Below are 224296 nucleotides of genomic sequence, written 5' to 3'. Positions count from 1 at the left end.
TAGATGGTAAAGAATCCACCCAGGTCAGGAGACCTGGATTCAACCCCTGGGCTGGGAAGATCCCCTGGAGAAAGGAATGACTACCCACTCCAGTATTCTTACCTGGAGAATGCCATGAACAGAGGAGCCTGGAGGGCTACAGTCCATGGGGTCACAGAGTTGGACACAACTGAGCGACTTTCACTTTCAATTTCATAGTTATTTATCTTCTCTGAGCTTTAATTATGCCATCTGACATAATTGAAATAACAGTTACAGCTGAGCTTTTAGTTCCTCAAGAACACACCTGAGAACCTGTATATATTTTCAGCAAGGCAAAATTAAATTATATACAGCTATTAGTAGAATACAGCAAAAAAGAAAAAGAAAAAAAGATTCATTTGGACCACTGGTCAGATCTTCTTGGACCCATACATTTCTGACTCTTAAATTCAAAGGTAAATAGGTGAGCTATGTCGCCAGACAAAAATACATATGCCAGGCTACTAGCAGGCTGTTGTGAAAGGATCATATAAAAATCATATTAAAAGTTTCATCAGCAATCTATAGTGCAAGGATTTTATGATTACACAATCCTCATTTACATTATACTCTTGAGGATTACACAATCCTCATTTACATTATCAGATCAGATCAGATCAGTCGCTCAGTTGTCTCCGACTCTTTGCAACCCCATGAATCGCAGCACGGCAGGCCTCCCTGTCCATCACCAACTCCCGGAGTTCACTCAGACTCACATCCATCGAGTCAGTGATGCCATCCAGCCATCTCATCCTCTGTTGTCCCCTTCTCCTCTTGCCCCCAATCCCTCCCAGCATCAGAGTCTTTTCCAATGAGTCAACTCTTCGCATCAGGTGGCCAAAGTACTGGAGTTTCAGCTTTAGCATCATTACTTCCAAAGAAATCCCAGGGCTGATCTCCTTCAGAATGGACTGATTGGATCTCCTTGCAGTCCAAGGGACTCTCAAGAGTCTTCTCCAACACCACAGTTCAAAAGCATCAATTCTTCGGCGCTCAGCCTTCTTCACAGTCCAACTCTCACATCCATACATGACCACTGGAAAAACCATAGCCTTGACTAGATGAACCTTTGTTGGCAAAGTAATGTCTCTGCTTTTGAAGATGCTATCTAGGTTGGTCATAACTTTCCTTCCAAGGAGTAAGCATCTTTTAATTTCATGGCTGCAGTCACCATCTGCAGTGATTTTGGAGCCCAGAAAAATAAAGTCTGACACTGTTTCCACTGTTTCCCCATCTATTTCCCATGAAGGGATGGGACCAGATGCCATGATCTTCGTTTTCTGAATGTTGAGCTTTAAGCCAACTTTTTCACTCTCCTCTTTCACTTTCATCAAGAGGCTTTTTAGTTCCTCTTCACTTTCTGCCATAAGGGTGGTGTCATCTGCATACCTGAGGTTATTGATATTTCTCCCAGCAATCTTGATTCCAGCTTGTGCTTCTTCCAGTCCAGCGTTTCTCATGATGTACTCTGCATATAAGTTAAATAAACAGGGTGACAATATACAGCCTTGACGTACTCCTTTTCCTATTTGGAACCAGTCTTTACATTATACTCTTCAACCAATCTTGAAATTGTTTCTGGGGGTGGAGTCTGCTGTCATCAGTAGCCATGATTTTAAAATAAAAACAGGAATACTACTTCTTAGTCCTTTAAAGTCCTACTGTACATAACACTTCTTCACACGAAGCTTAAATGAGACATGGGATGTAACAACATCCCACGTGTTAACTGCTGTATCCCACTGGTTTTGTACAGAAGAGCATTTAAATGCTTATGTAAAACTTTGAAGAAAAATGTGTCTAGCAATATACCAAGAAGGGGATTTAAAAAAAAAATTTTTTTTAAAATACTTTCTCTAGAATCTAGGGGGTAAGGCAGGTAAGTACATGGCACAGTGTAATACAGTCACAGAGGCTAAGGGGAACCTACAAGCTGGGCTCTGAACCTGGGCAGCGTGGAGCCCACAGAGCTATTTGTCACATCTAGAGGTGTTGGCCAGTGGAAGAAAAGAGGAGGGCTGGTCTTCACAGGGCCCAGCCTATGGGGTTCTGAGGGGCAGACACAACCTGGAGCTGCCTGAGGTTAAGGTCCACATCAGACAAGTTCTTAAAGCAAAAGGCCTGATTAGTCCTCTTTTCCATGACTAAGGTCTCATCATAAACTTAAGAGGAGTTTCAAGCTGAAAGGCCCTCCTGGCCTCAAGAGCAAACTAGGCGCAGCCATTTACCTGCAGCCCAAGAAGCTCTCTGTGCAACTCACCTTCAAGTTTCTATTCTGCTCCCTGCTCAAACCTAAGAAAGAAACTCGTGGTTTGCAAGGGTATCCTGATAACCACATTGCTCAATTGGAGCACTTTTATCTTTCAGGTACTTTCAGGTAATTAGCTTCTGGCCCGAGGGGCACATTCCAGCCCTTGCCTTTCTTTTCTTTTCTTTTTCTTTTTCTTCTGTTTTCTCTTATAGTTAAGAAAGTCTATACCGACAGCATTTTAGAACTGGAGCAAGAAGTCGGAATGTTTGTCTCCGTGAGCAGCCGATTTTCGGCCTCTGCATTCTGTGGTTCGACGGCTAACTCAGAACTAGACGCTGAATTCTGTGGTTCGACGGCTAACTCAGAACTAGACGCTGACCCTGGCATCGAAGGGGAAGAGTAAAGTCTTGGTAAAAGTAGTGCAGGGTTCGCTGCTGTTCATGCCAACCGAGAGTTAAAGCGAAAACTCAACCAACCAAAACAAAATCCAGAAGCTCCATGCTTTTCTGTTCCTTGTCTTGCGATCTGTTACGGGTGGTGGTTTGCAAACTGCAAATCCAGTGCCTGCTCGAGCCTCCAGGGCAGGGAGCGCCTGGGTGCGGCCCTGTCCCCGGCGCGGTGGCGCGCACACCCCTTTTCTGCAGACTCACAGGTTTCCAGGCCCCGCCTCCTCCGGGCCCAGCTGATCTCCGTCGCCCTTCGGGCCTGGAACCCAGGCGCCCGGAGAGAGCCCCAGGCCGCCCCGGGGGCGGCGGGCGGCGGCGGAGCCGGGACCGAGCCGCGCGGTCTCCTGATCCCGCCGGCTCGGGGAAGGGAGGCGGGGCGGTCGGGCCGGGGGCGGGGCGGTGGCCAGGGCCGTGAGCCCGCCCCTCCTCGCCCTCCGCCGGCCGGCCGGCGCGACCATGGAGGTCTACATCCCGTCCTTTCGCTACGAGGAGAGTGACCTGGAGCGGGGGTACACGGTAGGTCCGGACAGGGCCCCGCGAGCCGGACCTGGGGCTGCCGAGCCCGGGAGGTGCCCCCGGCCGCCGCCGCCCCTGCGCGGGGTTGTGTGTGTGTGGTGGTGGGGGGGGGGGTTCCTTCGCTCCCCTCCCTCCTCTCCTCCCCTCCCCCGGCCCTTTGGGACGGCTGCGCCCGGGCGCGGTTGTCAAGGAAACGGGCGCCCCCTCCCAGGCGCGGCGGCGGCGGCGGGCTCCCGGGGCGCCCCGGTTTGGTCCCTTCCCCCTCCCAGCCCCGCTCCCGGCCTCCGGGCTGCAGCGCCGGGAGTCGAGTCCTCGGACGCGGCGCTTGCCGTTCTCCCCGCCGCCCGCCCCCTGGAGCCCGGGATGGGCTACACTGGTTTTGGCTCAGCTGCCCGCTCCGTCCAGACAAGTGGCTTTTGCGACGGGCTGATGCTGTTGGTTTCCAAGTTCGGTAGGGATTCATTCAGATGAAAAACATGCTCATTAAGAAAAATAATCATCTGTAGAATTTATTCGCCCAAGTGAACACATGTGTTGCTTTTAGATGAATTCCAAAGTTTTGTTTGTTTGCAGTTTCTAGTTCTGCAGTGCCTTGAAATGGCAAAGTCAGGTATTCACTGAGCACCTGTTCTATACCTAGGGGGACTGCGGTCTCAGGAATGAGAAACAGGGTCCCCGCTTTCACTAGTGGAGGAGGGGCGGGGAGGAGTGGCGGGGAGGGCAGGGACCGTGCCTGGAGCCTCTGGGTGATAAGTTTAGTATGGGGACAGTTGACTTCCCAGTGAACTTAGACATCTTCATCTAGACAGTCATTGCTAGAGGGGGAAATGCCTCATCCTGGAGTTGACCTTGGTAAATTTTATTTCCGTTTAGAGAGTTGGTAGGCTTTGGAAGGACTTGCGTAGGGCACTATGAAGGATTTTTATTTTATTCACTTCTAATTCACTCGCTAAACTCCAGTGCATTAATTTGGCAGAGCAGTATTTTAATCTCAGTCTTTAAAGATTGTTGGGTTTTGGTCATAGCTTATTTGGACCCTTGTTTTTTCATAAGGAGGATTAATTCACCTTCTCAAAGGAGTTTTTAGAATTAAGAGTAGTGATTGCAAAAAGAAAATTCAAGAAGTATGTGGGTTTCTAGAATTAGTAGACTGCTGGGTCCATGTACCCCCAAAACGTTCTCAAAGTCCCTTCCTCTGGTGTGGGGACGGGGAGACTTCAACCAAGGGAGAGCTGAGCTCCGGGGCCCTTATCTATATAAACGAATTATGAATTTGATTGAAATTATACCATGTCTTATTTTTAAAGGGAGGGGGGATGAATTTGAATGTGAACCTATTTAGGCTTTTTCCTTCCGCCTAAACCCCTGGTCATCTTTCATTCTTTCAGGTGTCTCCCCTGTCCCGCCAGCCCCCCTCAGCATCAATAGTCATGGGAGGCCTTCCATCTTTAGGGCGTTCTTTAAGGATTTGGAGATAAAAAGGCTGCTTGTCACGGCCCTTGGTCTCAGTAGTCCAAGCTAAAAGTTAATTACCTTCTCAAATCAGCACTTAAGTGAATCAGAATGATTGATTTTCTTCCATTAGAGGATCTGTGTTTTTTACTGGTGTTACGGCCAGCCATGTGCCAGACTCCAGGTAGTGGATTAAACTGATTTGGAAGGCACCTTTGTCTTGGTAAACTTGGTAGTTAGAAGATTGCTTCTGCGAGGAGAGCTTGTGTGCTTTTTAAAAGTGTATTTAAAAAAAAAACAATGACTTCCCTGGTGGCTCAGACGGTAAAGCATCTGCTTGCAATGCTGGAGACTCGGGTTCAGTCCCTGGGTGGAGAAGATCTCCTGGAGAAGGCAATGGCAAACCACTCCAGTATTCTTGCCTGGAAAATCCCACGGATGGAGGAATCTGCTGGCTACAGTCCATGGGGTCGCAAAGAGTCGGATGGGATTGAGCCACTTCACTTTCAAAAAAACAATCCTAATGTATTTAGGTTGGTAGCAGTTTGTTACTTCTGCAAGTGATTTTTTTTCCTTTGTGAGTTTGTGAAGCAGATACTTTGTATCCTTGGCATAATAGTTTTGTAATTGTTTAGCAGTTTATTCATTCAGCAGGTATTAACTGAAGTGCCTGCTGTGCCTCTCTGTTCTGGATGCTAGGAAGTTAGCAGCTTCTTACAAAAACCCAGAATTTAAAAGTTTAATCTCAGTTCTAATCTCAGTTTCCTAGGTAAAGTCATGTATGTGCATGCATGCTAGGTCACTTCAGTTGTGTCCAATTCCTTGGTAAAATCATGGATGTGCGTGCGTGTTAGGTCGCTTCAGTCATGTCCAATACAGACCCCATGGACTGTAACCCTCCAGGCTCCTCTATCCATGGGATTCTCCAGACAAGAATACTGAAGTGGGTTTGCATGTCTTCCCAACCCAGGGATTGAACCAGACTCTCTTAAGTGTCCTACATTGGCAGGCAGGCTCTTTACCACTAGCACCACCTGGGAAGTCTCCAAATAACGTATATTTTACTGTAAAAGGTACATTTTTACTTTAGTGACTGTGCTTTAAACTTAAGAAATATTAATTTGCAATCTAATAAGTTCAGTGATAGGACATTTTAGGTAGAGGATGATTTTCTGTCCTTGCTTCTTGTCCCATGCCCTCAGAGATAAGGCATAGGGATAGTTCCTTAGAGACTTTCCCCCCTATGCTATGAAAACATGTTTTTTTCTTTTTTAGAATAAATAGCAAGATTTCATTATAGCTGTCATCGTATAACTTATAGATATCTTTCGGTGCTAATATGGACAGGATTGTATCTTTCTTAGTGATAGCAAAGGGATATTTCACGGAAGGAATGTACCATAATTTGTTTACACAGATCTCTGCTGATGGCCGTTGACATTTGCTTCTAATTTTTTAGCAACTATGTCAAATATGTTGAAATAAGACATCCCCTATACATGCCTTTTTATGCAAGCTACTGGGATTTCTGTAGAACCATAAATAGAAGGGGTACTTCTGGCCCTCTAAGTTTTTATCAGTATTGCTCAAGCTCTGTTATTCAAAAAACATATGCAAAGTTATGCTCTGTGTACAAAGTAATTTACCTTTAAAGAGTGAATGTGTGCCCTTTGATTATTTAAATATTTACTGTGGGCCTGCCCTGTGTTCATTAGGTGGGGAACTGAATGGTGGAAGGATCTTGTTCCTTCCTTGGGGACTCTCAGCCCATCCTGCAGGGGCCAGGTGGGGAAGAGTTAGGGTGCTAATGTCAGCTAGAGTCTTGAGGAAGGGAAGGAACTGGGCAGTTCTGCTCTGCCTTAGGGTGGTGTGCTGGGGGTGGGGGAAGGGTGCTCAGGAATGCTGACTTTTGAAATCTGATGAGGTTTTTGCTGGGATTGTGAATTCTAAAAAGAGGAAGTTGGGGGCAAAATTTCTTCACCCAGTGAGGGGGGGGAAAGGCATTTTAAACTCCCAGATTCACCAAAACAAACAGACAAAAGCAACAACAAAAAGGACACTTCTACATCATTGTAGTTTACAAAGAAGCAGAAAAGGATATTGTAACAAAGTGCAGGTCAACTCTTCCCATCCCAGGCCCACCCTCCACTGTGTGTTTATTTAATATCTGTTCCTGTTCTAGGCTGTAAGCTTCTTGAGGCTAGGAGAGTGTCAGTCTCCTATGCTTATCCATGTTGTCCCAGGCTCATGCATATTGTCCAGGGTTTATCCATAGTGAAAATTCACTATAAATAGTGAATGATTGAGTCTTCTGATAGAACAAAGTCAGTCACTGGAGAGGAGTCACTGGGCTTCAGTGATCCTGAGGTGTGAAACAGCTTCTCGAGTTGGACTGGGCTGGTGCCGAGTGATTCCTGATGGAGAGAGGTGTGGAGGAGAGACCAGCTCGCTAGCTTTGAGAACCATAAAGGGGTCTGGACTTCAGCGTCAGACCGTGGGATGTCGCTGGAGTTTTAAGGAAGGAAGTAACATGACTAGCTTTGCATTTAGAAGGATGACCCTGGAGCATTAATCATGGAGGAGATGCTTGCAAAATGACCAAAAAGAAGAGGATGAGGGCTGAGCTAAGGCAACTGGGCAGGGAAGGGGGCAGGCCTTACAGGAATCCCCAGGGTCTGGTGACTAGATTTGAGGTAGCAGGGTGACTCCCGCGAACAGGGGTGCCAGTGACCAGAAAAGATTGGCACGCAGTCAGTTTCATCTGGGGGCCTGTTGGGCCTTTTTGTGGCAGATCAAGCTATTTTGTTCTGGAATTCAGGATACATAGAGAGATCAAGGCTAGAAATATGGCTCCAGGGGGGTCTTTTAGCATCAAAGATGGAAAAAACCATATAAGTTGATGCTCTTCCCAGGAAACGCATGTAAAAGTGAGGAAGGAGGCAGGACTGAAGGTAAAGCCCTTCTCAACACAGCAGCCAAAGCAACAAGGAAACCCAGGGGTGTGAGGGGTATGAGGTAGGAAGAGAAAGGGGTGTGAGACAGGAAAAGAAAGAAGAGTAGATGCTTTACAAGGAGCACAGTGCTGGATGTGACTCTCTGGCCTTTCCTGGAGAGGATGGAGCACAGTCCACTGGACATGAGAGTAAGCAGGTCCTGGGTGCCCATCCTGTAGGCTAATATTGATATTTTCCATTTTCAGATACATGGTTGGTAAAAACAACATGGGCTTCCCTCATAGCTCAGTTGGTAAAGAATCTGCCTGCATTGTAGGAGACCTGGGTTCAATTCCTGGGTTGGGAAGATCCCCTAGAGAAGGAAATTGCAACCCACTCCAGTATTCTTGCCTGGAGAATCCCATGGACAGAGGAGCCTGGCGGGCTATAGTTCATGGGGTTGCAAGAGTCGGACACAACTTAGCGACTAAAGAGAGAGACAGAAGAACAAAAGAAAACTAGAAAGACTGTTCAGGGAACGACATAAAAGTCTGAATGTATTAGATTTCATTTTCCATAGCTGTAAAAATCAAGGCATTGAATTAAGCAGATTTTCAAGTCCGTTTTAATTATATGTGTGTGATTGAGTGTGTTGTACTTATACAAATATGTCTTTTTCTTGATATCTCAACTCTTTCACTGCTTTACTTTCTATCATGTTTCTTAGTGCATAAGGCACCTCCATATATACATGGTCATAATATTGAGATCTATGTAGGGATAGTTTAATATTTTCTGGGTTAAAATACACAAATTGAACAATATAATGAACCACCATTTGCTCATTACTCACCTTCAATATTTTACAATACTTATTTCATTCACCACCTTTCATTCTTCCATTTAAAACAATTCTGCAGTATTTTAAAGCAAATCCAAAATAAAATCTCACCTGTAAATATTTTACTGTGAATATCTGTCAGCTAGACTTTAAAGAAACATAACCAAAAGGTAAATGTTACTGCAAGGTTAGCAAAACCTTAATATCATCCCAACTCTTAGTTGTTTTTGTTGTTTTTAATATAACCCCAGTGCAGATATTGCCTGAGAATTTACAGTGATCGTTGGCAAGTATTATTACTGCCATTTTATATTTGTGAGAATGAGATGGAGGGATTGAGTAAGGGGGCCCAGCCACTTCCTTTCTCTGTTTCCCTTCATCCTCAGAGAAGCTTCTACCTAGTGACAAAATGGTAACATGTTTCAGATTAAAAAAAAAAAACAAACACTGTATTCTACAACATCCGGAGGAAGAGAGGATGCTTCTTCAGAGCAAGGGCACTTTTCTTCCTTTGCATCTCATTATCCCTAGTTGGTTCCTCAACCGATGCCGTTGCCAGGGGGATTCTGTGTGCTGATTGGCTGTCTTCACTATGCTTATTACAGTCACCATGGCAAGGATAAGTTAACCAGATGGAGTGAAAATAGTTAGGGGGCATCTCTGGAGCTAGGAATGAGGTCAGTTCATTCCGGCCACCTAACCCTGTAGACAGCGCAGTGGGAGAAGCTCAGAAGGATGTTGAAGCCACAGTGCCCACAACAGTATCTTCCAGTCACCCTTTCTTTATAAGCATCTTTGATGCTGAAGGCCTCCATGTAACAAGGGCGTAGCTGGCACAGTGCCTCACACATGGTAAATTCCTAGCATAAGCAAACATTAAACGCGTGTTGAGTGATTAAGTCAACCATGTGTATGTTCCTTACTCTGAAAGACAAGACATGCAGTTTGAAAATATTCTTGACCATTAACAGAATGCTACATTCACTTGGAAATTCAAAATTTTACAAGACGATTGAATTTTGCAAGGGATGGTGCTTAGAAATTGATCGATTCTTTTCAAATAAGATTTTGATTTTGAAATAATTTTAGATTTGCAGAAAAGTTGCAAAATTAGTACCAACAGTTCCATATACCGCTCACCTAGCTTCCTTTTTAACATCGTCCGTTGCCATGGTAATGTCAAACCGAGGAAACTAGCATCAGTACCTTGCTAGCTAACTAAGCTCCAGACGTTTTTGGATTTCACCAATTTTTCCACTCACGTCCTTTTTCTGTCCCAGGATCTCATCCAGGATACCACAATGCTTTGAAATGATGCTGTGTTTGTAGTCCCAAGTTGTAGCACCCTGTCTCTAAAAATGAGGCAGGCGTGTTATTAGATACGAACCTGTATGGATTAAATCAAATTTTGATTATTCCAGATGCTTCCTTGGAAATTTTTGCCATTTGGCAAAGCCCTGTTGATAATCTTCTACCCGTTTATGACAGAAGCTGACACAGCATCGCAATGACAAGCACAGGTCATGGAGAGACTCACGCTTGTGCCTCAAATCTTGTTCTCCCAGCATTTAGCCCAAAGCCAGGCTTTGAGCAGGCTTCTTAATCTCCCTGTGCCTTATTTTCCTCATTTGTAAAAGAAAATACTATGGGTTTCTTTGGTGGGTCAGTGATGAAGAATCCGTCTGCCAAGGCAGGAGCCGTAGGTTCCATCCCTGGGTCGGAAAGATCTCCAGGAGAAGGGAATGGCAACCACTCCAGTTCTCTTGCCTGGAGAATCCCAGGGACAGAGGAGCCTGGTGGGCTGACGTCTGTGGGGTTGCACAGAGTCGGACAAGACTGAAGTGACTTAGCAGCAGTAGCAGCAGCATTATGCCTAAAAAAAACAATTTATACACCTTAACTAAAAAAATACCTTACCGCTAAAAATGCTCACTTTCGTCAGAGCCTTCAGTGAATGATAATCTTTATGCTGGTTGTGGGTCTTGCCATGATGTTGGTGTCTGCTGACTGATTGGAGTGATGGTTGTTGAAGGTTGGCGTGCTTTGGCTATTTCTTAAAATAAGACAGCAGTGAAGTTTGCTGCATTGATGAACTCTTCCTTTCATGAATGATTTCTCTCCAGCAGGCAATGCTGTTTGATAGCATTTTACCCACAGAACTTATTTCAAAATTGGAGTCAGTCCTCTCTCACCCTATTGCTGCTTTATCAACTCAGTTTATGTCATTTTCAAAATCCGTTGCTATCATTTCAACAATCTTCACAGCATCTTCACTGAGAGTAGATTCCATCTCAAGAAACCACTTCTGTTGCTCATAAGAAGCAACTCCTCATCCCGTTTATATCTTATCATGAAGTTACAGCAGTTCAGTTACTTCTTCAGGCTCTACTTCTCGTTTTCTAGCTGTTTCCAGTATATCCACAGTGACCTCCTCCACTGGAGGCGTGGACGTCTCCAAGTCATCCATGAAGGGTTGGAATCGCCTTCTTCCAGACATCTGCTTATGTTGATGTTTTGACTTCTTACTATTAATCATGAATGTCCTTAATGGCATGTAGAATGGTGAATCCTTTCCAGAGGTTTTCCGTTTACTTTGCCTAGCCAGATCTATCAGAGGAATCACTGTCTATGGCTGCTATAGTCTTACAAAATACGTTTCTTAAGAAATAAGACTTGAAGGTTGAAACTGCTCCTTAATCCATGGCACAGGCTGTAGATAGATGTTATATTAGCAGGCAGGAAAACAGTATGAATCTCTTTGTCTCCATCAGAGCTTTCGGGTGACCAGGTGCATTGTCAATGAGCAGTCATATTTTGAAAGGAATCTTTTTTTTTCTGGGCAGTAGGCCTCAACAGTGGGCTTAAAATATTTGATAAGCCATGTTGTCAACAGACGTACTGTCACCTCGGCTCTGCTGTTCCATTTAGGGAGCACAGGCGGAGTAGATTAAGCATAAATCTTGAGGACTCTAGGATTTTCATAATAGTGAAGGAGCACTGACTTGTCTTCAATCACCATTTGCATTAGCCCCTAACAAGAGGTTCACCCTCTCCTTTGAGCTTTGCAGCCAGGCCTTGGCTTCTCCTCTCTACCTATGGAAAGCCCTAGATGACATCCTTTTCCAATAAAAGGCTCTTTCACCTGCACTCAAAGTCTGCTGTGTACTGCCAGCACCTTCATTCATTATCTTAACTGGATGTTCTGGATAACTTGCCGCAGGTTCTACATCAGCACTTACTGTTTCACCTTGCACTCTGATGTTATGGAGACAACTTCTTTCCTTCAGCCTCATGAACCAAACGCTGCTAGCTTCAAACTTCTCTTCTGCAATTTCCTTACCTCCCTCTGCCTTCACAGAACTGAAGAGAGTTGGGGCCTTGCTTGAATTAGGCTTTGGCTTAAGAGGATGTTGTGGCTGGTGTGATAGTCTATCCAGACCATTACACCTTTCTCTGTGTCAGCAGTAAAATTGTTTACCGTTTTTAATCATTTGTATGTTCACTGGAGTAGCACTTTTAATCTCCTTCAAGAACTTGTCCTTTGCATTCACAAGTTTGGTTCGCTGTTTGATGTAAGAGGTCTAGTTTTTAGCTTATCTTGGCTTTCAGCATACTTTCCTCACAAAGCTTTCATCATTTCTAGCTTTTGGTTTAAAGTGACAGGTGTGTGACTCTTCCTTCCACTTGTTCACTGAGAGGCTATTGTAGGATTTTTAATGAGCCTGATTCCGGGTTATGTCTATTGTGTGTATTGCTGTGTCTCAGGGACTAGGGAGGCCCAAGGCCAGGGAGAGAGATGGTGAATGGTCAGTTTGTGGAGCAGTCAAACTTCGCATTTATCCATTAAGTGTGCTGTCTTATCTGGGCACAGTTTGTGGTGCCCCCAAACAATTGCAGGAGTAGCATCAAAGATCAGGGATCACAGATCACTGTAATAAAAATAATAGTAGTGAAAATGTTTGAAATATTGCACAAATTACCAAAATGTGGCACAGACATGAAGTGAACAAATGCTGTTGGAAAAATGATGCTAATAGACCTGTTTCATGTAGGGTTGCCACAAACCTTCGATTTTTTAAAAATGCAATTTATGCAAAGCCCAATAAAGCAAAGTGCAATAAAATGAGGTCTGTCTGTACCTACTTTTTAGGATGGTTTAAGGATGGGGAGAGAATCTTTACAAAGTGCAAGGAATGCTGTCTCTAGCTATGTTCATGATTTATTCATATTATTTCAAGTATGAACTGCCTTGATGTTTACTTTTTTTTTTAAGTTTTTTAATGTGAATTAATAATGTAAACCAAAGTCCAGAATAAATATTTGCTGTATAAGACAAACTTCTTGTAGATACTTTGAAGTACTACAGAAGGAACAGTTACATTTGACCAATTCATATTCTTATTACAGCTTTTGACTATGTTCAATTCAGATTTAGTTTTCTAGCCTTATTTACTACATTTTTTTTTTTCCTTCAAGATCCTAGCGACTAATATCTTTACATAAATGTTAGAATGTCTTCTGGAGGGCGTGGGGATACACATTTCCCATCTTCTCCATTCTCTTCCATTCCCCACTGCATTTCTCCAAAACAAGTGAGTCATCAGGCACATACCTTGTATTCTTACGATGGTTTTGCAAGTACTCATTCAGATTTTTAATGCGATTTCCTGCTATTTTGTTTCATATGTGTCTGTTCTAATTTTCAATTGTTGTGTGTCTTTGTTAACTTCCTTGCTTTCTAGGAAAGATGTTCCCAGTAAATCTTTTACCTTTCCAGCCCCAGATTTGTAATTAGCTTTTTCTCTAATGGTCCCTGGTTCCCTTTAGTGGGAAATGATTCAGGGACCATGATCTGGACACGAGATACATAGAGTCAGCTTTCTGGGTCTCTGTGGGCTTTGCACCCTTTGAATCCGGATGCCAAATGGGCCAATGTGGAGAGCTGATTGTGTTCCCTGTACTGCGCCCTTGTATGTGAAGGACTTGAGCATACACAGAGTGTGAGGTTGGCTGGGGCTCCTGGAACTCATCCCCCAGGGCTTCCAAGGGCTGACTGGGTTTATGGAGATTTCTATACCTTTTTCTGTGGTCTAGGTAGGAATTTATCTTATTAGTCTCTTGTGTCTTCAACTGTGTCTTCTTTTTCTCACACCAAAAATCTCAGTACAGTTGTCCCTTGTTATCTGTGACCCGTTGGTTCCGGGATCCTGTCTGCATACTCAGATTCGAGGATGTTAAAGCCCTGTGGTCAGCCTCTGATAACACCAACTAGCTACCCATTCTCATTTTATTTTATACTCTTGTTAAGTGTTAAAGTGTTAGTCGCTCAGTCATGTCTAACTCTTCGCAACCCAAGAATGTAGCTCACAAGGCTCTTCTGTCTATGGAATTCTCCAGGCAAGAATACAGGAATGGGTAGCCATTCCCTCTCCAGAGGATCTTCCCCACCCAAGGATCAAACCCAGCTCCTGTGCATTGCAGACAGATCCTTTACTGTCTGAGCCACCAGGGATGTTTAAAAATTAATTTTGTTTTGAACTTGTGTAAAGTATCTGCTGCATTGGGTGTATCTGCAGAAATCTAACTTCTGTTTGTGTCCTCTTCCCCCTAAGAGGGTGCCATCGATGTCCATTAAGAAAAAAGTTATTGTTTATCCTTATATTTTGAATAAATATGCACAAATACAAATATACTTGTTCCCCTACTCTTTTTCTTAAACAGTAGGACACTAAGACATCGTCTTCCTCCTGGTTTTTTGTTTTTTTTTTTTTAAATGTAATAGTATATCCTGGAGATGACCCCACAGACATATGCAAAGATACTGTGTTCTTTTCTATAGCTCTTTGCTTTCTGTTGTTGGCTGTATCACTACCCTTGTCCATATTCTTTTTGTGTGTTTGTCAGTGTCTGTTTAGATTCCTAGCAGTGGGTTATGAGATCAAAAGGCAAATGGGTATGTAATTTTGCCAGGTATTGTCAAATTCCCTTCCTGGGATTGTGCGACTCTGCACTCCCATAGCAGTTTATGAGAGTGCTGGTTTCCTCACAGGCTTGCCAACTGAGAATGTTGTCAGGCTTTGGGATTTTTGCCAATCTGATAGGCGCACAGTATCTCCGTGTAGTTTGCTGGCTGAATTCTGATGACTAGATGGGGCGTATTTGAAACAGTCTTGCGTCCCCTTCTTGTTGCCGCCTCCCCCCCACTCCCCCCCCAACCCCTCACTTAAGGGAGTAGTGTGGGTATTTGAAATACATGGTTGTCCTCTTGTTGATTTTTATTTAAAACACAGATTACCCCAGGTTTTCACCTTATAATTTTTATTCTAAGGTAGAACCAATATGTGGGTTGAGTCTCCCCATCTGCTTTTTCTTAGTTCTTCGAATTTAGATAAATTTAGGAATTTAGAAGTTGTTTTAGAAACTGTGAGCTTCTCTTTCTTCTATACCTTTCCTGTTCTCTCTACCTTGCTCCTCCTTCTAAGTCACTTGAGTCGTGTGACCCCATAGACGGCAGCCCACCAGGCTCCCCCGTCCCTGGGATTCTTCAGGCAAGAACACTGGAGTGGGTTGCCATTTCCTTCTCCAATGCATGAAAGTGAAAAGTGAAAGTGAAGTCGCTCAGTTGTGTCCGACTCTTCGTGACCCCATGGACTGCAGCCCACCAGGCTCCTCCGTCCATGGGATTTTCCAGGCAAGAGTACTGGAGTGGGGTGCCATTGCCTTCTCCGCTCTACCTTGCTAGTGGAACTTATTTCAGATTACACAAGCCGACCCCCATACCCCCATGGTGTTACACAAGCCCGGTAGAGCAGACATTCGTTCTTGTGGTTCTTATATGCCTCTCCTGTCTCAGGCAATGCACTAGCATTGGAGGTGCAGGGTAGCTGACTTCAAGCTTGTCCTGGAAGGATGATGGAAGGTTTGCCAGTTTGAGAAGGGGAGGAAGATCATTTCAGGTCCAAGAAAGGGCCTGGGGAAGGATGAAAAGTGTGAGTGGTTGTAAGGAGGGTAGGTGGTGGGGGCGGGACTGGAGTTTGAAGGGTGGGTTGAGTGGTTTAGCGTCACTGTAGATGCCCAGATAAAATGTTGTCCTGGAAGCACTACAAGTAATGAGAGTCTTTGTTTGCTTTTAAGAGGAGAGAAATATCAGAGGCACAAATAACCAAAAACATATGATAAGATAGTCTCACTGGTAATTAAAGAAGGGCAGAGTTGAAAATGAGTTTGTTTTTTTTTTTTTGTAATTTCAATAGGCAAAGTGAAAAAGGTTGATAAAAACCAGTACTGATGGAAATAGGGGTGAGGGGAGACAGGTTCTTTAATGTCTGTTGGACAGACCTCTCTGAAGGGGCAAAAAACATGAAGATATTTGTGTCCCATGTAAATGCTCACTGAAGGGTAACCTCAGCAGAGGAGGATTTTAGTAGTCACGTGGATAGGAGGACCTGTTCTGTGGGTGCAAGTCAGCTTCTTTCCCCAGCCACCCCTCTCTCTCATCCCTAAGGAGCTTATGAACAAGTAGCCATGGTGGCAGGGATGGAGGTTATGCATCACCTTCCATTCACCAAGGCCAGTCTGGCTACAGCCACTGATAAGTGCTAACCTGTCATTGCTTTGCCCTGTTGGAGAGGTCTGGCCACATGTCCTTCTTTGCATGTCCTTGTCATCATTTTCCAGTCGTGTTCTTTCCAGATCTGGTCATCCAGCCAGATCATTGCTCACAGCCTATGAATCGGTACGTGGTAGCATGGAAGATAACATCTGGTTATTTCTCCTTCCTAGCTAAGTGAACCACCAAGTACTTTGCTCATAGTTCTACTTAATGAATAATTAAAATTATTCTAATTCTTAGGATAGATTTCCCTTCACCGGCGTTGTCCCTGGATGTCCCTGAAAGGGGCTATATTGTTGCAGGTGTCCACTTTCAGGTAATGCCTGCGTTTGGTGCAGGACCATCTGTCATCATCGTCATCCTTTAGTCACTAAGTCGTGTCTGGCTCTTTGCAACCCTATGGGCTGCAGCATGCCAGGTTTCTCTTTCTTTCCCAAAGTTTGCTCAGACTCATGTCCATTGAGTCTGTGATGCCATCCTACCATCTCCTCCTCCGTCACCCCCTTTTCCTCCTGCCTTCAATCTTTCCCAGCATCAGGGTCTTTTCCAATGAATCACTCTTTGAATCATGGGGCCAATGTATTGGAGCTTCAGCCATCTGTAGACCAGGCTCGAGTCTTCTTCTATCACTTGATCATGAGGAATTCCCCCAAGAGGCCATAGGTTAGGTTAGGAGACAGAATGTAGTATTGCTGGAGTGGGAACCTTGGGCCATTTGGGCCACTTCTTCAAGTAACTTGATTAGACAGTCACAGCCTTCTTGGGCCCCATCACATCTGTACCACTTTCATTTGATGATGGAGAGTTGCTGTGTGTGCCCAGCGTTATAGCCTGGTGAGTCTCAGGTAACACCCAGTTCATGAGGAACAGCTCAGGGTGCTTGGTAACTTAGTCCATGAATAAGTGTGCAAGCTCTGCTCAGGCTCAGTAGCAGGTAAAGAGCTGTTTCTCAAAGGAAGAGTTGGTATCCACAGAGGGTGGCAGGGCTTTGCTCTAGAATCCTACAGGCCTGTGCTGTGATGAGCCTACAGTTCAGTTCAGTTCAGTCGCTCAGTCATGTCCGACTCTTTGCGACCCCATGAATCGCAGCATGCCAGGCCTCCCTTTCCATCACCATCCCCCGGAGTTCACTCAGACTCACATCCTACAAGGTCCTGCCAAAGGCTCCAAACATCGTCCCCATGTGCTCCTGCCCTTCTGGCACCACTGGATATGCTGGATCATCATGGAAGTGGCAAAGCAGGTTGAACAGCAGCAGGACCGATTGCAGAGCCTCCCCTTGTTGTGGCGTCCACTCAAAACTAGCAGCTTTTTAGACCATTGGTAAAGGGACCGGGATATACTGTGTCCAAAATCCAAAGAGGCCCGTCACATTATGGAGGGCAACTTGCTTTATTCAATCTACCAGTTTAAATATTAATCTCATCCCAAAACACTTTCATAGAAACACCTAGAGTAATATTTAACTGAATACCTGGGCACCTCATGCTGAAATTAACCATCACATTTCCTTCTAAAAGTAAAATCAGACACTTTTTCCGTATATAAACATGGTGATGTTGTTCTCCCTTTTGTTCTTGTTCAGATGAAAGTAACATGAGAGGATGAGCTCTTATATTTGATTATCTGACATTTATTTTAAACTATGATTTAGTCCTTCCTGCAGTTGGAAAGTTTGCTCTTCAAATACATACTATGGAAAGTTTGTACCTCCATTCTTGAAAAGTGATCATAGTGCAGGGAATAAAAGTTTATAGAGACGGTCTGTTTTCCTTGTTTATTGTTAGTGAACAATTAGATCTCATTGTCAGTAAAAATTGATGGCTGCAGCTTCCAAACTATTGAGCTTGTGCTAATAAATGCAACAGTTGTCCATAATTTGGTGGTAAATGACCTTTAAATGTAGATGTTTACAGAGACTGTCCTTGGGGAACAATTTAACTTCCAAATGACACCCATGAGTACTTGTTATCATTTAAATATGCTTCCTTTTGTCAATAGCAGAATAACAAATACTGGTTAGATTTCTAATGTTGATTCAGATACCAGGAAACCTGCTGAATAAATTAGTGTACATTTGATTTATATTGACCAAAATTTTTTACAGTGCTGTGTTACAGGTCAAGGTGACATGCATTTGAATGCATTTAGAGCAGAGGCCATGCTTGACTGACATGAATGCTTACCCTGTTTTTAATTAACTTTTAAATATTATCCTAAAATTCCTTCTCAACTACCAGTTATTAGGTAGAGGATTGAAATTAACTTAGGACTCTGGTGGACACCTTATTTTAAAAATCAATAGTCTTGATCACTCCCATAAAAATTATTGGAGTAAATTATTGCTACATTTTATCTTATAATTTCTAGGGAAGTTAGATCTGTTTTTTTCACCGTAGACTCTGAATTTATTGTCTGCAGGTTTTCTATTGACGGTTTTGCAGAAATAATCTGAGAGCATGGAAAACATTTGGCAAAGTAATGAACGAAGTCTTATGTAGTACAGGAAGTATTTTATCAAGCAAACACATTTTTTTCAGTTCCATGAATTTTTTTTTTTTTTTTTTACTGATGTTGTATGTGCCTAGAAGGGGGATGGTTTTCACAGTAAAGATGTGGATTAATTTTGTCAGCCATTCATTAGTAGTCCAAAGTAGTATATGTTTTTGGGAAACTTTAATCAACACATGACTTGCTCTTTGAGAGAATATCTTCATAATGAATGCTGCTTCTTTTGCATATAAATATTGCTGGAAAGAAAGCATTTTGTTTTCAGTGTAGTTTTTTTCACTTATGTCCTTTGTAAGAAGGTTTACATAATTCAGAATTTTAGAACTGAAATGTGCAAAGGTTTTTATTCTTCTAAACTGTGAATATTTGTTATCAATCAAAGAGTGTGCTTTGGGAATTTTGGGATAACCTTCTGAGCTTTGCTTCTCAAGGAAAGGGAGCCCAAAGCTCCTCTATTTTAAGACTTTTCATGTGAACATTTACAGCTGTAAGCAGAACTACCCTCTAGAGCAGGGGTCCCCAACCTCCGGGATTTAATGCCTGCTGATCTCACCTTGGAGCTGATGTAATAATAGGTATAAAGCGAACAATAAATGTAATACACTTGAATCATCCTGAAACCGTTCCTCCTGCCCTCACCCACCACCATCCGTAGAAAAATTGGCTTCCAGGAAGCTGATCCCTGGTGCCAAAAAGGTTGGGACCACTGGTCTAGAGCAAAGAGGATAACAGCTCAGCCCCCCGCCAGTGAATGGCAGAATCCTGGGATGTCGGGTTAGTTTCAGCCACACTGTAGCTTTCGGCCCAAGTTTCAGTGCCCAGAACAGCCTCAACCTCATATGGTCAACAAGGTCAGAAGAAGTGACAGTGTTGAAAATGTGAATAAGTGAGAAAAGGAAGTGGAGATAATAAAATTGAAAGTGGTGAGAGAATGACCCGTGTTCCCTGTGTGTATGAGATGAATCATTCAATAGCAGGAATGATTCGGAAGGACCGAGCGGAGAGTCAGGCAGTGTTACTCGTAAGTGGACAGACACTTGTGACTGACAGGTGGGAAGACTGGGGTGTCAGCAACAACCTCGGGACAAGGCAGGGAGTTGGAGAAAAAGGCCAGTGGTTGATGTGACAGTGCTGCTGGTGGATGATTCACTGGGATGCTGTCCAAAGGATGGACTGAACTTCCAGTGCGAACAATTAGCTGCTAAAGCTGTGGTGCTCAGCTCTTGCTGCACTTTGGAATCACCTGGAGATCTTTATAAGCTAGAGATGCCTGGGTCCCACCCTCAGAGTTAGATGGGTCTGGAGCATGGGTTGAACACTGGACTTTTTTAAAGTCCCCTGGGTGATTCTGAACTGCACTAAAAGTGTCCCCACAATGCTTGTAGAGATCACTAAGGCAGGTCACTTGCCCCAGCACATCTTAATAGCAGAATTGGTTCTTAAGAGAAATTTCAGGCTCCACTCCCAGAGATTCTCAGGTGCAGCTAAGGTCCAGGCTTTGGTTGAGCCTGAAGGTTGAGCCCTTCAGGTGATTTTAATTTGTAGCTAAGCCGGCAAACTGCGGAGTAGCTGGTTTTGAAAAAGACGCCCTGTAGAGTGTATATTTAGCATGAAGGAGAAACGTCAGGTTTGTCTTAAAGCTCTAAAGGCTGATTTATATTCCGATTCAGCTGAAGTACACCTATGACTGAGTGCTTAAAACCCTCTTAAGTCTTTGGATCCATGAACAAATGAACTTAAGAAAAGCGTTCATGATGTCAGCAAGTTTGAGGAACTTCTAAGGCAAGTAAGTCGCTAGCAAGCTTTGGAGTGAAATGGATCTGGTTCCACGTTCTGACTTGTAACTTCCCAGCCAGGGAACTCGTCGTCACCCTCCCTTGGCTCCCTAAAGCGCTGGCCTCAGTTTCCTCTCAAGGACCCCATGGGACTCCTTCTAATTAAATTTTTGCCAGGAGAGTTTACTATGTCATCAAATATTTTACCTTGCTTTCATCTATTAGGAAATTTTTTCACCTTTGAGTAGTTCCATATTTTATTCGCTGCTTTAAATGAATGATTGTTTTTTATTTATCTTAGATTTTATTGTATTTATTTATTGAGTGATTTACAATGTTGTGTTAGTATCAGATATACAGCACAATGATTCAGTTTTTTATATATATATATATATTCTTTTTCAGATTATTTTCTGAAATAGGTTGTTACAAGATATTGAGTATAGTTCCCTGTGCTATACAGTAGGTCCTTGTTGCTTGTTTATTTTATATATAGTAGTATGTATATTTTAATCCCAAACTCCTCATTATCCTCCCCTTTCCCTCTTGGGAACCATAAGTTTGCTTTCTATGTCTGTGGGTCCATTTCTATCTTGTAAATAAGTTCATTTGTATCTTTTTAAGTGAATTAATTTTCAAAAGCATTATCAATAGACTCTTGCAATGCTTTCAAATTAGAGAATGACATCTGAAGTGTGCTTATCACCCCATATGTAAAAATAAATGAAGAATGTTGATTATGTGGTCAAACAACCAATTTTTACAGCTGCTATCTATTGATTGATCACTGAGTGCCGGATGAAATTCCAGCCCCTCTCCTTCACCGTAGTCTCTTAACAGTGTTTGCAGGTAAAACTGAATTGCTTTCCTTCTTTCTCCTGATATAAAAAGGTCTTTTTGTAAGAAGTCAGACAGCCAAAGCTAAATCTGTGTTTTAGCACATGGCTCTGACCTGGCAGTGGGGCTGGGCCAGTCCCCACCCAGATCCATTCTTGTACTTTGCTCTGAGCTGAAGTAGAACTTTTGACTTCTGACTCATCAGCTTTAGCCAGGTTCAGATGACACCAGTTTGAGTAAATGTCATTATAACCTGGATTTTGTGTTAGAAGCTGCTTCTTCGGCCAGGGTTTGCTCCTTTAGTTAGTTCTGGGTCTAGAAAAGTTCTGTGGAGTTCATCTTTCTGTGATCTAGAAGATCCGTCTGAGTGATCTTTCTGTGATCTGACTGCGGAGGCTGACAGTCTGCTTTATTGGAAGCTTAGGTCAGAGTTCATGTGATTAGGGTGAGCACGTCTGTGCACAGGGTGCTGTGTAGGGCCTCAAGGGGGCTGGCAGGGAGAGCCCAGCATGAGTAGCAGGCACAGGCCAGAGCTGTGAGAGGGGGCGATGGGTGCGGGCTGGGGAAGCAGGCATGGAGATGTGGAGTGTGAGGCTCAATTTCATCAGCCCTAGTATTTAGTTCAGAGAAGGCGATGGCACCCCACTCCAGTACTCTTGCCTGGAAAATCCCATGGACGGAGGAGCCTGGTGGGCTGAAGTCCATGGGATCGCTAAGAGTCGGACACGACTGAGCGACTTCACTTTGACTTTTCACTTTCATGCATTGGAGAAGGAAATGGCAACCCACTCCAGTGTTCTTGCCTGGAGAATCCCAGGGACGGGGGAGCCTGGTGGGCTGCCGTCTCTGGGGTCGACAGAGTTGGACACGACTGAAGTGACTTAGCAGCAGCAGTATTTACTTACACTCATTTATTCAGCCAGTGGCTCTTTTTCCTTTTGGCTGTGAGGCTTGTGGACTCTTAGTTCCCTGACCAGGAATTGAATCCAGGTCCTTGGCAGTAATAGCGTGGACCAGCAAGGAACTACCCTACCTGTGGTTCCTGAAGGCCGCAGTACACCCTGTGTTGCACAGGGTACCAGGAATGCCATCACTTTGAGCAGTTTCTTTCCAAAACCGTCAAGAAATTCCAGAACTGTCGTTCAGAAGATTCTTCCTGTTTGTGAACACCATGTAATCAACTAATCTTGTATCACTTCATGGAGAGCTAAATGTATAACTACATTTATGATAATAAGCTTAAATGTGAGCGAACTGTTAACCTCAATTTTCTCATCTTTAAAACAGGTGAACAGTAATACCTCACCGTAAAGTCATTGCCAGTATTAAATGGCATGAGGCATGTGAACTGTCTGGCAAGATGTCTGCCTCAGATTACATTTAGTGCAAAAAGAACCGCCACTGTAATCAGACCTCTCTCTGCCTTCACACCTTAGCTCAGTCCTTCTCTGAAAGCCAGGTAGTTACGCAGTGTAGAAGCCTGTGTGAAAGACAGCCAGGACCAGGGCCTTCCAGGTTTCCCTGGGGAAACCAGGGAGCGTTGAATGGATGCGATTGTCCAAGTAGAAAGGAAAATTGATGTGTGTCCTTGGGTGCTGACCAGTATCAGCGTGTTCTGCTTAATATTGGCCCATACAGCATGGCACATCCCAGCTGGTGCTAGTGGTAAAAAACCCACCTGTCAGTGCAGGAGACAAGAGAGATGCAGGTTCAATCCGTGGGTGGGGAAGATCCCCTAGAGGAGGGCATGGCAACCCGCTCCAGTATTCTTGCCTGGAGAATCCCATGGACAGAGGGGCCGGGTGGGCTACAGTCAGGGTCACAAAGAATCGGACACGAATGATGTGACTTAGCCCCATGGACCATACAGAACGAGAGCCAGCTTTTGTGAATGAGGCAGATACTTATGTTTATTATGTAACCTTGACCTCCTTGAGAGGACTTTCATGAGAAGGGAAGTAGCAATACCACTGAAGAGTGGACCTTAGATGCCTTCCAGCCACTCTCTAACCATGTGTTTAATGGTCTCCAGTTGTTTAAATCCTCTGAGCTTTGGCTCCCATAAATAGGGATAATAGAAACGGCTTCATATGCATTTGGGATTATTTTAATCAAATGAAATAATAGGTGTAAATCCCTTAACGTGTGATTGGTTCTGTAGTAGTTAGTTTTTGGCATTTTTTTCTAAAAATTTAAATCTACATGTTGGGTTTCTATGGCGAGTTCCCTGAGTTAAGCTTTTGTGGGATTTCTGATTTGAATACATTTGATACTGTAACCCCCTCTCCTGATCCTTCTCTTAACGACCAAAGCAAAACAAAAACAACAAAAATAATGCCTTTCAAGTAAATATTTGATAGAAATTCCAGTGTAGCAAAGGGATTTGGGATTCATGAAGTTGAATTCAAGTTTGACCTATATTTGTTTTATTCATGAACTGTTTAGAACTTTCTCATGTCCAGTAGATGCACTCCATCAAAACCAATTAATGATAAAGTTTTACCAAATGCAAAATTTGGTGCCATGAATAAAGTTTGTTTAGAACTTGAGAGCTCAACTATTATGACTTTGTTTTGATGGGGAAAAAGTAGATGAGTCTTATGGATTGGCCGTGCAGATATGCAGTTCTAAAAAATCTCCTTTTAATATTTTCCCATCATTTGCTTGAGGCTTATGGAACAATGGACTGGTTCCAAATTGGGAAAGGAGTACATCAAGGCTGTATATTGTCACCTTGCTTATTTAACTTATATGCTGAGTACATCCAGCGTATGAAATTCCAGCATGTGGAATTCCAGACTGGATGAAGCACAAGCTGGAATCAAGATTGCAGGGAGAAATATTGATAATCTGAGATATGCAGATCAGTCAGTTCAGTTCAGTCACTCAGTTGTGTCTGACTCTTTGCAACCCCGTGGACTGCAAAATGCTAGGCTTCCCTGTCCATCACCAATGCCCAGAGCTTATTCAAACTCATGTCCATCACATTGGTGATGCCATCCAACCATCTCGTCCTCTGTCATCCCCTTCTCCTCCTACCCTCAATCTTTCCTAGCATCAGGGTCTTTTCCAATGAGTCAGTTCTTCGCATCAGGTGGCCAAAGTATTGGAATTTCAGCATCAGCATCAGTCCTTCAAGTGAATATTCAGGACTGATTTCCTTTAGGATGGACTGGTTGGATCTCCTTGCAGTCCAAGGGACTCTCAAGAGTCTTCTCCAACACCACAGTTCAAAAGCATCAATTCTTCGGTGCTCAGCTTTCTTTATAGTCCAACTCTCACATCCATACATGACTACTGGAAAAACCATAGCTCTATACCAGTGTATGGAGAAGGCAGTGGCACCCCACTCCAGTACTCTTGCCTGGAAAATCCCACAGGCAGAGGAGCCTAGTAGGCTGCAGTCCATGGGGTTGCTAAGAGTTGGACACGACTGAGCAACTTCACTTTGACTTTTCACTTTCATGCATTGGAGGAGGAAATGGCAACCCACTCCAGTGTTCTTGCCTGGAGAATCCCAGGGAGGGGGAGCCTGGTGGGCTACCATCTATGGGGTCACACAGAGTTGGACACGACTGAAGCGACTTAGCAGCAGTAGCAGCATACCAGTGTATATGATTATACAGTGGAAGTGACAAACAGAGTCAAGGGATTGGATCTGATAGACAGAGTGCCTGAAGAAGTATGGATGGAGGTTCGTGACATTGTATAGGAGGCAGTGATCAAGACCATCCCCAAGAAAAAGAAATGCAAAAAAGCAAAATGGTTGTCTGACAAGGCCTTACAAATAGCTGAGAAAAGAAGAGAAGTGAAAGGCAAAGGAGGAAAGGAAAGATATACCCATTTGAATGCATAGTTCCAGAGAATATCAAGGAGAGATAAGAAAGCCTTCCTCAGTAATCAGTGCAAAGAAATAGAGGAAAACAATAGAATGGGAAAGACTAGAGATCTCTTCAAGAAAATTAGAGATACCAAGGGAACATTTCTTGCAAAGATGAGCACAATAAAGGACAGAAATGGTATGGACCTAACAGAAGCAGAAGATATTAAGAAGAGGTGGCAAGAATACACAGAAGAACTATACAAAAAAGATCTTCACCACCCAGAAAACCACGATGATGTGATCACCCATCTAGATCCAGACATCCTGGAATGCAAAGTCAAGTGGGCCTTAGGAAGCATCACTATGAACAAAGCTAGTGGAGGTGATGGAATTCCAGTTGAGCTATTTCAAATCCTAAAAGATGATGGTGTGAAAATGTTGCACTCAATATACCAGCAAATTTAGAAAACTCAGCAGTGGCCACAGGACTGGAAAAGGTCAGTTTTCATTCCAATCCCAAAGAAAGGCAATGCCAAAGAAGGCTCAAACTACCGCACTCATCTCATATGCTGGCAAAGTAATGCTCAAAATTCTCCAAGCCAGGCTTCAACAGTATGTGAACTATGAACTTCCATATGTTCAAGCTGGATTTAGAAAATGCAGAGGAACCAGAGATCAAATTGCCAACATCCATTGGATCATCAAAAAAGCAAGAGAGTGCCAGAAAAACATCTCCTTTTGTTTTATTGACTACACCAAAGCCTTTTACTGTGTGGATCACAACAAACTGTGGAAAATTCTTAAAGAGATGGAAATACCAGACCACCTGACCTGCCTCCTGAGAAATCTATGTGCAAGTCAAGAGGCAACAGTTATAATTGGACATGGAACAACAGACTGGTTCCAAATCAGGAAAGGGGTATGTCAAAGCTGTATATTGTCACCCTGCTTATTTAACTTACATGCAGAGTACATCATGTGAAATGCTGGGCTGGATAAAGCACAAGCTGGAATCAAGATTGCTGGGAGAAATATCAATAACCTCAGATATGCAGATGACACCACCCTTATAGCAGAAAGCAAAGAAGAACTAAAGAACCTCTTGATGAAAGTGAAAGAGGAGAGTGAAAAAGTTGGCTTAAAACTCAACATTCAGAAAATTAAGATCATGGCATCCAGTCCCATCATTTCATGGCAAATAGATGGGGAAACAATGGAAACAGTGACTGACTTTATTTTCTTGGGCTCCAAAATCATTGCAGATGATAACTGCTTGCTACTTGGAAGAAAAGCTATGACAAACTTAGTATATTAAAAATCAGAGACATTACTTTGCCAACAAAGGTCCGTCTAGTCAAAGCTATGGTTTTTTCAGTAATCATGTATGGATGTGAGAGTTGGACTATAAAGAAAGCTGAGCGCTGAAGAATTGATACTTTTGAACTGTGGTGTTGGAGAAGACTCTTGAGAGTCCCTTGGACAACAAGATCCAACCATTCCATCCTAAAGGAAATCAGTCCTGAATATTCATTGGAGGGATTGATGCTGAAGCAGAAGCTTCAATACTTTGGCTACTTGATGTGAAGAACTGATTCATTGGAAATGATCCTGATGCTGGGAAAGATTGAAGGCAGGAGGATAAGGGGACAACAGAGGATGAGATGGTTGTGTGGTATGACCAATTCAATAAACATGAGCACGCTCTGAGAGTTGGTGATGGACAGGGAAGCCTGGCATGCTGCAGCCCATGGGGTTGCAAAGAGTCAGACATGACTGAGTAACTAAACTGAGCTATGCATTCTAAGGGGAGTACAGTGGGACAGAAAGTGTCTGGTCTTGAAGCTAACCCCGAGCTGGGTGCTCACCTGGATCAGCCTCTTCATGCAGTCTCCTCATTCAGAAGGTTGCGGGAATGCTGGCACCATGAATCTTGAGGATAAATATGTAACTGAAATAATAAATGAAAAGCACATTGTATGGTGCTGGATATATAATAAAAAATAGTCACTCTTACTATCCTGGATCCGAAAAAAAGGAGGAGAGTGATAGATTTCTTTATTGCAGCAGCTCACAAAAAGCGCGTGTTTCCCCTTTTCACATATCTTCTCTACCTCTGGCCTAGGCATCCCTGCTTTCCTGCTCAGTGCCACCTGCCCAGGGGTTCAGATCCCTTGGAGTTTACAGCGCACAGGAGGAAACTGTTTGGCCTGCCAGGTAGATTGCACATAAGCCTTCTGTCTGGAGCTTATAATGAAGAGTGCTGTGATTCTCACATTGTGAGAGGTGTGTGTAGAGTTATTCTTGTTGGGACCAATGTGCCAGCAGCCCCCGTGAGCAGGGCTCCCCCTGAACCAGCTGGACCCTAAGGGCTCTAGCCTTGTTGCTGCCCAAGTGATGATGGTGGAGGGGTATTGTCTAGTACCATGTGGGAAGTTCCTGGAATTTGGAGTCATATTTGGAAGCTCTGCACCCAGTTCACTGGGAGTCTAATTTAGACAACCAAAGAGTTTTCCAATATTGCTATTAAACACTGGAGAGGAACTTGAGACAGAAACTCGGTACCAGGGATATAGCTCATCAGAGAATGAATTTTGCTCATTGGAGGAAGTGTTTTGTAAGCATTAATGTCTGGTAATGTGCAGAGTTAAAATACAGGAAACATTCTCATATTGAATACGGGTATAGAAAAGGGTAGTGCTAGTGATAAGAACCTGCCTGCCAATGCAGGAGACATAAGATTCACGGGTACAACCCCTGGGTTGGGAAGAGGTCCTGGAGGAGGGCAGCCCACTGCAGTGTTCTTGCCTAGAGAATTCCATGCACAGGGGAGCCCATCGGGCTACAGTCCATGGGGTTGCAGAGAGTTGGACACGACTGAAGTGACTTAGCATCTATGTGTGTGTGGAACCAAAAGTTCCAGGAAAAGTTTTATTAAATAATAATAATGAAAAATGAAAAATGATTTAAAATCTTGTATGTGTTAATATTATGTGAAAAGTAGACTAAGTGCTTCTTCTGTTTGATTTGTCCAGTGTTTGCTTCCTTTGGCTCCCCTGGCTCTATGCAGGAACACCTCCTGGCCAGACACAGAACTACAGAGCTATGACTTTCTTCCTGGGTTTCCTCGCCCCATTTAGTATTTTTGCCTTCTAAGCAATCCCACTGATGTTCCTCAAGTGATGTATGGGCTGTTCTTAAATGAATGTGGGTAGGCCCTTGATCCTCAATGGCTTCCATATTGTCATTTTGAAAGTATATATTTTCCAGATTTTTAGATTTGGAGAGTTTTAAAAAGCAGCATTTGCTTTATGTTAGAGATATTTTCTAACATTTGTTTAGCTTTTGTTTTAGCATCAGTTTATATAAAAATAAAGAAACATTAGTCTTTGAAAGTCCCTTAACATTATTTGAACTAGTCAGTTGCTTAGTTAATATATTCATAACATTGTAACAGTTCATTTTTAGGGATAGTTCCATGAAAGATAGATGGAGATGGTTAATGGTGACTGCCTTTTAACCTCTTGTGCTCTTAGCCTTAACATATAAAAGAATCAAAGCTTTTACCTCTTATAAAGTAGCATAATTAATCAATATAACTTAGTAAATCAAGTCTTCGAATGCCTGCTTGGTGCCCACTCTGGGCAACTGATAACAATAAGGCATGATTCTAACCCTCAAGGAGTTTGCAGTTTAGTTCCACACATATGACTCAGCATTCATGAAGCTACAGTGAACGCTTTATGATAGTATGTAGGAAAGTGACAAGGTGTATTGAATGGAGGTTTTGAGAATGGCATCAGTGAGGACTGAAGTACTGGGAAGACTTCCTACAAGGAAGTGGGCTTATGCTGCACTCTGAAGTGTAGGTAGGATCTAAATAAGCATATGAAAGGATAAGGCTTTTGTGAAGGACCCCCCCCCCCCCAACCCAAGTTAAAAACATGAAAATGAATTTATGTGATGGGAGATGGGAAGAGAGCAATGTCTGGTGTACAGGAGGTCATGGTGAGTGGAGAGTGAAGGACTCCAGGTGCCTGGGGCTGAGCCTGGCATCAGAGGTCCCTGTGGAGGACTGCCGTTTTCTATTTCTCCTGGAGGGTGACCACCAGCAGTGTTGAGGCGTCAGAGTCCATTCCACTCTCGAAGGGTGGCGGGGAGAGGAGGGCACGTTTCAGTAGGTGGAATGTCTGAATTGCTTGGGGGTGGAGAGGAGAGACCGCCCGTCACCAGTGTCAAGTAAGAATGGGATTGGAAACTGTGAAACTGTGAAATCTGATAACTTTATGCAGAAATAGATATCTCCATATCACCTACCTGGTGCCGGTAAGTAATATCTCCATATCTAGAAGACAGTTTTAGGTTATAACTGTAGAGATTGCCAGGAGAAATACCAATAATCTCAGATATGCAGATGATACCACTCTAATGGCAGAAAGTAAAGAGGAACTAAAGAGCCTCATGATGAAGGTGAAAGAGGAGAGGGAAAAAGCTGGTTTGAAACTCAACATTCAAAAGAAACTAAGATCATGGCATCTGGTCCCATCCCTTCATGGTAAATGGAAGGGGGAAAAGTGGAAACAGTGGCAGATTTTATTTTCTTGGGCTCCAAAATCACTGTGGACAGTGACTGTAGCCATGAAACTAAAAGATATTTGCTCCTTGGAAGAAAAGCTGTGACCACTCTAGACAGCATATTAAAAAGCAGAGACATCACTTTGCCAACAAAGGTTCATCTAGTCAAAGCTACAGTTTTTCCAGTAGTCAGGTATGGATGTGAGAGGTGGACTATAAAGAACACTGAACACCAAAGAATTGATGCTTTTTAACTGTGGTGTTGGAGAAGACTCTTGAGAGTCTTTGGATTGCAAGGAGGTCCAACCAGTCCATCCTAAAAGAAATCAGTCCTGAATATTCATTGGAAGGACTGATGCTGAAGCTGAAGCTCCAAAACATTGGCCACCTGATGCGAAGAACTGACCACTAGAAAAGACCCTGATGCTGGGAAAGATTGAGGTCAGGAGGAGAAGACTGTCACAGAGGATGAGATGGTTGGATGACATCCTCGACTCAATGAACATGAGTTTGAGCAAACTCCAGGAGATAGTTTAGGAGAGGGAAGCCTGACGTGCTGCATTCTGCTGTTGCTGCTGCTGCTGCTGCTAGGTCGCTTCAGTCGTGTCCGACTCTGTGCGACCCCATAGACAGCAGCCCACCAGGCTCCTCCGTCCATGGGATTCTCCAGGCAAGAGTACTGGAGTGGGTTGCCATTGCCTTCTCCGTGCTGCAGTCTACGGGGCTGCAAAGAGTCAGATACAAGTTAGTGAGTAAACAACGTAAGTCTGTATGTGCATTTTTGTAAAGTACCTATGTTTGTTGTGGACGAGGTTCATTCTTTATTTTGCAACATCTAGACTTTCTAGATGTCCTGAAGTGACAATGCATGATAAAAAGTAAAGCTAATGAATTCACCCATTTGTAAATATCTTTGTTACAATTAATTTTTTTAAAAAGGCAGCATTTCAGGCATGGACTTGCTAAACCATCAGGACTCGTTCAGTAGGTTGGCAGCAGAGGGGCAGAAGGAAGTATAAAGGGAGGCATGTATGTGGATGTGTTTAATAACAACTGAGTGTCAATGTCTTTTCTGTCCTATACGAATGCATTGTTAAGTAACTCAGTGGGAACATACCTTCTTGCTAATACTTTAATAGTTTAGGTGGACGGTGAATCCTCCTAGAAGCATTGTACTTTGTCTACTCTATTGCTTTATGACTCATTTTTAAATTGAACGTTAAGGGAATGTAGTATTTAAATCATAATTCTGCCATTATCTTTATCTAGAGGCCCTTTGCCATTTTTGTCTTTTCTGAAATTTTTGTCACCAAGCAAGGCAGGGTTACATTTCTTTTTTCCTTCCGGATTGAGTTGGTGTAATGTGTTCTTCGGAGAAGGCAATGGCACCCCACTCCAGTACTCTTGCCTGGAAAATCCATGGACGGAGGAGCCTGGTAGGCTGCAGTCCATGGGGTCGCTAAGAGTCAGACACGACTGAGCAACTTCACTTTCACTTTTCACTTTCATGCATTGGAGAAGGAAATGGCACCCCACTCCAGTGTTCTTGCCTGGAGAATCCCCAGGACGGGGGAGCCTGGTGGGCTGCCATCTATGGGGTCGCACAGAGTCGGACACGACTAAAGCAACTTAGCAGCAGCAGCAGCAGCCCCTCTAATTTATTAACAAGTCTGTAACTGCATCCACCCTGTGGTAAACTGATTGCATTAATGAACCAAAAATGACTTAGCAACAGCAGCAGCAGTGTGTTCTTGGTTATCAAAATCCCTGTAGCTTTGTGACCTTGCTTAGCTGGTAAAAAATCTGCAATGCAGGAGACCCTAGTTCAATTCCTGAGTTGGGAAGATCCCCTGGAGAAGAAAACAGCTACCCACTCCAGTATTCTGGCCTGGAGAATTCCATGGACTATGTAGTCCATGGGTTGCAAAGAATCGGACACAGCTGAGTACCTTTCACACTTTGGAATCTTGAAATGGTAAATATTCATGATGTGTGAAAAAGCAGGATGCATATGAAAGCTGGAAGGACACATCAAATAGTAAACTGCTTGTGATTATGCATGACTTTTGTTTTCTGCACAGTGTAGTGACATGAAAATGAGGATATCATGTTCATTAAACTTAACCTTGATGTACAGAATGTTTCCAAAAGGGGTTGATTTCCTAATGAAGGAAATGTAAGAGATGCAGGTTCAATCCCTGGGTTGAGAAGATCCCCTGGAGGAGGTCGTGGCAACCCATTCCAGTACTCTTAACTGGAAAAGTCCATGGACAGAGGAGCCTGAAAGGCTACAGTCCAGAGAGCCACAAAGAGTCAGACATGAGTGAAGTGACTTAGCATGCACAAAAGCCTCTTTTCAGTTCAGTTCAGTCACTCAGTCATGTCTGACTCTTTGCGACCCCATGGATTGCAGCATGTCAGGCTTCCCTGTCCATCACCAATTCCTGGAGCTTGCACAGGCTCATGTCCAGCGAATTGGTGATGCCATCCAATCATCTCATCCTCTGTCATCCCCTTCTCTTCCCGCCTTCAATCTTGCCCATCATCATGGTCTTTTCTAATGAGTCAGTTCTTTGCATCGGGTGGCCAAAGTATTGGAGCTTCAATATCAGTCCTTCCAATGAATATTCAGGACTGATTTCTTTTAGGATGGACTGGTTGAATCTGCTTGCAGTCCAAGGGACTCTCAAGAGTCTTCTCCAGCACCACAGTTCAAAAGCATCAATTCTTTGGTGCTCAGCTTTCTTTATAGTCCAACTCTCACACCCATACATGACTACTGGAAAAGCCAGAGCTTTGACTAGATGGACCTTTGTTGGCAAATAACTGTCTCAGCTTTTTGGTGTGCTGTCTAGGTTGGTCATAGCTTTTCTTCCAAGGAGCAAGCTCTTTTAATATCATGGCTGCAGTCACCATCTGCAGTGATTTTGGAGCCCAAGAAAATAAAGTCTGTCACCGTTTTCATTGTTTTCCTATCTGTTTGCCATGAAATGATGGGACCGGATGCCATGATCTTAGTTTTCTGAATGTTTTTTACCCTGTGTCCAAGGGCAAAGCAGAAGCCCCAGCAAGATGGTAGGAGGGGTGAAATTGCATTTAGAATCAAACCCTATACCTGCCAGAAATGCTCAGAGGGCTCAAACAAGACTTTGTGCACACCAGGAGACCCCACAGAGACTGAGCCAGACCTCCCTTTGAGAGTTTGAGTGTCTTCCGTGGAGATACGGGTCAGCAGTGGCCTGCTCCAGGAGCAGGGGCTCTGGGTGCAACAGACCTGGGTGTGGCATAAGCCCTCTTGGAGGAGGTCGCCATTAACCCCACCATAGAGCTGCCAGAACTTACGCAGGACTGGGGAAACACTTTTGGAGGGCACAAACAAAACCTTGTATGCACCAGGACCCAGGAGAAAGGAGCAGTGACCCCACAAGAGACTGACCCAGACTTGCCTGTGAGTGTCTAGGGGTCTCCAGTGGAGGTGTGGGTTGGCGGTGGCCTGCTGCAGGGTTGGGGGCACTGAGTGCAGCAGTGCATGCATGGGACCTTTTGAAGGAGGTCGTCATTATCTTCACTACCTCCACCATAGTTTGGTCTCATGTCAGCAACAGGGAGGGAACCCAGCCCTGCCCATCAACAGAAAATTGGATTTAAGATTGACTGAACATGGCTCTGCCCATCAGAACAAGACCCAGTTTCCCTCTCAGTCAGTCTCTCCCATCAGGAAGCTTCCATAAGCCTCTTATCCATCAGAGTGCAGACAGAATGAAAACCACAATCACAGAAACCTAATCAAACTGATCACAGGGACCTTGTCTAACTCAATGAAACTATAAGCCTCATTTAGTGATTAATTAAGACATGGCTTCCCTTGGTGGCTCAGGGGTAAAAAAATCTCCCTGCAATCCAGGAGCCACAGGAGATGAGGGTTTGATTCCTGGATTGGAAGATCCCCTGGAGAAAGCATGGCACCCCACTATGGTATTCTTGCCTGGAGAATCCCACGGACAGAAGAGCCTGACGGGCTACAGTCCATAGGGTTACAGAGTCAGACACGGCTGAAGCAACGTAGCGTGCACACAGGGGACTATTGTGGTGGGCCAGGCTAGGGTAGGGCGTTGGAGAAATGACTAGATGAAGATTTGGATTGGGCGGTACTGTGAAGTGGACATGAGAGATTCCAGAACAGTGGTCTTGAGAAACTGTCTGGGATGTGTAACTAAGAGAGAAAGGTAAATACAAGAATAAAATGTAGCGTCCCCTACCTCTGGCCTCTTCACTTGGCACTCTCTGCCCTATATGCCTGAATGTACGCCAAGCCCTCTGTTGCTGGAGGACCTGGGCTTCTCACGCCTCTGAATCTCATGTTCTTCAGTCTGCAAGAAGCCTACCCCACTCTCCCACCTGCAGTTGCTTTGCTTGTGTTTTCCCTTTCTGAACCAGTTCCAGTTTCACTTCCTCCTAGGAGCCAGAGATGAGACTTTCATCTTTGCCCCAGAGTTGGCTTCTTATTCCTTCGACTGTGTCTGCAAGTCTGTAGGCCAGGCCCTGAAGGTGGCTTCACATTATGTCCACTGCTTGGATGATGCCTGAGGCTCAATGTGGTTCTGGACAGGAAAGGCAAGAGGAGAGGGCTGTTACCTGAAAACTGTGTTTGCGTCTTGGTGGATGTTGAGCCAACAGATACAGCCAAACCACAGATCCGGAGAAGGAAGGATTTATTGGCTCATAGCAAGTTAGGAGAACACCAGGAATCTTTCCCAAAGCAATGTCTCCCTGGACAGCAAAATTGGGGAAGTTTTCAGCTGAGGATACGTGTGTGTTCATAAAGGAGCTTGAGCAGAGAATTCACATAGAATTGGGGTGAAAGTCCACAGAGTCCAAGCTTTAGTGGATCGAGGTCAGGAGGGTCAACGCCATCATTCCATCCTCCATGTGGTGGGAGTGTTAGTTCCTGCAGAGCTCTAAGACTGTATCAGATTGTGATGTGTATCCCTTAAGGAGGAACTGGGACTCTAATTGCTGAACTATTGTTTCTTGATGGCTTTTCCTTTGTTTCTGCTTTCTCTCACTCCCCTTATGATCATTGATGAACATGTTCAAGGACAAGAATCTTGGCCAGCCTTGGATCACAAAATGGCTGAGGCCAGAATGGTTTCTCTAATGTCAAGAAAGTCATGCCAGGGACTTCCCTGAATGTCCAGTGGTTAAGACTCTACGCTTTCACTGTGGGGTGTGTGTGTTTAATACCTGGTTTGGGAACTAAGATCCTACGTGCTGTGGCCAAAAAAAAAAAAAAAAAAGCAAGCCATGCCTGGTTCTCCTTCTGCGGGGGGTGGAGGGGGGGGGGCTACCCTATCTGCTTACAGCGTCCTACGACAGAATCACGGTCCACCAGGGAGGATCCATGCACAGTACAGCTGCCATGAGCCAAAGAATTCCTGGATAGTGAGAGAGCATCCTCCTTGGGACCAGGGGTGGGAGAATGGTATTTTGAGGGGGAGGTTGGTGCCACGCCCTTTTTTGGTCACAGAGCTTGATACATAGGTTTCCGGCCCTCTCTTCCAAGTTCCTGATTGGTTGTCAGCCCAGTGGCAGCGCATGGGTAGGCAAGGCCTGCTATGTGGTTGGGGGCCCGGCGGTTGTTCTAGAGTGAACAGAGAGGTCAGGAGGACAAAGTGAGGATGAGGAACCTTCGAGGAGCCGTTTCAGCATGGGGGTTGGAAGTCGGGCTGCAATGAATTGGGGAAGTTGGAGACAGGGTGCGGAAAATGGAGGGTGGGCCCTTCCAGGTGCTCTGACAGTGAAAGGAGGGAGAGAAAGCCCAGCGATAAGAAGGAAAGCAGGGTCAGATCAAGGCCCTTTCTAAATCAGAACTTCAAGGGCGAGGGGTGGGACACTGGTGTGAGAGCCTGAGGATTCTGAAAGTGGGAGAGAGGATGGAAAGGGGGCTTCCTGCCAGGCAGACTGCTGTTCTCGGAGTTGCTTTTCTTTTGACCAACTTGTGCAGATGACTCAGCCGTGCAAAGATCGGCACTGTGAGTAGAGAGCACATCATCTAATAGAAATGTAACGCAAACTACATAGGATTTAAAATTTTCTAGTAGACGTATTTTTAAAAGTGACAAGAAACGGGTGAGATGAATTGTAGTAAATTTTATTTAGCCCAGTAAATCCAAATAGTATTTAACTCATCATCACTATAAAATTATTAATGAGATAGTTTATGTTTTGTAGTAGTTCTCTAAATCAGATGTGTTTTACACTTATAGGATGCCTCCCTTGGGACAAGTCACGTTTCAGATGTCCAATAGCAGTTTGAGTGCTGCCATACTAGACAAGGCAGGTTTGGAGAGTAGAAGTCAAGATATTCATTTCAGCTACTGGTGAGAATTTAATCTCACCATTATTTGTCTATATGGCCAAGCTGAGTGCTTTCCAGGCTCTTAGTTTCTGCTCAGGTAAGGTTATGTCATGCTTGTGATTGAGCTGGCCTTGGGTAGCTGGAGCTGTGGAACTAGGAAGCTGTATTCAAGGCAGCTCAAGTCACTCTTCAGCTCAGTTCCCAGCTGCAACCACTTACTAGCTGTGACTCACAGAGCAAGTTACTTTACCATTCCATGCCTCCGTTTCCTGGTCTCTAAAATGGGGATAGTAAATGACAGTCTTTATTATATGAAATTCTGCACTCGTGTCATAGAGTTGTTGCAAAAGTACGTGTGAAGGGCTGACCTATACTTAAGGCCTAACAAAGTTTAAAAGAGGATGTTCAGATTACTCTGTGTCAGTGTTAGCCATCATTATAGATTTTTTAAAATAAACTTTTCTAGGAATTAGAACCTTATGAAATGTTTCTCGAGGTTGGAGTTTAAACAAAACACCACCTCCTTCAGTCTTGTATTTTCCTTTCGAAAAATATGAAGGCATCCGTTCAGTTTTAGTCGTGTCCGACTCTTTGCGACCCCTTGGACTGCAGCACGTCAGGCCTCCCTGTCCATCACCAACTCCCGGAGTTTACTCAAACTCATGTCCATTGAGTTGGGGATGCCATCTAACCATCTCGTCCTTTGTCGTTCCCTTCTCCTCCTGCCTTCAATCTTGCCCAGCATCAGGGTCTTTTCCAACAAATCAGTTCTTTGCATCAGGTGGCCAAAGTACTAGAGTTTCAGCTTCAGCATTGGTCCTTCCAATTAATGAATATTCAGGACTGATTTCCTTTAGGAGTAACTGGTTGGATCTCCTTGTAGTCCAGGGGACTCTCAAGAATCTTCTCCATCACCACAGTTCAAAAGCATCAATTCTTTGGTGCTCAGCCTTCTTTATGGTCCAAGTCTCACATCCATACCTGACTACTGGAAAAACTGTAGCTTTGACTAGATGAACCTTTATTGGCAAAGTGATGTCTCTGCTTTTTAATATGCTGTCTAGGTTGATCATCTCACATACTGTCTAGGTTGGTCTCTCACATCCGTACATGACTACTGGAAAAACCATAGCCTTGACTAGACGGACCTTTGTCGGCAAAGTAATGTCTCAGCTTCTTAGTATGCCATCTAGATTGGTCATAGCTTTTCTTCCAAGAAGCAAGTGTCTTTTAATTTCATGGCTGCAGTCACCATCTGCTGTGATTTTGGAGCCCAAGAAAATAAAGTCACTCACTGTTTCCATTGTTTCCCCATCTATTTACCATAAAGTGATGGGACTGGATGCCATGATCTTAGTTTTCTGAATGTTGATTTTTAAGCCAGCTTTTCCACTCTCTTCTTTCACTTTCATCAAGAGGCTCTTTATTTCTTCTTCACTTTCTTCTATAAGGGTGGTGTCATCTGCATATCTGAGGTTATTTATATTTTCCCGGCAATCTTGATTCCAGCTTGTGCTTCTTGCAGCCCAGCATTTCACATGATGTACTCTGCATGTAAGTTAAATAAGCAGGGTGACAATATACAGCCTTGACATACTTCTTTCCCAATTTGGAACCAGTCTGTTGTTCCATGTCCAGTTCTAACTGTTGCTTCTTGCCCTCGTACAGATTTCTCAGGAGGCATAAAGCTTCACATTTACTTAATTAAAATATGTGGAGCAACAATCAGCATATCATCCTTAGGAGCCACCTGAAGGTGGGTGTTATGCTCTGAAATCTTTCACAAGTGAAATAGGCTTGGATGTAGAGTCTCTGGTGTTTCTGAGAAGCATGCCACTGACAGGGCAGCTTGGTTCTAATTGCATCCCAAGTTGGGAAAACTTTTTTATTTTGAATATCTGAGTAAGAGCTGTTAGGATGGAGCTGGTGACAAAGGAGAGGGGAACAGGAAGTAGAAACTTTGTAAAAGCTGCAGCTCATGTGCTCTTCATCTGTCAGTCGCCCATTTTTCATATGAGCTTTTGCAATAACCTGGTCATGGGAACCCATCCTTAAGTGAGGGTTGCAGAAAGCGGCCTGTCTGCTTTTCCAGCTCACCCTTTCCAACTGAGCCCAAAGTTGAATTTTGCCTCTAAAAGTGGAAAATGGGACTGATAAAAAATGTTTAGTCTGCCAGGCCTTGTTTTATTTATCATATCAGAAAAGAAGAACAATGTTGTGTTGCGCTGTGGTCAGAATAGAAGCCAACCTTGCTTGTTCGCAAAAGCTCAAATCCTGGAGATAAGGGGGCAAAATAATAGAGTACAATGGAAAGAGTAGAGTGTAATTATTTGTAGCTTGTCAAGGGAAGCCCTCTCAAGCCCCCAGCGATTCAAATCTGGGAACTCTGCACAATTCTGTAAACCAACCCCAAGCAGCATCAGAGAAATCTCCCCTGACCCGCAGACAGGGCTGAAATTGCATCCGTTTGTCATGCACTGAGCATGCCAGCCTCGCACAATATCATTTGGTTGCAAATGGGCCTGCCCCCAAAGCCCCGAAATACATTCTGCGGTATCTGACTCTTGGCCTGCGATTTGTCATGTCTCCGCTGCTATCAGCGTACAGTAATTTTAATAGATTCTGATGGCTTCCTGGTAGAAACACAGAATGCATCTGGTTTGGGTGTAGGACCCCAAAGAAACTCTTCTGGCTGAAAACAACAGGAGTGCACACACAAAACATTGGCAGTGCATTTTATTTCATTTAAAATTGGTTTTAGGTTACAAGCTTGTGTTTTCTGAATTATAAAGAAAAAAAAATTCCCTGCACAGTTTCATAGAGGTCAAACATGCTTGTTTTTCTCTTTAAAGCGGTTAACTCTTTAGACATGTATGGCTGGCAGCAGTCTCAGCTTTTAGAAGTCACAGCTGTAAGGATGGAATCAGTCTAGTAAATGTAACTGTTTCTTTAACCCCCTTGCTACTCTGCATATGGTCCATGGAGCAGCAGCAGGCCTGGGAGTTTGTTAGAAATGTACTCTTGGGCCCCACGCCAGACCTAGGGGAGTCACTCTGCATCCTCACAAGATCCCCAGGAGATGCACAGGCACAGGGGAGGGTGAGAAGCTGAGAATCTCAGGCTTAGCGCTTCCAGTCAGAGAGCTGTGTTCAGATTCCATCTTTCTGACTGTGTTTGACTTTGAGCGATTTGTGCTAAAGCTCCAGCTTGCTCATCTACAGAGTGGGTTTTATATAACTACAGCATATGGTTATTTTGAGGATGAAATTAAGTTATGGTTGTATACAAATATATCTCTACCTATACCTCTATATATGGTGGTGGTGGTTCAGTCTCTCGGTTGTGTCCGACTCTTTGTGACTCTATGGAGTGCATCACGCCAGGCTTCCCTGTCCTTCACTATCTCCTGGAGTTTGCTCAAACTCATGTCCATTGAGTTGGTGATGCCACCCAACCATCTCATCCTCTGTATTTATGTGGTGCCTGTATTTATACGGAAGGCTTGCACACGTGCTACGTCGCTTCAGTCATGTCCAACTCTTTGCAGCCCTATTGACTGTAGCTTGCCAGGTTCCTCTGTCCCAGGGATTCTTCAGGCAAGAATACTGGAGTGAGTGGCCATGCCCTCCTCCAGGGGACCTGCCCAACCCAGGGATCAAACCCACATCTGTACGTCTCCTGCATTGGCAGGCAGGTTCTTTACCGCTAGTGCCCCCTGGGAGGCCCCAGAGGGGGCATATGATAAATGAAAGATGGGTAGTGGTACCTCCACGGATTTTGCCTTAAGAACATGAAAAATTGGTCTAATTGTGAAGTAATTTACCTTCAAATACTTCCCACAGTAGAGGGATTATGACTTTGTTGAAGAATTATAGCTGAGTGTGACTAAACTTAGTCTTCCTCCTCACGTAATCCCCTGTCTGCTCACCTTTGTTCCACAGTGCTGTTCTGTCATGACTTAGAGTGTATGGCGGAGTGATGGACAGGGCCAGTCCCTGGAGAGGTAGATTCGATGCACCCACCAATTCCTGGAGGTTTGGTGCCACCTCAACTTCTGCCAGGCCCTGGTTGTAGACGATGCCCAGCCCCCTGCTCCAGCGTGGAAGAAGCATGCTGTCCTCCATAGGCCCTATGTTCTGGTCCCACTGTGGGTGCGCAGGGCTGTCTGTCTTCCCCAAACCTCTTGATTGTCACAGGCAGTGGGTGCAGGCACTTTCTGCTAGTGTGGGCCTGCTGGGGGAGAGTACAGAGACATAAAGTAACAGGCAGATATAAAACAACTTTTCTTTTTTAAGTTAGAAAACACTGATTTTTCCTCCCTTCATCTCTTTCTCCCCTGCCTCCCCCTTCTAATCTCTCAGTCTCTGTAAATATAAAATTTGGGGCTCACTGGCTTTTAAAATTATATACCCATGGCTGATTCATGTCAATGTATGGCAAAAACCACTACAATATTATAATTAGTCTCCAATTAAAGTAATTAAAAAATTATGAACAATAACATAAAACCTTAGTTAAATTACTCAAAGATAATATTTTATTTCCGTATCTGGACCAGGTAAGGCAGTGGAAGATATAAGGGAGAAATGGGAGGGGGTGAAGAATTGGGGAAGACTGGGGACAGAGACAGGGGAACATGGTATAGGAGGGGATAGGTGAGCAGAGAGGAACGGATGGTGTGCAAAGCAGGAAGTATAGAGGCAAGAGGGAGAGTCAGATAGGCTACCAAGGTTTGTGCAGGATCAGTTGTGAAAGTGAAAGCCACTCGGTCGTGGCCAACTCTTTGCGACAATGTAGACTATACAGTCCATGGAATTCTCTGGGCCAGAATACTGGAGTGGTTGCCATTCCCTTCTCCAGGGGATCTTCCCAATCCAGGACTCAAACTCAGTTCTCCCACATTGGAGGCAGATTCTTTACCAGCTGAGCCACCCGGGAAGCCCGAGAATACTGGAGTGGGTAGCCTATGCCTTCTCAAGGGGATCTTCCTGACCCAGGAATCGAACCAGGGTCTCCTGCCTTGCAGACAGATTCTTTACCAGTGGAGCTAAATTAGCTAGCACATCTATGTTTCAAAAGATAGGAGGTAACTGTCCCTCAGTGAGATTTCCTCATCTTGAAACTGCACGTAAAATCTTGCACATTATATGTATGTATGTTTCCATGGAGGTCTGCAGATTTTCACATCCGTGACCCCAAGAAAGGCTGAGAGATCATTTACTCTAAATCACAATTCCAGGTGACCTTCCTGTCAGAGATGAATGGCTGTCTAAGTTGTATTTCTGTATATTTGATTTCCTCTTTTATTAAGCAGTCTTGTTCATGTTATAGCATCTTTCTGTATTTGTTCATATATGGTTAGTATCTAGCCCAATTTCTTGATGAGTCTTGAAATGAACAAATGGCATATCTTCCTGAATAGTACATCTTTTTTCTTTAGAGATGGTTCTTTTTGCCATAACTCTCTGAACTTCTGTTAATGTTTGTGCATTACGTTAAGGAGTTAATGCATCCAGTAGGCTTTCAGAACTGTCAGAAATGTATTACCCAAGATTGTCATATCATTGATTCTTACGTTAGAACTTTGCCTGGATAGATTGATAAATATTTTCTGTGGTAATCTCATTGGTTGTGTAGAGGGAGCAGATTTAGTGTCAGAGTATTAATGACATGGTTTGATTTATTCAATTGAGTATCTGAGTCCATTTTAACTTATGAAATTAGAATTTGGACATCTCAGATGTGAAATACATTTTCGAACTTTTCCTTGGGTTCATGTAGGAGTACATCAGTTGATATGAATTATGTCTTCTTTCTACTTACTGTGATGTTGAATTACCCTCCGTTTTTAAAAAACTTTTTATTTTATATTGGGATACAGCTGATTAATAATGTTGTAATGGTTTCAGGTGAACAGTGGAGAGACTCAGCCATACTTATACATGTATCTGTTCTCCCCGAAACTCCTCTCCCATCCAGGCTGGCACACCACGTGCTGTGCGTCAGGTCCTTGTTGGGCCCTCAGCTGACAAAACATTCATCAGACAATCCATTTCTCTCCACAGTAACGTCTGTGCTCAGTACTTGCAGTCCAGCTGCAGCCGACTCATCTTAAACTTTCATAGGGCTTCCCTGGTGACTCAGTGGTAAAAAATCCACCTGCCAATGCAAGAGATGCAGCTTCGATCCCTGTGTTGGCAAGATCCCCTGGAGAAGGAAATGGAAATCCCATGGACAGAGGAGCCTGGCAGGCTATAGTCCTTGGGGTCGCAAAAGAGTTTGGACACGACTTAGCGACTAAAACAACAACAAACTTTAATAATACAGAGTAAGCAATAGAGACTGTTCGATATGTCAGGTGAGACTAAGAGAAAGGTTCTGACAGATGAGATTGAACACAGACCCCTCACAGAGATGCTCTCCAGTCTTGGCACACCCATACAACTCCCCACCCACCGCAGTTCCTTGACACCTGTTATTCAGTATCAGCATATTAAGCAGAGAAAGGGCAGGTCATAGAGGTAATGGGACCAGAAGAAATGTATTTTAAATTTTATTCTGAAATAGTTTCAAATTACAGAAAGTTGCAAGAATGATACAATGAAGTCTCATTGCTTTCTAACGAGATTTACCAGTTTTAAACATTTTGCCAGTTTTGCCTGATTTTCTTCCCTGCCTTCCTCTCTTAATATACATAGTTTTTCTTTCTGAACCATTTGCAAGTAGACTGTATACTTTATACCTCTCTTAACTTAACCACAGTGATGCTGTCAAATCAGGAAATGTAACATTGACCCAGGATTATCTGGTAGGCTGTATCACGAGCTTGTCAGTTGTCTGAATGATATCCTTTAGAGTAGAGGGCCCCAGTTTCCAGGACCTAATCCCTGATGATCTGAGGTGGAGCTGATGTAATAATAATAGAAATAAAGTGTGCAATAAATGTAATGTGCAAGAATCATCCTGAAACCACTCCCACCTTGGTCTGTGGAAGAATTGGCTTCCACAAAACTGGTCCCTGGAGCCAAAAAGATTGGGGACCCATGCCTTAGAGCATTTTATTCCTGCTGGTACAGAGTCCAGATAAGCGTTTTATTTAGTTGTCATGTCTTTTCAGTTTCCTTTAACCTGGAATTCTTTCTCAGTCTTTCTTTGTCTTCGATGACACTGTTGCTTTTTATAAAAGACAGTTCAAATAGACGATCCTTAACTTTAGTTTTGTCCACTGGCTCCTACTGGGTAGACTCAGGTCATGGATTTCAGCCTGGAAATCTGCATTCATGTCATTGTGTCCTTGGTAGGATTTCACATTCACAGGCTCTTGGTATTTTTGCCCCAATTGATGATGATTGTTTCGAGCACTTGGTTAGGTTTTGTTGGGTTTTACTGTTGTAGATTTACTGTTTTTGCTTTTGTAATTAATAAGTAACATTCGAAGAGCCATTTTATGATTACATAAATGTTCTCTTCCTCTCGAGGGTTCCTCCCTGATTCAGCACCCAAGTTATTCTTGCCTGAGTAACTTTTTCTGTGATGGTGGCAAAATGGAGATTTTCTAACTCCATCATTCTTTCTCGTGTAAAGAAGAGGTTTGCCTGTAGAGGGGCTTTTAACAATTAAGGCCCTGATGTTATCCTCTCTTTGACTAAAATTGATTGTTTTTAAGGAAATGTGCCCTAGATGTGCAGTGAGTATAATCATAATCTTTTTTTAACCTATTCAAAAACATTATTAGTTAAAACTTTTATCCCTTCAATAACTTCCAGTAAGAGTTATAAAACACAGCAGAAGGGTATGAAATAGAAACTAAAAGCCTCTTTTCTTCCCTTTTGCTCATCTCTCAGAGGTAATAGGTATGTATGCCCTTCAGACAAAATATAATTATTATTCGCTAAATTGCTTTTTCCCTTTTTAAGGTCATTTGGCTGTGCCGGGTCTTAGTTGCATCCTGTGGCTCTTGCTCCCTGATCAGGGATTGAACCCAGAACCCCTAAATTGGGAGCTCAAAATCTTAACTACTGGACCACCAGAGAAGTCCCAAACTGCTTTTTTTAATTGCGGATTTATGTATCAAGTCTTTTTGACCTTCTAAAACCTTACCCAACACTTTTTGCCTGACAATATTTTTTCTTTTTCCTGTTTGGAATTGTTCAGGAGTGTTGACTTTAAAGTGCTTACTTATTTGAACATTAACATAGTCTGTTTTAAAAAATACTGATGGGTAGGTAACTTTAAGAACTCTCTGTAGAATAGTGTTAAATAATAATAATAATAAAAGCAAGTTAAATTTAAAAAAGAAGTTGTCAAAAAGCTATATATAGTATGAAACTGTGGGGGAAAAAAACAAGTCAGCTTTATTTTTTCAGGTACAAATATACCAACATGATAATCATAGTTACCTCTAGGGAGGATAATATAGAGAGGGGAAAATGAGGGAATTTTAACTTTGTTTTGCTTGCATTTTTTCAGTGACAATATATCCATATAAAAAAAATGAAATGTAGTCTATTTGCTAAAAGTATAAGTTTTGCAGTTACCTCAAATGTTCATTTGTCTCCTCCAACACTTATTCACTTTCCAGTAATAATGCATCCTCCCAAAAAAGGCCTCTGATTATTCTGGGGAAATATTACCAGATCTTCAAGTTTTATTAAAAATTAAATTGGCTTTGGTCTGAGTTATTTATGAATAAACTGACTGTTTCAAACTCATTATTATGTTCAGCTGTATTATTCTTTGAATAGATTTTTTGAAATAGCCAGGAAAATTAATGTTTCTGTGAAGGAATGTGTGGTGAGTGCTAGATACTGACTTATGGGCAAATGCATAAGAACAAAGAATGTGTGTAAGTTGGAGACAGTCTAGTGACCAACGCTTCTGCCATTGAAATATGACCAGTAAGGGTAAGAATATGAGTGTTGTGAGGTCGGAAGCGTATGTCTTTAACATAGCACCAACGAACAATGGAGTAGTCCTTGTAGCAGGTTTTTTTCTTTTTATTTTTCTTCCAGTGATTTATTTTGAAGAAATATTGTTAGCATCATACAAAGAGTACTTACATTCACTCAGACTCACCAGTCGGTTAACATTTTGCCCCTTTCTCTTTGTTCTCTCTCTTTCTCATACACACTGCTGTTTGTTTATTTTGGATGAATCCTTTGAAAATAAGTTGCACAGTTACTTTCACCCCTAAATTGCAGTATTTCGTTCCTTTGACCCAGTGATTAACTACAGTAACGGTCTTTGGCCTGGTTAAGGTATTAAATTGATAGTTGCAAAATGATTTTCTAATTCCATCATTCTTTCCATGTCTGTTAACTGGCATTCTTCCGTGAAGAGGAGCTTCTCCCCTTCCTAGTTCTCCCCTTACATCTCTATAGACTTTTTTAAATTAAAAGTTTTTTTTAATGTGGTCATTACTCTTTTAATGCCCAAATTTGTCCCGTGGGATCTCATTCTAAGTCGACGCTTGTGTCCTTTTGACATGACCCTATTTGTCTCCGGTCACCATTTCTTGCTTTCTGTTCAACAAGATATGAAGGTTCACTGTGGGCTTGCCCAATTCTAGACTCTCCCAAGGACCCTGCTTCCTTTTAGCAGGGAATGACATCTAGAAATGAAGTTATGGATGCTAAGTGTGCTATAGTTTATCATTGCTACCAGACCCTTTCAGTTGCTAGAACAAACAAATATAGTTATATAAAATATATTGTATACTTATTATACATGCATGTGTGTTATATATATGTGAGTATATATTATACATACAATAGTCGTATGAATATATACACTTTAAAAATTTTGACATTTCGTGTATCTCTTTTTTATTCATACATACAATTTCCAGCATTTCAAGCCCCCAAATCATTCTAACAGTAAGCCTACCAAATAAAATTTAAGACCTTTATGAAATCCTCTTTATCCTAGAATATGACCTGTTATGTTTGTGTAGTTAGAGTACTGTGTTCAAAAGTTAACTTGAATTATTTACTCCATATTGTTATGTTAAAAGTTTAATGAACATTTAGGTTCTTTGTTTATGTTCAATTTGTGAGGTTTTTTTTTTTTTTTTAGCTTTTTTGTTTAATTTAAATTTATGAATATATAGGACAATTTATTTGGTTCACAATGATATAAAAACGTACTTTTGGAAAAGTGAGGCTCCCCTTGCATTCTATGCACATATCTATAGGAGTTAGTGTTACTGTTCTGGTTTATACTTCTTGTGTTTCTTTTTTTGTACACACACACACACACACTTATCCTAATGTATCTCCATTCCTTAGTTTACCATTCATAACAATTAATTAACAATCTTATAAATATATAAGATTAACATATATAATCTTTCTCCTTAATTTTTTTTCAGTCGGTATGTCCTAGAAAATGCTCCATATGAGTTCATAAGAATCCTCTTGATTTGTTATGGGTACATGGTCCTTCATGTGTGGCTACTCTCCTATGGATGGGCATTTGGGTTTTCATTGTTCTGCTCTTACAAATAATACTTTTGCAGCAACTTTTAATGAGCAACTGCTATGGACACAGCATTTTCTCAGTACCGCTTTGTGACATGTGCTGTTCTGTGCTTAGTCGCTTCGGTCACGTCCAACTCTTTGTGACCCCATGGCCTGTAGCCCGTCAGGCTCCTCTGTCCATGGGGATTCTCCAGGCCAGAATACTGGAGTGGGTTGCCATGCCCTCCTCCAAGGGATCTTCCCAACGCAGGGATGGAACCCAGCTCTCCCACTTGGCAGGTGAATTCTTTACCATCTGAGCCACCAAGGAAGCCCCTTTGTGACACAGTGAATAAGGTTTATTTTCTGCCCTTGAAATGCTACAGTCCAGTGGAGGGAGGTTTTTAGAAGTGGAGTAGGAAAAGAAATGGCCCAGTATCTAGTAGTTTAATATAATCTAGATATTCTCAGTAACTTTTAGTTATCTAACTGCACATTCTCATAGAGACAACATGAGGCAAATATATGGGAGCACATATTATGCTGTTGTCTAGCTTCCAAGTAAAAATAAAAGGAAACTTTTTATGGTAAATACTCTTCAGTAAATCAGCACTAAATAATTATATTGAGCTACAAGTGCTAGGTTTTATGAAATTGTCTTAGTTTAGCAGCGCTCTCTAGATGTAAAATATAGTTAGGGAAATTTTTCTCTTATTGGTATTATTCAGCCAAAGTCTGAATAATAAAACAGGGAAGTCTGTCTTATTTATTTTATCTCTTTTTAAAGCTTTTTATCTAACTTGCATTCCTGCACAGTGAAAACAAATACGGTTGCATGACCCATTCATGGTTCTGGAGGACTTGTTGCCTTGGTTTCGGACAATTTGTTTGATTTTTAAATAGTCTTTAGCATCACACTCACATGTTTAATGAATGTGCATGCCCACATGTTCAGTCATGTTTGACTCTTTGCAACCCCATGGACTGTAGCCCGCCAGGCTCCTCTCCATGAGGGGATCTTCCCAACCCAGGATTCTAACCCAAGTCTTCTACATATCTCCTGTATTGCAGGCAGATTCTTTAAAGCCAAATACCTTTTTAGTCTCTTATTACAGATGTAATAATTACTTATTACAAATGTAATAAATTACATTTATTCTGTACTTCTTATTACAGAATATTTAAGTAGATGTAGACATGTACTCTGAATACGTTGGCATTGCTACATTCATTGTAAATCACGTGCAGTGCATTATCCATATGTGATGGCTGCCTTTTTGGGTTTTGGTTTGTGGTTACCCCTGGACTATACCTTTTGGCTCAGGGAACTGAGAGAGTGAACGCATGGACATGGTTACAGTTCTAGCTGACTTGAGCAGTATCTGGCCTCTCTCTTTCTGAGTTCTCCTTCCTCACTGTGTAGATCTGTCCTACCCTTGACCCTGCCTGTTGCCTAATCGCACCCTGGCATTCATTCTGCCATGGTCAACCCCTAAAACCTATGGCTATTAATTTTTAGAGAAAGTTTCAAATAAATACTCCCTATGTTTAAAGGACAGTTTTGTCAATCTTATTAACTTGTTTCAGAGGTAGTTTACTTTTTATTTTAATTGGGCCAACCCCCCTCCCCAACAAAATCTATGAAAAACTTAGAGATTATACAGTTTTTTAAAATATTTTCATTAATTTATTTGTCTGTGTCAGGTCTTAGTTGCAACACTCGAGATCTTCCTCGCAACATGGGAGGTCTTCCTTGCATCACACGAGGTCTTGCATTGCCATGCACAGACCTTCTAGTTGTGGCCTGGAGGCTCAGTGGTTGCAGCACACAGGCTTAGTTGCTCCATGGCATGTTGGATCTTAGTTCCCTGACCAGGGATTGAACCTGTGTCCCTTGCATTACAAGATGGATTCTTAACCACTGGACCACCAGGGAAGTCCCAGAGATTACATAATTTTTAATAGTTGTGGAAGAAATGGTGATCTTTTGTTTTTAAGTTACTTTCAAAGAAAGTAGTATATATCAGTAATAGAAAAGTTATAGAGGAGTAAATAAAAAACCTAAGGGATGGGTTTAACCATTAATTTGTTTATGGCTAACTTACTCCATTTACATTAGTTATATGTAAAACACGTCTCATTTTACTATGATATCATGTCTAACAAATGTAATACATTATAGGTTGGTTTAAAGTTCCAGTGATTTAGTGGTGGAGAAGCGAGTTCACTGTGTGGATTTATGTATCAGCCCCTCTGAGGTAATTCACACCATCTTGTCTCCTGCATCTTGGGCCAAGGGTGTAGGCGCCCTGGGGTCCTGGTGACTTGACACACAACCTGGGCTGTGTTCTTTGTGTTAAAGACCCTCAGCTGTCACCCCTGAGGGGTGGACCTCTGCATAGTGTGTTCCGTGAGAACCAGTAGTCACATCCATTTCAGGTCAGTGCCCTGCCTGGTTTAGCAGTTGTCTCTGCCACCTTCCCTGTGTCTTTCCAGCCAGCCAAAGAAAATCTCCCCTTCTCCTTATTTGAGCCAAAATGAGGCTGTTTCAAAATAAATTTCACTTGGAAACAAAGGCAAAGACCAAATTGCAAAGACCAAAGACAAGAAAGAAATTGCAGCAGGATAGACATGGGTAAAGTTATGAAGCAGAGTTGTTTTTTTAAATCTTAGGATAATGAGGTTGCAGATCTTTGGCACATGCGTTGGCATTTTCCTTTTCTGTGTCCATGGCAGACATCGCTAATCAATCCCAGCACTCTTTTCTGTTGACTCATCCTTGGGAACCTTAGCAGTGCAGTGCAGCCATCCTTGGCAATCCGACTTGGCAGGTGAGATGCTTATCCTGTTCTTAAGGTAACTGCATTCTGTCAACAAGTTCACTTCACAGTCAGAAATTACCAGGCACATGTTCGTGGCATTCTGTCTAATTCTGCTTGACTGAGGCCGATTTAGCTGCTGCTGGCCAAGGCTTGTCTGCTCTCATACCTTAGTGGCCTCCATGGCAGGCAGCCAGCCGCCATTCCTATTATCTTGGAAACCTCTTGTCCTGTCCCAGCTCTCCTGTTTCTTTCTTTTTTTTTTTTTTTTTTAATTAATTTTTAATTCCATTTCTATTTTAAAGTTAGACCACCTATACTTTACTAAATTTCTGATGGCTCCTCTGTTCACTTGCCCATATTTTCCCCACCAGCTTCATCTAGAGTTTATTTCTCTCCCTGTAGCCAGATTCAACAATAGCACATACATAGTTGGGAAAAAAAGTCTTGTAAGTCTTGCCTTTTTCCTATGATGCTGCTGCTGCTAAGTCACGTCAATCGTGTCCAACTCTGTGCAACCCCATAGACGGCCTCCCACCAGGCTCCTCTGTCCCTGGGATTCTCCAGGCAAGAATATTGGAGTGGGTTGCCATTTCCTTCTCCAGTGCATGAAAGTGAAAAGTGAAAGTGAAGTTGCTCAGTCAGGTCCGACTCTTCGCGACCCCACGGACTGCACCCCACCAGGCTCCTCCGTCCATGGGATTTCCCAGGCACGAGTACTGGAGTGGGTTGCCATTGCCTTCTCCATTTTCCTATGATAGACCACAGCTTATTGTAATAGGACCCAGCTTATTTGTAATATCCCACAGCTTGTTTATAAAGCAGGTAGTTCCTCCCAACTACTATTTTCTTGGTTTATACATTTAAAAAAAATTATCACGTAATGCGACTGCCCTCAGCCAAACATACTGACTCAGTGAGGTCTGAGGGTTAACTCCAACCACTGAAAATAAATGCTTATGGCTTTTGGAAAATGTGAACTGAAGGTTTAACTCTCCAAAACCCCATGTGTGTCAGTTTCATAGCACTTCATAACTTAAAGTAGAAAGCCCTAAATGTGGGCTTTCCTCTAGCTTATTTCTGACATTAGATCAGTACCGTGCTTTAGAGTATCCTGCTCACTGAAGTGTCATTTAACATGAGGGGCATGAACATACGTATTTCAGAGAGCTCTGCTTATGCATAAATTTCAGATCTTCCTTGCCTCATAAGTATGCCAGTAGGTGTCACTGTGTACATTAAATGGAGATCAAAAGCTGTCATTAAGCGAATTTCCAAACTTAAGCATCATTATGGTGTTTTTCAGAAAGACAGCTTATGAGAGTAAGCAAGAACATTGTTACCCCTTCCTGTTTTTATTTTTTTTAATTACCTTCTTAAGCTGTTTTAAGAAAATATGGCCCGATTCTTTCTTTCCCCATCATGCTATGTTACTCTTTTCTATGAGCTTTTACATACATGCACAAACATTTGTTTTGGGTACATTCACGAGAAGCAGAGGACAGTATATAACCTACTAAATGGAAAGAGTGGGTCATTTTGCACTTGTGTATGTCACTTTGCTGATGTGGAACTTGATCATATCAGCTGTTTGTGGGGAGGGGTATGATTTCTTCATTCCAAATATTTTGTTGTGACAACATAAGAGTATTTTTAAAAATCTCCTAACAAGGTGCAGTGAGTTAATCTGGATAGGCACAAACATACACATGGGCACCTGAAAATTTTTTTTTAATGATTAATTTTGGATATTCTCCATATTTATTAAGCTGCTTTTTAGATTTCTAAAATTTTTTTCTAACTAAAATAACTGTTAATTGATCATATTTCCTATAATATTAGTAGAACTTAATTCTTTAAATATCTGAGACTTTATGGGTTCACTGTTCTCCTGAGCCCTTCAAAAAAAGTGAAAGTAAACTAATACAATTATGTAAAGTTTAAAAATAAAATAAAATTTTAAAAAAAAATCAAAAAAAAAAAAAAGTGAAAGTGTTTGACTTTTTGTCTTCTGTTGCCTTTGGCAGGGGTCGGGGGCGGGATGGAAACATGCTTGTTTATTCATTTATAAGGCTTTAATGTTAAGATCCGCGGCATTGATTTAGTAGTTACAAATCAAGGTGATACAAATGTTCTTGTGTGTGTGTGTATTGTGATCTGTGTGTGTTGGCTGAAATGTGATTTTCCTGTTCAGAAGGTTGATGTTACTGTTACATAGGGACTTAGAGAAGATTCACAGTGAGCATGCCTGTATGAAACTTTAAGGCATAGAAGTGCTCCTATGGAGTCAGTGTTAAATTGCCTTCAACTTTATTTTCCCCGACATATATTATAAAAATGGAAGTGTATTCTATTGATGGCAAGGGGAAAGTTGGCTGCGATTAAAATGCAGCGGGTCTGACTTAGAATCCCTTTCCATTTTTAAATAGTAATCAGAACCCAGGTTCTGTGCAGCTGGCCGTGTGCCTGGGGTCAGAGGCAGGCTCTGGTCAGTCCACCAGCACTCCCAGTTGTGTATTTATGGCAGAGCACAGGTCAAGGAAGGAAGGGGGTGGTGGTAATGTGAAGGTTAAATATGGGTTCTGATGAATCAATAGCATTTCATTTCTTAGAGGAAAAAGTGAAATCAAAGTCAGTATGGAAAAATGTAAATATCTGTCAAATCTTAATGACTATGGATGTGTCTGTTTATACTGTTTTCTGCCCAGAAACTCTGGTGCAATTGGTCAGGTTGAAGGCCTGGACATTAATAATTTCAAACACCCTTCAGGTTTATAGACCAGAGCTGTGAATTACCAGGACTTTTCGTTACCAAGCAGGACTTTTATTGTTGCTTAAAGCTCAACATTCAGAAAACGAAGATCATGGCATCTGGTCCCATCACTTCATGGCAAATAGATGGGGAAACAGTGGAAACAGTGTCAGACTTTATTTTGGGGGGCTCTAAAATCACTGATGGTAACTGCAGCCATGAAATTAAAAGATGCTTACTCCTTGGAAAAAAAGTTATGACCAACCTAGATAACATATTCAAAAGCAGAGACATTACTTTGCCAACAAAGGTTCGTCTAGTCAAGGCTATGGTTTTTCCAGTGGTCATGTACGGATGTGAGAGTTGGACTATGAAGAAAGCTGAGTGCTGAAGAATTGATGCTTTTGAACTGTGGTGTTGGAGAAGACTCTTGAGAGTCCCTTGGACTGCAAGGAGATCCAACCAGTCCATTCTGAAGGAGATCAGCCCTGGGATTTCTTTGGAAGGAATGATGCTGAAGCTGAAACTCCAGTACTTTGGCCACCTCATGCGAAGAGTTGACTCATTGGAAAAGACTCTGATGCTGGGAGGGATTGGGGGCAGGAGGAGAAGGGGACAACAGAGGATGAGATGGCTTGGATGGCATCACTGACTCTATGGACGTGAATCTGAATGAACTCTGGGAGATGGTGACGGACAGCCTGCCGTGCTGCGATTCATGGGGTCGCAAAGAGTCAAACACGATTGAGCGACTGAACTGAACTGAAGAGCTTTTTCTTACCAAGCAAGTGGGCCAAATGTGGTGATGGGGCAGTTTCCAAATCGAAGTCTGGGAGTTGGAGTCAAAGAACCTTAAAAGTGGATCCCATCCATTGGTGGATGTGTACATGTTATTTGGTGGCTAGAGGCTTCATGTATAGACATTATTGGTGGTGGGCTATGCTGCCCATTTTCGAGAACTTCTTCTAGGTGTGAGAACTTTTCTCTTTGCCATTCCTGCTGGATTAACTTTCAGCACCTCCTGCCAGCCTCTGCTTTGTCTGAAGTAACCTGGTCTCTGCTCTTGCCCTGCAATGGTCATCAGTGTCCATCTGGGAGCTGTCATGATGACTTTGGAGTTAGCACAGTGCATCCCTTGCTGTTGGTAGATTTCTGGCATCAGATGCTCCATCACTAACTTCTAACTTCAGTGGATTTATTTCTTCAACTATCATGAGGTCAATGGAAATTTTATTGCTGCACCAGGAAAAAAAAAGTCTTCACATATAGTCTATTGATTATGCTTCTGTTGAGTAATATAAAATTCCTTCAGCAGTTACTTGAGCTTCACTTTTTGTTGGGTGCTTCTGACAATGGTGAAGGAATTCAATGAAATCTTGAGGACAGCATATGCTCTTCTAAGGATAATCCTCATAGCAGAGGAAGGGGAAACTTTTTAAAGAATGATTTACTCACAAGTGGGGAAAAAAAAAATAAGGGCCTTAGTAGAAGCAGTTTTTAAAAATGTGAAATACAAAACCTTCTTTAAAAATTAGAAGCAGGGAAAACACAAGTCTTTGCATTGGAACGTACACATGTTCAAATTTCAGTTCTGTAAGGTACACATCTCAGTGCTCCTCTCTCAGTTCATCCCACCCTCTTCTTCTCCCACTGTGCCCACAAGTCTGTTCTCTGTGTCTGTGTGTCTGTTGCTGCCCTGCAAATAGGTTCATCAATACCATTTTTCTAGATTCCGTATATATGCGATGATATACAATATTTGTTTTTCTCCTTACATCACTTTGTATTCAGTTCAGTTGCTGAGTCACGTCCAACTCTTTGTGACTCCATGGACTGCAGCACACCAGGCCTCCCTGTCCATCACCAACTCCTGGAGCTTGCTCTAACTCATGTCCATCGAGTCAGTGATGCCATCCAGCCATCTCATCCTCTGTCGTCCCCTTCTCCTCCTGCCTTCAATCTTTCCCAGCATCAGGGTCTTTTCCAATGAGTCAGTTCTTCACATCAGGTGGCCGAAGTATTGGAGCTTCAGCATCAGTCCTTCCAATGAATATTCAGGACTGAATTCCTTTAGGATGGACTGGTTAAATCTGCTTGCAGTCCAAGGTACTCTCTTTTCCAACCCCATAGTTCAAAAACAGAAATTCTTCAGCACTCAGCTTTCTTTATGGTCCAACTCTCACATTGATATATGACTACCGGAAAAGCCATAGCTTTGACTAGACGGACCTTTGTCAACAAAGTGATGTCTCTGCTTTTTAATGTGTTGTCTAGGTTGGTCATAGCTTTTCCTCCAAGGAGCAAGCATCTTTTAATTTCATGGCTGCAGTCATCATCTGCAGTAGTTTTGGAGCCCAAGAAAATAAAGTCTGTCACTGTTTCCATTGCTTCCCCAACTATCTGCCATGAAGTGATGGGATCAGATGCCATGATCTTAGTTCACTCTGTATACCAGGTGGTAGGTTCATCCACCTCACTAGAACTGACTCAGATTTGTTCTTTTTTATGGCTGAGTAATATTCCATTGCATATATGTAGTACTTCTTTATCCATTCATCTGTTGATGGACATCTAGGTTGCTTCTATGTCCTGGCTATTGTAAATAGTGCTGTAAAGAACATTGGGGTGGTGGTGGTGATGTTTAGTTGCTAAATCATGTCTGAGTCTTTCTGATCCCATGGACTGTAGCCCACCAGGCTCCTCTATCCATGGGATTTCCCAGGCAAGAATACTGGAGTGGGTTGCCGTTTCCTTCTCCACGGGATCTTCCTGATCCAGGGACTGAAGGCATGTCTCCTGCATTGGCAAGCAGGTTCTTTACCACTGAGACATCAGGGAAGCCTGATTGGGGCACATGTGTTTTTTAGAATTGTGATTTTTTGAGGGTATATGTCCAGTAGTGGAATTGCTGGGTCATATGGTAGCTTTCGGAGAAGGCAGTGGCACCCCACTTCAGTACTCTTGCCTGGAAAATCCTATGGACGGAGGAGCCTGGTAGGCTGCAGTCCATGAGGGTCAGACACGACTGAGCGACATCACTTTCACTTTTCACTTTCATGCATTGGAGAAGGAAATGGCAACCCACTCCAGTGTTCTTGCCTGGAGAATCCCAGGGACAGCGGAGCCTGGTGGGCTGCCGTCTATGGGGTCCCACAGAGTCGGACACAACTGAAGCGACTTAGCAGCAGCAGCAGCATGGTAGCTTTATTCCTAGTTTTTTAAGAGAGCTCCATACTGTTCTCCATAGTGGCTTATCAGTTTATATTCCTACTAACAGTGCAAGAGGGTTGCCTTTTCTTCATATCCTCTCCATCATTTATTGTTTGTAGATTTTTAAAAATTAGTTAATTTTAATTGGAGGCTAATTAGTTTACAATATTGTGGGTTTTGCCATACATTGACGTGAATCAGCCATTAGTATACATGTGTCCCCCCGCCCCAGACCCCCGTCCCACCTCCCCCCAATCCCTCCCTCTGGGTTGTCCCAGTGCACTGGCTTTGAGTGCCCTGTTTCATTCATCGAACTTGGACTGGTCATCTATTTCACATATAGTAATGTACATGTTTCAGTGATACTCTCGCAAATCATCCCACTTTCTCCAAGTCCAAAAGTCTGTTCTTTATATCTGTTTCTCTTTTGCTGTCTCACATATAGGGTTGTCGTTAACCATCTTTCTAAATTCCATGTATATGTGTTAATATACCGTACTGGTGTTTTTCTGTCTGACTTACTTCACTCTGTATAATAGGCTCCAGTTTCATCCACCTCATTAGAATGGACTCAAATGTGTTCTTTGTAATAGCTGAGTAATATTCCGTTGTGTGTATGTACCACAACTTTCTTATCCATTCGTCTGTTGATGGACATCTAGGTTGCTTCCATGTCCTAACTATTGTAAACAGTGCTGCAGTGAACACTGGGGTACATGTGTCTCAATTCTGGTTTACTCAGTGTATATGCCCAGTAATGGGATTGCCGGGTCGTATGGCAGTTGTATTTCCATTTTTTAAAGAAATCTCCACGCTGTTCTCCATAGTGGCTGTACTAGTTTGCGTTCCCACCAACAGTGTAATTGGGTTCCCTTTTCTCCACACCCTCTCCAGCATTTATTGCTTGTAGACTTTTGGATCGCAGCCATTCTGACTGGCGTGAAATGGTACCTCATATTGGTATTGATTTGCATTTCTCTGATAATGAATGATTTTGAGCATCTTTTCATGTGTTTGTTAGCCATCTGTATGTCTTCTTTGGAGAAATGTCTATTTAGTTCTTTGGCCTGTATTTTGATTGGGTCGTTTATTTTTCTGGAATTGAGCTGCATGAGCTGCTTGTATATTTTTGAGATTAATTCTTTGTCAGTTGCTTTGTTTGCTATTATTTTCTCCCATTCTGAAGGCTGTCTTTTCACCTTGCTTATAGTTTCCTTCGTTGTACAAAAGCTTTTAAGTTTAATTAGGTCCCATTTGTTTATTTTTGCGTTTATTTCCTTTACTCTGGGAAGTGGGTCAAAGAGGATCTTCTGAGATTTATGTCAAAGAGTGTTCTGCATATATTTTCCTCTAAGAGTTTTATAGTTTCTGGTATTACATTTAGATCTCTAATCCATTTTGGGGTTTTATTGTGCATAGTGTTAAGAAGTGTACTGCTGCTGCTGCTGCTAAGTCGCTTCAGTCATGTCCAACTCTGTGCGACCCCATAGACGGCAGCCCACCAGGCTCCCCCATCCCTGGGATTCTCCAGGCAAGAACACTGGAGTGGGTTGCCATTTCCTTCTCCAATGCATAAAAGTGAAAAGTGAAAGTGAAGTCGCTCAGTCGTGTCTGACTCTTAGCGACCCCGTGGACTGCAGCCTACCAGGGTCCTCCATCCATGGGATTTTCCAGGCAAGAGTACTGGAGTGGGGTGCCATTGCCTTCTCCAAAGAAGTGTACTAATTTCATTATTTTACATATAGCTGTCTAGTTTTCTCAGCACCACTTATTGAAGAGACTCTTTTGTCAATTGGATATTCTTGCCTCCTTTGTCAAAGATAAGGTGCTCCTAGGGTATGGGTGTATCTCTGGGCTTCTGTCTTGCTCCATTGCTCTGTATTTCTGTTTTTGTGCCAGAACCGTACTGTCTCAATGACTGTATTTTTGTAGTATAGCCTGAAGTCAGGAAGGCCGATTCCTCCACCTCCATTTTTCATTTTCAAGAGTGCTTTGGCTATTTGGAGTCTTTTGTGTTTCAATACGAGGTGTGAAATTTTTTGTTATAGTTCTGTGAAAAATGTCATTGGTAATTTGATAGGGATTGCATTGAATCTGTAGATTGCTTTGGGCAGTATAGTTGTTTTCACAATATTGATATTTCCAGTCCAGGAACATGGTGTATCTGTTTATGTCGGCTTTGCTTTCTTTCATCACTATCTTATAGTTTTTTTGTATTCAGGTCTTTTGTCTCTTTAGGTAGGTTTATTCCTGGGTATTTTATTCTTTTTGTTGCAGTAGTGAATGGAATTGATTTCTTAATTTCTCTTTCTGATTTTTCATTGCTAGTGTATGGGAATGCAAAGGATTTCTGTTTATTGCTTTTGTATCCCACGACTTTACTAAATTCACTGATAAGCTCTAGTAATTCTTTTATAGTATCTTGTTAGTTTGATTAATATGTGTCTCAGTATGTTTTTCCTTGGGTTTATCCTGTATGGGACTCTCTGCTTCTTGGATTTGACTGACTATTTCCTTTCCCACGTTAGGAAAGTTTTTGACTATAATCTCTTGCAAAAAATTTTCATATCCGTTCTTTTTCTCTTCTTCTAGCATTCCTATACTTCTGCCTCAGTTATTGTGTTATTGGTTTTTTTCTAGAAAAAAATTTTAATTTTACTAATTGTGTTATTTATCACTGTTTGCTTTTTCTTTATTTCTTCTAGTTCCTTGTTAAATGTGTTAAATGATTTTCTCCATTCTGTTTTTGAGATTTTGGATCATCTTTATTATCATTACTCTGATATTTTTTTTTCAGGTAGTTTGCCTATTTTGTCTTCATTTATTTGATCTTGTGGGTTTTTACCTTGTTCCTTCATTTGCACAGTATTTCTCTCTATTTTCGTTTGTCTAACTTTTACTGTGCTTGGCGTCTCCTTTCCCCAGGCTATAGGGTCGCAGCTCCTCTTGCTTTTGGTCTCTGCCCTTGGTGGGCGTGGTTAGTTCAGTGGCTTGTGTTGGCTTCTTGTTGGGAGGGACTTGTGCCTGCGTCCTGGTGGGAAGAGGTTGAATTTTTTCTTCCCGCTGATGGGCAGGGCTGTGTGAGGTGATTATGTTCTGGGGTGTCTGTGGGAAGCCTGTCTGCTAATGATTGGGTTTGTATTCCTGTCTTGCTTGTGGTTTGGGTGAGGCATCCTGCTCTGGGTGATGCCAGCAGATGGGTGGTGCCAAGTCTTGGATACAGGTGGAGGTCTTTGTGGGAGTTCCCACTGATTAATACTCCCTGGGATCAGGAAGTCTCCAGCAGTCTGGTGTCCTGGACTCAGGACTCCCACCCCAGAGGTTCAGGTTCCACCTGTGATTGAGGAATCAAGATCCCACAAGCCATTTGTTATGGCAGTAAAGGGGATTAAAACAAACAAAAAACAACAAACAAACAAAAAACAGGAAACAAAAATGAACCCCAGACAAATGGTAAAAGTAAAATCAGACAAATAGTAGAAACAAAAGCAAAGGAACATAATACACACAGGAGCATACACACGCATACACACACACCCCCACCTAAAACAGACCAAAGAAAGCAAAGTTCAAGAGAGTGAGTCAGTGAGCAAAGGAAACCAAAAATGATATCAGCCAATTAAAAACAAAACTAATTAAAACACAAAACAGAAAAAAAAGACAAAGGCAGAGTGCCAAATGAGGAATAAAGCAAGGAAAACAAAACAAATATGAAAAATAGAAGAAAAAAAAAGAAAAACAAAGTTAAACAGAAGTATATTAAAAAGATCTGTATATATTAAAGAATAACTGCAACAAGAAAAGAACAACAGCAAAAAATAAAGAAAAAAAGAACCACAGAAACACAGAAAGCCAAAGTAGAAATGGAAATATACAAAGGAAATTAAAAATGTGATTAAAAACAAAACCAAAAAAGTTCTCAAAAGCCTCAATGAGATAACAGGAATGAAACAATAGCCACAGCAACAAGAAAAAAAGAAGAGAGGGAAAAAAAATCCGGAACCAACTACAGAATGAATCAAAATACAAGAAGAATAATAAATGTTTTTCTTGGGCCCCAGCTGTCACTGTCCTTTCCCCCATTGTGAGCCACAGCCCACCTCTGCCTCCCTAGGAGGCCCTCCAGTACTGTGGCAGCTGGTCTCTGGACCTGCTGTAAGGACAGCTCAGGCTCTAATCTAGCCCTACTCCTGCATGTTCTTGTGTCCAGTGTTCACAGCTTCGAGAGCTAGGGCTTTTTCTTTTGTGTGAATACTCACTGTCATTTTATGTAGTCCATAGACATAGAGTCTACCTGCTAGATCGTGTGGATTTAATGTGCAGCTTATACAGCTGGTGAAAAGGTTTTCGATCCTCTTAGTCACTCTTCCTCTGAAGCTCGTTTGTGGTTTTATCCCTACATCTGCATGTGGATCATCCACAGGAGTTTGCTCCTGAGGCAGCCCTGGAGGGCTTGGGTCTGCCCCAGTGAGGACTGAGCATGGAGGTAGTGCAGCTGCTTGGATCACGGGAACCCCAGCAGCACCCGGTGTGCAGGGAAGCCAGCAGCCGCAGGTACAAGAGATATGGCACTATTAGAATTCTCTTCTAGCTTCTGGCAGCTAGTGCTTATAGGGCCTCCCTGACTAGGCTCTACTCTATTGCTCACTGCCTCAGGCACTCAAAGGGCCCCCCTGTCTAGGGACTTTGTCTACTGGTTGGCTGCCAGTGCTGGTGTTTGCAGAGAGAGAAGCTACAGTGATGGTTTCATCCCTGCACATGACTCAGCAGTGGCGCCCTGTCTCCATGGCTGCCCAGCATTCCTCCAAAAGCACTCCCCACCGTGGACTTTGTCCCCACAGCCAACAGCAGTCCTTGCCCTGGGATTGCTGTCCAATCCCCATGCTCCTCTAGCTCCCAGCCACTGTGCATTCCAGTGGCTTTGTGTCCCTGTCCAGAGTATGTAGGGCTGTGGCACAGATTTTCTGTGTGGTTCTCACTCCATTCAGATGGTCACAAGTGAGCTGCTGCAGTCTCCAGCAGTCTCAGATGCTTCCCCTCTGTCCCAACCGATGCCCCCATGTGGGGATCTGACCCCTGCTTCAGTTCCTCACCCCCCAGGTGCAGGTCAAGTCTTATTCATTCTCCTCCTCCTTTTCCCTTCCTTCCTTCGTCTTACTGAGTTTTGAGTGGAGTTATATCTTCCTTTTTGATGGTCAGAGGCTCCTGACAGTACCCAGCTGGTTTTCTGCGAGATCTACATCTGAAGATATACCCCTGATGCATCCGTGGAGAGAGACATACTCCATGTCCACCAGCTCCTCCACCATCTTGACTGTTGTTGTTTTTTTTTTTTTTTTGAGTGAGAAAAAGACCTGGATACTTAAGAAAAAACTATGTATTGGAATATAATTGCTTTACAGTGTTGTTTGTTTCTGCTGTATAATGAAGTAAATCAGCTGTATGTACACATATATCCCTCCTTCCCACTCCACCGCCATCCTACCCCTCTGGGTCATCACAGAGTCCTGAGCTGAGCTTCTTTTGGTTTAAAGGAGGTTCCCACTAGCTGTCTTACATATGCTAGTTTTTATTATGAGGAACTATTCCATACTACTCAGCAGTGGCCACAGGACTGGAAAAGGTCAGTTTTCATTCCAATCCCAAAGAAAGGCAATGCCAAAGAATGCTCAAACTACCACACAATTGCACTCATCTCACACGCTAGTAAAGTAATGTTCAAAATTCTCCAGGCCAGGCTTCAGCAATACGTGAGCCGTGAACTTTGAGATGTTCAAGCTGGTTTTAGAAAAGGCAGAGAAACCAGAGATCAAATTGCCAACATCTGCTGGATCATGGAAAAAGCAAGAGAGTTCCAGAAAAACATCTGTTTCTGCTTTATTGACTATGCCAAAGCCTTTGACTGTGTGGATCACAATAAACTGTGGAAAATTCTGAAAGAGATGGGAATACCAGACCACCTGACTTGCCTCTTGAGAAATCTATATGCAGGTCAGGAAGCAATAGTTAGAACTAGACATGGAACAACAGACTGGTTCCAAATAGGAAAAGGAGTACGTCAAGACTGTATATTGTCACCCTGCTTATTTAACTTATATGCAGAGTACATCATGAGAAACGCTGGGCTGGAAGAAACACAAGCTGGAATCAAGATTGCTGGGAGAAATATCAATAACCTCAGATATGCAGATCACAGCACCTTTATGGCAGAAAGTGAAGAGGAACTAAAAAGCCTCTTGATGAAAGTGAAAGAGGAGAGTGAAAAAGTTGGCTTAAAGCTCAACATTCAGAAAATGAAGATCATGGCGTCTGGTCCCATCCCTTCATGGCAAATAGATGGGGAAACAGTGGAAACAGTGTCAGACTTTATTTTTGGGAGCTCCAAAATGAATACAGATGGTGATTGCAGCCATGAAATTAAAAGACGCTTACTCCTTGGAAGGAAAGTTATGACCAACCTAGATAGCATATTCAAAAGCAGAGACATTACTTTGCCAACAAAGGTCCGTCTAGTCAAGGCTATGGTTTTTCCAGTGGTCGTGTATGGATGTGAGAGTTGGACTGTGAAGAAGGCTGAGCGCCAAAGAATTGATGCTTTTGAACTGTGGTGTTGGAGAAGACTCTTGAGAGTCCCTTGGACTGCAAAGAGATCCACCCAGTCCATTCTGAAGGAGATCAGCCCTGGGATTTCTTTGGAAGGAATGATGCTAAAGCTGAAACTCCAGTACTTTGGCCACCTCATGCGAAGAGTTGACTCATTGGAAAGGACTTTGATGCTGGGAGGGATTGGGGACAGGAGGAAAAGGGGACAACAGAGGATGAGATGGCTGCATGGCATCACCGACTCGATGGACGTGAGTCTGAGTGAACTCCGGGAGTTGGTGATGGACAGGGAGGCCTGGCGTGCTGCGATTCATGGGGTTGCAATGAGTCAGACACGACTGAGCAACTGAACTGAACTGAACTGATTCCATACTACTTAAGTTTTGAAATTCTTGAAATATAACTTGTTTTCTTTTCATTTAACTAATACTTGTTGTTCCTCCTTTATGCCTTGTACTGTGGGTGACACTAAGGAGAATGTACAGGATACATCAAAAGTAATTTCTTTCCTTTGGAATATAGGCTATTTGAAGATACTGCAGTTATAACAGCAAAAACCAGTATATGGTTAAGGACAAAATGCAAAGAGATAATAAATGGTCTTGGAATTCAGGAATGATTGGCCTCGTCCCCTACTGCCCACGTTCTCCTTGTTGCTTTAAAGCACTTATATTCACAGTTATATTAACTCGCCGTAAAGCAATTACATTCCCCGTGTTGGTCCTCTGGTGGCTTTGTTCCGTACTGTTCCGTACTGAGGTTTACCTGGCCTCTGACTCCCCTGACTTTGTCTCCTGTCATTGCCCCTTGGGCTCTACATATTTCTTTCAGGATCTTGACCCTCCGTCCTCTCCCCTAGGGTGTCTTGTGTATCTGTTCCCGTTCTGTCTGACCATGGCCTTGAGGGAAACATGGCGCCCTTCTCCATTGTTGTCCATTTGGCGTCACTCTCTGTGTCTTGCTTCTTAATGGTGTCTGTCTTGATACTCTGTAGGTACCTAAATTCAGGAGGCCCCAAACTGATTTCATTGCCTCCTTTCTTTCTCTTTTCCAGAAACAAGCAACATTTTTTTGCCCTCTGTATCTTTGAGTCTGGGTACCACCATCCACCCAGGTTCCTGACATAAATCACAAGATGCTCGTTGTTTCTTCCTCAACTGGGGTGCCACGATTTATGGGAAATGTCTGTGGCCCCAGGTCCCTGTTCCCTGCCTCCTCCATCTCCCCTGTGGCAGTGTCACCTTGGCCCTCTAGAGGAGCCTCTCCCTCATGGTGTCCCTCCACGCCCTCTTCTGAGTTTGCCTTCCCGTTGCCTCTTGGCCCTCTACAGCCCAAAGCTTAGAGTTGTGGGTAAGGGAAAGAAAAGCCCCTTCCTGATCTCATCCCAGTCTGCCTCTTCACCTCCTCTCAACAATGCCCCCACCTTTCTCCCCTCTCCCAAGACTCAGCAAGCCTCACCACCCGCCAGTTTATGAAGGTCACACAAATGTTTCGTATCAGTTCTGGGCCTCTGTCTTTGTCCCTGTTGTTCTGTAGTCTGGGGCCGTGTCTGCCCTGTAGACAGGGAACCCAGGCAGCACCCAGCTCAGACACTCGGTTCTCTGCAAATCACGGGCTAGCGGCCCCGGGTAGAATTGTTCGTGCTCTCTCCTATGCCTCTACTCTATCCTGTTTATGTCTCTTTTGTACCGGTTTTTGCATTGTGTTATAATGATCAGTGACTTCCCTGGTGGCTCAGACAGTAAAGCGTCTGCCTCCAACGCAGGAGACCTGGGTTCAATCCCTGGGTCGGGAAGATCTCCTGGAGAAGGGAATGGCAACCCACTCCAGTATTCTTGCCCAAATGGCAATCCACTCCAGTATTCTTGCCTGGAGAATCCCATGGACATAGGAGCCTGATAGGCTACAGTTCATGGGTCACAAGGGTCGGACACGACTTAGCGACTAAACTACTACTACTACTATAATGATCAGTGAGCAGGCGGGTCGCCTCTACTGGTCTATGAACTCTGACCTGAAGATTATGCTTTATGCAGCCACTTATACCCTGTGTACTGGGCATCTTCACAGTGTTCAGTTCATCTTTTTTTTTTGGATGAAATAAGAGTCATGTTGAATGGAGTTTAAAAACCTGGGGAGTTTTTGGCCATGTGTTTAATGTTGAGTTTTGTTTCCTAAATATTCTTAATTTTGGTTTACTGTAGTATATCTGCCCCTCGCTCCTATAAAATACAAATACTTTGTGAATCTGTTTGAGAAGGGTATGTTTCTAAATTTCCCTACTTTTGATAACATGCTTTGTTCCACTGATGATGTAGTCCCATCTGGGTGGACTCCTGTTCCTAATTGAAATACTCCATTTACAGTACAAATGCGTCTGGTTCTCTTCTTTTCCTAGTTATACAGTATTTTCTAATAACTGCATCAAAAGATGTACAAGTGTAATGCATAATAAAATGAAAAGCAATTTTATGAATATTGTGTCTGGTGGGTCCTAGAGTAAATGACAAGAGACCTTGTCCATACAACAGTATGGACAAGAGACCTTACAACTGTTTTTTGCAGCCTTTGTAAAGTCTTGAATTAGGTGGGTTAAGTTGAACACAGTTTTAAAAACTAGAGCAAGAGAGTGAGTGAGTGACAGTCTCTCAGTCACGTCCAACTCTTTGCGACCCCATGGACTGTAGCCTGCCAGGCTCTTCTGTCCATGGAATTCTCCCGGCAAGAATACTGGAGTGGGTTGCCATTGCTTTAATCACTTGTTGAAGTAAAGCAGTCACTGAGTGGAATGTTTTGTTTTTAAAAAATTATTTGTTTGTTTATTATTTTAAGGTCATTAAATGTCTAAATGCCTTTTTTACAAATCCACAATTATATGCTCTTAGGTTTTAAACAAAATGTCTTATAGCTTTTGTGTATACTTTATAGACTCTTAAATTACTAGTAATTTACATAATCATCAGTGATTTGGCTTCATGTGTTTAATCCTGTTCAACATGCTATTTAAAATAAACTCTATGACCAAGGAAACACAGTTACAAATGCAGAATGTTTCTTGATAATAAATCCAAGATTAGTTTTGCTTTTGACTTTGACTTAAGCTCCATGGAGTTTAAGTGAAAAAAAAAGAATGCCATTAGGTGGTCATAGGCCATGTGGAAGAAGACAGCCTTGGTCTTCAGGCACCTGCCCACCCCTGAGCTGTCACATTGTCAGCTTCTGGGGGCCTGGTGAGGGTCTTGGCTACAGGCGTCATTTTAGGTGAAAGATATTTCAGTTCAGAAAAGTTCTTCGAAGTCCTTAGTATCCTCAGAGGAAGTATACGTTAGAACGTAGTGTGTATTTATAACCCACATTCCAGCCGTGAAGATGTGAACCAGGACTCCAATAGACATGTTTGATTTTAAGGGTTTTCTGGTAGGTGAGGGTCCTGACTTCACTCTGAGGTTATCAGCAGGGGCAGAGGGTAGAGAAGCGGGTGGGACCCTGGGAGGTGGGAGAAGTGTGTGAGAGGGTCCATTCCTGACAGTTGGGTTCATTCTGCCAGTGCACACGAGATGAAGCCTGAGATTCTAGATCTTTACTCTGTTGTTTAGGGGTAGCCTGTCTAAGCCACTCATTCCAGAGGTTCCCTAAATACAGGTAATACTGGCTAACTGCATCCAGAAATCTTTATGGTAAAGTGTTGCAACTTTCTCCTGGGAACACTTACTGATCTGCCCACATTTTCCAAGCCCTAGTCCTTACCTTCCACCTCAAATGTTACTCCTATCTGTAAGATTCACAATTTTGGTTTTCAGATTCACAGAGACTACTTAAGAATTTCAGTTTAAATGAATTTCACTTGGCCATTCACCAGCTTCCTTAGTTAAATTCCATCCCATGTTATATTCTAGTTCATTGAGTTGAGGATGTCTTGGGATGAATCATTCAACCACAGTTAAGTACCTATTATATGGAGAGGTTTCAATTAGGTACTAGAGGCAGAATTAGAATAAGAATTTAGAGTCAAGGGGAAGATATGCATATAAAAGCAAATATGTATAAAACAATGAGCCACAAAGACATCAGTGTGTATATAAAGAGCCTTAAGACCTCAAAAACCTGCATGGGGTGGGATGTTCCTCTGCATTCTTAGGGTGGCCACAAAATTTATCATCCAAACTGACATACTTCGAAAGTGAAAGGGCGGTTTTGATCACTGGGCTGGGATAAGCGCGTTAAACCTGGGCTCTCTGGGGCTGGTGGGGGTGCACGCTTGCTCTCTGCACTTATCACTTGCACCTGACTCGGTCTGGGTTTCACCATGCTGCCATGTCTATTTCCTGTCGTCATCTACCTTGCACAGTTATATATAATGGTCGTCATGTGCCGTATTAAGTGTTAGTACAGCAGGATGGATCTGATTTGAGCCAATTTTTTGCTTTCACGTAGGAAGCATGTTTAGTGCATGAAACAAAAGTATTTGGAAAATAACATGTGGCCTGTGGCAGAACCATTTTATATGGTGTGATTTGTGAAAAGTCAAAAAAGTATTTCTTGAAACACCTGACATGTTTGAAATAAAGATACTAGAGTGATCTGGTGGCATTCATTTCAACCACTCCACCCCATGCTTGTGGGCAGTCAGGTGCTCAGTTGGATCTTGAGGATCAAGAAGGTGGAGGGTGGATGAGAGGGTGTGAGGGGAGATGAGGCCACTGTCTTCAAGAAGCCTCAGCTCTGAAGGGGCAGGCAGCTGCGTTTGAGCAAAGTGTTACTGGAGCAAAGTGTTACAAGAGCTTTGCCAGAAAGAAGGGATCAGAACCTGGGTGAGGTGGGGAAGGAGAGCTTTGCCAGCAAGGAAGCTGCAGAAATGAGTTTGAAAACCCTCTGTATTTTCAACTCCATTTTTTCCCTCTTTAATCTACGTGCTTCTCTTTCTCTTTTTCTCCATTTCTTTTCTTTCTTTTTTTTTTTTTTTTGTATTTTAGCCTCGCTGCATGGTATGGTTCCCTGACCAGGGATCAAACCTGGACCCTTAGCAGTGTAAGCACCAAGTCCTAGCCACTAGACCACCAAAGAAGTCCTTCCGTTTCTTTCTTTTATTCATGTACCCTCTGCCTTGGGCTTCTTCCGTCCTCCGTCCTTTTGTTTTATGGTTTTTAAACTCAAGGTATACACAAGGAGATGGGAAGAAAAGAATAACAACAACAACAATTTTCTTAATGTTGCCTAGTATGCTAAGCAGTGTACATGCATGATCTCTTTTACTCCTCTGAACAATTCTTTAAGGTTTGTATGTGGTCAGAATCTCCTGTTACAGATGAGAGGAAAGTAAGGCTCATAGAGGGTCAGTAATTTGATGGGGGCCATACAGGAAGTGGGAGGGATGGAATTTGAACCCAGCTCCTGCTCATTTACTGTACTGTGCCCGTGTTCCCTGGGTTTGAATATGATGCCAAAAATTCAGCTTCTCTGTACGTGCATGCTAAGTCCCTTTGGTCGTGTCTGACTCTTTGTGACCCCAGACCATGGGATTTTCCGGGCAAGAATACTGGAGTGGGTTGCCATGCCCTCCTCCAGGGAATCTTCCCAACCCAGGGATCAAACCCACATCTCTTATATCTCCTGTGTTGGCAGGTGGGTTCTTTACCACTGGTGCTGCCTGGGAAAGCCTCTCTGTACACTGGTGCCACATCAGTTCTTGGAGACAGAGTTTTGGGTGAAGTAGAGAAGGATCGGTTCATTGCCTTGCCAGGCAAAGGGGAACACAGCTGGCTAATCCCTTCAAAACTGTGTGTGCCAGCTTTGGAACAGTAGTGACAGTTTTATAGTAATGGTTCAAAAAGGGCGTGTCAGCTCATGGACATTCTTCTGATGGGCCAGGGCTGAGGTCAGTAGGCGTCAGCATCGTCAACTTTCAGCTCCAGCTGTCTGGGGTATACATGCTTGTGGGCAGCATACCATCATTAATCATTAACTTCTCCCAACTGGAGGGGGTTTCTGTGTCTGTAAAATTGTTGTTTGTTGTTGAGTCACTAAGTCCCATGTCTGACTCTTTGTGATCCCATAGACTGTAGCCTGCCAGGCCCCTCTGTCCATGGGATTTCTTAGGTAAGAATACTAGAGTGGGTTGCCATTTCCTTCTCCAGGGGATCTTCCTGACCCAAGAATCGAACCCAAGTCTCCTGCATTGGCAATTGGATTCTTTATCATTGAGCCTCCTTCGAAGCCCCATCAGCAGAATAGCTCAAAGATACTGTTGTTGTTGTTTTTTTAATTTAAATTTATTTATTTACAGATACTGTTGTGTGTATCCCTTGGTGGGGGAACAGGACCTTGCCCAAGGCTGCTCTTCCCTGTTTCTCCCTGGTCTCTCATCCCCTCCCTTCTCTAATTAACAACTGCTTGAATCTGCCCATTGGAATTCTGGGAAGGTCGTGGAGACTGACTGAAGGCTGTTGCCTGTAGTCAAAGACATGGGGGACACAGAAAGGCCTTGTGCCCAGGAGCCCCACAGGACCCTGCACTCAGATACAGGCCACCAGTGCTACAGGGCATGACTTCAGTGGCTGCCCACACTTTCAGTAACGCTGATAGACAGGGGAGAAGGTTCCTCCTGTTCACTTACCTTTTCATCCTATGCCATCTTGCCCACCTCCAAAAATTTTTCCAGAGCATTTAACTTGGCTTTACTTTGCTGATCTCCCTTTCTCAGGACTGGAGCGCAGGCTGCAGGCTTAGAAGCTTCAGCAGGAAACATGATTTTAAAACAAGTGTTTCTTTTCCTATTCACCTTAAAGTTCTCTTTAACTTTTATTGAAGTAAAAAGGCTATTTAAAGAAAAATACTGAGTCCAGATAAGATGCAGATGTGGACAGGTTGTGAAGGTGCTGTGGGAATGCGTAATCTAGGAGAACACGCCTGCCTCAAGGGAGGAATTAAAGACAGAAGATGAAAGCCAGACAACCCTCAGGGTAAAGTTTTAGCATTTTTTCAGCTAGGAGTCAGCGAGGGCTGGTGATTCTGTCCCATTTGCTGCCTTTTCCTTCCTTTCTGCATTTTCTTCTATGTTTGTGGCAAAACGTTTTGAATCTATTTGGCTTAATAATTCTTCTATCAGACATGTACTGATTTATAACTTTATAGTCGACTTTCTGCCTGCATTGGCGGTGGGAATGGGAAATTGTTGAAATGGTTATCTTTAAAACAAAAAAGAACACTTTGTAGGCCAAGGGCCTTAATCTGGTGTTTTTTTAGTCAAGTTACTCGTCGTGTCCAATTCTTTGCAACCCCATGGACTGACTATAGCCCACCAGGCTCCTCTATTCATGGAATTTTCCAGGCAAGAATACTGGAGTGGGTTGCGATTCCTTCTCCATTTTAGTTCTTAGAAATAACTAAATTTTCCCATTTCTTTAAACTACGTAGTTACGGCCCACTAAGTGGTAATTCTCTTTTTCTTTTTTTTAAAGGACAGCGCAATTAGATTTTAGCAAGATTGAGATTTCAGTGTCTTTTGGTCTATTTGTCAGGACAGACCACAAGCAGTTTGCAAGTGTCCATGAACAAATCAGGTTAGCAATACATTGAAACCAGTGCAAATAGATTGTCCTCATCACCACGTAGACAAAACAGGCAGGAGATGGGCTTGGTGCTGTAAGCACAAGTGGCATGATATAATGAAGTTGTATTCCATTAAGCTCTTGTGCACGGGGAGCAAAATGTCATCACCTGAGTGTGGCTGCATTTCTGTGATACAACCTCATCTGTTCCGTCAACTAGTTTTGCTCTGATCAATAAGCAGTTTTCTGTGGCCTTTCACTGCTGTCAGATGTCATTGAGTGATGTAAATGCACGTCAGAAACTAGAAACTTGACAGCTCACCCAGAGTGGGAAGGGAGAGAGGAGCGGGAAATCACAGCAGAAGACATGGTTGACAGCTGACATCTCCTCAGGGTAACTGACTGGATACTGTAGCAGCCAGCGCTTCTCCCCATAGGAACAGGAAGGAAGAGGATCCCGGAACATGTAAAATACAGAACAGATGTCCTGAAATAATTTAAGGGAAAAGTTATTATTGTGAACTGAAGCATAGTGATTGTGTAAATTGTTTAGGTAAAATCCACCAAAAGTAACTAGCTGCTCTTTACTTTTTGACTAAGAATGATCTAGGCAGATGACAATGTATTTCTACCCATTTTCTCCATCACCCACTGCCAAGACTACAATTAGGAAAGTTTGTGTCAATCCAGAAAGAGATGTAGCCAAAAAGACTTTTGTTATAACAGTATCCATGTAAGACAATGTTATGTAGCAGTAAAAGGAGGGAAAGGACCATCTTCATATCCTCCTGTGGGAAAATGCTGGGCTCCATTGCTAAGTGAAAAAGCAAGAGGTGGAATGGTGTGTGCTGTGCTGCCTTTGGTGTTAAAGGGAAGAACGTAAGGCTGACTCAGTCAAATGCGCTCATAGCGAGGCTGAAAGGGCCTGTTCTCAGCATCCGAAGCAGGGTGCAGGGTGCAGCCTGGTCACAGTGTTGGGTTCCAGGGGAGGCTTCACTGTGTATGTTTTCATATCTTTTTTTTAAAAAAAGCTTTTAAAACCATAGGAACATATTACCTATTTAAAATATTGAATTATAAAAAACATTTCTTTATTTCGCATATGAAACTGTGTTAAACGCGCAAAAGGAAACACAGTAGTTAATTACCATATTTAACAAAGGACACACATTCCAAGACCAGTCTTTCTAGACTCTTCATTTCCAAAGTGAGTCAAAGACATTAAGCTGTATTCAGTGAGGGGTCATTAAACACTAGTTCAAATAATTTTAGTAGCATTGACTAAAATTCAGGGATACTTAGGTCATGAAAATGTTTTTTTAAAACATTTGTTGAGTGCTTACTGTATGCTAGACACCCTACAGTGTACTTATAAGCATTAACTCATTTAATTAACACCTCACAGAGAAGGTGTTGTTTCTATTTAACAGGTGAAAATGTTGATGCCCAGTGAGTTTAAGGAACTGTAGGCTAAGAGTCAGACACTACTGAGCGACTAAACTGAACTGAACTGAACTGAGACACCCAGCCAATAATGCTGGAGTATGAACCTGGGTTTTTGGTCTCCAAGGGTAAGTCTAGGTCTGAGTAGCAGAGTGGAGAGAGCTATATGCAACCCAGGCCTTTGTAAACCCTGAGGACAATGGCCTTAGCCTGTCCATCTCATCAAGGTAGTTGAGTCACTTAGTCATGTCTGACTCTTTGTGGCCCCATGGCCTGTAGCCTGCCAGGCTCCTCTGTCTGTGGCATTTCCCAGGCAAAAATACTGGAGTGGGCAGCCATTCCCTTCTCCAGGAGATCTTCCTGACCCAGGGATTGAACTCGTGTCTCTTGCATTGGCAGGCGAGTTCTTTACCACTGAACCATCTAGGAAGCCCCATCAGGAATAGAGCACGGTGTTAAATCGCAGGGCTGTCCTTACGTTCCTAGGTTTCCCTGTTAGGATGACTTCCTTCCAGCTCCTCTTGCAGTCATAATCATATACTTACAAGTAATTCATCTCTAGCTCTTCTCTGAGTTCCGTCAGGGAGAGACGGTCTCTCTGCCCCATTGTATGCCAGCTCAGAGCCTGATCCACCAGAGTACTTAAAAATTACTCGCCAAGGGCATGACTTATTTTCAGAGGCAGGCCCTGTAGTAATGACTGGATCACATTACATTGGTGTGGTTATCTTTTGCAAACTACCTAATGGAATAATCCTTTCTAGTGCATGCTTTTCACTATTGAGGAATGCAGCTTTGAGGCCAGAGAGGATTGAGGGCTTGTAGGTTCAAGGCAGAAGGATATCAGTTTGTTCTATAAATAGTCAACCATCACTTTACTATTGGGAGTAGCAACTGTAAAGAGAGATGATTAGGAAGTTACAATCATCAGAGATAAAGTTTACTTTGACAGTGGGAAATGTAATTAAAAGAATCCAGTATAACAGAGTTGCATTGGAACTTCCAGGATCTGAGGCACTCTTTGCCTCCTGCCTGGGTGTCTTGAGACCTCCCCTCTCCTGGGCTTATCCCCTGGGCTACAGCCCAGGCTTCTGCTCTTTGCATGGCCATCACGTCGCCACTCATTTTGCTGTCGCTTTTACTTTTGAAGTTCTTTTCCCTTCATTTCAGGACCAAGGTTATAAGAATATGGTGGTGGTGGTGGTGGTGGTTCAGTCGCTGAGTCGTGTCTGACTCCTTGTGACCCCAAGGACTGCAGCGCACCAGGCTTTCCTGTTCATTACCAACTCCCAGAGTTTGTTCAGACTCATGTCCATTGATTTCATGATGCCATCCAACCATCTTATCCTCTGTCACCCCCTTCTCCTCCTTCCCTCAGTCTTCCGCAGGATCAGGGTCTTTTCCAGTGAGTCAGCTCTTCGCATCAAATGGCCAAAGTCTTGGAGCTTCAGCATCAGTCCTTCCAATGAATATGCAGGGTTTCCTTTAGGACTGACTGGTTCAAAATAGGGCCATCCCGACTGGTCTTCCAAGCCCTAGCCTGAGGCAAGACAGGTATTGATGAGTGAGTGGTGGGGGAGGGAAGGATATTAGATGGGGTGACTCTGTTGAGAATGGAGACAGAGTAGGTGGTTCCTGGCCATTTCTCCCTTTAATCAGACTGAGGTGGCGAGCAGGGCAGAGGGATTCTACTAATGGATATGTGAAAAACTCTGCTTTGGTTATTATCAGTCCCTTCCCTATCCATCCCCTTTTGAAGACTGGCTTGCTCTGTCCTCAAGTGCTTTCCACAATGCATGAATAGGCTACCCATACTCCCAGTCATGTGCTGGGTAGGAACCAGGCCCTTGGTTGGTACTTCCTTCCTTTACTTCAGAATTATGTCACCAGCCTAATCATTACACAGTTTCGACAGAACCCAGAGTTGATCTTTGTAACATGGAATCCCAGTTGTAAGTGGAATGCATCACTTCATCCTGATGAACACAAACCTAGAGCTTGTAGATTATAACCCATCTTTACCTGGATCCCCATCGTCAGATACTTAGCATGTAGAGTTTATCTGGGGGCCTCAGAGTTCTTCCCCTATGGTATCCTTTATGGGACAAGTGAAATAGTTCTGATTCTCTTTCAAAATGCTCTTCTCTCAGTGTCTTACCCCGATGGTGACTTTGGTTTTCGTATATCCATTGATTTTCACTCTTTTCCATTTCACCTAAGTGGGCAACTGACTTCACCCTTAGTCCGGCACTGAGTGGGCCCTGAGAATGCCTTCTGCTTTTGCATTCTCCTTCTGCCAGCCTTTATAGTATTCCTGACTCCCATTCTCCTCTCCCTTCACCCCAGCCCCACCCCTACTTTTTTCTTGATTTGTTTCGTTTCCTCTGGGGACACCTGCAAACTGCCTTCATTGCCTGAGGGGGCCTCCACACATCCCCTGTGAGGTGGAGGACAACCAAGCCCCTCTATTCCTTCTTAGACCAGTGCCTGCAACCTACAGTGGTTTTCTCTGTTGTCTTAACCAGCAGAACAGCCTTCTCTTGGTCTTGTGTGGGTGACGAAGGGAGAATAGCCATTGAAGAGAGGGGTCTTAAAGGGTCCTCATGATTTCCTTTTTAAAAGGCCAACTATTCAACTTTTAAAGGGTGAGTTTCATAATTGTTATATGACTGAGTTCATTTTAAATTTGATATATTGTAATTATAAAATGCTTACATGAAAATGTCCGGAACATAAAATTTTCAGTGTGAAGCAGAACATTGGGCGAAGACTTAATAACTTCCTACTCAGTCCTCCCCCATCCACTCTGAACCCTTTGGAATGCAACATTTTGCAGTCAGCATGATTTTTCTGCACATCTGATCATGTTGGCTCCTGCTTACTAGCAATGAGAAGCTCCTCGTTGCTCATTTGGTAAAGGCCAGTCAGTCTTTCGTGTGGCTTAAGGGGCCCAGTGTGGTCTGGCCCCTCCCTTCCTAAGGATCCTTTTTCCTGGGCCTAACTTTTAGTCTCAGTCCAGCTACTCAAATGAATCTTCCTTAGTTAAAGTAACCTTGTCCCTTGGCCCTGCTCACCTTCCCCTGAGGCTTCAGGTCTCAGTGTCTGCATCACGTTCTCAAGGACTTAGCCCTGACTGGGGTGTCCTATTTTGGTAATTGTCCTTTCTGGCAGAGCATGTGTAAGGCTATTCATTGTGCTGTTAGTTCACTGAACACAACAGCGTCTAACACATGTTTGCACATAGAAGTGAACTGTACAGTTTCACTAGATGGATGGATGGGTAGATAGGCAGGCAGACAGACAGACAGAGTGGGCTCAGAAGTGAGAGTAAATGACCCTTCAGGGTAGCATAGCTACCTAATATCAGAATTAACACAAAACCCAGAGGACTTTGCACTGTGTCTGGTTTTTGCTTCTTTGTTCAGAGTCTGTGTCCACACGTGTAGCTTGTTCATTCTGACTGCGTGAGGAAAGTGTGCTCCTGACTCTGTTCCCAGGGTGAGCTGGATCTCTGCTTTCTGTTCCCAGCTCCTCTGTGGATTTGGATCCTTTGGGTGCATTTTATGTGGCCCCTCTTAAGGTTCATCACTGGATTTGTTCTCTTGGTGTTTCAAAGCTGGAGGTCGAATGTTTACCCCCTTGTCTTAATTCTTTCAAGTGACTATTTCAGATTTTGTGTTTATAATTATTTGTGCTTTTGTGTTTTAGAAGCTTTTACTCTGGATCTCGGTCTCAGGGCCTCCTTGTAAAATGCTTTTCTTTGAATAGTTAATCTGAGGTCTTTATCTTTAACATTCTGCATCTCAGATTTTATGTTAGTTATTTCTCTGGCTTAATGACACTCTGGCCCGTATTGACTCACTCTAAAGAAAGGGGCTGTTTACTTAACAGTGGCATGCAGTCTGTTCTCCCCAAACACAATCTTTGACCAGAGAATGGGTTGAATAGTAGTCCTTCTTCACATAAGCTGCCTGGAAGCTGTCCGTTCAGCCTTATCTGGTGGGTGACTTGAAGTGTGGGCTCATTGTGCTTGCATGGCAAATTCTTAAGTCACAGTCCTTTTTCTTAGCTTTAGACTATACGGAAAATTTACTAGCTGGCCTTAATTTTGTTATTGGGGTCGATATAACTTCACCGTGATTCCTGTACTCATTTGCTCGGTAAATATTCAAAGATTGCATTTGTTCCCCCAGGGTAAACATCTTTCCTTGCTCCTCAAATGTCACAGGGAAAGACCTCTGGTCCTGCCATGGCTTCTCCATGGAAAAGACTCTGTCTCCTGTGACAGCGATGTTTTTAAAATGTAGCTTCCACCTTGAAGGGTGATTCAGTATGGACATAGTATACAGGTTTTCAACTTAGAATTAAAGGAAGAACCATGTGGTTTGTTTGCCTGATGGCTTCTGTTTCCCATTTTTTCCCCCTTGACTTCTCCTTCATGAAGGAGGATTTGAAGAAACCACTATAGCGTGGTTTTGAGTTTGCAGTTGTCCCTTCAGATAATGGTAGTAGTGATGATGCTCAAGGCAAACTTCAAAGCTTCGGTGTAAGGGTGAAAAATCATAGGGACGGGGCTTCTGTGGCCTTATTCAGCAATTAATTTTGCAGAAAAGCTACTCATGATTGTATTCCGGAAGACAAACCCCTGATTAGCTATGAGGCTTCTGAAAAGTCATCCACTTTTCTCATTCTCAGTCTTCTTATCTTTAAAATAATGACAGTAACCTGCACCTTCTGCCTCTCATGAGTTAATAAATAATATCATAATACTGAGATAAAGTTGAATGGTCTGAGATAAATGTTGAATGGTCACTACATGCCGACCAAATGTTTCAGAGGCATTTTGGTTTGGGGACAGTGGCTCCATTCAAGTTTGTTGTTTGTGACTATATAGCAGACGTTCCACTATTTACCTATAGATAGAAAGCCATATTAGGTAGTTTGGATAACTGTCTAAGAAGATGTATCCTCCATTTCATATGCACAGCTATTCCTCAGGACATTTTGGAAAATTAATTTGGTTTATATCACTGGATAGCACTTTTATATATTGCTTTATATTTATATTAATTATATGTTTATTTTTCACTAAATTTTAAGCTTTGGAAACTGTGTGTGTATAATACTGAGCCTACCAGAGATTAAGCATTTAATAAATAGTTCATAGAACTTTAGGCTGAAAGAGTACTTGGTAGCCATCTAGTTTAACATTCTCACATATTAATATTTATAGATGTATGGGAAAAAAGGAGATCAGGGGAGTTAAGTCCTTTACCAAAGTCATAGAGTCCTGGAGAAAGAGCAGAATGTAGCCTTTCTGAAATGTCCTTTCCTGCTCTTTCCAGCACAGAGCACTGCCTTTGTTTTTGTTTGTTTGTTTTTTTAATTTAAATCTGCTTTATTTATCTTACAATGTACTTTTTTTTATACAACGAATTTTTGTGTTTTTATTATTGTTTTTTAAGTAACTAAAATAAGTAACTGGACTTTTTTTTGTTGTTGTTTCTTATATGATATTATACATGTTTCAATGCCATTCTCCCAGAGCACTGCCTTTGAATAAAGTTTAAATGCAGGTTTGAAGACAGCATGCTCTATATATTATTTTAAATATGTCTCCCCATATACAGGTTCAAGGGTGTATATGTTGAATCCATAGAAAAATTCATTTTATACTCTTAGTGCAATTACAACTTTTTACCACTTATTAAGACTTCAGAGATACAAACCAGTAGATCAGTAATTGCTTTCTTGAATCTGCCTTTAATAATTACATTTAGTAAAGCTGTATCGAAAATTAGAAAGGCAGAGACTAATGGAAAACTAGATTTTTCACTGAATTAGAAAGCAGGACAATCCATATATTGACAACACTTCAAGTTGAAACAGATCAGGAAAACTGTTTTGGACTGTTTGTGCAAAGAAGCAAGCCTGGGTCTTGATGGGCAGTGGCACACGCATCTTATGGAAGCAGAGAAACTCTAAGAGATTTCATGTAAATCGGCATGTTGAGAGGAGAGAGTCCAGGTCTGATTTAGAGACAAGTCATTTGAATCTTTTAAAGCCTGGAATTTCTCCTTCATGCTAACAAAGCAGTAAAAAAAATGAAGAATTGTGTTAATGAAGTAGGAATATCTTTGGATTAAAGAAAGCACAAAACTCAGTGGGAGGCCATATCTTGCAGTCAGAAGCAGACCTGGGCAGGAAAGTGGTGAGGGCTTCTTTTAACTTGCTTCTGGAGGGTTTGGTGCATGTTTTTATTTTGTTGCCAGAAAAATTAGTCATTTTAGTTACATTTATTTCAGAAAGCCTATTAAAGAGATCCCAGCAGTAGATTAACTCCAGGTTGTTTACATATTAAGAAAAATAATTTAAATGAGATATAATGATGTTAACTAGAAAAGCAAAACAAAACTGGCACCTCAAGGACCTACTGAATAGTGCGTGGAACTCTACTCAATGTTACGTGCCGCCTCGGCGGGAGAGAGGTTTGGGGGAGAATGGATACATGTATATGCCTGGCTGAGTCCCTTCGATGTTCACCTGAAACCATCACAGCACTGTTAATTGGCTATACCCCAATACAAAATTTAAAAAAACAAACTTGGCACCTCTTCACCTGTCAGATGGACAGTGTGCTTTGTCACAGTAGCAAGAGAAGGGTCTGTGTAGCCAACTAATGGGTCCGCTCCCCGCTGGCGCCAGACTGGTTGCAGAGTTCACCCACATCAGGACCCAGCACACCCTTTCATACTGTAGAGGCACAAGGTTGTTAACAACTTCAGAAAAATGCCTTTCGAAGGACCTGCTTTTACATGTCCCTTTATCCTAGTTATCCTAGCTGCATCCTTTTAATAGCAGACTGTTGGCCACATCCATCCTTTCCTGTGTAAATCCAAGTATGTGCTCACAACCTCTGACAATGGGAGGTCGTTCCCCTCCAAGGCAAGAGGAAGTGTCTAGGAACTAGAGAACTCAGGTGAATAGTCACATACAGGGCCTACTGCATTCGCTTTCAGACCAAGGAAGAAAGAGGGGTGAGCATTTTGGAAAAGAAGAAGAAACAGTGGGATGAGACATGAGCAGAGAATGTGTGGTCTAGTCTCTGAAAGACATTGTCTGGCCCAGATCAATTTAGGGCTTACATTTGAAGAGCACCCTGATTTCACACCAGATGGTGCACATACAGTAGGGAAGAGGGGGCATGCGTACGTGCTCAGTTGTGTCTGACTCTTTGTGACCCCATGGCATATACATGGCCCACCAGACTCCTCTGTCCATGAGATTTCCCAGGCAAGAATACTGGAGTGGGTTGCTGTTTCCTCCTCCAGGGGATCTTCCCAACCCAGGGATTGGACCCTCCTGTCCTGCATCTCCTGCATTGGCAGACGTGTACGTAACCACTGAGCCTCCTGGGAAGCCCTAGGGGAGGATAGCTGCTGCTGCTGCTAAGTCACTTCAGTCGTGTCCGACTCTCTGCGACCCCCATAGATGGCAGCCCACCAGGCTCCACCATCCCTGGGATTCTCCAGGCAAGAACACTGGAGTGAGTTGCCATTTCCTTCTCCAATGCATGAAAGTGAAAAGTGAAAGTGAAGTCGCTCAGTCGTGTCCGACTCTTCGAGACCCCATGGACTGCAGCCTACCAGGCTCCTCTGTCCATGGAATTGTCCAGGCAAGGGTACTGGAGTTGGGTGCCATTGCCTTCTCTGCTGAATTTGCTATTTGGTGAAACAGAGAGAGCAAAACAACAAACTGAATAGAATCTGACCCTGAAGACTGATTTTGAACAATAGGGTTCATATGCACAGTTAGTTGTGAATGAGTTAACATTTATTTGCCCTGATCATTGGTTATGTAAAACAGAGCACAGAATACATGCATATGGCACAGTCCCTGCTGTGGAGTGGATGTGGAGAAAAATACATGTGACAAAGCAATATACAGTTGTTATTTTATACGTAAGTAAAATACTAAGACATTAGAAAGCATCTGGTCAACACCCTCATGTTATAGATGATGAAAGGGCATAGTACTCAGAAGTGGTTTTTCTATCTTTATAGCTAATAAAGATCAAAGAGGAACCTGGAATTCAGAATAGCTGATTTACAGCTTATTTCCTCTCACTAGAGAGAATAGATGGGGAAACAGTGGAAACAGTGTCAAACTTTATTTTGGGGCCTCCAAAATCACTGCAGATGGTGATTGCAGCCATGAAATTAAAAGATGCTTACTGCTTGGAAGGAAAGTTAAGACCAACCTAGATAACATATTAAAAAGCAGAGACATTACTTTGCCAACAAATGTCCGTCTAGAAAAGGCTATGGTTTTTCCAGTAGTCATGTACGGATGTGAGAGTTGGACTGTGAAGGAAGCTGAGCACTGAAGAATTGATACTTTTGAACTGTGATGTTGGAGAAGACTCTTGAGAGTCCCTTGGACTGCAAGGAGATCCAACCAGTCCATCCTAAAGGAGATCAGTCCTGGGTGTTCATTGGAAGGACTGATGCTGAAGCTGAAACTCCAATACTTTGGCCACCTCATGCGAAGAATTGACTCATTGGAAAAGACCCTGATGCTGGGAGGGATTGGGGGCAGGAGGAAAAGGGGACGACAGAGGATGAGATGGCTGCATGGCATCACCAACTCGATGGACATGAGTTTGAGTGAACTCCGGGAGTTGGTGATGGACAGGGAGGCCTGGCGTGCTTCGATTCATGGGGTCGCAAAGAGTCGGACACGACTGAACAACTGAACTGAACTGAGAGAGTATTATCACTCAAAACTTGAGAAAACAATATGAGATATATCTTCAATGCAGAAAAATTGGAGGCAAAAACCTTGAAAAGTAAAAAGAAAAAAAAAACATTATTCATTCCTTCAGAACATTTTAGTGGTTTTTTTCTTCTGACTTTTTTAGTACATAATATGTACGTACACTCATGATTACATATTTCGTTAAACACAGAAGTGTACTCTCTCTATAGCTTGCTCTTATCTTTAACAAGATTAAAATCTCATTTCATGTTAGTAAATCTTCTATGGCATGTGAATGTGCTATGTCTATTAACTCTTTCTACTAAATATTAGGTTGTTCACATTTTTATAATTATGGATATACTTTTTTGCTTTTGAAAGTCATATTTCAACTTCAGTTTGGTGCCACTGTGTTGAGCAAATAATTCATATCAACTTATATTCACATGTTAATTGAGAAATAATTATCCTTATACATTTTTGTTCTATGTTCTTCATATGTATCTTTGCAGATTGATATACTTTTGTAGTCTGTCTCTGAAAAGTTATATAATAAAATGGATATAGCTCCTCTTTTCTACTCTCAACTATTTAAATTGAATGTACTATTTATCTCTGAGGGCCAAGCAGCTCACCCATCTGGAAATGCTTTCGTGTTTCCATATTACACTGATCTTGTACCTTTCAGTTTGTAAAACTTAAGATCACTTTGGCAAAGCCTTGATGAGGAGTAGAGTGCTCAGACACTCACAGAGCAAACATTTGGAAAAGGGAATGGACCAATCGTGGCTGCAGGTGTTAATTCCCTAAATGGCAAACCAGTGTCTTTAGTCCAGGAAAGGACTTCATCAGAGAGTTCCCTTCAAATCTGTGTTGTGCTCTGTGGGGGAATGCCTGGCACAGGGTTCACAGTTGCACTGACTCTGCCTGTGCAGAAACACAATGAAGAGAAAGAAAGCAGATGATCACGTCCAGGTGTTGAAGGTGATTTACTTGTGGGTGTCTAGTACGTTAAATCTAGAGGTAAGGCTTAGGGAAAGGCTTCATCCTTCCTACCCTCTGGAGCAGTTTTAGACTTTTCAGATGCTGACTGCTTTAGATTTAGCTCAGGCCCTTGGGGATGGGAGAAATTAGAGTTAATGCTTTTTTTGTTTCTCTATAGAGACCACATATGTCATATTACTAAGGTAAAAGTGACTCATACAAACAACAGAATCTTGCAAAATGATTCTGTTTTTGCAAGTCAACCCTTTTTCTTGAATTCATCATTCTGTATCTTTAAAGGAGTCAGACAAATTAAGTGATTATGATATATCATGTAACTAGGAAAATCTCTTTGTTAAGGGTAAAAGAAATCAATACAAAGAACTCTTGGAATATTTCTTTTTTCTTTCCTCTTTAGCAGCTCCTTCTATATGGATTTAGAAATGCTGATTCTACATGAAGAATGGCAGTGATACATGTTGAGGCCTGGCCTCGTTAGACTGCAAACTTCTCTCTAAAAGTCTTTGGCAGTGGTGTGTGTTACATGGATTTAGAAAAGGTGATGCTTGTTTAAATACAGACATTTGCTTGTAAGTTTTTTATTAGATAAACTCAGTTTTTAAATAGTCCTGTATCAATAAATTTTTTAAAGTAGGTTAATTTGAATTGTTTTTTTAAATCAAAATACAGTTCATTTGCTTTCCTGCTGACTCAGATGGTAAAGAATCCATCTACACAGTGGGAGACTTGAGTTTGATCCTGGGGTTGGGAAGATCACCTGGAGAAGGGAACAACGACCCACTCCAGTAGTCTGGCCCGAAGAATTCCATGGACAGAGGAGCCTGGCAGGCTACAGTCCATGGGGTCGCGAAGAGTCGGACACGACTGAGTGCCTTTCACTTTTCATACATCATTTACAGTGTTTCGCTAGTTTCAGGTGTACAGCACAGTGATTCACTTGTGTGTGTATATATATATTCTTTTCCATTATATCCCGTTATTGATGATAGATTATTACAAGACACTGAATTTAGTCCCCTGTGATATTCAGTAGGACCTTATTGTTTATCTATTTTATATATGTGCTAAGTTGCTTCAATCATGTCCGACTCTTTGCGATCCTATAGATTGTAGCCCTCCAGGCTCCTCTGTCTATGGGATTCTCCAGGCAAGAATACTGGCGTGGGTTGCCATTTCCTTCTCCAGGTATTTTATATATAGTAGTGTGTATGTGTTAATTCCAACCCCCTAATTCATCCCCTCCCCTGCCCTTCTCCTTTTCATAACCATAAGTCTGTGAGTCCTATTTCTGTGTTTTGTAAATAAGTTCGCTTGTATCTTTTTGTTATTCCACGTATAAGCCATATGTATGATATTTGTCTTTGTCTGACTTACTTCACTTAGTATGATAATCTCTAGGTTCATCCATGTTGCTGCAAATGACATTATTTCATTCTCCTTTAAGGGCTTGACTGATAGGTTAACTTAAATTTAAGAGAACAAAACTCTTACTAAGTTCGGTTCTGTGATGCAGCTTCATCACCTGCCCTTGCCATCTCAGTGCTGTCCAACCATTCTGTCTAAACTTCCAACTCCACCCCCTCTTCCTCCTCTCTTCCTGTCCTGCCACAGCACTCCAAGTTCCTTTTACCTGGTTCTGTTTTTTCCTCCCATACCAGATTATCACTTTTTAAAACATACTGTATAATTTACTTATTTTAAAAATATATCTATTCTTCTCTGTCTTCCCTGCTAGAATGTAAATTTCATGAGGGCAGTTCCCTTTGCCACTTTACTTCATTGATAAATATCAGACACTTTGAATGGGAATTAGCACATAGTAAGTGCTCAATAAATATGTGGATAAATAAATATCATCATCATCTGTTTTTAAACCAAACATATATTGGGGACATAAAATACTTGATATTTTTTCTCATTTGGAATTTTGAAAGAAGGTTGAGAATTCTACAGTCTTTAAGAGCTTCCTTCCTTTGTGTAGGTGGGCATTTTAAAAATGTGGATGCCTGCCTTCTAATACTGTTTATAGAACAAAAAAAGCTTCTTTCCCTTCAGCAGGAATAACAGGGTGTCTCTTCAGCATCCTTGCTTGTAAAGTCTATAAAACAGTCTGTATTTTATTACGGAAACAGAGCTTGACCTCTCCACCTGCTCTCTGCCCATGTTTCAGGCCTGAACAGCAGAGCTTTGAAGCTGGCAGGCATATTGCAGATGGCCTGTGCTCAAGTAAACTTCCTCCGTGGGGTCCACTGAGGACTATTAGCTCCGTACTGAGAGAACACAGGAGGGTCTTGGATCTTAAATTCTTTTTTTAATTTTTATTTATTTATTTTTTTTATTCCTTTATTTCTCATGTGTTCCCCATCCTGAACCCTCCTCCCTCCTCCCTCCCCATACCATCCCTCTGGGTCGTCCCAGTGCACCAGCCCCAAGCATCCAGCATCGTGCATTGAACCTGGACTGGCATCTCGTTTCATACATGACATTTCACATGTTTCAATGCCATTCTCCCAAATCTTCCCACCCTCTCCCTCTCCCACAGAGTCCATAAGCCTGTTCTATACATCAGTGTCTCTTTTGCTGTCTCGTATACAGGGTTATCGTTACCATCTTTCTAAATTCCATATATATGCATTAGTATACTGTATTGGTGTTTTTCCTTCTGGCTTACTTCACTCTGTATAATAGGCTCCAGTTTCATCCACCTCATTAGAACTGATTCAAATGTATTCTTTTTAATGGCTGAGTAATACTCCATTGTGTATATGTACCACAGCTTTCTTATCCATTCATCTGCTGATGGACATCTAGGTTGCTTCCATGTCCTGGCTATTATAAACAGTGCTGCGATGAACATTGGGGTACACGTGTCTCTTTCCCTTCTGGTTTCCTCAGTGTGTATGCCCAGCAGTGGGATTGCTGGATCATAAGGCAGTTCTATTTCCAGTTTTTTAAGGAATCTCCACACTGTTCTCCATAGTGGCCATACTAGTTTGCATTCCCACCAACAGTGTAAGAGGGTTCCCTTTTCTCCACACCCTCTCCAGCATTTATTATTTGTAGACTTTTGGATCGTAGCCATTCTGACTGGTGTGAAATGGTATCTCATAGTGGTTTTGATTTGCATTTCTCTGATAATGAGTGATGTTGAGCATCTTTTCATGTGTTTGTTAGCCATCTGTATGTCTTCTTTGGAGAAATGTCTATTTAGATCTTTGGCCCATTTTTTGATTGGGTCATTTATTTTTCTGGAGTTGAGCTGTAGGAGTTGCTTGTATATTTTTGAGATTAGTTGTTTGTCGGTTGCTTCATTTGCTATTATTTTCTCCCATTCTGAAGGCTGTCTTTTCACCTTGCTAATAGTTTCCTTTGATGTGCAGAAGCTTTTAAGTTTAATTAGGTCCCATTTGTTTATTTTTGCTTTTATTTCCAATATTCTGGGAGGTGGGTCATAGAGGATCCTGCTGTGATGTATGTCAGAGAGTGTTTTGCCTATGTTCTCCTATAGGAGTTTTATAGTTTCTGGTCTTACGTTGAGATCTTTAATCCATTTTGAGTTTATTTTTGTATATGGTGTTAGAAAGTGTTCTAGTTTCATTCTTTTACAAGTGGTTGACCAGATTTCCCAGCACCACTTGTTAAAGAGATTGTCTTTAATCCATTGTATATTCTTGCCTCCTTTGTCAAAGATAAGGTGTCCATATGTGCGTGGATTTATCTCTGGGCTTTCTATTTTGTTCCATTGATCTATATTTCTGTCTTTGTGCCAGTACCATACTGTCTTGATAACTGTGGCTTTGTAGTAGAGCCTGAAGTCAGGTAGGTTGATTCCTCCAGTTCCATTTTTCTTTCTCAAGATCGCTTTGGCTATTCGAGGTTTTTTGTATTTCCATACAAATTGTGAAATTATTTGTTCTAGCTCTGTGAAGAATACTGTTGGTAGCTTGATAGGGATTGCATTGAATCTATAAATTGCTTTGGGTAGTATACTCATTTTCACTATATTGATTCTTCCAATCCATGAACATGGTATATTTCTCCATCTATTAGTGTCCTCTTTGATTTCTTTCCCCAGTGTTTTATAGTTTTCTATATATAGGTCTTTAGTTTCTTTAGGTAGATATATTCCTAAGTATTTTATTCTTTTCGTTGCAATGGTGAATGGAATTGTTTCCTTAATTTCTCTTTCTGTTTTCTCATTATTAGTGTATAGGAATGCAAGGGATTTCTGTGTGTTGATTTTATATCCTGCAACTTTACTATAATCATTGATTAGTTCCAGTAATTTTCTGGTGGAGTCTTTAAGGTTTTCTATGTAGAGGATCATGTCATCTGCAAATAGTGAGAGTTTTACTTCTTCTTTTCCAATTTGGATTCCTTTTATTTCTTTTTCTGCTCTGATTGCTGTGGCCAAAACTTCCAAAACTATGTTGAATAGTAATGGTGAAAGTGGGCACCCTTGTCTTGTTCCTGACTTTAGAGGAAATGCTTTCAATTTTTCACCATTGAGGATAATGTTTGCTGTGGGTTTGTCATATATAGCTTTTATTATGTTGAGGTATGTTCCTTCTATTCCTGCTTTCTGGAGAGTTTTTATCATAAATGGGTGTTGAATTTTGTCAAAGGCTTTCTCTGCATCTATTGAGATAATCATATGGTTTTTGTTTTTCAATTTGTTAATGTGGTGTATTACATTGATTGATTTGCGGATATTGAAGAATCCTTGCATCCCTGGGATAAAGCCCACTTGGTCATGGTGTATGATCTTTTTAATGTGTTGTTGGATTCTGATTGCTAGAATTTTGTTTAGGATTTTTGCATCTATATTCATCAGTGATATTGGCCTGTAGTTTTCTTTTTTTGTGGGATCTTTGTCAGGTTTTGGTATTAGGGTGATGGTGGCCTCATAGAATGAGTTTGGAAGTTTACCTTCCTCTGCAATTTTCTGGAAGAGTTTGAGCAGGATAGGTGTTAGCTCTTCTCTAAATTTTTGGTAGAATTCAGCTGTGAAGCCGTCTGGACCTGGGCTTTTGTTTGCTGGAAGATTTTTGATTACAGTTTCTATTTCCGTGCTTGTGATGGGTCTGTTAAGGTTTTCTATTTCTTCCTGGTCGAGTTTTGAAAATTTGTACTTTTCTAAGAATTTGTCCATTTCTTCCTCGTTGTCCATTTTATTGGCATATAATTGTTGATAATAGTCTCTTATGATCCTTTGTATTTCTGTGTTGTCTGTTGTGATCTCTCCATTTTCGTTTCTAATTTTATTGATTTGATTTTTCTCCCTTTGTTTCTTGATGAGTCTGGCTAATGGTTTATCAATTTTATTTATCCTTTCAAAGAACCAGCTTTTGGCTTTGTTGATTTTTGCTATGGTCTCTTTTGTTTCTTTTGCATTTATTTCTGCTCTAATTTTTAAGATTTCTTTCCTTCTACTAACCCTGGGGTTCTTCATTTCTTCCTTTTCTAGTTGCTTTAGGTGTAGAGTTAGGTTATTTATTTGACTTTTTTCTTGTTTCTTGAGGTGTGCCTGTATTGCTATGAACTTTCCCCTTAGGATTGCTTTTACTGTGTCCCACAGGTTTTGGGTTGTTGTGTTTTCATTTTCATTTGTTTCTATGCAAATTTTGATTTCTTTTTTGATTTCTTCTGTGATTTGTTGGTTATTCAGCAGGGTGTTGTTCATCCTCCATATGTTGGAATTTTTAATAGTTTTTCTCCTGTAATTGAGATCTAATCTTACTGCATTGTGGTCAGAAAAGATGCTTGGAATGATTTCTATTTTTTTGAATTTACCAAGGCTAGCTTTATGGCCCAGGATGTGATCTATCCTGGAGAAGGTTCCATGTGCGCTTGAGAAAAAGGTGAAATTCATTGTTTTGGGATGAAATGTCCTATAGATATCAATTAGGTCTAACTGGTGTATTGTATCGTTTAAAGTTTGTGTTTCCTTGTTAATTTTCTGTTTAGTTGATCTATCCATAGGTGTGAGTGGGGTATTAAAGTCTACCACTATTATTGTGTTATTGTTAATTTCTCCTTTCATACTTTTTAGCATTTGTCTTACATACTGTGGTGCTCCCGTGTTGGGTGCATATATATTTATAATTGTTATATCTTCTTCTTGGATTGATCCTTTGATCATTATGTAGTGACCTTCTTTGTCTCTTTTCACAGCCTTTGTTTTAAAGTCTATTTTATCTGATATGAGTATTGCTACTCCTGCTTTCTTTTGGTCCCTATTTGCATGGAAAATCTTTTTCCAGCCCTTCACTTTCAGTCTGTATGTGTCCCCTGTTTTGAGGTGGGTCTCCTGTAGACAACATATGTAGGGGTCTTGTTTTTGTATCCATTCAGCCAGTCTTTGTCTTTTGGTTGGGGCATTCAACCCATTTACGTTTAAGGTAATTACTGATAAGTATGATCCTGTTGCCATTTACTTTATTGTTTGGGGTTCAAATTTATACACCATTTTTGTGTTTCCTGTCTAGAGAATATCCTTTAGTATTTGTTGGAGAGCTGGTTTGGTGGTGCAGAATTCTCTCAGCTTTTGCTTGTCTGAGAAGCTTTTGATTTCTCCTTCATACTTGAATGAGATCCTTGCTGGGTACAGTAATCTGGGCTGTAGGTTATTTTCTTTCATCATTTTAAGTATGTCTTGCCATTCCCTCCTGGCTTGAAGAGTTTCTATTGAAAGATCAGCTGTTATCCTTATGGGAATTCCCTTGTGTGTTATTTGTTGTTTTTCCCTTGCTGCTTTTAATATTTGTTCTTTGTGTTTGATCTTTGTTAATTTGATTAATATGTGTCTTGGGGTGTTTCGCCTTGGGTTTATCCTGTTTGGGATTCTCTGGGTTTCTTGGACTTGGGTGATTATTTCCTTCCCCAGTTTAGGGAAGTTTTCAACTATTATCTCCTCAAGTATTTTCTCATGGTCTTTCTTTTTGTCTTCTTCTTCTGGAACCCCTATGATTCGAATATTGTAGCGTTTAATACTGTCCTGGAGGTCTCTGAGATTGTCCTCATTTCTTTTAATTAGTTTTTCTTTTATTCTCTCTGATTCATTTATTTCTACCATTCTATCTTCTAATTCACTAATCCTATCTTCTGCCTCTGTTATTCTACTATTTGTTGCCTCCAGAGTGTTTTTAATTTCATTTATTGCATTATTCATTATATATTGACTCTTTTTTATTTCTTCTAGGTCCTTGTTAAACCTTTCTTGCATCTTCTCAATCCTTGTCTCCAAGCTATTTATCTGTGATTCCATTTTAATTTCAAGATTTTGGATCAATTTCACTATCATTATTCAGAATTCTTTATCAGGTAGATTCCCTATCTCTTCCTCTTTTGTTTGGTTTGGTGGGCATTTATCCTGTTCCTTTATCTGCTGGCTATTCCTCTGTCTCTTCATCTTGTTTAAATTGCTGAGTTTGGGGAGTCCTTTCTGTATTCTGGCAGTTTGTGGAGTTCTCTTTATTGTGGCTTTTCCTCACTGTGTGTGGGTTTGTACAGGTGGCTTGTCAAGGTTTCCTGGTTAGGGAAGCTTGTGTCGGTGTTCTGATGGGTGGAGCTGTATTTATTCTCTTTGTTCAGTCGCGCTCCTTTCGAAGAGTTGGATTGCTTTTCTGGGTGCCTGATGTCCTCTGCCAGCATTCAGAAGTTGTTTTGTGGAATTTACTCGACGTTTAAATGCTCTTTTGATGAATTTGTGGGGGAGAAAGTGTTCTCCCCGTCCTACTCCTCCGCCATCTTGGCTCCTCCCCCTGGATCTTAAATTCTTGATGCTAATAGAAAGAAAACTCGTCATGAATAAGCAGTAGTTCTTCTCCACCCAAGCTTACCCTTTGCACTTTCTTTGAGTTAAAAAATAATCATCTGTCTATCCCTATTTATCTATCTGCATATATATGCTTGTGTGTATATGTATATTCATATAGTGTGTGTGTGGAGAAGGCAATGGCACCCCACTCCAGTACTCTTGCCTGGAAAATTCCATGGATGGAGGAGCCTGATGGGCTGTAGTCCATGGGATCGCTAAGAGTCGGACACGACTGAGCGACTTCCCTTTCACTTTTCACTTTCCTGCATTGGAGAAGGAAATGGCAACCCACTTCACTATTCTTGCCTGGAGAATCCCAGGGACGGCGGAGCATGGTGGGCTGCCGTCTATGGGGTCGCACAGAGTTGGACATGACTGAAGTGGCTTAGCAGTATAGTGTGTGTGTGTGTGTGTGTGTGTGTGTGTGTGTATGTCAGTTGTGTCCAACTCTTTTGCAATCCCATAGACTGTAGCCTGCTAGTCGCCTCTGTCCATGGAATTTTCCAGACAGGAATACTGGGAAGGGCATTGCCATTTTCTTCTCCAGGGGATATTCCTGACCCAGGGATCCAACCCCTGTCTCTTGTGTCTCCTGCATCAGCAGGCAGATATTTTTTTTTTTCCCATTGTACCACCTGGGAAGCTCATTTATATAGAGAGAATACACATTCTAGTCTCCTCCCAAATATCATTGGGAATATTTGAACTTTTGAGTTGCATGATTTTTTGTGAGGATGTTTTTTAAGACAGAAGCATAGTGCATCATAGAGCTTCATGGTGTGTTAGAGAATTGGAAGTTATTAATGGCCTCAGATTCCATTTAGATTTGTGAGAAACCCAATGACATTTGGGAAGAGACTAGGATGTATAGGGCACCAGCCTTGTGTCTGGTGAAGTGCCAAGTGTTTTATATACCATGTCTTACATATTTACTCTGCCACCGGCCTAAAGAAACAGATATTATCATCCTCATTTTCCATATGAGGAAATTGAAGCTCAAAGTGAATAAGCAATATCTTTAAGGAATCAGAGCTGGCAAGTGACAGATCTGGGTGTCGGGTGTGTCTGACTCTACATTGGCATTCTTTGTACCATACCATGTAGCTTCTCCACAGTGGTGCTAATTATTAAGACGGGTAGTTTCTTTTTAATAAAAGGGCTATATTTCAAAACTCTTTTCATAGCACTCATGCCCTCATGAACAGTATTCTTTAGACCAGCTACCACAAATTTTTCTATAGGAAATGATCTGGTTCTGCACTGTCTGCTCTATCATGTCTAACTTACTGATTTTTCTCTGACAAAAATAATTCATCTTACTTTTTTTTTTTTACTATCAGACTGCTGAACTGGGCTAAGTTGTGGACGTGTTCTTCCCAGTGTGTTGTCTTGCTGTTAATTACTTGTTCACTCTCCTTCCCCTCTTTGCTTCCTCCTTTATTTCCTGTATTCAGCCTACTTTGTTGCCAGATATTTTTAAAGGCTGGAGAAAGAAATGGCAACCCAATCCAGTATTCTTGCCTGGGAAATCCCATGGACAGAGGAGCCTGGTGGGCTATAGTCCATGGTTTCACAAAGAGTCAAACACAACTCAGCGACTAAACAACAACAACAACAAAAACCCTAAAGCTGGGAATGTGCTTGGTACATTTGATGGTCAGTAAGCGACTTAGCAGCAGCAGCAGAAGTGGACTGGTGATGGGCAGGGAGGCCTGGCGTGCTGCAGTCCATGGGGTCAGAGTCAGACATGTCTGAGCAACTGAACTGAACTGAACTGAACTGAAGGGGACTGGTGTGCATAGACCAGGATAAGTAAGAGGGGTGTATTAGGAGATGTAGAAGAGAGAGGGGCTCTGAAGCCTGTGGGTGTAGGGCTTTGTAGGCTACAATAGGGACTGGAATTTTACTCCAGGAGTGGTAGAAATCCATGGAATGAGTGCAACAGAGGAGTCATGTGATCTGGTGGAGGCCTGAAAAGGGCTACTGTGAAACAGATGGTTACAGGGCATGAGTGTGTCAGTGAGACCAGTGGGGAGGTTGTAGAATGAATTTTCGGGCCTGAATGAAGGAAGGCTACTGCAGACTCTCCAATGACACCAGGCTTGGCAGAAATGCTGGCTTATGATTTGGGTGACAGCATAAGTTTTCAGAAAAGTTGCAGCATCCTCATACGATGGGTGGAAATGGACATGGTCCTTTGTAAGCCTGACCTCAAGTTCTCACAATCACCTGTTCCAGAATTCTCGGGGAAGACCTAGTGCTTTTGTTTGACCTCAAGGTTCACCGTGAGCCAACAGTGAACTAGAGCTTCCAAAAAGATTTAGGAGAATACGGGTCAAAGATAAGGAATCTTACACTAAGATCGAGGGAAGTCAGGATTCCACTGGGTCTTAGTGGATGGGTCTTGTCAGCAATACAGGGTTCTGAGTGGGCGCTGATATAGGTGAGTGCAGAAGCCACAGGTTTGCCCTGCAGGCTCAACCACCTCTGCTGATGGGAGAAAAGTCCCTTCTCCCTTGTGGAGATGGATGGATGTAGTCAGTAGCTACACTCCTGTGGGGTCATCTTTTTTTCCCTCTCTGTCCACCAAGTCTCCCTCCCCCGTGCTGATACAGAAACAGCTGTGAAAGTGACTAGATGTTAATAATGATATTAATAGATAACATTCTTGTTTGGGTTCTTGCTAAATGCAAGATAATATGGTAAATTAGTGACATGATAATCACATTTAATCCTGACAACAAACCTATTTGAAAGGTACCATGGTAAGCTTCATGTTATAGATGGGAAAATTTAGGTTTATAAAGGTTAAATAATTTGCCCCAAATCATGGAGTGCTACCCAAGCCCAGCAGAGAACCATAGAAAACACAGGATTCAAACCCAGGCAGTTTGATTCAAGGATCAGAAGTCTTAACCACTGTGTTATCCTGCAAAGCTGGTGGGTGAAATAAAAATATTATTGTTGCAGAAGGAAATGGCAGCCCACTCCAGTATTCTTGCCTGGAGAATCCCATGAATGGAGGAGCCAGACGGGCTACAGTCCATGCAGTCACAAAGAGTTGGACATGACTGAGCATGCACGCACTGTTTCATGTAACCATTATATGGGACAGAATCTGTTAGAATGAAGGTGGCTTATGATGTTTAAATGGAAAAAAAAATTACAAAAAGTAGGTATGATGTGATGACTCAGAGTCTTTTCTATCCTCTGTTATTTGCTTGTTTTCTGTAATGAACATGTTTAATTCTTCCAGTAGGAAAAAGGTCTTTATAAAATGATGAGAAATTGTGTTCCTAAGATCTCATAGAAGCACAAAAAGAAATCTACAATAAAAACATGTATATGAATAATTCCTACCAAAATATTATTGTCATTTCTGCATATATGGGCTAAACAGGGTTTTTTTTATGAGTTGTAATCTATCTTTTATACTTATGAGAAAATCTGTGTTGAGTTTTAAACTACCTCAATTGTAGATTTTGGAGACATAATCCATTCACTAACTGGGAATGGCCATATTTTCTTAAGTCCTGGATTCTATATTTTAGGTGAACAGTGACAAACTATATTTTAACCAGAAGGTGGGTCTTCTGAAGGACAGCTAAAGGAGCTAGAGTAGTTTCAATCTGGAAGGGGAAGACTTTAAAATGCAGCTAAGTTTTCTCATACTAGAGTGGAAAACCATAAGCACTGATACGGCCTCAAGACCGCAGAATAAACTTCTCTTCCTAGATAATCAGATCCTGTCTCCTGACATTAGATCACATTCACAATTAGATGATTCCCAAATGTATATCTCTGGCCAAGACCTCTCCCTAAGCCCCAAATGTGTAAATTCAGTCCACTGAACATATCCACTTAATGTCTATCTAACATGTGTCTCAAACTTAATGCAACAAGTGCAGAGCTCCTGTTTGCACCCACCCCCCCACCCCCTACCCCTGACAGTCTTCCCAGCTCAGTTACTGGCACCACCATCCTTCAAGTTGCTCCGATTCCCAAACCTCACCATTATATTTGTTTCCATTTCTTTCTTTCATTCTTTTTTTTTTAAGAATCTCCACATTTAATTATGTTAGCCTGTCCTTTGTTTCTACTTCTCCTCACCTCTCTCCACTACTATTCAGACCTTATCTCTGACTCTTCTCCCTCCGCATCACTTTAGGCACATAACTATGTCAAGTATTTAATCTTCCACCTGCTGGGACCATCCTGCCCCCACACCCAGATATTCTCACTTCCTCTAGGTCTGTGATAAAAGAAATAGTGGATCTCCCAAAATGTCTGCGCCCTAATCTCCAGAACCTGTGAATATGTTTCCTGATATACAGAAGAGACTTAATGGAGGTGGTGAATGTTACGGACCTTGAGATCACAGAGACAATTTAGCTTATCTGGATAGGATTAATATAATCCCATGAGTCTTTCGTTTAAAAAGAAGGGGAAGCAGAAAAGTAGGTCACAGAAACAGGACATGAGAGTCTTGATCTCCTGTTGCTGGCTTTGAAGATTGAGAAAGGAGACCATGAACCAAGGAGTACAGGTGGCTTCTAGAAGCTGCAAACTTTGCCCTTAAATGAGGGTCAGCAAGAAAATGAAGACCAAGTCCTACAACCACAAGGAAACAGAAACGTTTTCTCCCAGTGAACCACCAAAAGGAACCCAGCCCTGCCAATACCATGATTTTAGCCCAGTGAGTTGTTGTTGCTCAGTCGCTAAGTCATGTTCAATTCTTTCTGACCCCATGGATTGTAACCCACCAGGCTCCTCTGTCCTCCAGTGTCTCACAGAGTTTACTCAAATTCATGTCCATCATGTCAGTGATGCTATCTAACTGTCTCATCCTTGGCCACCCTCTTCTCCTTTTGCCTTTAATCTTTCCCAGCATCAAGTGGCCAAAGTATTGGAGCTTTGCATCAGGTGCCCAAAGTACTGGAGCTTCAGCATCAGCATCAGTCCTTCCAATGAATATTCAGGGTTGATTTCCTTTAGGATTGACTGGTTTGATCTCCTTGCAGTCCAAGGGACTCTCAAGAGTCTTCTCCAACACCACAATTTGAAAGCATTAGTTCTTCAGTGCTCAGCCTTCTTTATGGTCCAACTCTCACATCCGTACATGACTACTGGAAAAACCATAGCTTTGATTATATGGACCTTTGTAGACAAAGTGATGCCTCAGCTTTTTAATATGCTGTCTAGGTTTGTCATAGCTTTCCTTCCAAGGAGCAAGCATCTTTTAGTTTCATGGCTACAGTCACCACCTGCAGCAGTTTTGGAGCTGAAGAAAATAAAACCTCACTGCTTCCATTTTTCCCCTTCTATTTACCATGGGGTAATGGGACCAGATGCCATGATCTTAGTTTTCTTTGAATGTTGAGTTTTAAGCCAACTTTTTTACTCTCCTCTTTCACCTTCATCAAGAGGCTCTTTAGTTCTTCGCTTTCTGCCATTAGAGTGGTATCATCTGCATCAGTTCAGTGCAGTTCAGTTTAGTCGCTCAGTTGTGTCCGACTCTTTGTGACCCCAGTACGTGACTACTGGAAAAACCATAGCTTTGACTAGATGCACCTTTGTCAGCAAAGTGATGTCTTTGCTTCATAGTTAGAAATTTTTTAAAATTTTTAATTGGGGAATAATTGCTTTACAGTGTTCATAGTTAGCAATTTTTCATTCCATTTCAGAGCATCTTACAAAGCACCAAGACATTTATTATTTGACAAACTAATACAGTAGGTATCATTTTGTCTTCCGTATTTATTAATGAAGATACTGTGGCTCAAAGAAACTTAGAGATTTGCCCAAGTTAGGAAGTAGTGCAGATAAAATTCATTTATCTATTTTCCTTCTTTCAAAGCAGGTCATAAAATAAAATAATAAGATTCACGTAGCATCTATCTTTGGAGAAGGCAATGGCACCCCACTCCAGTACTCTTGCCTGGAAAATCCCATGGATGGAGGAGCCTGGTAGGCTGCAGACCATGGGGTCACTGAGAGTCGGACACGACTGAGTGACTTCACTTTCACTTTTCACTTTCATCCACTGGAGAAGGAAATGGCAACCCACTCCAGTGTCCTTGCCTGGAGAATCCCAGGGACGGGGAAGCCTGGTGGGCTGCCATCTATGGGGTTGCACAGAGTCAGACACGACTAAAGCGACTTAGCAGCAGCAGCAGCAACAGCAGCATCTATCTTCCAGAATGCTTAATTGTTTAACCTAATATGCCATATAAAATTTATTGCCAGAACAATTCAGGTAAGCAAAGAACTAGCAGCATTCACATTTTATAGGAAATCTAAGTTAAAGTTATATGATATTGAAACTAATGAAAAACTATGTTAACCAATCAATATGTATGACCTAATGCATTTGAGTGCATTTTTTCCTTCATCCTAAATTGATTGATTGGGTTTGTGTCATAGATGTGGCTGAAGAGGAAAAGAAAAATGAAGACTTTTCATAATCAAGTAATCAGTCAGGGAGCTGCAGCTAAAATCAGTCAGTGGTAGGGTTTACACTGAAAACCTGTAATTCTGTAAATATTAATAAACTCAAGAGAATCTTTCCTTTATAACCAGAGAGATGTAAAACAGAAACATTTAGCAGAGATTATGTCATTTTTAGGTTATCTGAAAGTACTTCATATAGACAGAAAAAATTTCAACACTTCATAAACATGTAAAAGGAAAAATAAAATGTCTATAAATGTCTATAAATGACCTTCTAGAACCAGAAGTTAGTTGAAAAGTTACTAATTTAAGCAATGTTACTGTAAGTATTAATAATGTATCTGAATCTCCATTTCTTGGTGTCTTGGAAAATCTCTGTGTCCCTGATAATCTCTTAGAAATATGAATTGATTCCACTCCTGTATTAAACTCTCCTCTACTCCATTTTCACTATGTATATGATTTTAATTTCATAATTAAAATCAACTTTATGACTTTGTATTTGTTACTGTGTAACTTGAGCAACTTTCATTCACCAGCTTTTAAGCAGCATGCTTTGACTGTCAATTATGTAAGATGGAAAGATGTGGACCCTGTTTACTTGCTTTACATCCCGTTCCTTCCCCATTCATCTCTTGTTTTCTGCTAGTTATGACATTAGTTTTTACACAAAAAATATTTGCAGTCTGTTCTGTAAAAATAATTGTCTTCTCTGTTGTATAGATTGATTACAAAAGCTGAGTACAATAATTAATGTTCCCATATGATAATTATATGTGTGTGTGTACAGATATTTATTTATGTTTTCACCATGTAATCAAGCTTTTGGAATTGTAAAGAAGGAAAGGAAGCCTTATAAATTGTTAACCTGTACTGCTCAGTGGAGAATGTTTCAAGCATTGCTTCAAATGGACAATCTTGTTCAGGTTTTTTTGTGTTTTTTTTTTTTTGTGGACCATTTTTAAAGTCTTTATTGAATTTGTCACAATATTGTTTCTGTCTTATGTTTTGGTTTTTTGCTGTGAGGCATGTAAGATCTTAGCTCCCCAACCAGGGTAACCCTCACCCCCAGCATTGGAAGGTGAAGTCTTAATCTCTGGACCTCCAGGGAAATCCTGACATTCTTAATTCTCTAAACTGTTTCAGATCGTGTTGCATTTATTTTGCTTTATATTTGGAACTGTACATTGTATACAGTTTTGTTTAGTTGGTTTTCTTGAAATTCTTAAGCACTTTTTTTTTCTTAACAGAGAAAGGTGAATGCTTTGATGCTATCACTAAAATCTCATTAATGATAATAGGTATTAATCATACCCATTTTGTTCTTGAAAGCATTCTTCTTGGAACCCTTTGGCTTCTTACTCTAATTTGAATACTTTTTAGGCTGCATAATTGGTATTTTAAGATTCCCCAATATCTGCATATTGTTTCTAGATTTCCACCGTTTCTTGGCTGCTTTTTTGAATTCTTTTTTGAAAAAATCTTCAAAGAGAATTTCATAAACATAAACATAGTACATAAAATATTCTCTCTCCTGCATGTCTGAGACAAGCACCTTCCCATCTTCCTGGTGGAAAATTTGCCTAGTATGTATATATATAAAGAAAAGTCATTTTGAAGCTGATAGTGTATCTTTATGTGTATTCTTAGTATAATGCTTTAGTATATCCTTATTATAATGCATTAGTGATCCAAACTACTTGGAGGACTGGACTTAAAACTTTAATTTTATATAGAGTTTCCAACTTTATTTGTAAAGCACCTAAAAGTTATTTATTAGACACTTTTAGGTATGAAAACTTTTCTTTTCTTTGGTTGAAAATAAATGACTATGAAAGATACGAGCTTCTGAAGACAGAGATCATTCAACCTAGAATATAAGTTAAGTCCTTCTTTAGCTTAAGTTTATTTTGTTTTTTTAGATACATTCCTGAAAAAACTGGGTGTAAACCAAATTATAAAATATTTTATCATTAATTTACAGTTTAACTTCAGAGATGTTATCAAACTGCGGGAAAAAAAAAAAAACTGACTCTAATGTGTAGTCAAAACCGCACTTACAAATTGAAATCTTCTCTTTAAAGTAGTATTTATTTTTCTTTTCAATTGGAAGTCTAAGGACTTAATAATGTTCTTAGGACTGTGGCCAGAATAGTCACATGAACAGTATAGTTTCTGTTTTTTAAACAAACTTAAATGAAAATCTTAATATGTTTATTTAGTTACATGAAGCTTCCCTTGCTTTATACAGGGGAATTTCTAGACATCTCTGAAGGCAAGGATATCTCCAAGAGTAGAGGGCTAGATGGATAGGTCAGGTCTCTATGTGATTTTACGTAAGACAGTTGGAATGGAAACTTATGCTACTATAAACCCTGGGCAAAATATTCCCAATTTGTTCTCATTTCCTCATCATACTGCCAAAGTGACTGGTAGCCAGTGTTGGTCAGAATGAGCCAGGCATTCCATATCCTTTTGGTAACTTAGTAGGGTAACTTAGTACATTTGAGGGGGATGAATTTGGTAACATTTTTGGTAATTTATCTTCTGTATGTATGTGTGTAAGTTCATACGCAGGAACAAGAATGAGATGTGTATGTCTATACACATACATTAACATTAACATATATAAATATATGTAGGTATATGTAGACATAAATAAATATATATGTACATATTTATATAAATGTATATAAATGTATTAAAATATACAGTGAAAAATACTCCAGTAACTTAATATTCACCTTGATTAGGGTCCTCATTAAATAAACTGTGGTAACAACATACATGGTAGTACTATGTAGCCATTAAAGAATGAAGTATGTCAAAATGTGCTCATTAATGAAGGTGTCTATGTATTAAGTAAATAAAGTAAAGAATAAAAGTAGTAGAAAAAACAAAAGTAGTAGAACTATATGCTCTAGCTACAGTCGTATTAAGAAAATAACATATTTTATATGTACATAAAGAGTCAATATGAGTATAGACAATTTCTGAAAGGCAACAAGTAGCTTAAACAGATCCAAATAAGAAACTTAATATGGTTTTATCCAAGTCTCTTATGTATTAAACATGCTTTTCAGTTTATTTCCTTTGGACTTTTGAAAAGTCTTCCTTGTAAGCATATGTTTTTGTAGCAAAACCATACACACTGAGTTTGGGGGCAGCAATGTAAGGAGATTGACTGAGGAGGCGGTATGGACACAGATCCTGGCAGGAGAAGGATTTTTTTCTACTCTGCAGAATTGTTTGCTTTCTACATAGATCAGTGTTTGTTTGAGAGGAGCACAGGCTGTAGTTAGGGGTGAATTCCTCACGCCAGCATCACCACCACCCTCTCTGCCAGGGGCCCTAGGTTCCTGCAGAGCTGCCTTAGAAGAGACTGTATGGAAGGCATTGTTCCCCCTCCAGAGTATCTCCCCCAGTGAACAAGACTATAAGGGAGCCTGTTCATTGGGCATCAGTATTGTGCAGTGGTTAAGAAGGCAGATTCAGGAACCGAATCACTGAGTTCAAAATGTAGCTACCATAGGCAAGGTACTTAACTCATGCCTCAGTTTCCTTGCCAGTAGAATGGGGATCATACTACCTATCCCGTGGTGGGTTGTTGTGAAAATTAAATGAGTGATTGTCATGATAAAGGAGCTTGGAGCAGTGCCTGCATATAAGAATTATAAAAGTCTTTGTTATTGTTGTTGTTATTATTGGTCTTACTATTTAGGAAAAATTCCTAAACACTTTAAAAATAATGATTAAATTGTACGTTGATTTATGTATGCCACTTTACATAGAACATATTTACGTAACCGAAATATATATGCATTGACTCACAGGGTTGGTTATTTATAGAAACATTTGAAAAATTTGCTCTCAAACTTATCTTTCTTTTCTATGTGATGTCTCTGTTTTCTGGCAGCTTTTCAGGTTTTCTTTCTTACTGGTTTTTAACAATTAGATTATGTTTTGCCTTGGGTTTTTTCCCCCCGTTTCTTGTACTTGGGTCCATTGGTCATCTTGGACTTACAAGTTTATAGTTTCTATCAAATTGGGGAAATTCTTGATCAAGATTTCTTCAAACATATTTGTCTTTCTCTCCAACCTCTTTCCCCACATCTCACCTCTGCTATGAGTACTCTGATTATACATGCACTTTGATGTTTAAAGTTGTCCCATGGTTCACGAATGCTTTGTTGATTTAAGTTGCTACTGCTGGATTTTTAACTTTACTTATCTTTTCTTCTCTAGTGTCTTACCTGCTGCTAATCTCCTCCAGTATATGTATATTTTTATTCACAGACATTTTTTACTCTTCAGTAGGACCCACACCTGTTATCTAAGCCTTGTTTATATCTTCCATGCCTCCACTTAACATAGTCAACCTTTCTTCTAGGTTCTTGAACATAAGAAATTTTCTTATAACAAGTTAATGCTTTAATCTAATTTTATCATCTGTGTCATTTCTGGACTAGTTTCTATTTACTGTTTTTTCTTTTCATTATGAGTTGAAGTTTCTTGCTTCTTTTCGATTAAATGCCAGGCTTTGTACATTTTGGAGAAGGCAGTGGCACCCCACTCCAGTATTCTTGCCTGGAAAATCCCATGGATGGAGGAGCCTGGTAGGCTGCAGTCCATGGGGTCGCTAAGAGTCGGATACGACTGAGCGACTTCACTTTCACTTTTCACTTCATGCATTGGAAAAGGAAATGGCAACCCACTCCAGTGTTCTTGCCTGGAGAATCCCAGGGACGGGAGAGCCTGGTGGGCTGTCGTCTCTGGGGTCGCACAGAGTTGGACACGACTGAAGTGACTTAGCAGCAGCAGTTTGTACATTTTGTCTTGTTGGGTACTGAACGTTTTTATGCTCTCAAAAATATTCTTGAACTTTGTTCTGGCAAGTGGTTAAGTTAGTCAGAAACAGTTTATTCTCTTTAGGTCTTGCTTTTAAGGTTTGTTACTTTGGATTAGAAAAGCTTTTAGCTTACAGTTACTTTAGCTCTACTACTGAGACAGGACTCCTCTGAGCTCTCTAACGAGTGCTCCCCGAATTAAGAGGTTTTCACCTTGGCTTTTGGGAGCAAGAACTGTGCCCTGGTGCCTGTGAGCTCTGAGCACCGGGGTCTCTAATCTCTTCCTGTCCTTGGGTAGTCTGCTCAGCCTCACGTGCTGATGAGGATTCAGCTGAATGCTGGAGGGAGACCTCTGGCAAGTCACAGAAATTCCCTTCATCTGTGGCTCACTCCTCTCCAGAACTGTGCCCCGCAAACCGCCATGGCTTCCTGCCACTCTCTCCTCCCTGTCCCTAATTCAGGCCACCTTGTGGTTATCCTAGGGGTAATCTTAGGAATCACTGTTTCCTATCTCTCGGTGTCATTCATTTCCTCATGTCCAGTGTCTTCATTTCCTCATGTCCAATGTCTTAAGAGCCAGTTCTCCCACTTATTTTGTCCAATTGTATAATTGTTTCTCCTTCTCTGGACTCTCCTTCTCTGGACCTTAAATATGGGGTGGAGGGGGGAGGAACACAAACAAACAATCCTCATCCACCCACTCTGAAATTCCAGAGGCAGCCACATTCAACTCCTGCATACACTTTTTCCTGGTATTTCCTGTCAGATTTTGTACCCTTCACTGCCTCTGTGTTCAGAGAGACCTCTTCTTACCACAGTGTCTAAAACAGCACTCTTGTCCAGCTCTGTGTTATCCTGCTCTATTCTTCACTGCACTTTTGTTTCTCGACTTCACCGTGTTTTTTTTATCTGTTTATGATCTGCCTTCCTCACTGGATCCTATAAAGGAGGTGTGCTCCGTGAAGTCTGGGCTCTTGTTTGTCTTGTTCTCTGCTGAATCCGCGGAGCGTCAAGCGACTCCTGGGCACAGGCACATTGTAGTCCTTCAGTAAATATCTGTTAAATAACTGAACGAACAAATGCCAGATACCGTGCATTCATTCCAAACATCATCTGTGCTGCCCCGACCTTAGAGCTAGATAACAGCTACTAGGAGTTTGCCAGGAAAGGCAAGAGGGAAAATGTTTTCCTGGCAGCAGGGACAACGTGTGTCAGAAACTATTAAGAAAAAAAATAAGTCTGCTGTGGAATTTAGGAACATAAGATTTATTAAATGGACTCCATTTCTTGATTAATATTGTCATGGAAATTCTGATTAAGAAACCTCCTTTCCAAGGTGTTTTCCCATTTAAAAGAAAAACGTCTTAACTGTATTAGGTATATTGTGCATTTAAAAAATAGCAACCTAATAATAATATTAGAATTAAAATTTATCACATACTTTTCTCTGTGTGTCTATGTCTGTTACGTACACCCCAGCCCCTCCCCCGCAAAGTGAAATTTAGTGATTGTGTGAAGTAACTGTGGAACTTGGTAATGAAGCCATCTGGTCGATAGAAGGGGTGACATTCCATGAGGCAGCTGCTGTGTAATGTGTCTTATCTGTGGCCTTCAGGAGGGAGCACCTGAGGGGCAACCTAGTAAGCTGAACCTTTCTGAGTCTTCAGCTTTCTCCTTCTATGGGTTCTTCAGCAAACGTGCCAATTAAAGTGGTGGTTTTTGTGATGAAGCCTCAAGTAACTGAACTCAGAACGTAACTCCATCTATTTCATACAGCTCTGCAGATGGAAAGTACTTTCATTGCTCCCACATTGTCCTGATTTAAGTCTGAGACCTGACTCTAGAAAGGAGACTCTGATTTCTATTAACCAAGCCCCTGAGTTGAAGCTGTGCTTCTTTTGTTTGCATTTCCCAGGGTGATTTTCTCATTGTATTCCTGGCTTTGAAGGGTCTTTGAAGAAGACAGATTTACTTTAGTGAACTAGTAAACAAATTTTTTTTCTAAAAAATAATGTATATATGTCTTGGAGTCTGAAGCATATGCATATGTTTCTTGAAGAAAATATTTTCACTGACTCACCAAAGAAAAAGTATTTTTTAGAGGGATTTCTTGAGGAAAAAAGAACAGTTGGTTAAACTGATAAAAATTGAACACTTATTTAATAAAAGCAGGTTTCTTAAACTGAGTCATGGAACAGAAGATTTTGTTTCTAATTGGAAGAAGTACAAAAATATGAACACATTTTGTTTGATGATGTAATTTCTGGCTTTCCACAACAGTCATATTTACATGTAAGGCAGAAATTTAGAGCCATAGAGAGGTATTTTCATAATGAAGGAGTGTGATCTTGTATCTCATATGCTTAAATAGTTCTTTTTAGGGTTAGCAGAATGTGTTTAACACTCTTTAGTGTCACATGACCTCAACTTTAGTTTTGTTTCCTTCAGAAGGGCAATTGAAATGGGAAATCAGGCTTACTAGGTCATGGAACAATTCTCCTTCATCTTGGTGATGACAGACTTTCCCTCAGCAAAGCAGACAGAACCAAAGACAAACTCTTGGAAATACAGAGCATCTGCTCTTCAGCTCCTGCCGAGCATCCTTCCCCCGCCTACCTTAGTGTTGTGTTCTCATGAGCATTTCACCATATTCCTCATCCCTTGTCCCCAGTCTTGACCCATGACCTAAGAATCAAGAAAGTGTCATGTTAGTGCTTACTAATTAGTGCACCCAGAGAGCCTTTTCGCTGGCCTTTCAACCTCCTGAAGGTGGGAGCACAAGCTGTCACTCGTATCATGCAGGGAAAACGAACCTTTACTACATTTTCCCCATTTTGCAAACAGCAGAATAAGCCCAGCTGAGACTGGAGATGAATATGCAGGTTAGAAAGAAATTAACCTAAAATGTACTACTGTTTGCTTGGTTGTCTTAAAGATGACACAGCACTGCCATCATTGAAATACCCATAATGGGCTGTGATTTCTGGCAGACTGTTTCTGTGGCATCACACTTGTATTTTGATGCCATCCTATGCATTTAGTGAAATTTTAGGAGAGGAGTGTTCTCTGGTTAAAAAGTTAAGGAGCATTTGAAGGCATTTAAGTTGCCGCTATTTTTAAACACATTTGCAGGGTTGCTGTCATTTGTTAGTGAGCATTTGGCTCCAGGGCTCATTAATCAGTGCTGTTGGGCCAGGGTCTCCTGAGCCTTCTGGGTTTTGGGGGATCAGCTACTGTAATTAAAGGGATGAAATATATCATGGTCACAAACTTACCACATCAGACAACTGAGGGTTTGGAACTGGTGGAATTAATCTTTTTTTATTTTTTTCCTTTAGGTGTTTAAGATAGAAGTTCTAATGAATGGAAGAAAACATTTTGTTGAAAAAAGGTACAGCGAATTTCATGCCCTGCACAAAAAGGTAACTTCTCCCCCAGCTCTTCTCTACAGGGCAGGTGGTATAACATTAAGACTGCTTTCTGTGGTTCCTTAGAGCTTTAACAGTTCTGAGAACAGTATGATTTCTTTTATCATGAAGTAAATTTCCTTTTAAAATGAATTGTTCAGTCCTTTCAAAGGTCTGCTTTCTGAGTAGGTGGATTTTCCGTTAAGATCTTTTGCATAAATAGATGTGTGATGGCAAACTGGAGTGTACTATGCTGGGTGTTGTAGGTTCAGAAAGAATAAGACCCAGATCCTATTTTATCCATAAAATATACTTAAAGCTTTACAAAAATGGAGGGGAGTCAAATGATTATTTTACAGAAATAAATTTATCAAAATCAACTTATACTCAAATATATCTGGAAAAGATGACATCTATGTCTCCTGTATTCAAGGACTGTTTGGGGATCATGTAAAGTGGGCTCAAGGCTTTCTTTTGAATTATCAAGGCCATGTTATAAGACTGGTTTTTCAGTTCTCAGAACCATTTTGTTAAAGTCTTTGAGAAAAGAAAGAAGAATGCAAAAGAAATAGCTGAGGTTTTGGAAAAATGGTCAGTGAAACATAGAAGAGAGAATACTTCTTTTTTTCTATCAAATTTTAATATTTCACAGGTTATAAATTATTATTAAAGTGTTAAAATACCTTAATAACTAGAAATATCTCATGAAATTCCCCAGAAAATCACCACATATGAGTTAACACAGTTTTAGCATTTTTCTTTCATATATACATATTCATATCTTTGTATGTGTATATATGTATGTGTGTATATATACTTCCTGTATATGAATATGTATTATTATATACATACACATATATAAAATGTGTGGCACAGTTCAATTTCTTCAAGGTAAGAACTTAGATGGGGGGAGAAAAGCTGGATGGAAAGATAGTATGTTCAGAAATAATCTATGCTTTTATTTATTTTATTATATTTTTATATATTTTTATTTTATTTTATTATGTATTATATATTTTTATTATATATTATATATAATTACATTTTTATATATTATATTTTTATTATATATTTTATTATATTTAATCTATGCTTTTAATTTCATTAAGGACAACTTAAATTTTTCTGGGAAATATCAGTGCGTGAATGATGTGGTAGTGGGCTAACTCTGTATTAAAAGCTGTGTAGCATTTCTTTTGCAGCATTTTTTAAAACTTAAAATTTTTATTTTATAATCAGAGTATTGAGTAAAAACTTGAAACAGATGATACTGGGAAGTGAGTAAGCCTCGTTCCCCCCTTGTTTGAGGAGCTATCAGTTATCTGTACACTTTTCCATTAGGATAGCAAGGGATAATTAACACTGAATTTTCTACTTAAAGTTGTGTTACATCCAGGTTTACTTCCGCAAGAAACAGCACAGGCGAAGCACAGACTTAGGCTGGGCATTGCCAGCCGACTTTACAAAAAGCTCCCCCCACCCAAGGGCCTCACAGAGAAACAAATGTGGAGTCTGGGCTTCACTTCCTTCTCAAGGAATTCTGGTTTTGTTCACTTGTTTATTGAGGAAACAGATTCTAGAGAGATTGCTGGGGACCTTATGAAATGTGTCCATACAATGAAATTAAAACCTGAATTCCTCCCCCTCCCCGGCCTCTGATGCAGTAGTCTGGACTCAGCAGCCTGTCACATGCAAGCCTCCTTCCTACCCTGCCAGGTCTCCGTGACCCCAGCACAGCCCAGCTGTCCCCCAAGATACTTGGGGGCCAACTCCACACGAGGCACAGCTGGGTGACTGCCAATTAGGCCCGCCCTGAGCAAGAGGCTGCCCATGCTGCTTATCAGTGGAGAGTCGCTCATGCTCTCTTCTCTATTACGATTTATTTTCTTCTACAGAAGAGGACCCTCTCCCCAGTGATTATAGGCAAGGTCTTAGATTCTCAGAGTCAGAAAAAAATTCCTAGACTTCCTAGGATGCTTCTCTCAACTTCTGTAGTTCTGTTAATAATTTGAGCTATTCTTGAAATTATATCATCAAGACGATTAGAATTAAGAGAAAATAGAAATTCTCAAATCTCTCAATTTTGCATGTTTTTAGCAGCCTCGTTAAAACATGATTACAGGGATTTGGAGAAAAAAATAACATTGTGCAGCAGAGTTTTTTAGTGGGGAGACACTGAATCGTATGTTTTATAGAGCAGAAAGTGGCTGTTAGAAGTCCTCTTTATTTGTCCCATTTTAATTGTATTAGATTTGGCAAAAAAGTAACTAAAAAGCAATGAAGTGCAAATAAAGACAGGGTGTAAAAATAAATATAAATCTGTAATCCTGACTGTAAAGTTGTTTGTTAAGGAGGATTGACATGGGCAAAAATTTAATCAGAATACACAAGCTTTACTGATTATTGCTGCCATGTTGTACAATTTTATCCTTTTATTAGAATTTTGGTACTCCGGTTTCCATGTTTGAATTTTGTTGTGTGCTTTGAATGTTCTGTTTTTACATAAAATACTTTCTCTTTTAATCAATTATTTTTTTTTTTGAACATTCAATTATTTCTGCAATGGGTGCAGTTTGCTCTGTTGCCAATGTCCTGGTTTCTCTCACACTGTACTTTGTATTTCTCACTTATTAAAAGTTTTTAGCCAATGTTCCCAAATTAATTCTAAAATCATATATGAACTATTAATAAGTGCTTTGTACCTTTAAAATAATAGATGCTTGGTTCATATCCATTTACCACAAACACACAACAATGCCTTCTGGCTTACTGTCAGGCCCACTTAGAGCCAAACTAAAACCGTTACTCATTTGACAGTTTATCTAATTATCTGAAGATGATTATTATAGTTCTCTCAAGCTCATAGTTTTCTATAATTATTATTATCCTTCTCTCAAAACATTCTCATCCTCTACATTTTCTTAGGATTTCTTTCTAATTTTTTGAAAAAGTCAGGAGGTTTTTTTTTTTCTTTCCTATGTGCTTTATTTTCCTCCCGTCAAGTAAGCTGAGTTTTTTTAGATAATAAAGCTAAGTCTTGCAGAAAGTTTGGAGGTGGGGGAAATAAACCATTGTTACTCACATATATTTCTACTGTGCTGCTATAATTACTGTTTTCCTTTCTTCCTTGTCTTGCAGTTTTTTTAATTTTATTTTATTTTTATTTGGAGGATAATTATTTACTTTATTGTGTTGGCTTCTGCCATTCATCAGCATGAATCACCCATAGGTATACATATGTCCCCTCCCTCTGGAACCTCCCTCCCACCTCATCCCCCTCCCACCCCTCTAGCTTGTTACAGAGCACCAGCTTTGGGTTCTCTGTGTCACACAGCAAATTCCCACTAGCTATCTACTTTACATACAGTTATGAATGTGTTTAAATGCTATTCTCTCGAATTATCTCACCTCTCCCACCCCACTGTCTCCAAAAGTCTGTTCTGTATGTCTGCATCTCCATTGCTGCCCTGTAAATAGGGTCATCAGTACCATCTTTCTAGATTCCATATGTATGCATTAATATATGATATTTGTCTTTCTCTAACTTCACTTTGTGTAATAGGCTCTAGGTTCATCCATCTCATTAGAACCAACTCAAACACATTCCTTTTTATAGCTGAGTAATATTCCATTGTGTATACATACCACAACTTCTTTATGCATTCATCTGTCAGTGGACATCTGGGTTGCTTACAAGTCCTAGCTATTGTACATAGTGCTGCAGTGAACTTTGAGGTACACGTGTCTTTTTCAGTTATGGCTTCCTCAGGGTATATGCCTAGTATTGGGATTGCTGGGTCATATTGTAGTTTTATTCCTAGTTTTTTAAGGAATCTCCTTACTGTTCCCAATTTCTTGCATTTTCTAATGGAACAAATGCTACTGTGTTGCAGGATTCCCTCATGGTGATAATATGCTATAAAAACTTAAGTGTAGAATTTCTGGTGGCAGAATGTTTCTGAACCTGCCTTTACCTTGGAGCAAGTTGAGTGCCTCCATTTTCCTAATTTTAATATGGGAACAATGAAAGTGCTAACTGCATAGGATTGTTTTACAGACTAAATGAAATCGTGTGCATCACATGGTCAACTTCTGATGATTGATATTCCTCGTTACATATAGTTTTTTTTTCCTCCCGTATCCAAAACGATTTCAAGCTAGAGTACAAAAGGAGCATTCTCTGTCAAAGAGTATGACTATTTTTACAGCTTTGGCTATGTATTGCCAAATTATTTTTTTACAAAATGATTTTAGCTGGTTTATAATGCAACCAGCAAGCATGAACTTACCTCATCAGCTTTGAATATTAGCCCCCCTACCATGGTATTTGTTTACTTAGCAAGCAATATGTGTTGCCTTGTTGCTGTTTTAATTGGTATTTCTTACATTTATGATTGTAGTCCCTCTTTTTGGAATTCCATTTATGTGCTTACCCATTTATCCACTAGGGCCTCCGTTGTTTTTGCTTGTTACTTTGCATAGCCTATTAATAAAATATTAGTCACTTGATGAAACTACTTTTCACTATGGGCTTTTTTATTTTGGCTATAATGTCTTAAATTATAAAAGTTTAACATTTTTATGATCTCAAATATATGTCTATTTTCGCTCTTTCAGATTTTATGTAAGATTGGTTTTTCTTCCAGCACTCTGGAAGAATTCGATTTCACTTTCTTTTAATTTTTCTTGATTGGTTAATTTTTTAAACTATGAATTTTGGATGACTTGAATCCAAACAAATGTTTATTAAATTGCAGATTCCTGGGCACCACCAGGCATGCTGAATTGAATCTCTGTGATGGAGCCCAGAAATCTGCATTAAACCAGCATCCCAGATGACCTTCATGCTCAATGAAGCTTGAGAATTCCTATTGTGTGGTTCCGTTTTTAAAGGCATCTCTTAGACATAACCCTCCCTATATTACCCCCATCACACAGACTGAAGCCACAAGGTTTGAAACCTTGAAAGTCTTTCCTACCTTTCTCTTCTCTTTCATTTCCAGAGTGTCAACAAGCCTATTGATTCATTCTTCCAAACTAATATAATATGTGCCATTTAACTTTTCATTTTCTGCTCTTATCGTCTCAATTCAGTGTCTTGTTACTTCATGTCTTTCTTAACTGTTTCAGATCCTTTTCCTTTTATTCATCCTCTGGTACAGATAATCTTCCTAAAGCACTGTTTTCATCTTCATTTTTTAGCTCAAAAACATTGAAATGTGCCTGTATTATCTACCAACTCGATGAAACGCACATTGACTTTCAAAACCAGAAATCTTAAACTGTGCGTTAGTTTTCTGTTACTGTTGTACCAAATCATCACAAACTTAGTGGCTTAAGACATTTGTTATTTCACTTTGAATGTGTCAGTAGGGGTTTGTTTGTTCTGGGGGGCTCTAGAACAGAATCCATTTCCTTGCCTTTTCCAGCCTCTAGAAAAGCCTTTTCATGGCCTTCTTCTGTCTTCAAAGTCAGAAAGCACATCTTCTGTTTCCATTGTCACATTTCCTGTTATCACATCTCCTCTCCTGACCTAGACACTTCTGCCTCCCCCTTGAGATTACATCTGGGCTACCTGGATGTGCTTAGTTGCCCAGTTGTGTCTGACTCTTTGCGACCCCGTGGATTGTAGCCCTCCAGGCTCCTCTGTCCATGGGATTGTCCAGGCAAGAATACTGGAGTGGGTAGCCATTCCCTTTCTCCGGGGAATCTTCCTGACCCAGGGGTTGAACCTGCATCTCCTGCATTGGCAGGTAGATTCCTTACCTGCTGAGCCATCAGGGAAGTCCAGTCTTCCCATCTGTAAGTACTTGTTTTAATCACACCTGTAAGGTAATATATTTAGAGGTTCTAGGGATTAGGACATGGACATCTTTGGGAAGACCAGGATTCTATCTACCATATACCCCTTTACTGGCCAGCTGTATTGCTCACTGCTTCTCCTAAGAAAATGGTAGTGGCAGCCAAGCCAGTCTTCCCCATCAACGCAGTATATGAAGATCACTGCCTCTCTGACTTTGCCATACTGCTTTCTCTCTGTGTTCTCATCTGTTTAAATAAAACTGAAACATTTCAGGTTCTTCTTCAAGGTGAGTTTCTTTTATTCCTGAATCTCTCTGTCCTTGGAACTCCTTTCCCTTTTAGAATAGAGATTTCTACTTAAATTAAAAACGGCTATGAGATAATTTAGACTTTTTTGTTGTGTTAGTCACTCAGTCATGTCTGATTCTTTCTGACCCCATGGACTACAACCTACCAGGATCCTCTGTCCATGGAATTTTCCAGGAAGGAATACTGGAATGAGTAGCCATTCCTTTCTCCAGGAGATCTCTCTGACCCAGGGATTGAACCCAGGTCTCCTGCAGTGCAAACAGATTCTTTACTATCTGAGCCACCAGGGACGTCCCAATTAAAATTTAGTTATCCCTAAGTTTTATCTAACTAAAAGATACATTTTTAAAAACTAAGAACTGTGTCCTTAACTAGACTATCCAGGTGATCATTTTATATTGCATAGAAATATCCAGTCAGTACTAGGAACTAAGATAGTGTTTGTAGCTGAATTATACTTCAAAAACAAACTCATAGAAAAGAAGTCAAATTTGTGGTTACCAGAGGTGGGGGTGGGTGCAAGGTCAGGGAGTGTGTTGGGGGAAATAGAATTGGATTAAGGTAGTCAAAAGAAACAAACTTCCAGTTATAAAATAAATAAGTACTAGGGATATAATGTACATTATGATAAATATAATCAATACTGCTTACATTATATATGAACATTGTTAAGAGATTAAATCCTAAGAGTTCCATCACAAGGAAAAATATTTTTTTATTTCTTTAATTTTATATCTATATTAGATGATAGATAGTCACTGAACTTATTGTGGCAACCATTTCATGATGTAGGTAAGTAAAATCATTGTACTGTACACCCTAAACTTACATAGTGCTATATGTCACTAAAATCTCAAAGAAAACTAGAAGGAACAAAATGAATGAATAAATAAAAATAGGAACCATGTCTTTTATATATTCCTCACTGTTAGTGTTGGGCACATATTAGGCATTAATTAAGTATTTGGCAAATGAGATATTTGGAGAACATTATGCATTTTTATGAATTACTGGAGAAATATTTGGTCAACAAGAACAGTTTTTATTGTGGGAGTTTAGTTTACGGTAAGTCTAACCACTTCCCTGGTGGCTCAGATGGTAAAGCGTCTACCTACAATGTGAGAGACCCAGGTTCAGTCCCTGGGTCGGGAAGATCTGCTGGAGAAGGCAATGGCAACCCACTCCAGTGCTCTTGCCCAGAAAATCCCATGAACGGAGGAGCCTGGCAGGCTACAGTCCATGGAGTCACGAAGAGTCGGACACGACTGAGCAAGTTCCTTTCACTTTCGCTTAACCCCAGGTTACACTTGCCTCTGTTCTATAGGTCTGCTAGTCCTGGGTGGGAAAGCACAACCACCACACTGAACCCAAAACAGACCCCCACCCTGTTCTTCTCTGGTCACTCTTAGCATGCATGTGCATGCTCAGTTGCTCAGTCGTGTCCGACTCTTAGTGACCCCGTGGACTGTAGCTCTCCAGGCTCCTCTGTCCATGGGATTTCCCAGGCAAGAATACTGGAGTGGGTCGCCATGCCCTCCTCCAGGGGATCTTCCTGACCCAGGGATCGAATCCACATCTCCAGCATGGCAGGTGGATTCTTTACCACTGTGCCACCTGGGAAGGTACCCTCTTAGCATAATATCTTAAAACAAAAGTTGTAGGGTTCTCTCCTTACGGCTCAGACCCAGGCTGTGACAGGGTAAGACAAGAGCCTTCTCCACGCTCCCCCTAGCCCAGGCTCTGCCCCTCTGCAGCCAAGGTGTTTGCACTGTCAGTGTTGGGTCCTCGAAAGCAGCTCTGCCTTCCTTGGCCCAAATCCTCGGTGTGGAGAGTAAACATCCCCGCCTGGCAAACTGCTAGACACAGTTCGCGTGGCCTTCCCAGCTGTTTCCTGTCCATTGTCAACCAGCCTTTAATTCACAAATGCATGATACTGGATGCTTGGGGCTGGTGCACTGGGATGACCCGGAGGGATGGTATGGGGAGGGAGGAGGGAGGAGAGTTCAGGATGGGGAACACATGTATACCTGTGGCGGATTCATTTTGATATTTGGCAAAACCAATACAATAGTATAAAGTTTAAAAATTAAATTAAATTAAATTAAATTTAAAAAAATAAAAATAAATAAATAAATAAAATAAAAGTGACAAATGACCTCAAGTTCTTTTAGGGAAAAAAAAAAAAAAAAGGGTTTCCAGGAAATCTGGTGCTGGTTCCTTCCTAAATGAACAAGTTCTTGTGCCTGCCTACTTTTGGCTTGTGTAGACTATTGCCTTCTCATATTTAATTTAACAAAGTCCATGATTCAGAAGGACCAAAAAAACTGCCATATGGGGTTAAACTGGGGGTGTAGCACCTTGTGAACTGTCCTTCAAGGGAACCCTGAGACGATAGGATGACAACATGGAGTAAAAGACTGAATGCCCACCCCCTACCCACCAAGAAATGTTCCCCACTTCTTTCTCTAACATTTTTTTCCTTTTCATCATTTTATTCCCATGCTTGGGGAAAGTATTTCTGTTCCTTTTGGTGGAAAATGGTTGCTATCACCAGTGTACATATGGCAGGTCTTTGTGGGGTAAGTTCTGTGTAAAGTCCTTTAACAGTATGAAAAGGGAAGGGAGTGGTCCTGCCAGGCAGAGGGGGATTGTGTTTGTGGCATCGTGGAATCTGGTTGCTATCTGTGGGGATCAGAAAGGCGGTTGGTCTGGACATAGCCTGGCCTGGACAGTTAATCATCGGATGGAGCTGCAGAAGAGTGTTTTTCTTGTAAGCAGCTGAGCCCTCCTGGAAACATATTGTCTTGGGTTTGTCTCTCCTCATCTCGAGCCATTCATTACTCACCTACAAATGCTGTCACTGAGCCCAGCAACTACGATGATCGGCTTCCTCAGTACTTCTGACATAAATAAAAAGGGAAAATCTTTTCAGTACTATATCCTCAAGATTTTTTTTTTTAAGAAGGAGAGAGAGAGACAGATAATGGAGTTGATTTTCTATTCTGAAACATAAGAAATGTTGTGGTTCAGTTGTGTTAAAGGAAATTTCTTCATGTTTAAAGTAAAACTTAAGAAGCTTATTACCACAGGATAATTAGCATTTTTTGGCTTTGTTCTTGTTTGAGAAATGCCTCAGATAGTGTAGTGATGAGGTATATGTTTATTCCCTTACAGATATTCATCAGTTATTCCTTTCATCCCACCCAGGACTGAATCAGTCTCATCAATAAATGAATATGTTATAATATTTCCCATTGAACATAATAGAACCCACTTTGACTCCATGCTTCCCTGCTATGTTCACTGCCTTGCTGTCCTCTCTCAGTATGATTCCTGGGAAGAGGAGTCTCTGCCTTCCTGCTTACTGTTGTTTCTGACTTTGTAGTGTCTGCACAGTCTTATCATGTCTCTTCTAGAAACACTTTCTTAACTCAGCTTACCATTTCACTGCCTCCTCACTGCTTGTCTAGCCTCTTTTCTCTGCCCCTCAGAGTTGGGTGTCTCAGACCAAGGCCTTTGCATTAGTTTTCTACTGCAGCATATAGTGGCCACAAACTTAGCATCTTTAACAGATAATTTGTTACCTCAGAGTTCCCATGGATCAGGAGTCTGGGCACAAGCAGATTCTCTGCTTGTGGTCTCATGGGGCTGAAATCAGAGGCAGCCAAGGCTGTGGTCTCATCTGCAGCTAAGGGTCATCTTTACTGTCCTATCCTCATATGAGTGGAAGTCAGTCCTTGCGGTTGTAGGACTGAAGTCCCTTCTTTTCTTGCTGACTGTTAGCCAGGGACTGTTCTCAGCTCCTCGAGGCCATCCTAAAATCCTAGCCATGTGTCCCTGTTATTTCCCACAGCTCACTTCTTCCAAGCCAGGCCTCTGCTAGGACTGGGTCTCATGGAGTGGAACCCAGTCAGAGGAGTGACCGTTTTACCTCATTTACTGGTCCTCTCCAGATCCAAGGAAGGAATTTTACAGACATGTAAAAGGAGGCAAGGTCTTGGGAGCTTCTCAGGATTCTGCCCCTCACAGCCCTTTTCTATGTATCTAATTCCCAATGTCATGGCATCTAGCTCTGTAGCTCTCAGTTCACTTCAGTTCAGTCACTCAGTTGTGTCTGACTCTTTGCGACCCATGAACTGCAGCATGCCAGGCCTCCCTGTCTATCACCAACTCCTGGAGTTCACCCAGATTCACGTCCATCAAGAGGCTTTTTAGTTCCTCTTTACTTTCTGCCGTAAGGGTGGTGTCATCTGCATATCTGAGGTTATTGATATTTCTCCCGGCAATCTTGATTCCAGCTTGTGGTTCTTCCAGTCCAGCGTTTCTCATGATGTACTCTGCATAGAAGTTAAATAAGCAGGGTGACAATATACAGCCTTGACATACTCCTTTTCCTATTTGGAACCAGTATCACTCAAATATTCTCCCTCACAGTTTACAGACCCATATCCAACTGCCTACGCATTATCTCTGCTTGGATACTGACTTGAAATCACAAAAATGGAACAATTGATTCCTTTGTGTTCAGTTCAGTCGCTCAGTCGTGTCCGACTCTTTGCGACCTCATGAACTGCAGCACGCCAGGCCTCCCTGTCCATCACCAACTCCTGGAGTTCACTGAGACTCACGTCCATTGAGTCAGTGATGCCATCCAGCCATCTCCTCCTCTGTCGTCCCCTTCTCCTCCTGCCCCCAATCCCTCCCAGCATCAGAGTCTTTTCCAATGAGTCAACTCTCCGCATCAGGTGGCCAAAGTATTGGAGTTTCAGCTTCAACATCAGTCCTTCCAATGAACACCCAGGACTGATCTCCTTTGGGATGGACTGGTTGGATCTCCTTGCAGTCCAAGGGACTCTCAAGAGTCTTCTCCAACACCACAGTTCAAAAGCATCAATTCTTCGGTGCTCAGCTTTCTTCACAGTCCAACTCTCACATCCATACATGACCACTGGAAAAATCATAGCCTTGACTAGACGGACCTTTGTTGGCAGAGTAATGTCTCTGCCTTTTAATATGCTGTCCTTTGTGTTAGGAATATGTTTTCTTGGATATGATAGAAACTTGACCAAATTTCTTAAACAAGTAAGAGATTAATAATTCTCATATTGCAAGAAAACTAAAGGCAGGTAGTCCAAGTTGATGTAGCAGTTCTACCATATCCATGTTTCAAGCTCCTTTTATCTTTCTGCTTTACTGTCTTCACCTTAGCACGTGACTTTCACCCTCTGGTTCCAACATAGCTGCTATCCCTCCAGCATTACTTCCGTGTTTCTGGTAGGAAGAAAAGCCTTTTCTCTTTTTTTGAGGAAAAGAGACCTACTCAGTGGACTAACGCTACATTTCTATTTTTATTTGTTTGTTTTATTGTCTTTTTTAGTTTTGATTATTTATTTTGGCTGTGCTGGGTCTTCACTGCTGTGTGGGCTTTCTGTAGTTGTGGCTCCCAGGCTCTGAGGCACAGGCTCCGTGGTTGTGGCACACAGGCTTAGTTGTCCCTGCAGCACATGGGTCACACCTGTGTCTCCTGTGTTATCACGTGGATTCTTCACCACTGAGCCAGCAGCACACCCCCTACACTACATTTCATTAACAGCTTCATCACATGGCAATCCTAATTACCAAGGAACCGGGAAAATTAGGATTTATAGTCACTAAGCGTTTGTGTTTTGTTTTGTTTTACAAGAAGGAGGAGGAAGTGAATATTGGATAGGCGGCCTACAGTACCAGCCATATCCTTACTCATGTGATGTGTGATTTTGCTGCAAGTGACTCTAGAACCAAAATAATGTTTACTGTAACACATACTCCTTTATTTTTCCCTTATGTAATGACTAGGGCTAATGTAACAGTTACATGAGCCTCAGGGACCCCGGCTTTTATGACTTTCCTCTTCTCAACACATCGCTTCTGTCTCATGGTAGGAGGTGACTGCTCTGGGTCTAGCCCTTACATGGGTGCCAGCAGGAAGAAGGAAAGGAAAGAAGGAACAGTCCTTCCCCGTAAGAACACTTCTTGGGCTTCCCTGGTGGCTCAGTAGTAAAGAATCCACCTGCCAATGCAAGAGACACAAGTTCGATCCCTGATCCAGGAAGATCCCACCTGCCACAGACCACCTAAGCCTGTGTGCCACAACAACTGAGCCTGTGCTCCAGAGCCTGGGAACTGCAACTACCGAAGCCTGTGCAATCTATAGCTTGTGCTCCATACAAGAGAAGCTGCTTCAGTGAGAAACCTGTGCATCACAACTAGAGAGAAGCCCCTGCTCACCGCAATAGAGAAAAGTCCAGGCAGCAGCAAGACCAGCACAGCCAAAAATACATAAATAAATAAATTAATTTTTAAAAGCCTTTTTTCTTTAAAAAAAAAAAAGAATACTTCCTGAAAGTTGCACAAACATTACCTGCCTTTGTCCAGAATTCAGTTATTCAGCTACATGTAGCTTCTAGGGAGATTGGGAGATGTAGTCTTCATTCTGGGCAGTCATGTACTCAGCTGAAAATCAGGAGTTCTGTTCTGTAGAACTTCAGGGTTCTACAGAACAGTCGCTTTGGGGAGGCAAGTAGTGTTCTCTGCCACCTACTCTAAACCTGGCATTCTACCACCTTTTAGCAAACAGGATGCTGCCAGATGAGGTCAGAAACCCAAAAGAGTCAGGGTCAGGGAGTCATTCTAACCACCTCCACTTTCCACGTCCTCTCCCAGCCTTCAGCTTCTCCCCACTCCACTGCCAGGACCATCGTCCCCATCACCGTCCTTGCCTGGACTTCCATAGGAACTGCTAACTGATCTGCCTGCTGTGATCCCACCCCCTACAGTCCATCTTGCTCATAGAATCTAGCATAATCTCTTTAAAGTAAAAATTATATCAAGTCATTCCCTTGTTTAAAACACTGTGTTTCCCACGTGAAATGACAGTCCAGTTCCCACCGTCACCTCCAAGGCCCTACACTGTCTGATTCTGCTGCCTCTCGGCCTCAGCTTTTTGAACAACAGGCTTGGTCCTTGGTCCTCCCTTTCCATTGCTCTGCTTCTGCTGGAACGTTCCTTCTCCAGTTCCCTTACCTGGTGGCTCCCTCCCAGCATGCTTCAAATGGCTCCTCAGACATTCTCACCTAACACAGGCCCTTCCCCAGTGCACACACCATCTGTTATTGTCTGCCTTCACCCTGCTTTATTAACTCATTTCTTGTTTTTTGTCTTTCCGGGAAGCCTCACAAAGGCAAGAGTGTCTCTAACACAGAGGAGGAGCTTGGTGTCTTCTGTTCCATGACCTTCTTCAGGCCTCTTTGTTTTCCCTGGTACTTTTATTTTTTATTTTTTTCTGATAGACCAAAGAATAATGTACTTTAACAGATCTTGAATTTGTCCGTCTTACCCATGCTGTCTCTTGCATGGAGTCAGCCTTCTTCCGGGCAGTTGCCTTGTCCAAGGGCTCTGACCTTCTGCTCTAACCTAGACAGATAGTTCTCAGGCCTGCTGTGCACAGCTGCCCTTGGACTTCCCCTTGCCATGCTGATGGCACAGAGTTAGGAGTCCTGATACCATTTTTCCTCTTCCTTGATTTAATTTCTCAGTTTTCTGGAATTGCATGTTTACTTCTGTGTAAAGAAGGAAGGGCAGGTAAATCTTCTCTCACACTTTATTGATGATATGCTAGTTATAGAAATCTATATCGAATTAGATCTTTGAAGCATTGTTCTAGCGTTCATTATTGCTGATGACAAGTCGGTTGCCATTGTGGCTCTGCTTCCTTTATTTGCCAACTAATGTTTTTCTCTCTGTCTTCTCTTTTTCCTTGATATTCTTAAATCTCAACAGATGAATGTCAGTAAATGTAGATTCTTTTTATACATTATGCTGGCAGTGGGTTCTTAATCTGGAGACATATATTAGGTCATAGAAAAACTTTTTTCTTTGAAACTGTCTTTTACTCTTCATTACTTTCCTATTAAATCCCCTGGATTAATCCTATATGTGTTTTATCTTTTCACCTACCTTTTCTCTCATTTTGTTTATTCTGCGCTTTGAGAGACTTCCATGATTTTATATTCTGCCTCTTTTAATTTATTAATTTCTGTCATGTTCTTTAAGTTCTGAAATCTTTTTTCTCTGATTATTTCCTTTTCATTGCAACTGTTCCTGTTTAATAGGAGCATTATCTTCTCAAATCTCTCTGCAGATACTAAATAGAATTTTTAAAGATCTCTTCTATTATTTGATTTATGTTCCTTTTGGGATTAGTTGCTCCATTTGTTTTTTCTTATCCTTTCTCCTTTGTAGTGCTTGCTCTCCTATGAAAGCAATCCTTGATTGTCCATCCAGTTAGATGAATTATTCTAGGTATTTGTCACTGCTTCCTCCACTTTGAATGCATAAGTCTGGTCCCTCTGTAGGGTGTTTGTCAACTGAAGGGCTTCATTATAGGGAATGAGGGGAGAGAGGCAGATTCTAGGCTGGAAACTTCATGAAAACCAGAATGACCAGAATGGCAAACACCCTTCTTCAACCCAAACATTTCATGAAATTTCCTTAGGAATGCTGACCCTCTTTTTTTTTTTTTTTTTTTTTAATTTATTTCTCATTGGAGGATAATTGCTTTACAATGTTATGTTGGTTTCTGCTGTACAAGAGTGTGAATCAGCCATAAGTATACATATGTTCCCTCCCTCTTGAACCTCCCACCCACCCCCACCCCACCCCACCCCTCTAGGTCATAGCAGAGCACCAGGTTGAGCTTCTTCTGTTATACAGCAAATTCCTACCAGCTATCTATTTTGCTGCTCCTGCTAAGTCGCTTCATTCGTGTCCGACTCTGTGCAACCCCATGGACTGCAGCCTACCAGGCTTCTCCGTCCATGGGATTCTCCAGGCAAGAACACTGGAGTGGGTTGCCATTTCCTTCTCCAGTACATGAAAGTGGAAAGTCAACGTTGAAGTCGCTCAGTCGTGTCCGATTCTTAGCGACCCCGTGGACTGCAGCCCACCAGGCTCCTCCGTCCATGGGATTTTCCAGGCAACAGTACTGGAGTGGGGTGCCATTGCCTTCTCCCGGCTATTTTACGTACATATATATGTTTCAGTGCTACTCTCTCAATTCATCCTACCCTCTCCTTCTCCCACTGTGTCCACAAGTATGTTCTCTATGACACTGACCCTTTTTTATAGAATAGGGGTGTGCATGCTTAGGGATAACACTGGACTGCTGTTTATCTCTGTGGTCTTTGGCACAGGTAAGACATAGTCTGTCCCGCTTCTTGTTCCCTCCTCCTCTTAACGCCAGTCCTGAGCACACAGCCTCTCAGGCTTCTGAGAAGACTGACATCCAGACCCTTTGCAGTCTACTTCCCGAGGAGGTCTGGGCTGGGGCTTCCTCTGCTCCAGCCTTTTCTTTAGCATCATGCTCCTGCTTTCTATCTTTTACAAAGCTGTTAATCTCTTGCTTGGTGATTGCTCCTTCCTCCTTGCCCTGTTCTCTGTGTTGTTGTGAGTCCTATTTCCATTGGCATTCTTTTTTTAGTGTCTACCAGGATTAAATTCAGGTCTATGAAACAGAAAGTCCACATGCCAGTAACTTTAAAATAGGAGAGTGGGGGGACTTTTTGTTTTTGTCTTAAAAAACAAGTCAGGTTGTTGTGGCAGCTCCAGGAGGTGCTCAGGTACTGACTCTATTTTTTCTGCTCAGTCATCTGGACACCTGTCTTCCATCTTCAGAACTCTCACTTCATGGTGGCAGATGGTCATGGCAGCTCCAGCCATCACAGTCACCTTCTAGGGAGGAAGAGCTAAAGGGGAAATAAGACAGATGCTGCAAGTCAGCTGAGTGTGCTGCACTTAGTATTTATGGAAAACTTTCCTTTATGACTTCTGATTACCTTTGGCCCCCACTCTTTGCAGGGGGATGTGGGAAATTAAAGCTGAATTTAGCTGAATACAGTATTATTTCCAATAACTTAGGAGTTTGATGAGCAAGAGAAGAAGGATAGATTTGGGTTTGCAGCTAGCACTTTTACCCTGTTAGCAGCACTTCAGGTGTGAATGGAGGAAGCAAACACAGGCTCAGCCTAACACTTTGAACTAGAAGCACTGATCTTTTAATTGCACAAGATTCCTTCTTTCAGCCTAGACTGGTTAGTGGTGAATATATGCTTATGAATGAGAAAAAATTTTTATTACAGTTTCAGATCCTGGGGTTTAGCTGCTGTATGTATTAATATTTTCTTAGAGGTCATTATGCCATTTCTTCTCATGTAAAGGGGCAGTTTAGTAGGGTTTCCAAGTTTTAAAATTAGAGCATTAAAATATTTCCACTTTAGAGGCAGTGTGTTACTTTTTTATGCATTGCTGCTATAAGAAGTTAGCATAAACTTAGTAACTTAAAACAACACAAGTTTATTATCTTATGCCTCTCAAGGTTAGAGATCCAAATTGAGTTTCATTGAGTTAAAATTAAGATATGAATGGATTGTAGGAGATAATTGATTCCTTTCCCTTTTTAGCTTCCAGAGGTCACCTGGGCTCATGACCTTTACTTTGTCACCTAAGCCAGTCATGTATCATCTTCCATTCTCTGATTCTCGTCCTCCTGCCTTCCTCTTATCAGGAGCCTTACGATTACATTGAGCCCACCTGTATAATCTAGGATAATCTCTCCATGGTAATATCATGTAATCGGATATACACAGTAGTAACTGGCCCTATAAGGTAATATTCACAGGTTTAGGATGTGGTGGAGAAGGCAATGGCACCCCACTCCAGCACTCTTGCCTGGAAAATCCCATGGACGGAGGAGCCTGGTAGGCCGCAGTCCATGGGGTCGCTAAGAGTCGGACACGATTGAGCAACTTCACTTTCACTTTTTACTTTCATGCATTGGAGAAGGAAATGGCAACCCACTCCAGTGTTCTTGCCTGGAGAATCCTAGGGACGGGGGAGCCTGGTGGGCTGCCGTCTATGGGGTCGCACAGAGTCGGACACGACTGAAGCGACTTAGCAGCAGCAGCAGGATGTGGTAGTAGGAACCTGCAACAGGCAGCTCTAACTCAACTTCCAAAAGAATTTTCCTTTATTTATATAGTCCCTTAAAACTGCTGCCCAGAAAGGCCAGAGAACCCTTTAGCTGAGAACCATCACTCAGTTTTTGTGAGCAAAATTTAGACCTAATGCTTAGGAATATTGGAAGGATCAGTCTTTTTTTTTTTTTTAAGTTCTTTTTATTATAAAACTTTAAAGAAACCCTCCATATGATGTGGTCTAGTTCATATGGCATTCCAGGAATGATGATTATCAGCAGTTGCATTTTGTTTTGCCTTTTTCTGTGAAAAATATGTAGAAAGACCTTTCATCAGGAATGTACTTCTTCCAACCATAATGTTATTGTATTCATTGATTTTGGAAATTATAAACTTCTATACTTTCTTTATAATTCACTTATTGAACTCTTAATTTTTCAGAAAAAAAAAATTCCAATCTCTTATACCAGATGATGTATAACAATAACAACAACTACTAAAACAGAGAACTCATGTTCTGAAACATGAATCTTTAGGACAGCTAAAGAAAGAATTGTCGATGAAATTTCAGTGTATATATATTTTACTCTTTCTTTTTATTGGAGATCACTGTGGTTCACTTTCTTTTATTGGCTTTTCCCGCAAATAATGTCTTTATAATCAAAAGACATTTTCTGTTTTCATTTCTGTCTTTATAGCTTAAGAAATGCATTAAAACTCCAGAAATTCCTTCTAAACATGTTCGGAACTGGGTCCCAAAAGTCTTAGAACAACGACGACAAGGTTTGGAAACATATTTACAGGTAAGATGTGTTTCGAGCCTCAATTAATATAATGTCACTTAAAAGAATCATATATCTCAATGTTTTTTCTCAGAACTTATGGGTGAGATGCAGACCATATCAAGAAGTCAAACATTCTGAATGAAAGGAAAGTTTAAAATTATAAATATGTTGTTGGTTGGTTCTTTTATCTTTGATTAGGTTCCATTTTAAAATGGTTATGTGAAAGTGAAAATTTAGTATAAAAGTAAAAACCACTTTACAAGATGTCTATTTTTCTGTTCAACCCTACAAATTGCTTTTTTGTTTTTAATTTTCCTCTTCAAGATTTGTCTCTTCCTCATAGCCTAAGATGGTAAAGCATCTGCCTGCAATGCAGGAGAGCCGGGTTCAATCCCTGGGTCAGGAAGATTCCCTGGAGAAGGAAATGGCAACCCACTCCAGTACTCTTGCCTGGGAAATCCCATGGACAGAGGAGCCTGGTAGGCTACAGTCCCTGGGGTTGCAAAGAGTCGGACACAACTGAGTGACTTCATTATTAGGGCTTCTCTGGTGGCATATTGTCCCTAGCCTTTAGATGTTGAGATGTTGAGAGAAAATGAGAGAAACTGCATTTTCAGTGGGCCTGGCTGGTACACGTCTGGAATCAAATTGAGAATAAGTATGTAAAAATTGCCTCTGACGAAGTACTAACTTCTTCAAAAAGTAGAATGTGTGTTTTTAAAACAATCCATAGGACTCTTTCCTGCAGCTATGAGGAGCAAACAGATCTACCTAAGTCAGATAAGACAAAGCAGTCTCTCTGCCAAGTGACAGAAAAAAACAAAAGGAAAGAGTGAGGCAATGTCAACTTCTCTGAGTTTTAAAAAGTGCTAGTGGCCTCAGGTGAATAGTCAGTGTAGCCATTATTAATCCAAGGAGTGCCATGTGGAGTAGGCGCTGAGAGGAGGGCGGGGGGCTGGGGCGCCTGTGTTCATCAGGACGTGAGTCCACTTGAGGGGCTGATGCATGAGGCTGACTGACCAGGTGTGAGGGGTTGGTGTAGGGGAATCTTGGCTCTCAAAAACGAAGAGCTGGGCATCACCTCAGAGTTCTGAATTTACCATGATGATCTAACCAGGACATGTTTCTTCAAAGAAGTTGGTGTTTGTCCACAGCTGTCTTTGTAACCCCCTTCAGCGTTAACCCTCGGTGGATTCTGTTTGGGCAGGCAGCTATGGGCTGCAGGAAGCTTACACCTGGTGTCCTCTACAGAGCTTTTCTGGTTGGTCGTGCTTGAATGACTAGTAGCTAGAAGCTCAAGAGAGGCTGTTGACACGGGCTTGTACTTAGTGATCAGTTCACAGGCCTCTCCCCCAGTAGAAAAATTGTCAAGGAGCTGTCCCTGGCCTCCTGCAGTTTTCTTGGTCTTTACAGTGTTCACAGGGGAAAGTTGGTGCGTGGAAACTCCCAGAACCCAGAGGACGGCTGTCTTCACTGCTTTTGTTCTTCTGCTTGGGAATGTGGTAGATGGATCCTTCACTGCCTCTCCCGGCAGTGGGAGATTAAGGGAAGTAGAGACTGCAAATGACAGGGAAGTGTGTGGCATGCACCCTGAGACTCTGTATATAGAGCCATGAGACTTCCAGAGCCTCGGGCTGCAACTGCAAAACCAAACCCAAAAACCCCAAAACGAGACTTTAGATGTTGTATGCAAAGGTAAAAATGCATGTTGTCTATAATTATATGGGCTTGGTAAACAATGCATTTTAATTTGTAAGCCAGATTTTCCACAGATATTGTATATCTTCAAGCTTCAGTTCTGAAGAAAGCTTTGCTCTTTCCTCCCATTGTATTTGACACATGACTCCCATTACTGCTCAGTGTAAACATTTTAAGATGTTTGTACTTTGGATATAAATATGCAGATAAAATCATCTGGCATAGAGAGGAGTTTACAGTGACACTCAAATTGAGCTTAGAATTTTCTATTCTCAGAAACAGAGCTTGAAAGATGTGGTTGAATGACTGAGAGGGCTTGTTTGCTCTTGTGCGTTTAATATTCAGTTTGTTGTCAGTTAAGTCCTGAAGGAGTTCAAGGATGCTTTCTTTTCTCCCCCTTTTCTCTGATTTTATCTGTGTGCTGTGGGAGCCAAATGGAAGTTACAGAGATGAGTGTGGATGAAAGGTGAGTGCAGATGCTTGGTCAATTCCCAGGGAAATGAAAACCCTGGCTTAGGGGTCACTTCTTAATATCTTTTGGTGTTTAAGTCTCTTCAGAAGTAAGACAGTTCCCACTATTCCTTCTACTCACCTGTGTAACTCCAGTTTGAATCCCACTCACCCTCTGTTGGAGAAGGAAATGGCAACCCACTCCAGTACTCTTGCCTGGAAAATCCCATGGACAGAGGAGCGTGGTAGGCTATAGTTCACGGGGTTGCAAAGAGTTGGACACAACTGAGCAACTTCACTTCACCCTCTGTACCAGGCTGAACCCCTGAGTGTAAGTGCCACTACCACTTCTTGGCAGGCACCACTCTGCAGAGAATCCGTCTCAGCTTGAGGTACATAGGATGGCGCTGTTCAGGCCCATACGCTTGAGAAAGTATCAATACCCCAAGCCATAGCATCTTAAGCTCACAGAGATCTCAGATCTCATCCAATCCAGCTTGTCTCCTGCCCTTGAGTTAAGTTCATGAGCATCCCTCTGGTCTCAGTTTACCACCCATAAAACAGACAGATTAACTCTTGGAAGGGCTAGAGAAAACCCTTCCTTTTGTCCCCAAAGCAACTAATATGCTCTAGACCGTGGATGGGTTCAACACTACTACTACTACTAAGTCACTTCAGTCATGTCCAACTCTGTGCGACCCCATAGATGGCAGCCCACCAGGCTCCCCTGTCCCTGGGATTCTCCAGGCAAGAACACTGGAGTGGGTTGTCATTTCCTTCTCCAAAGCATGAAAGTGAAAAGTGAAAGTGAAGTCGCTCAGTCATATCCAACTCTTAGCGACCCCATGGACTGCAGCTTACCAGGCCCCTCTGTCCATGGGATTTTCCAGGCAAGAGGACTGGAGTGGGATGCCATTCCACACATTTCCTGAATTGGCCCACACTACTCTTTTATTTTAGAGGTGGAGAACCAGAACTCCAGTGGGGTTAAGCAACTTGCTCACTTCCTGGAGTATATTAGTTAAAGAGATAGGATTGGAATTTTAATTTCTTAACTCCCAGGTTAGACTCTTTTTTTAATGTATTGTAGGTTTTCTAAGTCAGGAGAAATTTTCAACCTTAACGTATAGTTTGTGTTAAGGATATGATAATAAAAGTAAAGGAAAATAGCTTATAAACCATCACAATTTAACTAGCTGTCTGTCCCCATCTTCTTTGATCGATAGATTTTTTTTGTATCTTTGACTTCAATATTTAGAATCCTTTAAAAACTGTGAGCAATGTATCTATTTTCTGTGTCAAGTCATCTGGATAGAAACAGAAATCTTAAGAATAAATTAATTTGGGTTTCCCAAATTTATTTGACCATCAAACATGGTTTATGTAATATTTTATCTCTCAGTTTGAGAGGATTTTCCACCTTTCCTAAGACCCCACTGAAACAAAGGTATAAAAGCTTCAAAAGAAATAAACCACAGCAGTTAGGTGGTAGATGGGCAGGGAAAAGAGGGGATCATCAATGGGAAAAAAGAATTACATTTGACAGTTTTCTAGAAGATGGAATGTTCTGGTAGCATGCGATGGGTGCTACAAAGTGAAAAGCAAAGCTCAGCCGTGAGAGCCTGTGTGGATGTGGGAGGCAGCCTACTCACAGCTGTGATGGAGATAGTCTTCTGGACTTGGAGTTGGCAGGTGAGGCAGAGGCTGAGGTGAGCGGTGAGACTGAACACAGACGGATGCCCAGACTCCTTATTCTGTCCAGAATACATCCTCATGTTTATGACCAGGTCCAAACTTTGTAAAGACTATTTTCTTGAAAATATAACAACGCAACAAAATACTAAACAGAATGTCTGAGGAAAGCTAAAGCTTCTAAGGTGGACATCAGGGCCCCCAAGTTGACAACCCCCTCCTCTTACCTCAAGGAAAAGCCCATCAAACTGCACGCTCCACCCACAGGCTCCCCTCAGAAGGAAGCGCTCCTGCTGACTTGAGGAAGTCCCCTTAAGCTGCTTTCTGCAGTGAAGTCTGATCACCAGGGATCTCCAAGCATTGAAGAAAAAGGCCAAGATGAATGAAAGCACTAACTCTTCAGGAAAGAGATAATTCACAACACAACATATATCATAAATCTCAAGAGCTTCCCAAAGGTATTACACTCAAAAAATGACTTTAGGGTACTGTGTGAAAGGACCAGAGAACACACGAGCGTTTTTAGCATTAGTTGTTTTATCCAGTTGATTAAAACTGTTTTATCCAATTGATGGGGAGCTGCCCTTCCTAGTTGGGAAACCGTTCCACAGAGTATAGCGAGAAAAGCTCCAACAGAAGACAAAGAGACACAGTGGTCAGTTCAAGTCTGATGTCCTCTTTCCTTCTGGAGGTCCAGGGAGAAGGAAGAGGAGAAAATACAGAAGTGGGGGAGAAAATAATCAAACGAGAAACACTTAACAATTTCACTTTTACCCAGACAAGGTTCTCCAAGCGCAGAGCACAATGAATGAAGAAACCCTCTAATGCCTAGACATAATCTGGCAACATTTCAGTACTCCATCAAAGATGAAGACCCTTGATTTTTCTTCCAGAAAGAGAAAACAGTGGTTAGCAAGGCTGAGGTTTAGTTGTATCTTCACTTATTTATTTAAGGCTGATTTAATGGGCAAGTCTCTTATCATTCTTTATTAGCAACTTTAAATTGGAAGCTCTCATGATTTTCAGACAAGGAATTTCACCAGAACTTTGCATGAACAGCACACTTGTGCTGTTTATTGCAATAATGTGAAATTTATCTTTCTGAGAAAGGGATCCATGTCTTATGTCACTTATTCAGGAACAGCAGTTGTTTATGTTTTCATCTTTATCACATAGAGTGATAAGTTATTAAAGTTTTGGGAGCTGACCAGAAATAGCTCATAGCAGCTCATGATAAAGGATAACCGAAGCTAATATTTTAATCTCTTAGAATAAAGTTCATTTGAAGAAAATAGTGCCACAGCTGGGTCAGGCTGGGTAGATGCAGAATGGTATCATTAAAAGACCCTGTTTAGCTGACGAGGCTGCCCCTCACTCATTCTTTAAATTATACTATGCAGTATAATGTTCAATTTGGTCAGACGTCTGAATTAAAGAGTACTGTATTTTTTATTTTTCCAGTAGTGCCTGAGGTATCTGTTAAAATTGACCATGTGCACTTGCAAATTTCTAATCCCTTGAGTGCAGTGAACTATATATAATCAGATGACATTTTTAAAGCGAATCTCCTGTATCTTAACTTGACTGCTTGATCTGTAAGAAAAAAGGTATGTTAAAATTAAAGCAGTCCTAAGGGGAAAGTTCATAGCAATACAGGCACACCTCAAGAAACAAGAAAAAAGTCAAATAAATAACCTAACTCTACACCTAAAGCAACTAGAAAAGGAAGAAATGAAGAACCCCAGGGTTAGTAGAAGGAAAGAAATCTTAAAAATTAGAGCAGAAATAAATGCAAAAGAAACAAAAGAGACCATAGCAAAAATCAACAAAGCCAAAAGCTGGTTCTTTGAAAGGATAAATAAAATTGACAAATCATTAGCCAGACTCATCAAGAAACAAAGGGAGAAAAATCAAATCAATAAAATTAGAAACGAAAATGGAGAGATCACAACAGACAACACAGAAATACAAAGGATCATAAGAGACTACTGTCAACAATTATATGCCAATAAAATGGACAACGAGGAAGAAATGGACAAATTCTTAGAAAAGTACAACTTTCCAAAACTCGACCAGGAAGAAATAGAAAACCTTAACAGACCCATCACAAGCACGGAAATTGAAACTGTAATCAAAAATCTTCCAGCAAACAAAAGCCCAGGTCCAGACGGCTTCACAGCTGAATTCTACCAAAAATTTAGAGAAGAGCTAACACCTATCCTGCTCAAACTCTTCCAGAAAATTGCAGAGGAAGGTAAACTTCCAAACTCATTCTATGAGGCCACCATCACCCTAATACCAAAACCTGACAAAGATCCCACAAAAAAAGAAAACTACAGGCCAATATCACTGATGAACATAGATGCAAAAATCCTAAACAAAATTCTAGCAATCAGAATCCAACAACACATTAAAAAGATCATACACCATGACCAAGTGGGCTTTATCCCAGGGATGCAAGGATTCTTCAATATCCGCAAATCAATCAATGTAATACACCACATTAACAAATTGAAAAACAAAAACCATATGATTATCTCAATAGATGCAGAGAAAGCCTTTGACAAAATTCAACACCCATTTATGATAAAAACTCTCCAGAAAGCAGGAATAGAAGGAACATACCTCAACATAATAACAGCTGTATATGACAAACCCACAGCAAACATTATCCTCAATGGTGAAAAATTGAAAGCATTTCCTCTAAAGTCAGGAACAAGACAAGGGTGCCCACTTTCACCATTACTATTCAACATAGTTTTGGAAGTTTTGGCCACAGCAATCAGAGCAGAAAAAGAAATAAAAGGAATCCAAATTGGAAAAGAAGAAGTAAAACTCTCACTGGTTGCAGATGACATGATCCTCTACACAGAAAACCCTAAAGACTCCACCAGAAAATTACTAGAACTAATCAATGATTATAGTAAAGTTGCAGGATATAAAATCAACACACAGAAATCCCTTGCATTCCTATACACTAATAATGAGAAAACAGAAAGAGAAATTAAGGAAACAATTCCATTCACCATTGCAACGAAAAGAATAAAATACTTAGGAATATATCTACCTAAAGAAACTAAAGACCTATATATAGAAAACTATAAAACACTGGTGAAAGAAATCAGAGAGGACACTAATAGATGGAGAAATATACCATGTTCATGGATTGGAAGAATCAATATAGTGAAAATGAGTATACTACCCAAAGCAATTTATAGATTCAATGCAATCCCTATCAAGCTACCAACAGTATTCTTCACAGAGCTAGAACAAATAATTTCACAATTTGTATGGAAATACAAAAAACCTCGAATAGCCAAAGCGATCTTGAGAAAGAAGAATGGAACTGGAGGAATCAACCTACCTGACTTCAGGCTCTACTACAAAGCCACAGTTATCCAGACAGTATGGTACTGGCACAAAGACAGAAATACAGATCAATGGAACAAAGTAGAAAGCCCAGAGATAAATCCACGCACATATGGACACCTTATCTTTGACAAAGGAGGCAAGAATATACAATGGATTAAAGACAATCTCTTTAACAAGTGGTGCTGGGAAATCTGGTCAACCACTTGTAAAAGAATGAAACTAGAACACTTTCTAACACCATATACAAAAATAAACTCAAAATGGATTAAAGATCTCAACGTAAGACCAGAAACTATAAAACTCCTATAGGAGAACATAGGCAAAACACTCTCTGACATACATCACAGCAGGATCCTCTATGACCCACCTCCCAGAATATTGGGGAAAAAAAAAAAATTCCCCACCTATGTTTTCATGATTACTGATATAGTTGGGCTGAGTACAAGCATCCTTTTTTTTTGTTGTTTGCTTATATTCAAATAGTATATTTAATTTTTATCCATGTTTTTTTATTAGTTCCCTTTTTGCTGAATTTTTCTTTCCTTGCTTGCTTTTGGATGGGTGGCAAATTTCTTCCTCCTTTTTCTCTTTCCGTTTTACCCCCTTAGTATGTATGTATCCTTTCAGTAATTCCCTATTATCTTTAGCTGCCTCCTGAAATTTACAAAGACCTTATAGTGTTTTAAATCTTATCACCTTGAATGTAGGATTCTGGGTTGACAATTCTTGTTTTCTTCAGCACTTGGAAAATATTTCAAAACTTCATTTTGCCCCCGTGGTTTCTGATTTAAATATCCACTGTCATACTAATTGTTTTTCCTGTATATGTAAGATGTTGCTATAAACTGGCTGTTTTCATTGTCTTTGTGCCTACTCTAGCATGGTGAAGGCAAGATGTTTTATTTATTTTGTTTATTGAAACAATTATTGTTCAAATACTGTCTAATCACTTAAACATCTCAGGGCACAGAATGGATACTCTTACGTGCTGTGCTGCGCTTAGTCACTGAGTTGTGTCTGACTCTTTGTGACCCCAGGGACTGTAGCCTACCAGGCTTCTCTGTCCATGGGGATTCTCCAGGCAGAAATACTGGAGTGGGTTGCCGTGCCTTACTCCAGGGGATCTTCCCGACCCAGGAAGCAAACCAAGGTCTCCTGCATGGCAGGTGAATTCTTTACCAGCTGAGCTACCAGGGGAGCCCTGGGTACTCTATATAAATATTAAAGAGAGGAAGAAATATAGAAAACTTTGATGCTTGAAAAATAAAAATCAAATGGCATTTTTTCAAGATTTTGTCTTTGTCTTTGGTTTTCAGAAGCTTAACTATTATGTGTCTTGGTTTGTGTTTAAGTTTTTCCTGTTTGGAATCCTACCAACTTGTTGAATCTATCGGTTTATCTCTTTTGCCACACATGGAAGTTTTTAGCCATTATTTCTTTGGGTACTTTTTCAACCCCTTTCTCTTACTCCTCTCTTTCCAGGACTCCAATAATGGGAATGTTCTATTTTTTATTATAGTTGCACAAGGCCCTAAGACCTTTATTTATTTTTACTGTTTCTTTCCTTTGGTCAGATTGGATACTTTGTTTTGTTTCTATCTTCCCCTTCACTGATTCTTTTCTCTTTTCCTTCCATTGGGCCATTGAACTCTATACTGAGCCCTTTATGTTATTGTATTTTTAGGTTCCAAAATCCCCATTTGCCATTTGATTTTTCTTTGTAGCTTTTACTTTTTGCTGATACTTTATATGTATATGTCTGTGTGTGTATGTATTTTTCCCCCCTTTTTTTAGCCATGTTGCACAGCTTGCAGGATCTCAATTCTCTGACCAGGAATCGAATTGGGGCCACAGCAGTGAAAGCACCAAATCCTAACCATTAGACCACCAGGGAACTGAGACTTTTTATTTCTTTGTTGAATTTTTCTATTTCTTCCTTTTCCTTCAAAGATGCTCATAATTACTCATGGAAACATTTTTATCATGGCTGCCTTAAAAAATCATTGTCAGATAATTTTAACATATCTCTGTCATCTGAGTGTTGGCATGTATTGATTGACTTTTTCATCCTGTTTAAGATCTTCCAGGTTTTTGATATAATGAATGATTCTGGTTGAATTCTAGACATCTTTGTGTGATGGTATGAGACTCTGAACCTTATTTAAATATTGGTTGTTTTAGCTTGCTTTCTCTGATACTGGTCAGTCAAGGCAGAGGACTCCACCTTCTTTCTACCAAGTGAGGATGAAAGGCCAGATTTCTCACCTAGCATCACTGACAACTGGGTTGGGCTGGGTGCTCCTCATCACTGCTGAGAGGATGGGAGTTCCAGCTCCCCGCATGGTCTCCACAAACCCTGTGGGTAGGGGCACATTTCTGGCTGTGAGGATGAAAGTCCTGGCTGCTTTCTTGGCCTTCTCTGACACCACCCCAGCATGGAGTACTTCATTGCCAGCCTTACGAGGATGGAGGTCTAGGCTTCCCATGAGGACGTGACTGGCATGAGTGGCAGCTGGCCACAGTTTCCTTCTGTGGTGTGTTGGCTACAGTAGAACAATTTAGAGTTGGAGAGTTTTCTGTCTTGCTAGGTTGTCTTTTGTATGGTTTTGCTAGAGGAATCGGGATTTTACTGGGACCTTATTTGTCTGCATATATTGGTATTTCCTGGTTGCTAATTTTTTCTTCTCCAAGTCAAGATAGGTGAGGCAAAATGAAAACCCAAGAAAGATAAAGCTCAGCACTGTGTCATTTCTTGGGTCCTAAAAAGTCTCTTTTCTTCTTTCAACCTGTCATAATCTTCTTGTCTGCTCTATGTACAGGGTCCAGTGGTTTTAGTTGTACTTAGCAGGATCAATGGGAAAAAGTGTATCTGCTCCATCTCATTGGAAGTTGAAGCCATACATTGATTTTTGAACTTAATATTATGGGTTTTTTGTTTTCATGAATTCTGTTTTCACTTTTTTCCTAATCTGCCTGGGTTTTACATTTTTTTAATAGTCCTTGTATTTTTGCTTCCATTTTCAAACCTCTTTTATATTTTATCTCTTAGACACATTAACTCATTTCCTCAGGAAAAAATGGTCACCACCACGTATCATCTGAATTCAGTGGACCATGTTTAGTTTTTTTCTAATTATATTTTATAAATAATTTACAGAAATCCATTAGAACTTTTATCAGAATTTCAACATGGCAAATCCAAAGTCAGTCCACATTTCCCTGTTTTTCAAAAGTTCAGCGTCCTTTGAACAGTAAACCTAACTGTTCATCAGCTTCTATGTATGAACATGAAACATAAACCATCTTATAGATACTGACTCCAGATTTTTATATTCATCTCTAATAGGTTCCAGTGTATCATTGTTTCTGATTCTTTTCTTTGGAGATGCATTGTTCAAACCCAAAACCACAATGGTTAGTAGTTTTCTTGAGGAGACAGTGGCTAATACCTTTGCCACATAATTACAAAATATTTTCATATTTAAATTTACAAATACCAACTAGAATGACTGAATCAATGAAATTTTTTTAATGTTTCTGTATTATCTGTTTCCTTTAGTAATCTTTGTATATCCTATAGTATTGTCAACTAAGACTTCATAGTTGAAGTTTTCTGTGGGTCTTTTTTGCCACTAGAAGGCACTAATTTAAGTTACCAACCTATGAAGGGGCCAGTTTGTGGGGTTAAATTCTCAGAGGATGTTTCTTCTCCTCTCCTTTGCTTCCAAGACTACTCTTCACAGTTCTTTATTCTCCCCTCCCCTGGGGAGAAGACAGCTTTACTTGGAGCTCATCTTTTAGATTCCCTACACCCTCTTGCCCTGAGCAAACCTCAGGCTTTATCTTCATCTCCTTTGTCCATACACTCCCCAACCAGATGCTCAAAGTTACAGAGTTCACAGTATGTCCATAGGACAGGGATATGTGATTTTAGGATCTTAATGATTCCTTTCCAAGATAATCTGAGCCATAGGAAGTTTTAAATGCCAAATCACTTTTCACAGTTAGCCAGGCTCTATTTTGGAGACTACTTAATTTCCTATAACACATTCTTCAAACATACATGGAGAGGTTTGGGAAATGAGTTTAATTATTTTCCTGGCTATAAGAGTTTATTTGACAGTGTTTGCTTCCCAAATCAAAATGGATTTTATATTTCATTCATTCAGGGGTGAGAATGTGTTTAGGCAGCAACCTCTGGTAGGGTCCATCGTGGTAGAAAGTGAACGGTCATACAGATAGTGCATTTCAACTCAACCTAACTGGAACATACCCTTCTTAAAATTCAGCAGTTATACTTATATACATGTGGTATAGAAGAGACTTTCAACATTCCTACAAGATAATCCCCAGAGAGGTTGCATCATGACCTAATCCTGGTCGGCTACAGTCCATAGGGTCACAAAGAGTTGGACACGACTGAGCGACTTCACTTCTCACTTTCACTTTTTTATACTTATATACATGTGGTGTAGAAGAGACTTTTAACATTCCTACAACATAATCCCCAAAGAGGTTGCATCATGACCTAAACATGTTTTTGTTTTTAATTTTTTATGTAGCCTGTATATAGGCTTAATGTTACAGAGTTCACAGAATAATAGGGTCTCTCAGCATGCCTTTGACCCTTTTTAACCACCAGTGCTTGGACAGTAAAGAATCTGCCTGTAATGAAAGAGACTCAAGTTTGATCCCTGGGTTTGGGAAGATTCCCTGGAGAGGGAAATGTCAACCTGCTCCAGTATTCTTGCCTGGAAAATCCCATGGACGGGGAGCCTGGCAAGCTACAGTCCATGGAGTTGCAAAGAGTCGGACATGAATGAGTAACTGGCAGTCAGTCTGTCTGTGACCCTTTTTAACCACCCCCAGTGCTTCAGAAGACATTTTCTTATAAATTAGGTTGCCTTCTGATTTCCACTGGGCCTGTATTCCAGCCCTTTATCTTTCTCTTCCATGAGCTTCTTTACTTTTCTCAAGATAGGATTCTCTGGTAACGTGGTCCCCTTCCCTAATGTGCACCAAGAAAGGTATTTTCTTTTGAATAAAGTTCGGTTAACATCTGCTCTGCTGCCTTATCACCTGTTGCTAGGTGCCAGGGCTTGACAAGGTCTTTTACCCCAGAATCAGGTGGTCATAAGGTGACAGGCCAGCGTGTCTGGTGTCACCATGGTGTCTTCTCTGAAGTTCTCTCTTTTATTTGATGAACAGTACTTACTGTACTAGTTGCCCTTAAACATCTTATGAACTACATTTTCTTACTTCCAGACTACAGTGTATTTGTGGACTTAATTTTCACAACTATAGACCACTGACAAATTTGACATTTTACTGTTAGATTACTAAAAATATCTGTTTCATGACCAAGAGCTAGTACTAGCAATTAGTATTCTTTGGTGGGGGGAGCTTTTATCCAAGTCTTGTTTGGACCCCCCCAAAGGTTTTTGGTTTTTGTCAGTCATTCCATGAGACTTGCACAGTAGGCGTAACTGAGTGGAGAACAACAGACTAAATGATACTGAACTGAGATTCAGTTTTTAATGTTTTCAGTGTCCACTACCAGGTCCGCAGCTTTCTCTTGCTTATGTCAGCAAACTTGCAGACCACTACGTATCACACTGCTGGGATTGTGAGCAGTCAGTACTGCAGGCGTTAAGCTTGGAACAAGTTTCTAATTAAGATGTTAGAATTATAGTACTCTCTAAGCTAATTTTATTTTTTAAAGGAGTTTTCTCATTATTATTCATGTAATCAGATATCTATAAAGTTAAAAACTATCTCTTACACACAATCTAATTTTATTCTTTCTTTTCCTCCACCTTTCATTTCTGTGGTTTTTAAGTCATATGTCTGCATATTTGTTCCTAGCCATTCAACTCTGGCTAAGGACTAATTGAAATTTTCTCATTTAATCTGGCCTTGATTCGGTAAAGGCCTTGATGAAGCTGAGTCAACTCAGTTCAGCAGAGAAGCCCTGTGCTACCCCAGTGACCAGCATAGGACCTGATAGCCCAGGTCCTTAGAATTTTGAGTTTAATTCACAGATTAAGAAGTGATACTATAGCAGCTTCGCTTCTTATAAGTGACTTTTTTTAAACTGCAACTGAACTAAAGAAGAAGACGTTACATACATTTTAAAGTAAATAATGAACCTTATTATTCTCAACAACAGACGAAAATCAAGCCTGAAATATACAGGCATTAAGTAGCCCCACCATGGAGGTGGAAGACCTTATGTTTTTTTTTTGTTTTTTGAGAGATGTACAGCTTGAATTTCATATAATCCCTGTAGAAACCCATAGAAGTAAGAGGATCTGTGGAGATCCCGCTTATAACATGAGACAAACTGTTCTTTGTTCTCGTTAAAGATTGTGAACAGTGTGTTAAATAATATTAATGGCCAGGATTGTCAGTACTTAACAGTACTTTCCTTGTACAAGTGATTTTATTGATTGATACAGACTCAGTGTAACAGGAGCAGATTATTTTTACTGATTTTATCGAAATCTTAACCAAGTTTGTTAGTGCACCACGTATCTTTAAATAGATCTAGATGATGACGTAGATTAAGAAAAGCAAACCACCATCCATCTCTTTTTGATCTGTTAATAACTTAAATCCATCATTGCTAGCAAGTGTTTTCAGATCCTGTTGTGCATACATGTTTCTCTTGTCCCTGGTTAGAAATCCTATAACCTTGTTTCAGTGGCTGGCTTTTCGTACAAGAAAACCCTAACCGCTTATCCAGAATCTGGCAGACAAGTTTGTCATCAGAATTGTTGAAGTAATTGATGAAATACAAAGGAAAAAGTAAAACTGTACTAGTCTCTGCTATTAAATTTCACTTTTGTAGGCAGTGAGCTGTGTATTTTTAGGTTTTATAGTAGTTCTGTAAGAGTATTTTTGTGCTAAGTTGAAAGTACTGTATGAAGGCTATAAATAATTACTTAAGACAATGTATGATATTTCTTCTCATTATACTGTATTTTAAAGGTTTTCATTTTAATTACAGAGAATTGTGCTGTTTAAGTTCAAATGTCCTTTTTTCCCTAGTGATTTACCTACTTCCCATTGATCTCAAAATAATACTTTGTTTAAAATAATTTTTAGTGCAGAAAAATTTTTTAATTTTCTAAAGGCAGTCACACATTATTTCTTTAAAGATCACAGTATACTTTTCCTTCAAGGAAATAAACCAGTATTTTAAAAATTCTGATAATGCATTCTTGCTCACCTTGGTGGATAAATCTGGTGGAAGCCTGTCCTACAAAACTATAGATAATGAACTTTCAGAGGTCAGATGGGTCAGTGGAGGTGTGCTTAGTAATGGCTATTTAAGAAGCGTTAGGGCCTTCAAAAATGTTTCTGATTTCATGAAGAAGACCTGTGTAAAAGAAGGAGATAGAATGGAAATATGCACCACAGTGCACTGTGACCTGAAGCTTTGATCAGACTCAGAACTTAAAACTTTGGGAGTTATTTCCCAAACCTGTGAATTATCAAAATATTGACCACCCAATTTGGCAGTCGGCACTGATTTAAAAAATTACTCTAAGGGGTCAATAATTAAGGTTCAGTGCTCTGAACAAGAACACTAGGTTAGTAAGATGGATATTTGGGGTTGCGTCTTCCTCTTGAGCTGGCTATGCTTTGCTGCCAGCTCATGGGTGCATGCTTTTTCTAGAAAGAAAATGGGTGAGGTGTGTGTGGTGAGAACACGCAGACCTGCACTCATTTATGCAAAGCCAGCTCAAAGCCCCTCCTGGAAATAGGTTGTTGGTGATGCCGTTCTAGGCTCATGAAGAGAAAGATAGACTACATGTTACTTCTTCACGTCCAAACTTCTCTTCAAAATAGATGGATTTAGATGATAAAAACTTTACACCTTGAGCTAGCATTATATTTCTTTAACTATCGGTTCCTTTAAGGTGGCTATAAGGTGTCTTGAGTCTCTCTTTACTACTACTGCTGTTTTCTATTCAGAGAAGATTTTAGGAAGCCCAGCATTATTCTTGAGATACTTTTGTATTTTATCAGATCCATTGTAATGAATTCATGAATTTTTAAAAACTGGCTTTTATAGTGAGGTTCACTTTTAGTTTGATGACTGTAGTTTAATCAAAGGAAGAATATTGTATATCTTTTCTGTGGTCATTTATTTTCTGATCATTGTTTCTGTACAGGCATCAATCATTCTTTCCTTGCAGGTTAACATATTTTTAGTATTATAGTATTTTTTGTTATTGTTCTGATTTCCACATATGTTCATACTCAACAACATTGAAAAACACAAAAGAATAAAAATAATTGTCTGTGATTCTTCCACTTAGACCACTGGTTCTGGACCGGGACATTTGATGATGCACAGAGATATTTTTAGTTGCTACAGCTGAGGATGGGGCTGCTGCTGGCATGCATCTAGTGGGTACTTCAGGAATGCTAGCCATCCTACTGTGCATGGGACCGCCCCAAACAAACAAGCATTTGACCCCAAATGTTAATATTGACCGGGATAAGAAACCCTGATTTAGACATCTCAAAATTTTAGTGTGCTTCCTTTGTCTTTTTCCTGTGCGTATTTTTAATCCTGTGTTTTAAAATGCTTTTACATCATCTATAATGCTTTATAAACTCCTCTTTTAAAAACAGATTATGAACATTTATCATGTGTTAAGTATTCCTCTAAGAGAAGGTTTTTTTAAAAATGATTTTAACTTTTATTATGGAGAATTTCAACATATAAAGACTTGGCAGAATAATGTCATAAAATCTTATATTTCCAACATCAGCATCATGGGTTGATAATCAACCATTGTCAATACAGGGGCAATCTAACCTGACCTGTATCTTACCCCACCCTCCCATGTTACTTTGAAAAAACTCCAAAATATTTTTATCTATAAATATTTCAGTATATATCTCTAACAGAAAGTTTCTTTTAAAAAATAATTTTAATAAAGGCTTCATAATATTTTACCCTATCCTGTGTATATATTATAATTTATTTAACTAAGTGCCTACTGTTGAGTTTTTCTTTTTTTTTTTTTTTTTACTTTTAAATAAATCTTTATATGACACAATCTCCTTGTTCTACAGGTGAAGTAGAAAGTGTGCAAACTAAGCAAGGCGAGAATGAGCACAAGACCCTTAATTTCATTAAACACTGTGTAACTGGTAAAGATTAATGTACATATCTCTTGCTAATTCTTTCCAATTACTTAGTTCATATAAATTCCCAAGCCTGGTTAATTATGCTGAAGTCAGGTAGTAATTTTGAGCAGTGTTCCGACGACAAGGGAATTTTCCTGGTATAACCTTGCCCTCTCACACAGGCTCTCAGCAGATTAGGCGCTCAGCCTGGAGTCCATTCATTTTCTGCTCAGGCCTAATTGCTGCCGACTGGCTGCCACAGGTACCTGGATAGTCTGTGTTTAAGGAGGCAGGGACTTGTGAGAACAAATAAGGAAAGATTAATTGTTTGTTTTGTTCCCTCCCAAGAGAAATGTGGGTGCTTAATCAAGAAAAATAATTTCTTCTGTTGATTTGGCTTATTTGGAGAAAAGATAATCGTGTAAAGCTAGGCGCAAAAATGATGCCTTTTACAAGAGGTATTGCCACTTACCTACACAGGAGACAAGGACAGAGGGAAATGAATGTAAGACACTGATGAAATGGATGAGGATGGCTCACATTTCTCATCGTAAGTAATCTGGCTGTTGGGCTTTTATTTGTACCAATAGTGCTAGCTAGTATTGTCATTTGTTTTGTCTGGCTCTTCGGAAATCTAATCAAGGAGACAATAGTGTAAAAAAAATCAACAACACTTTTCCAAATTGTTCTTAATTGCTGGAGTACAAAGTGAGCTAAATGCTGTGATGTTTCCAATTAAAGCACCTGTTTTAAGCAAGCACTATTAAATCTATCTTTCCTGATCTGATAAATAAGCAATCAAAGAGTGGAGCAGATTAATTGAGAGCCATTAATTCCAGATTTCTTATAAGAGGAAGTGTGAACCAACATTATTAATGAGCTTTGGCAATTTTGCGCTTGATGGCCTGTGTCACTTGTATCTTCTGGTCCATCAAAAAAAAAGGAAATTTATTAAGTGTTATCATATTGCTTGTGATCTTTCATACCTACCCCAAACCATTTGCTTTCTAAAATCTCAAGAAATATTAGAAGGACTTTTGATGTGTTCTGAATCAGAGTTGACCATTGAATCTGGAAGGTGTAAGTGAGGGAATTAAAAGAGAAATGTATATTGTCCCTCTCACAGGAAGTGGTACAGCTATAAACACAAGAGTTTTTACACTAGGCGGGAGCCGGCAATTTTTTTCTGTGAAAGACCAACTAGTAAATATTTTAGATGGTGTGCCCCGTATGGACTGTCACACTCCTCACCTCTGCCACTGTGGTGTGAAAACTGCCCTGGATGATGTATAAAACAGGGAGAGTTCCAGTTATTGTTCGATCGCTCAGTCGTGTCCAGCTCTTTGCAACTCCATAGACTGCAGCACGCCAGGCATCCCTGTCCTTCACTATCTCCCGGAGTTTGCTCAGACTCGTGTGCATTGAGTTTGTGATGCCATCCAACCATCTCATCCTCTGTCAGCCCCTTCTCCTCCTGCCCTCAATCTTTCCCAGCGACAGGATTTTTTCCAGTGAGTCGGCTCTTTGCATCAGGTGGCCAAAGTATTGGCGTTTAGCTTCAGCATCAGTCCTTCCAATGAATATTCAGGGCTGATTTCCTGTAGGATTGACTGGTTTGATCTTGTTGTCCAAGGAACTCTCAAGAGCTTTCTCCAGCACCACAGTTTGAAAACATCAATTCTTTGGCACTCAGCTTCATGTGTTCCAATAAAACTTTACTTATAAAAGCAGGCAACAGGCCAGATTTGACTTTGGGGCTCTAGTTGAGCCCTGGATTTAGAGGCCAGTGGCAGATTTGGGTAGACGGGCAGCAGCAGATGGCTGGAATGAAGAATGTGGCCTGGCATCAGGTGAATATGGGTTCAGAGTCCTGAATCTACTTGCTGCTGTATAAGCTAAGGTAGTTAATTAACTTCTTTGAGCACTAGTCACCTTTTCTGTAAAAAGGAATAAGAAGATACACCTCATAAAGTTGTGAGTGAGGATTACATAAGCTAATGTACATGAAGCATTATCCAGTTCCTGATATAGAAGAGGCATACAATCAAAAATAGCTATCATTTTTTTCCCCATCAAATCCAGGTCATATGTGACATGTTTGTCCTTTTTTCTGAAATTCCAGAATATTCCTAGGACTCCACGGAGCCATGGGGATTAATGCCTAATCTTATTTGGCCATGAAAATTAAATTAGAAAGTATTCTTTTAGGAACCCATCTAAACAATTCAGCTAAAACTGTAACTAATTAAAAATGCTGTTGGAGGCCATACAAGGCAGAAATCTTGAAGATGATGCAGAATGTTGTCATGGGGAAGTACCAGTGTTAATCTTCTATCCATTCACTCCTGTGTTCATTAATTCGTAAAATAAACATTTTTCAAGAGCTATTCACGATCAGATACTCTGTCTCAGGCTTTATGTTTATTGCTTCACAATCCTCACCACCATCCGTGCTCATTAGCATCATCTGGTATTGAAAGTCAGCCCGCTTAAACATGGACCGTTCTGTATAGAATGACACCCGTAAGCCCATCTGCAAACTACCTCCATTTCCCTCCTCAGACAATTGGCAGGCATTTCAGTTTGAATTCTTTAAAGAACCTGCCAGTCAAGGGAGAGAGTTGAGGAGTGCTGGGGTGGGAATCTTGTCCCTAGGGGAGCAGTTCACGCAGGACTCTCGCTAGCAAGTCTCCGAGGTGGAGTGTTCATGATGACCCACTGGAGTTAAAAGCAGTCATGCAACTTGCAAGTATATTGATATTTTTATTCTGATAAAGAAGTAAGTTAAGCTTTATTAATGTTGCTGTAGAGGGAACTCCCTGGTGATCCAGTGGCTAGGACTTTTTGCTTTTACTGTCCGGGCCCGGGTTCAGTTCCTGGTCAGGGAACTAAGATCCCCCAAGATACATGACATGGCCAAAAAAAGAAAAAGAAAGAAAAATTGCGGTACTTACCAACACTGGCCCTCTCGCAAGCCCAAACATCAATCAGCCTGGGGTCCACAACCAGGAGCCCTCATTTGCTTGTACATTCCAGTTTGTTGCACTTTGTGATGCTTGATTAGGTCGGTTTATGATCTATATTACCTCCTTTCAGCTAAATCTCACAGAAGTTTGTTGTTGTTTGGTTGCTTAGTCATGTCCGACTCTATGTGACCTCATGGTCTGTAGCCCACCAGGCTCCTCTGTCCATGGGATTTTCCAGGCAAGAATACTGGAGTGGGTAGCCATTCCCTTCTCCAGGGGATCTTCCCAACCCAGGGATCGAACCTGTGTCTCCTGCAAGGCAGGTGGATTCTTTACCACTGAGCCACTGGGGAAGCCCTAAACCTCATAGAAGATTCAGTAGCTTAATAGGAGCCCTGGAAAGAGGTCACAGATTGAAGAGAAAGCTAAGAGATGCTTGCCCAAGTGCATGGTGAACAGCAGAAAGATGCGGCCCTGATCCCAGCACTGCTTCCGGTTCTACAAGCTCCAAGACCCTCACTTAACCTGGCCCTTCAGATGAAAGGAGTAGGAACACCAAGTAAGAGGGAAAGTAGCTTTTGAAAGAACACAAGCCTGTGAGAGAACATGATGAAATTGGATGTTTGAAAATTTTTCTGTCATTGTGGGATTTTGTTGCCAGAATTAATGTTTATAGCCTGAAATTCTCTCCAGCTCCCTTAATACTTGGAAACAGCATTTTCTAGCCTGTTCAAAAATCTTTCACAAGAAGAGTTTCAGCGACTCTTGGACCCAGATTTTTCTAAACATAATATTTTGTAATTCTGTAAGAACAACTGTGCAGCATCAAGAAACGGGGATTCCTGGCCACATCTCATTAAAAAATTAGCCTTTGTGGTGGCGGAGATTGGAAGTTGAAAAATTACTATTATGATTTAGTAAGTACAGTCATTGGATCTATTTGTCTTTTTGAGATACTCTTTTCTACAATAGTGGTCATTAAAATCAAATATTATGAAATAAACAGAATTTTCAGTCACTCTTGAACACAATTAGAGAATAATCACTGTATTTCAACCTAAGAGAGCTTAGTCATATTACTGTCCTGTTAAAATATCATTATCTGGAATTTTTAATAGGAACAGAAATCATCTTTGTATCATTAATACGTGCCATAAAAGAGAATTTAAATATTAGTTCATCTTTATATGACTTTAAATTTTCCTTTTGTGTATGTTTTAAATAGAACATAATTAATACAGTAGTATCTTTATTTCATGTATAATTAAGTAAGTATTAGAGTGAGGGCCCAGCCCTTTTTCACTGGAGATGTGTATGATGAAAATTGTTTGGGAGACATGGACACACTGCTCCAGGTCACTGGAACCTCCTGTTCCATTCATGCCAGTGTGTTTTAAGTAAGTAAAATGTGTTTAGAATTTTTAAAAAATATTCTTCCTGTGGTTCTTCTTTATTAGAGAATATGCTGTATTTATTTTAAAAGACCTCTCCCAATTCAGAATTTGGCCAACTCCCATCTTGCTTGTACTAAAGGAAATCAACCCTGAATATTCATTGGAAGGACTGACGCTAAAGTTCCAATATTTTGGCCACCTGATGCAAAGAGCTGATTCATTGGAAAAGACCCTGATGCTGGCAAAGATTGAGGGCAGGAGAAGAAGAGGGCAACAGAGGATGAGATGGTTGGATGGCATCACCGACTCAGTGGACATGAGTTTGAGCAAACTCCAGGAGATAGTGAAGGACAGGGAAGCCGGGCATTTTTTCACAGGGAATTCTTGCTTCCTCAATGGGAAATTGTGGTTTTTATCCCATTTCTTCTGATCCTGCCCCTCATAGTGATTCAAGAAGACTTGTTACTGTCTCTTGTCCCAGAGTGCCTTTTAGGCAGCGGACACGCCAATAAATTGAATTCTTTCCATTTTCTCCCTCATCCACCTGGGCAGGAGAGTAGGGTCACAACATCGGAGCAGAGGGTAGGATGTTGGAACTCTGATCATCTGTCTCTGTTATGATTTTAAACCATCCGTGATAGGAGAGTCACCTCCTATCTACCAAGAGCTTCCTTACATTCTACACACACAGCTGAACCCAGCATGTCATACCTAGGATGCTCTTGGGCTTATTTTAGGTACTACTTGTTATCCTGCTGTTGGAGATTCCTATCCTGTTCTGGAAAAATCTGGGCCATTCTTAGGTTCCTTTATGAAATCACCTTCACTAAAAACAGTCCCAGGACTGTGTCCTGGAAGCTAGCCTCCATCAAGCAAGGGAGCACTTTCCTTCTTTGTCACCTGCCATTTTCATTGTTCAGTGCTTTATTCCTTCCTGATCATCATGGTAGTTTCCTCAGTAGCTCCGGCTATTCTGCACAGTATCCAGGGACATGTGCCTTCTCAACTTCCTCTCTGTTCATGATACTCATCTACCAAGAATTATGTCGTGGCTCCTTGCTAGCTACTGAACTGTGATGTGCTTAGGCCAGAGACTCAGAACCGCAGCCTTACTCTGCATGGATCTTACTGCCTACGAGCCTACTGACTGCCCCTTGTCTTGGCTCCTGTGTTTACCATACCTTGCACCTGGTATCACCTCTTTTCTCATCTCTGTTTACCAAAACATCCCACAAGGTCATTTCCAGGACCTCCTCTTTATGGGTCCTTTTTCAGTTCTCCACACCCAGATGTAATCATCTCAAACCCAAATACATTATAGTTGGCTGTTATCCCACTGCATTTTTACCTTCTGTTATAGCTCACTAACTTTATTTCTCCACACTCAGTTTTCAGGCCTGCATGCCACCCATCTGCCTCCCCAAACATGTAACTTTAGCTCAGCCCACCGTGACTCCTGGGGCTACCCTAGTGGCTCAGCAGTAAAGAATCCACCTGCAGTGCAGGAGACGTGGGTTTGACCTTTGCATTGGGAAAATCCCCTAGAGAAGGGAATGGCTACCCACTCCAGTATTCTTGTCTGGGAAATCCCATGGACAGAGGAGCCTGGGGGACTGCAATCCATGGGGTCGCAAAGAGTCAGACACAGCTGAGCAACTAACAATTTAACACACACTGTAATGCTACTTCAAGACTGCCAGATAGATAGTTTGGTTTTAATGATATTTGATATTACTCTAATTCCTTCTTTTGTTATTTTTGCTCCTCTCTGATAGTTTGGGATAAAATATTAGATTCAAATGGAAATGTACACCCAGGGATGGTTCATGTCAATGTATGGCAAAAACCACTACAATATTTAAAGTAATTAGCCTCCAATTAAAATAAATTTTAAAAAATGATTCAAATGGAATATGTTTTGATTATGCAGTATTTCGTTGCGTGATATTCTCTGAGTTGATAGTGGTACTTTTGTATTATTTGTTATGTGCATCATTTAAAATTAGGCTGCATAAAATTTTAAAAATCTATTCAGCAAGAAGGTCACCACAAATTCAAATCATAAGACCAATAGGCTAAAAAAATGAACAATATATATGACAAAGGCCTGATTCCTATGGTATGAAAAGTCCTTTTATAAGTTGCTAGGAGGAAAATTATCAAACAGGAAAATGAGCAGAATTCATTCATTAAAAAGTCATTATAAATGATTAGTAAAAAAAGAAAAAAGAAAAATACTTTATTAGTAATCAGTTCAGTCAGTCGCTCAGTGGTGTCCAACTCTTTGCGACCCCTTGGATGGCAGCATGCCAAGCTTCCCTGTCCATCACCAACTCCCAGGGCTTACTCAGACTTATGAGATAGTATATTTACTTGTAGATCTGCAAAGATTCAAACAAACCGTTTATACTCACTGTTGGTAAGGAATAGACATTCTCATATACCTTTGAGGCATCTGCCCATTGTGGCAACATTTTGGAAAAGAAATTTGACAGTTTTGTCTGTGAATTTATCCAACAATTATTCTTGCATAATTGGGCTATGCTGTGTGTAAGGCATTTATTTCATTGTAATATAAAAGTTTCCCAATAGGAGTAACATTGGTTAAAAATGTATTGAAATAGCCATACAGTGGAGGATGATACAAAGTACGCAATAGCAGTTCAAAAGAATGGTGTATTTCTATATGTACCAATAGGAAAAGATGTCTAGGACCTATGGACTGATACAGAAAGAAAGAAAAAAAGAGAGAGAGGGAGGGAGGTAAAGGAAGAAAAAGAAAGAAAGTTCTCCAAAGACAAAAAAATGTTTAAGTAATACTTTGTCTTATGACCAGTGACATTCACAATGTAGAGCTCTGTGAGGACCAAAATACAGGAAAAGCTTATAATCAGAGTTCTAGAAAGCCAGCAACTAAAAGACCTTATGTTTCTATCGTTGAAGTTTTAAGCCGTTTTAAAATGTATGAAATCTGTATTACTTATTCTCACAGCCACAACTTTTCACTGTCATTCTTCTTCTTGGCAAGACAAACCACATGAGTTTAGTAATCCTGTTGTACTATCACCAGCCACGTAAGAAAATCTGCTGTGGAAGTATATGGATGACATTCGCTCTTCCCGATTGATGCTATTTATTTTTCATTGGCACAAGGAAGGTTGCTAAGCATCCCCTGGTCAGGTTCTGCCAGCCTTTTACGCCCAGTAATTACATTGTTCCGTGTCTTTATCAAGGCATCCCTCGCCAGTAAGTTTTTGGGAGGGACAAGTGTCAAGGATGAGAAGCCACAATGAAGTGCTCGGGACTGAGCAGAGATTACACTGCTCAGGTCATCCTACAAAACTTGTCAGTTTGCTGCCCAAATAAATGCCTCGAGTGTGTAAAACGCAGAGCATAGTGACCCCAGGAAGAAAAATCAATTGCAATTCATATTTCATATGTCTGTAATTGCTTGTGAAAGCAAGGCAGCGGTGTGTTTGCAGGGCAGCTCTTCCTCGCCTGTTGTCTGCTTTCTTTTCTTGGTTCTAATGGTCACGTCTTTCACATGCTCACATTTACAGTGAAGCAAAATTTGGGGCCTTTTTTCTTTCTGGTCCACATTACCATTCTTATTACTGGTGCCCTGTACTGGATTTGATCCGTGCATTGAACTGTAAACAGGCTGAGATCGCGCAGTAGAAATGGCTAGTTCACATTGCAGTTCTTGAAGGTTTGGGTGTTTTTATTATCCGTTCATCCGTTTTGTTTTGAGGTGAGAGAGGCAGGTTGTGGAAAGCATTATCTTTCATCAGGAGAATTACTCATTTATTAGGATTATAAACAACAAAAGTGAATTCTGTGTGCATGTGGAGGTGATCATAAATGCTTTTTTTTTTTTTTTGGTAATAAAATCAGAAGAGGGGGTTAAAAACCTGCTTAATTTTGAGAATCACCCAGTCCGTCTACCCTATCAACCCTCTCTTGCTCCAATTCCCTTAACCCAGCTCTTTCTCATGTGAAGCTGCTCCTGAATTCGTAACCCTTCTCTGGACTGAGATGTCATAGGGATAGAGAAAATGCTGCTCACTTTATGGATTACTGTTAAGTCAACAAAACTTTGGCAGCATTGATTAACTTGACAGTGAGTACAGCAGTACATTTATCACTTATGGCTGTGCTGTAGAAAATCTAATAAGAGGCAAACAATTCCCTTTAGAGCAGTAACAGGTTCACTGTGGCTAACGGTGCATGCACTGGAAATTTCTGCCTTTAAATTATACCCTTGCTGCTGGTTGGGTCATTGACTCAAAGCTTCTGCACTTCCGTAGTCATGCTGTTGTTATTAATTTCATCACAGTTATTTGACTTAAATGCATGTTTAAATTTTTATGTATATGTAATGTTTTTAAAAAGCTGAGAAGAGGATTAAATACAGTTCTAGAGTGATAATCTTAAAGTAATAGCTAGAAATAGAGAGCTCTGCTGTATGAAGCTAAGATCACAAGGAAATCACTTCCCACAGTTAGTGCTATATAATTTAGCCTGTTTCATAAAGGAAAACATGGAGAAAATTTTAGTCTCAGCGAAATAATTTGTAAAGAAAAGTATTTATGATAGTATTAGATGTGAAATTATTACAAACATGTACTGGTAGAAATTTGATAGGATTTTTTTCATTTTTTTCCTTCATACTAAAGATATCCCATTAAGACTGAAAATTTTCTTTCCTTCTATCCATTAAGCAGCATTACTCATTTCACCTGTATATCATTAAGATCCTTCACAGTGCACTTAGGTAAACATGTGAAAAAATAGGATAAAATATGTTTCATGGATGATACTAATTGTATCTAAGGATCACAGAGGTGTGGGTAAGTGTGATGAATTTAGTAGATCAGGGTAAGGAGTAAGAAAATTAGGTTTTTAAACTGTTATAATGGTTATGTAGTAAACTGAAGACTATTTGATTCTCACTCTTATAGTATACAGAAAATCTGATAATCTGCTAAAAAAAAAAAAAAAAAGCCACCACCTTGTCAGGGCAGTTCTTATTTCACATGGCAATGTTTTTCTTTCTGTTAAACTGTGTTTTAACAGAAAGGTATTCTGTTCTAGAAAGTATCTAAATTTATCATTTTTAAAACAAAAAATTCCTGTGATCTGCTTAAAGTCACAATTCAGCTGGAGAGAATTGGTCAAAATGGGGGGGAAAAATCCTTTTTTTTTTTTTTTTTTAGTGCTTTGTGTTTTGCTAGGAAACAGTCTTGAATTGAGGGCTCTTATATGGTCGCATCTGTGAGATGATATAGTTTTCTTTGTTGGGAGAAAAGTATTCTGCCTGAATCAATTGTCAAGAGGTTTAATATAATAAGGCAGCTTGTGATATGACTAAAAGAAACACCGTGCACAAGAAATTCCCACAGCAGTTTGTTTTTAGCAGAAAAACTGAGTTCACCTGAAACATGAATACATTGAAAGCCAAGACTTAATAAGACAGAGCTTAGAAAGGGTTGCTGTCCCGAGGTCTGTGTCAGTGATCTCATCCACTTGTCTTGGAGATTCTAAAAGACATATGAACCCAAATTGCTTTTTCGTGAGCTTTGAGAAGTACTGGCTTGAATCAGTAACATTCAAGCCTGTTGATGTTAGCGTTTGGATTTAATTCAATGAGAATGTGTTTTCGTTTTTAATCTATAGGGCAAATGTAATGTATCTCCCTTCTGAAAACAGTCTTTTCTGCCACGTCGACCACTCTGGATTTCACAGGTTACAATAGGAGTGCCCCCACCACTTGCCCTAGTGAACAGAGGCCGGGTATTGATTAACTATCACGCTGGCATCAGAACTACTCTTAGGATTCAATTTTTTTGTTGTTTTGCATATTTTATTGATCAAAATGGTAAATGAGCATCAAGCGTGCAAGAAGACGATGAATTGTTTACTTGCATAAAATAACCTTTCAATAAGGGAAGATGCATGGCTTACACTTTGGTTCTGTTCTGCGGCCCGAAGCAGATGGCATTCAGCTGCTATTGATTTGCTTCCATAGTTAAGGAGCAGCCTGCAACCCTGCATGCCCACTGTGAGAAGGGGTGTAGATTTGGGGACCAGAATGGAAGCCAAGAAGGAACTGATTGACCCTCCCTAAAATCCTAAGGAAAAAAAAGAAACAACAACAACCTTATTTGGAAACCATGAATATCTACTAAATGGAAACTTGAATTAATGTCATCATATGTGGGCTGATGCTTTTAAAGGAACAACATTTGTGGTCATCACTAAGGCAGGTCTCTCTAGTGAATAACAAATAGACTAATCATCACAGAATACTGATTATAAGCATTTATATTTAAAGGAAACTAAATAAAATTTTTTCTCCTTTCCTTTGGGGTAGAATTATGTAATCTTCACATGTCTCATGTGATGTCCACGGCAGAGCTTTCTGGCCTTAACATAAATGTACACATAAGTTGGGCTGACAGCCTCCCTCTTATTTACAAGTTGTGTGATTTCCATTTATACAACGGTCCACCCAGATCCTTTGTCAGCAATCACATTTGGTTTTAAAATGTCTTTCCATAATAGGTAGTTACAGATGTTGAATTTATAAATATTTTCCTTGAAGCTGTGTCCAACAATGACTTTACATCTCAAAAACGAAGGATAGGCTGACCTACCAATTGTGGCTTTGTTTTTTTCCCCTTCCAGATGCATGAAATACTGAAAACCACTTGTCCAAAACCATGGGAACAAATAGTAGATATATTAACATAATACAACAGGTATTTATTACTCAATAATGCATATATTAGTCAAGCTTAGCTAAATATCTTAATTTTTCTTGCAATTTATAATTTAAATATGAGTAAAATCTTAACAAAAAATTGTAATGAAGCTGCTTGCCCTTTATAGACCTCCTTCACTGGGTTCCTTCTCATAAATAAACTGTTATTACAAATGACTGTTCTGAAAGCGTTTTCCTGTTACTCTTTATACTTGAAACGTTTATTATAAGCGGTGCTGCTTGTTTGTGATGGGAGAGTGGCCAGTTTACTTTGCTTGGTCCTGAGTAAATGTTAGCTTTGTCTCTTCTCTACTCTACCCCTACCCTGGTGATAAAGATTTGGGGAAATGAATTTAATTTACTCTGTTACAAAAAACAGTCACCCTTTATGTTTCTTTCTCTTCTCTTCTCTTCTCTTCTCTTCTTGTAGTACCAGAAAACCCAACTAATTTCTCAAACCTTTCATGCAAGAGAGAAGCTTGGAGAGCAGAAGGCATTAAGGTGAAAGAGGCATGCTGGACATGCTGGTGTCCTGAGTGGCTGTCGTGCCCTTATGGACCATTGCCATGTTTTATTTACTGTGTCCCTTTCGGAGTCTAGTATGATGCAGAGAGTACCTACTCTGTGCTTCTTCTGTAAAATGCAGCCCTCATTTCCAAGTTAAAGAGAGAAGATTAGTTGGCATCAGGTTTGTCAAACTCAAAAGAACTCTAAAGAGACGGAAGCCTTTCTCTTCCCTGCTCCTGTGAGTAGGGGAACAGGACACATCTGGGAAGGGAGAGGCAGGCCAGAACCTCTGCTACAGACAGTGCTCATGCCTCTCTCAGACAAACGAGAGCTGTGTTCATGAAGCCAGAAGGTAATCAGCAAGCTGAAGTTGTCAGTGACACTGCAGGAGAGTTACTAGGATGCTTCGAAACCAAGCTATCAGCACAACATTTGTGTGGCAATATGTTGATGGTGGAAAAAATTTAAGCAAGATGATTAAGGTTAAGATTGATGGGCCCAGTTAGTTAGGCATAGTTATTGAAATCTACTTAGAATTTCTCATGTCGAACTTGTCCTAATTCTGGCAAGATATGTAATTTGGGCCAATTTAGTATATTTTGAGCAGGTAGTTACTGTTTCTAGCTGACATACCTTTCTGTGTATAAAAGTGGTATGTATGTTTCATTAGTTTTTCATTAGGGAAAAAAAAAATCCCCGACTCCATTTTCTTGGCAACATCTAACACCAAGTATCATCTCTGTTTAGCAGTCCTTTTGAACTTTGCTGGTGGCATAGTGTATAAGAATCTGCCTGCCAATACAGGGGACACAGGATCCCTGGTCTGGGAAGATCCCACATGCCCTGGAGCAGCTAAGCTCGTGAGCCCACACACTGCAGCTACTGAAGCCTGTGCGCCCTAGAGCGCATGCCCTGCGACAAGAGAAGCCACCACAGAGAGAAGTCCACACGCTGCAGCTAGAGAGTAACCCCCACTCACCGCAACTAGAGAAAGCCCTTGCAAAGCAGCAAAGATGCAGCACGGCCAAAGTCAATAAATAAATAATTTTAGAAAACAGGCTTTTTGCTGACCCATTAACAGCTTCATCAGCATCTTTCAGTATTTATTTAGCAAAATCAACTGATAGTGAGACTTCTGAAGATCAACTGCAGGAGAATGAAAAGACAGAAAAGATACACTTTTAAATAGCTTTATTGAGATATGAACTATATACCATGAAATACACATAAATGTTGTACTGTCACTTTTAGCAAATTTATAGTTATGTGACCATCAACACAATCCAGTTTTAGAACACTTCTATGACACCCCCCCCCAAATCACCCTCATGCCTACTCAATCTACTTCTTTTCCTGCCCAGTTTGAGCAACTCTTATTATAAACTTGAAAAAGCAAATGCATGTTAACAGCTGAAGGTGCCACCCTTTTCATATTCATTACTCTTTGAATCTCATCCGTTTGCTTCAGGTTTGGGACGTGACTTCTTGCAATGTAGACCATCTTGAAAGATGATAGCTTTAACTCAAATGTGGCTTTTTGAACCTGTACCCCCAAACAGTGAAGAGAACAAAATGAAGATAGGAATTTGTGGGAAAGAAAGGCAGGAAAGCAGTAATTTAATTCATTATCTTTGTGCCTGAGTTGTTTTCTTTGGGGCATACATTTGTTTTCCAGGGAAGAGTGACTGGTAGATAATAAAAATCTCTTCTGCGTTAATTTTATCCCTGCCTCTCAGATAGAAATGAATGCTACTGGGAAAGAGAAGGGAAACTGAGGTCGTCCAGCACCAGCTGTGTTTCTGGCGCTCTGGTGCGCCTAGGTGTGGTGGAACTGAACTGAAGGAGCTGACGTGTCAAATCCCAGTGCTGCTTATTCACTAATGAATATCGAGGCCCCCTTTTGAACAGCTCTTTTACTATATATTTGACCGTATTCCATTTAGCATGTAAAATGTAGTATTATGCAGCAAATTAAACTGCCTTATTAAAGTGTTACTACTTTAATATTTATTAATATATTAGAAAAAATATACATGTATTAGATTGAAGGCAGGAGGAGAAGGGGACAACAGAGGGTGAGATGGTTGGATGGCATCACCGACTCAATGGACATGAGTTTGAGTAAACTCTGGGAGTTGGTGATGGCCAGAGAGGCCTGACGTGCTACAGTCCATGGGGTCGCAAAGAGTTGGACACAACTGAGTGAGTGAACTGAACTGAAAGTATATATCTAATATATACTTTGCTACATTTACATTTAATACTAATACTCTAGTATTAAAGTATTGCAAAGCTTTAGGATTTAGGAAACTTAATTATTTTGCTATGGGGGAAAAAGACTGATGGGCCATCTAAAATACAAAAGCATTTCTTATGGAATAAATTTTGTAGTTATCAAAATACATAGCTTACTGTCAACAGCTGAGAAAAAAAGATGTCAGTGTTCAGTATATACTTATTGAGTATCTCCTGTGGGTGCTGCCTGGCGCAGAGTAAATTATTCACACCTAATCCTTGTCTTTGAGAGATTTGGTTTGGCCATTCAGTACCTAAACAAGTAACTAAGAAGTGGTATGTGTGACATTATCTTGTACGGTACATTAAGTATTTACCAATTCATTAGATATTTCCATTTTGAAAACTATTTTTAAAAATGGTTTATTTTTGGCTACACTCGATCTTTGTTGCTGCACATGGGCTTTCTCTAGTTACAATGAGTGGGAGCTACTCTCTAGCTGCCGTGCATGGGCTTCATGTGAGTCACTGATCGGAACAGACTTTCAGGCCAAGATCAAGAGTTAGCTTATAGCATTAGCATGACTCAGACTTCATCAAAATCCTTCAAACGCATGCAGCAAAGTAGAGCTATGATTGTATCGCTTCTATTTTTATTTATAGTGAAGTTACTTCAAAAGGTATACTGTGGGGTTTGCTAACTATTCCTATTAATTGTGATAGTCATTCATCAAATTAATAACAGAAGGCCACTGAAAAATCATTGAAATCCATTGGTTTGGTATAGCATCAGCATCAATGCTTTTTTCAGAGTATCCCTTTTTGCATAAATTAGTGAAGAAATGCCTGTCTATTGAAACTGGGTTTACTGGTAGAAGGTTCAAACAGAAATACAGATCCATCACCCTTCTCTCTGCAGCCCGTTCCTGCCTTACATGTATATGATCATCCAACAATCCGTTGAAAGTCTTAACTTGAGAGGTTTGAACCCTTAAAATATAATTAGTCAATTAGTTCTTAAGCACTTACATTTCAGAGTGTATTCTAAGAGCAGCTACTGTACAGCAAAAAAAAAAAAAGCATTTTCCATTTTTTTCTCCCCGATTTATCAGATTGATCCTTCTTTTATCTCTGCACAAATGACGCTGTTAGTGGACCTGGGGATATCTAAGCTTAAATTTAGAAGCTCCTAAAAGATGAGAACATTAACCCCAAGTGCACTGAATTCCCTGAACGTCTTGCATTCTCCTGCTCAGACTTGAAGTGGGTACCTGCTGTTTAACGTAATTAGTTTCAAAGGGAATGTCAGATCCGTCCTCAGGAGTTTACTCTGACCCAAAAACCCTTGTAAGAAAATATCAGTGAGACAAAACAAGAAAAGTTATCACAGTGGGGAAGCTCCTTCTAGCTGCGTTATTTGTTACTCAGGGGCATGTTTTAAAAGAGTCCTATTTGCTGTCTGGCTCAGTAATTTTCTGGTTGCAAACTTGTGCTCAAGACAAAGTTGCTCTAGCAGGTAGCTTTTTTCCTCTTCTAAAAATGAAGACATGGTGGGCTGAGTACAAAAAAAAAAAGAAAATAGGAAACAGCTGACATTTTAACAATGGTTTTAGCATTTCTTATGAAAGTAAGATTTAAAAATTAAAGACAAATTAAGCTTATTAATTTTCAACCTACATTTTCCCCATTAAAAAGTATACTGAAACAAGGCTATTTCCAGCTTCTCTTTTTATCCATATTGACGTTCAGCTTATAATGAGCTGTAATTAAGAGGTTGAAAGGGGTCTCCTTTGAGTAGCAGGGTAAGTCCGACAACAAATGGCAGAGTCACAGTCCTCTTTGGCTTCTTTTCCCTAAGACATAGATGAGCAATTGCTTAAGACTTGTTGTAATTTGTAATCCGCTAGTCTCATGACCCTCTTTGTTTATTCCCCTCTGTCACCCTCCTTTGTTGAGTCTTGCTGATCTATTCAGCCACACCTGGGCTGAGCTCCAGAGCTTAAGGGAGGGGCTGTGCGCCCCCTTCTTGCCAGAGGAGCAGCTGACCCTTGAAGGACCAGAAGGTTATTAAAGAAGGGACTGAAACTGCCCTTTAGGGAGGCAGTGCAGCTGGGAAATAGTACAAGACTGGATGCTCAATTCACCCACCTCAAGGGGCACACTGTCCATCTTAGGGGATGTTATTAACAGCTAGTCATTTGACATCACAGAGTTATTTTCCCATAAAATGTTCTTGATCCTATCTACCTCAATGGTGGTGATGAGCATTAAGTGATCCTGTATATGTATGACTACTTAGCAAGCCATACAATATTATGCCAGTATTATATATTACTGTTTTTCTTAGCAAATCCCTTGCTTAATTTCCTGTCTATAAATTCTTTCTACAACATTCTGCAGCAATTGGGCCTCAACTACATTTGGTCAAATATTTGCTGGGGTGGTACCTGTTATCTCCCAAAGCATAATCTTCCATCAGAGACTTCAGTCATCAAGTTTCTCTTTATATTTGGTCAAAATTTACCTCCTCAGTATTTGTCTCTGTTGCGTTCTGCCTCTGGAATAACCCTCACGCATTCAAAGCCCTGTCTTGGATGCAGAAATAAAAGAGCGAATAACGCAGACTCGGTCCTGCTATCTTGGACCTGGAGTCGAAGGGACAAAAACCAAGTAAACTTATAAATGAAATAACTGCAGGCACTGTAAGGGAATCAGAAAATAAGGGAGCAAGGGAAAGACGATCAGGGAGTGAGAGCAAGTGCTTGAATGGTCAGAAAAGGCACCTCTGAGGTGACATTTAGACAAGACCGAGGAAAGTTAGTCATGTCGAGCCCGAGAAGAAGGCTATGGGAACCACAGAGGCAGAGGCTGTGGTCGAAGGAGCACAGGCCCCTGGTGGCTCTGAAGGCCACTGCAGCTATCGCTTTATGAGCCAGTGGGAGGGGAGCTCCAGATGATGCATGTAGAAGGTGAGGGGAAGGAAGCCTCCAGCTTGGCAGCTGGGTAGGGCTGCGCTTTCAGTGGCTAAGGTGACGGGGTGGCAGAGGAGGGGGTGGCAGGTTTATTTATTAATTTTTTTAAGGAATCATTAATTTCTGTTTTGCACATTTTTAGCTGAAGGGATCTATAAGAAACTCAAGTGGAGATGTTACATAGGTAGTTCTGAGTCTGGAGCCCAGAATAGAGTTCCAGCTTGGAGATAAGAATTTGCGTCTCATCAGAATAAAGGTATTAAAATCCATGGCAATTGATACACTCCGATTAGAATGTGGGGAGACATGAGGGCACTGGCTAAGCCTTGAAAAAATCCCAGCATTTTTGAGGTCCGGTGGTAAAGGAAGAGACGACAAAGGAGAGTGAAAATGAGATAGGAACCCGGAACAGTTACAGAAACAAAGAAAGGAGTTTTTCAAGAAGTGGGAAAAGGGTTGTTTGGCTGAGTGATGGCTGCTCAGAAGTTGAGTATGGTGAGGACAAAAGTGGCTGTGGAATTTAGCAACACGGAAGAGATCTGTGACCTTGACAAACTGAAAATGGTGGCAACCAAAGCCATTTTTGTCCAAGGTAGAGTAATGGATGACGTAGAAATAAGAAAACAACATCTGTAGTACACTGGTAAGAACTTATGCCATGAAAAGAAGCAGAGAAATAAGCTGTGTTCGCTGAGAGATTTTTTGTTCCTTCGTTTACTTGGTTCTGTGAGATCCTAGAGCATGTTTATAAGCTGATAGGAATGATTCAGCAGAGATAATAATAGAAAGATGAATGGATGGAATTAATAGTGAATAGGCAGAGGAAGGAAGGGTTATAACTAAAGAAATATCTGAGAAAGTCAAGAGGTGGACTGAGCGCTAGAATGTAACTAGAGGAATTGGCCTCTGAGAGAAGGAGGGGCACTCCTTCCACTGTAGCAGAGAAGGAGGAGAGGATTGTGGAAGCGTGATGTGGCTAGAGTAGGGGTAAAAACGAGGGATGTCAAGTCTGGTGGCTTCTGTATTCTCCTTGAAGTGTGAAGAGCAGTTCTCAGCTCAGAGGGAGGGTGGAGGAAGGGGTAAGGGAGATTCAAAGAGAAGAGGGGAAGGTGTGGCATGGTTGATGGTGGTTCCTCTGGAGCAGTGGTTCTCAACATGTGGTTCCTGGACCGACAGCATCAGCATCACCTGGGAACTTTTCTGAAATGCAGTTTTTGAGATCCCATACCATACCTATTGGTGGCTCAGATGGTAAACCCTTTGTCTACAATGCAGGAGACCTGAGTTCAATCCCTGGGTCAGGAAGATTCCCTGGAGAAGGAAATGGCAACCCACCCCAGTACTCTTGCCTAGAAAATCCCATGGACGGAGGAGCCTAGTGCAGGCTACTGTCCATGGGGTCGCAAAGAGTCGGACACAACTGAGCAACTTCACTTTCACTTTCAACATACCTATTAGACCAGAAACTTGGGAGGTGGAACCCAGCAATGTGTGTTGCTTTTGTTTTTGTTATTAACTTCCTTACCATTGATTGAGTTGTAAACTGCTGCAATCAGTGCTGAAATCTGAGACTCACTCATCCTGATCCTTCTCTCGGCTTCCCCTTGAAAAGGAAACCTGGAGCAGAACCACCCCAAAGCCCAGAGGGTAGAAAGACATGCAGGGGATGCAGGGAGATGGGAGGAAGGAAGCAGGAGCAGTGTGCAAGGTTAGATCTGGGGACACACTCGCACTCCCACAGGCAAGGACCAGGGGTGTCCCTCTCTCCCCAGTCAGCAGCCTGAGAACATTAGGGAAGGGCCAGGTGTCCACAAGACATTTCAGTCCTTCCTGTCATGAAGCATCGGCCAAGAGGGGCTGAGCCAAGGTCACTGGCCTCTGCCTTCAGGGCACATGCGGCCTGAGCCAGAGCAGCTTTGATGGCGGCCACCAGCTTCAGAAACTTGCTCTCCATGTCCATGTAGCCATCACCTCCCTTCTTGGAATGAACCGGCTTCCCTGCTACGAACACTTCAAAGAAGCCAGTGACCTGGTGAGTCCCCTTGCTGCAAATGTCCAAGCATCCAGGGAACCCATCTTCTAACTTCTTTTTGAGCTGAAGATACTTGAAGTGCCAGAGTACTTGAAGATACTTAAGTGCCACAATAAACCACTTGGATGATGACCGCCACAGTTCTGGACCACAGTCCACTATAGCGAAGACTCCAGATTAGAATCCCAGGGAGGAAAAGTGAGGTCTGCCAGAGATCTGTGTTTTAACACAGATGATACTGACGCTAGTTGAAGTTGGAGAACCATTGTTCTAGAGAAAAGGAGCAAGACAACATTTTGTAGTTAAGACCTTGAATTTAAAGTGAATCCAGTTTCTTTGTACTGTGTGGTTTTCTCTCAGTGCTTAGCAGCTGGGGTTGAGGCATGGGTGAGAGATGCCAGCATTCAACTAGAACTAGGAGGTCCTAAGTACACAGAGGTGGGAGAGGGGGCCTGATGGAATTGGAAGCACTTCAGGGAACTGATTATGATGGTCAGTCATGCAATCTGAAGCTGAACAAGGAGGACAGAAAAGTCAGAAGGGTCTGATGAAAGTAAGAAGTCTTCAGATAGAAAAGGGAACCCTCTTACACTGTTGGTGGGAATGCAAACTAGTACAGCCACTATGGAGAACAGTAAGGAGATTCCTTAAAAAACTGGAAATAGAACTGCCTTATGACCCAGCAATCCCACTGCTGGGCATACACAAAGAGGAAACCAGAATTGAAAGAGACACGTGTACCCCAATGTTCATCGCAGCACTGTTTATAATACCCAGGACATGGAAGCAACCTAGATGTCCATCAGTGGACGAATGGATAAGAAAGCTGTGGTACATATACACAATGGAGTATTACTCAGCCATTAAAAAGAATACATTTGAATCAGTTCTAATGAGGTGGATGAAACTGGAGCCTATTATACAGAGTGAAGTAAGTCAGAAAGAAAAACACCAATATGGTATATTAACACATATATATGGAATTTAGAAAGATGGTAACAATGACCCTATACTTGAGATAGGCAAAGAGACACAGATATAAAGAACAGACTTTTGGACTCTGTGGGAGAAGGCGAGGGTGGGATGATTTGAGAGATTAGCACTGAAACACATATATTACCATATGTGAAACAGATGACCAGTCCAAGTCCAATGCATGACACAGGGCACTCAAAGCCGGTGCACCAGAACAACGCACAGGGATGAGATGGGGAGGGAGGTGGGAGGGGCGTTCGCGATGGGGGACACATGTGTATCTGTGGCTGATTCATGTCAATGTATGGCAAAAACCACCACAATATTGTAAAGTAATTAGCCTCCAATTAAAATAATTAATTAAAAAAAAAGAAGAAGTCTCCAGATCAATTGTTTGAAGGTTTCACTAATGGTAGCTGTTGGGGGGGTGGGGCAGGAGGTAACACCATTGAAAAGAAGGGCTCTGTGTAGCACAGCTAGGTCATGTCTGAGTCCATGGGTTCACAGAGATAAGTGCCGTAGAGATCTGACTAAATGAGTTCTGTGTAAAAATTCCATAAAACAAGTTCTTGGCCTGTGTGCCTGCATTAGTGCATGCGTTAAGAGGCCAGGAAGTTGTAAGATAGTTGGATGTCATACAAAGCGCAAGCCTTTAAAAAAAAAAAATTAGCAATGACACAAGTAAAACCATATAAGAAAATGTTTACTTTCTTTAAATCAGCTTTTTAAAGTATTCACCTTCTGTGAGAGATTATTTTTGTTCATCTTAAACTACTGCTGCTAAGAATAATAATGCACAGCATTTAGTAGGTACTTACAGTACAGCAGGCACCGTAGCAGTTTCTTTATAGGCATGAGTCTTATTTCATCATGACCACAGCCTCTGGAGGAGACTGTTATTGACCTTGTTGAAGCATGGAGGAGCTAAGAAAATTGCCTATGATTAATTTTAAACAATTTAAGTAAGTAAATGTTCAAAGTGCATGCCATTCTTACAAACCTAAACAACCTACCTACCATTTCTTCAGTAACTGTAGAAGAATAAGGTGTAGTTTTCACTTGATCAGTGCCCGCCCCCAGGTGACGGTACCCAGCTGAGCCTTGAGGAAACATGCATGAGAAAGACGTGTTGGCACAAGTTAGGAGCGTGCCGGGTGCTCCCTGGCTCCCTCCCTGGGGCGCAGCTGGATCAGGCTGAGGCTGAAGGCGGCTGAGTAGACCGCTGCCTGGGGTGGTTGATCTGGTCCACCAGTGCTGTTGGTGTGTACGCCTGAGGAGATGTCCAGGCTGTTGTGCATCGGTCCCACTGTTGTGTTTGTACCTTGTGTTTCTCCTGTATCTCTGCCTAGCCCCAGTGATGTCTGACTCCTCAGCAGGAAGGACAGCCAGACAGCACTGGGACAGCCAAGGGACAGGAAGCAGAAGTGAATCCAAAAATGTTATCTTCAGGCCCCAGAGACACATCTTCCAGCTTTTTCTCCTCCTCCTCCTTTTTTTTAGTAAATCCGTGTTTTACTCTCAAACTTTGCTAAGATCTTCAAAATGTAAAAACTTCTGCTTGAAAATGTATATGGTCATTTCAACTTGCTAGAGTATCACTGTAAACCTTTGGTATCTCCCTTTAATTGCTCTTAATAGAGAGCTGTTAAAAGATCATAAAATTTGTGATTAAGAAGTTAAACTGGAATTGTATTTTCATCCACTAGCCAATGCTAAATTATGCCCTCTGGGTCATTTTACAGTGATTTGGACAGTCCTTTGTAAAATAAGTTTAATGAAACACAAAGGGATGCTGTATATGGTTTGTGTAATAGACTCAATTTAGTAGGATGTTTTTCTGGATAATTAGCTTACATTTTTCTTTTGTTTAGTCTTATTACCTATATGCTTGAATTCTTTACTATTTGGTAACGTATGTTCTTGGCACCTGCTGTGTTAGGCAGACAAGTTTTTCATGTATTGGTCATTTTTTTTATAGACAGTGCTGTGTATGCGTGAACCCTAATTGCTTTTTTCATTTTTAATAGGCTGTTCTTTATATTGTGGGCTGTTTTTAAGTGAAAGTCACTCGGTCGTGTCTGACTCTTTGCGACCCCATGGACTATACAGTCCATGGAATTCTCCAGGCCAGAATACTGGAGTGGGCAGCCGTTCCCTTCTCCAGGGTATCTTAGTAAATTAAAAATAAAAATATCTAGGTTGCTTCCTTCCTCCCTTTCTATCTCCCTCTTTCCTTTCTTCCTAAGTATTCTACCCAGTACTGAAATAGTGAATTAAAAGTAAAATAGCAGAGTTGGGTTTTTTCTTTTCTTCTCTCTCTTTCTTAAAGTATTCTACTCAGTACTCTGCTCTTTGGGCCAAAAATTGGACTTTATGATCTGCAGAGGCAAGAAGTCTGTCTCAGGAGAGGCTTGTGTTCTACCACAGGTAACAATCCAGTGAAAGAACTTACCTGAAATTGGGGCTTCTCTTTCTCAGGCTTATTATTTCCTCAAGCATTGCCAGTAGCAGGTAATGCGGCTTGCTATGCTATGCTGCCCATAGACGGCAGCCACCAGGCTCCCCCGTCCCTGGGATTCTCCAGGCAAGAACACTGGAGTGGGTTGCCATTTCCTTCTCCAATGCATGAAAGTGAAAAGTGAAAGTGAAGTCGCTCAGTCGTGTCCGACTCTTAGCGACCCCATGGATTGCAGCCTAACAGGCTCCTCCATCCATGGGATTTTCTAAGCAAGAGTACTGGAGTGGGGTGCCATTGCCTTCTCCGAATTGTGGGTTTTGTTCTCGTAATTCAAAATCATCAGGGATTGGATCTCTGGGTTTTTGGCTTTTCCATCAGGATCACAAAATAACATAAACTCAGGGACTGTACGCATGTTCCAGGCACGAGGGGAGAGGAAAGGGGTGGGAAAATGAGCAAAAAGATGAGAGACAGCAGAGCCTCAATATTCACTCTCAGGAAACATTTTGGGTCTTTTCCATTCGATGACTACCACTGACATCTTAGTGGCCAGGTCTGTGCCATGTGGCAAGGGAATCTGGGAAATACTGGGGGGAAGGGGGGCGGATGTTGTTTTTTGTTATTCTTGTTTATTTTTTTTTTTTTAGCTTGGCAATTTGCCACCCCCAAAAAACAAATTGGTGTTTCATTAACAAGGATGAAGGGGAGAATGAATCTGCGTTAGGCAACTGACAGTCTGTCACAGCCTCCAGTGGCGGAAGGCAAACAGAGATTTCAAGGTTATGTGTGAAGCAGTTGTCCCTGCCATCGTTCTCTGCCTGCTTCCTGGGAAACCTTCGAGCCTATCAGAAAAAGACTGGTGTAATCTGAAAACCACCAGGAAGGGATCCATACTCATTGTTGAATGTAAATTCCTGAATGAAAGTAAAGTGAAAGTCGCACGGTCGTGTCCAACTCTTTGTGACCCCATGGACTATACAGTCCATGGGATTCTCCAGGCCAGAATACTGGAGTAGGTAACCATTCCCTTCTTCCCAATCCAGGGATCGAACCCAGGTCTCCCGCATTGCAAGCAGATTCTTTACCAGCTGAGCCACAAGGGAAGCCCATAAATTCCTGAATAGACGTGTATAGTTTAACTCCAAGTCATGGGAGGACTTATTTCAGCATTAGATTTGGGGGGAAGGGCCAGAGTAGGTATGTTCTTTCCATGGACTCGAGCACAGGCTCCTGCTTGGACATACAATGCAATGGCTAGTAGTCATGTGTAGAGGCCCCCTCTCTCATCTTTTGTACTGTTGTGGTTTACCTTTCTCAGTATAGTCCCTTTGGGCTACTGCCCACCTGTGTATTTTATGTGAACAATTTCATTGACTGCATTCTGCACTGCTGCCAAGAGGTCAAGGGCCCCTCTCCACTTCCATTATTCTTTCCTATAGAGACTTGTTTTTAACTATAGGCCTATGAACTGTCTCCACAAGGGCTACTTTTCATTTCTGGTACATTTCTCTGAGGACTTGCTACTGCATCCTGAAATAAGTCTGTGTCTCACTCTCTAGCTGCTTCCCACTGAGTGTTCCCACTGAATTCTATGCACTATCAACTTTCAAGTTCAGCTTCATTCAAGGTTCTTATATTCACGTAAAACATTACTTGTATAACTTCAGCATTTTAAAAGGAGAGTCAATGCAGTACTTGTAACAACTATAAGTTGTTGTCAGTTACTGTTGGCAGTCTTTCATTTAAAATTTTAAAAAGATATTTGCCCAATACGCTATATCTTACCTGTAACACAATGAGAATGTGTATACTTCAGAAGGCCTAGTTGATCTAAACTACATCTCCAGCAAAGGAGATGCAGACATAAAGAACAAACTTAGGGTCACAGTGGGAGAGGGAGAGGGTGAGATGACTTAGAGAGTAGCATTGAAACATATACATTGCTGCTGCTGCTGCTAAGTCGCTTCAGTCGTGTCCAACTCTGTGCGATCCCATAGACGGCAGCCCACCAGGCTCCCCCGTCCCTGGGATTCTCCAGGCAAGAACACTGGAGTGGGTTGCCATTTCCTTCTCCAATGCATGAAAGTGAAAAGTGAAAGTGAAGTCGCTCAGTCGTGTCCGACTCTTCTCGACCCCATGGACTGCAGCCCACCAGGCTCCTCCATCCATGGGATTTTCCAGGCAAGAGTACTGGAGTGGGGTGCCATTGCCTTCTCCAAACATATACATTACCATATGTAAAATAGATAGCCAATGGGCATTTGCTGTATGACACAAGGAACGCAAAGCAGGTGCTCTGTGATAACCTCGTGGTAGGGTAGGGGTAGGGGGGAGGAGGTGGTGGGGTGGGGAGGGAGGTGGGAGTGAGGTTTAAGAGGGAGGGGACATATGTATACCTATGGCTGATTCATGCTGATGTATGGCAGAAACCATAACCATACTGTAAAATAATTACCCTCCAATTAAAAATTAAATTAAATTAAAAAAAAAAACTACACCTCTTCAAACTCAGTGCTTGAACTGTGTCACAGTATACAGTATGTGAAGAAAGAGAATACTAAATAAATCAGAGGAATAAAGCAGATAGTTGGAAGCATGTTTAAGTGACTTGAGAGAGCAAATGGTTTTCAAGCACTTTAAACACTTTAAAAACATCAATTCCTCAACATGCATAGGCTATGCTAATTGTAAATCTTTCATTAAAAACCAGTCTGTAGAGGCTCTCTCCAGGCAACATCTTGCAAGCCTAGTTCTGATTACTATTTCTTCTTTAAAGTAAAAAGACAGTGCTTCCATAAGCATATTCTATAATTTGTATTTCAGTTGGTATCATACCATATTCTTTGAATAACTAAATCAGTTTTCAGGTGCTTTGTAATATATGGTTTTATTCAAATGTATTAGTCCCCTGATCTCAGTTTTGACTTATAGGTAAGTAGCTAGCTTATAACTGCTTTTAGAATTTTTTTTCTATTGGATGATCAAGAACATGATCATCTGTGAATGTTCTCATAAATCTGACATTATCTATAATGTGTAATTGAGCCACATTGTTCTTCAGCATATAGTTAGGTAATGTAAATAGATCAAAGGTATATAAGATGTCACTTTAAAGCATTTTGCCAAGTCAAAGAAGAATTGAGTTGGTCAGAGGTTGTCAAATAGATTTTGAAATATTTCTGTCTTTGCTTTTTTTTTGTCATCAGTTTGTTTTTTTTAATATAGGACAGAAATTAACGGAGTTTATTGTTTTCCTTCTTGGAGTCCTTACATACTTGTAAGAATTAGTTGAGATCTTAAGAACTTTTAGAAAAATATTTTATTTATTTATTGGGCTGTGTTGCATCTTATTTGCAGCAAGCAAGCTCTTTGTTGCAGCACACGGGCTTCTCTAGTTGTAGGCTCTAGAGCACATGGGCTTCATTGCCCTGAGGCATAAGGAATCTTAGTTCCCCAACCAAGGACTGAACCCTTATTCCCTGCATTGGAAGCCAGATTCTTAACCACTGGACCACCAGGCAAGTCCCTACAAAAAAAAATTTTTTTTTTTCCTACAAAATTTTTAAATCCAAAGAAAGAAGTGTTATTTTAAGGGAGCTAATTTCAGTGGTTCCTTTAAATTTATTTATGGGATAAATTAAATCTATAAAAACAGTAGAAAAATATGTATTGGAAAAGATAAAGGATTCCAATAAAATTTACTAAGAAAAGAACTAAACTATGTAGCCCAATGCTGTTGTGTGTGCAGTAAATGTCAGCAAATATTTCCAGAATGAATGAATGACCCAGTGAATAGATAACATTTGTAGATCAGTAGTTTTACAGCAGGTGAGACCTGGGTTCCAATCGTGCTTGACCCCTTACCCTTTGAGAAAATATGCACAGGTGATTTTGCCTTTTCTGAGCCCCAGATTCCTCATATGTAGAATGTGGATAATGAACATATCTCATAGTACTGTGAAAATTAAGTAAGATTAAATAAGAGCCCAGCACAGACCAGGCATTAAATAAAGATTATTGTTATAAACCATATGAAAAATGCCATATGTGGTAGGTTAAAATTGTCAAAAGCTAGTATGACTCAATCATATCACAAAATGATTTTGTTATTTCACACACAATAAGTGATAACTTAGCGCAACCTAATGATATTGGGAATTTTTTTAAGGAAAGTAACACTTGAGCTGAGACTTGAAAGAGAAGTAGGAGTTGGCCTATTGAGAAGGTGGGAAGGGCATTTCTAATAATAGAGCTATCCCCTGGTAAAAGTGGAGCTTCCCTCATAGCTCAGTTGGTAAAGAATCTGCCTGCAATGCAGGAGATCCAGGTTCAATTCCTGGGTCGGGAAGATCCCCTAGAGAAGGAAATGGCAACCTGCTCAAGTATTCTTGCCTGGAAAATCCCATGGACAGAGAAGTCTGGCTGGCTATGGTCCACAGGGTTGCAAGAGTCCAACATGACTTAGTGTCTAAACCACCACCACCAGGTAAAAGTATAACCAAGTCTAAGGTGGACTATTTGAATAGTATTGTTTGGCCAGATTGGGCCTTACTGGCTTTTATAAACCCTGTGTGCACTGTAATCAGAATAATAATCTATTAACCTAGGACTATATGGCACCCCACTCCAGTACTCTTGCTTGGAAAATCCCATGGACAGAGGAGCCTGTTAGGCTGCAGTCCATGGGGTCGCTAAGAGTGGGGCACGACTGAGCGACTTCACTTTCACTTTTCACTTTCATGCATTGGAGAAGGAAATGGCAACCCACTCCAGTGTTCTTGCCTGGAGAATCCCAGGGACAGGGGAGCCTGGTGGGTTGCCGTCTATGGGGTCGCACAGAGTCGGACACAACTGAAGTGACTTAGCATAGCATAGCATATTATCCTTATCAAAAGAAAAGTTGGAGCATAATACTTCAATATATGCATATTTAGTAATGTTTTTTACATGTACTGCTATAAATCCATTAAAAATTAGAAGAGATATTTCTTTTTCATTATTATTTTCAATCTTTTAAATATATTTTAAATCTTTTTTTAATATTTGTTTTTCTGAATCACAATTAATTATCTTGCTCAACTCCCCACATGTTCTGTAACCCACTTTGGAGACCACTGGCCTATGAAAATCCATTGAATGTGAACAAAAGTTTACCTCCTGCTTCCCAACCATGTTTTGTGAGAGTTTAGGGTTTGTATTTTCTGCATCTGCATGATCTCATGACTCCAACCTGGAAAAGTAACATTTTCTCCCTGACTATATCTGTCGGGGATGTGTTTCCTCAGAGCAGAAGCAAAACCACTCAGGGAATGCATACCTTGCACCTGGTCTAGCCTTTCCCACAGATAAAGCCCTGCAGAAGATGAGGTCATGAACCAAAACTGCAAAACAGAAGAAATGAACAGACACAAAAACAGGACTAAATCCCAAGAAGCTCAAGTACAAGCATGATTGAATGGAAAGCCCAAATTAAAATGTCTAAAATAGTTGAAGGCATAAGAAAAGATCATGAACCTATGAATAGCAAAACAGGCAGGACTGAAAAGGAACCAAATATGAAATGAAAAATCTGGTCATCAAAATTAACTCTGTGGATTAAGAGGCCATTTGTGCTCATGCTTAATTACTCAGTCATGTCCAACTCTGAGACGCTATGGACTGTAGCCTGCCAGGCTCCTCTGTCCATGGGATTTTTTAGGCAAAAGAGAGGCCATGATGCATGATCACTGGATCTGAGGAATGCCATTGCTGTTCCAGTTGTAGTCAAAACATAAATCATCTTTCACATGACGCAGAAGCCCCAACCCACCTTTATAGTTCAGGCTCTCCTATGTTATTGCTCAGCTTTATTTTCCTCAGGCACAACCTCACTGACCTTTCTGTTTTCCTAATGCCATGCTTCCACCTTCCACAAGCCTTTGAACACACTGTGTTTTGAACAGTATGCTGTGCTTTGCATCTGAAATATCCCACTCCCTTTATTCTGTTAGCTCATTCAACCCTCAGCTCAAGGGTCACTCTCCCAGGGAAGCTTTGTTAATACTTCACAGGTTAATGGGGGCTTCCCTAGTAGCTCAGCTGGTAAAGAATCCACCTGCAATGCAAGAGACCACAGTTCAATCCCTGGTTGGGAAGATTCCCTGGAGAAGGAATAGACTACCCACTCCAGTATTCTTGGGCTCGTCTGGTGGCTCAGCTGGTAAAGAATCCACCTGCAATGCAGGAGACCCTGATTCGATTCCTGGGTTGAGAAGATCCCCTGAAGAAGGGATAGGTTACCCACTCAAGTGTTCTTGGACTTCCAATGTGACTCAGCTGGTAAAGAGTCTTCCCGCAATGCAGGAGACCTGGGTTCGATCCCTGGGTCAGGAAGATCTCCTGGAGAAGGGAAAAGCTATCCACTCCAGTGTTATGGCCTGGAGAATTTCATGGACTGTATAATCCATGGGGTGGTAAAGAGTCAGATATGGCTGAGCATACATATACATAAATAGGGTGATTTGTTACTAATGCTTAGAGAAACAGATTCCTTCCCTTCAAGGTACTTATTTCAGTTTGTAATCTCATATCCATCCCTGTGATTATTTGAACACTATCCATCTTCCCCACTAGACTGTAAGTCCTGGGAAAACAAGATCATGTTTGTTTGGTTACCCATTATGCCAGGGATTGTACTTAATGCCTGGTAAATAAATATCTTTTTTTATGAATAGATAGTCTAGAAACATAAGAGACTTAAAATTTGATATTAGAATAGCTCAAAAGGTGGTTGTTTTCCAGTTTCTATTGTTCCCTGGTTTTCTTTTTATCCGTATTATCAGAAATTAGATTTCTTCTGTCAGATATTCCTGAGGCCAAATCGCATTGTTTCCTTACACAGATTCTTTACCATTTTAAACAGACCCTTGTTAGAAGTCTTCAGCTTTTCATGCAGGTCCTCAGATTTCTTATAAGATAGTCTATAAAGCCCTGTGAAACGATAGCAGATGTCTGTTTGAATCTCTGAATAGTGCAGTTTCCACCAGAACCAGAGCAGACTCATCCTAGGAAGGCTGGCACACAGAGAAGGGTGTGTGCTGAAGCGGGTGCCTCCGAAGCACATCTGATTTTTATTTTTCAGATGATCATGAGCCTTCTTAGATCTGTTTACTGGCTGACTTTTTAAAAATAATGTGTCTTCAGTAACCTTCCTGTGGTTCATTTTGTGAAATCGTGAGCGAGTGCTGGGGAGGAGGTACATGGAGGACTGAGGACCGCAGAGCCTCTTTGAGCTGGTAGGTTTGGTTCCCAAAGGACAGAACACTGAAGCCCACTCACTGCAGTGAAAAGGTATTGATTTTTCTCCCTCCCTGTTCTCAGCTGCACCTCTGAAGTCAGTATGGTGTGCAGTATCTTTCCTGGTAAAGAGAGGAAAAACTGTCACGAACTTGGTCACCCCAATCGGACATTTCAAACCAAACGAGATGCAGTAGGAAAAGAGCTTTCCAAGCTCTTGGAAACCTCCCGGCTTAATTCAGTACCCTGACTTTTGTGACCAGGAGGTTCCTTCCAGTTCATAACAAACCTTGATAGACAATGGGAAGAAATGTGGTGGGTTTTTTTTTTTTCCTTTGATGTTTCGAAAAGAGAATAAAAGGATCAAATCAGTGAAAACAATATAGCTTTGTGCAGTGATCTTGGAAGGTTAGCACAGTGGTCTTGTCCAAGTTTTCAACAAGATTCTCCGTTCCTGTTATAATTGGCTGCTGGCTAGGTTTGGACCTAACTAGAATGCCAGCGTTCGATTTCACTGTGTCCTCGGTGGAGATATGTCACCGTTTATGCTCGCCTTAGTGACAATTTTCTAAAATGGAAACTCGTGGGAAATCATTATAGTGTTTATACGTCTCCCTTGTCGGACAGCATTATCCTGTGATATTTTACCAGTGTTTTCCACTGCATGATGGCATCTAGTGAAGGTTAAGGCAGCACGGGTCCCTCTGTAATTTTGTGACTGCATTTTACTTACCGAAGAAGAAAAGATAACTGACAATTAAGTGTTTGGGATGTCACAGAAAGAACATGTGCAACTAATCAATGCTATCCTTTGGGAACACGATTTTATAAAGCTGATAAGGTAGAAAAATCGGGATTTTGTGATTTGTGTTACATGATGATAATTGCACCTTTTCGATAAAAGAGACATTTCTCCTGGAGTAAACACTTAGCTGGCGGAGGATGCTGGTACCAATGCTATTGTTTTTCTGCCCCCTTTAGGCAATTTTTGGGTAAATATTTTCATAGAGACTTTTTTTCCCCATTCTTCTTTTAGAGTGATATTTTGGTCTATAATAAGGAAGGTCATTTATTCTTCTGTGACTGAGTAACATGGTTGTAAAGAATGACTATTTTTTTGCTTCTTACAAGGTACACCCAATCGCCTGTGTTCATGTTTATCAGAGTTGGATATCGTCTTAGCAAAGTCTGATGATCTATCACACACTTGTTAAAATTCTTTGATTTAGCCCCATTTCCTTTGTGCATCTTAATAACAACCTGTTTTTTAATGTACTTCCTTAGTGGCAAATTGCATGGAACTTTCTTTACTGTGGCTTTTCAGTTAATTTGGTAGCATCTCCAGTCTGCATGTGTATGAAAGAGTAAGTAACAGACATTCAGAACCCAGATATTTAGAAGCTCTTAGGAGCCCACTCTTCCCATATGCGCACCGCTTCTCCTAGTTTTATGGCCCAGGTTTCAGCTAGAGAGAGATTCCTTCTCTGCTGGTTTAGACAGTAGTTCTTCTTGTTCTAGCAGCTTTGGAAACTGCCGCCCTCCTTAAATGGTTAACCTGAAGGCCACATTACCTCCTTGGTCCTCCACCACCCCCTTCCGTGCTTGGTGGGTAACCTCTTCATATGGAAACCATTCTGAATCTTTTAGTCATTTTCACTGCTTGCCTCTAGCTTGACTGAGTTTATTTTTATTTCTCTTTCCTTGGGGGTTAAATAGTGTTGCATTCAGTGGAGTGAGAGGGCTGCTCAGCTCTTTTTAGATCTTTGTGGAAATAGCACTTTCTTGCTGACCCGCCACTTGCAGCCAGCAGGGCTTTTGACCTACTATCCAGCTTGCATCTGGGTGCTTCATTCTGCCTCTTACAGTAGTTGACTTGGTACTTTAACCTGTACATTTTAACGGGATTATTTCTAACTTTTTCTCCAATGTGTTACTTTCATTTTGAATTCTGATGTTTTACTGCCTAAATTAGCTACCAAACCATGCCACCCTCCTTAACAAAATGATTGCTGCTGCTGCTAAGTTGCTTTAGTCGTGTCCGACTCTATGCAACCCCAGAGACAGCAGCCCACCAGGCTCCCCTGTCCCTGGGATTCTCCAGGCAGGAACACTGGAGCAGGTTGCCATTTCCTTCTCCAATGCATGAAAGTGAAAAGTGAAAGGGAAATCACTCAGTCATGTCCGACTTCTAGTGACCCCATGGACTGCAGCCACCAGGCTCCTCCATCCATGGGATTTTCCAGGCAAGAGTACTAGAGTGGGTTGCCATGGCCTTCTCTGATTGCCATTGCCTTCTCCGATTCTGCCTTTGTTAGATTAACTAACAAAATGGTTAGTTAATCTAACTCACCATCTCAACTTGCATCTGGTGTCAGGACTCTACCATCAGAGTTATTAATCAGTTAGAAAGCACTCAGCCTGGGACCCAATACTGCCCAGCAATTCAAACTCCCCCTCTCATAACAGGTGTGGCGTACTATCATATACTCTGCAGAAATAGAGTTTAAATCTTACTTTCCCTCCTTTTTGGCTAATTTAGGAAACCTTCAGCACCATGGCTTGTTGCATTCTAGAGTTATATACAGAAGACGTAGATGCCATAAATATGAACTGCTTTCTAAATCCAGCACAGCGATAGATTTTGGTCTTTCAGAAAAACATCCTTCACCGGGGTTGCCTCACGGCCAGACCCACAGCCTAGAGCTGAAAGCACTCATGAATTCTAATAGCAAGGCAGCACACACTCCAGCGGGGTTCTAATTGACAAAGAGGTGGAAAACTGAAACAAGAAGGCGAGCGTGTCCTTCGGCGGGCTGGCCTTCGGCGCAGGCTCAGCAGTGCTTCAGGCTCCAGGCCAAATGAAGAGTGCCCAGCAGTGCTCCTCCACACCCGAGCTGAGAGGAGGCACCCTTGGCGCGGCTGTCAGAGGGCTGTTGGACCCCCTACCACTGGCAGCACAATTATATATGTGTGCGTACGTTTCAGCAAGCAGGATTCTCAGCTTTCATCATTTTCAAGGGGATCCACGAATCGCAGAGGACTAAGAAGTTTTGCTAAATAGACAATAACCCAAACCTCCAAAACCATTCAAATAGATTGTTGAGAATTGATACAGCAAAAAAAATTCAAAGAAAACAGAATTAACATTTATCAAATGCTAATTATGCCAGAGACTCTTAGAGACATCACCTAATCCTTACAATGACCTTTAGGGTAGGCAGAGGAGATGCTCAAACCTAGGTCTTGGTCTAAATATACATATTCCAACTACACAACTTACCTCTATAAAGAATGAAAATGACTAACCATTGAAGATCAATCAAAAATAAAGATAAGCAAGCTAAAACAACAGGGAAATGTGATTTGATATTTAAAATGTAGTTTATATATTATATATATAATAGAAAGTGAAAGTGAAGTCACTCAGTTGTGTCTGACTCTTTGCAATCCCATGGACTGTAGCCCACCAAGCTCCTCCATCCATGGGATATATATATATTAGTTAAGAGCTTATCTGGTGAACTGTTTGATGATTTAGACCAGACTGGGGTCCCAAGCATGTGGAATGGCCTAGGATCCAGCATCAGGAAGGAGTGGGTTTTTTTTTTATATAATATATACTTTTAGTAAGAGCTTACCTAGTGAATTGTTCTGGTGATCTAGACCAGACTGGGGTCCCAAGCATGTGGAATGGCCCAGGATGCAAAATCAAGAAGGAGTGATTCTTCTTGAGCAGCAGCTTTTTGAGAAACTGAGGAATATTTAAATGAAATAGGTCATGAGGCCCTTCTTCACTGATGGGTCTCTCATGGAATGAAGTCATGTGTTTCTGAGCCATAAGATTTGGTTGAGCTCAGCTGCTCTTCTGCATCTCTGTACTAACTGATGACAGTCGTTTCACTTATACATATTTTATTAAATTAGTTCTACTCTATTCTATCTTTGGACTTAACTATTGTTTTCTTACAAGACTTAGCAGAGTTTAGGGAATACTCCCTCCACATAACTGAATGCTTAACTAACTGCCCAGTGCTGCTTTCTTAAAACTGTAAATCCTGAAATCCACATTGGTCATTGTTTTATGGAAAACTTTATTTGAGGCTATTCAGCTTCCCTGGTGGCTCAGATGATAAAGAATTTGCCTGCAATGTGGGAGACCTGGGTTTGATCCCTGGGTCAGGAAGATCCCCTGGAGGAGGGCATGGCAACCCACTCCAGTATTCTTGCCTGGAGAATCCAATGGACAGAGAAGTGTGGTGGGCTACAGTCCATGGCATAGCAAAGAGTCAGACTCAACTGAACGACTAAGCACAGCACAGTGAACATTTAAATAAAATGCTCACAAATTTCTAAAGTCTTCTCTTTTCTTTTTACCCCAGTATATCTGACCTAAAACTGTGTGACCATCTATTTGGAGTACTCTGTTCAGGGAGGGTGAGCAGGATTAATTCCTGTCTTGGTGTTGCAGTGTAAACAGCTTTTTGCCTGTCTTTTGTCATTAATGATCATGCTGTAGATGTACCCAGTGCATTGTAAGCCAATCTGTCAAGGCAAATAAACAATTCACCTTGTTAAAATTCCCTAAATCTTGCATTAATAAAATGAAAGTAACCCCCTGAACACTCAGGAGATGTCTTCCTGCATACTACAGTGATGGATGACGTGTCTAAAGATCCTGGAAATTAAGTAGTTCAGGTCATTAAAAGTGTCCCACACTTGTTATTGATTTAATTTATTTTAAAAGGTGGGGGTGGAGATAAGAAGGGTTACCCACTCCCCTGTTGTGTGTGTGTGTTTTTTTAATCTGAAAGCTACCACTTGTTCACATAATTAAAACTATCACCAAGGTGAACAGCTCTGTGTTTGTTACAACATGAAGCTTTATTATTCAAATAAGTATATCATCTTCTTAAACAAATATCTACAAACAAGTAGATAATCATTGCATCTTGTATTATGGCAGAAATTCCTTAGAACCACACATGTATCATGATTCCTGAAATCTTTTATTTCTGGGCACTGAAATAATGACCTTCTGAGTACCCCCCAAAATGTCCTCAGTTAGATAAACATTTAGATGGAGGTCAAATGAATTGAAGGAAACTAACGGAAATAGTAATAGAAGTATGCCTCTGAATAAAGGACCTGTTTTTTTTCTCTCCATTTTGTCAATTTTTCATTTTTCTACTTTATAATCAAGAAAAGAGTAAACATTTGAGAAAGATGAATGGATGGATGAGCGGGTGGGGAAATGGATGGATGCAAAAGTATTCAGAGGATGCAGACCCTGTGTCACTATATTCTAAGGCAAGATTAAGTCATGTGTGTTTGTGTTTACTTGTTTATCACCAATTTTCTACACCAGTCCACACTCCACTGGACACATAATATTCATTGTCATATCCCAGTGCCTAACATAATAGGTGCTCAGTAAATATTTGTTTAATGAATAAAGTATCAGAAAAGGCAATGGCACCCCACTCCAGTACTCTTGCCTGGAAAATCCCATGGATGGAGGAGCCTGGTAGGCTGTAGTCCATGGGGTCGCTAAGAGTCAGACACGACTGAGCGACTTCACTTTCACTTTTCACTCTCATGCATTGGAGAAGGAAATGGCAACCCACTCCAGTGTTCTTGCCTGGAGAATCCCAGGGACGGGGGAGCCTGGTGGGCTGCCGTCCATGGGGTCACACAGAGTTGGACACGACTGAAGTGACTTAGCAGCAACAGCAGCAGAACTGGGTAACAGAATTCCAAAACATGGTGAGAAATGGGGCAGCTCCAGATTTAAATCATAACTAAAAACAATACATTATGTAGAATTATGTGTATACAAGATACATGCAGTTTGGTCTTTTGTCATTTGTTATATACGTTTTGCATCACCTTGCGTAGCTATTCCTGATCAGCTGTGTGATGACATTTCACCATCAATTCTCATTGTTTTTTAAATAGTGTATGTATTAGGGTAAAAAAAAAGCCATGGTAAAAATGACCCTTAAAATAGTTATATTAATTTTAGAAATGATTGCACAATGTATGATGCTTTTCCCATGGTCTTCGTTTTTTTTTAAAAAAAGCAGGGGAGGGAGGTGCAATCATTTCTCTGGCAGACCCTTTCAAAAATAAATATATATGAAAATGCACTCTTACAGTTCTCTATTCGATCCCTCCTGGAAATTGCATAATTTGGGTATCTGAGAACTGACATAGTTATGCCATTATGGCAGCTATTTAGCAGAGCTCCCTAAATGGAAGAACTCTATAGATTTTTTTTTTCAGTATATACACTGATTTACACTTAGTGGTAAAATTGTTACTGACCCTTTAAGTGGAGCTGTCCAAATAGCAATAAATGTCAGTTGATCCTGTTGCTGAAATAGGTAATAGCTAAAAGATCTTGACTAAATCTTCTAGTTAAAAAAAACATGTATAACATTTCCTGAACAATTGTGGCCTCTTATAGATACACACATACACACACACACACACACACACATACACACACAGTCAAACCGTTTCATCACTAAATAAAGAAGACTTGATGAAACTGTCTTTGCAGTATTGTTGGTGTTCCCAGGTTTTGAAGTACTCTGGATTAGAACCTCCTTGAAGGCAGGGAACTGTGTCTACCTGGTACCCAGCTGTCTTGCCCCCTAGTCAGCATCTAAAGTATAGAAAATGCTCTGTAAATGCTGGTTAAGTGAAGGAATAGATAAAATGGAGCATTTGCTGACACCGAATAGCATGTGTATTGGCCTGAATTCTTGGTGGGTGAAATAGGCACCACTCTCATTTCACTTTTGAGTAATAATGCTGGTAAGAACTTTGATGGGTGGTTATGACTTTTCAGAATAGTGTATTTGATTGATTGTCTAGCAAACTTCACTTTCTTAATTGTTTTCTACTTTCACAGGCTGTCATTCTGGAAAATGAAGAACTTCCCAAGCTGTTTCTTGATTTCCTAAATGTGCGACATTTGCCCTCTCTACCAAAGACAGAGAGTTATGGGTAAGAGTTGTTGTTTACCTATTGGACATTAAGTTACTTTGCAAACACTTATTGGCCTAACAAATAACCCTAATGATGCCAGAAGGGCCAGCCTGGGCACACCCATTCTTCTGGCTTGGGACAGCACTCGCTCGCCCCCTACTCGTAGTCAAAGGAATTGCTCTTGAGTCCTCATCTCCATATTGTGGCCAAAGGACCAACTAACTCGGGTTTGGACTTGAGGAATTGACTTTTTAAATTATTCTGTTACATGGAATGATGTTACATGGTGGGAATTATGGCTCTCAATAGCCTGTTCAAGAACTGATATGTTTATTTGTGGGCTTCCCCGGTGGCTCAGCTGGTAAAGAATCTGCCTGCAATACAGGAGACCCTAGCTTGAGTCTGGGGTCGGGAAGAAGGGATAGGCTACCCACTCCTGTATTTTTGGACTTCCCTGGTGGCCCGGATGATAAATCCGCCTGAAATGCGGGAGACCTGGGTTCGATCCTTGGGTTGGGAAGATCCCCTGAAGGAGGGCATGGCAACCCACTCCAGTATTCTTGCCTGGAGAATCCCCATGGACAGGAGCCCGGTGGGCTATGGTCCATGGGGTCACAAAGAGTCGGACATGACTGAGCAACTAAGCACAGCACATGTTTATTTGTGGATACCTGGGCAAAGTCTATATCCCCTTGACACATTTATTCATGTAAGTTTAAAGCTATAAATGATCTTAAAAATGATTTTACCCAACTCCCTTCATTTTATAGTTGAGCAAACTGAGCCACAGGAATAAAGTGCCTTTCCCCAAATCTCCTGCCTTGTAGCTGGCAGAGCCCAGGCCTCTGGCATAAACTCTTTCCCTGCCTCCCCACTGCCTCCCTCAAGAACTTCTGAATGCAGAGCTGCATATCCTAATCTCTCTCTACCAAGAAACCAGACATTTGATATTATCAACAGTCAAGAAAAGTTCTTCCAAAGAGTTAACTCTAAACCAAGCCACTCACTCAGCTCTGGGCACCTGTGATGATCTGACCTCCAAAGGCCATCAGCAACACCCCTGACATATTAGATCTATTCATTCGGAACTCCATCGTCACAGACTCTCTGCAGATCCAAGTTGGGGAGAGTGTTGGAGCCATTTTCTTGCTGTCTCCAGACCTGCCTGAAGGACCCACACTAGCTACAAGATGTTTAAGCTAACCCCACCCAAAGGCATGTTAAACCCCAGCCATCTGCTGTTTGAGAAGCCACTGAGACTTGTCACAGCTCCCTCACTGGCGGCATTCACTCAGGGCCACTTTTCAGTCACCTCAGAACAAGAACCATATACCCCACTCACCAAATCACGTACATGGCTGGTGTATTCCTGTTTCAGCTTGGTGCATTTGCTGGGAAGTTGGGCTTCATATGTGGTTATGTATTTTTAAGAAGTAGTAGGAATGAAGTGAGTGAAGTCTTTTCTCCATTATATAAGTCCAAAAGCAAAACTGTAGGATTTTTGAGTGATCTTCTTCAGGAAAACTGAAATATAAGAATATTATCATCTTAGGATTCCTTAGGAGGAGGCATCAGCCATGCTGTGACTCTGTGAAAATACCAGTCTCTTTCTCAACATGTCTGCCAATTTAGAGCTCTAAGAATACTAGCTGTATCTTCCTTTGTTAGCATAAGCACTGACCCAGCTTTTATTGTCTTTTTCTTTTCAAAAAAATTTAGATCTTTTGATGAGACAGAATCTGAAGAGTCAAGGTAAGAACAAATACCAATCAGGAGTTATACAAACCGAGAAGAGGACTGTGGTTTTATTAAGTGTTTCATTATCATCATCTAATTGTTTCAAGTCAAGATTTTCTTTAAAATCTTTGGTAGAAAATTCGTTTTAAAATGACAGATCTTTGATGGGAAGTTACAGAAGTAGCCAGTTCTATTTAAGGGTGGAGGAATAAAACCCTACGTTGTTTCATACATGAAATAAGAATACTATTTCATCAATAGTCGTACTACAAGATTTCAAAAAATACAACACTTTGCATCAGTGATTTATTGTATATCTGCTTCCGATTCCACAAAGACATGAATGGAAGATGAGCGTGCTGCTGGTGATTTGCTCCTCCAGCTCTGCTTGCTATTATTCACCCACACCGTTAGATACATGAACCTTGAGATGTCCCCGCACAGCAGTTTGATCCCCTCAAAGCTAGTTTGTAGTGTTTTCTGTTTACCGTCGTCCCCTGATGCTGACATGCCTGTTCTTGACCTTTCCAGCAAACTGTCCCACCAGCCGGTGCTGCTGTTCCTCAGGGATCCATACGTCTTGCCTGCAGCCAGCGGTAATCAAACCTGTCATCTGCTAACAGCTCTTTACTGATCTGACCCTGCACCACATAAACCACGTTTTTAATACAGGTCTAACAGAGTGACATTGGTCCAGGGCTTAATAATCTGCCAATAAACCAGTGCTCTTGGTGTAAGAGACATTCAGAATTTTAATTGGGGCAGGCCTTTCAGGAGGAAATGTAATTTTTCTTCCTCTCTCTCCAGGCTGTTTTGAATTAGAGTGATAAGGAGGTAAAGGTATTAATTTGCGGGGTGGTGGTATTTTAGACTATGCCAGTTTTTATCCAGATGCCAGGTAGGGTTTGAATCCAAGGCCCTGGTCCTTTTTTTTTTCAATGCTTCTTTCCCAAAGCTGTGTATATATATACATTGCATGTGTCTCCCTTTCCATTTAGATTACAGCATCTTTGACAGTCAAATAAAAAGGTTGTACGTTTAAGTATATGGGATTAATTTAAGTGTAATGTCGTATTTTAGCCCAAGTCCTTTTTTTGTGCCAAGAAATTTAAATTATTCAGAGTCCCTCTCAAAGTGTTCCGATATTCAACTCTTTGTGAGTATATTCTCAGACATTGTCTCATTTAATTTCCTTAACCACCTTAGGAAATTGGCAGGGCAGTTATCATCGTTGGATCTTGAGAAAAGTGGATCTCAGGGAGGTCCCTGACTTGCCTGGTTTCACAGGTCTGGAGCATGGATCTCTTTTTGCCTAATCTCTCCTTCTGTGCTCTCTGCGTATAGTGGATTTGCAGCCTTTGTTTCTGCGAGTAACTAAATAGCATAGCAGCTAAATAGCAATAAATAGATTATCTGTGGACACCTTCCCTACATTCTAGCAATAAGACCTTATCCCCAGCAAGAGAGAAGGGACTGTTTTCTTGTGCTCAAGTCAACCACTTGCTGTCCATTTAAAGAAGCCTGGCTCAGACACAGCCCCACTCTGTGGAGGACCTTTCTAGAAGAAAGCTGCCTTTTGTCGTGCAACAGTATACACATATGGTCTTGTAATAGTATTTTCCCTATAAAATTCTTTCAGTGAGGAATAATTACCTTTCTTTAGCATTTACTTCTAATGTGCACCAAATATGCCTGGTGTGTTAGGTTGATATTATATTAACAAGATGTTACATTTAACAAATATCTATGTAGCCTAGTCTAGAGTACATGGGCAGTGATTTATAAAGTAGTCTTTCTGCTTTTAATAATGGTTCCACAAGCACTCTCCCCAGGTATTGTTTCTGCTCAGATATTTTGTGCCTTGGACTGAAATTCCTAGAAAAGTGTCGAGAGTAGAGTGATCATCGTGGATTAGTAGCCAGTTTGCTATCTAGAAGAGGGAAGATATTTTGTGGTCTTTGAACTCTATTCATCCAGGTTGTTAAGTAGCATGTGCTATGCACTTGGCTTGACCATGAAGAATGGCAGAACTTTCTGGGAAGGAGTATCAGGGGCAAAAGTCCGAAGCTGGAAAGAGTAATAAAGTATGGATCATTGGTAGAATGTTGATGTAGTGGAGTGACTTGCACCAAAGGGGAATTCCTGCTTGAGAGTAAGTGAAAATCATGAATTTGATGTAAGGAATGGAACCAGGTGTGAGAGAGCCAGTCACTAAATCTCCTTTCATGGAACTTTGGCTGGACCCATGTCATACATCAGATTCCTATTGTCTTAGAGGTATTATACCAGTGATGCATTCTTGCAGTTCTTTAGCATTTAATTTAAAGATAAATTTTACTTGTGTCACATATTCACATTGTATGGCTTTAAAACAAAATGTTGAGGTTACTTTTCCAGAGGATGCAGAATCTGGAAATACTTTCACACAGACACTGAGACCCATAAAGTCAGAGGAGTGTCTGTCTTTAAAATTTTGGCAGTTAAGCACTGTCCTCTTCTAAAATGCTAAAAATAAAGCATTATTCTCTTAGCATGTGATTTTTGGCCTTTGTTTAGGTTTTTCTGGGGAATTCCTAATAACTCTTGCCCAGGTCCCCAGGGCCAGCTGTGTGACTACTCTCTGTGGGCTTTCTCAGCCCTCCTCTTCCTTGACCTCTTGGCTTTAGCCACTGGTGACCACGTTCCCTGTCTTCAAACACCACCTCCCCTTGGCTTTCCCACATTTCTGCTCTTCTTCCTGGTTCTGGCCCCTCTCCTGAAGGCTCTCCTAGACTCTCTGTTCTACTTTTACTTTCTTTGGAACAATCTCCTCCTTGCTGTGGCCTTGATGACCTTGAGTGTACAGTTGAGTCACAGTATTATTTTTCCATCTGAACCCTCTCTGTGAGCCCCAGACTCGTGCCATGGTTGACATGGCCCTCCATGGGCTGGCCCTGGCTCATGTTTCTGCTGGGACGCCCTCACACACTGATCCAGCCACACTACAGTTCTTCCTGGGTCCCAGATGTAGTGAACTCTCCCCTCAGGGTGCTTGCCATTTCTTCTTTCTCGAACCCTCTTCTCATTCTCACACATTGTTGGCCTTCTCCTCTTTCAGGTCCAACTTCAGGGAACCTTTGCTGATTCTCCTTTTGAGTAACCTCCAAGGGCCCCTCCACCCTGTTCACTATTTTTTTTTATAAGCTTCACAATAAATGTTTCTAAAAATAAATGAAAACCAACAAAATAACAACAAAATCTACCCTAAATCACATTCCTTCTCATCACCTCTCAGAAGCAAAGGCAAGGGCAGTTTTCTGAGTAACTCAAGCGGTCATGGAGTAATTAATTGCTTGTGTATTAGAGATATTTCTAAACACATTTTGTTTGTTTATTCACTTATCTCCCTGACTAACATGTAAGTTCCAGTGCTTCCATGGCAAGCACTGTTATTTGTAAACCCAGTAATTAGGCAGTGCCTGGTATGTCATAATAGCTGGGACAGAGGATCAGATGGTTGGATGGCATCACTGACTCAATGGACATGGGTTTGGGTGGACTCTGGGAGTTGGTGATGGACAGGGAGGCCTGGCATGCTGTGGTTCTTGGGGTCGCAAAGAGTCAGACACAACTGAGTGACTGAACTGAACTGAACCCTGTGCCAAGTTCAGGTCCAAGCACTTTGTTTCATTCACCGATTTTTACAATGACCTATTCGGTAGGTACTGTTGTGAAATCCTTCACTAATCCCATCAAATCCATTGCCACCTTACTCCTGACTGCTGTCTGAATGTCAACCACAGACAACTTTTCAAAACGATTAATTTCTGTCTCACTTTGTTTAACGTCCCTCCACAGCTTCTCCTTGTTTTTCAGATGAAGCCAGATTTCCTGTCCCTTCCTAGCAGGCTTGAATTGTCCCCCTGCCCTCACTGAGGCCACTCCTCTTGCTACCTTAGCCTCCATGCAGGTCTCTGAACACTCCACAGGGCACCCACCTGCCTCAGACTTCACAGCCGGTCAGCTCCCTCTCCCAAGCTCTCTCCTCTAAGAGCCTCTCTGTTCCCCTGATGAGGTCCAATGCCCTTGTAAGTGGTTTTATGTAGTGGGTCCTCTGTACAGGTTAAATTAAAGGTGAACATACTTAGGGATCTCTTGCTTTCCTCATATAATAACTACATTTATGTAAATCCTGGGTATAATTATGTATAGATGTGATAGATTGGTTCCCTGTTCAATTTATCCATTCATGTCTTACTCTGATAACTAAAATGTGATACAACAGAAACTACACCTCTGAATTTTCTTTGTGTCTCCTATAAAAAAGGAGCTGATTTTTCAAGTTTGACAAAGGGAGCCTTTTGTCAGAGATTGGCCCTTTTACATTAGGAAGACAGGCTCCCGTCCTCCTGCTCTCTAGAAACTAGCGTAATAGAACAAGCAGATCCCAGACACCTTGGGCTAAACGCAGCTGTAAACCACAATGGAAAAACTGCCGCAAAGTATTCCCAGTAGAAATCTTAGAATTCCTTCAAGTATATTGAGATTCTGTTAGAAATTGAATTGCCAGTGTAATCTATCTTCCTTGTGAGAAAACATTCAGATAAAGAGCTGGGGCCTGGCAGCATTAACCATTAGAACATCCCTTAAATCAATAAGCTACAAATCTGGCCTCACATTCCTGCAACTCGCAGTGGTACCCTTAAGTGACTCGAGGCCAAAACAGCATGTCTGATGTCACATCTGAAACGAGGGCGAACTGTATGGCGATACACACCCGTAAGTTATGCCTAGGCCTTACCTTGTTGTGTTCTGCAAAATGCACGTATGTTTCATTGATGTGCATAAGAAAAGCAGTTTTCCTTTTGTTTTTCAGATTTTCCAAATGTGGTTATTGAAGGAGTTCTCCATGGGATATTTTACCCTCATCTACAGCCCAGGTAGAAATCCTCCATGGCTAGAAGAAGCTGAAGCAGGTTTCGAAGTCATAGTCAAGGAAATCGATACCTACCAAATTAACCTAAACTCTATGACATAACGGCTCTCTCGCTAGTGGTAAAATTCACAGTCCCAGCTTAATTCAGAGCAGGGACATTTCCATTAGAATGGTGCTTTTAAAAATAGAAACCGAATTGGGGCAGCGCTCAGGTTAAGGCCAAGTGTTTAAGAAGTAGAATGTAGCTGCCAATTTAGAAACCCCGGGAAAAGAAGACTAAAGAGGATCTTTGGGACCTCCAAGTGTAGCAAAACAGTTCCTCTCCACTTCAATCACACCATTTGCTAATTGAAAATCTTACCCTGAATCATTGTGAGACTGATCAGCTTTGGTAGCTTTTTTGGTTCAGATTCTATGACACACTAATCTTTTCATCGTGAGATTTTTTCCTCAGCCAGTGATAGATAACATTCTGAAATGCTGGCACCAGGAGAGCGTTACAGAAACACACTGCTAAATGTGAGGAAGGAACTAAACTGGAAATGAAATTATACTGACCATACTAGGGCATTTTAAAAATCATGGCATTTTAATTTGCATTACAGTGGAGTTGCATCATTTGCAGGGATTCGCTTCTAATGTCAGCACATAAGATAGAATGGGGGTCTCAAGATTATCCTTGAAAGCCCTTTAGAATGGTGCCATATTGGAAATCTCCATCCACCACAACCAGTTTTTTCTCCAGTGTTGGAAGAGACAACTGTTGAAGATAACGGTTGAAGACCAATTAAAGTTGTTGGTGTTTGTTCAGGCACTGTTTTGTAGAAGAAACACATGCCTTTAAACACTAGAATTATACTTAGCCTTGCAAGATGCTTGCCCTATAAAAGATAAATGTGAACGGACAGTGACTGCGGGAACACCAGATTGACAACACTCATCTTGGTTTACTCAAGGGCATCCATTCATTGAATAGGTGGTATAGTTGCCAGATTGATCGTTATTTTCCTTATTGCTTATCATTTCCTTTTCCCTGACCTCATATTTTGTATTAATACAAATTAAATGAGTTTATGATGCACCTCCACTGTACATCTTAAAGACATTCAGATTTTGTCTAATAAAGGATAAAGGCATATATGCAGCCTGTATATGTGTGCTGTATTTGGGCATTTCCTTGAAAACTAATTAATAGCCTATTTATGATTATTAGCTTAATAAGCTTCTGTGTAGGAGAAAAATATTTAAATTCAAAACTAATAAGTAAATCATGGTTTTTGACTAAGCTCTAAACATACAGGTTTAAAGCTTGCTGCAAATTCTTGATGATGTATTTATGCTAGATGTGTGACAACATGGGAAAGAAAGTAAGAACTGAATAATCAAGTGTCATCAACCAAAAATGACTGAAGAGTCAAGTGTTGGAGATAGTTTTTAAATGTTTTTGTTATTAGCTATTTTGAGTTAAATAAAAATGAAGAACCCAAAGTATTTGAATATGTCTTCTACTGGTAGGATCTTATAATGGAGACACAAGCTGTGTCTTTTCTTTTTTCACACATGCACACACACACACTTCTCCCATAGTCACATAAACATTTATTTCTAATCCAACAAGGTAAAAGTTAAATTACCTCACCTATTAAGCCAGTAGATATGCATTAAATAATTTATTTGCCAAGATAGTAAGAATTAAAAATATATATATAAAGATCAACCATCATTGGTAACACACTACTGAAGGAATCTTTTGTGAGAATTAAAATCTTTTTTAGTGATGACTTTCATTTTTAATTTAATTTAAATGTTTATTATGCCATATTTCATTTCAATTCCATTATAGGAAATAGAAACCACAGCTACAGTAGGTGTTTTAAGCAGAATGGAATCATAAGAAACAGTGCTTACAGAATCTTCTAGAAGGATGCAGGGAATGACCTCCTGTGTGCTTCTAGGCACAATTTCCAGAATACCCCAGCAATTTCCAGTACCCTCCTTCCAGGGAAGCTACAACCTCTGTCTTAAGGAATTCCGGGGGCAGAAAGGCTGCTATGGAAGGTATTGAGGTCCAAAACAGCACGTGTAGTTGTGATCTGGGGATCAGCACATAGATTCAGGAGGTACCTGTTAGCACCATAACTGCCTCAGGGCAGCACCCAGGAAGCTGGTGACTGGGCACAAGAACAAGTGTCCAGCTGTCACCACCTACACTGCGGTTGCCTCTCACACCCATGGCCTTGCTTGTCAGCAGCCACAGCACAGAGCAGCAGGATGATGGTATTCACCCACTTCCATCTTCTTGTGTATTGCTCATGAAAGCACAAGCAATTGGCAGAAGCTTCTTCTTGATCCCCAACTTCAAGGGAGTCTGGGAAGGAGTTGGAACTTCCTGGTCTCAGCAGCTCAGAAATGCGTGTTGAAAAGAGGATGGAATGCATTTCCACAGTCAAAATTTTCATAAAAAGATAGATAAAAAGAAAAATCTCCCATCCTGTCTCCTCGATTCCCAGTTCCCTTCCTAGAGACACCACTGTACTTGGTTTATTTGTGGACTTTCAGAAATTCCCATCCACATGCAAGCAAATACTGAGTATTTGGTATACATATATTCTTCTGTTTCTCCATTTTTATAAGATGGATTTTTCATATCATGGATTCATAGCCAGTAAAGAAGTAAGGAGTACAGGGAAGAAAAGAGAATAAAGAGAAGGAAAAGAAGCCCTCTTACCACTTACGCCAGGATATAGAGACAGCCCTCACACTCCCTCACCCCCCAGTTCTTGGATTTGGTGCTTTGCTTGGGGCTGGTCTCAGAATGGTTCCCGCCCGCCCATTGCTGTTTCACGCAGAGCCTTTCTCAGACCTAACCTCCGCCATCTGGCTGGTTTACATATGGCGGCCCCGATATCCTTTCTGTTGGTGTTCTTCTTTCTCCTCCTCCTCTCCCCCATTTCAAACAGCAGACTGTGTATACAATCCCAACAGCACTGTGGCCATCACCACATGGTAAATTCTTCAGTCACTTCACTTTGAGAAGTGTGTAAGTCTTATGATCACAGTTTAGGAACAACAAAGGGCTTTTATCTCATTTGTCAACTTGGTCAATTGATAATGGCTGTCTAAAGTGCTCAGGTAAGGATTCTGACTCACCAACCAGAGTGGATACTATCCAAAACAAGCAGAAAATAACAAATGTCAGCAAGGATGCAGAGACCTGGGAACCCTTATACGTTGCTAGTAGGAATGTAAAACGGTGCAAACTCTGTGGAAAATAGTATGGCAGTTCTTTAAAAAATTAAAATTACAATATGATCTAGCAATTCCGCTTCTGGATATATACCAAAGGAAAAAAGTGAAAGCAGGGACTTGAACAGTTATTTCTACAACCAAGTTACAAATGAGTTTCACAATAACCAAAAGGTGGAAGCAACCCAAGTGTCCACTGATGGATGAATGGATAAAATGTGGTCTATACATACAGTGGATTATTCAGCCTTAAAAAGGAAGGGAATTCTGACACCTGCTACAAGATGGATAAATCTTGAAGACATTATGCTAAGTGAAGTCAGCCAGTCACGAAAGGACAACTGCTGTATGATTCCACTTATTTGAGGTGTCTAGAATAGTCATACTCCTAGAAACAGAAAATAGAGTGGTGGTTGCCAGGGGCTGGGAGTGGGGAGAGATGGGGAGTTAGTGGGTTTCAGTTGGGGAAGGTAAAGTTCTGAAGATGGATGGTGATGATGGTGGTTGCACAGTGATGTGAATGCACTTTCTGCCACTGTAAAAAAAAAATGATTAAAATGGTAAATTTTATGTTGTGTATTTTACCACAGTTCTTTTAGAATAGACTCAGTGAGTAAGGGTGTGGTGACCAATTAGTGATATTTGTCAAGGGTGCTATTCTCATATCCCTGGTAACCTATGAGATTCTAAAAACAATAGTTCTGAGCCAGAGATGTGCATCAGAATCGCCTAAAACTGAGTCAGTAAATCGGGGAGGCGGCGGGTGGGGGCCTGTCAGTGGGTACTGAGAGAAACTTCCCAGTTGATTCTGACACATACTTAGGTTAGGAACCACTGTTTGACGCTTTGAGAGTGTGAGATGGTTTCTGAACTCCCCTTCTTTGGTGATTATTGACTTCCCTTCCTCCTGCAGAATCTACTATGAAATAAATGAAGATTTAACTCTCCTAGTATTGCATTCATTCTGGCTGCGGTAACAGAAATAGCATAGACTGGATGGCTTATAAACAACAAATATTTATTTCTCTCAGTTCTGAACTCTGGGAAGTACAAGATCAGGGCACATGTGGTATCTAATACGGGGCTCTGTTTTCCCTGTGTAGTTACGTGGTGGGGAATTTACCAGGGATCTCTCTGGGGCCTCTTTCACAAGGGCACTAATCCCTAATCACCTCCCAAAGGCCCCCCAAACACCATCACTTAGGGAATTTAATTTCAGCATATTAATTTGGGGGTGTGGATGTGGACCCAAACATTCAGTCTATAGCAGGATTCTTTGAAGAAGCAGAGAGGATGACAGACAAGTTTGTAGTGGTCTCAATTGATACCATATAATGAATATATTCATTTATTCATCCATTCTTTAAATGAAATTACAGCATGGTGTTAGTTATCTAAAGAACAGAGAGGCATAATCCTTGTTTTCCAGAATTTTTAGCCATTTATGAGGGAGTATCTTTCCATTTAACTGAACTGGATATAAGGTTCAGTGATTCAAACGATCTTCTCCAGTCTTTCTAACTCAGCTTTGAAATGATCAATTTTCATCTCGGCTTTGTTTCAGTTTTCATCCTTGATGATAATGATAGATTTCGAATTCAGCAGCAGAAACCCAGGAAAGTAACAGACAGTAACTCAAAACAGAAAATTCTGCAACATTTATGTTTTCTGTCCATGAAGATGCAGAGTGACCGTCTGGATTCTGAGGATGAAGAGGTGTTTATTTTTGTGTGGGAGGGAGGAGGGCACATTGAAATGTTAAGTCTTTGGAATACATGTAATTGACTAAAGAAAAATGTTGTTTTATATTCTCAGAGTATAATTGCAAGTCTGACCTATAAGACGTGAAACATTTTCAGTCTTCTTTTACTTGAACATCAGCCATGGTGCCATCAACAGTGTCTCCAGCTCTGATCATCTCTTAGATGGTCTTATGTACTGAGCACCTCTGGGTGTCACCTGTTGTGATACTAAGGCTTTTCATACTTGATCTCATTATAACTTGACACAGCTTTTACAAGTTTTTATAGAAGAAGAAATTGAAGATCAGAGAGATTAGCAAGTAACTAACACGATAAAGCACTAATCTGGGCTAAGTTCTGTCCATGGATTATCCCATAAAAGCCTTCCAGCATCTTCCTGAGGTATGTGTTCTTATTTTTCCATTCTACAGTGAAAAAAATGAAGGCTAGAAAGGCACAATAGCTTGACTAAGGCCACCAGGTTATAAAAGGGATCAGGATTTGCACTGATCATCCACAAAATTTGAGCTGTCTCTCTCCCCCATCAGCCTCCCGTTAGAACTGTTTTTTTTTTTTTTTAACTGTAATGTGCATTTTTGAATCACATTTGAATATTTAAGTCAGAAAAGTATTGTGACAGTTGCTCGTATTTCTACCCTACATTATACATCAGTGCTTTTCCATCTCCCTTGATTAAACCGAGGGAGTGCTCTGTGCTCTCGGCTGCAGGATCCTCTTGGGCCTCTCTCAGCTTTCCACTTTCACTGTAGTCTGTCCTTCACACAAGAGCCAGAGCCATCTTTTTGACATGTCCATCAGGTCATGTCACTCGCTTGCTCAAAATTATCCAGTCGCTTCCATCCCCACTTAAAATGGAAACTCCTACCACCCTCTCCAAGTTCCTCACCCTCCTCTTCCTGGTACTTATCTCACCGGTGACACTAGCCTTTCTTTTCCCAGGACTTGCCAACCTTGGTTCTCACTCAAGCCCTTTGACCCTGCTAGTCTCTCCCTGAAACAGTCTTCTCTTAACAGAAGGCTGGCCCACTCTCACCTGTTAGGTCTCAGCTTAGATCTTATGTAGCACTCAAACTCTCACCGTGCCCGCTTCTTCTCTCAGAGCACACTGGTACCATCTTCATCTGTTTATTTAATGTCTTTCTCCCCAGGGAAGCTGGGGAGAGCTGCACGAGGGCAGGGGCAGCATCTGACTTGTTTACCCTGTTTCTCAGAGCAGAGATGGGTAGATCCCAGAACCACTGTTGAAGGAGTTGGTGGCCAGCAGCCTGTGTTCCCATCCCGTCACTCAGCTCAGAGCTGGCTATGCGTGCGTCACGGCAGGGCCTTCAGAAATGTTTGTGGCGTATGTAAATGACCTTGACCTTGCAGTCAGGATTTGCTAACATCTTCCCAGAATCATTTGCATAATTATTCATTACCTCCTGTTTGTCCTAAAACAGTGGTTTTCTACACTTTGCTCACCAATTTGATACAAGTTCTAATGGCTCAAATGATTTCTTAAATGTCTATCCTTTACAAATGCATTACTAAGCTAATTCAGTGATTAAAAACCATGGTTTTGTGACATCTCAGGGCAGTGGTTTTCGAAGTTCAGACCTTGAATCAGCAGCATCAGCATCACCTAAGAACTCGTTAGAAGTACACATTCTCAGGCCCTTCCCTGGACACTTGGGGAGTGGGACCCAGAAATCTAACAGGCCTTCCAGGTGATTCTTATGTGCACCAAAGTTTGAGAGCCACAACCCTTCAAGCTGCATATTTTTTTCAATGCTTAAACTTTTTTTTTTAATTGAAAAAACCACAATACTTCTAGGAGGAGCAGGCACAAAATCAGACAATGCCAGATGGTCACGACGAAAGGCTGATGACACCTTTAAGATACCAGCCCATTAGCAGCTTAACAAAGCCAAAAAGGTATTTTAAATGTAGTAAAAGATAAGAGATATCTTACACTTAGAAGCTACTTTCTTTTACATGAGCTTTTATATCGGTATCAAAATTTTTTTCATCACATAAGGCATCATGATGTTGTTCTAAATCTGTGATGTCTTTAAATGTGAATCTGAGTTAACTAGAATCCTTGACTTCACGGAATTTATAGAATAATGTGATATTAGAGGGATAAATAACCCCCCAAATGTGTCAATGTGAAGTGTGTTACATGCTATAAAGAAAAAGAGGTTTACTTATACGCAGGGAAGATATCTAATTTAGCTTTGGGTGGGTCAGGAACCTTCTCTGATGTAGTGACATTGAAGTAGAGACACAAGGATGTTAAGAGGCATTAGCTGACAAGAATTGCGGGGAGGGGATGTCGCAGAGACATCAGCAGGTTCCAAAGCCCAAATGAGGAGAGAGCATCAGTCAAGGTCCCCAGGGAAAGCTGGTGAGTTAGAAAGATAGTGAGGGCTGGTGCTGGATCCCACAGGGCCCTTCTTGCGACGTGGAGGAGTTTGGTTTACAGCCTATGTGCCATGGGAAACAACTGACTGGTGTTACACAGGAGGGATATTTTATTTTATTCAGCTTTATTGAGGTATAATTGCCAAACAATGATTTGTTTGGGGTTTTTATACCCATTTATTTTTCTTGATCAGGCAGTGAAATTTTTAAAAATAGGAATTTTTTAAAATCCTTCAACTCGCAAGCATCAGCAAACAATATGTAATTTAGAATAAGGTATATGATGTGTCACACTTCATCTGATTTATTCTTAAAAGCTCATTCTGGACACCTGTAGAGAATGGACTGACTGGACAGGTGCAGGATCGGAAGCAGAGAGGCTGTTAGGGGGCCACTTGGATAACTTGGATGAGAGGTGGCCTATTTTAGGGATGTGGCTGGAGAGGGTGAGATGGATATTCAATATGTATCGAAGAGCTACCCATGAACTTGCTGATAGGCATGGATGTGGAAGGTAAAAGGAGGGGAGAAAGAAGTTGGTAAGGGTGGGTTGGTTAGAATAATTGGTTGGATGATAGTGCCTTTCATTGATCTTGGAATCGGAGGTAGGGGCCTGCTACAGATTGAACATTTGGGTCCTCCACCCCACCCAAGGACTTCCCTGCTGGCTCAGATGGTAAAGAATCTGCCTGCAATGCAAGAGACACGGGTTCAGTCCCTGGGTTGGGAAGATCCCCTGGAAGAGGGCATGGCAATCTACTCCAGTATTCCTGCCTGGAGAATTCCATGGATAGAGAAGCCTGATGAGCTACAGTCCATGGGGCTGCAAAGAGTCAGACACAACTGAGTGACTAACACCCCCACCCAAATTCATATGTTGAAACCTAGTCCCCAGTATGATGGGATTTGGGAATGAGGCTTTAGAAGGTGATCAGTTCTCAAGTGTGGGGAATTCACTTGTCTCTTTTACCATGTGAGGACACAGCAAAAAGATGGCAGTCTTGGAACCAGCAAGAGGGCATTTGCCAGACTCCAAATCTGCTGGTGCCTGCATCTTGGATCCCAGTCTCCAAAATGGTGAGAAATAGGCATGTGTTGTTTATAAGCCCCGCACCTCCCACCAGTCCATGATGTTGTATTGTAGCAGCCTGAACTAACATAAGACCCCTATCTCCAGGGAGCCCCAGGTTCCTGGATAAATCCTCTGCCAGGTCTTGGTGGCTCCTGGTTTGCTGGTCAGTGTCTGCCCAAGCATGGAAGCAAAACTAGATGCAACATTGATTCAGTGGCAGAAGGAAACTAAGCTAGATTTCCCTCATTGTGATAGATTTATGCTGCTGACCTATCTCTAACTTCATGCCCGGTTCACAAGGGTCAGGAATATGCTCCAAAGCAGGAACAAAGCCAGGCACAGAGAGCAGACCTGTGACTTTGACCACAAAGGACTTCCTGTTGCTGCCTAACTGGGTTTACATGTCGTGAGTGGTGTGATTGTGCAGTTTTCTCAATGAGCCACATAAATGGCCCAACAAATGAGGATTCAAGTGAAAGGTTTCCAAAGTGGACACCATGACTTCCCAACATAGTACCTACAACTCAAGAGAGAGTGGTTTCTCATTGCTTCTCAGGTCAAATCCATAGTGCTTAGCAGAGGACTTGGCTTCACCAACTGCCAGCAGCTTGGCCCACTCATGACCAAGGCAAGTCACCCGAGCCAGCTCCCACCCACCATGGGCACTGCCACTGAAGGCTCACCACCATCTGGGGCTCTCCCCTTACTGCTTGACACCCACGTCACTTTTGCCAATCTACTTCTGTCGTGCCCTTCTAACCTCAATTCAGAAAATAAAGAAGAAAAAATATATATATATATTTTTTACATAACAGCCTTTGAAAAAGAGTAGAAGCAATCCAAAGACGAATGCCAGTGTTGAATCATCTTTCTTAGTCCTGGGTGGGTGGGTGTTAGTTGCTCAGTCGTGTCCAACTCTTTGTGACCCCATGGACTGTAGCCCACCAGGCTCCTCTGTCCATGGACTTCTCCAGGCAAGAATATGGAATGGGTTGCCATTTCCTTCTCCAAAGGATCTTCCCAGCCCAGGAATCGAACCTGGCTCTGCCACACTGCAGGCAGACTCTTTACCAACTGAGCCACCAGAGAAGCACAACTCTTCCTAGTTCTGAAAGAGTTTAAATACCTCTTAATAGTATAATTATAGGTGTATTCTTTTTGGTTACCATTTCTTATCATTCTTGTTGAGCATCAATTATGCATGAAACACTGCCTAGGGGGAGACAAGGAGTGTGGTCTAATCTTTGACCAAGAGCAACTTCTGGTCCAAGGAGGAGACAGGAGATGTCCAGGAAGTTAACTGCTAGAACAAGGTTTGAAGAAGTCTCCAGTGAAGTCTCATCAGAGGAGCGAGCCCAGAAGGATGTGTTGGGGAGAAGGAGGGATGGGACAGGCTCTCCAGGCAGAGAGAGCAGCTTGTACAGGCTTGGAGGTGATTTAAAAGTTCTGGGGTCTTTATAAATAGAGAGCTGTACTTCAGCATGGCAGGGATAAATCGAGTCTTGACTTTGCTCCAAGCTGACTAGTTCTTAGTCCTCTCCTCAAGACGTTCTGTCTCAATGTAGGTCCTAGTGTCTAGAGGAAGCATAGGAAGCAGACCTGTCTTTTGTCCAGGTTGGAAGGAAAAGGTTCAAATTTTCAAATTGAGATATCTATCCAAATGACAGGATATAATATCTATCACTTGAGACAGACAGTGACCTTAGTTTTAATAGCACTATAAAGGCCCAGTATGCTTCAGGAAAAAAGTCCTTCACACCCTCTGAAATGTGGAAACTTACATGATTCCTAATAAAAGTTTAGAAATAGGTAATAGAAGGGATATTGGCATGTTGAATCCTCTCTAAATCCCCCAACTTCGTGACCCCCAAGCATCCTGATGGACCTAGTGAGGGGTTTACAATTCCATTGGTGGATCCCATAGTGTACTTCGCTTTGACTCTTACGATGTGTCAGATGCGGCTTCCCCGGGGGCTCAGCGGTAAAGAACCCACCTGCCAGCACAGGAGACTCAGGGTCGATCACTGGGTTGGGAAGATCCCCTGGAGGAGGACATGGCAACTCACTGCAGTATTCTTGCCTGGAGAATCCCATGGACAGAGGAGCTGGTGGGCTATGGTCCGTGGAGCTTCACAATCAGACACCACTGAGCGTGTCAGTTAACCTTTTCCACCCCCAGACAGGAGTCCTGTGACTAGTTGCTCTGATTCTACAGCACTCCCACTTGATTTTCCATCACACTATAATATCAGTAACTCTAGCAAATCTCTAAGTAGGTGATGTTATATTAATATCACCCCTAACACTTAGACTTGGCCAAAATGAAGTCCGCAAGATGAATTGCAGACTTCAGTAAAAGCAGTTATGTACTTAACAGCACCAAATTTTTCCATTACAAATACTGTTTTTACTTTTTCTTGATTTTAAAAAAAAAAAAAGTGCCTGGAGGGGGCTTTGAATTTCTAAGCCTTTGAATTTCTAAGCCTTCCAGATCAAAGATTTCTTCAGCTGTCTGAATTATAGGAATGTTGAAAAACAAAACCAAATCCTTTTCCTGCTATAAAATCCTTGCCATATTTTTGTCTTTAGGTAACTCAAAACGGCTGAACTAAAAAATGAGGTTGGTGAGTTCTGAAAATTCATCAGAAATAGAGTAGTCAATAATTTTGAAAGTGTCATTCTAATTAATCTGACCCAAGAATAAATTTTACTAAATTCTTATTTGATAATCCAGGAAATTGCTAAATAGCACTTAGAATAAAACAACTCATGGCTAAGGATGCCAAAACGTTTTAAATTGTTTATTAAAGTGATTCAAGACTAAGTTGTAATAATTTGGGCATGGTGGTAGGCGCAGCCAGTATAATTTTCCTGATTCTACTCACACCCTTGGCTACATTATGTGTCCTTTCAGCAGCACAACTAGCCAATGATGAGCTATTTCAAAAGCTCTTGCAGAAAGCATAGGCTTTCATAAAGTAGTAGTTTATATGGAGTCATCAGTTTGCTAACATTTTCAGTATACAGCCTGACCCTCAGGATAAATGGCTTCTACCAGGGGGATGATGTTAACTCATTGGTCATCTGCTGTAATAGACACCCTAACAGTTTATTCAGTAGAGAAATCACATTATGCTCATAGTCATGAAAAAACTAGATGGCAAATACAGTGAAAAGTACATGCTCTTTGTGCGGGGCAGTAGCAATGGCTTATGTGCTTTCTGACATTTGAAGACTTAAGGCCCTTTTTATGTAAAGATGACATTTGATTCTAATTTCCTCCTATGTTACCTCTAAAATTTTTTTAATATTTTTTTTCTAAGTTTATAAAGAAATATAGAGAAAAGTTAGAAGGCAAAAAAGTTTAAAAATTACAAACAGAAAAGAGTTTTAAAAATCCTACCATTGGCCTTTGTTTTATGTCACTCTACATTTTGTTGATTTTGTTTTATAAGAATGTATTTACATAATTGAGATCGTGCTGCATACAGAATTCTCCTTTTTTCCCTAAAAAGTGTAGCATTAGTCTTAATGAATGCATGCTATTGCTTTACAACCATTTAGGGACATTCAAGTTGCTTCCAGTATTTTGCTAGCATAAATAATGCTGTAATTTTCATCTTTATACATAAAACTTTTCCAATATTGCTGTATTAGACAAAGGCTTTGGGTTGTAAGTCACAAGAAATCAATTCATCCTGGCTTAAGCAAACGAGGGAATGTAATAGGTTGGGTAACTGAAAAGCTGGGGGTGGAGATTGGCTTCAGGCATGGCTGGATTCAGAGACTGAGCAGCGTCTTCTAACATCTATCTTTCCATCTTCCCTTCCTGATTTCATTCTCATGCCTGCTCCTTCTCCTCTTCCCTTAACTCTGTTCTGGTATTTCCCACAGAACTCTCACAGCTGAGACTCACTAATTTGGCTGGGGTCAGACACACATCCCTGAGCCTGTCACTGGGGCCAGGGCAAGGGAATGTTCCAGTTGGTCCACAGGACCTCCCCACCTCTCCCACATGACTCTTCCACCAACCTCACTCTGCACACCTGGACCCTTGGCTGTTTCTGGAACTCTCTAGTCTGCTGTTCATCCAGGGCCACAGCTCTGGTCCCCTCTGCCTCGCTCACTCTGCCCCAGGGTCCCGATGGCTTGCCGTACCCTCACTCCCTTCAGGTCCTACCCAGGGACTCCCCGACCACCTCTTCACCCTCTAGTCACTCTCCTGGCCTGTTTCTCTTCATGGACGTATAACCACCTGATGTTGTTATATATTCACGTGGTATGTATTTGAATTATTTGTCTCCTTCCAAGGGAACCATGAGAGCTGTTTGTTTGCAGCTCTCTCAGCATCTAATATTTATCAAGTGAGTTAATGAATGAATTGGCCAGACCAGGCATGTACCTGTCTGAAGGGTCAGCACACCCTAAGGATAAGAAATACCTGCGGGGATGACGTGATTCCTCAAAGAAAACTGGTGGCCATCTCCAGATCAAGGGGGACTGGATGCCAGATTGACCAAAGCAGTGTCACATTTTTAAGTTCAGATCACTTTCTACAGCAAGGTCCCAGGAGTGGAACGTCAATGGATACGAATGTTTTGAATATCCAGGTATGTACTTTAGCTTTATTGTTTAGTCAGTCGTGTCTGACTCTGCAACCTCATGGAGTATAGCCTTCCAGGGTCCTCTGTCCATGGGATTTCCCAGCAAAAAATACTGGAGTGGGTTTCCATTTCCTTCTTCAGGGGATGTTCCCAACCCAGGGGTCAAACCTGGATCTCCCTGCATTCTTTACCATCTGAGCCACCAAGGAAGCCCTCATACTTTACCCTTCCAGCCCCATAACCTCCTTATGGTAGGCAAAATAATCTTAAATGCAGATCACACCATGCCCCCCACTTCTTAAGCCTGAGAGCTCTCCATTGTACTGGAAATAAAAGAAAAGCTGTGCTCTGGCCCCAGGCCCCGAATGCTCTGCACTCAGCCTTACTCTCTGACCCTCTGCCTACAGCATACTGGCTTTTCTTGGCCCTCTCATTGCACCTCATATTTTCTCTCCCCATTGGGATGAAGGCCCATATCCCAGGTCTGGCCTGACAGCTACCACTTCTGTCTCCTCCAAGCTCAGCTCAAATGTCCCCTCAGGAGGCCACCTGAACAGCCCCCACCACCCACATCCCAGCCATTCCAGCAAACCTGTTATGTTCTCTCCACAGTATCAACACCCTTTTATATGGCACCTCATTTAATCTGTCTTCATCACTAGAACGTCAATTCCATGATGCCAGTCCCTGTCCACTGCTGTGTTCCCAAACTCAAAACTTGCATGTTAAAGGGATTTTAATGAATTTTGGGGGGGGAAATAATGAAAAACTGCTTTTAGGAGGCTTGCAGCAATTAACATCCCCATCAACAGTACAGATACTCATCATCTTATCTCTCATTGAAGCAGTTTTCTTAGAACAGTGCTCAAGAGATGGAATTCTAGGGGACCCTCACAGCTTGAGCCCTGCAGGAAAAGCAATGGGATCGATCAAACCACTCCCGTTTGAACAGAGATTAGGTACACTCTGGTACAGCCAGGTATGTTACAACAAGAGCCACCAATAGGATTTTATTTTCCCATCCAGTTTAAGTATAGCCTGAATCTTCATCCCTATTATGTAAGTGGAAAAAAAAAAAAGATTCCTTTCTGTGGCAACTAGATGCCAATGAACTTTTTAAACATATTACATTGAGTAAAAAATGGGTGAATAATCAGCTCAAGTGTCTGGAATGTGGATGGGCATCACTTCTGTGCATTCTTATCACAAATTATCCAGTTGTGTTAATATTTTGAATTGCAGAACCTTTATTAATCTGTTCACTGGTGACATTAAAATGCATATATTTCTGTACATTAGTTTTTAAAAAGAACTTTAGGTTAAAAAATGTCTTTCAAAAATAATTGATTTATATAAAAAGTATTTAATATAGAGAATAAGCACCTTTCAAAGGTAAAAGTCCCTGTGACATAGATAATACTAATCAAATCTCCCTTTGAAAAGAATTTCTGTTTGAATACAAAATAATACACTTCTTGTCTCCATCTTTTTCAAACAAACCTTCAGCATCACTCAATTTGGGGATCACACTTAATCCAGCAAGGTAATGATTGTGTGTCTGTTCTTCCAAAGAATATACCAAATACAAAGTTTCTAGTTTAAAAATAGCACCACTGGAGGAAAGGGATAAGTCTTTTAAGTGCAAAGTCCCTAAACAAGTGATTTACCAAAATTCATGATAATTAAATTTTGAGTGGTTGGTTGTTATAACCTTTCTGTAATCTGGAGTGGAAAACAGAATAAAGTTGAAAAACAAAGCAAAACAGTAACTTTGAAGAATCAGCCCATACACACACACACCCCTGCCAGACTGTGTTCTTTGCTGTCTGCCAGTTGCATCACCAGTCAGAGACCTCTACCACAAAGGGCGTTTTCACGTCTATCTTGCCGCTGTTGACAATGGAGCAGTCGGTGAATGGGCGGTCGTGCCCGTCAGTTGCCTGCAGTTCTATGGAGTGGACCACTGTCTGGTGAGAGAAAAGGAGACCCATGGATCACTTCTGACCAGCAACTATGATGATCAAGAGGTAAAATCAATGTGAAGTCTGAGCCCTAGTGGGAAATAAGTTTTCATTTTTTATGATTACAAAAACCATGCAAGCTAACTATGGAAAACTTAGGAAATCGATACATAACAGTAAAATTTACCTACAAGCTTGCTGCTCAGAGGGCATATTTGTGTGTTTCCTCTCTTCTTTTTATTAGCAACCTAGCTCTAATAAAAACTATTTCTATTCACTTGTTACAGCCCAACTTACGAGTTAACATGGAATTTGAGATAATTTCAGCTCCACTCTGTAAGAGGTCTAAGCAAAAGAAAATGAGCCAGAAAGCAGATTTAGTAATGGAGCCAGTTCTGGGTTGGCCCATTTTAAAGCTGACTCCAGTGATCTACATGCTGTACATGTGTGTACCCAGTCACTTAGTTGTGTCTGACTCTTTGCAACCCGATGAACTGTATGTAGCCTGCCAGGCTCCTCTGTCCATGGGATTCTCCAGGCAAGAATACTGGGGTGGGTTGCCATTTCCTCCTCCTGGGGATATTCCTAATCCAGGAATTGAACCTGCATCTCTTGCGTCTCATCTCCTGCATTGATTGGCAGGCTGATTCTTTACCACTAGTGCCACCTGGGAAGCTGAATCTACAGGTTGAATCTGATACTAATGTAATCTCTACCCCAAGGGCTTCCCTGGTGGCTTAGGCAGTAAAGGATCTGCCTGCAATGCGGAAGGCCTGGGTTCGATCCCTGGGTTGGAAAGATTCCCTGGAGAAGGGAATGCTACCCACTCCAGTATTCTGGCCTGAAGAATTCCATGGACTGTATAGTCCATGGGGTCACAAAGAATCAGACACAACTGAGTGACTTTCACTCACTACCCCACCGGTGGTATAAAGACCCCTTTCTCTACTCTGGATGGTTTCACAGCCCATGGACCACTCTATCTCATACAAGGCAAGGACTAAGCTGCAGCTGCTGCTGCTAAGTCGCTTCAGTCGTGTCCGACTCTGTGCGACCCCAGAGACGGCAGCCCACCAGGCTCTGCCATCCCTGGGATTCTCCAGGCAAGAACACTAGAGTGGGCTGCAATTTCCTTCTCTAATGCATGAAAGTGAAAAGTGAAAGTGAAGTCGCTCAGTCATGTCCGACTCTTAGCGACCCCATGGACTGCAGCCCACCAGGCTCCTCCCTTCATGGGATTTTCCAGGCAAGAGTACTGGAGTGGGGTGCCATATTTGACCACAATTTTTAACATACTTGTTTGCAGGCCCACCTGTGAAGGTTCTGATTCTACAAGTCTGGGGTGAGGTCCAGTGTTAAGAAAACCACTTAGACAATCTCTGGAGGTTCAGGGGGTGGAAGTCAGGAGATTGTGAAAATTCCTTGAAACTGTATGACACACACACTTTCTTATTCTCCTTCTAGAGACAGTTTATAGTTTTCAATAGTTTCTCAAAGTATTATATGACTCATAAAATGTTCAGGACTCTTTGTCTAGGACCAGGAAGCAGATCTTCCAGGATGCATGCCAATAGTGGAGGGAGGTTAATACAGCAAACCAGGGCACCAAGACATAAGATCCAGAAGACTGGAAGGAAAACCATGACCAGAAGAAGGAAGCCCCAGATGCATACTCTTCATTTTTCTTACAGCCTAGCATTAAAGTGAAAGTGAAGTTGCTCAGTCATGTCCGACTCTTTGCAATCCCATGGACTGTAGCCTACCAGGCTCCTCTGTCTATGGAATTTTCCAGGCAAGAGCACTGGAGTAGGTTGCCATTTCCTTCTCCAGGGGAATCTTCCCAACCCAGGGATTGAACCCGGGTCTCCTGCATTGCAGGCAGATACTTTACCATTTGAGCCACAAGGGAAGCATTATGTTGTATTTAAAAATGCTCACTTGAATCAGTTTACATTTAAAATACTTGGAATCTGATTAGACTCAGCAGTGAAAACTCCAAACTGTTTTAACACATGCATGTCTATGTTTAGCTCATTTAAAAAGCAGTAAGAGGGTGGGAAGAGAGGGTGGGAAGATTTGGGAGAATGGCATTGAATAAATAAAGATAAAAAAAAAAATAAAGCATTTCTAGGATCTTACAAAAAAAAAAAAAGCAGTAAAAGGCTGGAGACTAGGATTCCTTGCTATTCGAGAATACATTCTTTTGAGGACACTGGCTCATGAAAATGTAGGCATGTCCTTCACTGTGACGGGACCTAAAGTGATATATTAAGTGACAGGTGTTTGCCCCATTTGCTTCTCATCCCGCTTGTTATTTAATCATTAAGTTTTGTCCAACTCTTTGGGACCCTGTGGACTGTAGCCCACCAGGCTTCTCTGTCCGTGGGATTTCCCAGGCAAGAACACTAGAGTGAGTTGCCATTTCCTTCTCCAGGGGATCTTCCCAACCAAGGGATCAAACCTGCATCTCTTGGACTGGCAGGCAGATTCTTTACTGCTGAGCCACCTCGGAAGCCCTATCCCACTTGCCAATGAGAATTATTTGACAGTTCTGGTTGAACACATCTTTGCCTTGTAAGGGAGGTTCTGAGTCAGCCAGCTCAGTACCTGCCCTTTAGTTGGGTAGAATCAGAATAACAGGTAGAAGTTGTGGAAAAACTACAGTGAGTGAGATTAGTTTATTTATGTTTGGATGAGTTCGCATGAAAACAATGAAATATGGCAGAGGGAAGGGACTCGAGGATGCTCCAGGGTTGTACTGGGCAGACCTTACAGCTGCCACTTGAGGAGCTGGAAGAGCATCTTTGGGCAGCTGCTAAGGAGGAGAAATGCAGGGAGTGGAAGGGAATGAGGATTTTAAGAATTCTTCCTGTGGATTATGAATTGGGCCCCTTTGATGTTCTTTGAGACACAGGAGCATAAATTTGAATTCTCTTTAGGAATTCTGGTGATTATACTGTGTGCCTCTGAAAGTGACTTATATCTGTACTGAACTACATGGGCTCAGGGTTTTAAAAATATTTTAAATTGTGGTAAGGAACACATGGAGAAGAAAATGGCAACCCACTCCAGTATTATTGCCTGGAAAATCCTATGGACACAAGAGCCTGGCAGGCTACAGTTCATGAGGTTGCAGAGAATCACACACGACTGAGCAACTGAGCACAAGAAATACATAACATATAATTACCAGCTTAGCCACTTCTAAGTGTAACTTTAAGTTCATTAGTTTAAGCATATTCACATTATTGTGCAACCAAATCTCCAGAATTTTTTCATCTTGTAAAATTGAAGATTCATAGCTATGCTCATTGAACACCAGCTCCCCATTTCTTCATTCCCCAGCCCCTGGAAACCATCATCCTGCTTTATGTTCCCATGTACTTGACTACTTTAGATCCCTCATTTGAATGGAATCATACAGTCTTTTTGTGACAGGCTTACTTTACTTAGCAAGACATTCTCAAGATTTATCCATGTTCTAGCAAGTGACAGGATTTCCTTTCTAAGTTTAATGATATTTCATTGTACCTACAGGATTTCATTTGGTTACATTAAAATGGCTTTCCAGTTATATCTAATAGTATGATAAATTAAGGACTCAACTTCTCCCCCAGCTTCTGCTCCAATACTCCTAACAATTAAAATACTGTGTGTGTGTGTGTGTGTGTGTGTGTGTGTGTGTGTGTGTTAAGTCGCTTCAGTCATGTCCGACTCTGTGAGCCTATGGAGTGTAGCCCACCAGGCTGCTGTGTCCATGGGATTCTCCAGGCATGAACACTGGAGTGGGTTGCCATGCCCTTCTCTAGGGGATCTTCCCAACCCAGGGTCTGAACCCACATACCATATATACTTTATTCACCTTTGAAGAGGCCAGTCAGCATATAATTATGGCTCTCCAAGAAGCATAATTTGAGAGCAAATCACTAAGAGTACTTTCATTATAAAGCTTTGAATGAGGAAAAATAATATATCAAGTTACCATTCCATCGAGGACTTTTCCAAATACCACATGTTTGCCATCCAGCCAGGTGGGCTTGGTCAAGGTGATAAAGAACTGAGAGCCGTTGGTGTCAGGCCCAGCATTGGCCATGCTGACCCACCCAATGCCATAATGCTTCAGTTTGAAGTTCTCATCTGGGAATGTCTCACCATAAATGCTTATACCTGGGTGAGACAAAAAGGGTAGAGTCAACAGATGTTTTACAAAAGTGAATTCTTCAAAGGCAAGTATAAGGTTTGAGTAGAACTGGTTAAGAGAACCCTATAGAAGAAGATGGGAATGAGGAAAAGATACAAGAGCAATTAAGCAGAAGATAAAATTTACTCCTTAAGGAAACAGAGCACCAGGGACCAAAGACACAAACAAAAGCCTTAAGTATCACACAGGAAGGTAAGGTGCCCTCTGGCCTCAAACGAACACCCAAACCTTGACCAAGCAAGTCAGTGATTTCACTTTGAAATGAGAAGGAAGGGAAGGGCAGGATGGCATGGTAATGTCTGATGGAATGATGGGTAAGCCATCCTAGTGACCCCATCTCTGTCCTGAGGGTCAGGTCACTTGTCCTGGGTCACTCATACCTCAGCAGCCAAGCCAACTGCAATATACACTTAATATACACCCTTAGCCAATCCTCATAACAGTCCTATAGGATAGGTTCTCTCATTTCCATTGTGAACGGGAAACTTATCAAACTTATCAAATGGGAGCTTATCAAACTTGAAAAAAGTAAAACTTGAACTTCTGGCTCCAACTCTGGTTCTCTAAGCACTTAGAGCCTCAGTACTAAGAAGAATAGTGCCAGCCTGGAAGTCATTAGGCTTGATGACTTCAGGGTACAGAGGGTGACAGCAACTGGGAGCAGCCAGGGAGCCAGCCTTGAGCCAGAGGCAGGCATAGGGGCTGGAGATCTAGCACAGCACATTTTCCCCATAAAACATCAGTTCAGACCATCTGCTCCATCCCCCAACCCTGAGTGCCTGTGACACCCAACTTTTGCACTGCAGGGCACCTTATCCATCAGTGGCCAACCTTAAAGTCCTGGCTCAGTTAGCTCTCATGTTATCTCCTTCTTACTATGCAGTACTTGTGAAGGACCAGGCAAAAAAGTTCCTTAAGACTTGGCTCTTACATGGGCATTTTTCTTCATTTTATACAACCAAAACCTCTTCATAGCTAGCATAGTTAACTTTTCAAACAGGTTATCTAGAAAGTGTTGCCGTAGAGGAATACTAAGGACATTTTGTGAATCTTAAGGTGTACATCTTGGGATATACAGCTTCTAAATAATAACTGGATATTTTAACAACTTCACTCCTTTGTAACCCTTATTTTATATTTATTTGAGTAATTAATATTTAATAATTTAAAGAACCCTGCCTTTTTTTTTTTTTTTTTTGGTAGAAGAGGTCAAATATAATTCACCTTCCTAAGGAAAAAAAAAAAAAAAATCCAATCCTGGCTCAGTTAGAAGGACCAGAAGTGAATACCAAAGGTAAGCAATTTATAGCTGGTTGGTAAGTGACATACGAAGTAGCCTGGCAGGAAAGTTCTGCCTACAGAGAGGTCTAGGCTAAATTTAAATGATCCAAAAGGTCCTATCTCCAAAACTCAGAGAATTTTAATTCTGTACATGCCGGTGCATGTGCACACACGCACACACACACACATACACACACACAAGGCAGAGAGAGCAGAGAGAGAAAGAAAGACGAACAGAAGAGAGAACACAGGGAAGTTCCATCACCATTCCTGCCGGGGCCCAGGCAGGACGGCGGAGTGCCAGTCCTGAGGGGACCGGCACCGGAACTGCAGGCTTTTCCACCCGAGACCCAGCTCTGCAGCAGCCCCATTCATCTAAGTAACCTGAGCACGTTCCTCTGATCCAATCTACATGCCCATACCCAGCAGCATCTCCACCGGTGTCTTGGCAAATCCAAGCATTTAATGACAGCCATTTTGTTATTTTAAAAAACCATTGCAATAAACATAAAAGTAACAATAGTGTTTGAAAATGGCTTGTTTCTTTAAAACATTAGCCATTTACTATCTACCAAACCCAGTATTTGCTGAATTAAAAATCTTAAACCTGAAGTAAATAAAAATGCGGTGTAGTTCCATATTGTATGTATGTTCAGGAAAAGAACTCACTACATTTATGAGGAAAAGACAGACCAGGGAGCTGGGCAGCTGGAATCCTCAATGAGAAACAATAAGCTCAGATATATTTGAAATTCTGTAAACTGAATTATGAGTTCTTTATTGAATTCTAATGGTGTTGATAAAAATTAATTTATACTATAATTGTGACAAGTGGTCTATTAATTTTTTATTACTGCAAAAGCTGATGATAAAAAGAGAATTCTGAAAGAAGGAGGTAAATTCACCTGTGATCCTGCCACCTAAATACCAGTCTCATCATTCTGGCATGATGCTTCTGGACTCCCCCCCCAACCCCCCCACCCCCGCCGGCAAAATGCACTTCTGCAGCTGGCTGTCCCCCTCCAGGGCACACGGTTTCTCGGTCTACTTCTCCTTGCTATGACAGACATCTTTCCATATTGCTACCTACCAGGAGTCTAGGATTGTCATAACTGCAAAACAGCCTACTAAATGAATACATCTCCACTAAAGAAGGATAATGAACACCCAAGCAAAGACTGTTTAAAATTAGGAGGCCTCACTCATTCGCACCTACCAAGATTTTGTTAGATGAGGCCCCCCCAACCAAAAACTCTTTATCTTTCTGGAAGAATTAGTTTGTCTTTTTGACTTTGTTCCTTGAAGCTGGGAGTTCAATATGCTGGGCAAATATACCATCTTAGTCTTAGGTTTCACTTGGGTAAGCAGGAAAGGAAAAGTTTAAGAGACAACATTACCACCAGTGCCATCTCCCCGGGTGAAGTCTCCTCCTTGAATCATGAAATCTTTGATGACGCGATGAAATTTGCTTCCTTTATATCCATATCCTTTCTAAAGAGATTATGTCAATTGAATACACAAGCAGATATAACCCATACTGTAAGATAAACCCCAGTGTTTATCTGGAAATGACAAAATGAGAAAATTACACACAATATCTACAGAACTAAAGTAGGTACCTACAATAGTTTACTGACAGATATTTATCATTAGCTGACTGAAAAATAAATAACTATGGAAATAAAATACTAACATGCACAAGTAAAAAGTCTGCATTTTCACTTAATGACTTTCACTTTCTAGAACCTTGAGGAAACTGAGTGCTTAAAGAATACAGATTTTATAGAAAAACAAAGTAAAATATTATTAGATGTCTCGGGTTCATCTCATCTACTAATTTAATACTTATTTTCCCAGGTACAACTTTTTTTTTACATTTACATTTTTAAAAAGGTGTTTGTTTTTAATTGGAGGATAATTGCTTTTCAATATTGTGTTGGTTTCTGCCATGCATCAACATGAATCAGCCATAGGTATACATGTGTGCCCTCCCTCTGGAACCTCCCTCCCACCTCCCACCTCATCCCACCCCTCTAGGTTGTCACAGAGCCCCAGTTTGAGTTCCCTGAGTCATGCAGCAAATTCCCACCGGTTATCTGTTTTACATATGGTAGTGTATATGTTTCCATGCTATTCTCTCCATTCAACCCCCAGGATACATCTGTATGTTTGGCTTAAAAGGAGGAAGATTCAATTCTGTGCACAGTTAAAGGGGATAAAACTGAGATATACCTCTCCTGTTGCCAGAGCGACAAAATTTTCCACAGTCTTGGGCACGACTTTTCCAAAGAGGCCAATTACGATTCTGCCAACATCTTTATCTCCAATCCTCACGTCAAAGAAGACCTGCATGTGGTTGAAAGGTGGAGCACAAGGTTACACTGTGGAAAAAGCCACAGTACAAGGTGAGTGCATATGACAGCCTGAGAACGGACCCACGTGTGAGGCCCCGGCCACCAGCGTTTTATAAAGGAGGGGGTGAAGGAGCAAGAGATAAGGGAGTTCTGAAACCATCTTTGTGGGTGCATCTCCCTCGCAAATATTCATTCACCAAACCATTATGGAGCACCATCACTGAGTCAGACACTGTGCTAAGAACTGGGTTTAAAGTTGGACTCAGTACTGTCAGAATGAGCCAGTAACGTCTTCAAGAATTCTTCTCCCCCAGGTACCCCAGACACACACTGCTGTCGCCTCGTTTCCTAGCTCTGTGGACAAAGCTAGGGGTTGAGAGTGGAGACTACTGCTCTTCTGAAAGGTGATGCTCTCCAGTCTTGGCAGGAGAAAAAAAAAACTGGTGAGGAAATAAATAGTCTAACTGTCCAGATTTATTTTTTTGTAACTTCGAGCAGCACCAAATTCCCAATGAGTTCTCAATAGATGTCTGTTGTCAAGGGGGCTGTGAAAGATGATCAAAACACACAGCCCTGCTCCAAAAGGCCTGCCAGTCGCGTCCAAACACACTAAGACATGCGGGCCTCTGCTGCGTCCTAAGCACAGCAAACATCGCACGCTGGTCCTGACAGAACCATTTACCCCGTACACTTAAGACACCGAATCCGGTCCTCACGCTCCCAAAGTTGCCCAAGTAGAATGTGCCCTTTCTCTGTCACAGCATTTTAAAACAGAAGAGAGCAAGCACAACTCCAGAAGTCAGTCACTTCTTTCTTTGCAGATAAGCCTTAAAAGTTCTCTTGGACTTTTTTTTAACTGTTTCACCTAAAACGCAATTATATACGTTCTGCTTCACAAATCACTGTGTTAAGATAATTTCGAGACAGAACGTTTGAAAAGGCCGCAGAGTCAAAGGGCATTCTGTTAGCAAGTTTAGATTATATGAACCAATTCACTATTTGAATGGGTAAAAAAAAAGACATTCAAGAGATGGCTTTAAAAAAATTTAAGAAGGTGTCAAAGAGAAAAGATGTCATACAGTTTGGAAAAATCGCAAAGTAAAGACTGTCAAGCTTTAGTTCAAGACAAGAGCCTCTGCCAATACATCAGGACGTCTGTCACAGAATGATGTGATATTTAGTGTTCCATATGGCATTTTGCAATTTTACATGGCCAGAGCTACAAAAAACTATTATTTACGTGGTAAAAGTTTAGAGAATGCATAAAAGACCAGGCCCTTGAGATTGGGCAGTGCAGTGAAGGAGGACGATTCAGGAAGCTCTATTAATGCCCAAAAGAGCCTGGCATGCGGCCTGGGTCAAAGAAGCAGTTCTCCAAAGGGATTTCCAAACCAAGGAGTAAATTCAGTAACAGGCAATAATGAAGAGGCTCCAAGACAAGAACTGGTATGTAATCCATAAGGAAGCACCACATAAGCCTGCCAGACTTTTAAAATAAAGAAGAGAAAAGAAAGCCTGTGAACATTTCAACAGCAAAGAGAATAAAATATGGGAGGACAGCATGAAAAGATGAAGAAAAAGTGTCTGTGTCACCCAGCGTAACTCTCCAATAACCATCTTGTTTTCCTACATGCGGCCTAGCACACGTATTAATACGATGTTTTTTCCCAAACCACAGCGTCCTTCAACTTCTTGCATGATGGCATGAAAATACAGCAGAGTTTCCCTAACTCTAATGGAAACGATAAAATCAAATCTTATTAAATACTTGTCAAAGATCTCTGCAGAAGGCATTGTAAGGGTACAAGTGGAGGAAGTCCCTGTCCTCAGGGAGATTATGGAGAGAGACAGGCCAAGTACATGAACAGCCATAGCACAAGGCTGCGGGTGACAAGGACCCCAAGAACACTGAATACTAGTGTGCTGGAGGGATGCTGAGGGCTGAGGGAAGGCATCCAGACAGAGGTGTGATGGGATGCCAGCCTGGAAGGAGGGGAGCAGCCTCCGGGGACAAGAATGGGCACAAACCCCACCTGGCAGTTCTTTCTGGAACCAAAGCACTGAGGAAGGAAAAGGGATCCATGTGCAGAGAAGCAACACAACCCTTCTGACCACAACCAGCTGGGAAGGAAGACTCTCACCCATTTCAGAAGGTGGAGGAAGGATCTGGCTAAGAGTTCCAAGTTTTGTTAGGCAATACTAGGAACACGAAAGACAGAATTTCAATTTGAAGCTGCATTCACTTGGACTGCCATTTGTCATGAATGTGGCTCTCTCTGTCTAGGCAATTTCTACCTGAAGGGGTGGAAATGGCATTTTTAGATCCCCAGTGCCCAGCACAGTGTCAGCTGAAGCAGGTACTAAAAAAAAAAAAGTCAGGCAATACTGAATGAAGACCAGGGCACACGCACACCTAAACAGAGGGTAAGGTGGGCCTGGGGTGGCTGCCAGGCAAACCCTCGTACCCTGAGATTGTCTCTGACTTTGCTACCTGTCCTTGGGAACAGGCCCTGTGAAAGGGATGAGGCTGCAAAGTCCCACAGAAGAGGAAGCACAGAGATAGTCACTGTGATGGGAAGTCAAGCTTTACAAGAAGGTATGTACAGATAAAATGTCATGGTTAGAGGTGGTGATTATCTGTGGATATCAGAGCAGGCTTCCTGGAAAAGATGGCGCTTAAATTCCACATTGCACTTCAAGAGCTGGCCCCTTGGTCCCTCCTTTTTTCCCTTGAGGCTGCCCTTGAAAGTCATTTGAAAATTATGGGCACTAGAGGGTGGGAGCCTGGTGGAATGCAGTCTGTGGGGTCGCTGAGTGTCGGACACGATTGAGTGACTTCACTTTCTTGCATTGGAGAAGGAAATGGCAACCCACTCCAGTATTCTTGCCTGGAGAATCCCAGGGATGGGGGAGCCTGGTGGGCTGCCGTCTATGGGGTTGCGCAGAGTCAGACATGACTAAAGTGACTTAGCAGCAGCAGCAGCAGAGGGTGGGAAGAGATAGGGGAAGAGGCAAGAGGACCTCACAGAGCCTGCCCCAAACCCTTGTAGGGTTAACTGTGCTTCCATTTCCAAAGTAACTGGGGAAGACACCCAAGTGCTGGAGCCACGAGGTCAAGGAAACTGTTCTCAAACCAGCTCCACCACTTATTGGCCATGGGACCTTGGGCAACTCCAAGCCCCTGCTCATCTGTACCTGCCCTGCTGCAGGAGGATTAATAAGATAACACAAATAACACTAACAGTTGACCTCTTAAATCAGGAACTTCAATCAGGGCTAAGCACTTTACCTGCTCTATCACATCCAATATGCCAGCAAGTATTACTTCTATTTCCACTTACAGAGGAGGAGCCTCAGGCATTCTTGGTAACTTGTTATTACCTCAGGTGAAGCCTCTTAGCCACTCTGAGAACTGCAGAAAGTGACAGCAACCTGTGACTTGAGCACAGCTGCAAAGATGGCAGCATTATTTTCTACACTCTCAGATGCCTGATGCTGTACAGAGCCCATGGCATCTGCTGGAAAATGCAAGGGTGCAAATGCCAACTGGGTGGATTTTGAGACCAGTGAGTCTCCGAGACTGGGCAGGAGGCTGAGGTGGTGGCTGGCAGCAAGATTCACAGACAATAAAGGGCCCTGGGAGGGACAGCACTTCATATCTCTCATTTACAGATTCTTGTTTTCAAATACTATCAGAGGAAAAGCTGAAGACTGCTGGGGAAAACATACAATACACTAGAGTGATGGCCAATTCATCTACTTGTCCACGCTCAGAGAAATCATTTTGAATATTTCCACTTCCCAACGGAGTAGTTGTCTTAAAATGCCCCCACTGAAAAAGTAATTCAGCAGAGTCGAATCTGTGGCAGGACGTGCCTGCACAGTGAGTTTTTAGAACTTAATGACAAATGGGGTGGGGAAAAAAAGGAGATAGTGTTAAGTGACTATTCCAAACCTAGAGTGCATGAAAACTCACTCAGTGAATGCACCCTGGCTAAGAAGCCCCACTCTTCTTCCCTTCTCCCTGAGGTTCCCAACCACAGTTCGTTTATCACCGCACCCCGGCAGCAGGGCCTTCCTGTTCACTCTTCACTCTCAGGCTACATCAGGTATTGGGCTGTACCTCTCCTGCCCGTGTCCTCCCCGCTCCTCCGGTGGGGTCTGCAGTGGAGGAGCACTGCTGAAGCACCCAACACTGTCATTTCTTCTGGCAGACAGGGGACCGATTGTTAAGACCACCTGCAGCTGCTCCTTCTTCCAGATTCTAAGACACTCCTGCCAGTGGGTTTTCGAGAAGTGGTGATCAAGGGCACCAAATCACTCCTTTCCTCCCTCTGTCTCTCCGGGTGTCCTCCCATTATCTTCTAACCTTGGGTAAACGTGCTGAAAAAAGACCTGAAGCTCTAAGGAGGCAGTCTAAGGCAGATCTCCACCCCACCACCTCCCATCGAGATTGAAAGGCTGGCCTCAGTCATGCAGAGGCCTCCTGGGCCTCGCTCAGCAGCATCCCAAGCCCTGTGTCTACTCCCCAGTCTGAAAAGCGCACCTCTCCCTCCCTGGCGGGGATTGATGGTGGTTCCTAAACACGAAAGGGAGGACAGTCCTTGGTTAAGCAAGGCCACGTAACGCCTACCCTACCCCAAGCGACAGGGGCTGGACCTGGGGCTCTGAGAGGCCGGGTGACATCCGCGGGGGCGGCCCAGCTCCAACCCCTCCTCTCGCAGCGCGCCTCCTTCGCCCTCCTGCATTCTTCCTGCTTCGATTCCCAAGTCCCCGCCACGCCGAAGGAAGTCCTCGGCTGTCTCCTCCCTAGAGAACGGGCTCACCGGTTCCGGAAGCTTCTCCCAGCTCGCGGGCTGGTGGCCACGTCGGATCACCAGCCCAGGAGATGACGCTCAGACAGCCCGCGGCGGGGGGTGCGCTCGGCCTAGCGCCCCTAAAGTCTCCCAGGAGAGCGAGGGCGCCCCCGCCTCACGCGCGCGCGGGGACCCCCACCACTACCACCTAGCCCCGCGGCCGCCTCCCATCCTCTGCGCCTGGGAAGCCCCCTGATCGCCGCCCCTGACCCTGAGGTTCCAGTCCCCAAAGCTCCCCCATCCCCCCGGGCGGCACGAGGAGAACTTGCTGCCCGCTGCCCGGTCACCTTGGCCGTCACCGAGGGGCCTCGCTTGCGGAAGCCCGAGGCTCCCGCGGACGGTACGAGGGCGCTGAGCCCCACGCAAAGCACGAGAGGTAGCAGCGGCCGGAGACCCGGGCCCATGATGAGCGGTGGCGGTGGCGGTGGAGGCAGCGGCTGGGGCGCGACCGCAGACTCCTGGACTGCCGGCGGGACTCCTGGCCCGCTGCGCCTGCGCGCTCCCGGCTCGAGGGGCGGGGGTGATGGAGACGCGGCGATCCGGGCAGGCCCGGAACCTCGGGCGCCTCCTCCCAGGTTCAGCCCAGCGACCCGAGCTAGGGACTCGGAGAGGCGCGCCGCGGAGCGCGGAGCCGAGTCCAACCGCCGCGCGGGTGGAGGGTGCACTGGGCGCGGGCATCCGGAGCAAGCCGGCGCTGCTCGGATGATGCCTGATAGGTCCGGACCCGTGAGTTGAGGGATGCAGACTGGGGCATCGCCGGGAACTTACAGCGTAGACGCGTATTAAACCTGATGGAAAGTCGAGGGCTCTCCGGGCTCCGGGTCATCCTGGCATCTTGCTTGCCGCGACGGGTCCCCCTCTGTGACCGCAGCCGCCGTTGGAGCCGAGCAACCTCTGCCAAGTCTGCCAGGTTCCAATGTTCCATCAGAGGCTTTAGCTAAGTTCTGGACTTCTCTCAGAACTCTTGAGACCCTGGGTGTTTCTACTCGATTACACAGGACGAATGACCTCTAATTGAGATGATTCAAATTGGGGATATACTTTTTACAAACTTAAAAATTATGTTTAGACATTAATGACATGGGGAAATACTCATATTTTTAAATGAAAAACTCATGTTGCAAAATCGGACCTCGATTGTGTAAATGTATAAAGGCATTTTAAAAACGGAAAGAAATGTACCAAAATATTTACAGAAGCTATGGTGATAGGATAATAGGTTTTTGTTTTCTTTGCAATTTTCTGATTTCCCAGATGTTCTACATTGAACATGTAAGTATTTTATAATCAGGAAAACGTTTTAAAACTCAATGCTGTTTGCCTTAGGACTTCAAAGAACTTTTTTAATGTAATACAGCCAAAATTAACTACAAATTAATGATAGTTTTCTCTTGGTTTTCTTAGGGGCTAGTGCCATGACTTTCAAGCCAAGATTTTCCTTGGGTAAGCACATAGGATTCCTATGTGTAACTAAATGTAGGTCTAAAATTACACTGGAACCATTTATTATGTATACAAAGGGTAACCACCACGTTTGAAGGCTGGGCAGAACACTTGTGAGCTATTTTGGTATTTCAGTCCAGTGAAGGGTCTAATGGCTTTCCTCATCACTCTCACCCCCCAATGAAGAAAGAATCTCCCTTTTGTAGCAAGCTAAGGGTATCAGAGGGCTTATGCCTGTACTTATTTCTCCTGATTCAGATCTAGTACAGTGTCAGGTATATAGTGATTTCTCAACAAATATTTATTCAGTAAGTGAATTTTTATATTGGGAAGATTAATACAAATAAAGAGAAGTGAACAAAATGTACATGTACAAATCAACAAATTATCAAAAAGCAAATAAGCTAGAACCCCACATATCTAAAGAAATGAAATATTCACTAGCTCTCTAGAAACTCCTCTTGTGTTCACTTGCAGTTGCTAACACTTTCTTCTCCCTAAATTAACCACTATCCTGACGACTTTCAATAAGGTTTAGTTTTAACTTTGTGTGACTGCAATCTTCCGTGTTCTTTTTGCTGAAATTTATGAAATTCATCCATGATTTTGTGTGTAGCTATTTTGATGCATAGGACAAGCTAGGGGCTGAATTTTTTTCCATACGAATTCCATTGTCTCAGCATAATTTATTGAAAAGTGACTTCTTATTGCTCTGTAATGCTACTTCTGTCATGGAATAAATATCCCTACATATATGGGTCTGGCATGCTCCCGCTTTTGTGTCCCATTGATGTATTTGTCTATCTTCATGCCAGCACTACATTGTCTTAATGAAAATAGTCTTATAATAAGTCTTCATAGTTAGTAGTAGAAGTCGTCTTACTTTGTACAATAGATTTCTGGCTATTCTTGATCCTTTCTGTGTTCATATAAACTTGAAAATCAGCTTGTCAGTTTCCATAAAGTGGGATTTTAATTGGGTTTGCATTGCATGTATACCTCCTTTTGGAGAGACTTGGCATACTTGTAATATTGTGTCTTCCATTCATGAACATGGCATAGTCCTCCATTTATTTCCCTCTTCTTTAATTTCTCTCAATATGATTTCATAGTTGTCTGTCTAAAAACCTTATACATATAATGTTAAGTTGATTTCAAGGTATTTGGTCTTTGTTTTGTTTTTTGCTATTGTAAATTATATCTTTTTAACGTTTATTTACCTGTTTGTTAGTATTGTTAGTATATTGTTAGTATATTGTTAGTATATCATAGTGAAATAAATTGTGTATATTAATCTTGAATAGGCTAGTTTGTTAAATTTATTAATTACAATATTTATCTGTGAATTATTTAGGATTTTCTATATAGACAACTATATTATTCATAAATAATAACAGTTTTATTCCTTCCTTTCTAATCTTTATACCTTTTATTTCTTTTTCTTGCCACCAGGACCTTGAGTACAAAAAGAAGTGACTATAGGATGAGTCATTGTTTGGGGGTTAAATTTTGCCCCCAAATGGGTACATCAAAGTCAGAAACCCCGGTATCTGTGAATGTGACCCTGTTTCCAAATAGGGTTGTTTTTTTTTTTTGGCGGATGTAATCAAGTTGAGATCCTATTGAAGCAGGTTATGTGACTAGTGTGCCTGTAAAAAGAGGAGAGACAAAGAAACCATCCCCCCAGGGGAAACACCATGTGAAGACAGAGAAAGAGATTGGAGTGGTACATCTGAGTCAAGAAATGCCGGGGGTAGCTGGCACCACCGGAAGCTAAGAAGAGGCCAGGAAGGACCCTCCCGTAAGGAGAGCGTGGCCCTCTCAGCACCAAATTGCGGACATCTAGCCTCCAGAACTGTGAGACAATACATTTTTGTTGTTTTAAATGATCCCAGTTTGTGGTACTTTGTTATGGCAAGTCTAGGAAACTAATAATACACTTGTCTGTCCTAATGCCAGAGGAAAAGCTTTCAATATTTTACCATTAAGTCTGATATTTGCTGAATATTCTTTTAACTGAGGATATCCTCTTTCAGCTTAAGAGAATTCCTTTTTAGTTCTGATTCGTTAAGAGGTTTTGTCACGAATTTGATCAACTGAAAGCATGTACTGAAAGCAGCCAGAAATAATCACATGATTTTCCCTTACTCTGTTCATGTGAATTGCATTGATTTTCAAATCTTCAGCCATCCTTGCTTTCAGGAGTACACCCAATATGTATTAACCTTTTTTTTATATTGCTGTATATGTATATAAAGCAAATTTAACAAGAAGTGAAAAAAGGCATTTCTCCTGAAATGAAGTTCAGGAAAAAATACCAGTAAATAAATTGATTTGTTTCTTTCCAGTTCAGGCCAAGCAAATCACCAGCTTTCCATTTTTATGTTAATGGATAATTTTGCTATTTTTTGTTCAGAATATTTGCATCTATATTCACAAATCAGACCAGCTTAAAAAAATTTCCTTTTTGGAATTTCCTGTCAGTGTTTTTTTTTTCCTTGGTCAGGATTATTTTAGCACCTTAACATGAATTGGCAAATGGTTAGGGTTTTTCCCTATGCTCGGAAAAGATATGTGAATGATTGCCATTATTTCCGCCTTGATTGTTTCTTTTAAGCCATCTATGCCTAGAGTTTTCTTTATTGTAGTTTTAAATTATAGGTTAATGTTTTTAATGATTGATGACTATTTAAGTTTTATATTCTGTCAATTTTTACATGTATATTTTGAGAAATTTACTTCATTTATATTTTTAAATTTATTTACATAAATTTGTTTAATACATCTTTTTATAATTTTGTAGGTCTGCAGGACTTATAGTAAAGGTTTTTTTCATTCCTGACATTGACTGTTTTTACGTTTTTTCTTTTCAACAGCTCCATCAAATGAGTTTAGGATTATAATATGTTTGATTTTATTTCATTAGTTTATATCTTCATTCCTTCCTTCTCTTTCTTTGAGTGTAATTTCCTATTATTTTCTATCTTGTTGAAATAGACTCTATTTTTTTTTTCACTTAGCAGTATGCATTAACATTTCCTCCATGTCATTTCAGTTCAGTTCAGTTCAGTCGCTCAGTCGTGTTCGACTCTTTGCAACCCCATGAATTGCAGCACTCCAGGCCTCCCTGTCCATCACCAACTCCCAGAGTTTACCCAAACTCATGTCCATCGAGTCGGTGATGCCATCCAGCCATCTCATCCTCTGTCGTCCCCTTCTCCTGCCTTCAGTCCCTCCCAGCATCAGGGTCTTTTCCAGTGAGTCAACTCTTTGCATGAGTCAACTCTTCAGCTTTAGCATCAGTCCTTCCAATGAACACCCAGGACTGATCTCCTTTAGGATGGACTGGTTGGATTTCCTTGCAGTCCAAGGGACTCTCAAGAGTCTTCTCCAACACCACAGTTCAAAAGCATCAGTTCTTCGGTGCTCAGCTTTCTTCACAGTCCAACTCTCACATCCTTACATGACCACTGGAAAAACCATAGCCTTGACTAGAAGGACCTTTGTTGGCAAAGTAATGTCTCTGCTTTTGAATATGCTATCTAGGTTGGACATAACTTTCCTTCCAAGGAGTAAGCGTCTTTTAATTTCATGGCTGTAGTCATCAACTGCACTGATTTTGGAGATTTTTTGATTTTTTGGAGATTATATTTTATTTTCATTTTTGACATTGACTGTTTTTACGTTTTTTCTTTTTTTTTTTTCAACAGTTTCATCAAATGTGTTTAGGATTATAATATGTTTGATTTTATTTCATTAGTTTATATCTTCAATGAAAATAAAATCTCCAAAAAAATAAAGTCTGACACTGTTTCCACTGTTTCCCCATCTATTTCCCATGAAGTGATGGGACCTGATGCCATGATCTTAGTTTTCTGAGTGTTGAGCTTTAAGCCAACTTTTTCACTCTCCTCTTTCACTTTCATCAAGAGGCTTTTTAGTTCCTCTTCACTTTCTGCCATAAGGGTGGTATCATCTGCATATCTGAGGTTATTAATATTTCTCCCAGCAATCTTGATTCCAGCTTGTGCTTCTTCCAGCCCAGCGTTTCTCATGATGTACTCTGCATAGAAGTTAAATAAGCAGGGTGACAATATGCAGCCTTGACGTACTCCTTTTCATATTTGGAACCAGTCTGTTGTTCCATGTCCAGTTCTAACTATTGCTTCCTGACCTGCATATAGGTTTCTCAAGAGGCAGGTCAGGTGGTCTGGTATTCCCATCTCTTTCAGAATTTTCCACAGTTTATTGTGATCCACATAGTCAAATGCTTTGGCATAGTCAGTAAAGCAGAAATAGATGTTTTTCTGGAACTCTTTTGCTTTTTTGATGATCCAGCAGATGTTGGCCATTTGATCTCTGGTTCCTTTGCCTTTTCTAAAACCAGGTTGAACATATAATGGCTTAATAACTCATGTGTTTTTTTTATTGCTGAATAGCTCTCCATTGTATGCTATACTGCTGTTTATCCATTTACCTACTAAAGGACATCTGTTGATTGCTTCCAAGTTATGGAATTATGAAAAAAGACACTTAGCTCTGATACAAGTTTTTATACAGATGTAATTTTTCAATTCCTTTGGATAAATACCTTGTAGAGTGATTGCTGGATCATACGGTAAGAGTATGTTTCATTTTGTAAGAAACTGCCAGTCTTCCATGGTGACTGTACCAGCAGTGAGTGAGAGTTCCTGTTGCTCCACGTCCTTGCCAGCATTTGGTGGTGTCAGTGTTTTCAATTTTAGCTGTTCTAATAGGTGTGTGTGTGTGGCAGGGTTGGCAGGGGAGGGTGGGTATAGTATTTCAGCTCTTAATGTTGTGTAAGCCAAATTCTTTTTTTTTTTTTCCCTTAAATCCATGAATAACAACATTCCTGAGAAGAAAGAATCCTGAAAACTATGATACAAAGAACTTAGGTTGTGTTTTTTCCCATTTGTTTAAACTAAAAACAAAACCAAGAATAAGTTACCCATTTCTCCCATCCCCAACTCCCACTGCTGGCAATCACCATCTGTTCTCTGTATGAGATAAGTTGTTTTTTTGTTTGTTTGCTTTTGATGTTTTTAAGATTCCACCTATGAGAAATAATGTGATACTTGTCTTTCTCTCTCTGATTTATTTTCCTAAATTCATCAAATTTTTTAGCCTTTCTTCTTTTACATCTATGTGCAATTAAAATGATAAAATTCCCCTTAAGAAGCACAACTTTAGATGCTTTCCACATCTAAAATTTTGATATGTATTATTTTCGTTATCATTCAGTTAAAAATATTTTCAAATTTACACTTTAAAAAACTCGTGTTGCTTGCTGCTGCTAAGTCGCTTCAGTCGTGTCCGACTCTGTGCGACCCCATAGACGGAAGCCCACCAGGCTCCCCCGTCCCTGGGATTCTCCAGGCAAGAATACTGGAGTGGGTTGCCATTTCCTTCTCCAATGCATGAAAGTGAAAAGTGAAAGGGAAGTCACTCAGTCGTGTTGCTTAGAAGTATAGTTTATTTCCAAAACATAACTCTTTAACAATCCTTTTATTAATAAGTCCTAGCTTAGTTGCATTGTGGTAAGAAAGCATTCTCCTTATTATTTCATTCTTTTAAAACATTTGGAGACTTGGTTAATGACATAAGATCTGGTCAGTTTCGGGGGTAAACAGTTTCCTGTGTATTCAGTGTCTTCTGCCCTTGCTGCCCTTCTTGCTGGACTCAATATTCTGTGTGTGTTCATTAGATTGAGCTTGTTAATCCTGCATTTCATATCACTATCATTCTTGACCTTTTATCTGCTTGTTATAAGGGTTATAAGAGTTAATATAGGAGTATGTTAAAATCTCTCATTATCACTATAAGTTGTCAATTTCTCCTCATAGATTTGTAAATTTTTCTTTATGTGTTTTAAGGCAACTCTATTATTTATGAGTGAAAAAAAATAAAATATTATTTTTGATAAGTTGATAATTTTTTATAATTATGAAGTATCACTCTTTACTTCTGGTAATGCTTTCAGCCTTGAAGTCTGAATTATAACTCACCATCTTTCGTCTACCCAATGCATGGTTTATCTTTTACCATTATTCTACTTTTAATCTATCTGTCCTTATATTTCAATATATCTCTAGTAAATAACATAAATTGTTTCTTTAATAAAGTTTGGTATCTTTATCTTAGGCAGAATATATAGCCTGTTTACATTTAATGTATTTACTTCATGTTTCAACTTAAATATAATGTCTTCATATTTTATTTCTATTGGTACCCTATTTTATGTTTCTCTTTCTTCATTTTCTAGCCCTACTCTAATTTGATGCAACAGATTTTAGTAATCTGAATTCCTCCTATACTAGTCTGATATTTACTCATCCTTTTAATACTCTTTCAGTAGTCTTATTAGAGATTACAGCATGCAATCTTGATTTTTCAAAGCCTAGTGTTACTTGTTAGTTTTATTTTCTTTGTGGATAATATAAAACCTCAGAACACTTAATTCTATTTGCTTTCATGTAATTTTGTGTAGGTGTAGTCATGAATTTTATTTTTATCCCCACAACTCATAATCAGTTCAGCTCAATCGCTCAGGCATGTCCAACTCTTTGTGACCCCATGGGCTGTATCACGCCAGGCTTCCCTGTCCATCACCAACTCCTAGAACTTGCTCAGACTCATGTCCATTGAGTCGGTGATGCCATCCAACCATCTCATCCTCTGTCATTCCCTTCTCCTCCTGCCATCAGTCTTTCCCAGCATCAGGGTCTTTTCCAATGAGTCAGTTCTTCACATCAGGTGGCCAAAGTATTAGAGTTTCACCTTCATGAATACTCAGGACTGATTTCCTTTAGGATGGACTGGTTGGATCTCCTTGCAGTCCAAGGGACTCTCAAGAGTCTTCTCCAATGCCGCACACAGTTCAAAAGCATCGATTCTTGGGCACTCAGCTTTCTTTGTGGTCCAACTCTCACATCCTTATATGACTACTGGAAAAACCATACCTTTGACTATGTGGACCTTTGGCAGCAAAGTAATGTCTCTGCTTTTTAATATGCTTGGTTAATATCTAGGTTGGTCATAGCTTTTCTTCCAAGGACCAAGCGTCTTTTAATTTCATGGGTGCAGTCACCATCTGCAGTGATTTTGGAGTCCCCCCAAAATAAAGTCTCTCACTGTTTCCATTGTTTCCCCATCTGTCTGCCATTAAGTGATGGGGCCAGATGCCATGATCTTCGTTTTTTGAATGTTGAGTTTCAAGTCAGCTTTTTCCACTCTCCTCTTTTACTTTCATCAAGAGGCTTTTCAGTTTCCTCTTTGCTTTCTGCCATAAGGATGGTGTTGTCTGCATATCTGAGATTATTGATATTTCTCCTAGCAATCTTGATTCTAGCTTATGCTTCATCCATCCCAGCATTTTGCATGATGCATATGAGTTAAATAAGCAAGGTGACAATATACAGCCTTGATGTATTCCTTTCCCAATTTGGAACCAGTCTGTTGTTCCATGTCTGAGTCTAACTGTTGCTTCTTGACCTGCATACAGGTTTCTCATACAGGAGGCAGGTAAGGTAGCCTGGTATTCTGATCTCTTTAAGAATTTTCCACAGTGTGTTGTGATCCACACAGTCAAAGGCTTTGGCATAGTCAATAAAGCAGAAGTAGATGTTTTTCTGGAACTCTCTTGCTTTTTCAATGATCCAACAGATGTTGGCAATTTGATCTCTGGTTCATCTGTCTTTTCTAAATCCAGCTTGAACATCTGGAAGTTCTCAGTTCACATACTTTTGAAGCCTTGTTTGGAGAATTTTGAGCATTATTTTGCTAGCATGTGAGATGAGTGCAATTGTGCGGTAGTTTGAACATTCTTTGGTGTTCCCTTTCTTTGGGATTGTAATGAAAACTGACCTTTCCAGTCCTGTGGCCACTGCTGAGTTTTCCAAATTTGCTGGTCGGAACTAAATCAAATCCCTTATGATTATGCAGTGGGAGTGACAAGTAGATTCAAGGGATTAGATCTGATAGAGTGCCTGAAGAACTATGGATGGAGATTCATGACATTGTACAGTGGGCAGTGACCAAGACCATCCCCAAGAAAAAGAAATTCAAAAAGGCAAAATGGTTGTCTGAGGAGGCCTTGCAAATAGCTTAGAAAAAGAGAAGCTAAAGGCAAAGGAGAAAAAGAAAGATATACCCATTTGAATGCAGAGTTCCAAAGAATAGCAAGGAGAGATAAGAAAGTCTTCCTCAGTGACCAATGCAAAGAAATAGAGGAAAACAATAAAATGGGAAAGACCAGAGATCTCATCAAGAAAATTAGAGATACCAAGGGAACTTTTCATGCAAAGATGGGCACAATAAAGGACAGAAATGATATGGACCTAACAGAAGCAGAAGATGCTATTAAGAAAGGGTAGCAAGAATAAACAGAAGAACTATACAAAAAAACATCTTCACGACCCAGATAATCATGATGTAGTGATCATTCACCTAGAGCCAGACATCCTGGAATGCGAAGTCAAGTGGGCCTTAGGAAGCATCACTACGAACAAAGCTAGTGAAGGTGATGGAATTCCATTGAGTTATTTCCAGTCCTACAAGATGATGTTGTTAAAGTGCTGCACTCAGTATGCCAGAAAATTTGGAAAACTCAGTATTGCCTAATAAAATCATATACATTTAGATTTATCCAAATATTTGCATTGTCTTTGCTCTTTATTACTTCCTGTACTTCTAACTTTATACACTGATCATTTTCCTCCTGCCTAAAGAATTCTATTTGGTATTTCCTTAAGTGGTAGTCTGCTGGTAAGAAATTATTTTATTTTTATCTGGAAATGTCATTCCTGAAGGATATTTTTGCCCAGTATAAAATTATTGTCATTCAACAATATGAACATGTCATTTCTTTTGACTTCACATTTCCATTATCTCTATTGAGAAATTTGCTATTATGTCTTTGAAAGCAATATGTCTTTTTAAAATCTAAATGATTTTAATATTTTTCTATATTTTCAAAGCAGTTATATTAGAATTTGCTTAAGTACAGATTTCTTTTTATTTATCCTTCTTGGGATTCATGGACTTCCCTTGTAGCTTAGTCGGTCAAGAATCTGCCTGCGAGGCAGGAGACCCAGGTTCGATTCTGTATTGGGAAGATGCCCTGGCAAAGGAAATGGCAACCCACTCCAGTATTCTTGCCTGGAGAATCCCATCTACAGAGGAGCCTGGCAGACTACAGTCCATGGGTCACAAGAGTCAGACACAACTTAGCGACTAAACCACCACCACCTCGGTGTGTCATAGCTATGCTTCCAAGGAGCAAGTCTTTGGGCTTCCCTGGTACCTCAGCTGGTAAAGAATCCACCCGCAGTGCAAGAGACCTGGGTTCGATCCCTGGGTTGGGAAGATTCCCTGGAAAAGGGAACCACTACCCACTCCAGTATTCTAGCCTGGAGAATTCCACGGACTGTATAGTACATGGGGTCACAAAGAGTCGGACGTGACTGAGTGACTTTCCACTCACTGGGATTCATGGGCTTCCTAATTCTGTGACTTGATGTCTCTTACCAACTTTAGAAAAGTTCAGTCATTCAAAAATCACTTATAAGCTGTGCCACTACCTAAAGCAATTACTTTCATTTCTGTGCATTCCTTCATGGTGTCCTTCACATGTTTCTAAAGCATTTTTGTGATACAATAGTGGTGTAAATTGTATAATTTAAATAACAGATAAAAGGTAAGATTGATGTAAAATGTGTACAGTATATATTGCATCTATGCAAATGTATTGCATATATGAAATGTGAAAAGGATTCGCTAGTGTGTCGGCAGTTATCTTTTGTAGTATCACAATAAACTGGAGGTTTATGTTTATAGCTTGCCACTTTTGTTGCAGTTTTGATTCATCATAAAGAGTGGTGTGTTTCATTTACTAATGATTTATGAGTACCAAGAGTACAGTTTTATCATATTTAGGTTTTTTCCTAGTATGTCATAAGCAAGTGTTACATTTCTGCTGCTTTTAACATAAAAATGGCTCTCCAAGCTACCTCTCAGTGTCATTCAAAACACTTTATTTCTTTGCCATTGTGTTACTTTTTCCCTCATTTATAAATGACACCTTAGTTGAGTCAAATGTTACCTTCCCTCAAACTACAAACAAGCTTTGCTAAATTAAATTCATGTTTAGAAAATAAATGCTGAAGGCTTTCGTTAATTCTTGCATTTGAATGGTGAGTTTTGGCCTGGAAAATTCCTTTCAATTGTTGGCATGAGGGCGAAGTCACCTTAGATCACTAAGAGGTGCTAGGGTCTGGCTAGGACTCAGTATTGGAGGGAGGTCACTGGGACTCTCATTGTTTCAATCTTTAATGTGCATAGCACGTTTTTTCCTGGAGCTAATTATTTACTCAAATGCTCTCCCTTCACGGACCACCCATGCCAAACTTCAGTGACAGTCTTCAAGGAATTAGAAGGTCACCTTGCCTTTCTTCTCACCTTCCCAGAGCTCCTCTGCAGGCCAGAAGAGAAGCGGGAGCATTGACTTCCGTTGACATTTACCCACGCTAGGCACTGGGGTAAAAAAACGAAGATTTGAAGATCCTTGGTTCCTGCCCTCAAGGAGCTTCAGAGGTAGAATGTGTATATGAAATGGGTTTAAACTATATAAAGTGATTTTTCTTTCATGCCAGTCAATGGCTTTGAGAGTATGAGGTGGAGATCAAGCCCATTAAAAATGGCCGTGGAGGGGCAATCTCAGCTTCATTGAGTTCCTACTGTGTGCAAGACCCTGTGAGCAAAGGATTATTAGAAACATATAAAACTGAGGAACTGAAGTTCATCTGAAACTTTAATATGCCTGTTTCTATGAATTTCAAGTGTGAAATTACACAATTATCTAACTTAAAGTCGGTGGCCACAAATGGTTAATTTAGGGAACATAGAACAAACTGTGGAAAATTCTTCAAGAGATGGGAATGCCAGACCACCTTACCTGCTTCCTGAGAAACCTGTATGCAGGTCAAGAAGTAACAGAACTGGACATGGAACAACAGACTGGTTCCAGATTGGGAAAGGAGTATGTCAAGGCTGTATATTTTCACCCTGCTTATTTAACTTATATGCAGAGTATATCATGAGAAATGCCAGGCTGGATGAAGCACAAGCTGGAATCAAGATTGCAGGGAGAAATGTCAATAAGTTCAGATATGCAGATGACACCATACTTATGGCAGAAAGTGAAGAGGAACTAAAGAGCCTCTTGATGAAAGTGAAACAGGAGAGGGAAAAATCTGGCTTAAAACTCAACTTTCAAAAAATGAAAATCATGACATCCAATCCCATCACTTCATGGCGAATAGATGGGGAAACAATGAAAACAGCAAGAGACTTTATTTTGGGGGGCTCCAAAATCACTGCAGATGGTGACTGTAGCCCCGAAATTAAAAGACGCTTGCTCTGTGGAAGAAAAGCTATGACCAACCAAGACAGCATATTAAAAAGCAGAGACATTACTTTGGCAACAAAGGTCCATCTAGTCAAGGCTGTGGTTTTTCCAGTGGTCATGTATGGATGTGAGAGTTGGGCCATAAGGAAAGCTGAGCACCGAAGAATCGATGCTTTTAAACTGTAGTGTTGGAGAAGACTCTTGAGAATCCCTTGGACAGCAAAGAGATCCAACCAGTCCATCCTAAAGGAAATCAGTCCTGAATATTCATTGGAAGGACTGATGCTGAAGCTGAAGGTCCAATACTTTGGCCACCTGATGTGAAGAACTGACTCATTGGAAAAAAACCCTGATGCTGGGAAAGGTTGATGGCAGGAGGAGAAGGGGATGACAGAGGACAAAATAGTTGGCTAGCATCCCCAGCTCAATGGACATGGGTTTGAACAAGCTCCAGGAGATGGTGAAGAACAGGGAAGCCTGGCATACTGCAGTCTGTGGGGTTGCATAGAGTTGGACATGACTGAGCAACTGAACAAGAACCATAAGTTGGGTTTGAGTATGATGATTGGGAAGGGGTGAGAAGTGGAGAGCAAGTGAATATGGTTCTTACATCTTAGAGTGAAAAAGGAGATTGATTAAACACTGATTGTATTCCAGAAATTAGGGGAAATCTATTTACTTGAGAGAACTAAAATTGAATGCTGTGAAACCCTGATGATTCTTGCTGCACGCTGCATTGATCTGAGTGCTGAATGTATCTACCTTGACAGGTTCAGGCAACCTTTCAAAAAAATTCTTTGAAAAAAATCAATTATTTAATTGATCTATATATTTATGTTTGCTCCTATTCACTGTTATTTACTATTCACCTAGGCTGCCAACTTTTAAACAATCTTGGTACAAATGTTTGGTCCTAAACATTAGCAGATAGATGTGTTTTATATAACAGTTATGGAGTCCATTAACATGAAGCACTAAAGCACAAAAAGAAACGAAAGAGATTTATAAGCATGTGAAATGCCCTCACCAGAGACAGTGGAAATAAATCCAAAGTCAGAGGAACATTTATGAAGTTACTGCAAGCAGATTTATCTACTTCAAAACATGTTTTGTGGGACTGAAACATACCTAATCTACTATGCTTAAGTTAAAAGGTAAAATCTACAAATTGACTCTCATTTATTGGTTTGATGGTATCCCCCTATATTTAAGGAAACCTAACTGTTGGAGAAGGCAATGGCACCCCACTCCAGTACTCTTGCTTGGAAAATCCCATGGACGGAGGAGCCTGGTGGGCTGCAGTCCATGGGGTCGCTAAGAGTCGGACACAACTGAGCATCTTCACTTTCACTTTTCACTTTCATGCATTGGAGAAGGAAATGGCAACCCACTCCAGTGTTCTTGCCTGGAGAATCCCAGGGACGGGGGAGTCTGGTGGGCTGCCATCTCTGGGGTCGCACAGAGTCCGACACGACTGAAGTGACTTAGCAACTGTTGCAGAAGAGAGAAATCTCCATTTAAATATTTCTCTGTCATGTGCATTCTTGGTAATAGAAATTGCCCTAATAATTTTTCTTTAAAAATTAGAAATTTGGGAAAGCTTAGATTATTAGTACTTTCACTTTAAAAGACTTCTAGCACTACTGTTTCACAGAAATACCCAATTCTGAGCCCAAGTGCTGGTAACAACAGTAGTCTAGAGGGCAACTTTTTCTTGGCTGCAACTAGAGATATTATTAGCATCTTCAGAAGCAAACATCATCTCCCCCACCAAAAAAAGTTGGCAAAGTAAAGTGGTGGCATTTGTCTCCTCGTTAAAACATCAGATTGACAAAGTCCATGTACTACTCCGTTTCAAAAAGTCCCAGCTCTTTTAAACACTGGCATTCTTATCATTTTGTGCATTCACTGCTGACTGCTGGCTAACGGTGTCTGTGTGGAGTTCTCCTTGAGTATCTTTCCCCATCAACTGATAAGCCAGTCGCTCCTAGGATTTCTGGTCAAGAGCAGTGCTCAAGAAAGAAAGCTGATAGTACATATTTGAAATTGTTGCAGTCCACATTCCTTCTCTTGTTCTGTTTATTTGTTTCTTTCTTTCTATTTGAAGGTAGGTCTAGAGGCTACTTACTGCGCTTTCAGATGGAGATGGCCCGGGCACAGAGTGGCAGTTTAATACACTTTCCTTGGGAAGGAAAGACACCGACCCTGTAAATCTAGCCTGTATTTGCTGTCGTAGGGCTAATCCATGGCCATAAAATTAGAGTCAAATATAAAATAAACGGCAAACCACTGTGTTCACATCAATCTATACAAATAAGCTAATGTATTATTTTAGGAGTGAAAACAATACTCTTAATAGCTCCTTAAATACGTGTTAAAGTTCCAGTACTTGCGAATTTATTTTTACAATAAAAATGTTAGGATTAAGGAAAATAGAAAAAAATGATCAAAGCCCTGTTCTCTCGAAAGACGTACCTTCAGGGCTTTGTTGTTTTTCCTTAGCCTTTTGGTTGTTTTGCTCATCTAACTTTTTGTTTTATTTTTCACTGCATTTGATTAATAGAATATTCTCTGGGATGTCCTTTTAATGTTTAGCCTGCAGTAGGTCTTTGTTGCTGCGTCTGGGCCTTTTCTAGTTGCAGGGTGGGGGTTTCTCATTGCAGTGAATTGACAGGTGGGTTCTTTACCATTGGATCACCAGAGAAGTCCTGAGATGGCTTTTATGACGATGTGTAAGTCATGACTTTAAAGTGGTTTTGGAAGACAGAAGATGCTTTACAGAAATGAAAAAGTGTCAAGTATTCTTTCCTGCCACAACAAAGACATTGTTCAAAAGAAAAGATTTTCAGATCTTGCAACCACTGCAGTCATTTTCTTTATTTTTTTTCTTTTCTTTTTTTAAAATTTATTTTTAATTGGAGGATGATTGCTTTACAATGTTGTGTTGATTTCTGCCATACAACAATGTGAATCAGCCAAAAGTATACATAAGTCCCCACCCCCCACCCCATCCCATCCCTCCAGGTGTCGCAGAGCACCAGGTCGAGCTCTCCGTGTCAAACAGCAACCCCACCCCATCTGTTTTACATATGGTGGTGTCCGTATCTCAGTGCCACTCCCTCAATTCATCCCACCCT

At 41.3% G+C, this 224296-nt stretch overlaps 2 protein-coding genes, 2 long non-coding RNA genes and 1 pseudogene across 11 annotated transcripts; 3 read left to right on the top strand and 2 right to left on the bottom strand.

The window, feature by feature from the left end:
• The first annotated feature begins 3157 nt into the window (after positions 1-3157).
• Positions 3158-185592, top strand: SNX24 (sorting nexin 24). Of its 7 annotated transcripts, none has more exons than XM_086410672.1 (8): positions 3158-3234; positions 102996-103079; positions 120883-120987; positions 173822-173916; positions 175618-175650; positions 176167-176231; positions 180491-180554; positions 185361-185592. In XM_086410672.1, the coding sequence occupies exons 1-8, from the start codon at positions 3175-3177 to the stop codon at positions 185371-185373; spliced, it is 519 nt and encodes a 172-aa protein (XP_086266798.1). In that variant the 5' UTR covers positions 3158-3174; the 3' UTR covers positions 185374-185592. The 7 variants fall into 7 exon arrangements, with proteins under 7 accessions (XP_086266798.1, XP_086266799.1, XP_086266805.1 ...); XM_086410676.1 differs by lacking the exon at positions 3158-3234 and adding an exon at positions 20227-20365; XM_086410675.1 differs by lacking the exon at positions 3158-3234 and adding an exon at positions 20232-20369.
• LOC147368995 (selenoprotein W pseudogene) lies at positions 155852-158027 on the bottom strand (annotated as a pseudogene).
• A 9273-nt stretch (positions 185593-194865) lies between the features above and the next one.
• Positions 194866-208785, bottom strand: PPIC (peptidylprolyl isomerase C). 2 transcript variants are annotated; one of them, XM_086410671.1, is made up of 5 exons: positions 208579-208785; positions 203314-203427; positions 202479-202643; positions 199582-199766; positions 194866-195605 (listed from the first exon to the last, which is right to left on the bottom strand). In XM_086410671.1, exons 3-5 carry the CDS (start codon positions 202519-202521, stop codon positions 195477-195479), a joined length of 357 nt encoding a protein of 118 aa, XP_086266797.1. In that variant the 5' UTR covers positions 202522-202643; positions 203314-203427; positions 208579-208785; the 3' UTR covers positions 194866-195476. The 2 variants fall into 2 exon arrangements, with proteins under 2 accessions (XP_086266797.1, XP_086266796.1); XM_086410670.1 differs by having other exon boundaries at positions 202479-202572.
• Positions 195532-203879, top strand: LOC147368993 (uncharacterized). Its single transcript, XR_015167056.1, has 4 exons — positions 195532-195665; positions 201004-201094; positions 203236-203486; positions 203750-203879. It is a non-coding gene; the product is annotated as an uncharacterized LOC147368993 (long non-coding RNA).
• Positions 205938-212576, top strand: LOC147368991 (uncharacterized). The gene is made up of 3 exons (XR_015167058.1): positions 205938-206031; positions 209696-209734; positions 211187-212576. It is a non-coding gene; the product is annotated as an uncharacterized LOC147368991 (long non-coding RNA).
• Positions 212577-224296: the final 11720 nt, after the last annotated feature.

The sequence above is a fragment of the Bos grunniens genome, chromosome 7 (genome assembly GCF_055505025.1).
Source record: "Bos grunniens cultivar Pamir isolate PY7600 chromosome 7, Bosgru_T2T1.0, whole genome shotgun sequence".
Taxonomy (NCBI): Eukaryota; Metazoa; Chordata; class Mammalia; order Artiodactyla; family Bovidae; genus Bos; species Bos grunniens.
This window is presented reverse-complemented; position numbering and strand designations above follow the sequence as displayed.

What these genes read in the sequence shown, in the direction of transcription:
- SNX24 (XM_086410672.1), top strand. Translation starts at nt 3,175, where the DNA reads ATGGAGGTCTACATCCCGTCCTTTCGCTACGAGGAGAGTGACCTGGAG. An exon ending in CCAAAGACAGAGAGTTATGG is followed by an intron (nt 173,917 to 175,617) that starts GTAAGAGTTGTT and finishes AAAAAAATTTAG; the next exon opens with ATCTTTTGATGAGACAGAAT. An exon ending in ACAGAATCTGAAGAGTCAAG is followed by an intron (nt 175,651 to 176,166) that starts GTAAGAACAAAT and finishes TGACCTTTCCAG; the next exon opens with CAAACTGTCCCACCAGCCGG.
- PPIC (XM_086410670.1), bottom strand. Translation starts at nt 208,695, where the DNA reads ATGGGCCCGGGTCTCCGGCCGCTGCTACCTCTCGTGCTTTGCGTGGGG. An exon ending in GCCCCTCGGTGACGGCCAAG is followed by an intron (nt 203,428 to 208,578) that starts GTGACCGGGCAG and finishes AACCACATGCAG; the next exon opens with GTCTTCTTTGACGTGAGGAT. An exon ending in CCGGGGAGATGGCACTGGTG is followed by an intron (nt 199,767 to 202,478) that starts GTAATGTTGTCT and finishes TGTCTCACCCAG; the next exon opens with GTATAAGCATTTATGGTGAG.